Source organism: Falco punctatus, assembly GCF_963210335.1.
Source record: "Falco punctatus genome assembly, chromosome: 1".
Lineage (NCBI taxonomy): Eukaryota > Metazoa > Chordata > Aves > Falconiformes > Falconidae > Falco > Falco punctatus.
Window position 1 is genome coordinate 68,921,012 of NC_137580.1, and position 206,655 is coordinate 69,127,666.

The following is a 206,655-nucleotide window of genomic DNA, read 5'->3' on the forward strand; positions in this document are numbered from 1 at the left end:
TTATACCCAGCACAGTAGTTCAGGTGAGATATATTTAATCCCAGCTTGATATTTCCTTCTACTTTACACAGGTATTCAGAAAAGGACAGTAAGCACAGAGAATAGAATGCCTTTGAGAAAATAGGATTTAATGCATACCGAGCCACTTCTTCCTTTGGTAGGGAGGATGGGAAGTATTCTCTATCTGCTATAGATATTTTCATTCTTGGAGAAGCCAAGTTAACTTTTGAGTGAAAAATGCTTAATATTTAACAGCTTCAATAAATTCTTTTTGACAAATACAACTGATATTAGTATTAAAATGTAGAATATCTGTAGATTTCTGCTACAATGCAGTTCAGTCTTTCAGTTTAGCTGAGTAAGATTTAAAGCCTATGTATTCCATTTGTGTATGGATATGTTTTTGACAGAAGACTTAAAAGCTGCCATTAAGTAAAAGTTTACATTATGTTTACATGTATTTTCCAGGAGACATTGTGAGAGAGGATGTAAGAGCAGGAAATGTCAAAAACTGCTAAATAGTATTGGATTTTTTTTCCATGTAAATAGAACTACCTGGAAAGTTCTGTAGCTAACAGCTGGTTATAGCTGCCAGTTGCTGATGTACCCGCACTTACTACTTCAGTCAGCATTTTTGAAACTGTGCCTGTAAATAGGCATACTATGCCTCCATGTTTTAATTCAATTATGTAGGACAAGCGCTCAGTCACAAAATTAGCTTCTGAGCTCCTTTTCCATAGACAAGGAAAATTCTTCCATTTTTCTGTAATTTCTTATTAAATAATTTTATCTAGGTTTTGCAGGGTTTTCCCAGTTGTAGAGCATCAAAATGTGTTTGCTCTGTTGCCCCACCAATTTTGGCACTGCTGTAGTGGAGCAAGCACTTACAAGGTTTTGTGAAGCACTTGAAATATTTCTGGAGGCTGGGTTTTCCAAACATATACCTTTCTAGCACCATGGTTTGTCCAGCTGTACCATTGTCATTCTGGTTTAGACTGCAACTGGGTACCATAAAGATCTAGTAGGGGAAAAAAAAATAGTGTTAATGTTCCATGCTGATGTCTTCTACTGCTAGCAGAAAGATGTTCTAACTAAATATTTCCTGCTGTTTGGCCTGGAAAATGCAGCCTTTCCTAGTCTGTTTTGTCTTACCATTCTAAAACCATCCTGAATCAGTTCCACCCGCCTGGGCCTATAGCTTTCTGCCAGGACAGCCACATTCCCCACAGGGTACCCAGGTGGGCACCTAAGGAGAACAGAGCAAAGGAGTTAAACCCTGTTTTGGCAATCTCAGATCTATTGTGTCATTGCAGACTATGAAATAATTGCTGTTAAACTATAGTTTATAGTGTCCTTCTTTAGAGAAGATACAGTCCTTTGAGATTCTTATTTTACTTTTTAAGTTTCTTGGTTGTATTTTTGGTTTTTATACAAGTGGATGTTTTTCCTATTTAGTCCACTTTTTTGAGCAAAGACTGTCCTTGTCCTAGGAATCTCCATTCCTGGACCCATCTTACTTCCCTTTGTCATCCTCGTTTTTGTGGTACCTTCCCAGTTCAGGATGGGAACAACTCACTTTATGTAACAGAAAGGAGGGAAGTTGTTAGTGGTTACTTCACTGTAGGTTTCATTATGAACCCTTATTCGTGGTTCATTTCAGGTACTTCTGGTTTGTTGCTGTTTTTTTTTAACTTAGCATGAGTTTTCCCTTTCAATTTATGTTCTCCCCCCAGTAGTCTAGGGTATTTGGTAGACAGTCTTTCTGATATTTTTGAAGTAGAAACAGTAACCATAGCAGCTTGGCAGACAGGTGTTTTTTCACTTAGGTCATTTATTTTTCCAATCTCCTGAATAATCTTTATAAGTATGAAGGGCTAAATAATCTGTCAGAGTGGGTGAAGGGTTAAATTTCAGTACCCTCCTTTTGTTATTTCTTTTCCAGGCTTTAGTCTACTATTAGGCTAACTGACAAGACCACTACACTTCCAATTTGTTGCCATTCCTCTGTGCCTGATATAATCTGTGTAGGCATAATACAGTGGTGCCATGTTATTTATATGACTTTCTGGATATCAGTATTTAGACTTCCCTTGCTGTTCTAGCCAGCTAAGAAAGATACTGGAGTATCTCCTAGCTGGACTTCAGAGCTGCATCACACACAACAACAAAAAACCAAACAACCGTAATCACTTGAGCTGTTCAGCAGCTGCATCAGTCATTATTCAGAGGTGTGAGAGCCTGTTCGTTTTTTGGCCTGAGACTGTTCTTATTTGCAGGGCAGGAATGTTGTCCAGAAATATCCCTTCCAGAGATAACATTTTCAGTTTTGGTAGCTTATCAGGTTTCTTCAGTTAATACAAAAGCTGGCTATATCTTTAGCTTCCACAGTGTTCAGAGTGAGTTACTAGAAGGTCTGGGAATTGTGTGGGAATGAGTGTGGCCTTTTAATCTCCCATTTCAAGTTATCTTTTCTTTGCTGATGAGTCAGACTGGCCTTTCCCACTGTTATGTTAGAAACTTAACTACTGCCATCAGTCTTATCTTGCTATTTTTAATTCCTTCTCCTAAGCCTAACTAGTGAAGACTGACTGAAAGATTATTATTCCTCCCAAAAGACTGTTTCTTTCCAGGGCAAGTACTGAAACTTGATCTGTGCTGACTGAGGTAACATCAGACCTGTGTATTTGACTAGCAAAACTACAGATTTCCTTTTTCTTTGAATCCCAGCTCAAAGGTTCGTTTGCCTTTCAAATAACCGTGAGGCTTGAAGCTTGCTGCTGGTGGTGCCTTTTAAATAGTAACACGAAAACACCTAGTGGGCAAGTTTGAGTTCTGTGACAACAGAGGCTGTATTCCGTTAATTTAGGTTGACAAATTCATCTCACACTACCATAAGCACGTGGGTGAACATAATTCAATGTCGCAGTGTGGCTGTCATATCAGCGTTTAGTAAACCAGTATTATGCAGAGTTTAAAGGAAGTGGTCCAAAAAATAAAATCAGTAGCGTTATTACCACTGAACTAATTTGTGAATATTTCATGTAAAGCTTTTTCCCAAAATGTGTTTAACCATAATATAAATCAGTGTTCAGATTAACCTCTGGTATTGGTCTTGCACATAAAGGTAGAGAGACCCCAGTGCATTCTTGTAATTCACATATTTACTTCCGTGGTGATGGGTCCTTAAGTGCTTTAGTAGCTGTATTCTATAATGCACAAACACCAAGCTTCCAGACACACTAATCTATGTGAAAGAACAGATGCAGTAGAGCAACTCGGTAATCAATGTGTATCCAATGGGAACAATCCTGAGAAAAGTTGTGGATGACTGTTTTAATTAGTATTTGCTAACTGAAGCAGTATTAGATTTGTCTTTTCTTTGTCTGTCTAGGGTTATCTGGCATTATGTCATTTTAGAGAGTCATAGCATCTGGTGATATCAGCTCTTGCCAGCTGAGCTGGCCAAAGGAGTAAAAGTCCTGTGAGTACAGAACAGGTACGTGGAATAATTACGGGTTTTAAATAGATGCAGTGATTATGGCAGTAATTGAGTATTGAGTTATGGGGCTATTATTGCCTGCCTTGCGATAAACTTTTGATATCTTACATCATCTAGGTGGCTCAGTTCCCCTCACTAAAGTGAGGCTAATAACACTTCCTAATTTTACTCAGTATAGGAAAAAGAAATATAGTGAGTATTATGATCACTTAAAACATGTGAGTATGAGGACAATGCAAACACTAAATCCTTCCTAGGAACAAACCATTTCCTTGGGAAGCCAAAGATAGGTGGCAACATGAGTTGTAATGACTAATTTTTTAAAAAATCCTTTCTCTAGGAAATATGAATGAATGAATTTCAGCATTCCCACAAACAATTCATGGCATCTATCAAGAATATAGCACTAGTGATGAAGAAGCCCTCATATTACAAAGCTGGTTACAAATTTTGGTTAGCTACATCCAGCAATCACAGAATCACAGAATGGTTGGGGTTGTAAGGGACCTCTGGAGATCATCTCGTCCAACCCCCTGCTAAGGCAGGTTCACCTACAGCAGGTTGCACAAAGCCACGTCCAGGCAGGTCTGGAATGCCTGTGCAGAAGGAGGCTCCACAACCTCTCTGGACAGCCTATCTCAGTGCTCTGTCACCCCCAAAGTAAAGACCATCTTCCTCATATTCAGGGGGAACCTCCTGTGTTGCAGTTTGTCCCCGTTGTCCCTTGTCCTGTTCACTGGGCACCACTGAAAGGAGCCTAGCCCCATTCTCTTGACACTCACCCTGAAGATATTTGTATGCATTGCTAAGATCCCCTCTCAGTCTTCTCCAAGCTGAACATGCCCAGCTCTCTCAGCTTGTCCTCGTAAGGGAGATGCCCCAGTCCCCTCATCATCTTTGTAGCCCTCCGTTGGACCCTTTCCCCTCATCATCTTTGGAGCCTTCTGCTGTACCCTCTCCAGTAGTTTCCTGTCTCTCTCGAACTGGGGAGCCCAGAGCTGGACACAGCACTCCAGATGTGGCCTCACCAGGGCAGAGCAGAGGGGGAGGATAAGCTCCCTCGACCTGCTGGCCACACTCCTCCTAACGCACCCCAGCATGGTACCACTGGCCTTAGACACCAGGGCACACTGCTGGCTCATGGTCACCTTGCTGTCCACCAAGGCTCCCAGGTCCTTCTCTGCAGAGCTGCCTTCCAGCAGGTCAACCCCAGCCTGTACTGGTGCAGGGGGTTGCTCCTCCCCAGGTGCAGGACCCTACACTTGCCTCTGCTGAACTTCATGAGGTTCCCCTCCACCCAGCTCTCTGGCCTGTCCAGGTCTCGCTGAATGGCAGCGCAGCCCTCTGGTGTGTCAGCCACTGCTCCCACTTTTGTATCGTCAGCAAACCTGCTGAGGGTGCACTCAGTCCCTTCATCCAGGTCATTGATGAACAAGTTGAACAGGACTGGACCCAGCACTGACCCCTGGGAACACCGGTAGCTACAGGCCTCCAGCCAGACTCTGCACCGCTGATCACAACCTCTGAGCTCTGCCATTCAGCCCGTTCTCAATCCACCTCACTGTCCCTCCTCTAACCCACACCTCCTGAGCTTACCTATGAGGATGTTATGGCAGACAGTGCCAAAAGCCTTGCTGAGGTCAAGGTAGACAACATCCACTGCTCTCCCCTCATCTACCCAGCCAGCCATTCCATCATTGAATGTTAATAGTGTTAATCATGTTAATAGTGTATAATAAACACTCTGGTGCAGTTAGACTGTAATAAAATATGATGTATTTTCAATTGCTAAATATATTTTTTTCTTTAACGTTGATAAAAGATTGGCACCTTCTGTAAAATTAACCAAACACTAGACTTTACAACTGCAGAGTACCAGCAATAAAATTATAACCTCTCTTATAAAGCAGAGGTCAGAGCATAATAAGAAAGTATTTTTATTTTTTATTTTCAGTTCTTTTTTCTCTTTTAGCAATTCAAGTGAATTTGTGTTTTGTGCACAAAGTTATGAGTAGAAGGAGATCAGTTGTATAGTGCTTTTGTGCCCTGCTATGGCTTATTAAAGCATAAAAACTCTGCCTGCCCCAGCAGTTAGTAAAATGCCAAATTCTTTTTGCTCACAGTTTTCTCACAGCTTCTCAACAGGGAAATACAGGCACTGAGGCCTGCAGGGAGGTCTGTTCTTACTGACATGTTTATATGCTACACTAAAATATCACAAGCTGGGAAGTTTCAAACTTTTTGGATGTCTCTCTCTTCCTATCCCATCCACCTTTTCTACACTTTAGATCTCTATTAAAAAGACTTGATAAGGAACAAAGGATTTGTGTTAACAGATAAATCTAGACCAGAATTTTGGAACTAAGTGTCATGCAGTCGATCATGTTGATCATTTAGCCACTGCTAGTAAGTCATCATTTTAGATAAATTAACATGTGTTATCCTGTTATTACTCAGTTTTCCATAGTTTCAGACTGTCACTGTTCTTATACAAATTGAATACATTCATTCTCTTGGTATTCCTGACATGTTTTAACAGCTGTTGAAAGACATGTTTTTAGCCTTAAGCTTCCCTCATTTGACATTCTCACAGCAAGCTGACTCAAGTCAGAGCTGTACTTTCTTTTTCAATCACATCCGTAGAAAGAACTTTACCTTCTTGGGATCTTAGTATGTAATTCTGGCACCAGTGAGCACAAGAGTAGCACAGTCTGTCTTCTGCCATGTAATTATTACTTCAAAAATATTGTTCAAACCTGGACGTTCAGAAACATACTTTTAGTGATCACACAACGTTCAGCTTCCACAGAAGTGTTGACTGTCTTGCTATTAGGTCAATTAGTCAGATTTGCCTCAATTCAGTTCCTACCCTACATGCAATTTTTCTCAAACACTTCAAAACCTGAATGAGCTGATATCTCTGATTTAAAACCGTTATTTCAAGTTAAGCTGTTTTTTTCAAGCAATGTTGTTTCTCCAGCTTCAAAGAAATAGATGACATCTGATGGCAGCTCTTCAGCAACCTTCTGCAGGTCTGGAAAGGTGCCCCATTTACAGTATGTACCTGGAAGAATGAACACGGAGACTTTAGTATATAATTATATGCTATGTATATTGTAACTATAACAATATAGTTAGCAAACAGCTTTCTTTAAACTGACGAGGCTGTTAAAAACTGCCAGCTCTGTTTGGAGGACCCTCTAAACCTAGCTAGAATAGCTCAGTGAAGCTCGAATAACAAAAATCCTCCTTTGAAATATTTGCATAGACATGTACTGCATGCATGTACACATGACTCTCAGTGCTTTGCTAAAGTAGCCAAGTCCTATTGCCACTTCAAGCAGAGAGATTGCAATTATTTTTGAAGGAGAAACCAGCAAAATGGGTAGAGTTAGAATCTTGTAGTGCTGTTGCAATATATCTGAGCTCAGTTGTCAAATATTCTTACTGCTTTTGAAATGTTTTGCGTCTCTTTGTACTATATGTGCAAATATATATTTGCCCTGCATTTCTTCTTAAAGTCCTGTAGGCAAACCAGTATTTGCTCTTTTTTACTTTTTTTTTAATTGCTCATTCCTGTCTTTCATCCTGCCTGATAGTGCTTTTACTGTGTACTTTACAGGCCTACCGTCCCTCCCTCCAGGATTTCATTCAGCTTTTCACAGGCCCTTACCTTCTGCTCACCTTCCCTATCAGAAACATGTGATGGGTTTTCCTTCTCGGAAGAGTTTAATGCACTCTTTGTGACTCCTGTTCCTGGAAACTGCTTGTTCCTTATTAGCAGTTGTGCGAAGCCACTGACGTTAGGATCCTGGGCTTGTAATGAAATGAGATTGCTGCTGTGCAGGGAGGGAGGGAGAAGTGGAAAATTCCCCTCAGTGCCTCCCTTGGAAAGGCAGCCTGTCATAATGAAATCACTGAAAGAAGTCTTCATGATGATGGATGAGAACCAGTGGGGGTGGCAGGAGAGAGTTGAAGGCAACAGGGAGTTATGCTCTAATTACTTTTTTCTGACAAGGTAGAATAACTGACACCTAGGGCTGTGCTTCAGACTAGTGCTTCTTGCTCACTGCTTGTTACAGAAGTACTGACATCCCTCATGGACTGTGTCTGCTCTTGGGTTATCACATCCTGGGACAGTGGCATGAACTGTCACCTCCTGTTCTGGCAAAGATAAGGTGGCTACCTTCCCTGCTCCCTTGTCTTCTCATTTTTCCTTTTTTTCTTTTTTTCCTTTTTTTTTTTTTTTTTTTTTTTTGTGAAGTAGTGGGAAAAAAGGCAGGCAGTGAGAAAAGCCAGCACCCCTATTTTGTGTGCTGCACATAAAACTTGTGCAATAAACTGTCACAGTAGCAAGTAATCTAAATATGGGTGTTAGGAATTTATCACACTGAACTTGAAGATATCCTGAGTTTCTGGTGGTCATCTGGTGAATGCCAAAAGCAAAAAGGAACCTCAGCATTCCTTCACTTTCCACTTTATTCAAGCTTCTCATTTTTTCTCATCTCTTCTCTGTAATACCCCTCCGTATGAATCTAGGACTGCATGAGTCCTGCTAAGGTTGCAGTAGGACAGACCTCGTGTGCCCAGCAAACTTGCTGAGAATTTGAAGTATTAAGGCTGATTAAATACCACACTCCGGCTGTGACAGACTGGTCACTAGGATGCCATGTCACAAAACAGAATGTTAGTGTTTTGCAAAGGGAAATTTTGCTAGTTACAGAGCCCTACAAGTCTCTTCCCTTTGGGTCTTGTGCAAATACAAACAGGTATGTAAACTGAATACTCCTCATTTTTATACCTTACCTGTGTATATGTGTGTGTGTCCAAGGAGGGAGAGGGCCTGCCAAAGTGCAGAAGGAGAAGTTGTCCAGGAAAACTCACCACATTCCCTCTGCCAGTCTTTGAAAGCCAGAACTGCCCTTTCTCTCGGGGGTGGAGAGATCTTCCTAGAAGCAGCACTGGGTATTTCTGGTCCCCTGAGGAAGGAGGGAGGGCAGGCCTGGCTTTCCCGAAGCTCTTCCAAAACCAGCTTTCCACCACAGTTCCAACCCTTCTTCCCCAAGTTCCATGACAAGTGACCCCCAACCAGGCTTTTCATCCTGCAGGGTGACAGGATTATATTTGCCAGGAACACTGAGAATCCTTCATCTGATGAATGTAGTGCAGTGCATGTATCTACCTCTTTCTCTATATTAAATGCATGCACATAGTCAAGGGGATGTCCCCAAAAATGAGGTGAGGTCAGTCTAAGAAAATGGGAAGAAGTGTTAGTTCTTTAGATTGCAGCCTTTACCCGTTTGTTTTAAGTGTTTCTAAGGAAATGGTGACCGAGCCCTGAATAAATGCAGGAACTGGAGCTTAAATCCACTGTTAAACATGCTGTAAAAGGTAAGGAGTTTCTGAACTTTTCAGAACTGGTGTTAGCTTCAGTCAGGAGCTTGGTGCTGCAGATCCCGAGTGGAGGGGCCACAGCCTGCTAAGAAGCTCTTATCTACGGATAGCACTGTTAGCATGTACCCACCCTGACCCTTTGCCACTAGCACATGGGACTCTTGATTTCTTTATGACCTTCAACTACTACTGGAGTTGAAACAATAAAAGCATTTAATAGTTCCGGGTTACAAATTACAAAAGAACATGTCCAGCAATTTTTCTCACAGTTTGGATTGGTGTTTTCAGGATTTTAGTTTTTTAGCACAGGCAAACATGTATTGTGAGAACAAAATTATGCTGAAGAAGCCCCCAAGCAATATATCCTACACAGTTTTTGAGTGTGGTTGGTCATCCATAGCAAGCAACCTATATGAAAGTTCAGCAGGTGATGGGTCACCAATGTGAATGGGAAGCTGGGCAGGAGGGACTGGGAGTTTTGACTTGGTGTGAGGAAGTTCAAGGTGTGTTTTGTTCTCTGTGTAAATTCACATCTAAAACTTGGCTGAAGTAGGCTGTCCCAAGGATGCATAGCTGGCTCTCATTACTGGTGTATGGAGTAGATGAAAAGGACTGGATGCTTGTCCCAGCCAGTTGGTGGGCATAATTGCACGTTTACTCCATTGTTCCACTACATTAAGGGTTAGGGTAATCTCCAGCGTACACCTGTTCACTTGCTGTAATGCCATGTTGTCTTGTTGCAGAGCATCACCTGTTCATGATGTGTAACATCTTGATAGGTTACTACAGCATTGGACTCTTACCATTTTGTGCAAGAAACATATCAGACTCTGTCTGTGCTGCTAGGTATGAACCAGGTTAAGTAAAGGTTATTTTCATGCAATATAAACTGCTGCTTCTAACACAGCCAAATTTCAGAAGTCTTCGGTTACTTACACAAAGGACTTGCTAAAATCCGAAACCTTTGTTAAATGTCTAAATGGGACCCAAGTTCCTGAAAATCTGGCCTCCACACTTACGGCTAAACACTTAAAAATTTGGACTTGAGCTTGGAAAATTTGTCCTCATAAGGATGAGGATTTACATACAGTCTGTAAAGAGTTTCAGTGGGAAATGCTGGCAGAGCTATCCGTCTAGTGTTAATTGTTAACCTGTTTTGCAGACCACCCATTTTGCCTGTGCAATAGAACAAGCCTAAATGGGGCATTGATTGCTGAGATTTGTCCTTACTGGTTTCATTTAGTTGATTTAAAAAAAAAAAGAAAGAAAAAAAAAAAAAGAAAAAGAAAAAAGAAAAGGAATTGAATTGTCTTCTGCCTCTGTTTTCCTCATGAAATCTTATGCTGACTACAAATTTCTCTTAAAGTCTCTTCTGACCCTGTTTCCGATTTCAGAGTGCTTTTTGGTAAGAAACCTTAAGAAGTTCAAATATTAGCAAGTATGAAGGTTGCTTTCCTGCACTGTTTTACTGATTCAGCAAGATACTTATGCAGATCACAGGCACCATCAGATTGAAGTTCATGTCATGACTCCTAACTTTAAGTTAGGCATAGGCTTAAATAATTTATTCTGATCTGGCTAGAAGCAATTAGCAGGGATGATCACAACATCAAGCTTTGCCTGAATCCACTCAAAGACCTGGGGGTTCTTTGCTGTGTTGTTGTATTGTTTTATTAAACCAAAATTAAAAATACCTCCTATAGCCAAAGAGCCTTAATCAGGCTAAGGATTAGCAGTTAGGATAATAGTAATAATGGTGATGGTACTTTGAGGGAAAGAGGAGGGGGTTGTAACAATCAAAAACAAAATGGAGAAAGGCCACCCACAAAAACGTGTTGAAGGGGTGTAAACAGCCTTGAGAGTATGCACACACATCCTGGAGCTTCTCACGTTCAAGTAACACATCCCACTTGCAAGCAGTTAGTGTCAGACAGGAGCCTTTCTTGGCTGTAGTAGTTGAATTGCAGCCTGCAATTAGGTAATGTTTTGTTTCAGGGGCCTGCTCTGTGGGGGGTACTGCTTGTGCAAAGGCTGCCTTTACTTCTGGATTTAACAGTGGCGTAGCCTCCGAGGAGGAAAATTATCTCATTAACTCTTGGTGAGGAGACAGTGCGTAGCTAGAACGCTTTACATGAGTACAGCATGGTCTTCATCACACGATGCAGTTTGTAATTGCTGATTGCTTTTTGGCTGATGTTGAAAGCTTGCCTGTCAATCCCCACCTAGAGTGCAAAGCAGTAAGTAATCGTGCCCCCCCACCCCACCTCACACTCAAGTTCAGTGTGGGCTTCACAGAAGAGACAGGACAGGCAAGTGTTACTGCAGGAGAGGCTCATAACATTTGATCGTATACAACTCTCCAAAACTATACATTAAATTCCTGAAGGAGCATACTGTAGGTAGGTTTTGTGTATGAGTGCACATGTACATACTGCATTTCAGAAGTACTTTTTCCCTCCCTCTTTCTTTTTTTTTATCCTTTCTTTTTTTTTTTTTTTTTTTGTTACCACCTTAAAAAAAAAGTGGATAGGGTTTTTTGGGGGGGTTGTTTTTTTTAGTGATAACCATGGACACTGAGAAACCATGTGATTTCTTATATGTAGGTACTTCCAGGATAGGATTGTTCTTGCTTGCAGTCAAGCATTAACAATTATCCCATCAGTTTTTTGAGCATTTAGAAGAAAACAGGATTTAGACCAAAAGTCATTTTTTTTATTGTAGCTTTTAAAAGTGAAGTATTAAGAAAGTTGAAATTATGTTGTTTTCACCAAGGTCATTAAAAGTTTGGAAGACTTATGTCGGTGAAAGCAAATGAGTGTGCAGAAGACAGATACTGAGTATAATAGATGTTCTACCCAGATTTGTCAGTTGGTCAGTCAAGATCTTGAGACTTGGAAAAAAATTATGATTCACCAGGTGCTCGACCTCTAACCCTGATTCCTTCTCAGGCCTGTCCTGCACACTCCCAGGTTTCTCCTTGTACATGAACATAGGCTGTCTTTTCCCGCCTGCCTCCCCTGCCTCGCTCCCCAGCTGCACGTATGCTCCTGAAAGCCCAGATGGTGCTTTTAGAGAGTTTGCGTAGTACGTTGTGTTATCTGTTATTCCCAGGGGATAACTAATTATTTTTTTTTAAGTGGATCCTTCCAGACATAATGACATAACAATTAACTATAAATGGAAAATTATCTGAAATCAAAAGTCAATTTGAAACTCTCGTGCAGGAGAAAGAGAGAGGGGGAATCTGAACTTCGTATTCCCTGCATTTCTTCAGGATTGTCCCCTCAATGCTGAAACTCCATTTCCTGGAGAAACCGAAGAGTGTGAGCCTGCTGATCTCTGACACGCTGGTGTCCTCGCCAAACCAGGTAACAGTGTGGTTAGACTATTTCTGTACCTTCTGTGATGCGGCTGCCCCTGTGTTACAGCAGCGTGCTTGTGGGTAACTGGCTGTTGCCCTTCTCTAAAAGCAGGAGTTACACACACAGTCCTGCCAAAAGTGCTGCTCTCGCCTGTACAAATGACAGCTAGTAGGAGTAAATACTGACCAAATGGACAGCAATTCCTGAGCTTTTTTAGAGCACAAATTGCTACAAGGAATAGTTATTTCTTTATGCCGCTGTGCTTTATAAGGGAGACCAGACTTATTTTGTGGAAAGATGGTATAGGGTTATTCAGAATTCGTGACTGATTAGTTAAGAGGCAAGAATAAAGAAGCATTTCAGCACAGACCAAGGTTCATTTCTGTTTATCTGAAAGAAAACATCATTCTGGAGGTGTCTGTCTGGTCTACAGCTCATATAGATTAGCTGCTGGGGAAGCGCTGCTTGTGACACACTGCGAACCTGTGACTGTGTCTTGTGTGCATGTGCTCAGCTTTAACTGCAGGGTAGAGAAAACCTAAAAATGCACAAATGTATGGCACCCAGCATGGGCTCAAGGCCTGAGATGTCTTTTTGCTTTCAGTTTTAAATATTTCATTCTGAATTGTCCTCCCTCTCTGGTGCGATTGTTCTCACCACAACAGCAGGATTGGGAGGGTGGGTGAGGGCTGTTAATGCTGCATGAAATGAATCCCAAGTTACTATCATGGTGGAGTACTTCTTTCCTCTTCCAAGGGGAAATAACTGAGCTGGTGCTGAAGTGGGCATCTCTGCACACAGTGTACTGCACATCTTTAAGTACACTAAGCAAAATCCTGCGCAGTCTTAATAAAAGTGGAAGACAGCCTTGATTTTGATAGATAAGAACAAGACTTTAGGGAACAGTTTTCCAAAAAGGGCATGTCTGGGAAACTAGACTGCCTCGTCACTAGGGTTGCGGTTGACTTGGCTCGTACTGATGGTTCCTGGGTTGCTGACATATGGCAAACACCAGAGCTGTGAATGGAGAGCACCTCAGCGATGCCAACAAATTGGCTCTACAGAGCGTCTTGTGGCAGGGCTTGTTTTTGCTGAAGACTGGAATTCGTGTGTGTGCTGTATACGGCAGCATTTCTGTTTTGATTAGAAGGAGTGTGTGGGAAGCTCTTTGTACTTGCAGGCTGTGTTATTAAGGTACAATGATTTATAACGATAGATATGGGATCATCTGAACTGTAAAGTTTTTCTCTGTGGAAATCTGAGATAGCAAGATAACTTAATGCTTTCTGTGCAGATTAATTATAAAGAATTACGCTTAATTAAAAGGAATATTTTACTGTACCTTAATCCAAAAGATCCAGAGTCTTCAGGCTCCCAGTGGGCCTCTTGCTATATCAGTAGAGCTGGAGAATATTGGCAGTGCAGGTGGGAGTTACAGTTGGGTATTACTTGAAGAGTTTGAACTTCTGACCCATTCAAAGGGGAAAGAAGGGCTATGGGAAATCTGGGAGAGCTGCAAAGTCAAATAAACTGTTTGTGTAGGCATTCAGAATGTACTGTCAGCATGGAAGTCTTTTTGCCATTAAAAAAAAGTAGAAAGTGTGCTCTCTGTTCAGTATTCAGAGTACTTGCAGCTAACAGACAGCTCCCCGTACTCTATCTGCTAACTACAAAAAAGCATATGGGAGAAACTTAATATGTACAGAGAACAAAGGGATTAATGTCAAGTACTGCTGAACAAATTTGTTATCCAGAAACTCTGAACTGTGTACAAGTCTGGAATGCATCTGTTCTCCCAGTATTGCGCTAGTGTAATTATTTAAGAGGTATTCACGTGTTTACTGTCTTTACTGTGTTTGCTTTGCAGAGACCCACTGGTAGGTCTGGCCTTTGTGAAATCTCAGGCACAGTCATGCGTGAACGAGGTACACTTTTCATTGAGTGAACCAACAGCTCAGGTTCTCAGAAGATGTTCAAATCATGACATGCAGAAAATAAAAGCAAAAGAAAATATTATCAGATATGCACTTACATGTTGCAGAAAGTCATTTAACATGGCAAGTGTACTGTAGCACACTTAAGCATACAGAAGATATCCTGAGAAATAAGACATTTATTTGATATAATATAGCAGATTGTCTTTTCCAGTGTCTTTGCCCCCACCTTTTTGCAACCATCAGCTATTTCAGTTGTTATTTACAAGATGTATCACTGCTGGCAGCACTGTGTTGGTTTTGTGCCTAGGGTTTTTGTGCAAAACCCCTGTGCCTAGGGGTTTTTGGTTTTAGCCAGCCTTCATATCCTGCTGTTTCCCTTACCGTCCTTGTGATTTGTATACAGCTACTGAGCAAGACTTCAGTACCTCCCAGTGGCAATGCATTCAGCTTGGAGCTGAAAGGCAGAGTGCTAACTAGAATACAGAGGGATGCAAGTCTCCAGTTTTCCCCTGCGACACAGATTCTGCCATCTATTGTCTCCTTTCTCTTTCCTTTTTACTGCCTCTGAAGATATAAATGTTATTTACACTCAGTCCATGATCAGGCCTGATGATTTCTTTACTGCTAAAATTGAACACAGGAAACCTTCTGACATTAATGCAGCAAGCTTGATAGTGAGTAGCTGCAAAAATTTACTACCTTTACAGTAGTAGCTTAGTCTGTTGTTGAAACTGGAGCGAATCTGATAGTCCTACTCAAGAAGATCATTGTGCGTTGTAAGCTGAGAACCAAGCTGGTCACTGTCTCCTGTTGGTAGATGCACCTGCTAAGAGCAGCAATGTAGATTGGGACCCAGAAGGAGAAAAGTAAAATGAATTAATTCAGACTGGGTTTTTTTCTGGATGTGTCTCATTCCCTGTGGTTTTTATTAGGATTCATGGTGAGTAAAAAATGTCACTTAGACAGAAAACTGCTTGAATCTGATCTGCTCCTGAATGAACACTGAGGTGAGATACTGAGGCTGGTAGTAAATAAGATTGTTTTGGCCAGAAACTTCCATACTTAACGGTAGGAGGAAACTTGACTGTGTGCTCGTGTTTCATCTGCCTGTCTTTCCTGCTCTCTAGCACAACGATAGCAGTCATGTTTGTCCTGCATGACTTCTGTACGTTGTTAAGACTTGGTTTTCTGTCATTGTTCTGATACGCCGCTGCTCCTGCAATGAATTCTGCTATTGTTACCTCCTTTTTTTTTTTTTGTTTCCTGGGGTTTTTACTTTTGCAGCTTCTGGGTATGTGCATTCCTTGAATATGTTTCAGGGAGTGTATTCCAGTGCAAATCAATGGGATGATATGATAATTTGTCATTTGGTACCACAATTTTGGCAGAGCTAGCTGAGTATGAAACTTTAACAGACTGGACATTAAAAAGCAATGTTGAAGTTCCCTCATGTGCTATGAACTGATGTTTGTGTGAGCTATGAGCAGCATATTTCTCAAGCTGTGCTGAGCTGGGGATGATGTTTCACCACCATTTCTTTTAACCACCAGTGAGAGAACATGAACACATGGATACAAAACTGCTCTGGAGAGACTGAAAGTTTATTCCTGCCTCTGCCACCAAGTGGAGGCTGCTCAATTAACTTAATTAGAACTTAATTTCCTTTTTCAGTGTGTGCCTGATTTGACTGACTTTAAAGCATATGCCATCTGGGAGATGGATGTGTTTTCCTATAGGCTTATGCGAGGTCCAGCTGCAGTTGATTTTCTAGATGCTGTTGTAGTTCAAATGATGAATAAATTACAGTTTCAAGGCATTTAATACCAATATTTGAAAAAGCCATCATGGAATTATTTTTTTCTGGGCTGAATCTGTACCTAGTAACTCCAGTAAACGGAGACTACGAGGACTGTCTACCTTAGTACAGCATCAGTATCATGGTTTGTATGCAGAGAAATAGAGTATTGCTGATTAAATTGTCCAGTGATTTGTATGGGGATCCAGAACTAAACATTTACCTGTTTGTTACAATACTTAAAAATATAAACCCAGCAGCTGCCATTGTAATGATCACAGCATAAGGTCCTCGGTGTGTGTCTAGCCTCAGAGCTGTTAGACCCTCTGCAGCAGCCTGGAGAGTTCCCTGGGGTGGGGCTTCCAAAAGTGAGAGTAGAATTAGTTGCAGATCACTGGTTCTGCTGTAGCGTTTGCTCTGTGTGGCTTGAGGAGTGTTTCTCAACTGTCAGATGTCTACATACAGGTTTGCAGGTACTGCTAACAGGTATCTTCTACACCCGTGGTCCCCCTGGAGCACCTTCCTTCAAGGCTCAGGGATGAGAGGTGTAGACAAAGCACAGCTCTTCATCTAACAGTGCTAAACCCTGCTCACCTAGATTTCTGGAAGGAAGATTTTACTTGTGTTCACTGGGTGTCCACAGTTTTAACCCTCTTTCATGCTACAGAAGGAATCCTGTAGGTGTATTTTTAAAAAGAACCATGTCTGAAGTCTGTTGGGTAGTTTCAAAAAAGTAACCACCTCTTTAAAGTAGTTTGGGGTGATAAGATGCTGCCACTGAGCTGAGTAACATACAAGGTGGAGAGGTGGTTCGTTGTGTGCTACTGGCATTGTACAGTCAAGAGGACTGATAGCTTGCATGTTGTATCAGTGGCAGGTCTGTGATGAGCTCATATATTCGAAGAACAGAAGCTGGGAAAATGTATGCAGTGACTGACAGGCTTTTTAGTTGCCTTTTGTCTGTTTTAAAATACTCTTAATTAAATTAATGTCTTCTGAATGAGAGACTGCAGAGCTGCGCTGGCAGAGCAGTGTTCAGTAAGCAGCCGTGCTTCCCGCTGACCAGTGGCAGCAGGGTCAAATGATGTTCAGATGGAGAGGGCTGGTGCTGAACACCTGATTTCCCAAATATAAGAACAATTAATTCATTCAGCTTTTGCTTTAATCAGGCATTGGGGTAGAAGCATGATGATAACTACGCTTCCTTTGCAGTTGTGCCAGTACTTTCTCGTGGAAAAATACACCCACTCTGATTGTAACAAGGAGGCAATGTAAAGCAGAATTCCAGTTAAAGCTGAGTTTAATTTGGCTAAGAGACAGGATGCAGTGGTTTTAATCAAATGGAGAGCTTTCCTGTGAGAGATTGAGTTACTCCACACTAGCAAATGTCTTGTTTTATTTTTTTACTTTTGATGCGGAAAGAAAGTCAAGAAGTGGAGCTCTAGCCAGCTGTACTGCTGCTGTGTCAGATCCATGGATTTAGTTTCCTTTAAGAATTATCCCTTGCTCCTTTACAACATGCTTGTTTTCTGTTTTGCTGTTTTCTCTTGAAAAGGGAATTATCAAAGGTGACAGCTTTTCATCATTTATGAAGTGTTTTCTATGTAGGATTTAACTTCCCTGTGAAATGCTTTTTGGGAAAAAAGCCTTCATCAGTTACAACAGAACAAGAAAAACTGCATCCCCCTTTAAATGGAAAGAAGTAAAGTTGACACCCAAGTCGATGAACTCAGGGAAGACCTCTCTCAAAACTGAAAAAATAGATCTGGTTTATATTTTGCCAGAAACCTACAGTCAGAGGAATGCCGAGTGTGCACAGTGCAGTGGGGGGAAAGGGCTGTAACCCTCTCTGTGACGCTGGGTTAGCAACCTGCTGCCCTGCCATTGCATTGCCCTTGTCTGCTGGAGGTGTGAAATAATTGTCTCAGCAGAAGGATGGAAATTAATAGGTGTTAAATTTATTTTGACATGGATGAGCTGTGTGCTTCAGAGGGGGAAAACTGCAGGCATAATGCTTTCGGGAAATACAGTGAAGCAGTCAAAACTCAGAAGTTTGTGAAGCATATTTAAATATCAACATCTCTGACAAGTCTCAATAGCTCATACTGCTGCTGAAAATGAAAATGGGCAAGTTTTTCCCTAACTGTCAGGAGGTTTGTTGGACACATTGAGGGCAGGATTCAGAGTTAACTAGACCTAATTAGTCTGCTCTAGCTTGGTAGTGCAGACAGTAGTAGCTGTACTGACAGTGAAACTCTGCAGATTGACACAAAACCGTACAGATGCGAGACCAACCAAGATAAACTCGCGTCGTCTTTTCATGCATGTGGTGGTTCATGTCCTCAGGTACGAATTTTCTGCTCTGGGCTTAAGAGATTATTTCTATGAATGACTTCTCTGTCATTATGAACTTGAGTAACCAAGATATGTTGAGGGGTATGTAGATTTCTGAATTATAAACAATTTCCAGAAGGAGATTCCACCTTTTTGCTGAATAAAATGCACAGTAGTTCTATTTCAGAGAGACGTCATTGTACTTTATCAGGGCATATACAACTGCTACGAAAACATAAGGGTTCATTTGGAGAAAAGATTAACTATTCAAAGTGGCCCAGAGTTTCTGTGGCAAAGTGTTAAAAATAAATACTGATAGTGTTATTATTAAGTTATTAAAGGTATATCTATTTCTATGGGGGGAAAACATGATTCTTAGGGAAGGTATTCTGAGGGACAAAATTGATCTGTGTCTGTCTGGGGGCAGGTGGGGGGTGGCTGGTGGTGTTCTCTCTCTTGTCTCTTGCCCGTGCTCTCCTCTCTCTGCTGCCTGCTCTCTCCTCTCTTGCTCTCTTTTCCTCCTTTTCCTCGGTTTCTGGCACTTCACTTCTCATGGAGGACGTTGGTGTGACAGCTGTTGTTCAGCTAAAGCTCTGCTCAGAGCAATCCCTGTAAGAAACACAGAGTTCTTTTTTTTTTTGCACTGTTGTGAATTGAAGTATCTCAGATTTACAGAGGATTGCTGCTTTTTAGTATCAGAGGAAAGTAAGAACAGAGTAGCTGAAATAAAATCCTGCTTGCATTCTGAAGTCTGACATAATTTAGGATATGGGATGTTGATTGCCATGTTTTTCTACATATTACATAGCAAACTTCAGGTGTTTAAGAGAGCTCCCACTAGGCCATGAGTGAGGAGAGTATTTATCCTGCATATTAACCTTGACAGGACGTGAAATGAAACTCTTGTATTCAGGAGACAATTTTATAATGCTCAATGAAGAGAGCAATGCCTTAACTGCTGTCAGCAGGCTGTGCTGAATTCATCTGAGGGGAAAGTTTCTTTTGAAGGATTGCACTGTACCACTGTCCGGAGGGTATTACAAGGGTTAAGTCATTTTTCATAGAACACTTTCTTTGAATGGAATCTGTTCAGATGAAAAATAACCTAAAGAAGAGAAGAAAACACCATTTCAGGGTTTTTGTCTCTTCAAGCAAATGACATAATAGGTGGGATTCCCCTGAACACAAATCTCCCTGTGCATACAGCATCTCATGTAAGATCTCTCATGGATCACTATGGCACAGTATGAAAGTGTATTAAATATTGTAGCGTCACCTATTTGGGCACTATTGACTTTCCAAAAACAATCTTTTACAGGATTTTCTCATCAATTCTTTAGATGTTTTCTAGTCTGAGCTCAGTGCCTCCTCTCCCCACTGCTTCATGGTATCACTTCTGCATCAGCACGAAGGTAGCGGGAAACACACCCTAATCCCAAACTTGGTATTTTGGCGTTCAGAGCATGCTGATGCTGACAGTAGGACAATGATGAGTTGTGTGGCAGGAGGAGCAGCCTGGAGGCATCACTAAGAGGCAGTAATCCAGGGCTTCTGTCAGGCTTTGGCACAGTGTCAAAATATGGCAGAGCTGTCATGCAGGAAGCCTCATTGCCTGGTTACTCAGTGCACAGTCTGTAACCTTCTGTTATTTTATACAGAAGGACTGGTGGTGTAGTTTATGTTATTTTTTAATATAAAATGCCACTGTGTAATTGTTCAGCATTAGGGGAAATCTGGGATATGTGGAATCTGCCCAGCAAAGAGCCCGTATACTGGTTGTGGTGGTTTACCTGCATTACCTGCATGTTGCTATTTGTCATTTGTCTCTTGATCGTTTTTACTTCTCCCTGACACAGTCCCTGGCCCCAGGCTGTGGGAAATAGATTGAGCATGAACTGGAAGAGGAGCAAGGACTGTAACCGAATGGCTTGGCAGTGGGCTTTGGGTGTGCTTAAGCCCTCTGACATTTAAAGTTGTTGTAGAAGCAGTTAATGTCATCTGTGACACGAACAAAGCAGGCACACGGCTGTGAACTGATGTTTGGGAATGGATTTGGTAATAAAACAGTGTGTCCACACCGCATCATGGCACAGACAGACCTTAATCTTGTTCCAGTTTCAAAAGCAGTCTAGCAATAGCAACCGGGACCTCAGCTCGCGCTGCTGTGCTCCACTGGTGAGCCCTGTCTGAGCGCTGGGCTGTATTAGTGTCAAGTGTGGGAACGCACCGGTGCCTGCAGTTACCATGCTGCCCCGCTCCCTGCAGCTGCCGGGGGTGAGAGGAATCCCCACCGACAGTGGCAAAGGGACGGAGAAGTTGGATTGACCAGGAAAGATCAAAAGGGCTGCGGGACACAAGTTTGGCTGGGTGATTAAGACACAGCCTAAGCTGTACAAAGACGTTTTGGGTGGTCTCCCAAGAAGAGGAGTTTCAAATTAGCTGAAGGTCAGGAAAAGTGCTGCGGTGTGAGCTCTGCAGTGTCTGTTTACTTCAGGTACCTGGGGGTGCCCAGCTCAGCTCAGAGCCTCTTTGTGCCACAAATGGGCACGTGCAGGGGTACCATCTGCATGCCTGCTGGGGAGATGGGGTTCAGCTGGGGCTTTCATAGCCCACCAGGCAAGGCAACGGGGCAGATACTGTTTTGGAGGAGTCCTGCAGGAGCTGGGGATAGGCAGGATGAGCTATTAGGCTGTACAAACTTTGCTTTCTGTGATTTTGGCTCTAGAGTGGGGTGGGGGTGTATACTCCTTCCACATGGTATTTTTAACTAGCTCATGTTATGTTTCTTTGAACCCTTTTAAAATGTCAGGAGACCGAAAGGTTTTTTTAAAACAAGCAGAGCCTGACAAACTGCTGAGGATTTGCACCTGTGAAATGGGGAAAAACTGTCACTAAGGGAGGTTGTTCCTTCCTAGGTAGCGCCTGCTCCCCCCGCAAGCCCCAGGGAGAAGGTCAGGAGGTCGTGGTGGCCCAGCACTGACCAGCCTTGGCAGCACTTCTCAAGCAACCCTTGTTACATGTTTTACCTGAATATATAAGTAAGCATATTTTTTAGAAGTGAAATATATATTAAAATATATAAAATATACATATATGTGCTGTCCTTCTTATATAAATAAAGGTGTGGTATTGGAACTGGCTGCCTGCTAGAGGTGTGTTCAGGTTGTCATCTCATGCACTTCACTGTGGCTTGTTCAGAGGGGAGCAAAAGTTGATTTTATTTTTCATTTCCGATGTCTGGCAGAATAAATAAAGAGTCTAGAAATGTAGATAAATGACTGGAATTATTGTAAGCAATGTTGACCAGAGGAAAAAGATGCTTACTTTGTTCTCTTGGGATTTTGCTGCCTTTTTTTTGTTGAATGAAGTTCTTCCCTTTTGCCCTCTGAAATTAGCCAGAAGTTGTTGATAACTTCTTGTTTTTTGTTTTCTCAGCCAGCAATTAGTGTTCAGCTTTAGAGAGCTCTGCAACCCATCACCTATTTTTAAGTTTGATGTGGAAGAAGCAAAATAAGTTTTGTGATTCACATATAAATGAGAATTAAATATTATTTCTGAGTAAATTAATTATGCTGGAATTCATGGGCTGGAAAATCAGCTGATGAAAAACCAGTATAGCACCATTTGAATTAAAACCTTTCTTATAATTTTGCTATAAACTGAATTTATGTAAATGTACTTTCCTAGTGTAGCAGTAACACTAAGCTTAGTCCTGCCACCTCTGAAGTCAGTGCCTGAGCTCCAGGAGGGAGGTGGAACACGTGGGCTGTGCCAATGGGTGAAGCTCTGATTTGCTCATATCTCACAGTGTCTTATTTTCAGCATCTCTCTAGGACGGAGTTTGAAGCTGGACTCATTAGGTAGAGGGAAAAGAACATTAACGTGCAGGGAAAACCCTTTAAATTTCAAAATCTACCATTACCAGTTGCTGGACTCATTATATGTCAGTAGGTTAGGTTTCGACTTGAAATAGGCTTTTGGCTCAGGGTGCAGTTGCAGTTGCAGGGGGTGTCTGACAAGATGTGAGCTAGAGCCACGAGGTGTTCTTCTGGGGCTTGCCACATCTTGTGGCCTTACAAACATGGCTGTGGGCAGCTGGAGCGGAGCAGGTTAGGGCGAGGAGGACAGACAGCTGCAGACTTTCTCGAGCAGGTAGAAAACATGGCAAGAGGCAATTTCTTCTTCATAAGGGCACGTTGCCACTGCCTCTTCTCTTGGCTCTGCCAGCAAAAAAAGCTGATTTCATGATTAGGAGATGGCCAGAAGGCTGGAAAATGTAAAAGGACAGGAGAAGAGAAATGGGGTCAGGAGCTGGGAGTGAAAGGTTGATTGCTTGGGAGTGTTGTCCCCAGGCATGGACCATGGGCAAGCAGAAATAAATTGTGTGTATGAATAGAAAATAGATGGGGTCTGACCTTGCTTACCGAGGAATTTAATGAGGGTTCAGACAATGAAATCAGGGGAAGGAGATATTTGTCCTAATCTGTGTTTATCTTTACATAGTCTTAGAAAACACGTTCTGTATTTTAAACAAGGGAGCAAGTACAGAGGAGAGAGGACAGCTAACCTCTCTGTCTCTGAATGCAATTTTAACAAGAGGTCCCCAAGCTGACGTGGGCCTGTATCATCATTTGCTATGGACTTTGTGCTTTTATTAGAATTACTAGCAAAGTCACAAACTCAGTCTGCTTGTCATCTCCTGAGATGAAGGGAACAGTATGATTGTTGGAATGGCTGATGTTGGTGCCCCTTTGTCATTTTAATCTACTAATGTTATGTTTTTGGGTAGAGAAAGTGTCATTATTACATGGATGGGCAACAGTACTTCACTTGGGGTTTGGTTCACTGGTTTTGCTTATTTAAACATTGGCAAAAGGTACAAGTTTTTATTTTCTTTTCTTAGTGTGCGGAAGGTCCAAGTTGCAACATTTAGGACTTGATCATGTCCAAGATGTGATGGAGGCTTATGGCAGGAACTAAAAGATAGTTTCCTGCCAGATCTGAGCTGCTGCCCAGGGAAAAGAAGTGATAGAACAAAGGTTACAAAGAGAGATTTTTTTTCTTCTTTAGACAGCTGGCTAATCTTTCTGTATTTGGAAGGTCATAGTCACAAGGCAGAGATGGAGTAATAACAGCAAAGTGTGTCTGAGAGAATGCCCCACTGCATTATGGCTATTAGGAAAATACCACAGGAATTAATTCTTTAAAAATAGCTCAGCATTACAGGCACAAGGGTGTGACTGTGGCTGTAGGAAAAAGCTCTAGCTTCTTAGTTCCTAAAGTTTAAAAAAAAAAAAAAAATCCTGTTTGCTTAATATTTATCTCGAGGAGTAAATTGGCCTCTCGTGCCAGAGAAAACAGTCTTTGGGTTCAGCAGGTCCTGAGGCAAAGAAACTTTATTATTGTTGGGGCAGGATCTGGCAAACACTGCCAGCTGCAGTGCTTTATACCCGACGTGAATCTTCCCGGTAGACAGAGGCCTAAACTTAAAAGTGTGCAGCTGAGGGTAAAGGCTCTGATAGCCTGTTCGTCAGCAAAAGCTCGAGACCACAGCAGCAACACAGAGCTGGGAGATGGAGAGAAAAAAGTTGGGGTCCTGAAACAAACTGGAGGGTAAGAGAAAAAGGGAAAAGTAGGGAAGCAGAGAGTCGTGAGAGGAGAAGGAAGGAGTAGGAGAAGGAAGAGGAGGAAAAGGTGTGTGTAGGGGGGAGCAACCTGTGTGGAGGATGGGGAGCTGTACCCCCACATGGTATGCTGCGGTGGGCGCATCCAACTCCAAAGCGCACACACACACGCTTACCATGGGCAAGATAAAGAAATACTCTGGTTCTGAATTCGCAGCCTTAGCTGCTTGCTGCTTAATCTAAGACTCTGTTATGCTTAGAAGCGACACCAGTGCCTGCTCTCTGCTGTTGGTGGAGGGTACCCGTCAGGATCCCAGCTGCTAGGGCTGCCTCTGCGCTAGGGGCGAGTGGTGCAGGCTGGGTGGGCTGTACAAATTCAGGTCGTTGTTCTTTGTGGAACGCCCAGCCATGGAGGCTCAGAGGCAAATGGGGTTTCTTCCAGTTTAATTTATAGAGACTTGTTTTGAATCTGTTCACACTGGGGGCTCCAGCCCTAACTGAAGCCAGGAGCAGTGGGGGCAGGATTGGGTCCCACCAGGAGTTCGAAATCCCACTGTGTCAAGGCGTGCGGGTGTTGTGATGCCCTGGCTGCCTGCTGGCCTGCCATACAGATCCCTGAGCGAGCCAGCACGTGTGCACGGGGCAGCACAGCGGCGTTAACACTGGCTGTGTCCATGCTGGTTTATCCCACTGGAGACCTCAGCTCCCACTGGGGGAAAACTGGCACATCTAGGGCCCATCCAGAGTGGTGTTGGCTTGGCACTGGGCTTCCTAGAGCAGGAGCACTGTCAGCTGCGGGGGCTGCCCAGGGATGAGGGCCCTCAGCTGCAGCCCAAGCTCTGCAGCAGCCCAAAGGGTTGTAACATCTGGAACCAGAGGAGGCAGCTTGAGCGTTTGCATTTTGCAGGTAAGCGTGCCAGTATTCCAAGTATAGTGCTTTTAAAATTGCTGGTAGGTCTGTTAAAGAGCTTCTGGCAGGATGGTGTCACTGTGGGCTAGACTGGAAGCTCTGCAGCAAAACTGCTGTAATGTGCTGAAATGCGAGGCTGCAAGAGCTCTCCCTTTGTCTTGCCCTGATGCTGCCCTGGTTTAGTGTTGTTGCAAATGCACTTCGTAAAAGACTTTGAATGTTGGTAGCAGTTGTTAGAGAATCTACGCTGGAGCCTTTTAGAACGCTCTGCTTAGGAGACAGGAATGACATGTTGTACCTAGGTAGGAAGAAAGCCACCTGTGGCACAAAGCAGAATATGGTAGAGAAAGGAGGGATGTTGCATTTCAGTTCTTTGAGGTAGGCAGAAGAGTTTGTTTGTTTTCAGGTACAGGAGAAACAGGGGTTTAAACAACAGTCCTTACCTGGAGTAAGAACTCCATTTACTACATCTGCTTTGAAATGCTGCTTGGATGTTTGTTACCCGAGCACCAGCAGCAATTCTGCAGTGAGTTTGCCAACTGCTTCGCAAAGGGCAGGGGAAATGCCTGTTACAAATTAACTAACAACTGAGATAAATCGCATATGAACAGCTCAGGGAGCATGGTGATTTCATCAGTGTCTGATCTACTTGCTTGTCTCACGGCTGCCCAAGTTCCTTTGTAATGTGTTTTTGGTTTTCTTGGCTGTCTTCTTAGAAGTGACCTTCTAGATGCCCCGTTCAGAGTTCCTTCGGGAGAGAAATTCAGATGCATTTCTCTGAGCAGCTAAGAGGATTCATTTTAATCAGAAGCAAATTGTTATGTATGGTACTAAGGAAGGACCTGATCTAGTGCCACAGAAGCCAATGGCAGCTGGGTCCCAAGTGTCTTCAGCGTGACTTGCTGGACTGTGACGGCAGCAAAAGGGCCGAGTTTGAGGTCCAGGCTTCTGGAAGTTACAGACAAATGAAACTTGTTTGTAACTTTCCCCCCTTCAGTAATGCTGCATAATGGAGGCTTTTAACTGTTCTTTAACTAACTGCTTCTGCAGGTTAGGCTAGTTGACTTGTCTCTGCTGTGGTTGTGTATCTGAGGACAGTGTGTAGCAGCAGGATTTGCAAGTTCAAGTAAATGGTGTTTACCTGCCTCTGGGTGGACGATATAAGCATTTGCCCAGTTCTCTTATCTGCCATGTGGCTGGGTTTACTCACCTTATTACAACAGTATAAATAGGGGAGTGGAGAGGTGCACAGAGAAAATTTGCTACCAGTCCCTTGAACATGTTTGGGCAGCTCCCAGGCAGCCTCACCCTCGGCTGAAAGGCCCATGGGCAAAGCCTGGGACCACTGGAGCCAGCTGATACCACTGGAGCAGCCTGTGCCTGTTCTGCTGCAGCTCTGTACAGTTCCCTCACGGGTGCAAGACGTTTGTCTTCTCAAAAGCACTGTCATCAAAGGGTAACCTCATCTGCACAGTCTGTACACATCCCCTAAGGGAGCTGTTGCCCCGTCACTGAGATGTGAGGCGTGGGTTGTCCGTATTGAGTGTCAGGACGCAGCCATCATTCCAAGGATGTTTTTAACAGCAAGGTTTGAAAGTCCCCCTCACGTACTATTTTGCATGCTCAAGATCACCTTGTAGTCACTGTTGGCAGCCTCACGTGCTTTGGAGCTGCCATGTTCCTAGGCTGTCCCAGGCAGACCTGCCACTGGAAAACTCACCAGCTGCCGTGTGTGTGTCATTCCAGGGCCAGGGATGGAGTCCGGTTGTTCTGCAGTCCTGTGCTGTTATGTGCAGTTGCAGGACTGCTTGCATTCTCCATTTGTGCCTCCTGTCGTTTCACCCATAGCTGCCTCTCGAAGGGTCATAGTTCAGATCTGATCACCACATGCTCGGGATGTTGCCCTGTTTGGGGTTTTTGTGCAGCTCTTCACCTGCGTGCTAGGAGCACGCTGTGGTACACCGGGGGGGTCGGTGGGAGCAGCTAGTGCAGAGGGTGGTACTGAACGGGTCTCCTCTGTTGAGGGTCCCTCATCGGGAAGAAAGCAGACTTGCATGTCAGGGAAGGAAAATCTCCTCCTTGTCTTCATCAGGGAGCGTGAAAGTTTGCACTTGCCTGATGTCTTCAGTAGCACAGCTCATACCTCTGACAAAGGCTGAGTAGGAAAATGAAGAGTTAAGGACCTGGTCCCAGCCAGCTGTGGAGGGTTCGTCATCATCGGTATGTTTGCTACGATGCCAAACACGCTCTTTGGACTAACTGGTGTCCTGGGAGGGCATGGCTGATCAGAAGATGATGGACTGTGTTACGAAGAGCCTGAGTCAGAGGCCCATGAACAGGAGCTCTGTGGCTGAGCCTTATTTGAACACTCCCAATTTTTGTCTGGCTCTCTACCTACCCATGTAAGCTCATCAAAGGCCATATGGTGATGAAGGCATCCCTTGAGGTACCATCCATGGACTTTCTCTGCCTATCTTCCATATTAATGATTTATTTTTTTTTCAAACCCCAGTCATATGTCTTTATTTGGCAAACAAATTACTCCAATAAAAGCTGACAGATGCGTTTCCCAGCAAGCGTGTGAGTGTGCCAGGGCTGCTGGCTAACACACAGCCGGGCTGCCAGAATGCCGAGGTCACCAAACACCCCACAAAACTGCCTCATGTACCTCGTGGGTAATTAAACATAACTTGGTTTTAGCAGTCAGCCCTCGGTAATGGAATTCAGCCAGTTTAAAATATCCTTTCGTAGGCAGGATAGAACCAGTGGCATATGACAGGAAGGTGACTGAATTGCTCCCAGTTTAATGACACCTCTAACTACGCAATTAAGGTGCCTGGTTTCTATGTAAATTGATGTGCCCTATGGAGTCGTGGGATTTAATATTAGCGAGCAGTTTCATAGTCTTCAAGCCCTGTTTATACACTCCAAGGCACAATAACTAAAGGGATCTCCTAGGCTATTAACAAGAATCACACATATTTGATATTTCAGAGAGAACACTAAACACCCTGTCTGGGCATGGAAACTTTGAAGACAACTTCTGCTGTCCTCCAACTGGTCCAAGAAACTGAGGGAAGATGGCAGTGTTTCCTGACCTAACTCAGAATTCAAAGGGATGAAATTCAAAGTGTGTCTCTTGGATGCCCCTCTGAATCCCAGTAGTCAAATTTCTCACCTTAGACAGTCTTCCAGCTATTTTCCTCGTTTACAAGCATAACTGGCACCGCTCAGTGCTTATTTGTATTTAGTTCTTTACTCACATCAGGCTGTACGTCAAGGTGGTCTTTGCTGAGAACTCTGGTGGTGTCACCGCCAGCTGAGGTGGCCCACATCACGTGAGCTCCAAGGTGAGGAACTCTTGTGCTCGACCTGAACCTAGGGTGTGAGAGTGCATTTCACTGTGCCACTCTCAGTATTTATAACTAGATGGAAAAGTCTGGGAAAAGGGTAGAAAGTTTACTTGCACTTGGCATCCCAAAACACCAGTATTAAGATACAGTGAGTAAGTTCCAACATTTGCTGGAGCAAAATAATAGGCAAGAGACTTGTTCTTTTAAGTCAGCCAGCTTTTTTTTTTTTTCTTAATTTAAAATTTGTGTGTTGCCTTTGATCTGTTACCAATCGCAAACCAGGGTATACTTTTGACTGCTTATCTTTTTCTCTGGACAGTTGTGCCACACACGTATTACTGTGCTCATCTGGGAAGAAAATAATGGAAAAACATACTTCAGATTGGCAGTGGTTCTTTTTTTTGGCAGAACCACTGTGGAGCAGCTGTGTGACAGCCTGAGACAGGATCCGAGGAAAATGTGTTCTAGGAGTGGACTGTGCAGCTTTTCCAGCAGGAGCGTCCATGGGGCTTCCCATTGTGCTGCCTTTGTGGATGGGGAATGTGCCACCAGGGGGGAGACTGACAAGAAACCGTTTGACAGCTGCAGCAGGAGGGAGACCAAGGGCAAGTTGTCTTCCTCCTTCTTCCATGTCGGGCTGCTGTGTGGGCCGAGAGCATCTTAGAGGTACAGCCAAGAAACACAGCTGTCTGCCCCCGCGTTGATTTCAGTAGCTTGCAGGACCTGAGGGTTGTAGCCCCATTCGGTGTTTTTTCCGCAGGGGTACAAGGTGTGATCGCACCTGGGGACATCAGTCACAGTCCTTGTTGGTGACTGGACCCCAGTGTGGGGGTGGTGGATCCAAGGATCCTTGGGATTTTATTCATAGGGAATTTTGTAAGACTGTCCCACAGCTGCATCTGTGGTGTCTCTGTAGGAAGAGGTAGTAATTGGGGCAGGGGCAGCAACTTCTCCCCCTCCCTCGTGCCTGTTCCTCTTGCTCTGATGCCGCCTCCCCAGCCCTGGCCCTTTATGACCGGTTTCTTGTTTGCTGGCTCTGTTGTACATGTAGGTCTGCAAAGTCCTTTTTGCAGATCAGCCGTACTAAGGGCTGGCCAGTTGTGCAAACTGACAGGCAAACTGTGCGTTTGCATCAGGGCGTCGGCAGAGCATTTCTGAGGGAAAGGATGTGCTTTACTATTCACGTGACACTGTGACACTGCGGTGTCCTTAGAAAGCACCCTCTTCACTTGCAGGCAGTGCACAGGGAGCGCTCCCATGGCTTACATCAGGACTTGTGAGACCGGGCCGTAGGTGGGTTCGGGGCTGTTTCTGTGGGTGTCATTCTGGGGTGCTGGGACCTGCAGGGACACTGAGCCCCGTGGGCTCCAGCTCCCCCAGCAAACGCTGGCCAGCCCTCACCAGCCAGCTCTGCTCCAAACAGCTCCCGGTGCGGCTGGCAGCCAGCTCACACCACGGGCAGCCCAGCCGTCCGCAGAGAGCCCTGCCAGGGAGAAGGGATTTGGTAGTGTGGATGCATGGATATCGATTTAATGGCATGGATACAGGTATTATGTGCTATCTACCCTCAGGGCCTGAGGACAATCCCAGGCATGTTTAATTGACTATCAGCGATGGCCTCTGTGGAGTTCACAGAGACTTAGTTTTTGCTAAGTTGGTATTACTACAAACTAAGCCATTTTGAAAAAAGAACCTTTCTTAAATCAAGTAGAACATTATGTGACTGCCACCAGACCCAAGAGGTTGTGCATTGTGTATCGAAGGTTAAAGTTACCACCTTCCTTGCAGAGGGGAAAGATGGGCACTTGATAAGATACACATCCAGTCCTTTTGTTGTTTCAAAGCCAATTGTTTTTGAAAGGCTTTTGTTGTTGTTGTTGTTGTTATTTGCAGTAAGAAGCCACAGGTACTGAACCGGAGTGTATGCATGCCACAGTAATCCTGCTCCATACATAGGGGAGTTCTGTCTTGGACCATCCCAACAGGAGGAGGAATCTGGTGAGTCCATTTCTTCAAGTATTTTACCTAAAGGGGGTGTCACAGATGGAGTGATGCACTTCACTCATAAGACAGAAGCAGCAATATGTTTATTGATATAAAACAGCAATTTAACAAATTTTGATAGCAAATGTGAAAGTGGTATGCTTGTCGATGGCAAGGTACACTTGATTATTCACTGCACAGGGGACAGGGTCAGACAGAACTGTCAGAGAGACCCTCCTCTTGAGTCATGAGTTTCAGAAAGGACCCCCTTGCATTCTAAACTCCCCATGCTGTACCTCATCTTCTCTGAATACACGCTGTACCAGGGTTTGCCAGGCTCTGAATGAATAGCAAAAGGATTCTGGATGAGAGTCTGAAATGAGATCATGGGCTGTTGAAACGCGTGAGAAGGAAAAACCTGGGAGAAGAGTGTGGAAGAGGACTATTCCTGGCCTGGACAGAAGGTAAAAGCTCATAAAGTAGGTGGTTAACAAAAATTACTGGAAAAGCGCTGTAGTATCTTGTGGTCAGAGGAAGGCAGGATTTGGCTGTCCACAGAGCGAGGGGCGTCCTTGTTCTGTGTGCAATTATACAAAACGTCTCCTGGTACATCCAGCACAGAGGTCCTGGAGAGATGGCCCTTTTGCTCTGGGGATGTGGTGTCTGTGATACCTGTAGAAGAGTGGTTTGATGGCAATGGAGGCTTGTTCCTGGGTCTCAGGGAGTCCTTTAATAGCTGGATTATGGGAAAACAGTAACGTGGCAAAATCTGCCCACGTACTACAGAGTGTGGTTAAATATTACTAAGAGCAAAGAAAGAAATGGTTGATTCTTAACAGCTATTGGAAAGCAACCTGAGGAAAAATAATGATGGAGTGCCTGATCTACAGAGCAGGGAATTATTTATGTCTTTATCCAGAAAATTCAGATCCACTTTGCCTTATTGTTTGACATGTTATTAAGAAAATGAGGGACAGATCTATACTTTCGACATGCATCAAGCATGTGTAAGCATGATATCCCAACTGGCTCTCAGGAGTTAAATTAGAGATATTTTTTTTTAGGAGAAAAAAGGCAACTTAACATGAAAAGTCCAGTGGCCACTCACATCCTGTAACTGGATCAACTATCCTAATCTCATAACATTAGCCGGGCAGTTTGTCAAGTTTAAGAAGAGAGATAAATAAAAAATAGCCTATTTTTTAAAAAATGGTTTATCTCAGCCCAAAGCAACCAGCAAGAGCACTGTCTAGAGGACACTTTGTTTCAAAGCAAAGGAACGAGGTTTGGGCTTGGAAGAGTTCATATGAGTGCACAGGGAGAACTGGTAAGAGCAGAGCAGCTGGAATGTGATTTGATTGATTTTGGACGTTGTTCCTGAAAACCTACTCGGAGCTGGTGTCTGAACTGTATAGGTGCCTCAGTCTGCACTGCTAAGGTTGTCTTTGCAGTTGCTGAACGCCTTCCTCTCAACCAAATGCAGCATCACGGACATTGAGGATGCATTTCCTCGCTTACTGCGGGGTCAGTTTGATGCAGTAGCTGTGCTCTGAGAACACTTTAGCTTTCAAAGCTGGAGGACATCTCTGTGTTCTTTCAAACCAGTACTGGAACTTACCTCTAGAATGTCTCATTTCTTTCTGAAGTTGCAGGTTTACACCAATGCATCACTCATCTTATTTATTTTTTTTTTAATTGGTGTGGAAAATCTGAAGTCATAAAACCTTGTGTGACTACAGGACATCAGGATGAAACAGCAGACAAGAAAGTGGTTTTAACTACCAGGAAAACTTTGATAATTTGGCGTTTGAGATCTAGATCTATATAAAGAACAATTGCATAGGATTTAACTGGGCCTCAGTTGCCAAGTAATGACTCTCTAACATATACAATTAAAATTTTAAGGGCAGCTATAGTTTTATCTATAAGGTTTTATCTATAGTTTTAGAGTTAACAGACAGCTGTAGTTTTGTCTTGCTGCCTGTCTGTAAATGCAGAGTGAACAGGTTGCAAGGTGGTTGCCACGATGCATGGCTTGATCCAAAGTCTGTGATTTTCACCATCTTTGTGGCAATCACTGTGCCTCACTTGCAGGGAGGAACAACCTATAATGGGGCACAGAGAGAGAGACCTTGGCACCTGGACTGGAGGCAGGTGCTCTGTTGCCTCTTTTCTCCAGGAGGACGGAGTAGGATGCTGGAGGCTGCTGTCATGAGCATTCTTCTGCTCAGGGTTGTCATTTCGTGACTGATCTGACTCTTACTAGGGTGGCTATTGTTATCTCCAACTCTATCAAAACCAATGTTTTGACCACCAAGTCTAGGTTAATTTACTAAAGGGAAACGAGGGAAGCTTTTCTCCAGAATAAATAGGCTTTATTGAAAGCACTCACGAGTGGCTTAATGACGTGGCTCTGATGAGAGGTGAGGTGACTGTACAGAATGGAACCTGGAAACAAAATCTTGTCTCAGTCCCTTCTATTGTGCTCACTTTGTTGTCAGCAAATGCAGTAAATACGCATTGCCACTGGTCATGGTACCTGTAATTTATGATGAATCTTTATTTTCAATCTTACGAGGGGAAAAATGTTTAATGTGTCTTTTAGAAACTTTACACTGTAAGCTGGCACAAGGTTACGCAGTACATTTGATAAATATTGCCGTGTTAATTTAGTGCAGTTCCTTCTGCTTGCCCATGGATTTAAGCAGGAATTTCTTTTGGCACAGTCAACCTGTTGATTAAACCCTGAGCAGGAGTGGCAGTTATAACCTACCGGCCAGGAGGACCTCAGGCCATGGTCTCATCTCTTCCTTGAGGCTCATGTGAACACGGTAGTGTCTGCTCTGGCCTTGCTGAGGTCCGTGGCTACAATTTGCTGCCTGAGAGGGCCGGCACAGCAAGGGTGGGCACAACAGAACCACTGGCCAGCCTCACCTTGGCTCTTCAGAAACACGGAGAGGTGACACATACAGCATCGTGTCACAGCACCACCAGTGCCAGAGGGGAGTGACTTACAGCCACAGCAGCTCCTTCAGAGCCAGGCTTAGGACCTCAGCATCCACCGTCCGCCACTTCAGCTGCGGCAGGGCTTTACAGTGTTACTGGTTTGATCGTGACGATGAAACGCGTTCGAAAACAGAGACCCCAAACCTTCCTTGTGGCACCGGAGTACTTGTTTGTTTACCTTCTGCATTCAGTCCAATTCGGGGTTCTAAGGGCCACCTGTGAAGGGGCAAACAGCTCTTTCAGTCTTGAATAGATAGGAGATAAGGAGATAGGTTCCTGTTTTAACCAGGGGATATCAGCCTCAGAAGGCTGCGGTAATATGTCGTGAAGACCATCTTCATCCACTGTAGATGAACCAGAGCAAAATGTGTTAATCTTGTTAGATGCCAAAGAACGTACCAGTTAGTGCAGGTTCAGTGCTGTGTGGAACTACGGTAGCTGCTGCTGTGTGTAAAATGGACGTTTCATGTTGCAGAAGCGCTTAAATTACCTGTGAAACTGTTCTTTACAAAAGGCTAGGTTGAAAATTGTCAATCTTCCTTGTGAACAATACATATAATGCTCTTGTCATATTATAGTGAAATGCGCTTTTCTTTTTAAATTTGGTAACAAGAGCTACTTCACTTTGGTTGAATTGTCATATTTTGATTCATTTCACTGCAATAAAAATGAGACTTGCGATCCAGAAATGAAACCAAGATTTCTAATTAGTAGCAAACAACAGCCTCCTTTACTCATTACTTTAAAATAAGGACAAGGTATTTCAGCTATTCACAAATATTTCTGACATATTACAAAGTCACGTAAGAGAAAAAGATCTTGATCATATTTGAAGCAAAACAGTTTAAAAATGTTTACAAACGCATTGGTTTTTTTCATTTTCAAAATACTTGATACAGTTCTGCAGGAGACTATCTGTTTGGTCAAATAAACTTCTGCCATGCTTTGTCCTAGGGGACAAAATTGGAAAAGTATTTTCTAAACAGTGCTTTGTCAGGGGCAGGTGTCTAGAACACGACCTCTAATGGTCTTGCAATTCTGTCTCTGTGGACTTTGTACAACGCTTAACATGAATTGTTTTTAATGATTGTTTTGTAACATGATATGAAGCTGACACTTATTTTACACTGTATTTAAAAGATCTGAGACCTATTTCTTATATATACACACATTTTTGAATCTTTAAGGCTGCACCACTAACATTTTATCAATCTTTTGTCATTTTCTTAAATGTTACAATTACGCCGTCAAATTTAGAATTGTTAGCAGCAATGATGATGATGGTGTTCCTCATTTAAAAGTCCCAAACCAAACAGAGTTCCCTGGGAAACTGCATACCACACGCATGATACATAGCTAAAAAATTAGTCCAAAGATCTGATAAATATGTAGTTCTAGCTACAGCTAATAGTTATTCTAGTTCTAAAGAATAAAATGTTTATTATATACAGAAGAGTTGGATGGAATACGGACGTTTATAAAGATCACTCAAGGCATTTCTCGGTGAATTGTTCATTAATGCAGCTGCCCTTTTTGCTTATGTGTAGGCTTGTGCCACCTGTGGGAAGGGAACATCCTGGTAGTGTCAACGGGTTCAGTCTTACAAGATGCGAGTTATCTTCTCCAGGCTGCCCAGTCTTCAACTGAACCAGGAATTTCTTGCAGGATTGAGAGCCCTTTCAGGCTTGCTCCTGAGCTAAATGCAAACTGGTACAGCACATCAGATGCCAGTTTGCATCAGGTAAGGGTTTGGTCTTTTGCCTTCAGCATATTACAATGTGAAAAACTGCACCCGCGTTTTTCAATGAGCACCATTCACTGGCTTTGGTAACGTATCTATGCGCGCGACCAGCGGGATCAAAGAATACGCTGAACTCTGTCTTGTACAATAAGAGCATAGCTGCCAATTACCTTGTGACTACAGTCTGTAAATATTAAAAACATAAATATGTTAATAACCATACACATATACACAAAACACAGCAGTAGCAATATTACAGGATGCAGTGCCTACTCTATGTAACTGCTTTTTTGAATACAGATGCAACACCAAAATAAATGCTATTTAATATGAAGCAAGCCCTTCTTCGAAGGTCAGTGGCAGTAAGCCAAAGTTCAGGTCCAGGCTTCTGCTAATCTGAGGTGACTGAAGCAAGATCAATCCCACTGTATATCAAATCTAATCAACGAAAGAGTAGCACTGTGATAGGAAGATAATGACTATCAGTTACCACTAAAACTTTCTGAGCTGGAGCTTTTTTTTGCCACCATTTGTGATTAATTCTCCCTTTTTCACAAGAGCTCTTCCTGTGAGCACTCACTAGGCTTAACAGGGCATAAAGTTATTACATACAAAATACGATTCGGGGGTAAGGATTAATAGAAACAACCAGCACGTGATTGGAGTTCCTGAATCCTGGGAGGCGCTCTCCATGTTTTTAAATGAAGTTTGAGTGAGATTGCACTTAACAAACCACTAAGAAGTTGTCACTCTCCAATTTTTTCTTCCTTTTTGTGCAGTTCTGTTTCAAAGTTTGGTAGGAATAGCACGAGAAGGGCTAGAGGATGTGACTGTGCTGGTCCATTGTCTTTGCTAATGCTCTTCAGGGCAGCGTCCTCTCCTCAAGATCACGTCGTCTAGTCCAATATCTCCAGTTCTTCCTTTCCCTTTCTCCCCTTTGAAAATAACCTGGGAAGAGAAATAGAACGATTTGAGTGTAGAAATAAAGTAAAATGAAAGAAGCTTTGGTTGAGAGAGGTCTCAATGGTAAGAAAGCAAAAGCATAACACAGCTGAGGCAACTGTAACTGTCAAAAAGCTGTTAATTCTGCTCAGAATTATGGCTGTGTTTTTTTTTTTTATTTCTGATCTCTCCCTTCTTCACTTTGGCAGGATTTTTGTGAAGAACCAGCAGTTGAGGGTAATGTTGCACTTCGTGCTGAGGTAAGATGAACTTCCACATAAGAGTATCTTGGGTGCTTTCTAGATACCATCTCTGCACTGCTTTCATTGTCCCTCACAGGAAACACACAAAATGCTCTGTATTCTGAAAAATGAATAGAGGAGCTTTCCATTGCTAAAGCACCTTGCACCTGCCTTAGCTGTGGAAACTAGAAACATCCATCTTTAATTTAGAAATTATGGCACCCGCAGATTCATGGTAGTCTAGAGAAGCGCTGGCTCCTTGCGAAATGGCAGCAGAACTTTGGGTGCGGCTTTCTGGACAGATCACTAGCAGTCCAGGTTTAGCCTGAGTAGAAGAAATTCAACAAATACAAAGCTTGACTACAAGGACTGAAGCATCAGTCAGAGGCAGTATGCAGAATGGGCGGCTGACCTTAAGAAACACTTGCCATAAATCAGTATTGCTCATCTGGGCTAGTGCTGCAGATTCAGAAGCCTGAACTTGTTTAATGTGATCAGTGTTTTTGACCACGGCTTAAAAATTATTTGAAGCCTACAGTAAAACATTGTCAGTCTGCTGTTATCACTGAGCTAGAAAGAGTTCATACAGATTCATAGGTCAGAAATTCAGTTGTGTAGTTCAAAACAGTTTGAATGCTTGCTAAAAGCACACTTTTTAAATAAGGAGTGGGAACTGAGGAGGTCAGAGAAACTCTATATTGAATATAGTGAATTTTATTTTATTTTTTTAGAAAGGAGTGATTTTCGTTGTACTTTAATTTACACAGAGCTAATTCATTAGAAAGTGCGATGAAGGATTCTGGTCTCCATTCATATTTTCCTCAGGTTTCTACTGGCCCCCCCTAAAATCACTAGCATTGAGCTCCTTTTGGCTTTTAATTAGCTAATTTTCTAACAATTTTAATTGTTAGAAAACAAAGTTTCCCTATTTCCCCCTGCTTTCTCTGTGGCAGAGGCCTTCCCTTTAGCTAGAGCTGCCCCTCGTTCCCTGATCCTTGGAATAAATGTCACGGTGGTTAAGGCCGGCAGCCCTCCTACCCCTGCGGCAGCTCTGGTCTGTGGGCCAGCGGTCGGTTATGGTTGGCAAGTCATGCTGACAGCTGCTGCTGAGGTGGTCACGAGGGGCAGGGGACGGGGCAGAGGGGAACTGCTGGTCTTGTTTGGGGTCTCATTTGCTTTTCTGCCAGACAATATATCAGTCATACACACTTACTTAATGAACTGCTCTATCAGGCGAGACAGACCTGAGGATTGCCAGAAGTGTTAAACTTGGTGAAAAAGGGTAAGAACATGGCAAGTATATTGTTCACCTGTTACAGATTTCCACATTCTCACTCTGACATTTGTTTACAACTAAAAGGAGGTCAGACATCTTTGTTGCTGTGGTAAAGTTTTCAGAATATTATTTGCAGTAATTACAGACTTATTATTAATTTTAGAACTATATACCCTGTGTTGTAGCCTGCTCCCACCATGAACGTTATGATGTGTGAGCTTTCTAGACCACCTGATATCTGTCAGAGCAAAACAGGCCCTGAAGCACCCAAGCCCCTTCTTCAAATCTGAAATAGAAACTACCTTCAAAGCTAAGCCGAGGTCAAAAAACCACTGAGCTTTTGATATCATTTTATCACCCAGTGCTTCTAACATTTCCAGGTATTAAAAGATTCTCTGTTGCACTTCAAACAGCTTTTTCTAATTGTGCTAAACCATTTTGTGTTATTGTCATAGTTAGGTCATCATTTACCTGCTCGGCCAGATCAGCTGCAGGTATGCTGAAGAGCATAAAGCCATGTGAGATTGTGCATGTAACCTCCCTGCATTATCAAAAATGACTTATTTTCAATATCTTTGCCCTGGTGTAGCCAGTTACTAATCCACAGGGGATGACTCCTTCCTATTTCCTGGCACTGTATGTATTATTTAATAAGCATTGTTTAGGTGGAATCTTGATACAGGCTTTTTGGAAATCCATGTCCAGTATATTGATTGTCCATTAAACTGCTCTCTCTTACGTGACAATTCCCTTAAAACAGCCTGTACAAGGTAGCTCAGTGCAGGCTATTTTGTCATTTCCTATCTGTCTATTGCTGTAGGTGGGATTTTTTTTTTTTGCATAAAACTGATCTGAAAAAATGTACAATGACTCTCTGTCCTGGTTTCAGCTGGGATAGGGTTAATTTTCTTCTTAGTAGCTGGTGCAGTGCTGTGTCTGGGATTTGGTGTGAGAATAGTGTTGATAACAACAGATGGTTTTTAGTTGTTGCTGGGTGATGTTTATACTAAGTCAAGTAGTTTTCAGCTTCTCAGGCCCTGCCAGCGAGAGGGGCACAAGAAACTGGGAGGGGACACCTGACCCGAGCTAGCCAAAGGGATACTCCATACCACAGAATATCATGCTCAGTATGTAAGCTGGGGGCACTCGGGCAGGGCCTCTCGATCGCTGCTCAGGGCCTTGCTGGGCATTGGTCAGCGGGTGGTTTTTGCAAAGCAGTTGCACTATGCGTCACTTGGGGTTTTTTCCCTCCCTTCCCTTTGGATTTTATTCTTCTTCCTTTCTCCCTCCTTTTCATTATAATTGTTGTTATTATTATTATTTTCCTATTGTATTTCAATTATTAAATTGTTCTTATCTCCACCCTTGAGTTTCACATTCCTTCCCAATTCTCCTCCCCACCTCTCTGGGAAGGGGGTGGGGGGTGAGCGAGTGGCTGCGTGGTACTTAAGTTACTGGCTGGCGATAAACCACGACACTTTGTTATCCTTAATGTGTTTCCATTGGCAGGGATCAAAGCAGTAAAACACAGGCTGAAATTGGACCCAGAAGACAAACAGTCCACGCCACATCGTCTAAGTGTCTTCAGCTTCTCATGCAAAACACCACAAGGCAGCACATACATCAGTACTTACGCTCTTGATGCCTAGTCCTTGTAAAGTTATATGTGTCTGTCTCCAGCCATGGCCACCATTTCTTCCCCAAACAGCTGGTCCGTGGGCACCATTTTTCCTTACAAAGACTCGGAGGGCTCCAGAATGCAGTCCGGGCACCTTATGCCTAAATGACAGGCACAAGTCACCAGCCTGAGCCATGTGACCCAATGGCAGGATAAGATGCGCTACTCTTCCTTCTTTGCCGTTGGGGTCGGTGATGGTAAGGTACTGTCCCCCTGCAAAAGGAAAAGCAGTTATGTTTTGTGGGGTTTTTCAAGTTCTACTGTGCTGCAGCACAAGTTGTCAAAAAAAAAATAATCAAAAAATAAAAAAGGGCTCCACAAGGTCCAGTGAGTCTTAAAAAAGGCGTATGGTTGCTGGAACATGAACCAGAACTGATGCGTCTGCCTCCTGCAGGGTAAGATTCACAGTGCTGCTCTTCTGTTTACATTAGTACCAGGTTAGGTCTTGCCCATCTGATTTGTTTTACAAAGCAAATAAGACCTCTTGAAAATGAAAATTTCATGTATTCTTTCATTTCTAACAACCCCCTGGTGACTGCATGATTTTAAACTCTCAGTGACGTTAAAGCTACTGTGTACGTTTATACACCTTTTAGGCTGCTGTCGGATGATAGCATAAACGTTATGATGTAAACTGAACTCCAGTTCTGTCACTTCTCTTTTGATTGGGAACTGTGTTAACAGGTGAAGTCTCAAAGCGTATCCATTTGCAAATATGGATAGCATTTTTATTTAACCGTAATCTAATCTAAAATCTTAATCTGGATTAGATACAGAAAGATAGAAACAGTAATGATTTCCAAATGGCTGTTAACTTGATACACTCCCTGAAGTCTTCTCTAACAGTAGTAAGCTGTCAATGACCATACAAACTTAATTCAAACCCTATTGTTATCTCTGATCATGTTTGAAGTAAAGATGCCTTCACAAAAACACCTAAACATGAATAGTAGAGGATGTCAGGTACGGCAACATCCGTTAAACCTTGGGGGAGTGGGGGGGGAAAGCATATACTTACATAAGTCCCATGCACCCTTCATATGGGCAGTTAAAACTACAATAACTGTGACTTCACATCTTGGAGAAAACCCACGCTTGTATTTTTTTTAACTTTTTTTTTTCCAGTGAGGTCAGATTTTTAAAATCTTTTTTTAATCGAAAAATCCAAGTTTAATGAACTTAAGGTAAAGGTGCCATGTAGGCTCCTTAGTTGAAACTGATGATGTAGAAATACTGGGGGGTTGTAATATTGTTGACATACACAGTCTTTACATTATTACAGGACAGAAAAATATTTTTCATTTAAATAGTTGAGCAGTAGCACAGTGACAAGGAGCTTTATTTTTTGAAAGCTTCTTTTTGGAAGCCACAGTGATTTCCCTCAAAAGCTGTGAGATTTAATGACAATGTACCGGGGCTTGTCACACACTTATAAGGAAAGCCAATCTTGTCTCTATTCTCTCTTCTACTCTACGTACAAATTCACTATTTCTACATAGACTTTTAAGTTCTTCGGTCTCAATGAGATTTAACAAAGCAAAGTATTATGCTGCTGTCTGGAGCCCACGATCTGCATTTGGGTTTGAAGTAAGATCTATTTGTCCAAGGATCTGTTAAGTGTTTTCTGGGGATTTTGTTTTCTTTAATGCGTTGGGTTTGCATCAAGGTCACTAACAGCTAAAATAAGCATAATAGAGTTTAAATAACTGCACTTGTTTTACAGTGATAGAGTTGTACCTACAACAAAGTATGATCTGACTCATTAACTGCATCTGTTTCAGGTAGTTACAGTGACTGAATCCAATCAATAGGAAACAGATTTAGGTAAGCACAAAGCCAGTGTAGCTGTAGGCAAGCCCCTGCAGGAAAAGGTCCCCTCAAATGAGCATTTTCTGCATGCAAGATAAGCTTATACCGCTTCAGCATGACACCTGTCAAAATGCAGATTCTGATAAACCAATAAATAGCAAACTTTGAAAGGTGAAAGCAAACACTCAGGAACAAGCTGTGAAAATAAATCCTTGCAACAAGGTATTCCAGACAGGCGGGGGTGGGTGGTTGACTTCAAGGGACTAGTTTTAACAGGTTATGTCAACAGGAGCAGAACATACACAGGAAACAAAAAGCTGAGATTGTCCCTGACTGGGAAGCAGCACAGGAGGGGGGGGTGGGGAAAGTCTAAAAATAAAAAAAAAGCCAGTTAAAAAAATCATAGTTCTCAACCTTTAGTATGTATTAAGAACAGTTTTTGAGTAGTGATAGTGAACATACTTTAAGTGACTAACTTTCTCAGAAACAATGCGGGTTTAAATCCATTGTTTCAAAAAGGCATTTGAATTGTGTGTGAAAAGCCAGTCTGCAAGCAGGGGGGGAGGCGGCCCGACAAGCAAGCGAAGACAGCGCTTCTGCTTAGCCAGCTGAACAGCCTGGAAAAGGTGCCAGGTCACCTGCTGCGGTGACCAACGCCTGTCTCATCAATGGCAAGGTAAGGACAGACATCTATGATGAGGTGGTGCATAAGGACTCTCAGTGCCCTCACCCTCCCTCAACTTAACCTCTAACATTTACTGAGAGCCTGTCTCCTTCGAAGCCTGCCCTCCCCTCGCATAACGTAAGCGCTGTGCACCGCAAAGGCTGCTCTTCTGGGTAGGAGGTAATCCCGTCATTACAGGGAGCCAGAGATGTGTGTCTAATCCCCGGCGCTGTGGGAAGGGTGCGCAGGCCAGGCCAGCCAGCCTCCCAGTGCCATGCGGCAAAGTCAACAGGGGACAGACTGCAGCTGACTCCAGCAGCGCAGAGCTGCCGTTCTGCGGGGTGTGCGGGCAGGAGGGGTCACTGCCTTGGGCGACCACCAGTGCCGACACCAGTCTCCTATCGTGCAGATGGCGCCCCTGTAATATTCCTTGCAAGGTCACTTTTTCCAGTTACTCAACAGTTTTCCTAGGTACAGGTTGCCATAACTTGGAGTAGAATTCAATAAAATCAAACTGAGATGTTAAACTAGAACATTGTATTTGGCAGCAGAACAAAGACTATTTCCAGCACTTTCTATAATTTTGCTAGTAATATGGAAATAATTATGTTTGTGTGGTAGTTTGAAAAATAAGCTTTGTTTCAGCATAAATAAAAGTTGTTCTCTAGTCCACATTTTTGTTCTGATTAAGACAGGTAATCTTTTAGTGAATACATTTACTACTCCTTCAGAGACATTCCTATTGTAAAGATACCAGATATGATAAAAATGCAAATTCTCAATTGCTCTTTCATGTTGGCAATCCTCAGTTTTGATTTTTATACACAGAAGAGGTGTGGGTGTAAAATATATGCCAGAACTAAAGGGAGCAGAAGGTGTGTAAATTCATCACAATGCAAGAATTGTCATCCAACTCAAGCCTGGGTGGCTCTCCAGCTACAGGATGTGATCGTACACAGGTGTCTTACCTGATTCATCTCTCACTGGTTCCCAGTGCAAGTCATCATCTTTGTCCTTCATCCACCCACACAGTCCACTATCAAAATTACAGCTGTGAACCAGCACACCTAGGCAGAACAGAGCAGACTGTCAAAAATAAAAAAGTGATTTGGATTGTTTTCGTTGGGGAACTGCAGCAGTTTCCCTTGTGCCTGACAGTAGCAAGTAAATATGAAAACTGAATGCAGCAGAAGGGACACTAGAAAAATTAATCTACAAAAATACTAAAACAATAAAAAGGATGCTAGTGTTATTGTTAACAATTCACACTATTGTGCTAAATCTGTTAAGAAAAAAACACTATAAAGGTTCACTTAGGTGGTGGGCTTTTTTCTTTTTACAAAGCATAGTTTAAACAAGGGGCATAAGATGTAGGAGTCCTGTAAAAATGCATCAAAACCCAAGAAAACTCAACAAATCCTGAACCCTGAACATGATCTTTACCTGGGTCATCGTTCGCTTCAAATTCATCAGCGGTAATCCCTCTTTCGATTTCAAGTATTTCAAACAGATTATTGCTCACTCCAGGCTGGCGTGGAACTGAGAGAAAAGTAGTTTTTCAGAAATGAGTGAGATAAAAGTAGTTAGTGACCCACTTCCTTATCTTCAATAAAAACCAGCAGAGCAGCTCTGGGCATTGCGCCTTCCTTGGAGAATTCAATAGATTTAATTATATTTGACATGAAAATTCATAAACTTTATGCCTACGTGACTCGTGATTCTCAGTCTGCTGAAGGCTCGTCAAATGAAAACGCCTTTTTAACCAGGGGAAAAAAAACACCACCCCACCACCAAAAAAAAAAAAAAAAAGTTTAACCTTGAAGCACACTATTACCCTTCAAATGCACTTTTAAAGATAGTGGTTTCTCAATAAAATAAAGCCACATTAAAGCCTTTGCTCAAACTTTAAAATCCAATCACCTTATTTATAGGAGAATCTCAACAGGAGGCAATGGCACTTGGAAGAGGCCCCGCATGCACCTAACCTTTGAAACACAGCTGAAGGTACCTCTGTCTGCAAAGGATTAGAGCTCCCTAAACAATTGTACTGTACAAAAAAAGGATTGTACTGAGAGCTGAGAAGGAGCAGTTCTACTGGAAGCTGGAATTCAATTGTAATTATAAATTTTTATAAAAAAAAAATAATATTTTTGCTTCCCAGCACGGTCTGTCCTTCAGCTGCTGTTCTCGGCTGCGAGCAGAAGAACACTTAGTGATGTAACGGAGGTTATTAGCCATTCAGCAGCCAGGACGATCTGAAATGGAAGAGGCCTTTGCAGGAATGATGGCTGCCAAAGTCAGGTGACTACAAAGACTTCTACTTCTGAAGACACTGTGCCGGTCTATATAAGTCTCCAGAAATAACACAGCAGTGTCATGCCTGATGGACAGCTGTCAACTGGAGATAAACAGATTGCACTGGGTAGAGCTGTCTTGGAAATTCCTCTTTTAGAGGTAGGTCCCGTGCATAATTAATGACAGTCATAATGTGTTTCAGACATGCCCTTAGATGTTACAGATGGAGTTGTAAGGGCCTTATCTGTTAAAAACTTGACATGTTTTCCATTTGCAGTGCTAAAATAAGCCTCTATAGGCTTCTTAGGCAAACGAGAACAAGAAAAAAGGAGATGCTTTACAGTTCTAAACTGAAATAAAGGACTGTTGTTTTCAGGAAATCAAATCAAAAGTAAGAGGGAACTTCTTTTGCACTAGGACAACATATAAGTAGCACTGCTGCAAGAACTCTAGAGCCAGAAGACAGAGGAAAGCGAAAAATAAGAAGGAAGTAGCTTCCTGCTTTTTGGAATTAGGACAAAGTAAGCAGTCTGATAAAGGTCAACCAACTGCTAATGTATTTTAAAGGTAATGTTACAGACTACAGATCTTGGATGGAAATTTTGTATCATAAAAATAAATCAATTAAAAGCTTGAAGTCTGTAGGAAAATTATTAACTCCTTAATAGTATATAGTCAGTTTTTGAATCATTATGTCTCTTTTTCCAATCCTTTCTAGATTTTGGGTTACACCTATTTGCAGTCTAGGTTATTAATGCTCAAACAGCTTCAAGGACTTTAGGTTGCCTTGCGTAGTAAAGGCCAGCTAATTTTTAAGGACAGATTGTTTCTAATAATATTTTTGCTGCTTTGTTTAATCAGGTTTTTTTGCTTACCTGATTAGAATTTTTAGATTTAACATGAAAGGAACATTACAAATGTGCACAGTCCACACCACCTAGGCCAATAATCACCCTGCAGTACATTTACACACAAATACTATATTCAATTATATGAAGAAAAAAAAAAAACATATCTGTTTAACTCAGGCAGTAAAAAATCGAAACAGGAATGCTCTAAAACCATCGTTCACCCTTAATCCCTCCCAACCGTACACTGCTGTCTTTCCTAAGAGCTCTATGAATAGGTAGGCGGGTCAGTTGAACAAGCACGTCCTACAGCTACAGTCACACCTGCACAGGGATGCTGATGGCGGTACAAGCTGCTCTGATGTGTAACATCATGCACGTTCTTACACTGCTCTGACTGCGTTGCAGTCATGGACAAGCATGAGCAATAGCTTACAGAGCAGATGTGTGTGCGAGCCGTCTGTGTGTGCCTAGGGCACCGCCACCGTGGTACACACAGCAGCTATCGGCACTGTTTAAACTCAGCTGCAGTGGGTTTGCTCAGGGATGTTAAAAACTGGCAATTCAATTTCCTGGGCTTACTGTGGCCAGCCCCCTGGGACAGCAATTTTTGCAGGAGTATTTACTTACAAAGCCTGCTAAACTAACAGCATCCTGTAAGTGAGTTACTGTCATTTCTGGCAGGACAGTGCTTTGGCTGCAATTTCACCTCAGATAAGCCCTCACAGTAGTTTCGCTCTGCAGGCTGCTGCTCCCCATGGAAAGCAGCACTCCCCATGCATGAGACACGTCTGTGCGGGACCCCCAGGGATATCACCTTGCCTTTCCTCTTCTTGGAGTGTGCTAAGGAAAAAAGACAGTTTCCTATACTGTGAAGAACAAGCCAGCGACTCACTTCAAAACTGCTGAGTGCAGCATCCATGTGTACTATAGCTGCATCTGGAATGGACATGCAGCCTGTTCCTGAAGTGTCTTTACATCTGCCACATCCGCATGGCACAGGGATGGAAAGAGGCCAGCCCACGGGAGCAGATGGAAATGCAAGCTGCACTCTCCCTGAGCTGCTGGGGGACTCCAGCCTGCAAAACCTGAGTGCCATCAGCCTCTGGCACCCACCTGCAACAGGATGCCTGCATCATCTTCTTAGCTAGGCTGACACTGAATTTAACACTCTCACCTGTATCTTCCTGTTCTTCCCCCATGCCATAAGTTTTTCACAGGGACCACAGGCTCAGACCACAGAGAGGTAGTTACAGGGCTCTAAGTGAACACTGTGGCAGAGCACATTGAGGAAACCCGCTGCCGTGCTCTAAGGTTTGTATGATGCTCGGGGTCACAGTCTCAAGGTATGTACTTGCCCTGTAGATCCCCTTCCCAGTCCCCCATAGCTCTTGTTTATGGAAAATGCTGCAGGAAATATTAGGAATTTATTTTCCAAACTACTTCGGTTTATTTCCTAAAACGCCATTTCTAATGCACTATTTTATACAAACCTGGGTTACATCTGTGCGCACATACAAACATTCTCCAAATTAAAGTTGATATATTTGCCTATAATTAAAACTCGACAAAAACAATATTTCTTCAGATCTTTTCTCTAAAGTCCTCTCCGAACACTGTTGTTATGAACTTTAAACCAGTCACTTCAGTGCTCAGACCTAATTAAAAGAATGTGCACTCGATATGAAACAAGAGTTACCACAAGAGATGCAGGACTTCAAATATGATCCATCTGCACACTTCTTTTCACTGTGACTACTAATATGTTGAGTGGTGATGGTGGGAGGAAGTATTTGGCACAATTATTTTCTGCAAGCTTTCCAAGCCGTTTCTGTGTACTTTATATAGCATATCAGTGTGCTTTTCACTTAACTTCAATGGTTTGATAAAGCTTGTTAAATATAAACTTGGCTTCTTTTTCTTGGAGAATTTTATAAGCTCTGCGTGAGCCAGTACATCAATAATGCCATATTCTCAAAGTTCATGAGCTGAGTTCTTCACAGATGCATGGATGTTGGGAGGAATATTTAGTAACTGTATAAGACTGTTTTCTTTTCAGCTTTTTAATCCTTTGGGAAAACCATAGGACTTTTTTTCATGTACCTGCTAACTGCTGAGCTTGGGAGTATAAGAGAAGGAGTGTACATATGTCAGCTTATTTGTAATTACAGAATAATCACTGTTTTGGTGTTACAAAACCAAAACAAAACGGAGTGCAGCTCCATGTTGTTAGTAATTCTTATTACTATTAATGATGCACTGTTCTGCCTTACAACAAACACTGCGTTCTTATGCAATGCCATTCCACACGATCGTCATGACCAAGCTTCCCGTTTGTTAAAAACAAAACAACAAAGGAGACAGATTTTTTGCCTGAATAGTTACGATTGGAAGTTGTTGAATTCCACTTCCAAAAAACACCCAGAAATTATGGGGTCTCACACAGAACTAGTAGAAAACAGCTAAAGGGCAGCCCTGAGGCCAGTTGGACTTAGTAAACAAGAATATGCTGTGGTTTTGATACATGCTGGGCTAAAAAGGAGGGGCAACAGCGAGGTGACACTTTAGCCTTTTATCTGGATACCTGGAGTGTCCAGGATACGCTGCCTAAAACTCCACAGGCTCAAATTCTACAGTGTGATGTATTTCAGGAAGGGCCTTCATGGACTGTCCCACCCTCTGCAGTACCACATGCATAAGAGGGAAGAGATGGTGTTTGCATGTGACCACTCCGAGTCCAGTCTTGCATTTCTCAGGCAGTTACAAGGCTCATTAACTTTAACCTAAATCAAACATCTTATTATATACCTTTCCAGAAGATTTTCTGAAAAGTAACCTGCCTGCTCTCCTATGAGCAGCTATGCCGGAGATGCAGAATGCCAACTGAGTTTCACGGAAATAAGTAGTCTACAGAAGTTTGCATATCAAATCTGGGGATAAAAATAGCTGGAACACTGTTGGAGGGTGTGATTTCTAAGACTCCTAGATCTTATGATGTAGCTCCAGAGTACAAACAGGAACAACATGCCTGTCTTAAATACTTCAATAGTAAGACAAACACATTTTAATAGGTGCCAGAACACTGAAGACAAATGAAATGCTATTGTAAAATGATGCTACTCTAATGATACCAAGGAGTAGCAAAACCCACATTCTTTGCATTTAGCGTTTCCCCTTTTTCAACAGCTTCAAGGAACACATAACTGCATTGACTGCACTAAGGAATTTCAGTCACTGAAAGGGGGAGAAGAAAGAACCAAGTTTTACTACAATCTTTAAATTTTTTAATAACCATTCTGAGAAAAGTCTCCCAATTCCAATCTTTTGAGCTTACTAAGGGCTAAGAAGGAAAACTGCTGAACTATCTCTTAATACAGATAAGGGGTTTTGTTCCTGCTTTCTGGTATCTAGTTTTATGCTTTGTGTTCAGTTTATGCTTTTAATGCTTATCACTCAGATCCTGATGGCAGCAGAAAATCACAGTTTTATTAAGTTCATTCTGTTTGTTAAAGACTTGATCCACCTGGGTAACCAGAAAAGATTCCTCTGTACTTCACTGTAGTCTGTATCAGTCCTGAAATAGTTAAATATTAAGCCACTGCTGCATTCCTCCCCCATTGCCATTCCCCCCATATCCATATCAGGAGAAGATTATCCCTGGTGCCAGATTCCACTGTCTGCATCTGACTAAGTGGTTCAAAGGCCAAGTGTAGGAATTCAATTTTTAAAAGATACTGATTTTTTTTTGTTCTCTGAAAAAGCAGCTCCCCTAGGTCACTGCAGGCATTTTTAGAAAAGGGGTAAAGCATCTGAAGAAAAGCAACAACTTAATACCTCTAAAAAAACCTGCAAAGGCATTTAAATAACATTATCAGCATTGTTATCATTTGTGTTCCTTGTCACCACTGAACAGACCAATTTCACTGGTCCTCAGCTGATTTCAAGCTAAGCAGCACATTTAAGAGTGCTCTGAAGTGAAAACTTAGGACAGATTTACTCAGCGTTTGGGACGGCAGGTCAGATAACTGTGAAGGGAGAAAATAGCGAGCAACAAGTCACCAAGGGTAAGCTCAGGAAAATATGAAATAATAAAAATCTGGGAGATGCTTACAGAAAACAAGTACACTTGCTCAGGTGTGTTTCCTCTCCTGATATGGACCAATCCTAGACCACCAGTATGTTTGCAGGATTTGTCCTAATGCACTAGCACATCCGTCAGCAGCCGCCCCTTGGCTGTGGATTGCCTAAAAGATTTACAGCCTAACACCTATTCAGGAAGGCTAACAAGCAAAGCAGTGTTTACTTGTTGTGCTGCTTTCTGGAAATCTGGCTAAGGCTTCAGAGCCTAAGGGGGGGGGGGGGGGGGGGGGGGGGCGGGGGGGGGGCGGGGCGTGAAAGGAAAGAAAAAGTGCATGCATCACAAGATAAGCTAGTTTTAAAACTCAGCTTTCAATTTTGACATCTTCAGCAGGTGCTAAGGACTGGAACATCACAACTGCCAGTGTTTGCTGGCTCTCTCTTATAGTGCTCTCTCTGCTGGGTTTTGGCTATCCTTGTGTGATAAAACACTACCTCTCCTGTGACTCTTCAATATACAACAGCCCATGGCAACACATGAGGAAGCAGCCATCTAAGACGACACTTAACTCTTCTGAAGACTTTACAAAACTGAAGTTAAGTCCTGCTTCAAGATCTGAGTGGATCTAGCATCAGTTTCCTTCTCTGTTTTCCAAGACAATGAGTGTTAGAACTGAATTGTTGCCTGCATTCTTCCGTGGGAAACAAATAAAGGCGGCAAGCCAGACTTTCTCTTCTCTTTCCAGGCAGGCTTATGGGGACCACAGTGCATATTCTTTTTTTAGAACTAGCTTCTTTGCTGCCTCAGCTGGAGAAGCAGATGTTGTGAGAAAATGAACTTAAAGAGGGTAAGTATAAGCCAAACAAAATCAGCTCATATCCACAAGCCAGGAACACTGAAAAGATGTCTGACACAGGTGAAATTAAAACAGCAACAGTTTTAAAGAAGCTGAAGGAAGTATCTGAAAAAGCTCCTACCCTGAGGAAATAGAGAGGCAAGTGAAAAATCCATAATCATTTCTGGAGGTAGGGAGGGTCTGGCACATCCACATGGCAGATAAGCAGCATGTCAGAGTTTAGCTAAATGTTACTAGTTATTTCTGTTTCAAATTCTGTATTGTCTTGACATCACGGTTGTTTACATTGTGTCTGGCTATGAGGAATGCTTTTCGAGAGGCCCTGGCTTATGCTTGGTGGAAGCACTGCCATCCTGAGCTTGCAGTGCCTCACACAGAGCATCTGCACCCTAACAGAGTCAGGCACTGCTGTCCCAGGTGCCGGGAGCAGGAACCTGAAGCTTAACCCACCCAGAAAATGCCATCGCTAAGCTAACGTGAAAAGCATTTGAATCAATGCACTTTACCTCGCGTTTGCCACTGGCCCAGATCATGCACAGTCAGATCTCCAGCCTAGCTAACGCCCAGGAACTCAGCACCTGCCAACGATGCTTCTATGTTGCTGAATCATGTGTGTGAACCCTCGTGTGATGACTTTTGGGGATGCAGGAGTCTCTCTGTACTGTCCTTAGAAGGGCAGCACTCAGAGCAGGCAAGGACAGGCTGAGTTACGCCCATCCCACTGCAGTAATGCATGTGGCTGTAACTTTTCTAACGGCTTTTCTAGATGTCCCACATGAGGAGATTTAACTTCTCCTTCCCCATAAACTCCTACAGTAAAAGGTTTCAATAGGTGAAGTGACACCTTACTCTACAAGCAATGCTTTCCTTGACAAGGTAGCACATTCTTCTGGAACAGAACTGTTTTGCACCCAACTGCAGGTTTCAAATCCTGAACTTATGCTTTTGTGCACGCACTCCATGAATGCCTCTGGACAGAGAGAAGGTGGGACGGGACACCAGTGACCACTACCTAGATGATACTTTCAAAGTGGCCAGAAGAAAAAAGGGGTGGGCGGTGGGTGGGTGGGGGAGCAGGGAAAGAGTGGAAAGGAGAGAAAGAGAGAGGAGAAAAGACACCAGCTTCATTAAGGAACACACTACTAGCATCATGCGAATTCCTATCATTAGAGCACAAGTGGAATATGCCTTCAGTCACAGGTATGTCACAAACATATGTACATTAAATATTACTTTAGCAAGGGATAGAATAGTATGGGATTAAAGACACATATCTCTTGACTTGATCTGAGGAGCTATCTGGCCCTGTATTACCGACTGAAGCCAGTAACAGCTGCTGCTACCGCTTGACCTGTTGAAATCCTGCTGCGCTGTGCACTGAAGCCTTTGAAGCTATGCACGTGTATCACAAACCTCAAAGGGTGGCGGCTGACTTAAATACATAGTTGATAAACACTTTGCAAAGATCTTTCTTCCTGTGTTTTCTCTATGTACCATAATGTAAGCTTACAGTCAGAAAATAAACTGCTTTTACCTTCCTGCTCTCCAAACCCCTATATCTGAAGCATATGCACTTAAAGCATTAGCTTCAAAATCTAGCCTCTAGGGACAATACAGAAAGACTAATCATAAATAGTAAGCATTATATAGAGGATTGTTATGACTTCATGAAAATAGCTGAAAACTATTATCCCTCTGCTTTAGAATTCCAAAGAACACTTGCAACACGAGACACCTGGGAAGCGCAACACTAGAGTCTAGAATAATTTCCACAGAACTCTATTTTTAACTATTGGTTCCCATTCTGTTAAGTTTGGGAGTCTTTACTATATTTCTTTTTAGAATTGTACATAATTTTTTAAATATTTTTAACTGAATATAGACTGTTTATAAAATAACCTTGAAGAAGCCAAAAGCACAGTCCTCTGAGCAGTACGAGGATTTACCTTCCCAAATTCTAAGTCAGCTTTACTCTCCATTTTAGATTTCTCTAACCGTCTACAACAGATAAAACGTCAACAGGGAAAACAAACCATTTTTTTACAAGGAACAAAATATTTTACTGTGTAATGACCTAAGAGCAGATAGCCCAGGAACTTAGCACACACGTGCCAAAGCAACCAGAAAAAAAACCTACCACGTTGCTTGTATGCCTGCTCTGAAACAGCGAACTTTTCCCCCTACTACATTGCTTCAGCAGCTTCATCGTACAACAAGCTGAAGGAGATGGGCTGATCAAACACACCCTCCCCATCTCTAAAATTAGCAGAACTAAAGATGAAATTGAGTGTTGAGTATTTTGTGGCAGATATGCATAACTCTGCATGTGCCAGTAATGTCTTCTGTGGTACGTACTAAAGCTGGCGTAGAAATGGTGCTGTAGATTCCAGAGAAGCTCTTAAAATGGCACGTGTTCATGCTTTGAGAATCTTTACTATCTTCGGCTTTTCCTGTATCCATTTTCATAGATGCCATCCATAATATTAGCCTCTATGTTATTTTTATGCAATTTTCCCATTGCTAAGTCATAAACATCCAAGACTATTTGAACACATACAATATAGGTGATGTAACAGTCTTTAGGTAATCAGACATAATCCTATTTCTTATAATTCTTAAAGCTATGGAAATACGCTAAGAGTGACTCTCAACTCCCTGAATGTGAATCTGTTGACCATTTATGAGTTATGTTGCATTTCAATACTTTTCAATAAAATGACTTTCATTTCTCCAAAACTTCCATCTGAAAGCGTCATTAGGTTAAGCACGATATACACACAAATAATTTCAGGAAGAAAAAAAGCAAAAATTTTTGGTTGATTTGATTCAGAACTTCCTCCCCACATTTTTGCTAGGTAATAAAATCAGTCATTTCCGATTATCTGTACAGCTTTACCACATGACCATTTTCAGTTTCATGTCTTTGCTCTCATTGATAAAGTGTTCTAAAAACCCAAACAGTTCAGCACGTGCATTCTCCTCACTGCATCTACAATTACTGATAAATGAAAGGATATATAGAATCACTTACTGAACACATCTCCTCGGGGTTTCTGAGGATCTAGGTGGATCCTGTTGTCATCTGTAATTCCTTGGGAAGATGTAGTTTTAATGGGAACATGTGGAGGCTCTTCAGTTGTTGTCAAAGGAGTTCTTCGTGGTGGTAGTGTAGGTCTTAGTGTCGTAGGCTGAGGTGGTGTTGGAGGTGGAGGCCTCATCACTGGCTTCGTTACTGACCTTGTTGTCACTGGCACATACCTAGTGGTTGGCTTTAGTGTCAGTCGAGTTGTTGGCCGGGGTGTAGTACGAGTCGTTGGCCCGGGTGTAGGTTGAGTCGTTGGCCTGATCACTGGCCTTTCTGTAACAATAGCAGGTACATATGGTGGTCTAAGGGGTTGCCTTGTGCCTCCAGCATCAGGAATCCTATTGGTTATAGCACTGCCTCCCTTAGGGAGCGTGCTGTTGCCCTTGAATATATCATATGGACCAAGTGGTTCAATCATAACATTAGGAATAACCGCAAAGGAAATCAAAACAGGACCAAAATGGACATCAGTCTCTTGCTCCAGAAACTTAACAACACATTTAATTATGACACAGAGTCTTCGCTGAAATGATTTCTCTTCTTCTGAATGTTTCCACTAATTAGAAACATAATTTAGCATCAGCACTACTGAATTATCACATCCCTTTATATAGTACTTCTCATTACAACAGTTTAGAGATGATACAGAAGGACTGAAGGCCAAGAGACTTCCATCCCCACCTCCTCCCAAGCATCAACTCTCTTTCAGAGTTGGCAGAATTTAACCAAAAAGCACTGTCAGCGAAAAGGCATGGACAGGAAGAGTGTGTTAAGCAACCCTATAAACTAGACAGTTTGTACTCGGGAGCAGAGGTGAGTTTAGTAAGACTCCAACCATTTTGGTCATGGACGGGCACATACCTTCGGCTTAAGAATGTTATCTTTCAGATCTCTCCACTTCTAAGCTTTTCTTCTTGTCAATAGGCATTAATCATTTTACAGCAACTGAATCAAAGCCAATAGTCTTCACTTAGATCTTCACCTTTACTAAACACCAGCAAACTAAGTAAACATCATTTTTTCTGCCTCCACAAAAAGGTGGACTGAGCACCACCTACACCACAGTAACAGTGCCTGCAGTACCATCTCCTCCAATATTTCATAAAGAACAAACTTTAGTTTGGTTTTACAAGGGGAGTTTCTGCAGACATGAAACACAGGAACATCTGTTTTGTTATTTATAATTTTCTATTTATTAATAAGCCTTTTCTATCTCACTGGAGATCTTAAAAGCCCCAATAAGAACTCTAGTCATATATTTTGTGTACAAGTGTTTCAAGTATAACACACAGTTAACATGAAGAACTACTGTCTGTTAAACAACTAATTGTTTGATGATAGCAGCTAAAAAGGTTTTCTCTCCGGCCACCTGTTTATTCCTATTCCTTGCATACCTTGCATTTTTTACATTATGGTGTATTAAAATACAAAATGCACCTTTGGACTATGTGCCAGTAACACACGTGAGTGTCCACACATGATTGCAAGCACTCAGGTTGTGAGCGATCACCTTCGCCAGATCACATTACCACGACAGCTACAGCCAAAGGCAACAAGCCCACAATGGTACTGCTCTTTAGAGACCAGTGAGTCACCAAAGACCAGAACCCATGTATGAACACAGGGTCCTCAACAAGGTTCAGATGTCAGAGCTGCCCAGTCCTGAGGGATGTCAAATGTGGGGGAGCTCCAATGGCCTACTCTGTACCAAGGGGGATGGCTGCTTCTCCCAAGAGAAAGGTGTGGGAGGGAATTCTCCAACAGGGAATGCTTCCAGAGAAATCCTCCCTCTCGGCTCTGCTTACGTCTGGGGAGCAGTAGGGAGCGACAGGGTGAGCTGCTGAAATGGGCCAGCTGCACCGTGTACATAATAAGAGGGTATGAGTAATATGCACTGTTTGACCAGACCTTCCCTGGTTACTCAGTTGTTCTCATCCTGAAGCAATCTCTAGAATCAGGCTGTGAATAGGGAAAATTTCTTCCCAATTATGAAAATGTCTCAGGGAAAGGTATTTTTACCAAGGCATGCTAGGACTCAGAAAACTCTGACTACGTTCCTTGGCCACTTATTAAGTATTAAAAATAGTTAAGGGAAACTGAGCCTGATAGGGCTGTATCTCAAACTTTATAACACTGGACACATTCAGAATTCCTTTTTCAAAAGGAGCATTACATACGTATGCAGTTTGTTCCGTTGTCTCTGTACCCTTCTTTACACTTGCATTTGTAAGATCCTGGTGTATTGTAACATCGTGAAAAACTACCACATTGATGGTGGCCAAGGGAACATTCATCTATATCTGCAACAGAAAGTTATGTGAAAAGATCATTTACACCAAAGAAACTTGACTTTCCGCTTATCCATGCAAAACCACAAACAGTAGTATGGTCATTAGGAAAATACTATTAATTTTGAAAAACTGAATAAAATGGAATTGCCAGTGGGAAAAGGAAGATACACAGTCACAAATCAATGTGGTGATACAAACATTAGGGTAAAAGGGAGTATTGTGCAACTCTACTATTGCTTAGCTTATACCTTAGCATCAGCTTCAAAGATGTGGGTAGATTGCAGTTGAGATCATGAAGATCACAATTTTAATAACCACTTCTTAAAGGTGACATGATAAAAGAAAAACCAAGTGTAAGAATATGCATGTTCTTAATTACACAGATATTAAAATGTTTTTTCATAAAATGCTTCCTCTATTATACATCCATATAGATGTTTGTATACCAAGTAGAAACAGCTTGAAACATCTTACATGACATTTGAATGTCTGTTAGTGATGCAAGCAAAAATCTCCAAATTCCAGTGCTCTGCATAGAGATTTTTCACCACAAAACCCCCATACTTAAACATAAAGCAATGCCTCATTATCTCCACATGATCCTTTTTTCAGTGAATGGATCATAACCAGTTGAGCCTCTGGGAAACTAAGAGAGTGGGACCTGGGAACATCTTTGTTGAAGGGCACACACCAGCTGCATTCCAGTCCCATGTACACACAGATTACTTCCTAACCCCTGCCTTTTCCTCACCCATCTTCAGGGGAAGGAAAGCTGGGCAACTTGAGTTGGAAGGAGCTGGAGTGTGCTCTAGCCACATTTTCTTATCTTGGATCTTGGTGCATGCTATGGAGCACACCTGCGTTACAGCTCAGACACAGCCCAGGCTCACATGCTGCTCCAAACCTGCCACTGCCGGCGCACAGTGAAACCTGTGGGGACAAAGGCTTTGGACAGGAATTCCTGGGGTCATCAGCTCCGCTCTCCTACTAGCTTACACAGGAGAACCAGTTACAAGAATGGGGGCCAAATATATACTCTTTATTTTCATGGTCTCTTTCTATAATCCACCCTTCCCTAAAATACAGACGCAATGCAACCTAAAATAGCCTTCCTCAACATTTCAGCCACAATAAGTTAATGTTACTCTTTAAACAATTAATTTCAGTTTAGAATATGCAGCTCTATTACATGCACAAAAGAAATAAGTTATTATTACCATGGCATTGGTATTTGCCTCTGATGTACATTAAATCAAAGCCTTTATGACACCTGCAAATGTAGCTTCCAAAAGTATTGACGCAGTGCCTAAATTCTGGACAGATAACTCTCCCAGTAGCACATTCATCAATATCTGTGGAAACAAAGGCACTGTATTACTCTTAATCGCAGTTAAAATACAATCTATGCTATCTAAATTATTAAACTGGTTTCACATAATGAAAAACAAAAGAAGCATAAACAAATTATTTTTTAGAAGGTCCTTTAGGCTACAAGCTGGTCAGCCAGCAGTAATACCCGAGCACTTCTGGCTGTGCCATCTCAGTTCAGCTCTTAGTCACATGGCCAAGTTTTTATGCCTCCTGTGCCAGAAGCCTTTACAAATCCTGTGAGTGACAAGAGAAGCACCAGCATAACAAACATTGCTACTCAATTTGGAATGCTTGCTCTATGCCCTTACCATCCTGGTACCCTTCCCCTTGGAGCAAAGATGCTCTCTGATTCCCCACAGAACACACAACAGCTTCTTCAGGGACTTAGAACACCTATCCCTTAAAGTTGTAATGGTATTCATCTGAAGAAAGGCTATTTTGTGATATTTGTATAACTTCCTTTTGTCCCATTAACTCTTGCCTGGTTATAAACACGCCACCTGGACTTACAGGCAAGGAATAATAATAAAAACTACCCCAGTAATGCTTTTTCTGAAACGTGCCTGAAACAGTGTTCCTGTAGCACAGGTCATACGTGCGTATTTGAAGTACATCACCCTGCAGCAGGAAGGGGGTGGGTTTTTTTAAATCTCAGGTGTCCCTAATCCGTAACCTGCCCATTGAGCCTATCAGGTAACCTTCCCCTGTTCAGAACTTGCTCTAAACAAAGAGAGTTCAAGCTAATGCCAAGGGCGCGGTATTTCTGGGTCTCCTACCACTTAGTTACTACAGGCCCAATGCTTTATGAGTATCTGCTCTTTGCAGTCTCTTACCCTGCACAGTGCCTGCACTGCTCTTTCACAGAGAAGCTGGTCATGGGACTGACCTTAAAAAAATCTCTGAGGTGCTAAGACACACGGCTCCCATTTGCCCTGCCAGGGGCTCCCAGCAGGACCTGAAGCAGTGCTTCAGCAAGCAACATCCAGGCAAGGACAGAGGAGTGACAAGTGATGCTCAGTAGATGTCTGATGCCCCTCATCTCCCAGAAGCTCCAGTTCTTCATGCTGTCTAACAAGCCAGACAGGGGCCCAAGGAGCAGCTGATGCTCGCCCAGCACTGCTTTCACTGACTGGGAAACTCTCAGATGAGGTCAGGCTAAAACACAGAAGCTGCTTGTGCTGCCGCTCATTTTGTAGCCCTTGGACAGCGAGCTGAAGCCTGCCAAGTGCTTGAACCCTAATTCTTCACTGAAATAGAGACCTGCCACGCACAGCTGCCTCTGATGCATGCCACTCCTGATGATTGTTCGTTATCTACAGGGCACAGTTCAAGCCTTTGCTCTGGAGCTCTATCAGGCTCTTGATCTATGGGAAAGTAAGATTTTGCTCTCCACACAATTCTTTTCCCAAAAGGAGCACTTCAGCTGCAGGTGTCAAGAGTGCAAAACAAAGGCGAGTGATTGATGCCCTGCTGCTTGTGAATGAGGCCTGAACAAGGCATAGAAAAGAAGCCCAAGTCTCCTGCACTGCACAGAAAAAAAACATTACCACAAAACTTCTGGTTAGTTAGGGCAGCTACCTGAGGCAGGGCAGACATAGCCTCAAATTCTCCAAGCTGTGTTTCCCAAAAGAAGTGACCCCAAGCCATGAATTAATGGCTAGATGGGCTTGCCCAGCAGCTTCTGCTGGCACTGTCCCACTCTGCACGAAGAATTACTGAGGACAGCAAGGGTTCGGTCCCTGAGCTCCCACACCCCTGGCCTGCTCTGACATAGCAGCTCTCCTTCACTCTCCATTGAGAGCACTTCTGCAAAGCTGTGGTAAAGGCCTGAATGAGAAAGAAAACAAAGCCAGTACGGGGCACCTCTCCACATGCCTGAATCTCCCTATAAACCTGCCTCTTGATTTGAATGTATTATTAAAATTTTAGGCTTTGAGTATGTTATTAACAGTCTTAAAAAAAATCTACCGTGTTCCTTACCCTCATTTAATTTACAAGCCGCAATTTTCTAGCTTCATTAAAATACTATTTCAAGGCTGCAAATTTCAGACCACTGATTTCTGTTAAATTAGTTGGGGTTCTTTGTTGGTTTGTTGGATTTTTTTATCTTTAAACCACTACTTCGAAAAGCAATTCAGTAAGAAAAAGATTAGCCACTGAATATACTTCATCATGGCATGGATTACGTTCTTTAAAACCTAATGTAGCTTGTCCCGCCTTTTTATTCTGTACATACTCATGTTTTTACAAATTCCCATAAGGCACGAACTATGTTAGATGATAAGAGTGCTGTAGCAGTGTTGTTTAATTTTCTAGGCAGCTATATGTCCTAAAGATACAGAACTTAACTGCTAATCACTACACTGTTGAAACTAACATAAAAACAATGAAAAAATGTAACAGTCTACCACTTGCATTTAATATGAGAGGTGGGTGGATGCTCATTAGTAGTGGGAAAACCACTTTTCGATCATCAGCTAGAACGTGGTATGCAAGTGCTTACATTACTTTCCTGCAGTTCTCAAACAGAACAGTGACTGTAGCTTATTTCAAGTGCATGGACCCATGCCAGTTCACACCTGGGCCCAAAACGTGTAAGGCTGTTTCCCTTTGCCTGCTGCAACATGCTGTGGCTCATACCCACTTCCTATGAAAACCAGCGCATGAAGGTGTGATTTGCAGTCCGATCTCAGCGTGCACTGCCCTAGAGGTGCACAGCCAGACTTAGCGCCAGGGAGCTGCTCCAAAGGCAATACCACAGACAGCACCTGAGGTAGATGCTCAGCATCCATCAGAGAAGCAGAATTACAAAGTCTTGCTTCTTTCTTGCTGTGAATATGACCATATTACCAACTCAAGCACTAAACAACTATGCAATTGACCTAAAAATAATATGATTTTTAAGTTTTTTAAGTTTACAAGACCATATTTTCAAGTTTCTATACACAAACAAAACAACAAGAAAAAACTTATTTTACAGTGAAAATAATTATTTTCAGTCCTCAAATAATTTCAAACCTTCCAAAGCTGAAATGTGTATACCGCTAATTTTGTTAAATGAAAACCTGGCAACACTGATTGATTTATTGATTCAAGAGTCATTAATCAATTAAATAGTCAGTTAATCCATATTTTCACTGAATACGTTGCCAAATTCTTTTTCAATTTGTTATTTAGTTTATGTGATTTACCTTCATAGCCAAATTGTTTGGTACCTCTTTACTGATTGAAAGGAACATTTTAACAAGAGAATGATCAGCACGGGTTAAACTAAGAATAGAATAATGCCTAGAGGAATTTCCACCTATGCTAAAAATAAGCATTACACTCCCAGCTGTCTTTCAAACTCTCCTCAAACAAGGATTTCATGAGCTGCAGCCAATGCATGCTTCAATTTTCTTACCGTTATCTACACTTCTACTTGTAATGCAGCAATACCCAGACCCTGGCTGGAGATGACAACCTCCCCAACAGTGATGGGCCTGTACACATGTGAGGGAAAAGCACTGTCCTAGTTCCAAAAAGCTTCAATTCCTGGAGGTATTTATTACAACTCAAACTTGATAGAGAAGTAACACAAAAAAGGATGCGTGTCACAATCACTTTTTACCAAAAAAAGGGGAGTAGATCATGTTACGACCCATGAAGAACAGACATCTCTTGCTGTGACTACTTCCTCTGTATTGTACAAGGCCGCTCTGAAAATTTTGTGGAAATTTTTAAAAGTTATGAGATCAGTCTGAATGATGCACATCCAACTGAAATGTGGGTGCACAGTTCTTCACCTTTCGGGGGGGAAAAAAAAATGTTTTTTGAAAACTACAGTGAAGAACTGAAAAAGTTTCATATAACTGGTTTGAATGGTAGTCTTCAACATTAAAAGTGCACTTCGTCTATTTCAAAGTATGAAGTTTGCCTGAATATAACGATGCACACTAGGAGAATCCTGGAAGTATTTTTCTAGCAAATTTCTCTACTTGGCATGATTTCCTTGAATTTGTACTTGAAATCACTCAGCTCACTATGGCATGGCACAAGTCTCTTCCAAAGATCTGTCTGCCATGATGTCCACAGCATGATTAATCACAATTCAATCCCTTCAGCGCATGACAATGGTGGGGTTTTCCCTCCTGTTCTTCCCATTCTTTTGCGTATACAGACCTGCCAATCATTCACTTCAGAAAGCCTCTGATAATTGAGCCTGCTCCTCACATCAGAAAATCTAGAATCTGTCCCTTGTTCCTTCAACAAACTCTTGGTCAGCACAGGTCAGCCACCTGGACACCACCTCCCCTGTGGACAGCCATGATACCCAAAAATGGGTAATTATGGCATCCACATTCTGTTACATTCTTTCAGTGAAAGTGTTGTAACTGGTTATGGAACTGTAACACTGCACAGAATATAAATAATAAAATCATTGGATCACCTTATCTACTCCAGATGTATAGTTAATGGCTAATGAAATCACATATCACACTCAGAGGATAGTGGAGTGTGGCACAATACAGTCTAACCATAGGCACCTTTTCCATTTCAGGAACGTGGGAACAAAGCATTTCACTTTTATACAGTCTGAATTCCTGAATTTATTTTAACCTGGAGTTTTCACAGTATGGAAGAACAACAGTACCTTCAATCCCATTAATACTGGGAACATGCACCTCCCTTCATCTTGTCCCAGCATATTCTCAATGATTTGCACCAATTACCGCTCTACCCACTGAGCCTAGGCATCACTTTGTTGCATACCATGGAGAACTGATCTCCCCATTCCTTTTTTTATGCAGGCAGGTATTTTGGAGTCTCTGTCAGCAATAGTTTAAAACGAGCCAGTAACAGCAGTGGTGAGTGGTAAGGGCTAAGGGCTTGGATACCAAGCAGTCTGTGAGGGATTTAAGCAGTCAATGAAACTTTCAGAGCTGGAGGAAAACCCTGGTGATCTCTGACACAGACCACGTGAGAGCACCTCAGCAACATGCCTATCCCAGTTCTCATTAGTAACGTCTTTAAACTGCATGTATGATGATTCTAAATACATCTGACAAATTCTCTAGAATGGTGTTCAGAGTAAGGACAAAAACATTTTGGAGAAAAAAAAATTAAATCTACATTTGATCACCTACCTATGCAAGTCCTGCCATCAGGCCCTAGCTGCAGTCCTGGAGAAGGACAGCGGCAGCGTACTTCCCCTTTCAGTACATCACAGCCATACTGACAGTTTGCCATCAAGCATGAAAGGGCATCTAGGGAAAAATAATTGAACAGATTTAGATAAGGACTCTGATCAGTACCAGGAAATGACTGAAAACTTGGGAGAATTAAGACATCATGTAATTACAATAGAAGTGGAAAAATAACCATTCAGGCTCTAAAGAGCAAATGCATATGCAGTAAATTTTTACTTTCCACAAATTGCACCTCTAAGGAAACAAAAACCCCCGAAAACTGCCATAATTGTAGCAAGTTGGAAGCTAGTCCCCATGAGAAATACAAAGCCCGGTATGTACCATAAACCCTCCTGGACAGTACTGCCATTTTAAAATAGGAGCATCTCTAATTAAAGATAATTTCTCTTCTCTCTGTCCAGACACTCAAAATATCCACTTTTACGGGAGCAAGTAGGAACGTGATCTCCAGAGAGATGACAGTACAATTTTATACCAGTCAAACAACCAACATCTGCAGCTTTTAAGATTTTACATTCATAAGGACATAATGCAGAACTGCAGGTGTCTTGATGCAATGAAAACTGCAAGCACTTCTCCTTGAAGGCCAATTAACAGTGATTTACAACACCGAAGAATGCTTCTGGGGAAACTTGTAATAAAACTAATAAAATAAAAATATTTGCTCCTGTTCTGTTCAGCCTCATTTCATTATTTAAAAAGCAGCTCATCTTGTGCAACTGCCTAATTTCCAACAAGATTAATATGTTACTTGGGGACTCATCATAATTTCATAAAAGTCTCCCAGGGAAACTCAAGCAGGGACCTTCAGGAGCTTGAAAAAAAGCAAGCAACAAGCCTTGCCGTACTTGAGCACGTTCCATCTGGCATAAGCATGTAGCCATTCAGACAGTAGCACTTGTAGCTGCCATAGGTATTCATGCACCGGTGTTTGCACGGCCGTGGCTTTAGTCCACACTCATTTAGATCTGAAATGAAAGGTACAAGGAAAGGGAGTGGGAAAAGAAAACATACAAAGTGTGTGTGGCAAAACTACTAGTTCAAGTTCCTGGAGAAAGAAGGAAAAATATGGCAATTAGCTTTTTATATGCAGTTCAGCTGAAAGCAAGTGTCCAGAACATCCTGCATGAAGCACTGTTCACCCCTCCTGCCAAGTGGCTTATTTTCTTCAGTTTCACAGACATCCTTTCAGAAATTACAATCTTAGCACTAGATTAAGTGACAACAAAAGTTTCATTAGGGAATGCACAAGCTTAGGCTGCCCACATCTTGTCGCTATTCATGTCGATGCCATGTCCAGGACCAGCCAGAACTCTGGAGGAAGAGGAGGGAAAAAGCAAATGTCACTGCTGCAATCACTATCAGTGATTCCGATAGTGATTCAGTGATCCACTAACATGCTTCAAGATTAGTCGCAGAGGAAGGTGGGAAAGCTGATGCCAATCTATTTTAAACAAGCTCACAGAGAAAATGTATTCCTTACCATCTAGAAAATACTGGGGGGAAATGTATCTGACAACAGTGATATTTTTCAAGGACTATCCATGAAGGCTAGTATTTCAAATTTACAATTAGAATTAAAATTTAAGACAGAATTCATGACAAACTGAAAATAGCCAGCCTACAATTTTCATATTAGTAGACAAGGCTTCTAACAAGAAATAAAGATTGAGTGAGGACTTCCTTCAGAATTCTCTTCCAAGAACATGTGCTGGTTTTATCTGAGTAAACCGAAATAATTTGTTATTTAGTTATTTGTGTACTGATGAGTAAAGATGACAATATAGCTGAAAATAATAAATCCATTCACAAGTCCAGCCAGCAAGTACTTAAACAACCCAATTACTGACCCTCATCTCTAATATTGCACAACACTGTCCACAGGTCTGTTACAGTAAGAGTCACTGTTATTTCCAGGAACTTCTCGAACAGCCAACTCCACTGTTAAGTGCATCCATCGAGTGTCACCCCCTAACCCATGTACAGAAAAGTAAGCCTTGGGCTCGTACCGTGTGGCAGACACACACACAGTAGGCACTTTATAAAATGCCAGCTGAGAAGGCAACACGTGCTATCTATGGACTAGATATGAAGGCTTGGAGTTAAGACATTAAAACAGAAAGACAAATATACCTCTGGTTGGAATGAAGTCAGTAATTCATCGATCACTTTACAGACTAAAGTAGCAACCTCAACAAGGACTATGTTGTAAACGCAGTGAAAGTTCACTGTGGAGATGAAGTCAGAGAAAACATTGCTTTTACACAGCTACACCTGGAATTCTTCAAATTCCTAGTATGTGGATTTCAAATTCATCTTGAAACATTGTAATCACTTTGCTTTGGAGGGCAACATTCTTAATCTTATTTTTTTCAAACCAAAGTGTTTTTAAATGGCATTCTAAAATTGAGAAGTATTTTCTCTTACATTATGACTGATAAAGTGCAGAGCAATCAACAAAAAAATAAATGCATCAGGCTACAAGTCACTGGTGTAATCCAAAATCACCCACAAGGATTCTGCCAGTGCCCGGAATGAATACTCTTCATTTCACTGCTGTTCCTGAGAGGTCCTAGCAGCTGGTCTGTTGTCTTCCAAACTACTTCATCTTCATCTTCGTGGGGTCAAGGAATCGTGAGCCATCATGCAGACAGATATCTGACCCTCCCCACAACCCTTCATGTCAAAAGGCATGACTTTTTTTAGTTCATTTTCCAAGGCCTTGGGAAGAGCAGTGGGTTTAGGGACAACAATACCTCCTGCTTCCCTCTTCTGTGCGAGGGTAGTGGTAAGGGATGGAATTTTCCCTTTCCTCCTGCAGAATGCCGAACAAGATGTTTCTAGAAAGCCTGAAGTGGAACGCTTGCTCCTAGACTGGCAAGGAAGACCAGGTGAGTGTAAGCAGGACTTCGGTGAGGAAAGGCGGCCAAAATAAGGGCTGGACCTGTGCCTGATAAACAAGGAGTGATGACCACCTCCACATCCTTCCTGCGGATCATGCATTGCAGAGAGAGCACCCCTTCTCAACACTCACTCTTAGAAAAACATTTCTGGAGTTGCTAAGAGAACATCCTTCTCCCAACAGGCACCAATGCCACAATCACAAGAGTGTACCTGCTGGGTTTGACAGAACTGCTGTAGAAGCGATGTACACTTTCCACTGTGGAAGTGGGATCTTCAGCTAAGAGTTGTGACTATTGATAGAGTACATGCACAGGTCAAATAGAAAAAAAGCAGCAGGTGATCATGCTAGAGGGAAAGGACAAGTTTTCCTTGTGAAAATCTTTGTGTAAAAAAACCTTGACATAAAAACGCTCAATAATAAACAGGTGAAAACTCGCATTTTGGGAGACAAACTTCTCTGGGCAGCACTAAAAGCTGCTTTTCTCTTTCTTCTATAAAGCTTGCTACCGTTAGGCAGCTCCTGACAGACATTATAGCTGCATTAACATATTTATTACACATGCAATGCATCTGTTAAAAAAAGTCACTGTTAAATTCAAAAACTCTGTTAACATTTGACTTCAACTCATAGAAGTATCTCCACAGAGCTTACACTACTGACCATTTTGAGATTCATGGAGAACAATCATTTTGAAGAGAAAGAAAAGTTCTATTAAGTCTAAAATATCTGTAGTCTTCTTCTTTTGTACAAAAAGCATCACTTCAGGAAACAAATGCATAAACAGAGCTAAGTATAAAATACTTAACCAGAAGTAGGAACAGAATGAGGAAAGGTAATGCTGAAATTAAGCTGACAGAGCAGGATTTGAACAGCACTAACTTTCAGTGCTTACATCCCACTACAAGTTCAGCTCCTAAATTTAGATATTCCCGAAGACTTTACCATTAAGGACTGTTTTGTATTTATTTCCAGAGCTACAACCACAGAGCCAAAGCTGAAAACGATAAGAATTTATGACTGTTTTCAGTTTGCCATCTTGCATAAAGTATAGATTACATTATGAGCCTTAAATAATTGGATCTTTTTTTATAGGACTCTGAATACTACACCACCATTTGGTACAAAATATTCTTAGTACAGAAATTAAGGCTCTGGTACTGACAAATAGACAGCTATTAGTAACACACTCTGAGAATAATCTGATATTAAAAAGTAGGTGCAACCAACTGTATCAGGATATCACATCACACACTTTCTGTCTGTGGAATTCTGACTAAATTATTTCTGTTGTCTTTGCTTCATTCTATTTCTGCCTGTGAACAAATGCTGTCACATGAGCATCTGACTCATTTGATTCTCATCTTAAAAAGCATGCTGAAAGTAAAAAGCCTGTGCCTTGAAAAAGTTAAAATTTTTAACCTTGGTTTATGTAACAGAAAGCTAAGGTCACAAGGCAGCAGAAACAGGCTGTTAACACAACTCCACTTAAACCTAAACCTCAAGAACCACAGGTTTTCACTTTGCCTTGAAAATTACCTATCGAGAGAAAAACGTTTTTAACCTTATGGAGTCAGAGTGAATACTACTGTTCAGGAAAACAAGTACTGGCAGTGCTGTGGCTGCTTAAAAGGGAAGCCAGCCTGCAAACAGGTTAGGTGTGCTAGAGCATACTGCTCAACCCCTCTTACTTTCCCCAAAATGCAACTTTTCTTCTTCTCACCAATGCAGACAGGCACATACTTGGAAACTGCAGGACAAGCACCACTCGGTTTCCTAGGAGGCACATTGTGTCATCTGGCAGGTCCTCCTGGTACTACGTAAAGGGCTGTGTGAATATGATGACAGCTCTCTCGATCCTCCCCCATACACGCACAATCTCTAACAGCCTGCTTCCCTAAGAAGAGTCCGGATGTACTGCACATGTACTGGGGGAGCGCTGGAACCCTCCTGCTATTTATGTACTCTATCTGTTTGTGTGCTTCTTGTTCCTTAAGTAAGGTTTATTTTTTCAAGAACAGGTTCAGGATCATGACCAAATCAAGAGACCTCTTCAGAATAATTCACCAAATCCTGAGACGCATCAAAAGCAGCATGGCCAGCAGGTCAAGGCGGCAGATCCTTCCCCTCTACTCGGCTCTCATGAGACCCTGCCTGCTGTACTACTTTCAGCTCTGGGGTCCCCAGCATAAGGAGGACATGTTGGAGCAAGTCCAGAGGAGGGCTGTGAAGATGACGAGAGGGCTGGAGCACCTCTCCTGTGAAGACAGGCTGACAGAGCTGGGGTTGTTCAGCCTGGAGAAGAGAAGGCTCCAGGGGGACACCTTATAGCAGCCTTCCAGTACCTAAAGGGGTTTACAGGGAAGCTCAAGGGGGACTTTTTACAAGGGCCTGTAAAGGCACTACAAGGGATAATAGTTTTAAACTAAAAGAGGGTGGATTTAGATTAGAGGTGCCAAGACATGGGTCAGGTTGCCCAGAGCAGCTGTGGATGCCCCATCCCTGGCAGTGTTCAGGGCCAGGCTGGATGGGGCTCTGAGCAACGTGCTCTAGTGGAAGGTGTCCCTGCCCAGGGCATTGGGGTTGGGACTAGATGCTCTTTAAGGTCCCTTCCAACGCAGCCATAGCAACATACCTCTTGAACAAACGCTGGTTACTTATCAATCAGGTATTTCAAGCAACATCTATAAAGACATCTTAGTATAAATGTCTATGCATCAAAAGAGGAGATAAGAAAACAGCAGAAGTTTTCTCAAAAAAAACCTGAAAGCTGAAATGTATAAACTCAAAGGGTAATAAAAATAACACCTTACATCATTTTTCTTTTTAATAAAATATCATTATTTCTTTTAGGCACTTATAATCTCACACTGAAATTTAAAATATAAAGCCCAACACTATTAAAAAAATTAACAAATCCTTTTAATTTCTTCGCACGAATGTCCACTCACTGTCCTGCACCTAAGAATTTCATTGTTCAGCCACTTAAATTCCCTTGTTGCCTACAATTGTACAGTCAATGCAAAACCAGCATTCTTGATTTCCAAATAACTTAAGACAGTACTGCACATAAAAGCAGACTGACAGTTTTGGGCACTAGGGAAAGCACGACTATAACCTACATGCAGGCTGCTGAGCACAAGTATTTTATTTTTAAAGAAAATGTGAATGCAAGGAAAAGGCAAGAGTACTATGGTGGTAAATTCAGATGTGACTTCTTCGACTACTGTGTTGCATCACACATGAGCTTGGGTAATGACCTGCTTCAGTGCACACCTAACAATGAGGTGCTTATTTCTAGGAAGATACAATACACTCTGCTATTTTAATTAGTTTCTGCAGAAGACTCCAGCATCCAGACCTTTTCAGCCTTTTCCTGCCTATTAGCAAACTTGGATCAGGAAACTCAGAAGTCAAATATTCAATACTGAATTTACTCAGACTTTGAAAATAGAAAACCAGGGACCAGAAACCAAGTAAAGTAACTAAATTGTTATCACCACACTATAAATAGTAGTTCAGCTTTTGTTTCCAGCAACTACCATCAGACTACCATGTCAAACTTATGAGAGATTTCTATCATCCTAAGAGTTTTTTTCACACTTGGTCTGATTAATCAACAGCTGCCAAATAGAGAAGTTAACAAGCCTCATTTTCTTCAACTTCCAGCTTTATGTAAATCATAGTTTTGTCTTTATCTAACCTGATAAACAAATGCCATCACTCTCACTTTACAAAAGAACTCAGAAACAAACAAAAAGTGCAGGCTCTGAAAGAAAAGCAGAGGAAAGAAACATAAGCAAGTTACAACCATGAGTATGGTGGCGAGTCAAGCCTTTTCAGAATTACAGGCACATAGCATCAAGGAAATACAATATTTGCTCTGCATGCTAATGACAGTGCAAGTTCAGCTTTCACATCACAGCCATTGGTCTATTAGCCTCCAACCCCTCTGCAAAAAATTGTATTACTGTTTCAAGCCATACAGGTAGGAGCACGCCACCTGTAACACAGGACCATCTCACCCCTTGATGCTGTATTTCTTGCATGATGTTCCAGAGGGTGGAATAGAAGCACTTCACTGCTCTGACCAGGACTTGCATATAGCTGCTCATCTTCACAGGATGGGAAGAAGGCATAATAAAAATAAAATTACCAGATCTCTGTAATATGCATTACTCCATAAATAAATAAATAAATAATGTATATTTTCTCACAATTGCTGACAAGAATTGCATTACAAAAAGAGAAAGTAGCAAACTTTATACCACATTCCTAGAACAAACAGAGTAAGATGATAGTAAGTTACAGAAAAGCAGCCTTACATTCTTCACATAAAGGCAACCTTGCCCAGGCACATGAAGTTAACCTGCATATACTTTAGATTGCTAGTAAAAATCACAAGTTTTCAAGCACTTGTATTTGTGAACATAGATCTTATTGAAAAGCAGTATCAATTTTCTAATGAACACATGTTGAAAGAAGTATGAGTTTCATTATTATTACAAATTGGAGAGCTGGCACAGGGTATTTTCTTGCAAGCTGCTCAGCTTAAAGAAAAAAAGTTGAGTTTTTTTAAACTAATTATAGGTGTAAACCTGGGATCCAAACAGTATAAGGGAAACAAAAGCCACTCGGAGATTCAAATGCTATGGGGAATGCACATGGTTAGCTCTTGTGCAAAGTCATTGCAGTTCAATTGCTGATGATAGCAACACGATGAAACAGGTATCAGCTAGTCCTAATTTCTGAGTCACCTAAAACGAGGTCTAGACAGCCACAGCTGCTGCAGTGCCACTGGAAAAGGACAGGCATCATCACACAGTCAGGGTTCAACAGTTCTGCCTTGCGGCTGGGTTCTTCTCTTGCACTGGTCCCTGGAATACACCTTGATCCATGAGGCCCATCAACAGATGAGATGTAAAGCCTGTTTTATCAGTGCTTGTACTGCAAGAACGCCTTCCACCAAGAACCTGAGCATACTTTACAGCCCAGCACCATTCACACATCTTAGAAAGACCTCCATCTCTACAGGGGAACTCCAACGTTTCTTCTCCAACAGCATTACTTTCTGTTATTACTAATTACTATTCTAGAACAGAAATGACTAAGATGGCCCACGGACTGAACTGGACAGGCACTGTATTAATGTGTAACAACACAGGTCACACCCTGTGTGATTTTAATTTCCTGCCAGCAAAAACAGACTGCATCTACTATGCACTTTCAGATCTCATTCTAATGTGGAATCAGCACATGGCCTGAACATGTATCCTGACCTCAGGAACAGCTCAGAGGTCTCACCATAGAACAGAACAGATACAGGCTGTAGTCACCTGAACTGGTGTACATTTGGGACACTACAGTCAGCAGGCATCTCAGAAATTTCATGTGCATCCGCCACAGCAACTCTGCCACCAATTCCATGCAAGAATCTTTGATCAATACTGCGTAAAAGGCTTCCTTTTATCATTTATTACCATGGTTTTTTTCCTTCCTTAGCATTCAGTGGAAAGTGAATAGCCTCCAGCAACCTGCAGTGTTCTTTTGATACTGTTAAAGTATTTAGTACATATAAAAAATGTTACATATAACAACTGTTAGTTCACTACACTGTTTTCTAAAAAAGTTCCAGACTGACTAAAACAGGTGTCGAATAATGAAATCATAACAACCCGTCCTTTAAAATGTAAGCCCAGAGTAAAGGGAAAAGGAGACAGGATAATTTGAGAGATAACAGCACAAATGAAACTAAAACAAAACTGAAAAATACAACATTCATTTCCACATCACTTTGGGAAGGATTAGCAAGTCTGAAAATAAATATGTATCTATTTTTAAAGAAAATAATTCACTCTAAAATCAACAAGTCAAAAGAAAGTTGGCAAACATCAGGGTACATTTTTGAACAACATAGTTCTAAATATCACACTTTTCTACCATACTTCCTCAGCACTCAGAAAACATAGGAACCTTTCCTGTAGGCTGAGACAACTGGAAAAGAGAACAGTCTTATTAAGATACCTCTGTATGTGACCATGTCTTAGATATCAAAATCTAATAAATCATGTATTCAAATTCTGGTTTATATTCTATATCTTTATACCATTACATGTTTTGGAGATTATTTTTGGCAAAAAAGACATAATGAAACTACATTGGTAATTCAGTAAGGGAACACTTCATCATTCCAACTCTGAAGTATGCACTACAGTTCATTGCTACCTAGCTAGTTCAGGATTAGAAAGACAAAAACAAGAACACATGAATGAAATTTTATTTTAATTAAACAAATATTATTTCACTATACAAACCTGAAAATTGTGACTTTATGAGATAACAATCCTGACCACAAGATTTAAATAATTTGATTCAGATTCAGGAGATCACATACATAAATACCCTTACATTAACCTCATTGATTTAAACTGAACGAAAGCAATCTTTTCCCTGTGTCATCCTACTGCAGATGTCAATCTCTCTACAAATGTCAGTCCCAATATCAGAATAGCTACAGCAGTGACAGGACTGATATATGCATTCATTACCCTATAAACGCAGGCAACACACACAGCATTTGGGGGAGAGAGATCAACACCACCTCTGTGATTTCAAGAAGAAATTCTCTGTCTTGGACTTCCCTTTCTTACCTTGATTGCAGGTTTTTCCAGTGTATCCCGGGTGGCACTTACACTTGTTTGGCCCAACACATTCACCATGTTTGCATCCTGGTTGGCATATAGCTGCAAACAGAGGAATGCTCATTATTCTTCCACTCCAGTCATGTCTGACAGTGCTTTACTTTGAAACAAACAGCAACTACCTAAAAAATAGCACCATTTAAGTTCCTTCAGCATCATTATGTGCTTCACTATTCAAACATCAGGTGCACTTTAAAAAATAATCACCGCCCCAATACATGTGGGAAAATGAGATACTTGTTATTAGTCTGTTTCTGTACAACACTACACTGTGCTGTTTCTAGGATATTAAACCCTTTTAATACCCAATCAGCAAGCAGGCACTATGCCTTCACTTGCATTCTCTGTGTGTGTACGTACTGATTCATGCCATTAAATTCTGTACACTTGGAATTCACCCCAACTATATAGAAAATGTGTACAACAATGGCACAGGCAACATACAAAGTCATAGGCCAGTCACTGATAGGCAGTAGTGCAGATCCCAGCATCCACTGTTCTCCTCTAAGACTATGAGGCAACACTCTTCATCCCCTTATTAAGCAATGTTTTGCCTGAACGTCTCGTGTTCAGGTGTCTGGATTCCGGCATGGGATTTACTTTACTTTTTTTTCTTTTGGAGGAAAAAAAAAAAAGGACTGGGGAAAAGCAAAAGCAACATTGACTTAATTTGCTGCTTTATCACTGCACACATCCAAGTCACTTCTACTCAGAATTTCAAGCATTTATTACCCAACCTGCTGTGCAGATAGTCTCAGAATGTGAAGTTATGGTCTATTCTGCTTCCACAGTCAAATTTTCCAAGTAATTTATAATTACCCAAATGAAGCACAAATACAGAACTCCAAGAAATAATTGTTAGGAAGCCATGTTTTGTACCTCTCTCAACATAACAAATAAAATACATAAAACAAACGTTTAAAACTTCAATAATAAAACAAGCCTTACTTTTGAAGAAATATAAGAATTCATGCACAAATGTATTTCTGCTGATGTAGGGTTAGCTGACAGGAATATTTCCAGAGTGCAACAAATCCTGCACAACTCTGGAAACCATTTTACAGCTGAAAATTTTAAACAGTATTTCTGAGTCTTTTATATTAGAAACATCTTTCTATCAGTAAACAAGTTGTTTCAACCTACTGGAAAGATAGGTATTTACTATGCTTTAAAATATGGTTTATCATTCCATGATAAAATGCAGATGCAAAATTCTGGTGAGCTTACTGTTTAAGCAAGTTGGGCACAAATTAGAAATCAGAGTGTGGCATACCTTGAATACCCTGTAATCAGGATTTACTGTTTGCCCTAGCTTGAAGTTCATTTTCTAAACTAACAATATCATTTGGAATTTGCAAAGCAACTAACTAGATGCAGCTGTAATATTAAATTAATCAGACAACAGGCTGTATCATAAAACTGGATGTACTAAGGATGTAATTTAATAGAAATCTACCAGAAGGCACTCAAAAAGTAGCCTGCATTCTAGCCAAGCTGTTCAACAGGGTTGAATTAAGCAAAACTAAAAGAGAAACAATAGATTAGTTTTGGTTCTGCAAGAACTATAAAAATACATCTCTGATGTTCTAAAACTTTTCCATAATATTGATTCTCACAAATGCACCCACAGTAGCAACTTTCAGCATAGGAGTTTCCTCCAGTTTTAGGACTGCATTTGGCCTTTATTACCAAGGCGTTTTTTCATTTAAACATCATATATGTACATATATATATATATATGGCCAGTGATAACCCCTGAGAACATAAAACCTTGTTTGCAATCTACAGCACTGCTCTTGATGGATCTTCCTAAGACAATGATGCAGCCTCTTTCTGAAGACTGTCTTAAGGATTGTCTTAAAAGGCAAAATAGGGATGTTTCTAGTTAATGCAAGATATTGTTTTCCCAATTAATACTGTCCAGAAACAAAGAAATGGGATTCAGATTCAGAAACATCTCTCAGTTAAAGCATTAGGGAAAGCAGCTGCTTAGACTACTAAAAGGTACCTTTCAAAAAGTATGCCCTTCGGTAATGGACAGATTTGACTGAGAGCAACTGATACATCATGAAAGACTTCTAGAACATTGTCATTAGCAACAATTACTGCTGTTTTAATCACTATGGTCATAAACAAAGACCTTTGTGTCGGAGCTCATTTAGACACTCAAACTTTTATCTTCCTCACATCACAGACCCAAGTCTAATTAGAGGTGATGGCAGCAAAATGAAGACTATGAAGACCAACTGCATGACTTCGAAGTCACTGGGGAAAAATAAAAAGGTGTGATCTAAACCATAATAGAGAAACAGAAATGACTATAAATTTGTTTTTGAAAGCTTCCATGAAATTTCAACTGCACTTCAGAGAAAATCCATATTGTGGAGTGCCATACATTTAGGTAATAATTACTTTTTAAAAAATACATAGCACCATGGGATCTGCTTAGTGTGAAGTGTTACAGTTCAGTAGCTGAACTTGGGGCAACTTTAATTTTGCTGACTTTTTTTGAAGTATTGGTCTCTCCCTCAATTGCACAGACTGTGAATTATCAGCAGCTCAGACAAAGGAAAAAAAAGATCTCATACTTGAAGATGAGAAGCCTTACAAAATTAATGAGATTTTAATTTAATTTAGAAATTTCATTTAGAAATTGAAGATGTCCCTCTAATTTAGAAGGTCAAATACATTTGTATCGGGAATCATGTTTTGCTTAATTCTCTTAGTTAACCAAGTAGGTCAGATATCATACTAGAATAAAAATTACATACTAGCTTTTGTTTAAAACAAATAATATGCAACTGTCTACAAATACGAAACACGTAACATAGCCCTAACGTAACTATTAAATCAAGCAGTTGCCTCTACTTATCTTCAAGAGAGCATCCAGTCCAATACATCTCAACAAACTTAACTCCATACTATGCAGTATTTAATGTCCTGTATGACATACAGGTGGGTAACTCCTGATCTAGTCTACCTCCTAGGCTCAAAGTATAATTAATAAATGTGTTTTAATCACATGAAAAATATCTCTCTCTCCTGTTTTTAGAGCAGTCTCAGTTAAAGGACATCTCAGCGCCTCAGTAGTCTACAGCTCAAGAATCTCTACTACCGCAAGTTAAGTTTCCTAACAATTAGCAAACCACTATCCCTAAAGTCAAGGGTTTTTTGCATGTTAAACAGGTATTTGGAAACCTGTATTTGCTGTTAAATGCTGTACTTGAAGAAATCCTCTTTATTAGAGTACATTCCGTGCACTTTGGCTAAACATTATGCACCTTATTTATGCACAGCTGCTGCAATTCAATGCAATGTTACAACTCAAGAACTCCCATACACAAGAGAAAAACCCTTTGCAGTAAGCTTAACCAACACCACAGATACATCCCACAGCATTTCCTACCTGGAATCAAGCCACAGTCACCAAGCAATTTGTATATCCTCCCATTAACTTGACCTGGGCTTTACACCATGCTCAGGACTTAAGCAGCTGGCATTCAGCCAAGCCTGCACATCTGGCTGGGGTCCCACCAGCAACATCTATATGCCCTTCCCACTGACCTGTGCCAGGGTCTCCAGGCCCAGAGGGTGGGCTGACTGCCACCCGCAGCCTGCAAACGCTCCCTTCTCCAGAGAAGCTGCCCCTGCACGGCAGCGGGTACACTCCTTGCCTCCCGAAGGGATCCTTTTGAACATGGCCAGCAATGAGATCCAGGTATAAAAATAAGCTTGAGCCTGACTTTCAGCATTTCTTTTAATAGCAGGAAATTATTTCAGCTGTTTGGTATCACTCTATGCATACACTATGTACGCTGGTGCAAGTGGGCTTTTCCTTTGAATTTTCCACTCATTTTCTAGCAAAATTCCAGAGAAAATAGAATATTTCAGTTGCTCTGCTCACACACAGACACATGGAGTTTATCCATTTTTTTAACACAGTTAAGACTCGTAAGTAGTGGGGATGAAAGTCTCCCACCTTTGCAGAAGTCTTTGCATTCTAACAATTAAAAAATTGGCCCACATCTGACCGCAACAACCAAAGGAACATAACTTGCTTCCTATCAACTCACATTTCCAATGACTGAAATAAGCCATGTCCATGGACTCCACTCTGCTACATAACACCCACTTCCCTACTAGGCAAGAAGGAAATGTAGACAGTGGAGAGTTACACCAGGCTGAGAAAGTCGCTCTCACATACGCAGGGCAATTAAGTCCAGAAGGTAAGAGTCTGAAAAAGTTGCCAAAATGAAGCAAAAACTTTCCACTCTTTATAACAGCAATTGTTTTAAAGAAAAGTTAAAAGTCCATCTGTATAGACAAGTGCCACTAAAACAGAGATTGCTAATTTATTGTTGACTCAATTTCAAACACGTACCATTTCTCCAAGGATTCCTTTCTGAAAGCATTTAAACAGGCACTCACAACGGGTAGTAGTGCAGACCGAGACAGACAGAAAGAAATCCCAAGCACAGCTATTTTCATCTTTAGTCAACTGCTACTTATTTATCTAGGCCATAGAGTAAACTACAACTAAACTTTCCAATTCATTGTTGCCCAATTCTTTCAAGAGGTATCAGCAAATGAACCCTGGTCTCATGAATACTCATTTCAGTTTAATCATTTCAGATTCTTTTTTAGGGCCAGATGTGAAGACTTGCTCTGTTACAGTTCCCACAGACTTCAATGCAGTCAAGGAGGAATCCTAAAGCTTTTTATTTGGCCATAAATCTAACAGACTACCTATTTTAAAGGCTGGCATGAACTACCTTTTCTTCCAAAATAAGTTGATAAATACCACATTTTAAGCCTCATTTAAACTTCAGGACAAATTAAACTTCTTGTAAAAATAACACAATGAATTGAAACATGAATGATTGGTTTGGGTTTAGGGTTGAGGGTTTTTTTTCAAGCGTGGGAGACAGGAAGAAAGAATTTTGGTGAAATGCATGCGCTGTTAGCACACATTATGCTTGTGTAAAAGCCAGAAGCCACCAACCTTCCCAGCCACTCCTAGCTGCTGGTGGTGTCTGAGCACGACTCAATCATTCTGAATCACTATTTTTTCATTGTTGCACAAATATAATAAATGATAAACACATTCAAATCAATTCATTATCGGTCTATAATGTTAGGTTTTAAAAAAACTTCGTCTATGTTTTCTCCCTGCACACAGTTCCCTCAGAACTGCTTTGGAAGTCCCTCTCAGGTTTTGTCGGTCCCTCTGCACTAAGCTGCCTACTTTTTGAGGGCATGGGTGACTACCGCATGCTGTCCCCTCTATTCATTCTCATCTAAAATTTTAACATTAATGACTTATTTCTTCATTACCAAACATTGTTTGGTGGAGTCCTAACCAGACAGTTGCACTACTTGGTTCCTGTCTACCTAACTCCTCCGCTTGTGGCCAACAACAGAAATCCCTGAGCTTTCTTAGCAGAATGTCTCTACCAAATTAACTCTTTTTGGTTTTCCAGCACTCCTAGATATGTCTCTCTCATTAAAACTGCTCTGAGTATAACTCTGCGTATAACTCTTACATTCTTTTTCTCTGCTTTGCCTCTTAATTTCTGTTCCTTAATAGTTATTTCTTATTCCTTACGCATTCTTCCTTGCATGATGCCCACAAGAGGGTTTCATTGACAGAAGTTGCTCTCAAAGTCTTTAATTGCTCTTTCTGTACCACTCCACTCAAATCTGCCTTGAAATGCCAGACTGCAAATGTCCAGCCTGTCCTTGGAACTTGTTTTTCACCTCTCCAACGTCTAAAAATATACGTAAGAATACCTGCCTTTGAAACAAACTATGCTGACCACCTGCTTCTGCCGCCTCTTCCCCAGTAACATATAGCCCTTATTTATTCTGACTCTAAATCCCAGCTCCTTAAAATTCAGTTTGCCAAAACACAGAAAGTAATCTGTGCATCAGACCAGCAATGTTTACATACTAGTCAGCTTCACAAACCTTTACTGGATGCTCTTACACCGCTGAATGCAGAACAGACTTCCAATCTTAAGATTTCTACCTCTGTTCCCTCAATGCCAACATTATAAAAAGACTTGCATGTTAGCAAAACAAGCTTTCCTATATGCTTCCTCCTTCACCTGAAACTGGCTCCCTTTTTCCTGTAGTGCTAACGGACCACAACCTCAAGCTCTACACTTCTCTTCCTCAGAACCAGCTTTAGCTCACGTCTGTCTCTCTACTTACATTCTGTAATTCTTTGCAAATTATGCAATCACATGAACACATGCTTAGGAAAATAAATCTGCCTTATTCACAATAATTTTGATCTAGGATACTAAAGGTATGAGCTAACTTGTAAAATATATCACTACAACTCTTTCACAGTGACGTATTTCTTTTTTGTTCAAATACATGCAAATGCAGGAGAATGCATAAAGCTTAACCTACCACACAATTACCAGGGTGTGGTAAAAACAGCTCATACCCATAACTCATACTACAGAATTACTTCTGAAAAAATAACTTTGCTTCCCCAACAAGTGTACTAGCAGTCACAACACACTCTCTGCAGAGCTTAATAAGGCTGACTAGGGCAACTGGGTTTTCAGATAATTTAATATGCAAAACATTCCTTACTCTATTTTTTGAGAGGTAATAAATTCCCTTGACCAACCTTTAAGTAGAGACCAACAGTATCATCAGTTAAAACAATAGTACCTAATGCCTGAATATTTTTTCACAAATCACTTGCACTCGTCTGTAACATTCACGAAAACAAATGTCAAAATGCAGACTTAAGCTTCCATCTAAAACATACCGTTCCATCAAGTAAGCAGCTCCTAATCTTTCATGCACAACTACTATATTTTCCTGGGTAACTCACTCACTCAGTTTGCACATACGAATCTGGTAACAGCAGATTAACATGATAAACTGCAACCAGTGTGGGCTATTCATTGCAGTGAATTCTTCATTTGGCTATGACTGCTGCCAAATGCGTTTCTAAACTGCATACACAAATCCAGACCCCGGTTCATGAATGTCTCGCTATTCAGAACAGCACTTGCAAGCATGCATAACTTAAGCATGGGTAACACTGAAATCAATAGGATTTGGTGAAGTCAGTGAAAGTTAATCTAATGCTTATGCACTTCAACACTCTTTTTAAAAATCAGTGAAAATCTGATCTAACACAATGCGAAATTAGAAAAGCAAGAAATATTTCAATCTTTGTCATTCTTCTCACGTTTGTATTTCAAGTGGTACATGATAATCGCTTGAAGAATGGTGCCCTATCATCTCAAATGCCTTTTTTACCTGAAGCTTTCTGTGTGTCTACTGAATTCCAGCAGGTAGAAGCAGGCTACCATGAGTGTCTCTATGCGTGTTGGCAGAAGACAAAGTGGGCCCTATTGCTATTTTGTTTGCTAGAATACAACACCCACTGGCTTCAGTGGAGTGACTTCTGCATCACAGTAAAAAACCTGACGTTCACGGACAGATGAACAGCTGATTGCTTTGCTCCCCTTTCTGAAAACTGGTATTCCCACCACAGGGCTAAGTAAACCAGCCATACCAATTCCTAAGCAGCAATGGACTGCAGCCCTGGGCACCAATGTAAGCTAGCGCTGATTTCATTTTGCTGTAACATGCCAGGTTGTACACTGCTGTAGAGGAGGGGCTGTAAAGTTTCCCTGTGGTGGGAATGACAACCTGCAGTGGACGTGCAAAGCAGGCAATGGGGGGCAATAAGTGCTTCACCCCTCCCAAAGTAACCTCCCACTGCACATGATTCAATACTGTGAAAGCAAATTAGGCCTCCTAAGTCTGACAGCTTGTAAATATGATGCTGAGAGTATAAACAATTTGCAGGAAGGAAAAAAATATTGCCTGGGGCTTGAGGGTAAAATAAAGAAAAAGGAACAGAGTGAAAAGCTGAAAGTGCAATAGTTTGGAAAAGAAGTACGTCATCTGATAAGTGACCAGGATAAAAAACAGCCCTGTTAATTTCCTTCCCCCCGCTCATCTTCCCCAAATCAAACATTTTAAAAAGGAAAAAACCAAAAGAACATCTACATCTTCTTGTCACGTATTATAGTTTTCATGTAAGCTCGTGACTTACAGGCTGTAACTCCAAGTCATAACCTTGCCAAAATTATTTCAAGAAATATATTCATCTAACCTTTGGGCTGGCACCTTAGGCTGGCTATTCTCTGCCTTAAGACGTAGAAAGCTGCAAAACAAATATCCAAAAAAAGAAATTCCAGCTTTTTTTCTGTAAGGAGGATGGACTTGGCTGGGTTTTTTATCAACTTGTTACATTCCTGGAGACTTACACATATTCAACATTCAGAGCTTTTCTGAAATAAAAAAAATTCTGGTACACATTTAAAAATGGAAATACCTTACATCAGTATTTCATTATGAGATTTAACAAACATTCTGATACATAAAAGTAATTAAATATAATGACGTGATGCTATTCTTATTCAATCAACTAAGGAGCTACACTTTGTCATGTTTCTTATGGTACATAGCTGTAAAAATTCTCATGTTTCACAGTTTAGGTTCAATGTTGCCATCAACAGAACATAAATGCTTTTCTTAAAGAGACAGTATCCTTTCATTTACATTTAGGTATATATTTTTAATGCTGTATCTCCACAAAGCAAACATAAAGGGTTAGCATATGGATGTTAATTTGAAAGTAATTCAAATTACACCCATTTATGAATATCTGAACATCTGCAACCAATAAACATGCTAGTATATAAGTTTACTGGTCATTTTTATGATGTTTAAATTTTGAATGTCATCTAAATTAAAACTAATGCTTGAAGACCTTTTCAGCTCTTACTACCATGTGAAACAAGATACACTACAAAAGTTAAATAAGATGGAAGCACAGATTTATGTTTCAGGCTCATTTTAAATCAATTTATTTGCCAATAAAGTTAACATTAGCAACATAGCTTGTTAGTCTACATAGCCTTATTATAAAAGTCTGGGACTTAAGCAACAGTAGCTCTTTGTATTTTAAGTAGTATGTGACCAACACTTAGGGGTTTGGTGTGATTGCAACTTAATCTTGGTTTAAATTAGTTTTAACCAGAAAGTCCTTTGGCATTTGTTACAGTGGAGGGAGGCTCTCCAGGTTGTTGCTGGGCTTTGAGAGAAGCTCCCAACACAAATATTCTACAGTTGTAAATGGTCTAATCACGTTCCTGTTGAGATTTTGTTGGGAAAAACCTGGACTGCAAAACCATTATTCTGTGAATGAAGTGCAGAAGGGATGTAGTGGAGAAGTGGAAAAGGATACTGTATCTTTAACATCGTAAAGCCATAACTGCTTTAAAAGCATAAAGCTTCTACACTGAAAAAAAAACCCAAACAACTGAATAAAAATAGCAAAACCTCATTTTTTTTTCTTGCATAGCAGTATTAAAGCAGTATTGCAATTCTGTATAAAATGTCTTTTCTTTGAAAAGTACCAGGGTTGCACAAAAATACTGGTCATTTTATAGGAAGTGTACACGCTGTACATCAATATTAATTAAACATTTATACAGACTGTATTCCTGCAATCAGCAATGCAGTAACAAAATTCTTAAAGACTTTAAGGAATTTTCTGCTAGGGGTCAGCCTCCTGGAAGCCAGTATTTTCATGGCTCGTTATTGACAAAATCATTTTGTCATTTGGGTTTATTTTTGTGCATCTTGGACTATACAGAATTGCCGTTTCCACTGAAAGCATTTTTATGTGCAAGAAACAGAAGTCCTAAGCAGCTCATGGCCTCTTCTCCCATTGATGTACGAGATGATTTATATGGGTAAACTCCCACCAACATTATCATTGGTTATACAAATCTCCTCCTAGCCATCAATGAGAGCGCAGCCACCTCTTCCTCCCCCGCCCACCACCTTGCATCTCTGTAAATAGATTGCACAGTACAGATACACGATCTTTAAGCTCATTAGGACAGGAGCAGCAGCATAGACACTGGAAGTTTCTTCACAACTGTTGGAAGGCAGCAGCAGCAGCAGCATGCACAGTTCCCAGCAAAGCATTTGTTTATGCCCGCACCTGCTACGTCAGCTTGTACGAGCTTCCTCTCTCTTGCAGGTCTTCTTAAGACCCGCCTGAAATCGTATGGTTTCTACTAGGTCTGACTAAATCTAAATACTAACCTGACAAACTTCGATTAACATTTTTTTAATGTTGCAATGCTAAGGGGAGGGGTAAATCGATGGCTTGACTTATACTTTACTAATGGACTATTTCACTTGATTGCTCTGTCCCTAGGTTTTTAAGCCAATTGTCATGGTTTTAGTGTGAGGTGGTGAGGAACTAATGCAGGCCTATTCTGGTTTTGCTCCTTAGGTGGAACACTCAAACCTCAGCACAGGGAGATAACCAGATGGAATTACAACAGGTGAATGCTCTGAAAGAGCACACTCATCTTCACCACTCCTTCTCAAGACAGAATTTATGGACTTTGTTACAGTTTAAGGAGGATTCAACATTGAAATGAGCAAAGCAATCAAATAACATCACTACTTGTAAACCCCATGTTCAGTGGGATTTTATTCCTGTTAAGCAACTTCTGTTTGGCAAACTTTCTGCCTACCAGACAAAACCTCAGAGTACCCTCTGCTGACTCCAACAGTCATGCAAACTCCTGCCAGTAGCGGATCTGACCATAGATCTGCATCTCTTTATAGAAGCTGCAGATCCAACCTTCTATTTTGTATGTGTGTGAACACAGCAAAAAGAACCATTTCTGCCGTCCCTCAAGCAAAGGAGTTGTCCAAACTGTAATCCAGAATGAGAATTTCAAGCCATTTTATATTGCTTTTCTTAAAAAAATCTTGCTTAACCTTTCAAATCTATATAGAAGTAGTACCTCTTCCTACAGTTCTTGGCGGTTAAACTGCAGCTGAAATTTTGAAGCAAAAGGCAGCCTACATCTTCAGTGTACCTCGACTACATAAAACTAGCTCACAAATCAATTACAGACATGCAGCCAAGTACAAAGCAGGTGTATTTTGTTCATGAAAGACACACGCATGTGGAAACCATTTTTATAGCTTTTGAAAGAACTACAGAGGTATCTGTAAGCCAGATAAAAGCAAGGCAGGTAGACCATTAGTTCTAAGAATAACTTTCAGGGAACCAAGATGCATTAGTGGCAAAAATGTCCACAAAGAACTATTTTTCAGATAAACTCTAGTGTTGTCTGTGGGAAACTCAAGGGGAGAACTTCCACTTTCATACTGAAGAATCAAAATCATCACACTACTTCTCAAGTAAGTCTTTACATGAAATGAGCGTACCTCTTATCCTGTATTTTAGTTTTCTGGTAACTGGGTTCCAGAGCTCAGTATGTGAGTCTATATTCACAGCTGATTTCTGTACACTGGATTATGAGTGAGGGTCAGTCAGCCACAGTTCCAAGGACCTTCCTGCTGCTTGGCCTACCTCTGATCTAGCACAAACACTTGGACAACAAAGCACAAATTATCCTTTCCTTTAGAAACACTCAGTAAGACAGCCATCCCCACAGAATAATGTTACAGACACCTTATTGGAGGGATGAGAAGACAGGCTTCAGCAAGTCTCCTAGACTACCATAGCTAGAACACAGGAACAGACATGACTGTTTTCTATTCTGCAGTTGACATTTCTCATTCAGCTCAAAGAACTGCGTTTCAGCCCTGCCACTGCTGGAAATTCTCTTCCCCCAGGTATTTCAAACCATGGAAAAAAAAAAAAAGTTGAATCAACTTCCTAAGGCAAATTTTTTCTGCTGGCACACAGAAAAGTCCGTTTGTGCAAGATGTGTGCAATGATGCATGCCCTGACTTGGTTTTCTCCGTAAGCTTAAAAACCCGTTGAATGGGTTCTGAGTTAGGACGTCCTAACACACTCAGTACCACAGTTGTTGTCTTACAACACAGAAGAAGTTATGAATTTAAAATGTACTGTTGATACCCGCTCTCACCAAAAATGTTCTGTCACAGGAAGCCAAAACTCCCTACTCCGAGAGAAGAAATCCAGAAGAAACTCTACCCTCACTTTTGCTATGGGCTATAGTTTTGCTGTGTGCACAAAAATAACAACACATAGAAGCGCAAGATAACAGCCCTATTTTTACGCGTCTCATCAGGTACTTCATCAACATACTATTTTTCACAGAAGCAGGCTTTTGTCTGATTACTCCCACTTAGAAATATTACTCCCATTACTACTTATTTAGGAGCATGTAAATCCTGCAGGCTGGGCAACAACATGGGATTTTGGGACTAATTTCCAATTGGGATATTTAACATCTAACTTTAAAGCACTGATGCTACGAGTTCATCAGTGTAAAGGATCAGCTCTACACTGACGATAAGGTTACTTCACATGAACTAAAACCTGTTGCCTAAATGTTTCTGCTTCTTCCAAATCAGCCTTTCTACACACCAGGTTTAACAATAAACCCAGTTTATATAGCAGACCAAAATCTCAGAGAAGCTACTTAATTACATGAGTGATGGAATATATCTGCAGCTCTATATCTAGATTAGGCCACTAAATAAGTGTGGATGGATTTTCAGCTTAAAAGGACTAAGAAATGCCAATGAATTTATTTGAGTTACGTTTGTTTGGCTCCTTTGAAAATATGGCTGTATTTGTATCAGTCTCAAAACGGATCTAGTTGCCTAAACATGGATCACACTTTACTGTTCACAACCTGCAAGAAAGAAAAAAAAAAAATCCAAACTGTTTCAAGGTTCTTCATTATTGCAGTTGGGGGGACACCTTCTAAGTGCATTTGCTGGAACTGGAAAGGGCTGACACTGACAGGCTTTGGAATCAAGTTTACAGACAGATCCTTACATGTGCATGTAAGGCATGCCTTACATGTACAACTCTTGGTTGGTGTAATTTATTAACAGGAGACAGAGGATGTTTTTAAAGGAAGAGAGTAAATTAAAGGAGGGGCCTGATTTCGACTTCTTCCTACATGTTTATAGGAGTGAAAAAGACAGTATGTGAGTTATGCTGACTTGCGTTACTAAGCAGCAGTAAGCAGAATTACGCTCTACGTGCACTCCTTTGTCAAAGGGATATAAAATGAATTACACTCCACACTTCACAAAGGCAAGTTCAGCTAACACAGTTCAGCTGCCGTTTGAAACAGTATGGATGGATTATGGATGGAAGATCAGGAGCACCGAGTTACCAAGGCTTAATGAGTTACTGCTTGTCAGCTGTGCCACACTCCTACCCTGCTAGACATATACAGTCTTAAACATCTTAAACAATTAAACCAGTACCTTAAATCACACAGTTGATTTAACCTAAGACATTTTTTCTCAATAGCCATGGGCAGAAGGCATGCCCACACTTGTCTGGAGGAGCAGCTCAGCTGGACAGCAGAAAATGTATCCAGGTATGTTAGAAACCACTTGCCCGTGTGTGGCTCAGAGGTCTCCATGAACTAGGACAACCCTGTCATGTACCAGAGCCTATATTCTTGCTATACTCTGGCTCCAGCATGGCTCTCACCTTATATATGTTGCAGAAAGATGAATTCGGAGGTAATTAGTGCCTACATAGTAGATCATGCATGACTAAGCAGGTGAGAGTCCAAAGGTGCTGTAGCACTTGCAGCCACACCAAGGATGGCTCAAACTAGTTTGAGAAAAGCAGTTCAAGTTCACTAATAAAGAGCTCAGCATTACTGCCTGAATATTTACAGCTGCTTTTTTGGACTCATTTTTAAATTGGGTCTCACTGTTAACTTTTAAGCCTGACCCTATGCTTGTTTTTATTGCAAAATCACAATTTATTCTAGAAATAGCAAAGAAAATATGCATCTAGTAGAGGAAGTCTGACATGTATTTATGCCACTCATTTTGAGGACAGGACTAAGAGGTTTGCCTTTCTCCATCGAGAAAGCAGGAGAAATAATTGTGTACTTGGCTTTTTGAAAATTTTCAGTAATATCCCTTTGTACAGTAAAACACTTGAGTTTTCCTTTGAGGTCAGTAATGCTGCTTTCCCTGCCAGGTTAATCCTTCATACCAAATGCCACATTCCCAAGGTGGAGAGTTGACTACAGATTTTGTTTGGCTGCAAGCACTAGAAAGATTCACTTTCATTTAGTGTAATCTCCCACTCTGTGATATGACTGGAATTTTCACCACCCACAACTGGGGCAGATTTTCTTGCTTTATTTTGCTAAGAGTTTGGCTCTTATTTAAAAACTAGAAGGAACTGCTAAGTTTTTAATAAGCTCTTCACCCAAACAGCTGAGACTCTTCTGAACCAGAAAAAAATGGGGCATTTAGACACCTAAGTTATAACTGTATTCCTTTGGAAGTCTGGTCCCAACTACTGGAGATAAATAACCATATAAAATCCATCTCTGTACTTCTTGGAAATGTGCATGGAGAGCAAATCTGTGAGTAATGGACTAAAATGCAGCAGCAGGAGGTGAAAATTCACCAAGCTTTAGCCTTAAAAAAAAGAGCATTTATAGTATCTGAAAAAGTTGGCACTACAAATGACCTTACTAACAAAATTCAAAGAATAAAAAATAAAACATACTTTCAGTGTATTATAGCCTCTGTTTCATTTTCAACTTTTAGTTACGAATCTTTTGATAGCATCACTTTATGCTATTCCTGTCTCACAAGACCATGAAAATGCAAATCCAAATCAGAGTTGGTAATAGTGAGAAACTGACTTCCACCTGAACATGAGCTGCATATTATGGTCACAATACAGGAGACAATTTGTCTAAGAGAATGGCCACAGTGAGACCCTGTTGGTGTTTTGGTTGGGTTTTTTTGTGTTTGTTCTTGCCTTGTTGTTTTGTGGGTTGTTTGTTGTTTTTTTAAATAATGCAAATAACTAATACTTTCCAGTCAAGCCTTCATAGCCTCAAACATGTAATTGCTTGATGTTTTTCAAATAAAACTGCATTATCAAAAATGGACATAGATTCCATCATCTCCGGAGTAACCCCAGTCAACCCACTTCACATTCTCCTTCCTTCTCTGTAAACATTCACCCCAAGGAAAGGACTACCTGTTACCAATTAGAGCCCTAAAAATCAAAATGATTCATGCTATGGCCTAAGAGATATCAAACTGAGAACTTTGCATCAAAAATCAGTACCAGGGATGGTATGTTCCAGAAGTAATTTACATAGCTTTTTTTACCAGTCATCTTATATACCTATTAAACATTCTGGGCTTTTAACACACTTGGGAAGGAAGAAGCCAGTCTTGCTGTTTACAGATTTGAACAAAACCTTTGCTGAGAGTCTACAGTGCAATGTTACAGCCAATGCTGTTTCTATCTTTTGCCTAATATTTGCCACCTGCAGTCACTACCCTGCAAATTAAGCAACTCCAGAGTATTTAGTACCTGTTTTACTTTAAAAATGGCTTGGCAGAAAATGATCTAGTTTGCAGACATCTGCATCTAAATAAATAAATAAATAAAACCAAAACAAGGACCAACAATTACAGGTTCACTCCTGCAAACACTTAGGGAATATCACTCATGTATGCACTGTTAAAAACATGAGCAAGCGTTCCCAGTATCAAAGGCTGTAGTTTTAAAAGCTGAGCTCTCTGTGACACCCCTAACGATTTTAACTTCTACACAGTGCTAGCTGCCACCCACAGAATACCTTTTGAAGATACAGTTAATGATGAAGACTTATTTACTTGGTTATCCTGCAATTATAGCAAAGACTCCAGATAGATGGAAGAATCTCAGCGACATTTCTCATCACGTGTGACCCTGTAAAAGGATGCTGTCAGGTGGATTTATTCCCTTAGTTTTGGGTTACTGAAAGAATGTTTGAACTTAATACTAACTGGAACATTTCCATCGACTTTCCGAGTGAAATATTAATAATTTGGGTTTCCTTCTTGGATGCAAATGTTCTCACCCCGCAGTGCCTGTAACATGACACAGTTTGGCGTTATGTCAGGCTATTAGAACAGAGCATTTCTGAGTGAAATATCAATAATTTGGGTTTCCTTCTCGGACGCAAATGTTCTTGCCCTGCAGCGCCTGTAACATGACACAGTTTGGTGTTACGTCAGGCTATTAGAACAGAGCATGAAATGAAGTGGAAACCAAACAGAAATTCCCACATTCTTATTGTCCTAACTAAAGTTCACCTTACTTGATTGCAATCGTTTTTAGTAGTTAATAACAGACAGAATTTGAACGTGACAACATCCTTCTAAGTCAGACTCGCACGTGCAAAAGCCTAAGCCCTGCATTGTAAGAATGGGTGTGAACACGTGAAAGACGTGACTAGGTGTGTACAAGCCTTTTCTACGAGTGACTAGAAGCCCCAGCAGCAACAATACTCACGTTGGCATTGGCCCCAGGCGAGTCGGGCCCAGCCCCAGCAGCAGTCAATTCTACTTCCAAACCGACACAGTCCTGTGGAGGAGACTATTTGCCTGGGCCACCTGAGCGAGACAGTTCAAAAACGTCCGATGAAACATTTTGAAAGTAGCTAAAATTATTCTAGAATTAAAAAAAAAAAAAATAAAAAAAAAACCAAACCCCAAAACACGAAAGACAAAGAACAGGAAAACCCCTTTCCTGAAAGGAAAGAGATTCCCCTTCCCCCCCCCCCCCTTTTTTTTTCTTTTTTAACAGTAACTGGTCTAAGATGAGTCTAAGATATTTCTATGGTTCATACTTTGTTTAGTTTAGAAAATGCTAGTGACTGTAGGTGAAAAGGGGGAAAGATAATGACGGTAACTCGGTAAAGCCTGAAGAATCGGGCATGCCTTGCAGCCTGCTCACTGCTGCCACCCCCAGGCTGGTATTGAGTAACGTCAGAAGCCTGAAACAGTTTATAACATGGAATAAACCACCATCATAAAGTTTCAGCACTGGTTTACTTCACAATATACGACCAAGTTTTCTCACTGAAACATTCAAGGGAAAAGAAATCAAACCGAAGGCTTCCAGAGCTGTTACAAAGAAATTACGCCGAAAAGGAGAGCTGCGGTCTTCCCTCGTTCCAAGGACAAGACGGCACCGTCTCAAGCAGATACGAAGCGCTGACACAAATCGTTAGCGTTTGTCACTGGCAAGCTGGAACCAGACGCACACCGCATTTCAGCCGAGCCCGGTGACCCCTGCGGAGGGACCGTGCGGCGATGTCCCCGGGCCGGGCCGGCCGCCCCCTGCACCTGACGCCGCCCGGCGCGGCCCGTGAGGCACAGGCGCCGCGGGCAGGCGCTTCCACCCGGTGCGTGTTGAAACCTGAGCCGCTGCCTTCGCCGTACTCCGTTTCGAGTGCCTCGCGGCGTCAATACACTAATCCTATTTTTGCAGCACGCGAAGAGCTTTGTTCCCAATTCCCGCGGGACACAGCCCTGCCAGAGCAGTATGTGCCTGAGCCCGTGCGCCGGCCGCCGAGCGATGCGCAGGCCGAGGGCGGCGGGCACGGGGCAGAGAGAGCCCGTCCCGGGGAACACGGCAGCGGCGCCGGGCCCCGCGCCTCCACCTGCGGCCGCCCACCGGGCGCTGGCGCTCGGCCCGCCCGGCCCCCGGGCACCTCTTCCCAGCCCGGGCGCCCAGGCGAGTTCCGCCGAGGTCCCCAGCCGCCCCCACCTCGCCGGGAGGCAGCCCCGGGGCCGGTAACGAGCCCCCGCCGCCATTTCGCGCCCCGGCGGCGGTCAGGAGCCCGCGGGCCGTTACAGCCCCGGTGCCGGCGCCCCCGCCCGTCCCGCGGAGAGCCCGGGCTGCCTCCGCTCTCCCCGCGGGGGCTCCGACCCGCCCGGGGTAACACCGACCGGCCGGCCCGGCACCGCCGCGCACCCCGCGCCTACCTTCTGTCAAACTCGCCGGCCGCCCCCAGGGAGAGGCAGGACGCCAGGAGCAGCCGCAGGCAGAGCTCCATGGCCGGCGCCGAGGCGGCGCGGGGCGGGCGGCGGGCGGCAGGCCGGGGGGTCCGGCTGCGCTGCCACAGCTCCGGAGCGGCGGCGAGCGCCCCTCTCCCGCTGCCGGGCGGAGGAGGCGGGGAGCGGCAGCGCCGCCCGTCCCCGGCAGAGGCGCCCGCGGCCGGACCGCCCGCCTCCCGCGGAGGGGCAGCGGCAGCCCCCGGCGGCGGGCCCGGCCCCTCGGTGCCGCACGGTCCGCACGCGGGAGAAGCCCCCGGCTCCTTCCAACAGGGGCCGAGCGAGGCAAAAGCCGCGCTCTGAAGCCACCAAGAGGCGGCGGCTTTGTTTTTATAAGCTTTTCCAGCTTGAAGTTCATGAGGTAGGAGGGCCACCCCCTCCCCTCTGCCAGCAAAGTCCTCATCTAAAGCCAAGAGTGTCAAGATTTGGCTGCCTTTTGCCAAGCAAACTTCCCCCAGAATAAAGCTTTTCAAAGGAATTACAAGGTGTATGTGTTTTTTCTGGCTCCAACGCTCCTATTAATAGCGCTCAGATGCTGGCACGTGTGACAACTGGTGTCCCAGCCCTTGACCAGAAGAAAAAAGTGCCAAGTTTAAACATCAGCCACACAGAATGTTAACGATGTCCCAGCACCACTACCAACAGTGCCCACCGCATCCGTACACTACACCAGGCAGTTATTTTTGTGTTGTTTCTATGAACTGCAGCTCCCGGGACTTATTGAGGGACCGTTTTAATAAGAGTGTGTCACCAATCTGGGGTCAGAGCTGCTCTGAGATCCCTCTGATTACAGACAGATGGGACCAACAGCTTGGCCGAGGCTGCAGCACTGGTTTTGATTTGTGCCTAAATCAAGGCTAAAACCCTTCTTACAAGGGTCTGGCCGCAGCTTAGAAGCACAAAACAAAGATCTTCTGAGTTCTGCTGTAACATAAAGCCAAACCCTTCAGGGAGCATCTGTATGCCAAACACTATTTCAGGCTTTAGATTTATGTTGGTGGTTCTGTCCAGAGCACTTTCCACCTTCAAAACGCTTCACAGATAATTTAAGCAACAGGTAAACTACTTTTTGCACACGATACAAATTGCCCCAGTGAGCTTTCACAAATTATACCTTTCCCCAGAGTGGTTTTACCACTTTCTCCTCCAGTTTGCAGCAGAAAGCCCCCTTCATTGCTCCTTCCTCTCTTTCTGTCATCTTTTCAGGACCATACATTCCCCATGCTAAGCTTTCTGTCCACAACCTCAACCCTGCACTTTTCAGACAGAGAGAAAAAACAATTGTAAAAGCTACAAGGTGATGATTCCACAAGGTGCTTGTTACCTAACAAGCCCTCTTAGAGGGCTCAGATACAAAAACCTCACCAAGGACCAAACCTGCTTCCCTTTACTCACCTAAGAAGCTGATAGCCCAACAGTGAAGACAACACAGTGGCATTTGGTAAAGACAGGGGAGCATCTGGCTCAGATTAGATTCTTGCTGAAATATAGAGCTGGAATTCCCAGTTCTTGCTTGATAGATCACTTTTTTTTTTTTTCCACTTGGATGTGTGATAACCGACTGTGCAGAATTAATTCACTATCAAGATTTTATGGGAAAAGGGAGAGAAAACCTGTTTGTGATAACAGGATTTTGCATTAGGGATTTCTTTCTGATAACAGCATCTGCCTGCATCTCTCCAACTTGCAGGAAAAAAAGTGTCCACAAATTACACTGCAGCCAAGTTCAGGACAGGTGCCAAAAGCAACATTTGAAATTCACTGTGAATTAAGGTCTAGGGCAACCTGACACTTTCCCTCTGATATCCAGAGGAACATGTTTTAAAAATCAGTTCCTTTCATGCAATGCTGCATGGTGATACCTATGTACACAGCAACTTTAAAGCACACGCTACTCCTTTAAAGCACGTATACTCGCAAATGACAGTAAGATCATGTAATCTCTCCAGGCTGCACTCGGTATTTAAAACTTCCTCAGCAGCCTGTTTGGCACTCTTGTGTGTTAATACTAGTGTGCTGTTCAGACGTAGTGTCTACTCCAGTTAAGATTGTCTGCTCTTGGTTAACTTCTGCTGCCTTTACAATTTCTTCTGGAACATCAGCCTGAACAAACAGCTAACCAGCCACTAAAGATCATGTATTGCACTTCTATACCTATCACTGGAATTGAACATCCAGTCATTTATGAATTCATTTATTCTGGCAATGCTTTATCGATGCCAGTGGAGTTTTCTTAACAAGGCAGTTTCTCATATCCAGGACACTAAAAGGATTACTGAGGGAGCTGGCAAAGAACCAATTCTCTTGACAAGTTAAAGGTGTATAAAGCAGTCTTCCATATACACCCACAAAGCAGTGTAATATTAAGGTTATTTTTATATTTTATATGTATGTTTGTGTATATATATATATGCGATGGAGATGGAGAAGTTTTTGGAATTATTAGAAGCACTTCCATGCCTTATGTTTAGTGAAGCAGTATTAAAGCCTGGCGAATGTTGAAGCCATAGGGTGGGCTGACCTGATGTCCAGCAGCTGTGCCTCAAGTACTCAGATGGCAACCTCACACATACCCAGCTACCAAGCAGAGGATGAAGTGGAGCATGGACAAAGGAACAAGTGTCCAAGAAAGCTTTTTCAAAGATACTGATAAGACACTTGGTTGGGTGCAACATGCGAGTCAGATTTTTAGCTGCAAAGTAGCAACAGCAAAGCAGAAACACAGAGGAAGACACGGTATTTTGAATAGAAAAGCTGTGTATGAAAAAGTAAAAATATATGCAGCAGTTGCTAAGAGGAAGGCAAATTTTGCCTGAAGAGATGTTTATTTTATGCAAGCATAGTGACCCTTCCCACCATGCTTATTTTACTCTTCTCCATTCCTCCATAAAAAACTTTATCTACCCACACTATCAGCCATGATCCTCATCTCAGACTTTCAGTCTCATGGATATATCAAGCTCACATCGAGACTCTTCTGTGAAAATCAAGACCCTAAACTTGTTAAGATACTCTGTGTTGAGAGCAGAGTTTAAAATACTTGCAGGTTGCCCATGCCACTAGAAAGCCCATTGGGTTCTGAATTACCTAGAATTTCCCAGGGGATGAAGCCCTAGGTATATATTCTATTGCTGTATTCTACACCATAAGTGATAAAGGCACATCTGTCTACACAGAAAACCAAATTTTGGTGATAAGGTGGCAGAGTGAAGAAATGCTCTAAGGAATGAGGCTTGCTAATTCTGCTGCAGGGAGGGTAAAGGTGGTGATGACAACAGGTGCTTCTGGGATGGTGAGTGTAACAGTGATGTCTGGCACCATACAGTTAAGTAAAACATGCAGGAATGTGTTCAGTATACCGCTCAGTACAGTACTCCTATTTTTCCAAAAACAATACAGTGCAGTGTTACACTTCATGAAAGAACCAACATCCTAAGCAATATATGTAACTGGTAACACAAGTTAACATCAACTAAAAAAGCATGTAAACAACAGGAAGCTCAGATTTAAAGAAATTAAGCTTACTTATAGTTTTCTTTAGTGAAATGAACCTTTCTTGTATGCAGGGGACCTGTTCCTCTTTCCTCTTGAAAAATACTTTTACTTCACTTGAGGTAGACTGTTCCCATTGGTCTCTGTGTTTAAAACTTCAGCTGAAGGGGTAAATACAGGTTTCTAATGCACTCCTTGTGGCTGTAACTATTCCTGAGAGGAAAAAAATGAACAACAACAGTTTCTGGAATATGCCCTGTCATCGACCAGACAGGCAGTATGAAGAAAAGAAAAAGATCTGAAAAGATACACATGGTAGATATGTTAGGCTGACAGATATTGACAGATATGGTAGACAGAATCATAGAATCATTTAGGTTGGAAAAGATCTTTAAGATTATTGAGCCCAACCATGAACCTACTGCCAAGTCCACCACTAAACCATGTCCCTAAGTGACACGACCACATGTCTTTTAAATACCTTCAGGGATGGTGATTCCACCACCTCCCTGGGCAGCCTGTTCCAATGCTTGATCATCCTTTCAGTGAAGAAAGTTCTTCCTAACACCCAATCTGAACCTTCCCTGGCACAACTTGAGGCCATCTCCTCTTGTTCTGTCACTTGTTACTTGGGAGGAGAGACCACCCTGACAGAATATGGCAGACATGACAGAAATCACACAGAAACAACTTCAACATTTATCTTAATCATTACAGGGAACTATGAATTGTTCATAATCATAATCACACCAGTAAAAGATACTGCTTTCAGGGCAATCTACTGCCAGGTAAATTTTCCTTGAGGGATGCATTAAATGAGTAACTTCTTTCAAGTCCACTTTTTTAATATTAACTTCCTGCTTGTTGTCTTAAAACACATTACAAATACTAATTCATTATGTCATCTATACAGTGGAATCAGGCAATAATTCCTGCAAAAATCTTCCATTTACATAAGCAGAAATTAAGGAACAGAAAATAATTTTCCCACAAAATAATCTGTCATCAAAACAGAAAGGGATCTCCTGCTTATCAGTTTCATACTTAAAACCACAAACCCATCCTTCCTCCTTTCTAAATACTTCACCCTCACTGAGGCTAAGGAAGTTAACCATAAATATCACACTACCCTCCAAGTCAATAAATCACACTATGACTGTGTAAAAACCACTTGATTTGTAGTTAATGGCATGCATGATCATTCTGCTTTTGTGGTGCTAATGTAACATGTATACTTCTTGGAAAATGGAACAGAAGAAAAGAATCCAAGTCCAAATTATCTATTAAACTTTTGATGTCACTACTTCTCCTCTGGGGCTATGCAATTCTGCTTTTCAAACAACTTTATATACGGTATATTTAAAAGTAGCATTTATTGAGTAAATATTATCTTCATCATATGCTAGGTAACATTCTCTGTCAGTTCAAGAAAGAAAGAGGCATAAGAAAACTGTGAGGCATCAAGAAAATCCAGCAACTCAATCAGCTAAATCAATCTTGGTACTCAGCATCCCTCTTAGTAAACCTACATGAAAGGGTAAGAAAGTCATCAAAACTATCAGACATTGTAGTATCAAATTATCTTCAGCACAGATAAACACTGTGCTTTGGAAAAACTAATTCAAAAGCTTCCTAACACTTTTTCTGCATCAGGTATTCCAAACCGATTTGCTTTTTCCAGTAAGTTTTTTCCACACGTACTTGATCCTTCTTCAAAAACTACAAGCAGCATTTGTGTTAAAGTTTCTTGCATTTCACTACAGTGTAAAGATTTTCCCTCATAAATAAACAATAATTTACCTTTCAAAGCCAGTAAGATTTCGTATTCTTTTCTGCTATGCCTTTTAAACAGATTTCTAACTGTCCACGTAATCAATTTTTGTACCAAAGGTATTTTGCATAGGGGATCACAATGATAAGCCCCCAAACTGAACATTACTCTGTCCATTAGGAAGACAGTCTACTTGGCCTCATTTGCAACACAATCATAGAATGCAGAAAAATCTGCAGTTGATGCAAAAGACAACTTGGGCAGGATGGTGAGGGACAGCAAAGCCAGCTTAAAAAAAATGGTGCTAAACTGTCTGCCCTAATCCCAGCCTTGCACACCCTGCACCTCTCAGCGATGCCAGCAGTGAAAGAGATGCAGCTGTTGGAATACATGGTGTTAAGATTTTTTTTGCGGACAGAATCGGAAACTACACTACATTGATCCCCACTTGCAGGCAGGCAACAGGGTGGAACTGGGATGAGTTCTGCAGGTGAGTGAAACAATTGTGAATGCCTCCACAGGTAGAGCAGAAAACCATACATATGGCCTCTGGCACTACCTGAAAAAGGCAGAAAGAGAAGGAACCTGTTGAATAAACGTTTGACAAATTGTTTTATGCACTTAGATTGTCAGCACTTTACAGAATGGCTCCAACAATGCACCAGAATCACTGTTACCTACTCCAGGCTGTTTCAGCCAAGCAGCTCTCATTATTCACTGCTCTAGTTCAGCCATCCTTTGGGAAAACCTCGCAAACAAAACAAACCAGCAAAGTTTCCTAAGGAGCTTGGCTTAGTCATGCTCCTGCAACAGTGTTTTCCACATAATCTTTGCAAGGTCCTACTGTTCCAATAATACACTGAGTCCAATACAACTCCTACAGCTTTTTGCAGATTGTACTACAGCTCTTCACATCCAGTTTTACATCGTGCAGCCAATGTCCGATGCTGTCTCCTTTCCTCACCAAACCAAACACTTGAACACAAGAAAACTGTTCTATACATCACCAATATAATGTCACCTAAGTCATTATCACCTCCATGGGCTACAGGCGCACACACGTAGCAGTCACAGTGAAGAGACTAGAACCGAGGCACCAGCAAGACATTTAGCCTGAGTGGAAATTATCAAAAACATATTACTCCTGTGACAAGAAAATACACATACTCAGCAACATTCAGAATTGAGTGTACGGTCTTTTTCAAGGGCTAGAAGTGCATAAACCCCTTCTATTCAACAGTATTAAAGACTGATGACAGATTTAAAAAAAAAAAAAAAAGCAGCAAAAATCAAATCACCAGATACTAGCTATAACTAAAAGACAATATAGAGAAAACAAACCAGAAAAAGCGTCACACATATCACACAGAGGATAACCATAAGAAAAGCTGTTAAGAATGAAATAAACATGACTACGTAAGCCAAAACCAAACTTAACCTCACAGTTTCTGCTGTAACTTTAAAAAAAGAACAAGGCAGAAGATACCTCCATGAAGACATGTTTATGACCAAAGTTCTAATATAAACTGATTTGAATCAAGCGGATCAACCGTTTTGTATATTACCTGAAATAATTATGGACTTTATGTGAGTTTTCTCTTTCATAAACCCAGACTGCAAGCTAGGACGACTTGGGCTATGAATTTTAACATATAAGAAACAGCCATAAATCAGCCTAGAAAGTTACCAGATTGTCTTTAGGTCAAAAGAAGCAAACAATCTGGTGCAACATGGATTCAATTGTTTCTGCTCATGAAATACAGTCCTTACAGCAAGAAATACACCAGGAGATGCAGAGCCAGAAGGAAATGATTTACAGTAGTCTAAGACATCAGCCTTGACTATCACACAGGTTTTGTAACTTTGTTTTTCCTCATGCCTCGGGCTCATTGCCAGTATCAGACACACAAAAAAGTATATAGGTAGTCTGGGCAGCATACCCATAAATTATAAATTCTGTCAATGACTTTCCAGAGAGAAACAATCAAGCATGACTTTAACCTGATCCTTTAGATTTTCTTTTTTCATACTGAACCTACATAAATTCTGGCAAAGAGGGAATAAATTAGCTCAAAATACATAAATCACTCTGGGTCCTGATTTTCACTTCGTTTCATTTGGTATCAGGTGCTGTAACTTACTTGCCTGAGCTGAGCTATAGCTGTGTAATGAGATGGATCCTCTGGTACTGGTTGCTAATAAATTACTTAGAACTAGATATATACATGAGTTTACATTCCTATTCTCAAGGGGAAAATGGACTTGTCTAATTGATTGAGTTCCTAATTTCCATCTTGTTTTGACATACAGAAAATTCCTAGTCTGAGATACCAAGGAAGACTAGTAGGCAGGAAAACTTCCTGTGGATGCTCTGAGGGACAGTTTTCATATAGCTATGGTATTGTTGACCCAGCTCCTCTGTTCTACCTCTATGTAACTGCAATGTCTGAAAGAACTTTCAGAAATTCAAACAGTGTGGACAGCTGATTATTTCTATGGCTGTTTCACCGAATCATAGAATGGTTGAGATTGGAAGGGATGTCTGTGGGTCATCTGGCTCAACCCCCTCCTCAAGCACGGTCACCTACAGCTGGTAACTCAGACCACGTCCAGGCAGCTTTTGAATCGCTCTGAGAATGGAGACTGCACAACGTCTTGGAGCAACCTATGCCAGTGCTTAGTCACCCTCACAAAGTGGTTCCTGATGTTCAGATGGGGTTCTCCCATTTGTCTCCATTGCCTCGTCACTGGACATCACCTGGCTCCATCTTCTCTACACCTTCCTTTCAGGTATTTGTCCACGTTGATGAAATTCCCCACTGAGCCTTCTCTTCTCCAGGCTAAACAGTCCCAGCTCTCTCAGCTTTTCCTCATAGGAGAGACGCTCTCATACCTTAATCACCTTAGCCAGTGACATGCTTTGCTGGACTGTCTCCAATAGCTTTGTATCTCTTTTGTACTGGGGAGCCCAGAACTGGACACAGCACACAAGTGTTGGGTAGAGAGGAAGGATCACCTCCCTTGGCCAGCTGGCAACAATCCTCCTAATGCAGCCCAGGATGCCATTAGCTGCTTTTGCAGCCAGGCCACATTGCTGGTTCATGTTCATCTTGCTGTCCACCAGGACCCCCCGTCTCTCTTCTGCAAAGATGCTTTCCAGCCAGGCAACTGTCAGCATATAGCACATGGGGTTGTTCCTCCCCAGGTGCAGGACTTGGCATTTCCTTGAAAGGCATAAGGTCCTTGTCAGCCCACTGCTCCAGCCTGTCGAGGTCCCTCTGGATGGCAGCATGACCCTCTGGCATATCAGCCCCTCCTCCCAGTTTTGTATCATCAGCAGACTTGGCTGAGGGGACACAGTGCCCCTCTATCCAGATCATTAATGGAAGATGTGAAACAGAACTGAACCCAGGACTGACCTCTGTGAAACTAACAATTTTTGCATGTTTTAAGTCAAAACCAAGAAAGATCTCATAGAAGTATAGTGTAGTAATAGTTACATAAAGCACAAGACTGGTATGGCAATTACTGCACAGGCAGCTGCCTGGGAGCCTTTTCATGCCCTTCAGCATTATAGATTTTGTTTGTGGTTTTCATTAGGTAGGATTTGAGAGACTAAAACGTGCATGAAATTCACATCAGAATACACTGTGGAGCGACAAGAGGATGGAAAAGATTTAAGATGGGTTTAAGTGCTCAGTATGAAAGGAAATGAAGCAGTTTCAGGGTTATCTACAGGTTTTGGTAGACAGTTACTGATTCTTCTATATTCTGCTAAAGCAAAGCAGCAACATTCAATTTTATTTTGTACTATGTTCTTCTTGAAGTTGTACATTCTGAACCAGTAAGCCCAAATAACAATCCTAAAGACTTCCATGGGTTTTCATTGATATCTTTTGAGAGAACACAACAGATTTAGGATTCCATTTTAAAATGCAACGTGGCACATGCCTGAACTGTTGACATAAACCAGAATTCTCCTGAATTGCGATTTTCACAATGTAGAGACATACAATGGTTCCTGGCTGAGATGGCCCAGGAGCACCAGACTAGAAGCTTTTTCCATCAGTAATTAAGATACTCTGCTGGAGAAAAAGTGAGAAAAGTTCAGGGACAGGCAACAAATTGTAACAGCTAGCATGAAAAGAGAGGAGAAACCTAAGAAAAAGACTGCAGTAAAGCTGCTGACATTTTCAAAACTGGTTTGCAGACAGTATTGGAATGTTCTATGATAAATGAAAAACAGTCCAAACTTTAAATGGGACCTGTAAAGCTTTAAATAACACAATCCACAGGTAAAAGAATTAATGAACAGTTCTATAGATAGATAGAAGACTGAACTAGGACAAAGGGGATAAGTTGGTTCCTGTCACATTTCAGGAAGCACATTTTATTCCTGTCTTTTCAGTTCTAATACATAAATAACCATAACTGATGACTATGCTTGGTCAAGTATGGGAAGTATTAGAGTTGAAAAGACAGACAGGAAAGTGTCTATAAAAAGTTCTCCCTTCTTTCAAGAACTATAGCCTGAACTGCTCTAAAATATTTTGAAGTAATCTGAATAGTATAAAAGCTGCACCTTTAAACTGACAAACTGTCAGCTCTCAAAGACCGAGGGAAACTCTTCAGGTAAGTGAGGTGTCATTTTTCCTTTCAGCACAGTTCAAGAATGTCAGCTGCCCATCAGAAAATGAGATTGTCAAGATTGCATTGTACTCAGTTTCTACTTTTACTGAAACTGAAGGCAATAATCATACAGGGAAAAAGGAATTGTAAACATGTTAAATCAGGAAGCAATCAAAGGAAGCCCACTTAAAGGATCAGATTTGTTTGTACTATAAATGACACTGAAGATGCTAATCTCTGGTTCTTGGTTTTCAGAAGCTTATGATTTTGGGATTCAAACAAACATTTGAACCCAAACCCTGTTGTACTGAACTTTTAGTTCATTTAGTTAATTAATCATTTCCCCAACATCAATAGCATTACCAACATGAAGAAAAAGTCAGGTGTGCACGCTTGCAGGGCAACTCTCTATATGCAGTCCCAAAGAACATCACATCAATGTGCACTAGGGACATGTTTCATTAAACAGACACAGCATAGAAATTTCTACAGATTCCTTCTGCATGTCAAAACCTGACTGATTTTTCTCACTCTTCACACAGTGACAGCACAACAAGGTCTGGAGTGTAGCTTAGAATTAAACTAGCACATCCCGGCATTTGCTGCTTTTAGTCATTTCTTCCCATTTAGCTTCATGGTTGTCACCTTCAGCTTTCATTTTCTTGTTCAAACCAGAAAATGACTGAGTAAAGAAAGGTATTTTCTACTCTTTCTCAGCATGTGGAAGGTGCATACCATTCAGAGAGACAGGCAGCACTTCCACTTAGAGAAAACCCACTGTGCTTTAAGTAAGGTATGAGTCTAGTGGACTTGATCACCCAGGCAAGCCCGAGAGCAATAGCCAAAAACTGTGCCTAACTGCCTTCTGCACTGTGTCAACTCTTCTCCGAAGATGAAGGTAGGCAACAAGTCACAGCACTTGTGTGCTTGCGTGTGCCTACATTTTCCATGGTTAACAAATGACCTTCAGAAACACACTAACATTCTTCAAGATTAGATGTGTAAGACTGATTATCTTGGAAAACTTAATTCCAAACTATACTTTCTAATGATCTCTAGAAACACCAGCAAATTCTCAATAAAGTTGCTAGACACAGAATGGTGCTGTGTTATCCTCAGAACTTGAATGCTCCCACTTCTTTCAAGCAAGGCAACTGCTAACATCAAATTAGATGATTTATGTCTGTCAGGTTTACAGTATACATATCAATGGTATTTATCCTTGTACAGGTAGCTATTGTGTATACCAACGGTATAGAGATATCCTGCTAACGTAACATTATCAAGAGCTAAAACCAACAGCAGTTTCAAATTCTCTCAGGATTATTCAGTTAGAACATGTTTTATTTAGAGGGCTTTTTGGTATTCATTACAGAGCATACAAGAGTAATCCAATTGTAATAAAAATTCATAAAATAACTAAAGGATTCAAATTGCATAATTGCTTTAAATCACTTTAAAAAAGATTTTCTTTTCCAGAATCCTACTTCGAACATGAAATGTTACTCCAACGTGAATGAGGTATCTATTTATAACCAAATGTTTGTGTGTAATGGTCAAATGCAAAAAAGAGGAATTGAATGTTTATTTTAGTCTTGATTTTCATCCAATACTTTGTGTAATTTATCCTGAAATTCTAATTATATCTCCCTATCTAAGCACTGCAAATATGAAAACCGAGGGAAAGATCTATTTGCCAGAGCTTTTTTCCTCTTCTTTTTCTAAAGCAAAGAGATGTTTGCGGTCAAATTACTTAACGAAAAGAACTCAATGTGTCAGTAATCATCCCAACAAAGAAAACATGTCCATTTACAGTATTGTTTAACTATTTCTATAGTTGGTGACCGCACTAAACAGGTATTTGAATGTGAATATGCCAGATGATTAAAAACAACCTTCATGGGTGCCAAACATTAGCTATTTCTGCAAAATTAACTAAAAGCATGCAAAAGCAATGTGCAAAATTACACACACCTACTATAACCACTGGCCTCTTCGGCAATATGCATAGTCCACAGCTGATGTGATTTTGTCTACAAAAGTAATGTCAATAAAACACACCAGGAGTTATTACAAGCTCATTATGTCATCATCCAAGGAGCAATATCTATTATAGCTCAGGAACTGTAACACAGCAGGGGTATGAAAATGGGTATCTATTCATGAAACAAATCTACCGTTTATGCTGAAGTACATGAAAAATAATGTTAGTTGGACAAAAACCATAGTAACCAGAAGCTATGCAGTTCAACAGCCTTTTAGCAGTTGAGGAATAAAACCGAACAAAAGTTCATTTTATGAAGTCAGCCACTGCAGACCTCAATTAAGGGAAGGCGCCTGCGATTTGCAAGTGAATCAGAACTCTGATTTTTTTGGTTGCCAGCAGTGGTCCAGACTGGAGGCTTCTGAAAAAGGAGCAACAATCTTTTTAATGAACAGCAGTTGGCTCAGAGTTCTTGGCCTAAGATCTAAAACATGAGGCTTCCATCCCCCATAATCCTTCCCTATCATCTATTTTAACAATGGGTAACTTCATTATCCTTATTTTAAAAGCCACTGTTCAAAATCCTGATTTAAAACCTGGCTCAATGATAGTAATGTCATGGGCAATTCCACTGGCTAAATACCGATGCCACAAAGAAACATGCACATTGTAAACATGATCACTTACCTTTAAGTATGCAAACTTACTGGCACCCCCAGAGTTCTATACTAAGTTGGTTATTTTATCCCAGATCACCACTTTCATATTTTTTTGTATCTTTGCAAAATAATAGGATTCTTTGTATACAAACTATTAAAATCACCTGCATGGTTTTCCTACCATATGCTTATTTTAATATATATTTCTATATAGACTGAATGCAACCAAATAGTAGGTGAGCTTGTCACAAAACACACATAAGCAGCTCTTATATCTATCAATTCAAAGAGCCATAGATAACCCAGAATGGTCCACAGTCCAGGAAATACCAGATGAAAAACGTCTCCACAAACATATGGGAGTGGGTAGGGAAAGAAAATTGCTAGAGGGAGTGAGTTCCACAGCTGCAGTATGTCAAATAACCATCCTCCATTCAACTCACCCTTCCCTTTCCACATTTACACCCCACTGTTCCTCTCCACATGCCTGCACCAAAAGTACCCTGGCTGTCTTGAAAATATTAGGCTAAAACATCTGATAAAACTCAGATGTTCCTTAGCCAAGTAGTTACTGTGTGAGGTTTTTGGGTTTTTTTTTAAACCAGTAAATGAAAAGGTAATTTTAGACTTGTTCATGTTTATTTCGTAAGCAAGGAAACTTGCCCATTTCCTCCATGTTTAACATTTCCCATCATGCCAAAGCCACAACCAGTTTCCCCCACCTTGGATGCAGTTCCCTAACTCATACATAGGAGCGGATCAGACACATCTGAGAGTACTGGGAGAGCTGGCTGGCGTCATCAACCAAGAAAACCTGAAGCTGTAACAGCACACTAACAGAAAGATAAAATGACAATTACTTAGGAATGACAAAAGCATACAAATTTTAAAGCCAATTAATGTCTTTGCTGGATTAAAGTGCACAAAATATTAATACCAGTTTCTGAAATTAGACTTTGGCTGTGGCACATGAAGCCAACACAGCTAAGAAGCACAAATGCCTTTTTTCTGCGTACCACATCTATTTCCAATCTGTTTGCAACTAGCCAAGTGCTAGTTTATCCAAATTTCATGATCACATAACAACAACATAATTCTTGACATTATTTTAGTTCTCATATATGTAAGATGCTCCTGACTCCACCACTTACTGAATTGCACTCTGATTCCAAAGGCAGACAGAACAGAGTTTTGTGATTTTTTTTTTTCTAAGCTTCAAGAAATGTAACTCAATCCTCACCAATACACAAATACCATATTGGGTACTAGTGTTGATGAAAGGATTTCAAAGATAAAAAGACATCCATGGAAAATAAGGGATAATAAAACACAAAGCAGTATCAGCAGTAATATGATCAGCAATACATTATTTCTACACTCCAATGTACTTGCTCAAACTAACCAAACCATAGGTGGCAGAGAAGCATGTAGGAACAGCAGATCTAAAAAAGGAGAACAAATGGTACCACATCTTTCAACCTTCAGATTTGTTAAGTGAGAAACAGTAATGGTCCTTCTCTGCAGGTCGTTTATCTATGCATTTTGATCAACAGGTAGTGTAAACATTTTACACTATTTTCCCAGTGAATCCAGTAAAATTGGGTTGCAATACATCTTACATATGGTTGTGCCATATACAGGTGCAAGATTTTACAACCTGCTTATGAAATGCTTCCTTAGTGCTTAAAGGATCAAGTCTCCATTGTGGGTTTCCTACGGCACTGGGCACACACAGTACACCTCTCGGGGATATCACTGCATTGTTATGCTTTGGTACTTGCATACCCCATGACTTGTCTCACTTGCATGTTTGCTCCACTCGGCAAGTTCCAGCTGTTTCTCTCTGGGAAAGTATAAAGATCTCACCCCAGATATTTTTTTGTTCTAGCTCTGTATTCCACACCCATTTTCCATTTGGCTGTGTGCATGCCTACTGTGGCAACCTAGAGAACTGCAGAAGACTAAAACAGTTCCAAGAGCTTTTCATGGAGGTCAGAAAACCAATATGGTATTACAGACTCTATCAGCCAAGTCTCACTCAGCCTCTCAAAAGATAAATTTAACACCTCCAGAAAGATTAATATTTACATTCAAAGCCAACTCAAGATGTTTTTAAAATAGAAGCCCCTTAAAACTTTTCAAATACCCACAACAATGGAGTCTAAACAAAGAAGGTGTTCAATACACAAAAATAATTAGAAAGTGATGTTTCATGTATTTGAAAGTCAGGGACTAAAATTTGTTGTCCTCAGTATCACAAAGAGACTGTTATCTTCAGTACAGCTGTGATTTCAACCCTCATGTATCCTGAGTAACCACTCTTCTAATTCTTACAGCTCAAGGGCAATCTTTCAATCAAGTAAGAACGACAACTTTATCACAAGGAATGTGACACTAAAATTGCTGAAGCAGTACGGGTACATTTCAATTCATAGAACAGGTTCGTATTTGTTGAAGATACTGGAATATATTTTTTTTTAATAAATTAGCACTAAAATTAGTAGATATATTCAATATTAGTAAAGCTGTATCATTTAACAAACCTGTTTCAAGGGCTCCATCACAGCTGATGCTATGCAAACCTATGAAAGGTCAGCAACATTCAGGTAAAAAAGAGTCTAAAGGTGAAAAAGCATAGTTAGTCAATAATTTAATGTCTAGAATCAGTGATTACTTAATTAAGAATAATCAAATAATATCATTCACTTCACATAAAAATAACATTTCCACTAGCACCTTTAAAAAAAATCATACAAAAAATTAAAACATTTAAGTAAAATAGTTTTGAGTTACAACTTAGGAAATATACCAACCTGAGACATAAAAAGTTTTAAAACTCTTCTGTTTTCACTCAGAAATGACCTGAGTGATTGTTGTTATAAAATTCTCCTAAACATTCTTCCTTACATATGAGGCTCATCAGGGGAATTTTGAAAATACAGGTATTTCCTAAATTCACTTTGAGGAGAAGAGTGCAAAGCACGACACGTCATTATTCATTTAATCCCTGAGTAAACAAAAGCCACAAGTAAAGAGAAAATTAATTTGGTTTCAGTTTTACTGTTTGCATACAATCTTAATATATTATTAACTTAGGAAATTTAATTCCGTTTAATAATAGTTGTAATGAGCTGAAACTTGCTAAGGACAAGCTACTGAACCAAAAGCACGATAGCCAGGTAATTTAAGTGCAAGTCTTGAGTGTGGAAAGTTCTGAGGTTTTCTTCATTTTATTCAAGAGCCCTGTAAGTAACACTTTTGACACTAGACATATAGACAGGTCTAGATTTTCCCTTTAAAAAAAAAAAAAGAAAGGAGTGATAAAATCACAAGAACTTAAGACTGAGATTGTACATCAGGAGTTTGCTATGGCAAATGCTCCCAGGCAAAACCACTATGAGTAGTACTTGCATAGGCTTAAAGGTAAATGTTGCGCCTGCCTTTCTGCTGACAACTAAGCAACCAAGCAGTAAGACTGAAACAAACACTTCGCTGTTCAGTTATCTTTTCTTAAGCAATGCTTTTCTAGCTCAATACTCTTTAAATATACATATATATTCATGGAAAGGGTAAATTACTAACCCTAAAGCGAAATCTTGACAGAAAATAGCTGCAGCTGACAGCCAAACTAGTATCCATATAATCTCATTATAAAATCAGCTGTGTGACATTTCACTGCAGGTTACTTCAAGCTCAAACTTATTTGTGTACATACTTGACCATAAAAGTTTTTTAAAATTTTCATTCAATGAGAATACCTGGCATAGCATTTCACCTAGGAAGACAGATATTTAAAAATACATTTTGGATTATTATCACTGTCTTTTCCAATGACAGAACCACTAGGTAGGTTAAAAAAAAAAAAAAAGTCAAGCAATAATCAGAACCAGAAAACATCAGCCTCATATTTATGGCAGCCCCACAAATCAATAATTTTATATGTATCTTTGTAAGAATGTTCAATGTAATTTTCATTTTTTTAAAAACGGCAATAGATCGGTTTAGCAGAGTAATACTATCATCTCAAATTTTATTGTTAAGATCAAACCACAGAAAACAGGAGGGGGCCCAATGCACCTACCAGAAATCTCCCTTGACTACCCCTGCCCTAAATAAGGCAATACTAACACCTCTTGAAACAGGACTGAGGAAGCAGATAATTAACACGATAAAGACAAAAATGAAAGAACAAAAATAAAGCTGCATGTACACAGAGGTGACTAACACACACAGGAGCTCAGTTCAGTTTGGTTACGTTTCCTGTTACAAATGTACCTTCTTCCATCATTACTGGCTACAAGGGTAACATAAAAGAAAACTAACAAGACAATAGAAAATTATGACTATGTTAGGAAACATTTTGTTCGCTTTACAGCTGGTCCCAGTGGGGCAAGACATATAAGAAACACAAATAGTATTTAGGTCTGCATCTTGGAGATCTAGCTAGCTCCTTGCATAACAAGCTGCTAGAAGAATAAGAGTTGTTTAGTCACCTTGTTTATGGAATTCTAGGCTCTATTCATTCCATAACTATTTATGTATATAGAAACATCTAAAAAAATTAATGTAACAAAAAAACAATGTAATTGAGATCACATTTCTAGAGGTAAGTACATGGCACAGAGTGACACTTAAATCTGTGGTAGATTAGCTCATCATCAGCTGTTAAAAGTATCTTCTCCTTTTTATGCTTTTTTTATCTGCTTCTCTTCACCTTTCAATAAACAAAACATCAGTTCACCTCAACTATAGTTCACGTTTTACTATTCATAGTAAGGTAACTCCATCCTGAGACACGAGGAAGATTCTGTCCTTAAAAATTTCTTCTGACAGCAAGCTTCTTAAGAATGGGAAGCAATACACTTCAATTAGCAGAGGTGGCATTGAAGTATCCATTTGCTGACATCATCCTTAGCTCCCACTATCTGGTCAATGGATAATTAGGGGTTTGCTTTCTTTCACTAAACACTTTCAATGCCTAGTTACAGATTCCTTGTGTAATATTAAAGATATTTTTTAAGTCTTTTAAAAAAGATTGGTAAATTAGAACACATTTTTGATAATCAGAATGATGCACAAAGTATTCTGATGGACTTTTATTAAAATAATCTTCCTACAGTAGTACAGAATTCTTTAGCAAAGTCAAGCCCCTATCTGTTGCACAGCCTTCTTCACCGACACCATAAATTTTACCTTTTCTGTTTCTCTAATGATCCATATTATTGGCTGTAACTGCTCTGCTTATGAACACAAACGCAGTTTTGACCATGAATGTGATTTTGAAGCAGACAAGACAGCTTTAGTAAAAAGGAAATCACCTTCCTTTCAATGAGAGCAACGTTTTTCTAAACCTTTACAGATGGCTGTGATTCCATGCACAGTCGTTAGAACCAGAAACTTCTCAGTAAGAGAACCAAAAGTTGCTTAATGGCACATTAAAAGTACAGTTTGTGATGCTTTGCATGCAGTTCACCTTCTAAGCCTTTTTATGCTGCTTCCTTTTCAGAATGCAATGGGTTCAAGATGTGTGACGTCTGGTTCCCAGCTATGCTTGTATCTGCTGGATGTCGTTATGCACTGAAGATTTATGTTCAAATTCAAATCAAATGCAAGTTTCACACTCTAAGTAGGGATACCCACAAACATATTGTTCTTTGGAGAACAACTCTCTGGCTCCATAGATATAACTTGGACAGAGTAGTTATGTTCTTCTGCAGCCCACGCCCGATCCAGATCCACAAGCCCCATACACTGCTTTCCTAAAACAAGAGCAAAGGAGAGCATGGAAACTCTAAAAATGTAGACACATTACCAGAAACGTGCACTTCAACGTCAAGAAAACACATCAGTAAGTCATCTAAAAAATGAGCTCCAAATTACTTAAAAAATCCTATCTTAATCTTTTACTTGCAGTCATCAATAGTTCTACATCACATCTGTAACTTATAACCCTCATTTAGCAAAGATCTTGAGAAGGACTATTAACTCTTTATACATGGAGAAACATAACAGGCACAACTATTTTTTAAGTATTCTCAAAACTTACAGAAAAATCCATGCATTGATGTAAAAGCCACAGAAAGAAAAAGAAATGCCTAGTTTACCCCTTAGTGCTCTGAACTGCCAAACTTCTACTCGCTTTATAACCGTAACTGTTTTCCTCCTGTACTTTCTTCTAAAATCTGAAAATCTCTGATTACTGATTATCAATAAAAGACTAACATACAATACAAAACAGTGATCCAGTGTAATCAATCTGAGACATATGAATGTAACTGCTTATAATCAAAAATACTAATTACTAATGAAAACTAACCTTACGTCAGATTTACCTGCAGAAAAAATGGGAAGGATAAATTCAAGTGTTTTTTCTGCTTATACGTTTGTATTATGATACAGCCATACCAAGATGAGGAAGCCATTCGTCTTTACATAATGACTCCTAATTATTATGTTCTGAAATACAGAATTTGTCAGATCATGTTTTCAGCAGTTTGAAACTCTCTTGCAAGAAAGATATAGCAAGCACTTCCCTGAAATGGTTTATTACTAACAGTCCTGTACTCTCAAGTCATGAGCAAGGCACAATCATGTTTCAGTCTCAAAGCCAATGGTCCTACCTCTTTTCTTGTCCCTGACAGAACCGTACAGTTAAATATATTTGGGGTCTGAGATGAAGGGAAGAAACAGGAGCACTCATTCTGTTTATCATCAGCATACAATCTGGCGTTTCAGACTACCCTCTAGAAACGCCTGCCTCTCTTCCCCAAATATATACAGAACTTGAGTGACTGTACCATCACAAGCCCTGGTATGCATTTGTTAGGTGCCTGTAGCAGTTTTGGGTAGGTGGCACAAACATGCCCCTCAGTATCCTTGCATTTCAGAACAGCTGGTGCACATCACAATTTAATATGGTACTCTGCGCAAACTACTCTGTCTTTCCACAGTGAGCCAGCAGCCAGAAGTATTTTCTGCTACTCAGCTAAACACCTTAGTTACAAAAGATATTCACTACTTTGACTTCACCAACATTATGACATTCAGACTCTGTTCTGTTGGTGGCTTGGGATTTGATAGGGGTAGTAATTAGGTAGGAAATAATTTAGAGATACAATAACAAGGTTAGGCCTGAAAGAACTTTCCATCTCAGTCCTGTATGAATTTATATGTTGCAGGGAGAAATTACCAGTTTATATAACAAACCAAGATAGATCTTTAAATTACTTTTTCTGGCACTATTCTCCTACATTTGAGCTTTCACAGAAAATCACCTTCTGCAGTTGGCTGAACAAAACGTATATGCTTCTGACAGCAATATCATTATTATTCAAAGTACACACACTAAGGAGCAGTTGGGATTGTCACAACTGGGGCCTGCTTCCCTGGGTACTCTCAGTAGGACTGTGTGAAATATATGGAGCAGTTCTGTGACCAGAGAGAATAAATCAGGTGGGCTGTAGTGATGCTAACAAAACCATTCCGTATGTTTGCACTCACTGCTGTATATAGTGGATAAAACACACATGTCCAGTGAAAATAGGAAACAGAACTTTGTTCATTTAAGAGGCAATAGCTGTGTGTAGTAGTGGAATTGGGTGCAATTGTGTATTTTTACGTTCACAGATAGTGCAGCAATTGCTGATAACTCCTTTGACAAATGTGTTGTTTCAGCCATGACAGTCACAGACAGAACGCTGTACTTCAGCACTTTAGGGACTTACAGATAAACAAAATGATTTGTCATATCACTGAAGTTGCATAATTCCATGGTAATTGTTAAAATGGTGTTTAAAATACAATCCTAAAATGACTTGCTCTGCTACTTTTTGAATATTCTGCTACAATTTACAATAGAAAAGTAAAAAGTCTCCATCTGTTCAGGAATATTTTCATTAAATGAAATCCACAGTTTTCTCAATACCTGATCATGCACTGCATAAAATAAGCTAAATAAATTAAAAAATTAACCATGGCTGTAACACTGATATGACTCAATCTTCAATTATTTGCAAGCAGAACTTAAAAGCACCCCAACAAGAGTCCCATAAAAGCAGTTTCAGAGCTGAAACAGAACACTGAATTAGGAATGATCTTCACTGAAACAAACCTATTCCATGGAACTTAAAGAAAAAAATCACATTCTTTAAAACAGAAAAAGCAATGATGTAGGGGAAGGGAGAGGAATAAGATTTATGTTCGAGTTTTTGTCAGGGCAAAACACAGAAGTTAAAGTTGTGGGGAAAAAATGGCAGTTTCAGAGAAAGAGAATAGATAAAAGTTACAATCTTTCTTTTTTGGGTCCTTTTCCAATTTTCTGTCCACCCAGCAAGCAGCAGGAGCAAAGTGGGGTGCTACAGTGGTAACTGAACACTACCTGTTTTAAGGTTGTTTTTTTCAAATACTGTGATGATAGCAAAAGAGCAGACAAACTTATTATTAAATAGACAGCTATCTCAGAATATGTATTAACTTTCTTTCTGTACAGTGAGTATAGGAAATACTTTGAATTTTTCAAATTAAGCTTTAAAAAATTACGATTGTTTGCTACTACTGTTTCAATATACTTTTTAAGTGTTTCTTTTAAACCAAGAATGCATAGTTATATACTGAGAGTTCCCAGCCTCTTCTGTCTTTTCTGACCTGGAAGCTAGTTTACAGCTTCCATCAGAACATTAATACCAGACAGGAGCACATTACAACCTTTTGTAAGTCAAAGAATACTAGAATATTGCACATATTGAAAAAATGGATTTCCTTACTCTAAGTATTTGAAGTGCTATGTATTTTGTTGTCCTTCTGAGTATTGAAATCCCAGCTATTTTAATGATAAGCTTCTTGCATTTCTTTTCATCAAAAACCATTGACACCAGATCAAGAAACTAAAATCTCAGCAATCAATTTACTTTGGCTGTTTATTGCATATAAATGACCCAACAGAAGGCAGCTGCTCCTACTCAAAATGGCAATAAAGTACAAATCTGAAACACAACTGATTATCAAAAGGTAAAAATTGGTCGCACACTGCTGTAGCTATAATCTAAGTTTCCATGCACTGGGAAGGCTGGTACCCCAGGTAAGGGGTAAGCCAAACTGTGTTCTTGGCAAAGTTTTCAGATTATAATTATTGTTTACTATTTAAAATATATATATATAAAATCCCAGAAAATCTTCTGGTTTTTTTCTGAAATTATGATGATGATCCTAATGAGGTGAACCAAATAGGTTTGTATGCTCTTACAGCCGCCAGTACCAAAGCTAGCCCAGCCTCTGCAACTTACCCTTTTTGTTTCCAGCTGGCATTACATGTTTGCCCTTTTAAGAGAGTTATCATCAGCGATTACAAGCAGGAGAACGTTGCACACTGAAAATCACTACTACAAATAAGCTTGTGCTTTTAATGTAAGATAAAATGGCAATAACAGGACTTTAATGAACTTTACAAAGACCTCATTCTTTTCAGAGAACAGTGGGAGGGAAGAAAAAAAGGTGAAGCAACAAAAATCAGTAACATGCAAACTCTATCTCATATTCATAATTCTGAAAGAAAAGTTTCTATACCATAGTACAGAACAGCAAATGGCAAAATGTGAAGAAATCCAAAATTTTCAAGTGTTTCCTGGAGACAACAAGTTAATGCCCTGTTCATTAATGTACTACTACTTCTTTTATTTATATATATATCAAGGAAAATTCATTACTGATATAGTTTACACAACAGCTGCAGAAATTCATACCAATTAGCCTGCGTTCAGGTGGAAGCTGAACAGCTGTCTGATCTGCAAATCTGCAAAGGATCATGTGCTCCTAGGGGGAAAAAAGAAGTAAAGAAATTTGGTCCAGTAGCATTTCCATCTTCCAAATAAAGTATAAGAAATCTAGTTAAATGTTGTAAAGTATCAAAAATGCTATCACATTGAAGACACTATTTCTAGAAAAATTATCTGTGTGCAAATCCTAATTTTGATACTACTCTGGCTTGTAAATATGTTTGTAAATCAAGAGTTTGTAATCATGACCACATTTCTACTCATGAGTATTTTTTCCTTGCTGAAATTTCTCTAATTCTCTGCAGCAGTTGAATTGGATGCAACATATACAAAACAGCATTCTTTGAAGACATACTGCAGACTAATTTTGCCTTTGATTACTGATGAGCAGCACAGCCTTCTTTTAGCACTGTCATTATGGGGCAGAATCTCTGTATCAATAAGAAGCCAAGACAAAATTCTTAAAATAGGTGATTTTGATCTACCTTCCAAGCAGTGATTTTGAATCCCGTAAGAATCACTTCATGGGATAGACTTCCTCTGCTCTATCAAATAGGTTCAGGATCAACCCAAAAGATTTTGAAGGCAAAATAAAATCCTGAAGGCAAGAAATACCTGGCCATGAATAGGAAAGTTTCCTACATCAAAATTTGCACGCAATTTGCTTTTGAACCATCCCTGTTCCACTTAAAAATTTCTGCAGAGGCTTCTACAACAGCTGCTGTTGATTTCTTCCTGTCTTGTCACCCAGGGCTATGGTGCAGTGGAGGGTTAGCCCCACCGCCTTTCTCCCTGCTTAGTTCACTGTACAAGCAGGCAGAATCCCATTGTCATTTGCTGTGAAAAACACCTCCTATGCTAGCATAATCATTGCTCCAAACCAGCCAAGCCAAGGAAGGTGAGTTAGCCAGATGGTGAGAGAAGAAACCCTGAAGGTGTAGCAATGAAATTAATGCTCTGATGACAGCTGTGCTCTTTGGGACAGCTGCAATATTAAGTACAGGGCTGAGTAAATCATAACCATTTTAGCACCGTACGACATTCCCAAGTCTCCTATATCGTCATGGGGAGAAAACAGAAACAGACGACAGCAAAAAGTGCTCTGCTAAGCAAAGCTTCCAGAGCTATAGTCCTGAAAAAAGGATATGTCTTGCATCAAAAAGGTTTTTTTTTTATGTTTTTTAAATTCTTGCCTGATAGAAGCTGATGATATTAGAGGTTTGATTCCTGTAACAGATGAAGAGAGCCACTTTACCTAAGGATACTTTAGCTTCCTTTACTATGCTGAAGAGGATACTTACTCTAGCTTTTTATTAGGGGGAACATAAACATTCAAAAGTCTTCATTTGACAAAAAAAATGAATGAAAGCCCATCTTCATATTAAATCAAGATGCTAACTCCATCCAATTCATAAATTTAATAGACATCTGATCACAAAAAAAACTTTGCCCACATACTATAAAATAAAATATTATAGCTACATGATACTCAAATATTACTTATTTAAATAAATTTACAGTATCTTGAGGCAGGATTATTTGTTCCCTGGTACAGCTCATTCACATGAAGGTTTTCAGCTTACAGCTCCAGAAGAAATATGCAAGCAAGATGACCACATGTTGTAACACATTTAGGACTCAAACATGTTATGCTCAGTCAGTTCAATTCAAATATGGCTATTTTAGTAGTACAAAAGAGCTGAAAATGTTAAACCCAGATGTGGCTACTGGAGAATGAGCAGAAGGAAAGCCACAGGCAATGTGGCTACTGTTAGGAGAGAAGCAGCAGTGACAGCCAGCTTGGGGAGAAAAAGAAGGATTCAGAGGAGAGGGAGAAGATCCACATTAACACAGAACCCCTCATCAGCCTTCAGGCATCCAACACAACCCAGCTCTTTGCCACATCAGGTTCTTGGCTCATCCAAGTAGACCAGAACAAGGTAAACCTCACCACCTAACCTGAAAATCTGTACTGAGTCTAATGCCTTGGCTTCCTACAGCAATAATCCAAGAAGTTAAACTACAGCCTAAGTTATGACCACAACATTACCCCATGACACAGTCATTAAATTGTCATACTCCCAGCTGGCAGAAATTAGAAGAAAAGCACTTCTGAAATAATGAAGTTAATAATTATGAACTGCCTACATTTTGTATGTGCATGAACAGTTAACTTGCTTACTGGAACACCCACGCCTTCAATTCCTATTAGGTTTTCAAAGTTGTATGTGCAAAATTACTCAGTTTTACTTTCCAGTTCTCCTACAGGGAGAGGGTCTTGACAAATAGAGTCTCAAAATGTATCATGGTAGAAAACTACAGCTATCACAACCTTATTCTCCGCAGCTATAACCTAATGAATTACAGCATAATGTTCTCATCAAAAAATGTTTTGGAATTGCCAGACTTCTGGATGTCTTTTTAGATCTCACTAGAATGAAAGATAAGAGAAATGAATTTAAAATGGGAACTGGAGCGGGGTGGGTGACACAGACAACGTCTGGCTAACACATGGCACCGTTGGCTACTAACCAATAATCTGTAACAATTTATTAATATGAAATATAAAAACACATATAGCTAGCACTATAACAAAAGTTATTTATAACTAGGATTATCTGAGGCACCGACCAGCCTAGACCATTTGTATAGATTCTTACATTATCAAGAGCAGCAGGCCTTTTTAGCATTGTCCTTGGCCCCCGTGCCCTTCTGCAACACAAATAATAAAATGCTGTAACTTCTATAGCATTGACAAACCCTGTGTTTAAACCTCCATGGATTAACAGATTAAGGAAAAAAAAATCACTCAGTTTTAATGAGATTATGTACACTATCCTAATCTAGGTATCCTTGATTTTATAATTGTCACTATCTTCTTTTGTACTGTCAACAGGTCTGCTTTTAATATGTTAATAAATAAGCTTTTCCTGAACTGAAACCTGAATTCTTCATGATTATATGTTAGAAACATATAAATGTGTTGAAAAGAATGTTAATCAAGGGAAAAAACAATGGCAGGTCCAAATCCATGGTGCCATCTTTATCATCTCAATCTATGGACATTTATTTCCATGTAAAGTGTACCTAGACCACACTGTCATGAAGATAACATCAGTGTACTATCAGATAACAACTTCCCTATATAAAATGGCTCTAAATTTTCTGCTTTTTTTTAATGTCATCTTACTTGGGGATTGAAAAGGATAATCTCCATTTTCCTGCTAAATATAGCATCTTTGCTATGCTCGCTGTCCCAAAAAACATTTGGATATTAGAAACACTGTCTCTTCCTTATATTTCTGTTATAAAGGATTATTCTGCATCTCCAAAATTCATTTCTATAAACACCAAGATACTTGTGTCTTGATTTGACATGTAAATTTATTAAACTTTCTATATATCCTTGTTTCTCTCAAATGGAAACATTTTCTTTCCATGCCACATTAAGTGCATCTAACCTTCAATTTTCTGGTTGCTCATCACCAACTACTTTAAATGCACTAGACAAAGATTAACCTGTTCTCTGTCGTCCAGCTCTATGCTCTTGTCCTTTTCACTCCCCTATTACCTGTTACATTCATTCTGTTGAATCTACATGCCTCATTCTTTTTCCTACTTTTCTCTCAGACTACCTCCACACGTTACCTGGCTCCCCTGGGTCAAAAAATTTGAATACTTTTGAAATAGTTTTGAATAATGTTTTTAAAGCAATACTGCATAAAGTTCCTGCTGATGAGTATAAGCTCTTCCTACTCACTATGTCTAATCTTCCAGACATAAATTAAAAGGAGAAATCTAATGTTTATCAGAAAATAGTATCTATGAAAGCCATAATTTTACCTAAAAAATGATTGACCATTTCCACAGTTGTATTCAAGACCTAAATCAATTGATATCTTGTAATTGTTAACTGGTACATGTTGACATATCTTAGGAATGGCTTGCTTACACATTATGATTTTTTTAAGAAAAAGTTCTTTTGTAGAGAAACTATTTCATTTTACTGAAGAAAAAAAAGCCTTAAAAATGGATGGTACAGAGAAAGCAACACAATGACACCTGCAGTAAGCACATTTCATATAAACCATGCTTTTCCTTGCAATTAAAAGATAAGCATTTACATTTAATTTGATAAGACGACCAAGTGAAACACAGGAAACTGCACATAACCCTCTCCCCCCTCCAACCCTTTTACATACCTTGTAGGACAAAATTTCTTTGAACTGATGACTGGAAAAAAAAAAAAAAAAAAGAACCAGACCAATTCAATTAGCATCTAAAAAAGCAGAGGCAGAAAATAGAAGCAATCAATACATACTTGAACACACTTTAAACAAAATACCAGTATCTGTATCCTAAGGAAAGGCATTAAAAAACACCCAGAAACCATTATGCTTCCAGTTCACTAGAAAAGTAAAAGCATCTTTGTGTTGTCCTTTTTTTTTTTCTATTACATTATTTATTAAAATTCTCTCTTTAAATCATTATAAATTCTAACACAGATTTACTGGCATTTCTATGTTGTCACATAAATTATATTACATGTACGGAACCTCTAGTCATGCATATATTTTGTTTGTATCACAAAAGTAAGGTGTATCTACAATGGAACCGAGTAGACAACATAGGCAATATGGGGATATGGGCAGGCTATCATGTTTTACGTTCATATCAAATAAGGAAAAAAAGAAAACACAAACCCTAAAATGTAGCTTGAGCTAGGGTTGATAATTTTCCACAAAGGCTTACGATCTTAAATTCAAAATTTTGGCAAACGCAAAACTATAATTTACATTCTTGCAGCATTTACAGCAACAAAAATTTTAAAATGTAGTGAGCGTTTCCAGTCTTCATGGTCTAGAAACGTTAACTGGTCAAAAGTTAAACAGTATTCAGTCAATTTTAAAACAAGTCAGCAGAGAAAAGCTATGTGCCTGCTAACTTCAGAAGGTTTAAAATTTTACTGCCTCTTCCTTAAGAATACTTCTTCATTTTACTCTATCACAAGAGAAAACAAAAAGGGACACACGTAAAAAGCTGGAAGAATCAAATTCACTAACAGTGTTAAATGTAAAGTTTACCAAACTGACAAATTCCAAATATTTACTCTCCGTGCACTTCTGTGACAGCACATTTTGATAGTATAGAAAAGAATGAAAAATATTTAACACAGATGCATAAGATTTTTTTGTATTTGTTGATTCCTTTTAAGACAGCATGTTTCCATTTCTTATTTTAGCAAATATATACCTAAGACAATGTTGTAACTCCTAGTAGAATTAAATCTGATCCATCTTGGACATCCAAATTCAAAGCTCAGCTTTAGGAAAAAGACACCAAAACTCTCTTCCACCGTCTAGTTCTGCCTCAGAAAGCTGTCAGTCTCTTATCTTCTGCCATTTTATGCTTACCTTTTACATTTTATTTATATCAAAGGCATTAAAATTCTTCAGCCTGAAATACATGATTATCTCCAACATGGCAGATTTGAAGATGACAAAGTATTTACACAGTCCATTGAAAAAGTATTAAAAATATGAACTGAAATACAGGAGAGCTTGTCTACTTGGAAATAAATCAGAAGAGTTTCACAAGCAGTAAACTGTGGTATAAAGCAGACCCATTTCTTTAAGCTCATTGCTTACATCTTTCACCAACATCAAAATGTCAATTCCCTTTCTCACAGTAATTTTCATGAGTCTTCTATTAACTTTGTGATTTCAAGGTAAAAGGTCTGTATATTACATAGATCCCCACATATTGTACCTACTATGTTGATGGTATAAAGTTTTCTGAGCTATGAATAGACAAATCCAGGAAAAAAACCCCAGGAATTACCAATCTGTCTCCCTTTCAGGATGGGTTTGCAAAGGATGAAACAGTTGCATTATACCTGTGAACCAGTTTAGCCTTGACACTTACAGTGATCTTCCATCGATTAATGCTATATTGTCTAAGTATTTTCTTCCTTCATTTAAGTTGATATTTTAAAGCTGATCTTGTCAGCTTTATTTTACCTTCGTGGGTATTTAAACTTCACTGTGTTTTGAATGAAGCCATAACAACAAGGGGAGACGACAAATGCTGCCCGTGCCCTGACGCAGTGTTCGATCACCATGTCTGTTGCCACACCACATGCATGCAGAGCCACCTAGAGTGTTAAAAGTAAAAAACAAAGAAACAAGCAAATTATTTACAGCAATATTCTAAACACAATACTGTCGCAGTATTTTTTTTTGGTTGACTTAGTTACTTAAATATATGAGGAAGTTTTTGCAATGAAAGCTGTTATGCCTAAGACCTGGTCATTAATTCCTCAGTTTTTCATTCCTCCCTTCATACCCATGCTGAGGAAAATTTATGACCTATTCCATTAACAAGGGAACCATCCACACTGAACACAGGTCACTCACCAAAAGCCCTCAAAAGGTGGGTGCACTACCGTTGTGATATCACATAAATTAAAAACAATGCCCCAGAAAAACATTAAAATAAAAACTGCTGTGGTCATTAGTCAAAAATTTTTGTCAAGCAAAAAGGACTTAGGAATACAAAGAACTATTTCAAAACTGGATTTGAACTTAGCAGTAAAAGGAAGTAACAGATATACCTGAAGGTCATATTTAAAGGACAATATTTACACATAAATTTTAATCATTTGATTGTAAGTTATTGAGTAAAAACTTTAGAAAACAAACATGGTGGGTGGGTGGGGAGAAAGCATCAAATACAACTGGTCCTCTTTTTTTTTTTTTTTCTCTCCTTATTCTTTTCTTTCTTTTTTTTAGTAATGGGCTCTTAAACTAAAAGTAGAATGTCATGCAATCACAACAGCTACCTGTAAGCATTGATGAATGTTTGGGCAACGCACAGACTGCTTCATGCTCTCCTACAGAAAGGCAACATATTTCAAGGAACAGCAAGCAGCTCTCTCCTCCCCATACCTGTGATACCAAATGGGCCAGGCAAAATGGAGGCGTTACTTTCTCTGTCTTCTTCCATGTACTCAGTAGCTCAAATAGTAGACCTGGTGCTCTAGATTTTCATTAAACCAAGGACATTTTTGAGGCACATTTTTAATTTTATGCAGTGGTACAGATTTGTAGAACTGCACTGTTTTCTTTGCTTTTTATTCACTGTAGACGTAGGAAAAAGGTTTAAAACCACAAAGCTCTGACTTCAGGGTTCAAGGTTGTTTTTCAAGGTACAGCAATTGGAAGATAAAACCTTTACTTTTAGGTATAGATTAAAACAAAGATTTCTGTTTGCAGACTGCTTGACATAAGCTCAGCTGAGCAGACCATTAATCATCGACTGAACTATAACTGCATACAGATGGTAACAAATATTCTTGTCTCAAGCAGAATATTAAAAAATTAATAAGAAAATAATTTCACAATGCAAGTTTTCTGCTTGCATGAATTTAACAACAAAAATAAAACCCATTTAATATAAACAATAGATTCTTAATATCACAGCTATTAGATTAATATGGAATATAATTATAGTTACTTCATCTATCCAAGCAGAAAACAAAGACCTCTGCTTAGCTTGCACATTTGGAAAAGAAACCTTGAAACAACAGCAGATAAAACCAGTAGCTTTGCTGAGCCTGTATGAACTTTTACACCAACTGATTTCTTCTTTGGGTTTCTCGGAGCCAATTTAGTTAAGCCAAAAATCACCAATAAAATCCAAGACAAAGCTTTCTCAGACAGTGAGTTTAATATATAGGATAGCTTGAAACAAAATAAAAAGTGAGCAATAATGCAGATAATGAATCTGGTTCACAAATCCATACATCTGTAAATACAGGGAAACAAAGTGGCCCCTGAAGAGAGCAAGAGCTAGCAATACAAGATCATTGCCCTGTAATTAGTCCTTTGGTGCTGCAACTCCCCAGAACAGCCCAACGCACACAGAAAAACAAAGGGAAAAAAGTTTCACAAAACCTCAGCTTCACTTTAGTGATCTTAAAAAGAAAAGAACTCAGCACACTCAAAAATATATACCTCCCCCCAACCAAACCTTAAACTTTTCAACTGGTTCTCACAAATTAGTTTAGATACTTTGAGTACTACAGAAGCATTAAAAACAATTAGGATCTCAAAGACTCCTCTGGGTGTTGGCATGTAAACGCAAGTATTTGAAAGCTTTCACTTTTAGACTGAAATCCTTTACAGTGGTTGGTGGTTGTACTACAACATGTAATAACAATACAATGTACCAGTACATTTGGCACTCAAAACCAAGTTGTTTCAGAACCTTGATCTTCCACTACCCCAACAATTCATAAGAGCAGAAATTTCATGTGGAGCAAAAGTCAAGGGGTCAACATGGGGTTTTTTTAACTTGCTTTTGAACTCCTAGCAGATAACAGATAACAATATAGCTTAGTAATGCAGATTTGATCTCAAGGTAAACATGTTTTAAACTAATACCAAATGCAGAGATGACAACTTCTGACACGTCGCTTCTTCTATACCTCTTAAAATTTCAAGTACTATAACCAGCAAATTTCTTGTCATTGTGTCCACCCTCACATTTACACTGTATTGTTCTACAGAAAATGGTGAAGTCATGCAATGAGTGAATATCTTTTCTATCTAAACTTACCTTCTCAGGCTTGTAATGATGCACTGCCAAACTTTGTATGCATTTATATATTATGGTATTATATGGTCATTTTTGTATCAGAACAGTGTTTATGACATAATAATACAAAGGCAGCTAAACTATATATTATTTACTTTCAAACACACCAAATACTTGTGGTCAGTAAACCAGCCAGCTCCTGTCTTAAACATGGCTGCATATGAAAGCTAATCCTGAGTTAATGAGCTAATTCTGAAGAGTGAATCATGGTATGATACAAACTAATTCTGAAGCTGAAATTGGTATAGGTGTCCCAAAAAGGGAAAGCCCCAGGTTTTTCTGTTGAACAGACTATATAATCAAGTCAAAGAAACTGAAGTCACAGGACTGGAATAAAAAATTTCCAAGTGAATTTTTCTGACATATACTTCAATATTTTCCTTGTCACAAAACTTAAAAGAGATAATATAACACTTCTTTTATGAAAGAAAAGCTCCACAGATTATTTAACTTAGTATTGACCTTAAAAATAGATCAACAAAATTAAAGACAGGAGCTCCAATGATGACAAAATGGGAGACTCATTTCACTGAAAAACTACAAGACAACTGACACACAGAATTCAGTGAAGTATTCATGAGATCCTGATTTTTTGAAATACATCTCTAGCTCATCCACTGAGATTCATATGACAATGCAGCACAGAAAATAATGCTTAAGAATTGGAAATTTACATTTGGAAGGACTGGGCTGAAATGATTTATTCTCTCCTCTTTTGCCTGCACTGGATTTCTTTTCCTTTATTAAATAAACTGACCAAATTGTTAAACTGCACTGCTGATGTACCATAAACCTTCAGCATTAAATATCCTCAGCTACAGCCAAAGCAAGTCCTTGGATGGCTGATTTAAGCAACAGTCAGACTCACACTGAAAGCTTGGAGCTTGCTGAAAAAGTTCACATTCTATTAAGAGAATATAAAATGGAAAGACAGGAATCTTTGCAGAGTTACAAAAGATTATTTCTGCCTTTCTTTTCACTAGGGTTGCAGAATTCTGGAGACGACATTAATCTCATTTACTTTCAGGGTCTAACACAGATGCTTTGAATCAGTATTCAATCACCTACTTTGCTCCAGCAGAACTCAGATTCCTACTTTGGTCTGCTCATTTACAGTGAACTGGGAGTCAGAGTATCGCTTGCTGATTGCAACAGGAGTGTTCAGCATTCACTCTGTCATGACAGTTCGTTCTCAGTTTTGCGTCATGTAGTCTTGAGTTGTTTATCTTAAAATGCTTTTACTGTCACCTAACTACACTTCTGATCTCTACTGCACTCAGGCTTAATTTGAGCAACAGTAGTCTTCCCATCCTCAAAACCTTCTCCACAGTATATCCATTAACGAATCACTGATTTTAAAATAACATGATTAAACCAAGGATCTACTGTACTTTTTCTTCAACATGGCTGGGCAGCATACGTTTTCGTATTTGATTGGAGCAGAAAATTCTTTTTTCACTCATGCAACATAAAAGCGATGCCAATGTGTAACAGAGAATAAATACAAAACTAACAATACAGATTAATGTAATAAGGGTGCTTCTCATAGCATCAGAAATGTGTGTCTGTAAGGACATACAGAATTTTATTTTCTCAGATATTTTAGTTGTTTTGAGAATAACTAACCAGATAGTGAAGTTTTAAAGTGGGAAAGTTATAATCACTTACCCCAATGTTAAAAGTCCCATTAAAATAGTCCAAATTTGCTTGAATGAACCAAATGTTGTTTAAACGTAGTTCATCACTTCTGTCTTTAGCACGGATCAGAGATAACTCCTTATTTTCTATGAGCACCACCTAGATTTCATCCATAGGAGAAAGTAAGGCAAAATAATACTGAGAAATCAAAGTATAACATTACCAACAACCAATCACAAACCATTGTAGTTTAATTGAGAAAAACTAAATTTTTATAGCAGAGCTGGACATCTCCAGAATGCTTAGCAGGAAACCCAACAATAATGGAATGCATTTAATAACTTGCTAATATCCATCAGCTTGCAAATATTTTATGTTTTCCTATAACTTTAGTTTCCCAGGAAAGCACTGCACACATTTGGGATTATGCTAAAAATGTGCATGTTTCAAATCTAAGCCCTCTACTGAGACAAATCTGTCTTCATATTTATTCTTCCTACACGCACATCTTTTTAAGATGATTATCAGAGACCAAAAGCTCATACCATCTGTACTTTTTTTTTTTAGAATTTACCTGACATGATGGCATCATGTGAGCAAGAACAATACCAACATGGCCCTGTGAAAACAAAAACAAACAACAAAATCTGAGTAACTTTTCAGTGTCCCCTGTTGTTGACCTATTACATGACAAGCATCCCCTAAACAGTGACGGAACCCTTAAAACCAACTAAAATTTCAGCATTTGTACTTTAGCTTTGTGGCAGCAACCACCCACAACTGCAAAGATGAAAGCTGAAAGAAACCAAATCATATAAACAAGAATATACATTACCCCTCCACTGCAAAAATCCACAATCACATCTCCAGGCTTAGCAAGCTTTGTCACTGCTGCTACCAAATTATTCAATTGCTGCTGCTTCCTCAGAGCCCGGTCTCTAGACATCTTCCCTGGGAATGAGAGAAAATGCCCAAGGCGTGATCAGCAGTTCTCAACATTGATACTTTAAATGGGTAACAGCAAATCACTGCAAATGAAATTTATGGCTGAGACTAAAAACTGGCTGGAACATTTGGGCACCTGAATCCACTTGGAGCTAAATTCACAAATACTTGACAAAGCTTTCTCTGTACCTCTACCATATTTAAAAAATTATTTTCTGGTTGTTGATGTTAATGTATCCTTAGGAATGGACTCATATAAACTTCATGTTAACTAACCAAATTGGTGTAAGCTCTAGCCTGATTATATTCCAAAACTGTGAATCATCCCCAGAAACAGAGCTCAAACCCATGCACATTAAGGCTGCCAAAATAAATCCCTGTTTACTATATCTATACACTATCCTTAAGCATCTTGTTTTTAAAAGTTGTACTCTTTGTCCTGTCGATTTTCAATTTTCACAACAAGCAGTCTTGTTTATTTAAATGACTGTGTGCAAGGAGGCACTTCTCAAAGTGACTACTCCTGCGCAGCAAAGTCTGGCTTTCCATCACATCTGTAACACAACCAGAAACAGAAAAACTATTAATTTCTTACAAATGTGCTTGATAAAGTCCAACATACCGTTGGTTCAGATACAATGAACTTGTTTAGGCAGCTCTTACGTATTTGTAAAGATGCATTTTGTCTCAGTGGGGCTAACAAAGTGCTGACAGATATTTAATACTCTTTTCTGTTTGTTCAGAAAGCAAAGTTTGACATAAATGTTGACAGTAAAAATATTCATGAGCTCATACTTACAGTAAGAGAAAAGGTACTGAAACAACTTTCTTGAATCAGTTTTCATGAAGGAAGTTTAGGTGTACCAAACAATCCTAATGCTCTCAGAAATATAAACATATTTCCTACTTGGAGCATCATGTCACATTTGAGTATGGGCACTCTCCAGTTTTGTATAAAATCATTAGCTTTCTCTATTAAAAATATATTTTTCCCAGTACTGAGGAATAGTTGAGAAGAAAACCCACAAATCAGTGATGTTTCCTGGTTACTACAAAAGTAGTTCAATTATCATCTCATCATAAATTCCATTTACTATACAGTTTATTTTTTAAATTTATATCCTGAAAATGTATTCTTTTGTATTATATCTTATTGTAAATAACATTTCACTTTAGAAATAATTCATCAAACTCAACAAGCTCATCTGATAAAACTATCACTGCTTTGTTTAGGGTAGAATGAGAAGAAAAAACAACCACTTTTGAAGACACTGCATTCTACACTGTCAGGGCAAAGAAAAGAGAAAAACTGACAACAGAAGGCAGAGGAAGTAGGGCAGAGTTCATTCTCCACAGTTACTGCACAGACAGTCATTTAAAAAAAACAACAAACCAGCATAACGACATTTTAAAAAATACTCCTAGGTGACAGCACTGCATGGTGACATTAAAATGTGTACTACCTTTTAATGGAACTTTTAAAGAGATTGAACACAACCTCTTCACTTCTTATTAACTTTGTAAGTATACTTTATAGTACATTTTATAAAAATAAAACCACTGTTACATTTCAAACATTTTTTACACTTTGTGAAAGTTACCAAAAAGAAAAGTCCCACAAAATTAAGCTTTCTAATGACAAAAACATATACAAGGACTGCAGATATGAAACCTTTACCATATTATGTAAAATGATAAATACATTTTAAGGAATCATAAGGAATCATCTATTTCACACGAATAGATCCTTGGAAAACACGTTTACCGAAGGTTATACTAGAAACCCTAATTCCTTGTGTGCCAAATATCTATTTAAACTGCTCCATTGTTTGCCTCTAATTTTCACGCTACCACTTGATCAACAGATGTTCAAAATGTTCTCAACATCTACAGTTCTAACTGTAGCCAATGGAAGATGCCAGCATTCCATCACATGCAAAATCAAGAGCTATCACTGTGTCAGTCAGAACCTGTGAGGTCAAACTTGTAATATGTTAGATAGACAGGTACTGTAATATTAATACCTAAAAAATCCTATACTTCAGAAACACACAAGTACATTCTCTGTCTATGTGTACGCACATATCTGCACACACAATCACAATGGATTGACTGAGTTTTAAAAAGTAGCTGTTGTCCTGCACATAGTTTTAATCTAACTGAGGCTAACTGAGCAATAAATGAAAATAATCAAGAGATCTAATTTATATTTGTCTGCTATATCCCCCATACCTGAAATACAGCTGCGGCAAAGTTGGGGGCACAATAAGCAGGGACTTTATCTTGATAATACAGGCTACTACTTGGGTTTGTTTTCATCAATTGACAGACCTTATTGGGTTTGTTTCAATTATTTCAATTATACCTGATAAAGTATTTAATAAAATAGTTGTTGCTCTAAAATCAAAATAACCAGATGCCCTCCCCTCTTATGGAGTGTCCTGGTTTCAGCTGGGATAGAGTTAATTTTCTTCTTAGTAGTTAGTACAGTGTTGTGTTTTGGCTGTGGTGTGAGAATGATGCTGGTAGCACACTGATGGTTTTGGTTGTTGCTGGGTGATGTTGATACTAAGTCAAGGACTTTTCAGTTCCTCAGGCCCTGCCAGCCAGAGGGCTGGGGGTGCACGGGGAATTGGGAGGGGACACGACCAGGACAGCTGACCCAAGCTAGTCAAAGAAATATTCCATACCATAGAACGCCATGCTGAGTATGTAAACCGGTGGAAGGAGGAGGAAGGTGGGGACATTTGGCATTATGGTGCTTGTCTTCCCAAGTAACCGTTAGGCATGATGGAGCCCTGCTGTCCTGGGGATGGCTGAACACCTGCCTGCCCATGGGGAGTGGGGAATTAATTCCTTGTTTTGCTTTGCTTGTGTGTGCAGCTTTTGCTTTACCATTTAATTGTTCTTATCTCAACCCCTGAGTTTTACATTCCTTTCCGATCCTCCTCCCCATCCCCCTGGGTGAGGGGGAGTGAGCGAGCGAGTGGCATGGTACTTGGTAAACCACGACATGGAGGCAGCAAGAAACTGAGTCACGTTTGAATTCTTTCATCCAATAAGCAAATGAGCAGCCAAGCAAGTCCAGACTTCCCAACAAATACAGCTTCCTTAGAAGCCTACTAGAAGTTGCCCGTGCACAGTATCTAAATCTGATTATGATTACGGAGCCATAAGAGGTGTGTCTGCAGCTCAGCTCAGTAAATCTGAGCTAGCTTTAAACAACCCAGTTTACAGCAACACTGCTACAACAGCTCTACATTTAGGGCAAGACAGCCTTACAAAAACCTGTTCAGCTCCTATACTGCTAAAGCCCAAGCTACCAGCTTAAAATTATATCAGTTTATCTGTATAAACTGCAGGCACACTCCTACCTGCGGTATAAGCCTACCCTCGTGATACTGCAGGTCCAGAACTAGTGGGCAGCAGCACCAGGCACAAATAGCGAGGAAGCAAGGACCTAACTCCTGATCAGTACTGGATAAAATTTCAGATTCAGCACAAACCAGAAGAACAGGCTTTCCAAAAGCATGACAGAAGCATAAACAGAGTTTTTTGTTTGACGCAATTCAGTATGGACTTGTCCTTTTAACCTCAAGAGAGCCAAAGCACACAGAAGCTCTTAGAAATGCACTGGGAACATAAAAGGTCAGCTCTGTTCTTCAAAATGGGTTGAACACAACAAGGTTTGCCTCCTAAGCTTAGGTGGCTTCATTTACACTGCAACTCATTTTGAAAAGGGGTTGGCTCTCACAAGTATTAGCTTAAAAAAAAACACAAAAAAAACCACTAAAAAAACCCTGAACCTGACCTTTGACCTTCACAGATTTTTTATCTTTCTATTTGGTGAAAACAAGAAAGAAAAGTACCTAAAGCTCATTCACAGTGTAAAGTGCAAGCTCCCTTGGTGGAAAGCCTCCAGAATTCAAGGCTTCCTGAGCTCAAGTAACTGCCACAATTTATTTAATGGGATTTGTTGTAAATGCTTTTTTCCCTGGTAGCTTTGCTTTTTACCCTTGTAACTTTTATATCAGTCTCTTCCATCCACTTTCAACTTCAGTCTCTATAATTGCAGGAGGGATCAGGCAGACACTTTTGTTTCCAATTCCTGCCTCTCAACAGGCATTAGCACAAATGTACTGAGCCATTTTCCTGCACTATAACTGAAGGACAGACCACACCTGTCATGCAACAAACAACACAAAAATCCATGCATGCAAATGGTTTTACTTCCATATCCAACTTCTCTGTTCTTATTCTCCAACCCAGAGGTTTTCCCAAGAGATCTGGGATTTATTAATATCAAGTATAAACATCATCCTGAAAAACATCATCAAATTTTCACGCTGTGCAAAGTTAACAAATACATCCTAGAGTCACTAAAAATCAAAAAGTAAATTGCTAACAGCTTTCATCAGCAACAACAGATCCACTATGTAGTTAGTCGACCTCCTGAGTATTAAATTAGTGAGAAAACTTTTTAAAAATATTAGCCTATAGCCTTGAAAAAATCTCTAAAAATTAACTCTTCATGGTCACCAACAAACCAGGTTTCATCCTCCCTTAATGGGCAGACAATGAGTACCATACATACATTCCCTTGAAAGATGGAGAAAATCACGCTTGAATCAATAGGTCTTTTGTCTGCTCTACCTCTGTATTTTGAGCTTGGTAGCTAGAATTGCAGAAACACAGTGAGCCGTGACATAGCCTGTAGAGAATGTGAGCTAACGTGGCTAAATCTTCTGTGTCTAAAAATGCTACAGCTCACTTTGCATTTCTCAAGCCCTGTGATGGCCAACAAAGCTAATTGTTGTCTTCAAGAACAATAAGAAAGCAAGCTGGAAATTGAGCCCTACAAGGCAAAACCTTGAAGAATATGGTCTTTTCCTACAATATGCTGAAAGGCCCCCATAAAATGGTTTGTTCCCTTCGTAAGAACCTAACTGACAGCTTACCACACAATCCCAGAAAGATCCATTTTTCTTTCCAATTAATGGTCATAAAAAAATTACTTTATTTGGCTTTATGAATCCAACATTACTGTTAATTCAGCTTTTGTCAAGCAGAATTTTAAAGTCTCTGTGGCACTTGGAGGTCTTGCATTTTGGCACAAAGGCAGAAGGCAAAAAGCCCTTTATTTTTATATTACCTTTCTTTAGTGTTCAAGTTCATATAATCCTTCTGTCCTCAAATAATACTTCCATATTTCTCAAGTTAAACTTGAGAAGTCATTGAAGTTTCCTTACATAAGCAAAGCCCAAATATCACCTCTAAGACTTTAACCCTATTCAACTGCGAGGTCATAACACAGCACAACTGAACACACAGCTACTAAAAACATACATATGACACACAATGCATGCATTCTCCTACTCTGTAGAGCAGAATTGCACACTCAATGTTTTAGCACAAATATCTTTTTATTGGGCTTTCCATAAGCCTCACCTAACTAATTCAAATGATAACATTAGTCTACTTTTCACAGAAATTCAGGTAGAGTATATTTATTGCTATATTGATTAAGATTTAATCTTAGGACAGCAAAAAGGGTCAGTAACTATAAGGTAAAAGCAATAGTTATTATTTTATACTAAGCTGAACAAGTTTTTCTGAAACCAATGCTGGTTTGGTGGGTTTTTTTCTAGTAGTTCCTTATGATAATTCTGCATATTCTAATTATTTAATACTCAGCTTATACTTCCTTCACCTTGATGATGTTATCTCCTGCTTTACTATTTCTGATACCTGTTTGCAGGTGGGGGGGGGGATTGTTTACTGCTTTGTTTTGGGGGCGGTTGTTCTGGTTTTGCATTATGGCTGGGTTTTTTCCTCTTCATATATAGCATTCATCATACTAATGCAGCTGTACAGTGGTTCCTATGCAACTGCTACTAAAGGCTGAATTCAAACAGATGAAGGATGACAGCTAAGCTGACATTTATTTACAAATATTCTTACTAGTCAGAAATAATAATATCTTGCTATAAAGAACTCTGCCAAATCTTGTAATAAATACAATTAACAAGGACAATAACTTTGCTGTGGTCCAGTGGTCACCTTCGTTACTCGAACGATATTCTACTTCAACTTCAGCCACTTAATTCAATCTGTGTGGGCCAGTGCTGAAAGCTGAAGATCTGCCCTCCCCTTCCCCAGCCTGGGGCCATCTTCCATCTGCCCCCTTTCACTGCACTAACCTCTCTCCCTTCCCCTCCCTCCCAAGAAGGGAACTGTTAGCCTTCAGCTACATCTGTTTCCTGCTCTTACTGCATGACCATACCAGAGGAGAGAGGAGAAGTTGCAGGAGATGGGCCAGCCAGTCCCAGCTTCATCTACAAGTATGCCATAGTACAGACCCAGTTGAATCGCAGTCTGAAATAAACACTACATCAAAAGGCAGAGCCATGTGAGAGGCGAGTGTGTCTCAATTCTCCTCTGCCTCTCACCCCCCTTCTATGATGATGAAGGGAGGCAACTTTGAGCAAATAGGATGACTATCTTTTTTAAGCAGTATTTTAATTCAATACAGCAAACAGTGTTTGTGGTTTTTACTCATGGGTGTAACTCCAAGTGGGGGGACACAGAAAAGAAAGTGTGGCTGTTGAGAGAGAAGTCTGACCACATCCTGTATCAGGACTTACATCTAATTGATATAAATCTGTCCATTTAAAAGCAAAAAGTTACATTCTTTAGAGTATGGTTTCAGCTTCAGGAATAAAGCAGGCTCTGATTCCAGAGTAGCTGTAAAACAATTAACACCACCAAATGTCCCTAACTGATTCCTCATGGCAGTCTAGATTGTAGAATGACGCTGACCTTGCCCCTCCACTTGTCAGGCTCAGTATAAACTGTTTTCCTTCCATCCAACTCCCTTATTGTGGCATAGCTTTCTGAAATAATTTAGTCCAGCTGTTCCCAGTGACGCTGGGCTAAAAAAGTGTCTGTCACTGGAATCTGCCTCTTATTTACTCCTGTACCAAGTGCATTAGGTCTAAGGGTCAGACTTCGAGCTCTGACATGAATGCAGCATTCAAAGGCTGGCTTTTAACAGAGTATTTTTGAAAAAGGATTTTGTGTATTTGTTTTTACTACTTTACACTGACATACAGGACAAAGTAATTTGTTTGCAACAATCTTGCTGCTGCTGCTTGAGAATTCTCTTCCTTTCCTTTGCTAAGAAAAATATTAAAGGGACACCTAAATGTGAAAAATAAATTCGAGTCTACCCAAAAAACTAGGTCTGATCCTGACCAATGCTAAAACAAATAATTTGACATGTTAAAATGAAATTTTACAAGCTTATGAAGATATGAAATAGACTTAGAAGCAAGATTGAAAATAGTCAAGAAACACAAAACCTGCTGGAATTTGGTTACTTCTTATAATGCAAGATACTGAATCTGCTGGAATTGACAGTGACAAAGAAAATATCAGTCAAATCATAAAAAAAGTTTCACTGTTTTTACACTTTCCACTACAACACTTCCCTTGAAAATCTAATATAATTTATTTGCACAATAGGTGAATTTCCAAAATCACTGTCATCAAAAAGTAAATGAAAACCTTTAACTCTGAACAGCTTCACAGAATTTTAAAGTAGGTATTTAATTAGCATTTTCATTATATTGTGGAGGTATTTCTGGTTTGTCCTACCTGCACCAATGTATGAAGACTAAGAATCTAATTCACATTTTGGAAGGCCAGGGAACATCATCAGAATCATCAGAAACAAAAAAGACCTACTCTGAAGCACCATAAACTATTAAATATTTTTACAGCCAAAGCTCTATACTGGAAATTGTTTTATTGTAGAAAAAACTACAGCAAACCTCGATTTTTTTTCTCTTTCATTCTTCTGATCTTGCTGCCTTTCCAAGACCACCTTCCTAAGGTATACCCAAAAGCAGCTTGCAGGTGGGGAAAATATGTGCTTTCTGGCTTTGCAGACAACCTCACAGAGTCGTAATGTGATATAAAGACAAAGGGGCCAGAGATCTCCAAAGACCACTGCGAGAACTAAATGCTCAAGCTTTTTCAAGAGGCTTTATCTACAAAGTGCAGCAGAAAGATGCAGTTACACAGGATGATGGCAACTGCACTGGCTCTTTCAGTAACAGCCCTGTTAGTGCAGCGTTAAATTCCTTGGTATTTACTACTACTTTGTCTACTATTTCTTTGTGCTAATCCCAAATTCCTTTGTGTCTACTACTACTTTGACTACTATTCCTTTGTTTCTACTATGACTTTTAGGGACCCTCATCTTGTTTCTCTGTAAGGTGCTATACTGTACCATATGAAGTAGGTCTCACTTACTGCTTATTTGAGCATGTCCTAATGCTGTACTCCATATTTAAATGGTATACACATACTTCAGCTTCCTCCTTGGCTTTCTCTAGGCACTGTGACACTGTCCCAGAAAGCAAAACAGCATTTTAGGACAGAACAGAATTGTTTTGTGCTAACAAAGACTGCTTGTAACAATTCTTCTAGTTTTTCTTATGCATATGGCCGTAACTGAAGTGCCCAAAGTGAAAATCACTCCCCTTTTTTAACCAGGTATAAATTCCTATGCAAAAATCAGACTAGAAGATAAACTTTACTACTTCGATCACCAAGGGACAACATTAAACCATCCTTTTCCTCTTCCCTAGTTCTGGATTATAATAATTAAAAATTCCTAAAATACAAACAGGAGTTCGCAGGTAAGTTGAAAAACTGCTTGCTGAATAATTCTGAATAGAAAATATAAGTAAAGCTTTCCCACATAGATGACTCAAGACAAACTATCATTATTTTTTAGTTCTCTGAGAAATATGAGCCCATTCTACCACATTTAAATTGTTGTGTTTGTTTATAGAGAATAAAACATTCGTTCAATCAGATACAAGATCAGATGGCTTTGGGCTATTATTGACTCATTTGCTCTTCCTTTACTTTTAAAAATTACTATTCTGATCTTTCTTACCACACATTCAATATGAAAAAAATATATATACATATACACATACATATATGTGTATATATATACACATGAAAGTATTATTTTAACCAAAACCGATGTAGATATTCAACAGTAATTAATATAGGTACATTCAAAACAAGCCAGTGTCTCCTTTTCAACTCAGACTTCCCGCATCGGCTTAACTTTATTTCCTCTTAAAACAGTTTTCCCACTGATTGAATTGTAAAAGTAACTGACATGGGTCAAATTTAAAACAAAAATTTAAAAATCTGGCTCTGATTGTATAAATATTGCTTTACTTCTGCATCAGAATTTTAATGCATTAATCCTATTACAAAATACCCTACTTTATCACAGACACAAGCAGAACAGAGCAAGTGAGTAATAAAAACCAGCAACATTTACTGAAGGATTTTGTTTTTATTACTGTTCGCTGCATCTCACCTCCTCCCATTTTTAAGCTCTCTCTCCACTCACTCTTGGAGGACAAAAGAACAAACTAAAGATTCAGGGAAAACACTGTTTTATGGATCTGGTTGCAATGGAGGAAACCTCATCTATTTTTGCTATTAACATTTTATAAAATAGCTTCGTTTATAATATGGCTGTTTGAAGCAGACAGAAAGATATCCTGCTGCCCAGAGTGCATTTTTATGACTACAAGTAATCAGGAGCCGAACAGTTTATCCAAACAGTTCAGAGGAAAGTGGGTTTTTTTGGTTTTGTTAGAGTTTTGGTCGGTTGGTTTGTGGTTTTTTTCACCCAGTGGATGTTTATCAAAACTTGTTCTGGAACTACAAGGTTTGGGAACACACCACATGCCTTTAGTTATTGGTAAAAGGGCATGTAAATGCTTACTTTTTAAAAGGCGTAACAGGTACATGTGCCAATGCTACAGCTTCATCTATTTCTAATTGTAGCAATTACTATTAAATGAAGAAAACTTCTATGAAGTTGTCTTGGCACAGAGTCTGTTTACCTTTTCCTGTCAGATCGTTGGATATTTTCATTGATACTTTGTGTCTTAACTTTTCCAGTTCATTACAACAATAATTAGATGTTCAGGAAAGTTGTGTTAGTTTATGTTATCTTGTTAACTAACATCTGAGGAGCATGGGACTAACAAAAGGCTTGACAAAAGCCAAGTTTTTTTGCCTGGAGCCTTGTTACAGCTAAGAACACATAGCTGCTCTGCACTTCAGAACTGCTCTGCAGTTCAGCATGCATCAGTCTTCATTCTGCAAGGACCAGACTTTGTAGACTTCAATGCTCCTGGCAAGTCTAAGAGAACTAACAAACAGCATTGATGAAGTTATTAACATGCACACATGTAAAATAACGGAATTAACATTCGTTGGGGGGAGGGGGGGGGGGGGCGGGGGGATGGACAGGCGACAACAAAAAGGAAAAAACACCAAAAACAACAAAACAAACCACCCAAAACCCCAAACATCACAAATAGAGCCTATAAACTATCCTTCTGGAGAATGTATAGCATGCACTTTCAGTCAACAGATACAAGGCCAGAAAAGAAAACCTCAGCGTACGCATTATTTTTTACTATATAAAGGCTTTTATGATCAAATGTGGTGGTATTTTAGATACAGTCAAGGAAGTAGGAGAAGAGAATGCTACAATGTGTTGTTTAAAATATATGGATACAGGGCAGGACAGGAAATACAAGTGACTTCCAAGAGAGTATTTTCTTGGGTTTTTTTAGACAGAAGTCCCTAACCAATCTGCTCTTTATTAAAGCAAGCTTTGCAAAATAGCTTTATCACTTCAGGCATAAAAAAACCCCTTCATCTCACACACACTATCTTGGGGTAGTCTAAAAAGGTAAGCTATGAAAACTGACCTTTAACAACCTAAGCAGAAATTTGGCCTGCTTCCTTTTTTTCTATTAGAGGATTTTAGGCAACAAAGAAGTCACCTTTAAAGAAAAAAAAAAATCAAAGATCAACAGATGCCAGTAAAAAGAAATTAAAGTTAATACTAGGCTGTCCCTGTAACTATGTTTTACGTACAAAAGTTCTTGGGGTTTTCTCCAATTGCTTAGCTTCAAAACCCATCTTCTGAATATTCAACAAAAAGCAATCCAGGCACAAACAGCTAACATCATTTTTACACATCCAATCTAGTAGCCACATCCTCCTCAGATGTTAGTTAAAAAACAAAATTGCACTATTTTAAAACTTTATTGTACTAGTTTATGAAGCCTCTATAGGTACTCAAATTAATCAGTGTTATCCACACTAGTATGTACTTGGTAGAGTCACGCTCTTCTAAGTTTTTCATGTTACAATATTGCCAACAGCAATCTTTAGAAAAATCATGTATCAGCAACTTTCCCAAAACACCAGATTAGTTCAAAAAATGAATTACTATTCTTTTAAGCTAACTGACAATGTCTGTTCATCCTTCTTCTCATTCTGAAGCCTTTGAGATTCATATTTTAAGCTATTTTTACAGAACCCCAAAGATCAGGGAATTACTTTGTTTTTAAATGAAAGAAGGCAATATAATACAATCATGGCATTTCAAGGAAGATATCAAACACTGTGTCATGACAGACCTGTGAGAAAAAAATTACATTGCGTTTACCCTTCTTTCATTTCTTTTTCTCACACTTATTCACATATTGCCTCTCATGTACTCCTCTCTCTTTTCTATCATTTTTCTCCCTTACTTTCAGTTCTTTAAGGTCAAGATGACATGAAGGAAAATAAAGGTGTTTAGAATTCACAAGCCATTGCAGGACCTCATAACTGACTCTACTGGACTACATGACTGCCTGAGGTCCCTTCCAACCTGAATTATATTATGATTCTACAAATGGATATGTTACAGGTAGCACAAGTGCTAAACATCCTGCTCAAAGGGCAGGTGTCAGAGGAAACAGTACAGCAGAAAGATTCGTACATAACATCTTTACTGCAGCAGCGGTCCTTGAAATTTACGTCCCCTGTCCTCACCTTACCTTTTCTGATGCTGCTACCTGAGCAGTCAGCCCTTTACCTAACACTCCATATGTGCTCAAACCCATTTATCACTTATAGCAAAGGTTTTGAGTAAGATGTGAGGAGGAAAGTACATCAATACAAACCCTAAAAAGCAAAAGACGATAAAACTTTGAGGGAAGAATGAAAGAAAGGGAAAAGCAACCTCTGCTGTGCTAAACGTGGAAAAATGTCTCTAACCCCAACAGGAATGCTGTTTTACCTATGTACAATATTATAACAGATCTCAGCAACATCCAGACTTGAAGTAGGAGCTGCTCATTTTCTGCAAGATTTCTTCAGATGAAGACGTCACTGCCTGACAATGAAGCAAGAATCAAATGGTTTCTTTACCTGTCATAAGCCTAATATAGCGACTGACAGCAAGTATCTTACTGAAAAAGGGGATCTGCTAATTCCTGCTGAATTCAGTGCTCAGCAGGGGCTAAGAGCAGTTGTCTCTTGCAGAAACAGGAGAGATCCTTCTCCAGCAGGAACCAGGGAGGGGCCCCTGCTGAGGTCAGAACAAGGGCCAGAAGCCCCTACCGCTCATGCCAACAGCTGTTCAACAGGATCTTGCCTCCAGGGGACCAACCCTAGAGACAGTTAAGAGGCAGCCTATTGACAGTACATGCAGGAACATAGCAGATTTCCCTTTCTGAGCTCCTTATGCTGAATATCTATAACTGATTGGTCAAGGAAAAGGTAAGAGCTAAATGCCTTTGTACAATAAATAGTGAATCATAAGTAGTTGAAGGAAAGACCAAAAGACACTTTCTGATATATATCATCTCATTAATTCCCACCACAACCTCTAAATATGCAAAAAAAAAAAAAATTACATACATCAGTAATTTCGATGATTCCTGTCTCTGATCTGCTTATCAGTAACAGTGAGAGAGCCTGAACTACTAATTTAGAAACAGCAAAAGCTGGCTTCAGAGGCAGACATGCTTCATTTTGCCCTCATGGGCCAAGCAATTGAACAACTTGTTGCTGGACAAACAGCAATACTTTCAGCTTAACTTCACACATTATGCCTGTTTACCGTACAAAGATTCATGGCTGGAGGAATCCCTCCAAAACACTTACCCTGATGAAAAGGAATTTCATACGTAAAATTTCATCCTGCATTTCAGTCGCTAAAAAAATGAAATCCCACACTGCAAAGGGTTTGATGATCAATTCATAATTCATTGACATTTTACTACACAAATAACCACATCATTTCACAATAGCTGGATATGACTTCCAAACAAAGGCCTTCTAGGTGCACATGCGAAGGCCAAGGTTATAGATTTCTACCTTGTCTGCTCTATCACAGCACTTATAGCTTGATCCTGTATAAATCTGGAGTTTATGAAAACTTTAGTCAATCAATCTTACTGTATTGAGTGTCTCTGGTATTCAAGTGGTTTGTGTTAGTTAAAAGGGCTGAAAAAATATTCAAGAGTTCATAGGAAAAACAGGAGTTCCACAACTCCATCATAAGGTTTTAATCCAGCAATAGTAGCTGCGTGACGACTTAACTGTTTTCATTTCTTTTTTTTCTAATTAATTTTTTTAGCAAAGTTGGGGGGGGGGGGGAAGAGGGGGGAAGGAATCAAAACAAACTGCAGTTTAGACAGTAAACACAATTAATTCCTTTGAATACCTAGCTAACTGGAATGTTTTCTATACAGTTTTGAAGTGAATCTGCAGCTTTGGACCACTGCTTTTTTAATCTCTGATGTTGTGGGTCAGCATATGCTTCTTCCAGGTTACCAGTGTACCGTTGTAAATGTTGATGATCAGCATTAAAGCTTGTATAACCTCCAGAATTTCATTCTATAATAAACTTTTACTATAAGTACATATGACAGATTAAAAAGAAAAAAAAAGAAGAAAGTTGTTTTCACTTAGCGTTTCTCTTTCCATAGTCTCTTCCCTCCAGTGCTTTCTCTACTATGAACATAAAATGAGCAAGCCACAAGTGGCTGAGATGGCAGTCCTTTAGCCATAATTAAGTTCCTGTTACTGAATGCTAGCTGTGCAATTTTGCAGGTAGCATACCACAACCAAGTAAAGTTACCAAGTAGTCCTTCGATATGTTTATGATGCTCTAGGTAACCAATCTAGGTCAAAACCAACATGTATCTCAGCATTTTCAGCTTTGAGGAGCTCTGCAACTATGCAGAACCAGGCCACTTGCTAAGCAGCTTTGGCATTTACTATCATGAAAAAAAAGCTTCTTAAATATATTCATAGAGATAGTCCACTGGTACCCCAGACACCTTTAGAGCTGTAACAGACATGTTATTTATCCACACTAATAGAATTAGGGCCTTTTGCAAATGCTCCTGGTCAAACTGCTCCTTTTTACTGTTGTCAGTAATCCAACCCACCCATTCAAATCCTTCAGAACTTTGGTAAAGCACAAATTGACCATAATCAACACAAGCCAATTATAATGCAGTGGAAGACAAACCAATGAAATTAATAGAATAAATATCTACCTTTTTTCCTTTTAATAAATAAAAATAATGTTGTGATCATCTGGATCATACCTTCATAGCAATAGTTGTACATTACGAACGGATGCTTCTTCACTGCACACTTTATGACAGAAAGACTGTGAAGTTAAAACATTCCTGTCTTAAACAGAAATTTTTCATGACAGGTCAAAAACATGCAACATGATGTAAAATGGTATTGTCTGCAAATTTACAAAAAGAAAATGTAATAAAATTTTGACATGTTTTAATACATTTCTGAAGGATTACACATAAGGGAAATGCCTCTCAAATAACACAGAAGCATTGGCTTATGCTATACAGCACTTAAAAATAAATACATTCCTAGATTTTCAAAGCACATATGAAATCCCAGTTAAGAGACAATTTGGATATATCAATTCAGAAAGCTGCCTAAAGATAGAAAATATTTTAATTCTGGATTATTCAATGTCAGATCGCTTCAGAAACACTGCTGAAAAGCTAATTGTGCTTACAGTTCTCCACTACAAATATACATGCCTTTAACGAAAGAGCAAAAGAGAGTCTTTCCTTACTGATATTATAAGGAATAAAAGTACTCAAGGTTGCAAAGACTGTCACAGGTTAACTCATTTTTCTGAGGACGAAGCAGAAGCAAAAATTGAGTTTCCAAGACAATGAATATATACAATTGGTACTTGTTGCCTAATCAGTGGTTCTGTTAACAGCTCCTTTTACTTGTGTCTTAAACAGCTTTTTGCTGGGTGCCCTTTTGTGTTATTCTTACATAGTTTATGCAAGCAAATAGCCAGGAAAATTCATTAATCCTTTCAACCACCTTTGAAACAGAGACCAGGATTTAAAAGGAAAGAAAAAAAGCTAAGGAAACTGTTGGCACCAGCCCAGTACTGTACTCCAGTCCCCTAGGCTTTACGTGTAAAGAACATTAAGAAACAAGAGACATGATTTCATTTGGTCCTTCCAAAGACCAAGCAACTCTGAACAGCTGGCCGCCGGACAAGCAGCAGTATTTTCAACTTAACTTTACACGACACTTCTCTTTAATGTACAAACTAGCAGCATACTTGAGGCCATCTAACTAAACAGTAAGGTCATCCATAAAAACGTATCCCCAGCATGCAAACTGCATTAATTAATTCAGAGGAGGAAATGTACGACAGTATCTTCCTGCTCTCTATGTTCTCCCTCTGCAGAAGGGAAAACATCAGAGCATTTCTGTCCTTCACCTTCCCGATTTAAGTATAATAAAGTAATTAAAATATAAGTAGACAACCGATTTTCAGGGGATGGAGAGACACAGGAAAATCGGGCAGCATGGACTGAAGTCATTCAGCTTGCTGAGTTTCCATAAATACTTCAGAAATTGATCTGAAGCTAACAGAAATGAAAAATTGTGAACTCTTTTCCAACAGAAATTAATCAGCTCAGTCAACTAAACAAAGACTCAAGGCTATAGAAACATCTGCCTTCAGAAACTTGAAAATTAATACACTCAAAAATAACTACATAAAAGTGGAAATAAAAAAAATATTCTTTTTGAAGCTATTCAACTTTTTAAAATGTGAGGATAACATACAAAAGTTAAGCCACTTTAGCATCACTTCCTCCTTAAAATGTCTTCCTTTATATACAATATAAAATTATTAAGGTTTTTTTCAAAGGCAAGCAATCCCAATCACTGGTCATTACTATTCTAACCAAGGAAATCAAGCCCCACTTCTGCTAGAAAGATGAGAATATAAACTAGTCAATATACTCAAGCTCAACAACAGTCACACTATCACAGCTAAGACTAGTAAAGAATCCAGAGCAGCAGCAACGTAAGATAGACAAAAACTGTACTGCACGGATTGTTTGGTAGATTTGAACAAAGTTTGCCTGTAACATGCACGCACAAACAAATTGGGCTTAAGCAAATGCATGTAAAGCTAAGGCAGCAATACAGTCACCCACTTCTGAGTAGGGTCAATAATTTGCCTTTTTTTGTTATTTTCTTAAGTATTCCTGTTCATAAATTCCACACAGAAACAACCTGCATCCCATTCTACCTACAATGTAGGCATTGACAGGCAGAATTCTTTTTCTGGACCTATAATGGTGTGAGGAATTGAGAAGGGAAGATCCCAGTAATGCAGGTCACAATAAAACTGAAGCTGCTCAAAGTAGCTGAAAGGAACTGACAAACATGGGGACCCTTCACCTTTGCATGGACACCACCTATGAAAGCAAGGCACATACATAATCCTGTGACATATCTGAGACAAGTTCTGCAGATGCATGAGCCCTTATATACCTAGAGCGCAAAGCAAGCATTCAAAGAGCAAGCGAAAGGGCTATTGGCATTGTGAACAAATTCTCCTTGAGGCCAAAGTCATAAAGCTGCTTTGACAGTAACCAATACAGACACAGCATAGCACACAGCCTAATCTACAGAGAAAAGTGTCATCAGTCAGATCAATACTGTTATATAATCCTTAAAATTGACATTTTAGGTAGAGGAGTAGGATTATTTTGAGGCTACTTGACGAGATTCTATGGTTTGGATTAAAGCACTTCTTTAGTAAACCAAACTGAAAAGACTCAAAGTCAGAACAAGCATCTCTAGACTAAAAGAATTACACTGTGATTACACGGGAAAGCGTTTTTTACAATAGGACAAAAAAGACTACACATGAGTATCCATAACTGAGTATTCAGAAATTTTAAGGGGTATTTTAATTACAAAATCCAAGAAAACCTGAGCTGTGACAGTAACCACAACCTCCATCGTGTACCTGTGTAATGGTAAATATTGGCAGAAAAGTGTAATATAGTCTGCAGTCATTAAAACCTGAGGATGGAAGATAAAGTAATCAATGGCTTTCAATTAATTTCCCCCTTATGTACAAAAGAGCTCAACATCCCTTGATTATCAACAGCTGTTATAAAGCCCATTCCTCCTCTTGTACTGCAGCTTTATATAAAAATATAATCAAGATGTATGCTACTTTTACTCATGCAGCAGCAGCTAGATGTCTTACAAATGGACTATGGACCACATTCCATCAGATTTGATTTCTCCATAAAGCTGTTTTGACTTCATGACTGAAATATTATAGGGTTAGGGTGGGGTTTTTTAAATTAACTATTATGAGTTGAAAATACTTCAGAAAAGTAATTTAAAAAAAATATCAGTTGAGCACTACTCTGTCCCTCTCTGACATACAATGAAATTAAATCAAATAGGAAATGAAGGCAGTATAGTGCACTTGAATTTGCAGCATATTTATGGTACAAAACTGAAAGAATACACTAAATAAAGAGTTTTAAAATTTTTTTGTTGGCTTTGTGTATATTGCATAGTAACAAATCTAACTGAATCACCTTAACGGAAAACATAAAATTGAAGCTGTCATTCTACTGAAGCTCTTGTTGCTCAGTTTTTACACATGACCTCAATAGGACTACTCTTACATTTAAACAAAGTACACACATGGTTGCAGGTAAGGAAGAATAAGCTCTACAAGTCACTGTAAAAATTAAATTTACTAAAAAAAACAAAACCAAAAAGAAATTTCCTTATATCACTTAATTAACTTAAGAAGCTACTCGTTTTTTAAGCAAGTATTTGCTTATGGAATTCATTGAAATGATGAGCAACTTACACCAAAAAAAAGCTCCACGTTCATAAAATGCCTTGAACTAGATATGAGATATTACCTAATTATCAGAGATTAACTTGTCCTTTTAGGATCTTCAGGAAAAAATACAGCACAAAATTTGCTCATCTCTAATAACAAAGTCACAAACAGATACGTTCCTATAGACCTACATGTTTTGAACTTGACATAAAAGTAGGTAAAGCTGAACCTACAAACCACCACTTGTTCTGCAGAACGTTACTGCCGTGATTTTCAGCCCTACTGTTTGCCATTGCAACAGCTACAAACCAATCTTTAAACAAAATTTCTGACATTATGGCTCAAATATGGTTCAACATTCATAACCTCTACCATATGTTCTACTTGCTCCCTAATGAGCGAGAATCAACTGTGGCTGTAACCTTTATGCCTCAGTTAAAAGCATACAGAGATGTAAAATGCATGTATTAACCATGAAATAGGAAAAAAGACAGGGGACACAAAGAAAGAAAGAACAATCTAACCTTTGTTTACAAAGCCATTAAGATCCAAGATACCAAGAAAGCTTGATTGAAGGTATAATTTATGTTCTGCATCACATCTTTAACATCATCCAAAATAAGTTTCAGAGAACTTATAATTCCCATATACATCAAGTGGGATGGCAACTGGGCCAAAGCATCCAGTGATACGCATAAGCAGAGGAATGTCAAATACGTGATGCAGATGAGATGGAATGTAATTCATTTGGCAGATGTTTTTTTAATAACAAAACCCTCAGTATTAAGAACTGTCTCCGCTTAAATTGTTTTTTTTCCAGGGTTTGTTTTAGTTTTGTTTTGTTTTCAGAAAAACAAATTATGTTAATTAAGATATCATTTCCAGTCTTTGAAAAAAAGATGAGAGTATAGTGAAGAAATTATGGCAATGCTTCACAAAAATTGTACAGCAATAGATAGACTGTGCTCAAAAAAATACATTACAGAACACAGTGACACTAACAACTTTGTAAGACAGCTATATACCCATTTATATATTGTTGGCTTTCATATTTTAGATAGGTAAATTGAGAGGAACCACATGAACAGAACTTATTTCTATCGTCAAAATTCCTCAAAACTGATACCTGCCTAGCAGGCTATAGTTACATCACACAAATCCGAAATACATTTTGGGGATGAAATACTTGAATTACACAGAATGAGAGTCTCATAACAGACAAGCAATTGAGTGCTCGAACAAATAATTTTACTGTTTACATTTATGTACTTTTTAAAAATTAATAAGAATCAACAATGGATAATTTAAGAAAGCATGAAACATTAACTTGATTTATTCATTAATTCAAAATGCATCTGCCTCCCAAAAAAATTAGCACCATCAATGAATGTTTTACAAAGAGATCCAAAACTATCTGACCCACAGTCTACTACAAGAATGAGAGGTTCTGCAAACCTCCAGAAGAAATACAAAACAAAAAAATTACAACAATTTTAAGTGCCAGACTGATTTTCACAGATTTCTGGTGAGTGGTGTAACAGAGAAAATACAACCCTTAAGTTTAAAGTGACTAACAAATAAAATGTCTTATTTGGAAACTACCAGTCTGAAGTTACAGGATCTGGATGTAAATTTTGGGATTTGCTTCCACATTTCTTGCACTTAAAGCATACTGACATTTACTTTTGCTTGCTTCCAGAAACCTTCGCTTGCTACAGAAACCACCAAAGAGTGCAAATGATTTCAGGATTAGCATACATAGAAAAGCTGTACAGCTACTTTATGGTTAAAGAAAGGGTCAAATCAGCTACAAGAATAAATACAGAAATATTATTAGTAATATTTATTATTATTATTCAGAAGCTGTTCAAGAGTAAAGTCTTTCTTAATCTTTGATTCTAAAGATTACATATGAAAAAATAATTCTAAAAACCCTGGCTACAAGCTTTTTTCACGGTACTTGCTTACAGGTTTATATTTCCATTATAAATAAGAATGAAACATATCTATATACACTGATGCAGAAACATAATTATTTTAAAGGATGTCATAAATATTTTTTGTATACAAGTGTATTGTAAAGTAAGTTCTTGCTACTTACTTAATGTAATACCATACTGCTCAGTAAAATGTTTCTGGATTAGAGGTAAATTTGGCCTGGAAATCCCAACTCATTATTTTGGAAACCATTTAAATTATTAACAGGATTCCACAGACTCTTCAACAAGAAAGACCTAAATTCTGAAACTATGTGTTATTGTAGAAATAGATCTATAAATTCCAGTATTAAGTAGTTGTGCCTTTCAGATTAATCTGTTTACTGAATTTGCTAGGACTGACCACATTTTCCTGGGTATTCCTCTTTTCCTTCAACTTTAGAAGTGAAAAGCTGGGAGAGGAAAAACTACTCCAAAATTAATTAAATCCCTCACTCTAGCCCAGCCACAATATTCAGAGTCCAGCATGATTAAAATACATTCACACTTCCATTACTACAAATTGTACCTAGAGTTTCAATTTTATTGGAGTAGAAAAAGATGGGTCATGGGCTAGTACACTAACATGGAAGCAGCGTTCAGGTTCCAGCTATTTCATATTTCTCTTGTAGACCTCCTCGGGCACATCAGCTAAGCCCAGTGCCTCAGCTGTTATGTGGGTATTACTGTTGTCCCATGTCACAAGCCTGCTCTCAATTTTAACAGCCGAGAAGCTATAAACTAGATCCCCACAGCAGTAGTAGCAACATAAACATTACAATAAAAGGATACAATTAAAAGTGTTCCTACTTCTGGAAGAAACTTGTGGAAGAGAGCTATGCTGGAAAAGAACAACCAAGGAACAACTACACTGCAACAACCCACTCAGAAGAGATTTTTAAATACAGATATTTTAAAGTATCTGTACCTTAAAATACTGCTGAATTATTGTCAAAAGAAAAAAAACAGTACATTGTTTTTATGTTAGTCCAGAGTTGAGCTCAAAATGTTCTCACAGAGTTTGTAGGAAAGAAATTTGGTAGTAATGAGAGGGTGAAATGAAAAGTCTGGTCATACATCCTTTCAGATGTTCAATACTGGAAGAGAAGGAGGACTTGATATTGAAACTGAGAAACTCATAACTCTCTGCTGAGTTCTACATCCTTATCTTTTCTTCCTTAGAAAATTACTCTGGAAATGAACCAAGTAAAATCAAGTACTATACAATACATGGAGGAAGCAGCAGAATCAGACTCTTCTAGGAAGAACAAAGGACAGATTCTCCAGTCAACAAGCTCTTCCAGGGCACGGACTCTAATTAGGGGTACATGCAGTATTAAGCACAATAAAGGATTCTATGTCAGACAGAAGCAAGATTTTAAATCATGCTTGAGTCCTATTACTATCAGACCAATAATGCAGCTTCCTCATATTGCAAAGCATTGATTCAACATCACCCTGGGGGCTCAAATAACACTGAATTACACACACACACACTTTTTTGGACATTGAACTTGTTCTGAAAAGCTTTAATTTAGATAACATTCTCTCTACCTGTAGCACTGGTTTCAAGCCAAGTCAGACTTCAGGTGTCCTTTCACAGTTAGCATAGCAGTCAGTATCTAGGCACAAGTTCCAAATTGTATGCTAATTTGTCGCAGATACAGTAGCATGCCAATGCCTAATTCAGTTCAGACTTGTACTGCAAAGAGATCTGGCAGTGAAACTGGTGCTTCTGTTGAGAAACTTAAGTACTACAGGAATGCAAACAACAGAAAAGTCCCTGGCCTTAGGACTCTACAGACCAACAGATGCCTACTATGATTAGAAAGCTCAAAATAAGCAAATATTCACAAACTGGAAATGAAGGAAGTCACACCAAAGACACCCATGACTAAGGTCACGGTGACAGGACTGAGGCAGTCTCTCTTATTTACCTGGATTGTTCTGCAGTATTATACCGCAAAAGTACATTGCAGTGCTCCTGTTGAACAGTAGACACTTTATTCCAGAAGACACAAGATCAAACAGAATATAGAACTAAATGAATATAACTAAACAAACATTCTTCAGTGTTAGCATTGTTGCTCCATCCCTTTCTGCACTTTAATAAAAGTAACCTTTTTCAAGGTGTGGAGAACACTCTTCACAGCAGACTCCTAACAAAAAAAGAATAGTTTAAGTTCTCACTGCAGAACAAGCAATGCTTTCCCTCTCACATTAAGAAGAAAAAGTTTACTGATTTCAGAATCAAAAGAATTCACATCTATTCAAGCAACATTAACCTGAGGAGAGGCATCTTTAGTGGACAACAGCCTTCAAGCAAACTGTTAACTTCTGCTTCTGAAAATAAAAATTCTCCGTTCTTTACACTAGGCAGGTGTACCTATTTAAAAAAAAAACAAAACCCACTGAAGTATCTAGGCTAGATGATTTGAAAATGTACTCATCAAAAAGAAACATAACTGTTGAGTATGTTTCATACTCATATGTGGAGGAATACAGATACCGCAACCTCTACAGAGCAGTGGGAGAAAAATATAAATCACACATATCACTTTGTAGCAGTAATATGAAGCTTATTAAAAATAAAAACAATAATTCTGTATTACAGTTGACAAGATCTAAAGAATATATATATAAAAAAGCCCAAACCATCCATTTAAAATAGGAAGACTAGAAATGAATCGATATTAATGTCAAATTTGTCATTAAAGTCCACAAAATTTATCTTACGCAGCAAGTCTGATTTCTCAAGCTTACCCATGTATATTTGATACACTAGTTCATTTTTACTTCTGAACAAAGATTTAATTACTTTCTTTTCCCTGTATGAGGGAAAATGAACTATAAACACCAAATCCCTATTCACATTCTTGAAACTTGCATTTTGAGAACAGGAAACACACATGCAAGTAGCTTCTGATGATACATAAACATAAGAATGATATAGATAGATAAAATTTCAAACAAAATATAGCCAACATTACTATGAAATACAATGGAAATATGAGGCACAATTCAAGGTAGTGTATCTACAAATTGCCTTATTTCTTGCACAAAATAAACCTGTCACATTGCAAGTAACAGCCTTGTGTTCTTTCCTAAAGGTCCCAGCTAGTTAAGTCCCACCGAACTTGAACTGAAACATGTGAACCCATCCAGGATGCAGCATGAAATGCTAGCTCACGGAACTCCATGACATATACCAGTATTTCCCAATGCCTTCAACTGATGAAGGAGAGGGAAAGGAAGTCAGTTTCCATACAGTCTTGAACGCCATATACACAGCCTAGAAGCATTTACAACCTGAGCTAATTTTCAGCACAGCCTTCAAAATACCAGGTACAAGGTCTAGGACAGCAAGGAGTGTTTGTATAAAACAGAAGTTTAAGAGTGCATTTTTATTTTTTCCAGCATACTCTTCCTAACAGGAAAGCCTGCAGAAAACACGTAATGCAACTGACAGCCAAGATAAGAACTTTGTCCAGTTTAGCATTTCTTCATGGAAGCACTCAGAACAGTTTACACTGCTAAGAGGTATCTTAGTCTTTGGGGGTGGGGGGATGCTGTTTGGCATTTAAGCAGATTTAAGAGCACTTCACCAACCAGATACGTTAGAAAATTACAGGTAGAATGTGCTGATCGAATGACTAAATTTCTGTAATCATAACTCACAATACTTACACAAGCAATTTAAATATCAAGACTCCATTTAAGACCAGCAACTCCATGACAGATCTGCAAAAGTTTTAAAGTAACCTCCTGGCACAAACTGAATTAAAAGTATCCTACCTCTCTCTTATCTCTGGATTTTTAGATTAATGTTCCACAATAACAAATTTTATTGGTTCAGATTAGATTTGACTGATTTTAATGTTGAGACTATTCTCCAGCTCTTGTACACTTATAAGATAATTCTACGAACAGTTGAATTTCCTACTTGCTTTTGCTCTTCAATACTTTAGAAGTTTTTAAAGGATGTGAATTCCTTTTGATATCGCTATGGTAAGATGCCAGAAATTTGACAAGAGACATGCGCCAAAAATTAACTTTTCAGAAGCTGTTCCAGACCATCTGGAGAAGATGCATTTCAAGTACAAAATAATTGATACCACCTTCACTAAAACACTAAATACACAGTAGTCTGGCCTTTCCTTTGTGCAATTAAAAGCTTTGAAAATATCAGACTACTCAGGTTATGAATTACTCATAACAAAAAATATTTGGTTTTCTTCTTTTATACCATTGGGTTTGGTTTTTTTTCTTAAACACAGTGATGCTGTCTTCCTTGAAATTGACGATTAGAACTTTAAAAGCACAACTGTGGCCTAAGAACTCACTTTCAGGAAGAGCTGAAATGTAACTCTTGATCTTATCCAACATGGAATTGTGTCCAAATCAAGTAATGCATTCATGGTTCTTAACATGGAAATCTAAACCCACAGAAACTGTAGGTACTTTCAACAGACAGAAAAATGCCTCCTTATCTAATATTTTGTCACAAATGGTTTATGGATTGGAAACAAATTCTGTACCTCAAATCTGCAACAGATAAAGATTGAGGGATAAAAAAAGGTCTGTGTAGCCACTTGTACAACGCTTACCTTTGAGAGTACATACACCACCTGTGCTTCTAGCAGAAATGTTAGTTTCAAAGTATGTTTTATATACACCAGCCTATGTTGTGATTCATAAACTCCTTATCAAATGTCAGTTAAGAGCTTACTAATGCTGCACAAACTTGACAGTACCTGAATAGCGATATGCTTCTTACATTACAATGAGGTAGTCCCATTCCCCCAACGTACAGAACTCTGACACTGCAAAATAAGGTTGTTCAAAGCATGTTAGCCTATGTTTCTGAAGGAAACAGTCTAGTTTAATAACCACAAAATAAACTTCCATTTTATTTATTATGATCATTTATGAATTGACATAAAACCTGGGCAATCACAAACTCTGGGAAAAAAAACAGTAGCCTAAGAAATAACTCCTGGAGGATATTAAATACTAAGTAGGAGAGATTATAATAGAGTTTCAATAATCCAGTAAAATAAGGAACTGTGAACTAAGAACACAGGCTGAATTACTTTTCACAAATATCTACAAATAATCTAATAAGTTCTCCAAAGTCCATTACAAAAAAAGACAATGTAAATCATATATGAGGTATTTCAACTTCCAGCAAATCCTCTCCTCCTTCCCTCCGAAATCAATAACAAATAATGTTTTTAAAGAACCTATCCCCTGAACAAAGTATGAGTGAATGCCAATAAACTCGAGTGAGAACACCACAAATTCTTTGATATGTTTGCAGTTAAGGAAGAGGAGACACACACAGGCTCAGTTTCAGTCGTTCTCTGGGCTGCAGCCTTTTCTGTGCCCAAGCACAGAAATAATGCCTTCCTTCTTGTGTTTAATTAATCTTCTGATCTAAACTTCTGTGTAACTTCCCAGTGCCTACATTTCTTTTTTTGAAAGCAAGATTATACCACAAAGAGAAGCTGTGAGAGGTTCAATTGAGAGAACCTTTTTTGACTTGTTTTCTGGGGAACACGGTCAAATGTTTGTCTATGCTACAGAGCTCTCCCACATTCAGACTACTACCCTCCTCTCCTAATGAAGACTTAGATATTCTCATGTGCTCAGTGTTACAACAAAGCAAAAATTACTGGTTAGTTGGTTATAATTCACCTCTTTACATCCTTTCATTTGACTACCATATCAAACAAGTTATTTCCCTTTCCTCCAAATTCCAGCCATAACCTACCCATCAATTCTACCATCTTTTTCAATTACCAAAATGTTGGCCTTTGAACTATGGCAGCATTTATCGTTCAATTAAAAAAAAAAAAAAAAAATCACTTGCAAAATTCTTCTAATGTTGTTACACATGCCAGAAAAAAAATCCCAGAAATTTTCATTGAGCTCCTCATTCTCTTATAAGTATCTTCCAGCATTCTCCTTTATTCCAAAGAATATAAAACTCCAGAAGTTGAGCTGATCAACTTTCCTCCTCCATCACTCCCTGCTCATTTGTTACCTTTTTTTTTTTAGACTTGAAAAATATTCAAGGCAGAAGGCATAACTCTGATACCTGTTTATACAGCATCTAGCACAACAGACTGCAATTACTAATTTTATGTCCTACTCCAACACAATTAATACGTCAACACTTAAATCCTCGGCTTCCATTTGAAAAAAAAGAGATATTTTAAATCACCGTTTCCAACAGGTGGTCCGAAATTTTGGGATTAGAGGTTACTGAGCTGAGAACTGCCACCTGAAAAGCATCTTTCTCTTGGGTGATGACTCCTTAGTCACAGGGCACAGCTCCATCCATCCAGGCACACTTTCTTATCACAACAGAATTTGCTGCCCTCCTGTGGCCTGTGAAGGTTTTAAGCTCCAGAAGTCACACACCAGTGCACTGGCTTCCACTCAACCAGTCCATGCTTCTGTCTTGATAGATTGCACAGCACAACATTGCACTTTGAAGAAAGTAAAAAAGTCAAAACGCTGTTGCAGAGATAATGAAGGTCTCCTGATGCCTCTGCCTGAAAGGACTGCTTAGGCTTTGTAGCAGAAATACAGAGATCTGTCACACTTACTTAATTGTTATGAAAAATTTAAAACTCAGCTGTCCCTCAGTTACAGTGGGTAGAAAACAGTAATGTGAGTCACCTACAAAAATACTGCAAAGAAAGGGAAAGCACTAACTTCAGATCCTTGTGTTGATTATGCTACATGTCTATGTGAATTATGAATCCCTGTACTCTCGGATATGGCAAACGGATGACACACAAAACAGCTACAGGACACAAGCTGTACAGTGGCTACACCCTATCATCGATGTAGTTGGGATTTAAGTCTAATGAGAAAAACTTACAGAACAATCTTCAAACAAGCAGTGAAGACATTTTGCAGCAAGAAATACCAGAATACTGAAGCAGATTCAATCTCTCTTTCAAAGAGAATGCTGGTGCTACAAAAGATCAATTTAAATTGTACAGCAACTGGAACACTAAGATATTAGTATATCCTGGAAAAAAATTATGAAGACTAATGTCATCGACGATTTCATACTCAGAATATTCCGAGACAAAGAAAGGCATTAACTCCCCCTCCTTTTAAATCTTTGTAAGTAATACAAATATACTAATGCATATGGAACTCAATACTACAACATTTGACTAAAATATTTGGGAAGTTAGAACAGATCTTTCAAAAATGGAAGTATTGGCCTCAAAGTAAAAGCAATCTTTTCACTGGATTATGCAGAAACAGGACAGGATTTCTTTACAAGTTTTTAGATCATATCCAAAGGGTTTTTAAGGCATTCATATTCCAAAAATGGGCACATCATTACAAAAGCATGCTGAAAATCAGGTACATACAGATTTAAAACTGGACAAGGTATAAACACGAATTTGCTGCAAGTTTGAACACTACATGCATGCTGTAGGAAAGTTCCAAGCAAAGAACAAAACTCCTGAAACAGGCACTCAGTTCTTCCTCATAGTTGCAGACATAATGTTTATTTTGACCTATTCAGAGACACTCAAGAGAAAATGGAATGTGAACAAAAAAAGCCAGCATTCCTCCATCTAATGATCTGTTTATATTTTTGCAGAAGTTCTGAAACAGGCAGATTTTTTTGACAGCTCAGCTGCCATGAGGACCTTCTGAGGGCCAGCAGTGCATGAATGGTCAACATCTGTGTAATTCAGACTGGATAGCATATGTGGAATCAGTTATTAGAAAACAGTAACACTATAAACAGGACTCAAAAAAAAAAAAGTCATTAAATGCCTTCTCACGTGTATTTTTCAGGCAAAAAGGAGCAAGCAACATGTCACCATTGTCTTCCTCTACAAAGTGTCACTTTGTACCACTGCATCATCTCTAAGTATACCTTACTGTCATTAAAGGAGATAAATTTCTATGGCTTCTTCCAAAATACCCCTGATGATGACTTTGAGCCATGTTTAGAAGAAAATATCTTTTTGGGTCACATTAATCATCTGTCATGGATTTTTGCTGGTCATTGCCCCAAACCAGAATTGCTAGAACGGATCATCAATCCTTTGCTCAATAGTAATCTTCCATAAAGATTCAATAAATAATGCTACAGAGTACTTCACAGAAACTTGTTCTCTAAAACTCTGGCTTAAGAGATAAATAATATAACCTCAGGGCTCTGCTATCCCATGAACAAGGAACACAGAAATATAAAAGGTGCAAAGAAACAAATAAACTCTACTACAGTGATATCAGGAGGAAAAGAATCAAATAGTTTAAATGAAATAAAGGCCAGAGTTACTTAGTACTTAACATTCATTGAAGATGGAAAAGTAATTTAACAATCCTGTTTAAAAAGAATCTGCTAGTCATCTACAAGTTAATGTTTGTAGTTCATATGTCTTCCCATATGCATGAGAATTTTCGAGACAAAAGGGAAAAAACCACAGTCTAATAAATAAAACTACTTTTTTTTCTCTAGGGCAGATCACACTCAAATTCTAGCCACGCATAGCCAGCTTAGGCCAGTGACTGTCACATGTAGACACTTTGTAAAAGTTCACTCTGGTTAACAACATGCTTTAAATTTAGTCAGAACTAAGACTACTTTGAATTACAAAAACAAATCATTAAGAATTGCCTTCAGTTCCCAAATCATAAATCCCTAAACCATTTCAATTGCAAAATTGCAGCATTTAATTTTAATTCTTTAGTAAACAAATACAAACCACAACGGGACTAAAAAAAGCTTCCACTGAAGTTTATACACTGTATTCCGTAAAACAAGTCTCTTAGAAGCCTAATAAAGTCACAATTAACAAGGATTTGTAAACCATAAAACCATACCTCTAGGGATTAAACTTCATCAACAACTGAACTCCTGTTACAGGGGATATCCAGTACGAAGGGATAAGACTTCAGTGATTCTCTGAGGGTTTACACTTACGCCACAAAACAAAGGTGACATTATTCAGTATGAATATCAGCCGTACGGGAAGTCCCTCAATCACCCCTCACCATAATAATTTTTTACAGAACAGGCCAAACACCAATGAGAATGTGTCATAACTGAATCAAAATGCAGCTGTTAGAACTTGATAATATTCTTTCTAGTAGTATGATTTTCAATAAGATACACTAGCAACTGCTGGTTTTTTCTTTGCAGATTTTGAGTATTTCAGAGGCTGTTAAACATGTCATTTAGATCAAAACCACTTAAAAATGCAGATTTCAAGCAAACTTAAATGTACTGAACTTGTATGTTTCATAATGCAGAAGCATTGTTTTCACAAGACATACAAACCTTCAATGTTTTCAGTATCTGCTTCAGTAAAACACTGTACCTAAAAATCATTATTACATACTAATTTAAATTAGTCATGTAATAGCTTTGCTTCCTGCCTCCAAACAGGCATCTTAAAAATATAAAATAATGTCTTCCCTTGTTTAGTTTGGTAACCAAGACAATCACTAAAGGAAAAATAGAGGAAGAGCACAGTAGTAGTAGGAACAGCATATATTGCCATGGATGAGTTACCTGGTTTGGTGGCATACCTGATTTATTATTTCCAGCTACACAAAGAATTTTTTGTTTAAAAAGAAGTAATTTTATTCGAACTCCCATCAAAATTGTCCTCAGGCCAACTATGCAACACTATATCCCTGAACAGTCAAAAGATCCAAAGAAGTCACATATGAAATCTAAAGTTTTGCAAGAATACTCTTTTTAAAGACAAGCCACATAAGAGTGAAATTGCAGTAATAAGTTTCCATTTTCTTACGCTTATTACCTCAAATACTAATGTTGCCTACATTCAAGCCATGCGCATTTCTCTTTCTTAATGAAATTTTTTTATTCCTCAAGTATTTATTAAGACTATGAGGCAATTTGGTTCCATTATCATCACAGGTTTTCCAGATCTTGAATTGCAAAACACAATACAATCATAAATGTGGTTGAAACTTATTTAAATGAGTGCAGCAAAACTATAAATTTAAGGAGAGATTAATGAGAAGCAGCTTTAGTTGAATTTCCCTTGGACTGTTACCCATGTGGCTTGCAGGCAAAGAGCTGTCTGATACAGCTGAAGAAGGATGAGTTCCTGGTCCAGGATGCTTGAGATACTGAAATAGGCTACAATACTATTAAAAAAAGACAACCTTCAAAGCCTTTCAAAAAGTTCTGACAGGCTTGGAAGGGAAATAGAGAACTTTAAAGCGTTTAAGACTTTTGTTTTATAGAATAAATGACTGCCTGGATCTCATTTTAGAAACACTGTTGCTTTGAACATTTAAAGTAAAACATATAATTTGCATCTCTTGATTAGCAAAAAATTTAATAAAATATCAGATTCCCTAAAACAGCTTTGATTTTTAAGCATCATGTATTCTCATCTCAGAAAGCACCTCAAGTCTAAAATATTCCAAAAGGAATACTAATGTAAAAAGCAGAACAAAATAAAATAACCGTGATCTATCTCCACAAAATAACCCTAGAAGCAACTTGCATATATTGAGTCAATCCTGAGAACAGTTTCAAATCAAATAACTCTGCATCTAATAAAGCATTTATTCTACAGTTGTTATGTTAGTCAGTTCTGCCAGCAATTAGAAACAATTTTAATATGGACTCAAAGTCACAAACTTTTAAGCTGGTTAAAAGATAATTACATCATTTAATGTTGTTTTCCTTCAATGTTGCTACCAAAAAAAAAAAATGCAGCAACTGTTAAAGCATCAGTAATCTCTAATAATGTGAAGAGAACGGCTGACAGTCATTTGGTATAAAGACAAAACCCAAGAAATCGACATTTCCAAAATACAAGGAACTCTGTTGGAAGCCAGGTTTTTCAATGGTTGATGGACCAAATCAAGAATCTCATCATAGCTCACTGATATCTCCTCCTTCATTTCATTAAAGCTGATTTTGTAGATGATAAACAAGGGCTTAAAAATTTTCAAAATTTTTCTCTGACAAGTTAAGTCTCTGTATCTTCCCTGTTGAGAGGCCCTGCTACATTAAAGTATCTTTTACTTAATACCAGTTCTGCAAGTTGAAGCAAACACTGATCCTCCAGGATTGTGGTCTGGCATACCACTAATTGTGCTTAATCAAAGCATCTGTTAATTCCATAGAACTGCAACACTATGTTCTGTGTTATTGTTACTGTTCCAGCATGTTATTTAAAGGTACTTAAATTCTGAAGATGTTTCTAAACTAAAATTATAAACATTATTTCTATTCCTGTTGGTCCACCCCATATGCTTAACAGAAGCTCTTTTTAAAAACTGATGTCCTTCATAACTTATTCTTTCACTTTAGAATATCTAACTTACAATTTAATCTCTATTCTGGAGAAACAAAATAAAATCATACTGTGAAGCCACAGATCTTCTTTTAACCGGGTATCTTTTTAACATTATTATTATTCCATGAATCATTCTGCTGGATGCAAGCAATTACAAATTTAGCTTATAGCCAGAATCAGGCAGGAGACAGGTATAGATGATCATGTTGTCTATCTAGCTTTAAAATCTATGAACTGATGAGTTTAAAGAGTGTCATTGATCTAAAGAAATATCATACAGAGGCATTTGTTACTTAGTATTTCAGATCCTGTCTAGAAAAAAAGATAATCGTTATCAGGCTGAGGTAGGGGGGTAGGAGGAGCTCAGGAGAGTCTGGAGACCCGAGAAGTAATTTTACAAAACAACATCCTAGTAAACAGATGAATTATTTTTTAAAATAGCCCCACAATTACTTGTATATCTAGTCTTCAAAGAAAGATCAGATTTTTTATCTCAACTGTAGACAAATCAGCTGATGTCTTAATTCATTAATTATGCACACTAGAAATCAAGACTAAAGATCACTCTGAACAGTGACATTGGTGAAACCTGATGAGCAGTCATCATAGGGAACCTTGTTTTGATCACGCTAATTTGTCACTCAATGAAGGAACTGCATATCCTAAACCAGACTATATTTGTACTGTTAATTTGTAAACTAAAAAAAAACCCTTAAGCTGATGAGGAAGTAAACCATTGAAATATTCCTCTGCATACTTTATTTACAAATACTTTATCAAAGCCTAATGCAAGTTTATTATAAAATGTCCTACAAAATCAGTGTTTATGGACAGAGAAGGAAAGGAGAGTAGGTATGGAGAGAGAGTATGCAGAACAGCAAATCACTGACACAGTACTCAGTATTTCCAAAGTACTTAGGATGGATGAAATCAGTCCTTCAGAGCTGATCCCAGAGGACAAACCAAATTGCTACAAAAAATAAACATAAATGGGATCTTGAGATCAATGGTTGCCCAACTATAAAAACGTTTCTCATGTCCGCATCCCAGTGAATTTTTATTTAGCTGATTCGTTTTTGCCAATAAAGGAAAACATTCTTGCCTTCCTACTGTATTTTAACAATTCCAGTGCAACATAGTGTCAGCCAAATATTTGTAATTCATTATTCTTTCTGCCAAAAAAAAGATTTCTATTGCAGTAACCTAAACTTGTAACATTGTAATGTTGGACAGTAGATCAAATACAAAACCTGGTTTGTAAATAATTAATGCCACAAAGAAAATGTGAGCATTAGTTCTATGCAACAATTTTCAAAGGGAAGCAAGTTTCACTGCCTTGAGGTTTCAATGATCTGTTTTTTATTAAAGAGTAAGACATTGTGACAAACAACTCCTCTGCAGGTATATACTATGAAGAAGGTGGGGTTTTTCCCAGTGAAACACAAAGATAGTGGAAATTTCCATCTTTCCTTATTCTTAATAAGTAGTTTATTTAAATTAATTTTTAGAAAATTTTCTATTCTTCATCTGGCCATACATATTGCAATGTCAATCTCAAAGCCAAATACTAGATTTACTCATAATTTCTTATCATGCTCAAATTATTTGAGATAACCAGTCATCAGAAATTATGTTCAAGCAGTTTCGCTTATGTTTCTGCCAAATAAAACAATATCCCAATCCCAAAAATGTAGCATTTCCTTTTGGAAAAAAAATTATCCCTACTACCAAACATAAAGAAAGGTGGCACAGTAATAAGAGTTTCATCCTCATGTTGCTATCCTTTCTGTAAATCACACAAGCTATTTCTAATGTGAACATTCTGTATTCTGCAAGTACATAAATAACTGAATATGGCACCTTTAGTAAGATATATATTCATGCATATATTAAAATTCTATTAATAAAAGCAGGCCTCAAAAAAAGAAAAAAGCACTGAACATCAGATTCTGAGCTGCCATAAATCATTTAGAAAAAGACAATATAAAGGCAACCTTTTAAATTTTATATATATGTATTTCCTGAATTTGGCTTTTTTTTTTTAAACTTCAAAAAACACATTTACAATATATTATGAATTATTCTGTGGCTTATAAATCAAGGTAACAAATCTCTTCTCAACAACTGTTTAAGGGACAGCCTTATCCCTGAACAGTTGATACTGGGCTTTCCAAATTTTGTCGTTTTAAAAGCTAAGCATTCTAAAAATCCAGCAACTTCCTCAAAAGTCTGAAGACTTGACTGCAAACAAGGGGCAAGTATCAATCAGGGTATCATTTTATCCAGGCTAACCTTTCTGTGACAGTTTTATGTAGTCATTTCATTTGGCCATCAACTTGCTACTGATCACAAAGCAAGCATAAATCAAACAAACTTGATCAGAATTACTCCGTCTTCAGCGAGGCAGGTATGCACTGCCTTGCAATGGATTAACACCTTTTCTTACACCTGTGCACCAGACAGAAAACAGGAAAGGCCCTATCTTTCTCCATATCGGCTTTTTTAAACTCATACATGGAAAATTTCACCTTCTCAAGTCAAACACTTGTCCCAGTCAATTCAATACTAGACATCAACTTCTTACTAGGAATAACAAAGCATATAAAATACTTGACATGCTTCATTGGGAGTAGTGTTTATACACAATCCATTAAAATGCACTTGTTTAGGAAAAACTGGCCCTACGAATAGGACCAACTACAAAGTTAAAGGGCTACATGTCTTACCATTTGGTAAGAGCAAGCTGCACTTGTAAAATGTATTTTGTATACTTGTAAAATTGTATTTTCAACTGACCTCCACCTCAAACTCCTCAAATTCTGTAACTGAACCCTCAATCTCCTACTGTGCATGCACTCCCAGTTTCTGTTATAGTAGTCTTTCCACATTCACCTGACAGTCATATTTCAGCTAAGGATCTCTTTTCTGATCTACTACAATTTCTTTCTTTAAGAAAAAATATTTTTATGAGGAGGAGGGCATTATGCACTGTCATGGTTTAACCCCAGCTGGTAACTAAGTGCCACACAGCCACTTGCTCCCACCTGCCCTCACACAGAGGGATGGGGAGGAGAATCAGAAAGGAATGTAAAACTCCAGGGTTGAGATAAGAACAAGTAAATAATTGAAATAAAATCAAAACAAAAGAACAATAATAATAACAATTATAATGAAAAGGAGGGAGAAGGGGAGGAATTAAATGGAAAGGAGGAAAGAAAACAAGCGATGTGCAACACAACTGCTCACCACCTGCTGACCAATTCCCAGCCGGTCCCTGAGCAACGATCAGCAGGCCTATAGAATGTAGTTTACAAGCCTACAGAATGTTGTTTTATTACTTGCTACATTCATTCTGTGAGCAGTTTCACACTTTGGAAAGAATACTGTAAATCTGTTCACGGCTAACCCACTACCTTTGTAAGTAAACACCATCACATGCACACTCTGTCAGTCTAGCTGGTAATTTCAGAATGAGATACCACAAATAAAGCACTTTTCTTCTTTCAAGTACTTCCTGCTTAACAAGTATTTCACCTCATGGGAAAGAGGTAAGGGTTTGTGAGACTGTGGGTCAGTTATTTCTCGTTCTTGAGTTTCACAGTTGGGTAAAAATCTTAAATAAAAACCTATTTTAAAGAAAAAAAATAGATTCCTGTTAAAAATTTAACCTTTTTCCATTCTTTTATTTCACAGTGAACACAAAGCTTGATGAAAAAATTGCAGTACCAAAGACTTACATCCCTATATAACATCAGAATAATAAAGCAGCAACAGGGTTATCAGTCTCTGCCCCCACATAAACACACATTCCCCCTCCCCTTAATGTGCTCTGGGTGAGCCTAAAGGAAGCACCTCTAGCCATAACCAGTCAAGCTGATCTTGATACCCACAAAGCTTTTGCAGATAATAGGAAATTAACCTGAAGACAAAAAACGGTTTCATACACACAGGACCAGGAACACAAGCAGACTCCAGGGTTGACTGAAGCTCCAGAAAGGATAAAAAAATAATCCTTTCTACTGCTGCCTAATATGAGCTGTGAAATCACAGAAAAGATGCCCCGTTTCTTTATAATCCTTTCTACTGCTGCCTAATATGAGCTGTGAAATCACAGAAAAGATGCCCCGTTTCTTTGTTGGTCACAAATCTAATTAAATATAACCTCCTCTTTCCCAGACCTCACATTTAATCAGCAGTAGCACACTATTTCCATTCAGTGCAAGCCCCTCTTCACAAAATTTCAGTCACCACCTTGTTAGGCAAAAAATGGTCTCATTACCTCATTCTGCTTCAGAAACATGACTAAACAAATGAAATGTAAATCACGATGTCATAATCTTTCGTTGTACAACAGTAAATCTGTATCAAAAATACTGAATGAAATACATATAACCTAAATAATACATTAGAACTTCAATCATCAGTAATCCTTTTCTATAGTAAATAGCTGTGCAGCAAGGTGGTCTAATTAGACTTACAGACTGAACAATTCATTCCCAGAACCCCCACATATATGTAACACAAATTCTGAGTATCTAAGCTGACACAGAGCAAAGAAAGTATATCATGTATGCAATTAAATTAAGATTTGCCAGAAAAATAAATTTACTGTGGATAAAAAACAAAATTAGTTTTAACTGAAATATTCTTAACTTTGTCTCAACTGCTATGAACATTAGTAAGGAGAAATTTATTTACCAGTTATAGTAGTAATCTGTTTGAAAGCTTGAATTGCATTACTCAAATCCAGTTTAAAACCCTGTGACTACTTTGTTAGCATGCCAGGCAAGATTTAGTAGTAAAATACTGATAATTCAATTCATGTAACAATGATTAGACTGTTGTAGCAGAAGAATCAGAAAACAGAGAACAGTACCACTTAGAGCAGCAGAGGTAAGCATGCAGATGTAGCCAACCGAAAAGTAAAATCAATTCTCCTATCAGGAAATTTCTTTTTGTCCTCTGTGACTCTGTTGCTCCCAGACTAAAAGCACAACCATTTAGAGTTTCCCTAAATCAGAAAATGGTATCAGCATCACTGCAGTCCTGCGTGGAGGGAGGTGAAATATCTCTCTCAGCACCTTGTTGAGCTAGCAAATCTTCCCCAAAATTGAACTGAAAACTGATTTCAGGTATCAACATCGTCAGTAACTACTTTAACAAACATGAAAACAGAGATTGAGCATGTACGCATGCAGGAAGCAGCAGGAGCCGATTTCTTCCCCAAACAAGAGTATAAGAGACTCCTTCCAGCACATTTCCAAATATACATTCATTATGTGTTTTTGTATGGTATACATCTTTTTCAAAATTTCCTTTCAAATAGATTATCTTGACAAAAGTATGAACTAAAACTTACAGCCAAAACCCTGAGCATTGGAAATAAGCAAAAATACTTTTTCACTTCCAACAAAATATTAGAACTTGTGACAGAAATTCAATGCACATAATCCTCCCCAAGCATTTCAGCAGTCAGACTACAAATCTATTTTAATATAAGTCTATCCAAAACATCCACATAAATTCTGAAGAAACATGATGTAATGTTGACACAGATGCAAACCCAAGCTTTGGGTTTTGGGCTTTTTTTTTTCTTCCACGCTAAAAAAAAGACAGGATCAATAATTAACGCAGGATGTGCAACTTCCCAGTAGAGTTCTCTCAGGACAAAACCAGAGGAAAACAGTTCATATTAGAAGGATGGACACTTCATATAAAACTATAAATCTAGTCATGGTGCACATGAGGGTTTTGTTAATGGCTTTCTGAACCACACACAAATTCAAAGCAGAGTAAACCAACATCAAATTTGATCTTATTTTTATAGCCTGTATATTGGAATGAGAATACATGCCTGTATTCACACAGTTCGATTTTTTAAAAAAGAGAGAGTGGTTTTTTTATGTGTCTATACAAACTATATTGTATGATTCCAATTCCTAACATATTCTGTGAGATATTAGGTATTTCACATAATGGTCACTAAAGAGCATCTATATATGTTGCATGTATATTTCTGTATTCCTCAAATCAGAAGTTCTATGCCACTGAGGTTAGACTAAGTTACCTTATTTATACAAAAGAACACAAACCTTTTTCTTCCCTGTAGAAAGGAGTTATCATCCACTAACTTGTTACTGGTTGGCAGTATGTATAAGACCTTTTAGAGGAAACATAACTGTGTGGTGGAAGAGGTATTAAATATTCACAACACTAATGAAAACAAACATTGTGATAACCAGTTTTTTCTTCATAGAACAACAGCCATTAGGCAACAGACTGCCCTGCAACCCAGAAAAGCAAACAACCCTACAGGGCAGGGAATAAAGCCACAAAAGGGAAGACTCATTCATATGTAGCCACCAAACTTTGCTAACGAATATTATTTGCATCAGAATAAAATCAGCTGCTGCTGCTTTGGGAGACACGGTCTATGTACAACACCCATGCCAATTATATTAACATCATGTAGTCAGAAATCACTGTTCTAGAAATGGAAGAAAAGTTCAGGATAGTAGGAAACAGTGGGGGAAAATATGGTTCAGGAATCAAGGTCAAGCATTTACTCCCAGTTCAGTCATAAACTGTTGATGACCTGAGGGAAGTCATCCCACCATGTATCCCATACAGACTGATTTTTAAAACAGATTTATAACTGCTTCCCTGCTTTACCGAGCTCTGAAATATGCTGAAGTGACATATTCTCCCTATGAAACAGTTAAGTAGCTTCACCAGAAGACACTGTTAAAATACATGCACACATACATAAAAACCCTTACCTTCTCCAGGGTTGACTGCAGATGGTAGATTGGTCCAGTCTAGGGTCCAGGTGGGGCATGGATGAGGAGAAAACTTTGCTTCAATGCCATTTTCCTATGTGAAAGGGGGGGGTAAAAATAATTAAGACACTGATCCCTTACCCTCCTAAGTTGGTAGCAAAATTCCCCCTGAATTTAATGGCATCAGATCAAACTGTGCAATCCCTTAACATTTTCACAAGAAAGCCTTGTTAATTTTCTTTAGAAAATACTGTCAGCCTCTACGCAAAAAAATACCGAGAGTTATGGAACATGATGTTAACAAAACTTATTAGGGTTCCCAGATGTTCAAAGCTGTAATCAAATAGAAAAAAACAACAGAAATCATAGAACAATGAAGCCAAACATAAAAGCAATGTTTTCTGTCATCCTTTATATAAATATCTTTAAAAAAGGAATTCAATATTGCAATTCAAACAAAAAGTTCCTTTGATCATTCCGAATTATTGGCAGGGCTTCCAGCAGTCCTTCTTTGCTCAGTTCCTGAATTGATCAAGTATCATAACAGAACAAAACATAAAATCACTTCTAAGTCAATCCACATCAGACAGAAGATGGGCAAAAGGTATTAAACTGTTCAAAAAGCCGTCAGACTTAGCTTCTGTGATTCTAATAAATTTTACCTATTCCAAATCAAGTAGAATATTACTATTTAAAATAATTCATTACAAAGCTTAAATTACCATTAGCTTAGTCATAGTTGGCCTTGGACCACCTATAAAATGACTGTGTTCATTCTCCTCTTCTAATTCATCAGGAACCGAAGAGAAGTCTTGTAGCTGTTCCTCTGGACCAGACATCAACTCTGGAAGCTGGAGAAGCTTCATATTGCATTTGGCAGCAGCTTTCTTTATTCCAGGTACTTCTTGAACTCTTCGATACCAACGGGATATCAGAGGCAAATTTACCAGATTTTTGCCTTGTTTTTTGCTGGAAACCTAGAAAAATATAAAACAGAAAGGAAACTTGATACAAGTTTCTTCCTACATGCCACAAGATGGTATGAACTACAGAAGTGTGCTTGGCTCTGTGCCAGGCATGCTCACTCACAGCATGACAATAATGCAAAAAGCTAGCTAGTTAAGAGCTCAGGCCTGTGGATGGAATTGCCAGTTGGCCATTTAGACTTTGACCTGCAATTCCCATTTGCTTAATAGGATGAAAAGGTTTACATGACCAACTTTAGTCATAATTTCAGTCAATAACAGGAAAACACAATTTCAGTAATACTCTTCATTATCTGGTACTTCCTAATAAGGGAATGATTCATTTTGATTGGTAATCACAAAAAAATCACCCCAGTAATTTGAAAAGAAAACTGAACTCTAAGCAAGACATTATGGTACCTGAAATGCTCTTCTTTCCCACAGGCACCCTGCAGCCCTTAAAAGCTCATCCACTGACAGCTGTTGTGCTGGCACCTGCAAGTAAAATTGACTACGTCGTAACACCAAAACGGGCGCAGGTATATACTGCCCTGGTCTTCTCTGAAGCCTTTGTACTACATCTGTGATTTATCTTTTGCAAATCACATTATGATTTACACTGATTACAGTCACATAATGATTTAAATACTGAATCAAAACCTCATTTTTTTAATCATATATTTATTCAACCATTTTTACCATCTTAACTTCACATCTTTATACAGAAATGGTAACTACTGTATTTCTTTTCTGAATTAAGTATATATGATAGTGAGACAAAGTGGCCTTGAGCAGTAATTAGAATTCTAAGTGTAAAAAAAAAAAATTGTTAAGAATATGATGCACATATTACAAAAAAAGATACCCAAATCACACTTTTACATGAAGACCAGCTACTTTTAAAAAGGATGTATTTGGTGAACTTAAGTAATTTTTGTTAAGGTTCCCAAGTGTTTTAGAAAAGTGAAGAACATCCTCTTACAGAAGAGGTTGTGAAGTCACCATCCTTAGAGACTCAAAACCTGGCTGACCGGACAAGAACCTGGGCAACTGGCTCTAGCCAACCCTGCTCTGACAAAGCGGGGTTTGACAAGACAATTTCCAGAAATGCCCTCCAAGCTCAACCATTCTGTGATGCTGTGCCTGCTTTAAGCAGAGAATTAAAAATCACAATTACAAGAAAAGGCAGAAAAGGTCATGCAAAAACAGTGCTCCTCCACATATCTGTCCTCAGTGTGGAAATAGAAATTGATAAAGAACATTTGAAATGATAGAAAAATTCAAGCAGCTTTCTTGCATGCTGTGCTTATAATGTTCTTAGGGTAATCACAAGTAATTAGTAATAGCTAAAGGAGCAAAAGGAGGATGAACCGTGTCATTTTAGTATCTAATTCAATATCCTAATAGTAACACAGGCAGAAATACATTAATTCAGTAAGAAAGAAGTCTTTTGGAAAGCAATTTTAAGAGGTACTGTTACACTTAGCAGCAAGTGTTCTAAACTGTATTTTAAAAAGTGAATAGTAGTTCCTCCCAGATAGAGAACGGAGCTTTTGTTATTCTTCCATTAATTTTCAAGTGTTACAACTAATAGAAAGCATAACAAAGCTAACCTCAAAAAGATAACAGAAATGGAATGAGGTAATGAAAAACAACTCCTCAGTTTCATTATCTTACTTTCGGTAATTATTACCATCAGCTAGTCAGGACCAGACCATAACCATTGAAGACTTCATTATTATTCACACCCTTAAAGCAAAGTGGAAGTTCAACTATAATGATTTTTTTAAACACAAACCAGGAATTCCAGTTATAAAAGTAACATTTTAATAGAGAATTAAACTCTGGCACTTCCATCAGCAAAAGCAGTTTCAACCCATTGCCTGCAAGAAGCTTTCAGGTGCAAGTTATTCAATTTTGATGATAATTGTAGGAATCAAGGTATAATTGCTTAGAAAACAATCATTCACCAAAGAACAGAAATAAAGCAACATTACCCCAGAGCTCCTGTAATTTAGATGAAAATAATACTGAAAGCCAGTTTTTTAGGACAATCCTTGGTGTCAGCTAACACAAATTAATTACAGAATATACAGTGTGTAAACTGCAGACCACTAGGGCTCAAGGGTCACACATGAAAAGCAAAAAAATACAGCATGCTCAGCTGTTCACAGTACATCTACAGAACTATTTCAACTGGATTGTTGAAATCAATTAAGCATCTGATCCAGTAATCTTCTCATGCATAGTACCAGTAACTCAAACATTACTGTAAAAAGTTATGCCCTTCTTATTTAAAAAAGGCCTTGGAAAAATAAAGAAAACTGAAATGCATTAACATTTTTAAAACAGTAGGAAAGCATTTTTATTACTTTTGTTTAGTATCACCCATACAGCAGTTGCTGTAAATCCTCTATTATGTCATATGCAAAACAAACAAAGCAGAGGCAAATTAATACCCATTTCTCTAAAATATCTCATTTTCTTCATACAAAGGTAGCCATATTAACCTACTTCTGGAATCCCATATTGCTATCATCACAAAAAAATCCACTGAGGGTGATGACCTCGGTTAAAGAAGTTATAAACTGGACATTAGTCACATAGTCATATTCACTAGTAATTATCTTGATTTTTAGAGATTGTATCTCTGAATCTGAGTGCCAGCATCTTCTCCAGGAACTCCATTTGTTTCCAAACACCATAAGGCAAACTTGGCAAAATAACTTGGAGAATGAAAACGCAAATACCAACTTCACTCAGAGCTCCTCCTGGCAACAGACACATTTAACTGTCAATCCCATACAGTAACTGCAGGAATACTCTTAGCAGGCAAAATTTTATTGCCACGCGAAATAAAGACATAGTTGTCATTTCCTCAGTTCTTTTCTGTGTATACTTCCTCATAAAAATAAGTACACAGATTGGGCTGAGCAAGACCCTCACACAGTCTTGCCACAAAAGTTTTTCCTTCCTGTAAAACTAGTCTTGAAGCTGAGCTCAAGTCACTTGTACTACTAAGCCCTACCTCCTCCTAGAAGTGAGAAAAGTGGAGCTGAGAGCAGGGGTGGCGGGGGTGTGTTTTAAAAAAGAAAAGTAAATAAAAATCAAACTGAATGGCTTTATTAGGCTCAAAGCATATCTTCACGTTATTTTCCTAACCCTGATGTTATTTGTACAACTGAACCTTCAAGACACTAGCACTTATTAAATAAGTACTATTAAAAAAACCCAACAACCAACACACACACAGAATCTCCTTCTCAAGTCCAGGTAAATTTTGTACAAAGTGAGAGATCCACCACAAAAAATTCAATAACCAAGTGAGTAAGGCTCACCCCTACAAGAGGGGTGAAGCGAGCTTTTAACAGATCATTGATCTAAAGGTACAGAGACAGGAATATTTTACTGATTCAAATTATAATCAAGTTGACACAAACAATAGCATGTCAAACTGCATCCTGGAGTACAGGAACTTCTAAAATCAGCTTTGCCACTTGTGACAGTGTTTCTATAATGACATCCTATGTCAGGGAGCAAAGATTTATTCCCCATTTATTTCCACATTCCATGTGGCACCCTTACCGCCAGCTGTGTCAGTGCTTTTCCTGTCTTAACTTGGTGAAACTCTTTAGAAGTGTCTAATTCCTCCACAGACAGACTAGGAGACCTTTTGAGATCTCTAAACACATCAGAAGACATAAAATAGTCCTACACTCAGAATGAAAGTTTGCATATACCCATTACATGCAGTGTCCATAATACTTTGCTAGCATATTCTGGTTTTCCTCTTTGTGCTGCGAAAACCTCTCGATGTGAAGGAAAAAGACAAGGATGAAAACAGCTGAAAACAGCCCATTGGTGTTTGGCCAGTATTTACAACACGCTAGGTTGACTGCAGAGGGGACAAAGGCATCATTGAATAGACCATACTCTTGGCATTTCCAAAATACTTACACAATCTGACAGGAAAACATTCAATTACCCTAACGGAAAGCGTTAAAGAAAATGTATTTTGAATTAAGAAATTTGAAGTGCTGAAGCTGCTAAATGGCAGAACCAGGCCTTGTCCCTTGTATAGCCCTAATCCAAGGTTGGTTTAAAACTCAGTCAAGTTAATCAGTAGAATAGAGAAACAACAGATGATCAATTTGTGTACACAGGTGCTCTCAGAAACACAGGTGTTATTAGAAAAATTAGTATATGTGAATAAACTAATATAGTTCAAAGACTAAGTATGCTTGAAGGACTGTGTGAGTTAAAGCAGGCAGAAAGAAGATTATGATCAGAGGAGGACATTGGAACCAAGGCAGAGACTGAAACCAAAGAGATGATGGGACAGAGTCAGGTGATGGATTTGCAGAACCGATAAGACCAAAGGAAACTTCTACAAAACTTTGGACATTGACTAATGATTTGGTAAGTGTATGTAAGCTGTGCTGCACCCCATTGTTCTCTGCCTCTCACTAAGGTAGCGGTCCAGCTGTGAATTGTGATTAAAGCAAGCCTAGTGGTAACCATGTCTGTATGAATTTTTTCTTTAACAGAAAGTGTGGATTTTCTCTCAGTATGTTGTTGGATCATACAGGTAACTAAGGTTCTATTTAAAAAAAAAAAAAAAAAAGCAGCCAATCTCATAGGACTGCAAGGAGAATCATAACTTTTCAGTTACAAATTTCATTCCAAGAGCTTCTAGCAACTTTTCAAGTAACTTCTTTCGCTAAAGTATCTTCCATAAACTATGGAAAACAATTTAGTATCAACAGTACCATGAATGAGAAAACTACAGATTATTGAAGTTTCAAGGGCTGAAGCTCATCCCAAAGAAGCTGCCCCCTAGGCACACCACCTCATTTGTGAGCGGGGTCACAGTGATCAATCTTTGCCTGAAGAACACAAACTAAGTTTTCTAAAAACAAAATTGCAAAGAAGAATAAAATGTTTGGTGATATGTAGGTATTATGCTGTCCTAAGTACCCATCTTTATCTACAGATGTGAGTTGGATGTGCATTTGTGGGAGGGCTTGATAAAAAGCTGGGTTGGCTACACAGGAATGTTTCCTCCTAAACAAAGAAGTCATTCCTAGGAACTAGAAGAAAAAGAACAGCAGAGATTAAGAATAATTAACCCATTATGAGGAGCAATAAACAAATCTGAAGTCATAGCACATCACATTTTCAAAACAAGTATTTGTAGATAAAAAAAAATTCTCAAAGGGAATCTCAAGAAATTAACTACCAGTAGGATAAACAAATGAGCTTTTGGAAGTCTTTCCCTGGTCAATAACCAAGTACCTCTTCAGATGGGTAAGGAACATGAAGGATTTACACCTCTGAAAAGTCACCATTGTCCCTGAATCTCTCTGCTCACTGCCTCCTTAAAAGGCATTCCCACTTTCTTATAAGGTACTTGTTCTCTTTTAGGCATCTCTGTCCATTTCAACATGAAGTCACATAAAGTTTCAAGCCTTTGCTGAAAAGAATTCCAATTCAGATAATATTCATGTAGAAAAAGTAGAACAAACTGGGTAGGAATTCATTTTGCCTGACCCCCCAGTACACTGAAACCAAAATTAAACCAGGTTCATGCTTACCTACTTTTTTTCCTATGTATATTACAATGTACTTTATGTGTCCATTTTAAATCTCTCATGGGGGACATCTCTTCTATCATTTTAAAATCATTACACCATTCTCAACCCTCCCTCCCTTTAAAATTTGCAATTTATGATAGAATCAAAATTCCAAATCTCAAAAAATTCCTCACTGATAATGTGGTCTCATTTCAGTAAATATCCATTGAGTCGTGGTCATAAATCTAGTACACTAAATTCAGGCAAGAAAATAGGTTCATGCTTGCTTGCTTACTTTTGCTTTATGCAAATCAGAAGGTACTTGAAATGTCCTTCTATTTTTTCATGGAGGAATGTTCTGGGCAACTTGGTGCCAAAATTTCAGCATAACATTTTAACACTTGACAGTGTTTACTAAATATTTATATCCTATGTATTTAAAAGTAATTGTGGTGATCTCACCAATCCTTGTTTTTTGTTTGTACAAAACCAAAGTGAAGTTTACATTGCAAATGACAATATATTTTGAATTAACACATTTTACAACTTCCCAGTTGTTAAAAAAATTACATATACACTACTTAATATTTGCAGGACTTGTCATCTTACCAAGAATTGATGGATGCATGGCAAAAGCACTATATCTGCCATGGTAAAATAAAGCCCTTCTGCAAAAACGTGGTCCAAAAGCGGAAGGTCAGAGGTTTTTGTTCTCCTGATGCAAGGGGCCTCCCTGTTGACTGCATCTGATACGTCCTGGACAAGCAGCTTGGAGAAAGCTATGCTCAGTTCCAAACTTGGAAGGGGATGTTCATGCATTTCCACTGTTTTTTCTTCCTCTGTTGCTTCTTTACCAAGTACAGGCGCTGCAGCCTTGGCACCTGCCTTCTGTTGTTGAAGCTTTTGCCTTCTAATTTTATCATCATTATGTACTCGGACAGGTTCTCCCAGCTTCCTTTCAAGCTGTAAAATGTCAGGAGGAATAGTCTGACAGCGTTCAGGAGATGCAGTCAAAAACCCTTCAACAGCCAGAGGTATGCTGATCTCACAAAGTCTGGTCCACTGACTAACCTGCCAGATAAATTTATGTAATTAATGTCTCATCAAAAAGAGAAACAAAATCCAGGGTACCTTCTTGTCCACTTTAAGCAAAGAAATTCCAGTTTTAAGTACATTCTTTGATAATCTTTGAAGCTCAGATATTTTGTATTACTTTTGCAATAGCAGAATTAGAAAGCTAAATCTTATATATATATATCAGAACAGTTATCCAGTATAGCATATTTTTATTCCTTATTCTTGGCATAAGATTAGGGTGGCTGCGTAACTCGGGAGAAGCTAAGCTGCAATCAGTTTATATATGTCACCTCTACTAGGTACTGATAACAAAACCAGATGACACTGAAGAGATTTGATCACGTTTATTTTACAGAAATGCATTATGTTATCAGTGGTTTTTAGCATACAGTATCAAAAAAATTAGTCTAAAAGAACAGCACCTTAAAAAAAAAATCTTATTTTTCTCATATTCCTGTCCTCTTTTTCTTAGTCTCTGCACTTAAAGGTTTTAAAACTTTTAAATTCTTGTCTTTCTTTATTCAGTTTACTCACATTGAAGCCATGTGAAATATGGAATCAAGTTTTCCAGCAGTTCCAAGAAGAGATTAGAATTACAGGTTCTAATGGGATATGTCGGGGACAATTTCTCTATGCTAGTGCTAGAGGGACTAACACAGGAATACACTTCCCCAGATCTGCTGCTCACCAACAGGGATGAACTGGATTGAAGGCACAGTAATCAATGGCAACCATGGATGTACAGATCATGAAACAGTGGACTTCAACCTCCTGAGAGGAGTAAGGCAAGCCTAGATGGATGAGCTGCTAAATGAGTAAACTGCTATGTGATAAATGGGCTGAAATATCAACTCTAAGGGTAGTAGTGGTTTATGGTTCACCCTCTATCCAAAGGTCAGTTAGAAGTGGAGCTTTTTAGGGGTCTATGCTGAGGCCTATCCTATTTAATTATCTTTACCCATGACCTGGAGGGCGAGGTGGAATACACTCACATCAAGGATGACAGCAAGTTGAGCAAAGCAGTCAACAAACTCCGGGAAAGAGCCGCCATTCACTGGGGCCTGCACAGGCTAGAGAACAGGTTGACTGGAACTGACATAAAACAATAAAGCATCCTGCACCTAGGATGGACTACGCCCCTCTAACGGTACAGGCTCAGAACTCCTAGGGACTGACTACCTGACCAGGTAGGAGGTCTACTGAAAACACCCTGGACATCCTGGTGAGCATAAGCTAAACATAAGCCAGCAGCATGTCTTGGCAGTGATGAGGGCTAACAGTATACAGTACTCTTGAAATCAAAATTAACAATAAATTAGGTATTTCTTAGTTTACTTCAAACTGCAAAAGTTGTATTTTTAATTCATTAAAACTACACTGCTAGACATGAAACAAAGATCTAACCTATTTTTTTAATTTTAAGGGTTTTTTTGTGCTGCTAACAAGTCCTATCTTTAAAAAGAATTATTTTTCATCTTTATGCCAAAATACAGATACCTCTCCACTGAGGAAATTTCATTTCTAAGCAAATGAAATTTCTTAATAAAAGAACTTATTTTACATGAATATTAAGGGTCTACTTCAGAGTATCTAATGCTTATAAAAAACCCAATAATCTGTCTAACAGAAAGGGATGCACTCACTTCAGCACAGGCTTTTAAGCAGGTCTTCTTAAAGCCTAAGAGTTCCAAAACATCCTTTTTAGACTGATCTGCCTCATATGTTTTCTGTATTATATGCCTTAAGACAACAGAAAGCCCAGCTCGGCAGAACTTGCCATCTTTCACAACAACAGCAGGTAAACAGCAGCTCTGCACAACCACTGGAAGCTGACATCTGGAGATTAAATGGAACTCAAGATCACCAAGGAGGTTTTTTGTCACAAACTGGTCATCCACATCTTCACCAGTTGGCACCAAGAAAATTTTGAATAATTTGCAGTCACAGTAGGATAGCAAAAACAGTGAAATAGATGTATGAAGAGGAAAGATACTATCTCCGTACTGATGAGAAAAATCCAAATATAAATGTTCTTCAGCAACACTATCTTTCATCTTCCTCCTGTGCTGAAGTCCCTGAAATAGAAACCAGAACACAACATTCAGAAAATAATACAGAATTCAGAACAAAATAGAGGGTTTGAAACAGTGGTCCTTCTACTATGTGCTAAAACTGATTTTAGCATAAGACACTATTAAAGACATCCTGCCTAAGTGGACTGCGAGCCCTTCTTGAGAGAAAAGAATGGTTTCACATATACACTTTCTTTTCACATAGAAATGTCTGTGTGGAAATGATCTGTGGTTTGTTTTTTTTTAACATTTTAGCGTATTTCTGACATCAAACAAAACATACAAAACCAAAAGAAAATATTATTTCCTTTTAGATTTTTTAGCGTATAAACATTTTACAGCAAGGTAGGTTTTTTTCTTTAAGCAATAATCTCCCATAACATTAACCATACAGTACTGAAAAACAAGTTCCTGAGCACATATCTACAACAGTCATTTTGCTAATATACACACATTTATCTTTCTGTAACTGTTAGAAGGCATATATATAGAGGATATTTAGGCTATGGGAAATAATATTGGTTCCTGTACTGAATATTAATCTACAGCCTGGTGAAAATACTAACTGAAGATCAAGAGAATGCATAAGAAGAAAAAAAACCCATTCATTTTAAGAATGCTACATGAATACCTCAAACACACAACTACTTTAAAGCAGTTAAATACAACAGTAACATAGCTGAAATCAATGTCTTCTCATTATATTAAAAGCTTTAATCAATTTCCTTTAGAATTGGTTGAAAATTGTATTTTTGCTATTAAACTATTCCATACCAGTTTAATATAAAACAATGATGGAACAATTTTTCTGCTCCATCACTCAGTAAAATTGCCCATTAACTTTTAAATCACAACACCTATTGAAAAGCTTTAGACACTAGATGGCACTGTTAAAACAATCATTATAGAAGAAAGCTTTATTATAATTAGAGAAAGAAATGTCAATGTTGCTAAGAAAGGTCAGTATGGTTTTTTTTATATACATATATATAAAGCACAAGTGAGACTGGAACGGCATCAGCCTTTCAAATCACTGTCTAGATAAGGTGTCTGTACAGTTACATGAATATGACAATTATTTAAAACAAAACAGGTTTTCATTTGACATCTAGATTATCATATTTTTTTTCATGTAGACATGTACATCAAATTTACTATTTTGTATCATCTGTCACTGGGCCAAATCAATAAAAAGAGGTAGTGGAAGAATAAAATCAAGTCCACCTGACATTCAGTAGAGATCATAATAGTGATTGTTACAGTGAAGCATTTTTAAAATATTACATGACATGATTTTGTCTCAGAACACCAATGGCTCAACAAGTACTGTTGCTTTTTTTCAAGTAACACACCTGTCACACATAGTACAGTACAAAATGAAATACCCACTTTCCTAAAAGCTATTTTATTTGGATAAATCTTGACAGCCTGTAAGTTGAGACAGATTCAGTATCGTTAAGTACAGTTCTGTGTAAGAAATTATATAGTGAAGGTACTGTTGAGATTGGTCAAGAAGAGTTAGTCTTACCTGCTAAATCCATAGTTACTAGCACAAATGCATATTCTCGACTACAGTATTTCTTTCAATATTAAACAGTACCCTCATATGCATTTGGGAGGGTTTTTCCTGGTCACTCCAGCCACTCAGACATACACATTCACCTTAGAAATCACTTCACCACTGAATTCTTTCTTCTGGTTGACCTCACTGGACATAATCAGCTTTTTTGGTCATTACCATGCTGTATAGAACTGCTAAATATTTTGGTGAAGTCTGGAGAGGTTTCTATTTCCAAAGTATGTTTTCCCATAGTTTCCATCTATTCTTACAAATTACTCCAAATCTATCACTCGGGACTGCACAAGTAAAACAATCTTTTCACCACACAGGTACTCTTCAATAGGTACAGCAGCCCTTGCCCTTTTTCATCCAGAGTAGCAGCTCTGAAGCACTGTTTCCCCACAGAAGATAATACATCATTAGGCTAAAAATAAAAAATAAATATCTGAAAGATGCCCAAACAGAGGTACTACTTAATCAGGCCACCGATTAAAATTACAAAAACGTCCTGCTGTGAAAACTGGTAGATGAAAGGGTGAACACCATGAATGTGAATTCTCCTCCAATCTGTTGAACAAAATTATTTCTGCTCAGTAGCAATAAGTAATAGATAGCAGCCGCCAGTCACTCCCAGAGAAAGAAACTGATTGGAAATAATTACTTGTTGGTTATTGGTCTGCTCTGTATTCAGTCCAGTAAACACTAGAATTGATGTTATCCTATTAATCTACCCATCTCCTTGAAGTTTGAAATTTGACTAGAAATGTCATCTGGTCAAATTCAAATATTATTACCTTCAGGTATATAACTATCCCATACAGAAGTCACACAAACCAGATAAACCAATACTTGGATCTTGCTGACGCACGATAAGCAGATGTTGTCCAGCTACCCACTCCATGCTTTTCACGGGGTCCGCAAACAGGAATACATGTACAGCCCACCTCATTTGGTCAACAGTATCTTCACTTAAAAGTAACTTCTCAACCATTTGAGGTAAAGCTCTGGATTTTGCACTGAGGCAAAGGTATGCTCAGGAGAGGTCTGTTCTTTTAAATGCCTTGAAGGAAGAACCTCTGGGAGACAGCTGAGCCAGACAGCTTGAGGGTGGTTACTAACTTCTTCAAAACTCTAAGTAATTTTTTGTAGTAATTTACCACTACTCAGCTGCAGCATGGTGAACTATGCCAGAGAGACTGAATTATTTTTTTCCAAACCTAAATGAACTTCTACAAAGACAGAAATAACACACAAGCAGTGACATTATTCACGATCTACTTACACAGCTGTGCTCACACTGTAAAATCAGAACAGTTTGCAGAATTGATTAAGATCAAATTATTTTGGGAAGGGGATGAAGGAAGAACCAAGACTCTTCTTCCTCCTCAGCCAGAGCAGTAAATTAATGCCACTCAGCACATAGCCACAAAATTGCTCATGTAAAGGATATAGTAGAAATCTGCAACTGCAGGCGACAGGAAGCCCAGAAATTGCTCATTTTGACAGTGGCTCAGAACTAGGCAGCATCAGCTGGTCTTGGTATTACACACTAAATCAGCACAGTACCCTCTAGTCTCGTGACTTGTTATACCTTCTTCACAGAGTCAGTTCAGACATGGATTTAGCTCTTTTTTGTGTTCTCCCTCCTCAGGTAAAGCCACCTCACACAGGCTTGGTAGCATGTACATTAAGTTTAGCTAGCCTTTGGAAGCAGTTCTCACTTAAGACTGTCCAGTACAACACGAGTTACCATACTCAGTGGCTAGCAGTCTTCCAGTACCTGCCTGTAATTACCTACTCATGATACCAAAAGGACAAAAGGACAAAAACGTTCTCCAGGAAGTCTCCACTGAATTGTATGATTCAACTCCATGATGCACAAAGAACCAGTGAACAGGTCTACAGAGGTAAGCGTAACACCCAGCAACATTTGAAGTTTAGCTGCTCACATACAAGTACCTATATTAACCCTGAAATTAAAACAGAGCTTTCATTGATAAGAATCTCAGGGCTCTTAATGAAGATGCAATATCTGCTGTAGAATTTTCTGATATGTAAAAAAAAAAAAAAAAACATTTCTACACTTTATTTTAGTTGGATAGGCAGATATTATATTTTTAATAAGTTTTCCAATAGCTAGGTTCTCCTTTAGCTAGGTTTTGTGCACATGCTGAAGTTGCATTTATCCCAAAAAGCAAAAAATTGTAAATATCACTCATTCATAAAGACATCCACTAGCTGCTCAGATTATTTTTAAGTACTCATAAAAACCTTTAGAAAGGGATTCTCATATCAAGGTGAGCGCAGAGGAGAAGGATTAAGCTAAGGCAGTGGTTTTGATTAATGAGACTCTCCCCACATGGGAGAAGTACGGGAAAACTCCAAAGATGAAAAATATGGTCAATATGAGAACTTTCGTTTTAAGGAATCACATAAACAATGATAGGATCGATATAGCAACAATTAACCATTCCAGTTAGTAATTCTGAACCAAATAAAAATACACTGTAAATTGCTGATTTCTGAAAAAAAGTACAAGCAACTAACATCTTACACTTAAAAGCACAACTCCAGAGGAGGAGGTAACTCCAGCTCTCATCACACAAATATATGTCTTATTTCTCTAGTTTTCAGGGAGAGTTAAGAACATTGCACATTTCACAAGATTGCGTCTTAAGTCTGAGAATAGGTACTTACATACACACGCGTTTTCCAGGCCATGATAAACCAATCTATCATTTCATCATTTATATGACCGCGATTAATTTCTGTTCACACAGGCAATCAGATCTCTCTAAAGGCCCTGATTCTGCAAGTACTCGTGGTACCTGACCTAAAGTTGTCTCTGCAATATTCAGTCCCATTATTTTCAATTATAGTCTTAAATTCTTCTCATATACTATACTACTATTCTTCCTACCAAAGTCCCTTTCTCATCTCAAATTTGCAGTGCTACAATACTGAAATTCATTTCCCAGAACCACATTCCCTGTTCTGCTACTGATATGGTCGATTTAGATCTGAGTTATTAAGCTTACTGTGTGGAGCAGAACAAATTATATTCTTAATTAGGGTCCATTTAGGACAATTATACTTCCGTTTCTGCAGCTAACCTTCAAGGAATGAAAAGATGAGCTTCACTCAGCAGGAAATGTTGCACTTGAAGCTCCTGTTTGCATCCTCCAGCTGTTTCTCTCCTCCTTTGCTATGCCAATCATGGTCATCCAGGGACACATCTTTACAGCTGCCAAAGAACTAGCACCTAAATTCCAAGGAAACCCAAACAAACATGTTAAGTTAGGTACCTTTACATTCATGATAATTCAAGGTCAAATATGCTCAGGTTTGCTCCTCCCTCTCCTTCCGATACTCACGCTTAATTCTTCATTTCACCCAATTAAAAATACAAATTATTAAGATGAAGGTACCATCCTCAAACAAGAACAGAGAAGCTTATTAGCTGATATTATCATTTGTGATCAACAGTTAGGCAATTAACAGTGCTCATGTTAAAATCAGCTACCAAGTGAACAACTGTAAGAGCTGAGCAGTAGAAGACAATGTCGTAGAAGACTACTTGCTGTAAGTTGTCTCTAAGTTAAATCTTAACATACAAGATTCTCACAGAGCAAAGGCCTTTTCTTTCTGTCCTCCTTTACAACAGTTAAAAAGTTTAAGGGGGTTTTGCTTTATTAATCTATTTGTATTCTACCTAAGAATATTTTCAGAATGCCAAAACATGGCAGTTAAGTTAATTTTGTTCATAGATATGCAAGTTGAACATTCAAATGCCATTCTGAATAAAGTAAGTCTCTACTAGAGATTCAGCTTCATTGCAACTATAGAACTCACAATGCATGGGGTAAACAGAAATTTTAACCTATTTAGAACCTACTAGCCAAAATGAGAGGAAAAGAAAAAACGGCCTGAGCTCAATTGCTGAGAAAATCTTTTGTAAATCACCCTCTCCCATTTTCTGACTTCTAAAGGCAGGTGTCTCCCTACCAACTTCAGAAAGCACTGCTAAAAGTTCTCTACCTTCATTTTTCATAAAGCACTTACAAGGAAAGTGTAGTTTTTGAGCTCATACCGAACTTTCATCCAGACTGCAATTGCCAAATAACATGCCTTCCTCAGTAACTTAAGTTTTTTAAATTAATATTTGAAGTTAGAAGATTTAAACTAATCCAGTAGGTTTCTCTTGCTCTTACTCCTCTAGACATCAAAAATCAATTAATCACAAAAAAGATCATTCAGAGACTACCTCAAAAGTTTACCTAGGAAATTTTCTTTTTCAGCCTCAGACAGATAGTGATCAATGTAAAGCCACTTGCTACAGTCAAAGGCCCCTATCTTGAATTACAGGGTAACCATTCAAATCAAAGATTGTCCTCTTTCTCCATTACACATTTGTTTCTAGAATGACTAACATGAGAGCAGCTTTATTAAAACATTTTAACAAAGATTTTAGAGATTGACAAAAGGCACATTAGCTAATGCGAAAAACAAAACTTATGTCCTGGATACAAGCTTTGCCATACACACAACTAAATTGCAAGAACTGCATGCACTACCACTATCAGAAAGCCCAAGTGTTGAAGTTTGTCCTAGTTCATACTGGCAATTCAAGTCTTTGCGCATGCCAAGGATCTCCACTGTCTCATGTTTGACTAGATCACTGTACTATTTCTTCACAACTGGAAGCACTGAATCCTCCTCCTTTAATGCAGCTGTATCCCAAAAATGATTAATCTGACACCTTGTTAACCAGTATTTTTCCCTTACTTTTTTGCCTGAATTCTGCTATTCCACGTGCTTATAATAGAAGTTAGCAATTTTTAAGCAAACCGGAAAAAACAGGAAATATTAGCTATGAACATGTTTAAAGTTATGCACTTTCCAGACCAAGAGGACAGGCTTTTCCAGACTAGATGGTAAAGAGCGGTAGCAATAGTAAACCCCACTCTGCTTTTTGCATTGAGCTTCTCAGCAGCAACTACTCTAATACTTTAATTCCAGAAAAAACTTGAAAAAGTATTTTTAATAAAACAGACTTCTGTAATGGCTGTAACTCATTAAATATTGATCTCATTAGAATACCAAAGCATTCAGTCTGGTTGCTACTGTAAGAAACTTCTATGCCCTTTCATCACAACAGTAAACTGAGTGTCTCACAGGCTTTCCTCCCCAAAGCCTTGCAAGGTGCAAGTTTCCTGTGTTCCCATTATAGAGGTGAAAAAGCTGAAGCACAAAGAGAATTTTTAGTTCGGTGTCACACAAGAAGCCTGTCCTAAAGCAACCCTAAAAATCAGACATTTTCCTTAAGTGGTTGTTGTTTGCTTGGTTGTAGGTGTGGGTTTTTAAGTCCAGTCTATGAATACAATGTAAAACTATGATCACGCTAATTTTCTTTCCAAGTCTCTCACAGAAGAGAAACCAAAAAGAGTCTGTCCAGGACTTCTGTCTAGAAGTGACTTTATCTGCATTTCCTCATTGTTTCCTCTGAAGAAATATGGTCTTCTTGCACAGTGACTTCAACTGAACTGCACGCACATTGCCATATCCCATCCCTCTCCCGTCTTTTACTTCAGAGAATTCTCCCTAACATCCTGTTTCTAAGCACAGATGTTTATAAAGTGTTGTTTCCTGTATTTTTTGTTTCTAAGAGAGTTGTTTTGCTGCCCTATTTTGGCTCTGCAGAGTACGTCTTCCTTGTGGATTTATACACAGCCTTTCCTTTGAAAGACTTAATAGCCTACCTGGTTGCCCATTCTCACTTAAGTGTTTTTGCAAAACTACTACCCTTCCATTAAATGGGATAAATTTATGAATCCCTTGGCAGCTTACTAAGACAAAAGCAGCCGCAGGCATACACAATAAAACAAAACATGGAACACAGAACTAAAAAAAAAAACCTACAAGACATTACACTATTCACTCACAGTATTTTTCCCAGCACTTCTTTTTCTCTAATTAGACTGTAAATTCTGTGGGAGAAAAGGTTTTTTTTTTATTTTATACTGGCCTTATTTACAGTAGCCGCTGTTGGAAGAGGGAAAGGGAGAAGTAATGGATTCCACAGGATTTGCAATGTAATTTAAAAGACAAGATAAATAGTGTTGCCTACCTCTGGTATAAAAATCACTTAGGCTATTTAAAAATTATCAATATTAAGCAATGTAACTTTCACTAACCATACTGTTTGTTGCTACTTTCCCTTCCCTTTCAATATGCACTAAACAACGGTTAAATCAATTTCACTGTGGTACAGTGTAGTCAAGAAAATTATTGGCTTAAAAACAAATGTTTCCCAGGAAAATAAAGAATTAAAACATCAAAAATAAATAAGTGCACAAATATCTGCCTCCTTTTATTTCCTGGAAAAGATTTAATTTGTTGATTGCTACATGGTAGAAGAGAACTGTTGTTAGAGACATGAATACTTGAGAAACATTTAACATAAGTAATTTAAAAATGCAGTTCTCCTCAAAATTAACACTTGTGCTTCACGACAGGTAACTCTGAAGTTGGAGTTACATCTCTGCCCAGACAATCAGTTTGCTGTACGCGTTTAGGGCCACCACTGCATCCTCGAGGGAATCCTAAGCGAAGCATGCAAGCTCTTCCTGAAGAGCTTCAAACCAGAACTTCAGACAGGTGTATCAGCAAAGCAAAAGCCGTCAATGCTCCAAGAAAGCAAGACGCAGGCTACGAAGAACAGAAGCCAGACTGCAGAAGGCCGGTACACGAGAACTGGGTTACTGCAGAAAATCACAGCACCGGGTTGCAATTCCCCCACAGGCCTGCTTCGTTCCCTCCGCAGCCGGGCAGCCCCCACAGGAGTCGCACCTGGTGGCCGACACCGACCCTTCCTCACACACACGCACACAAAAAGCTCGGCCGTAAGTCACCGAGCGTCAGGTGAGCGCCTCGAAGGCTGCAAGCGCCTTTCCCGCCGACACCTACCGCCGCTCCTCACCGACGGGCACCTAAGCAGGGAGCTTCCCGCCAGCCCTCCCTCACAGCACGGACAGTTAACGGCCCAGGGCGGGCGCGGCCATTCCCGGGCGAAGAGCCCGGGTGAGGAGAGGGCAGCGAGCCGGGGCTTCGCAGAGGGCACCGAACCACCCACCTGCCGGCACCTCCCGGTACCCGCCGCGCCCGCCCCTCCCCCAGCGGCGACGTCCCTCCCCGCGCGAGCGCCGCTTACCCCGCGCCGCTCTCCCGGCCCTGCGCGTAGACCGGCCCTCCCCCGCCGCTTCCACCCCGACTCCGCCCCTTCCTGCGCGCGCACGCCAGCGGGCCCTGGCCCGGCCCGCACACTTCCCCCGCCTATAGCACCGGCCGCGCTCCCGGAACGTCCGCCTTCGGGCCCTGGTTGCGCGGGGGGACCGGCGCAGCGGCGGACCTGGCTCCGGGCAGTCCTCCCCGGTAAGAGCGGGGTGGGTGGCTCCGGGGGGGCTGGGTGGAGGAAGAGGCGAGCCCTCACGCCCGATTGGCCTTCGTTACCGCTGGTCCCGGGGTGAGGCGAACGTGGCGTTTCGCTGTGGCGTCGGGTGGGCCTGGGCGGTGCTGGGCAGGTGGGGAGGCGGCCGCGTTGGCCCCGCGGGTGCTGGCGCCGCTCCTGCCGGTGTCTGAAGGGACGGTCCCTCCTGGGCACACGGGCGCGCCCGGTGCCGCGGCCTTGAGGGGATGGGGCCAGGGCGGTAACGGGTGCGGGGGTTCCCCGCAGCCGCGTTGCGGACGCTGCTGGGGCGGGAGGCTGTGGTGTCCGGCTTGGCGGCTGGTTCCCGCCTCGGGGCGCTGGGCCGTGCGGGGGTGCCCGGCCGGCTCTCGGGCGTCGGGGGGTGAGGCGGCGGCTGTGGCGTTTGGCTTCGCTGGGAGCGGACGCGGTTGTTACCGCCGTAACGGAGCGGGGAGGTTCAGCCCCTCCGTGGGGACAGAGACCGGCCCTGGGCGCGGCTCTAAGGCAGCAGCCCTGGCCCGCGGCTGGGGCAGCGGTTTGAAGGAACAGACCAGGCGAATAGAGGCGATGCCTCGTTAACACAGGGCACGTAGTTGTCGACCGTGGTATAGGATATCTTTTCATTAAAAGATGGTGGCGTTTTATTCTTTAAACACTTATTTTTAAAGAGTTACTTTCAGATGAGAGGCCTTTCCTTCATTCTTAAAGGGAACGTCAGGGAGAAATTAGCAGCAAGTGTGTTGCGAAGGATTGGGTCGTGGCTTTGGCATAACTGGTTCAGAAACACGATTTTAATTGGAGTGCAGCATTTTAATTGGAGTTCAGCTACCCTTTCACCAAGAAATCAGCAGGAGGATGATATCTAGGGAATTGTAAACCTGATAAATTTTGGTAGGCATTGAATTGGGGAAAGGTGAAAACGTTAATGAAGGTACAATCAGTTTATCAGTCACAAACCTGTGGGCAGTGACATATGTTTAAACAGCATCTTCAGGTTCATTTTTGCAGAACATTGAAGCCTGATGGTAGCAGTGATTAGTATATCTCAATTGCATAGGTACGATAATCTCATCTACTTGGATAAATGTTTTTTATAAAACTGATTTTTGTGGCAATACAGCTATTCATGAGAACAAAAACATTTTGTGGAAAGGTAAGGCAAATGTAACAGGAAAAGGGTTTGGCTAAACAGGGAGCTCATGACAGAGCTCCAATGCATGTGCTGGAGGTAGAAGCGGAAACACAAACTGCAAAGGAGGAATATAGAAATATTGCCCAGGCATGTGGGGATGGTGTTAGGAAAGCCAAAGCTAAGCTAGATCTCAAACTAGCAAGAGATGCTAATCGTAATGAGATGCCGTTTATCAGGAAAAGGATTCACAAGGAAAGTATCGTGCTGCTGCTGAGCAGGACAGGTGTGTAAGTGACAGCAGACACAGATAAGGGTGAGATAGTCAATGTCATCTTTGCCTCAGACTTCACCAATAACATCTTCCACGCCTTTTGCCACAAGGCAGAGTTCAAGGAGAGGAAGAACTATAAGGTATGGAAGAGGATTGAAGCAGGGATTGTTTACCTGACAAGTTCATGGACCCAGGTGGACTGCATTCAAGGGCGCTGAGAGCTGGTAATGTCTTCACGAAGCTACTCTGTAATCTTTGAATGGCCATGAGATCTGGGGAGATCCCTGAAGACTGGAGAAAGGAAAATCTCAGTTAATCTTCAAAAAGGACAAGAAGGACAATTCAGAGACCTGCAGACTGATCAGCCTCAGTCCTTCCACCTGTGGAAAGAGCATGGAGGATGTAGTTTGCAGGCATAAGGAGCAGGTTATGCCTGGGGATAGCCACTTGGGGATCTACCAAGGACAAATCATGCCTGACCAGTGGGCTTGTCCTCTTGTGGCAAAATAACTAGGTCTGAAGTTGAAGGGAGAGTGTTGTATGTCATCTGCCATGGGTTTAGGGGGACCTAATGGAAGTCTTTCTGTGCCTAAGAGGAGATTATTGAGAAGATAAAGCCAGTCTCTTTACTCAGGTGCACTGCAGGGGAACAAGTTGCAGCACAAGTTGTAACTTACAATTTGAAGTAAGGAAATCAGGACAGTTAGGCATTGGAACAGGTTGCCCCGAAGTTCTGTCACATTCTTGTCTTTGGAGGTTTTCAAGATCCATCTGGAAAAGTCCTGGCCAAGCTGGTCTGAATTCATTGTTGACTTTGCTTTGCGCGGGAGGTTGCACAGGGTGACCACCTGGGATCTCTTCCAAATGGAGTGATTCTTAAATAGTGTACTGTTTGTGAGGAGTAGAAAACAGCAAATACAGGTCAATAATATGATCTTTGATATTTTGGATCAACAGGTTACTGTGATATTGATTGAAATATTAATGTAAAAGTACAGCATAAAATATGTTGTAGAATAGAATGTAAAATGAAGGATACCAGTACTAGTAATTCCATAGCAGAAGATTCTTTTACTCCAGTCTTCTAAAATTCTTTGGAGAAGATGTCAATTAATTAAGATCTGATTAATACAATTGTCCTGATTAATACAGTTGTCCAGACTACTAAAGTGTGTGAGTTTTGAAATACCCCTCATGGGAGATAACTGAGGAATTGTGTTGTCACAAATCAGGTCCTGATAAAGATACTGAAACAAAAATTAAACATAGGAGTTTAGTTTTCCTGCTTTTAACATTTTCCTTTATCCTTTTTAAGACTTACATTAAAACTGAAAATGATCTGGAAAAGTCATTATTGGTAAATAAGTAAAATTTGCCACTGTCACAGTTATTAGATTAGTCAGGAAGAAAGGAAATCCTGAGGAACAGAAGAATCCAAGGCAGGGGTGGGGTGGTGGTGAGCAGCGAGATGAATTGATATTACAGTGACGAGTGAAATTAGTTATTGATGAATACTATGCAGTGCATTGGAAGGAATTCTGTGCTATTGATTCATGTTACTGGGTTTTAAGTTAACTGCTGCAGATGTTGAAGGTAGCTGAAAAAGATATGTGAGTGAAAGTCCTTTTAATCATCGCTGACAGTGAAAAATAAAAGTATTGCTGAGTTTTTGTAAAGAATGGGTTTGATAATAGCATTGCAGTATAAATTGAAGATGTGCACTTTTCTGGAAAAATATCTTCTATTTGTACACCTGTCTCAGAAAATAATAGAAATAGGAGTTCAGAAACAGATGAAGATAGGACCATATCTGAAAATGCTATGTAAGTAGATCCATTTAACTGAAAATTATGATGAGTAAGGTAATAAATGTAGAGGCATGCAGAATAATAACTGGCAAATAAATTAAAGGGGCTCTTACATCCTGGAAATCTAATAAGTCTGTTAAATTGAAAGACTACATATTCTGTACACTACTCAATTAAGATTGTATGTATTTGTCAGAAGACAACAGTATGCTCAAGAAATGAGAGACTCAAAATTCTTTGATGCTTTAAGAATAATAATCTACTAAAGTTTTTTTCCCACAAGGATTTAAACCACTTAGTCTGCATTGGGAGGTTACTCCATGACTTCCCATTGTAGGATTTTTAATATTATCTCAGATACTTTTTGTTACCTTATATTTGATCTTGTCTATATATCACCGCACAGTTCTTGCACAATAGTGAAGAAGTGTCAGAGACCTAAGCTGAGAAAGGTGCTTTAAGGGCTAACGGGTTAATGCTTAGTTGCAAGACAATGTGCTTGAGTTCCTGTCCCTGCTGCACAAGTTGCCTGCATGTTCCCTTCAGTTACTGCTTTATGCAAAACCAGCTGTGCTCTGGGTTCAAGGATTATAACACAGCCCTCTAATCTCACAGCTGTGTTATCAAATGGCTACACAAAAGGCAGTGTCATACTCACTTTTTTCCTATTTCTTTTTCCTGAACAACATTTGAATTATTTTCTGTACAAAGATTCAACTTCAACAAGGAAGTCAAGGAATATGCAGAGTAACTTCTGCAATCACTGTTAAAACACTTGCTCCAAGGCTATCAAATTGCTGTATGCTGACTTCACCACCAGAGGAGTAGTGTGAATGAAAACATGGGCGAATGTAATTGGATCTTAAGTTTATAAGTATCAAACCACTGTTCTGGTCTGTAAACATCTGGAAAAGGCCACTACCAAAACCAATAATTTGCCTTTTGGCCCAGGTCAGTTATTGGTGTTAGTCTGTGTGATGGCTATGTGAGCATATTCTATCAATTTACTTTCTTCAGATGATGCTATTTAAGACAGCTATTGATGTATTCATCTTTCCATTAAATATACTTACCTTCTTTAAATTGCAAATAGATATTTTTTTAATTTGAAAATACATTTCTAAACTGAGCATACTTGAACCGTTTAATAAGCCTAGTTCTCTCCCTTCTCATGAGAAATTTCTTGTCATATGTTAGTTATAATCACAGTAGCCTATGACATTATAATTTATGCTTGAGAACAGAGAAAGTATTGCTGCAATTTCATATGCATGTGAAAGAATAAATACTGAGAAACCTTTTGAAATTTGGGGTTTAACTGTTCCTTTTCAATAGATGTCTTTAAAAAGCCAAAGCTGGAAATAAATCTGGGAAGTGATACCTTCAGAAAGATGAAAACAGAATTGGTATGCTTGCACTTATTCTGTAAATACTACAGGCATCCTGCATTGGCTGCTAATGACTGTTGAGGCTACCTGTTCCTTACGTACACAAGTATATGTTCCTAGAAGAAGCCTTAGAAAATAGCTTGAAAGGATTTTTTAACAAGGAATTACTGCAAATTTCTGAAATTAGTGTTTTAATTCTACAGTTTCCATTCAACAGAGGCCTTAGCAGAGTCCTAATTTAAGATTACTTGGTACTGAAACTTGGAAAGCATATTCACAGAACAAAGAAATGGGAGAGAGAATCTACTCACACAACTCGGGAGCAGCCTGAAAATTTATTAGAGGTAGATGCATAAAAAAAGAGGGTATGTGCTTTCCATGCACATTGAATTCACTTTTTGTAAACTTCAGAGAGAGACTGAATTGCCTGGATGGGGCTTGCACTGCAGTCTGCTTGATCAGTGAAAAAGCAGAGTAACTGGTGTGTAGTACTTACTAGCAGAAGTTCTGTGGCCACCAGAAAATGATTTGACAAGTGGCAAAGATTAAGGAAGAGAGAAGAGGCTGTTGAAGAGGATTCTTAACTCTCTGCTGGGTCCATTGATAAAATCCCTATGAAGTCTACTGTATGTCAAACTCCTTGATGATCTCAGTCAAGCAATTCTCTAGTGTCTCGTGAAAGCTCAGCATGAGATAAAGGTTCCTGGAGACTTCTAGGCAAGTGTTGAGGGAGCAGGCTGCCACTGCTGGTGTTTTGGCCAGAGAGGTAAAAGTTCACTGCCTTGAATATCAAAAGGAATTCATCAGACAAAACCTTGGAAGCTCCAGCTAGAAAAGCTGTCCAGGCAGTGCTTTTGAGCAGAACTGATGAAAGCTTTTTCAAGAATGTCTTTTGGATTACTGTATAAAAAAAAAATAAAACATCCTGTGTTTCGAATGAGATTTGAAGGGACTATTAACAATACCACTTCTCATATATTTTGGAGAAGAGCAGGACACTTGCCTTCCCATGTTATTTCTTAAATTAGTAATTGTTAATTACTGATTAAGTTGGAGAGCTATCTAACTTAGTAGAGATGATTTCCAAGATAAATGCAGTTCCTTAGAGCTTTTGTTAATGAAATTAACAGAAAAGGCTCCAGAGTGCAGGAATGTATTGCCGTGAAACAAACTTTTTTTTTTAAAAAAAATTGTGTTCTAACCTTTTCCTCGCTTTATTCCATTTGCATTGACACTGTGGTATTTTAGAGTTCTGGAGAGTCATTACTTGACGTGAAAACCTAGAGTATCACAAGGCGGCTTGGATAACTCACAATCTGGGTTATAATTTTTTTCACTGTTTCAGCTAAATTTAAAAATGGACAATGTATTTTTTCAGAATTTTAACATATATAAAATCATATACTAGCTGTTTTTTACATGGTGTGTTACAAATGAGCTGTTCTTTTCAGAAGTTTCAGAAGTTAATTTTTCTACAAGTAAGAGATTTTTCTTCTTAAATGAGCAGTGAGATAGAAATCACTATGCAGAAAATGAGAAGGGTAGTAATTAGTTTTCATGAAATTTACACTTATTTTCAATACTTTTCAATATTATGTATATATGGAATATTTGTTCCATTTATGTAAGTATGATGAGTTTAGTTTCTGAACGTCAGATATGCTGAAGAATGAATTTGATATAATTTCAGATGTAAAGCCAAATTCAAGTTCTGCAGCTCTGAGGTTTACAATCAGTCATCTTCTAATGATGATAATTAATTCACGTATCTTCCTTGATTTTATTTAATATCATTCCATTTAAAAAAAAATCTTACAAGATAACCACATGCTGTTTGAGTTATGCTCCATATGAAGAAAGTTGTCATTGGTTTTCTTTTTTTTTTTTTTTTTTTTTTTTTTTTAATTGCCTCCCTCCAAAGATACCACAATGGCTGCTACGGTGAACTTGGAGCTTGATCCCATTTTTCTGAAAGCCCTGGGCTTCTTGCATTCAAAGAGTAAGGACTCTGCTGAAAAGCTGAAAGCACTTCTTGATGAGTCTTTGGCCAGAGGAACTGACTCAAGCTATCGTCCATCTCAGAAGGTATTGGTTTTGGAGAGTATGGGTCATTTTTATATGCCTTTTTAAAGCTCCTGCTACTCCTAGTTTGTCTTTTATAGCTGAAAAATTAGAAGATAATCTGAAGATGAGGAAAAAAAAAGTAATCATGGAATGTTCATATTTATCATTGCTCTTTTATGTAACATAATCTGTTTAATTAATTGAAATTAATGGAAAAAATATTTTTACCTTGTTGATGTAGCAAGACCTCTGAAAGAAATATTCAACACTATATTGCAAGTGTCATGACTTTGTAATAGTACCTTTTGTATTCACTTTTATATTGTTTTTGGTATTTTATTTGTAAGCTGTCATACGTGCTCTCTAAGGTGAAATCAAAATTATGTATTTCTCCAGTTAAAGGGTCTTTAGAAGAGCTAAAAGGTCCTTAAAACGCAGGTTATTTTTGCTACACATAAAACAAGCAGTTTACTGATAATTCTGGATCTCTGTTCTCAAAATTCTATTGATGATGATATATGAAAATGAAAAACACCAAATGCTTCAAAGCAGAAATGATTTGCAGGCAGAAACTGTTACCATCCAATGGACAAACATTATCTTTCATCTACTGAAAATCACTAAACACCTGCTAGAGAGAATATTTGAATCTCAGATTAGTGTATGGAAATAACCAAGTGGGGACATCCTCATATTTCTACATACTGCCATATGGATAATGAGGTGGTGTTCTCCCCTAGGATGCCTGGATGTCAGCCTGGTATGTTTTAATGATGGTCTGTATGCTGATACATTAGTAATATTTAATTTCTACATGTACATGGTTCCGAATAGCTAAAAGGCACTATTACTGCTACAGCATACATCATGTTCGCACTGTGTGGTCTTACTCCTTTCTATTCAAATTGTTAACTCCCTGAAACTTAAGCTGCAGTTCCCTCTAACACTGGTCTCAAAACTCTTAGGTTCCCTCTATGTCAGAGCTCAAAGAAGCATTGGTTCGTGGTTTAAAGAGGAAGCAGAGTGCCGAATAATAGTTGCAAAGAGGCTTGTGAAGCCAAATCTGAGCTGGTAGTCACCTGCCCTCAGGTGAGACTGAGGCTTGGGCCAGAGGAAGAAATCTGTTCTCCTCTTTTCACTGTGTCTCCAGTGTCAGCTGGACTGCAAAGTTCAGAATTCCTTTCCTTGATTCTCAGGTTGCAGGAGTAATATGTGGTTGACTGTGAAATCCAAGAACAGAGTATAGAGCACAGGATTGCCACAGTCAGGGAAACGAGGAAATCCATTTTTTGCTTTGGATGCAACAGGAAGTCAGCAAACTTGGGGGGGGCCAAGCTCAGGGCTCAGGACCCGTCCCTGTATACAGCAAAGAATTACTGCCTTCTTACCAAGCTTGGAGGAGGTGGGGGGTGCCTTGCTCGTGCACATTGGTGTGATTAGTCACTCATTTACAGACTCACTTGCTTGTTACCTGTTGCTGACACTAATGTGTCATTAACAAGAATTATTGATTTTCTGTTGAGATCTAAATTTATTAATCTGATCGTTGAATGTGGACTGAGATTAAGCAGAAGTCAATATTTTTCTCCATGAAGGAATGAAGTTTTGACATCTGGTGATATCAGATGTCAGCTTATGTTTTCAGCTTACATTGAATTTTGTCCTCAGAACTATCTGAAAATGTGTGTTCATTATCTCTTTGAATTTTAAAAACAAAAGTTTTCCTTTTTAATTAATGTTCCAAAAAGGATCTGTCTTTGGAAAAGAAGCACCTTTTTCTCTGGAAGGAGAGCGGTAAGGGAAGGTTTTAATAATTGACTGCAGCTTAAGCACAGTAATGAATCGGTGTTATACAAAAATATTAAAGAAAAGTTTTAAAAAAAAAAGTGTGTATGTAGACAATAGATGTTGTATGACATTCTGTTTGCCTATCCTTTTATCTGACTAACTGTAAACTAGAAAGTAACTTACGTGTAGGTTTTGCCCTCAACTTTTGTTTCTGTTTTTAGGAAGCAGAGCAACCAAAAGTATCTGTTACCAAACCTATTTCCAGTAAGCAAGAACCTAAAGCTTCTTCTGCTTTGCCTTCTGGCAACAACAATGGCAAGCCCACTGCATCAGAAAAGGTGAAAAAAGAAACAGAAAAGAGATCTGCTGATAAAGTAAGTCATTCTTGTTTTCTGATGGAATAACTTGCTTAATAGACTTGAAGGCGTTTTAGACAAAAGCTGTCCTTTTACACCTGTATAAGTTCACTCATCTAATGGTGCATAGCCTGTGAGCTGCATTATCCCTCATGTTGCCATTTATGCAATCCAACAAAAGTCTTGTTACAATTATTCTATTATTGTTTTCCCTGCTAGTTGCAAGGGGCGTGGACTAGATGACCATTAAAGGTCCCTTCCAACTCAAACCATTTTGTGATTCTGTTTTAAATATCCTGATAATAAGAGGTTACTACAATGTAGCAAGCTGCAATGTAGGATTCCCAAACCTTTTTCAAGGATTTTGTGAAGTGCAAAAGTAGACTTGAGCTTCTAGTTCATAAATATTTTGAAGAAAATATGTTTCTAAGGAAAATATATCGTGTGTATGTTGTGTAAAGTATACCACCTTATACTGCTAACCCAGTTGTTCTGGTCACTTTCTCATTTTAATAATATCCATTAGATTTTTGCATTTTCACATATTCTGAATGTGTGTGTATAATAGATAAAAGGGGATACCGCTGAAGGAGTCGATGCACCAAAGAAGCCCAGACTAGAGAAGCAAGAGGCTCGTTCCTCTCCTATTACAGTTCAGACAAGCAAGGATTTATCCATGCCTGATTTATCTAGCTTTGAGGAAACCAGTGCTGATGACTTTGCTATGGAAATGGGATTAGCCTGTGTTGTTTGCAGGTAAGTCAGCATTGCTTCATTGCAATTGTGTAGTTACCTTTCTTTTTTTGTGTACTATAGAGTTAATGCTTCCTGTAGTTTTTGTTCTGGAAATCACTTAAGCACATATCCAAAATTAATAATATATTTAAGCATCCTTCTTGAATCAGAATGGTTTCTTAAAAATGGACCTTTAATGAGAAAACTAACTTTTCTACTTGAAAAAAGGGCAAGTGAAAAATAATAAAAGTAGACATGATGCAAAACCTATCGTGGCAAATACAGATTTTTAATTATTGGAAAACAAGTTAAAATATTAACGGCTAATGATAAGCATTTTTAAAAAAATAATTTCTCTTCTGAAAATGTTTTTAAATGGCATTATTAGGAGATCTGTATGGGTTTCTCCTGTTTTCATAATCTTTTGACATTAGTTTTTACATATAGCCATGCTTTCTCCATTAACAGTACAAATACATCTTGCAGTCAAAACAGGTTCTTTTTACTTTTCAGTAAGGGCTCTAAAATTGGATCCTAGTAACATTCTGCTAGCAATACATTTAAAGTTAACAGAAGTATAAAATACGCTTTTGAATATACACCCTGGGATCAAATCAGTTGAATCAGGATTTTGTTTCACAGATGATTGATATCCTTCTAAGTCCCCAGTGCTGCCACAAGGAACAGTTTGGCTCTCCCAGTTGTACCTCCTTCCCTGTCCTGTTTAGGGGGTGTATGGCCCACCCAGGTTTGTGATCAGCTGAATCAGCTTCTGGATTAGGTCCCTGCTTGGAATTTTCAGTAGGTTTAGCTTACAGTCAGCTTAGTATAAATGGATATGGTGGCACCTGTGTGGATGCAGGAATGTAGAGCCAGGACAGAGAGGAAGATGGAACTGGGCTTTTGGTAGCAGTTTGTGTTTTAGCTCAGCTCAAGTGAGTTGGGAAACTGTGCTTTATAACTTCAGTTGTTTCTGTCGTTGTTCCTGTTGTGCAGGTGAGGTGTCTCCAGTCTATGAAGGATAAATTTCCATGATTACATCTAATTATACTGGTAACCAGTTGTGGACTGCTGAGATTTCATGTTGCATTCCTATGTGTTAGCTCAAATGTTTAATTTCTCATTGTAGACATTGAAAAAGGAAGAACAGTTAAAAACATTTGCAGTAGGAAATAAATATTTCAATTTTACCTTCCTTCCTGCAAATTCCATTTTTTCTGTCTCCTAAACAGGCAAAGCCTTGTTCACCAGCATGTTAAAATGCTAGTAAAACCAGTATGGTATTAACTTTATTTGCAGGAGGGGATAAAGAGAAGTTTTGTTTAGACAGTCTTGAGCTGCTGTGGATTATTAATTCTGCATCTTCCCTGGCAAAGGAAAACATAATGGTAAATGCCTGCAAAGTCCAGAAAGAAAGTACAACTGCTGTGCTTAGTGTGGCCCAGACTTTGCTTTGAAAAGCATTAGGCCAGGTATGTGGTTTCATTAGCCGTTCCACAATTGATGTTTAACCTGGCTGCTGAAGGTGTTGCTTCTAGCTAGTCATGGCCACAAACTCATAGTGCTGTTCCAAAAGATGCATCTTTCCCAGCTAAACTAAAATAGCTCTCATTAAGCTGATGCCAGGGGGAGGGAGAAGCACAGCAGGGAAAGAAACAAGCCATAGAGAGGGGGTGGCAACAGTCACCCAATGCAAAGGATCTGTTTTCATTTTACATGAAACCTGATGGAACTGATGTTGGGTGGTTCTTGGATCTCCAGTGCATGCTGGACAGGGTGTTTCTCAGAGTACTTGTGCTTCAGACTTTCTGAAACCAACACATCGGTTAGATTGCTTACTTGCTGCTCAGCTTTCATCATGTGGACCCTTCTTTGGGTTGGCTATCTTGAGCCGAAATAACAACATCCCAGTACATATGAAATACAAAACCCCTGGATACTCTGTAAAATAACTCAAGTATGAATCGTATTTAGAAAATTACATTTTTAATAACTCAATTGTGAATAAAAATACAATGTCCAATTGCAGAGTAGATGGGATTCACAGCCAAAGTGTTTACATTTATATTGCTTAAGAAGACAAGTTTCAAAGAACCCGTCTGTGGGTTCACAAATGCAAAAAGGTGCATTTGAATATTAACTATTCCTTCTTTAGAGATGTAAAAACTGAGATAGAGAGATGAAATGTTTCTTCAAGATTTGCCAAGTGTCAAATATATTTTCATAGTGATTAGGAGTATTGAACATTGATGCCTGTGGTGTTTTTCTTCTTGTTCTTTTATACCAAGTTAGGCATAAGGAGAGAGGTAGTATTAAAAGACCTTCACCCTCTTAGGTACCTGCAGATCTTAGAAAAAACAAAACTCACCAGTTATATGAAGAAGAAATACTACATACAGTTTGCAGATGATAGTGAACTCTGTCTCTCAAAAAGCAAACAAAAATGTCTTTTTAAAAGCCTGGTTTTGAAAGAGCAACCTTATTTTTTATGAATACCTTTTTGTTTGTTTTCTGAAGGTAAAAAATCATTCTTGGTTATCATATAATTTGAAACTAACTCTCATTTAACTTGTTTCAGGGCATGAGGATTCATGGGTTTTTAATCAGTCTGTAGTTGTTCTTTGCAATTTTAAAATAGGGTAATTCTCCCCACCTTGAGACATGGGGTTGAAACATCACTGCTTTGTTCCAACCCAGTTTATTTAGGAATAACAAACTAACAAAATTACTTCTGAAATGTCCTGCATCTAAAATAATGGGCTCTGGAATTTCAGAAAGATTTCTCCCTCGTTTTTTAAATAGCCCATTTAAAAGAGAAATCTTTCTTAGAAAATGTTCTAGTATCCATATGGGCAATACCATCAGACTTCATTTTCCTGTTATATAAAGAAATAAGGGATTACCTTTCCCCACCCATCTACAAATAGAGTTTCCATGGTTACCTGGCTACCTGCTCCTTGGGGATATGAGCAAAAGCAGCTTAGCAATTAAATAGCTTGATTTGTCATCTAAAGGAAGAAATCATTAGGAAAATGGTATTTGGCTAATTCACAGACATACTCTGTCACGTGTATATCACTAATTTGTCATTTATACAGCGTGATTACTTTCACCAGAGGCCCACGCAAAATTAAGTCCTCATCACCAGCTTACGTGTTTGCTTCAAGGCAGGACTGCACAGTTAATGCTTTCTATTCCATCTTTCCATTATTTTGGTATTATCTCAAATTCCAAGTGTCTGTCTGTGTAGTAGGAGCCAAAATGATGGCTAATAAGACATCTTTAAAGTAATATACAGCTTGGATGATGATGCTTTTAAGTCCTGTGGCAGGAAGCATTCTTACAGGCTTGTCACTGAGAAATTATTTGTTCTTGACCTGTATTGCTGTACAGCTTACAGCAAAATTATCCAAACGTAGACTAGGCCTTCATATGCTAATATAATGAGGAATTCATAATTAGTATACAGTGAAGTATCCATAAAATGCCCAGCTGAAGCAAAGCAGGTGAGACATTTCTAATATAAAAATCCAACTGGGAAATCAAAAGTGTCATATACATATGCTTAACAGTATAGAAGTTTTACATTTTCTTGAAAAAAATTACCTTTAAAAAATACAAAAATTCTAAAATATTTGTTAGGAAGACCTCATATAGAAAGAAAAGGAATATATTTCGTTTGCCACAGGTAGAAAATATATGTGAAAGAAAAATATTTTTCGTTTTTGTCTTAAGCCTTGCAAAATTTGCAACAATTGGATAATCCTTTAAGTGCTTCCTCTCATAATCTGTTCTTAACTATTTGCTCTGCAGGCAAATGACAGTTATTTCTGGGAATCAGCTAGTGGAGTGTCAGGAGTGCCATAATCTCTACCACCAAGATTGCCATAAGCCTCAGGTGACAGACAAGGAAGTGAATGATCCTCGACTTGTATGGTATTGTGCCCGCTGTACCAGGCAGATGAAGAGAATGGTAGGAGTCGGTTCGTTGTCTTGTATGAGCGTTGTTTGAATACAGCAGACTATTTCTAATACATGAGAGTATTTTATGAGTTGCAGAAATCTTTGGAAGCATGTTGGAGAATGCTCCTTTTGATGCAGTTGTGGTTTTTAATGTAGCATCTCAAAGAGTATTCTTGTCGCAGTTTAACCTAAGCCAGCAACTAAGAACCACACAGCTGCTCTCTCACCTCTGCCCTCCCTGGTGGGATGGGGAGGAGAATTGGAAAAAGGTAAAACCCATGGGTTGAGATAAGAACAGTTTAATAATTGAAATGAAATAAAATATAATAGTATGTTTGTAATGAAAAGGCAGACAACAAAAAGAGAGAGAGAAATAAAACCCAAGAAAGACAAGTGATTCACAAGGCAGTTGCTCACCACCTGCTGACTGATGCCCAGCCAGTCCCTCAGCAGCAATCAGCGCCTCCCAGCCAACTCTCCCAGCTGATCATCACTGAGCATGATGTTCTGTGGTACGGAATATCCCTTTGGCTAGTTCTGGTCAGCTGTCCTGGCTCTGCTCCCTCCCAGCTTCTTGTGCAGAGCTTCCTCACCGGCAGAGTATGAGCAACTGAAAAGTCCTTGGCTTGGGTAAGCATCCCTTAGCAACAACTAAAACATCAGTGTGTTATCAACGTTATTCTCGTATTAAATCCAAACCTGTACCACCCTGTACCACCTACTAGGAAGAAAATTAACTTTATCCCAGCCAAAACCAGGACAATTCTGTAAAGTGCTTCTTAAACAAAACTTAAAAAGCAGAAGTTAAGTGAAGAGGGAAACAGCCTTATTTCCTACTTGGTAAGCAGCAGTTGAACTGCTTTCAGGTGATACTCAATTTTTAGTATGTGTCTACCAAATAGCCTTACGGTTTTGGTTTTCTTCTCAGGCTTGGACATGACTGGTTGTTTTCCTGTAAGACAAGGCTGCAAATTTCAGTCCAGATCTTAAATGCTGAGTGTTCTCAAGCTTGACAGTAAGCTGAGGATAGCACATTCCAGGAAAAAATCCCTTTATTTTGATTGATCTGCATGTTAATTTCTTGACTAAACAGCCTAATTATTCCTGATACCACAGGGATCCCACTCATCTCATTATGAGAAACAAACGTGAAAGTTAGCATCTTTGGATGCATGAAATATTAACCATTAGTTATCTGACATCTTAAAATCAAACCCTTTTATACAGCAGAAAATGTGTTCTATTTTGGAACTGTTCTATGATAACTTAGCCAGTTGTTATCCATTGAAATGGCTCTACTAAGAAACAAGGGAAGAAGGCAATGTAAGATCCTGGCCTAGGAGTTACCATCACTGACTGAAATACTTGATTATTCTGATGATCCTCAGGCCTTTGACCTTGGAGGAGTGTTTGCCCGAGGTCAGTTACTGAACAGGATAGCCATTGTGGCTGCTCAACGTTTACCTTCAATATGCCCTTCCCTTTTTTTGTTTTGGCATAAATTCTACCATTTTACCTGCCACTTAACAGACTCTTGCAGCCTGCATCCCAGTATTGCTGGATAATGTCCCTGTCTTCCTTAATCTCATCTGTCTTTACCTTATTTCTGTAAAGGCCCAGTGCTTTCCTATTCCCTAAGTGCTAACACTGCTGCTCTTTTCACGCTGAAATAGCAAGTCCTATTCAGTATGTTTTTTGGTTGGACTCTGTCCCCAGTACCATATTCAGCACTCATCCACATCCCTGTTTACCTTATTTCTCAGGCACCATTCATCTTAGGATTTTAAAGGCTAGATTGCAATCTGATAATGCTCACGCTTTTTAAGTCAGAACAGGCGATGTTATAGGGCCCATAACTAATTTGGGGGGTTTTTTCCTACTACTTAAACAGGCTCAGAAGACACAAAAACCACCTCAAAAACCAGCTCCTGCAGTGGTTTCTGTTGCACCAGCTGTGAAAGATCCATTGGTCAAGAAGCCAGAAATTAAGTTAAAACCTGAGACACCACCAACTTTTCTAGCATTCAAGAGAACAGAAGTCAAGGTAATGTAGTATAAATTTTCCAGTGGGAGGGTTTACATTTCACTTGCATAGATTTATTTTTTTTTCCAATCAGACCAATCTTTTATCACAAGAACGATGAATGAAAGTAGTCCGCTATGTTATGTGTACTGAGTAGTACCGTAGCATTATGATTTTGCCTTAGCACTAAAAGAGGGGGGGGAGGGGGGAACTCAATTCAACTGTAAGTCCCTAAAGCGTCCAGCTCTTGACTGTGTTGTTATGTTACAAGGGAGAGAACAGAATTTACTCTACAGGTATTTTTTTAAAATTATATTTTATACAAGTATAAATCCTCATAAATGTGCACTAACAACCCAGAAAGCCAGTCGCATCCTGGGCCGCATCAAAAGAAGCGTGAGCAGCAGGTTGAGGGAGGTGATACTCCCCCCTCTGCTCTGCTTTCCTGAGGCCTAACCTGGAGTACTGTGTGCAGCTCTGGGACCCCTAGCATAAGAAAGACTTGAACCTGCTCAAGCAGGTCCAGAGGAGGGCCACAAAGATAGTGAGAGGACTGGAGCACCTCTCCTGTGAGGACAGGCTGAGAGAGTTGGGGTTGCTTAGCCTGGAATAGAGAGGGCTCTGGGGAGAGCTTATGTAGCTTTCTAGTACCTAAAAGGGGCTACAGGAAAGATGGAGAGGGACTTTTTATCGGAGCATGTACTGATAGGGTGAGGGATAACAGTTTAAAACTGAAAGAGGATAGATTCAAGTTATATACTAGGAAGAAATTCTTTACTGTGAGGGTGGTGAGGCCCTGGAACAGGTGGCCCAGAGCAGCTGTGGATGCCCCATCCCTGGCAGTGTTCAGGGCCAGGCTGGATGGGGCTTTGAGCAACCTGGTCTAGTGGAAGGTGTCCCTGCCCATGGCAGGGGGGTTGGGACTGCATGGTCTTTAAGATCCTTTCTAACCCAAACCATTCTGATTCTACGAATTGTATAAAAGATATGATTTGCTCTCTGTGGTCAAGAAACATACTAGTGATAATAGTGGACTTGGCAGTGCTGGGTTAACAGTTGGACTCTATGATCTTGAGGGTCTTTTGCAGCTTAGATGATTCTATAATATGGAAACTCTAGCTGACTTTGAGATCTAATTTAGGAAGCTACTGCTGCTTTATGTATGTTGCCTCATGTTTCTGATTCTGTTCTCCAGGTTATTAAATAAATGTTGTCACAAGTTGGGCAAAGGTGGTAAACCAGAAACAGCATAATAAATAACGTAGTAGTCTAACAAAGCGTGACCCTTACCTGGGAAAACACGTCTTTAACTCAGAATCAAAGCAATTATTCATGTGCTCAAAGTTCTGTTTGCCTTTGCTCTGCCTGGATGCAAACAGTTATGAATAATATCACGGCTATTGCTCAAGCACTTAAACTTGTGAATAACTTTTTTCACCTTAGCAAAGTTATTTATGTGCCTAAACAGGTTTGTGAGGCCAAATTTCATCCATCATCTTTACTGTTTAGAAACTGTCTGGATATATTATAGAAGTTTATTACTTGAATAGAGGGTTTTAATATCCATTTTGACTATGCCATTTCACAGAACTAACTCTGGTTTAGGAATTCAACATGTGTGTTATCCCCATCTGAAAACTGCAGATTGTAGGGTTTAAAGTGTGGCAACTGCAGTTAATATGTATAGCAGAGAGAACCGTGTCTGCAGTATGTTTGTCTCTTGCAGTACCTGAATGGGAAGACTACAGGAAAGAAGTCCAGTTTGTTTTTTTTTCTTTTTTTTCTAATTGTGCCTCTGGTATGTGCTGGTAAGAATCAAGAGGAGTGTAGGGAAGGAAAGGAAAAAGTTTAGACACTGCTATTTTGACCAGAAGACTGTAAAAAAATGCAGTACTTAATTGCTCGATGTCTGACTTTTGTCTGAGCATCTGTCATCTTGTCAAAAAGTGACACTGGGTAATGACGGTAAACAAGAAAAGGTGGTAGCTTGCCTTCCTTTTTTTATGCTTCACAAATCCAAGCTTTTTATAGTTACTTCAGGTAAACCATCATTTGGACTTTATGTGGGGATCACAGTGCCATATGGTAGCCTGCTAGCTGTGTAGAGGAAGGGGAAGAAAAGGTAATATTGGATTTTTGTGACTGGGAAATTAAGTCGGATGCATCTGCCATCCTTTCCTTTTCTTGTTAATACTTTTAACTGTAGTGACCAACAATAAAATAGTGCTCACTGGGTGTTTCTGGGAAAAGAACTGAAACAGAGGCTTGACCTATTCTTGCTGTGATGTATTACACAAATAGATGCCACTATACTAAGAATGCTTTATTTATTTTAGACCTCGGCAGCAATTTCGGGGAACTCGGCCAGTACAAGTGTTTCCTCTTCAGCAACCAGTGGCCTTACAGGATGGGCTGCTTTTGCAGCCAAAACTTCCTCTGCCAATCCATCAACTGCCAAATTGGGATCAACGGCACAGAACGCCAGTGGGAAACCTGCAGCTTCTTCAAGTAACCAGAAACCTGTGGGTTTGTCAGGGCTGGCAACTTCCAAAACAGGACTTGGGTCAAAAATAGCTTCTGCCAACAACAGCACAAACCCTGTTCAGCTGAAACCTCCTCCACCTCTGACACTGGGGAAAACCACCCTTAGTCGTTCGGTAAGCAGCGACAATGTCAGCAAAGTAGGTCTTCCTAGTCCCAGCAGTACTGTGCCAAGCACCAGCAGCCAGGTGAGCAGTGGGAATGGCAACAGTGGGACTGCAGGTAACAGTGGTGGCAGCGCAAACAAAACCACAGCAGATACTGGTAATCAGTCAACCTCCTTAAAAGGTCCAACTTCTCAGGAATCTCAGCTCAATGCTATGAAAAGGCTACAAATGGTCAAGAAGAAGGCTGCTCAAAAGAAACTCAAGAAGTAGTATGGCTGCTTGCTAATTTTGTTAGTTGTGTTCTGTGAAACAGCAGCGTTGGTGTTTTTCTTAAAGAAAATCCCCTGGTTACTGGACTGAAACAGTAGTTAAATCAGGGAAGCCCAGAACTGATGTTATACAGGAGCTCAAACTTTGATAATCCTAGTATTCCTTCTGACTTTGCAAATCTATAAATTGAATGTGTTGGAGGAATTAGCTATTATATGCTCCTGTTTTTTATCTCAAAGCACTGAAACTTGAAATTGTAAAAGTTGGGTATTTTGGACTAGAAAAAAACCACAGATCTATGTGGATACTTAATAAGTTTAACTTACTGAAACTGTCATTCTTAAACATTATTAATAAAAGTATTAGTAATCTGGGAAATCATTGCCGCTTTTCTTTCACCCCATTTTCCAATACTTAAAATGCTTCAGCTGTTCAGCATTGTCTATATTGTGCAGAGTTAATGAAGTTTATCCTAAATTATACAGTTTCTTAGGGAAAAAATAGATTTTCATTTAGACACTTTCAAAAATTAACTGCATACTCTATTTAAAGTGAGGATTTTAAGCGTCCTGTTTTGATTTTATACAGTGAGAAACTTCATGGGTCGTTTTGTTGTAATTCTTTGAAGGAGGAGAAAAGAATATTGGCAGAAGATAAATGGCCTCTAAACTGTAAGAAGAGTGGAAGAGAGCCAAAACAGTGTTTCCAAGCTTTCTTAATTTGTAGAGAACTTTAATATTGTCCTGTTCTATATGAATAGAAAATAAGTGGTAGGCAGCATATATTTTCTTTAAAAACCAATCCAATTAAACAACATTGTTCTGATGATGTGAGAGAGGGAAAAATAGAAGAAAATTAAGGGAATTGTCTTAGGTGTCAATAAGTTAGCTTTCTTTCTGACACAACTGAAACACAGAAGACTTTTTGTTTACCTAAATATTCCATGCTGTTAAGTATTTCTGCAAAATTTACAAGCCTTGCATGTGTCAATGTAGTATTACCTGCCAACTTGTCTTGGAAAATTAAGCCTCTGGTCTCTCTATGTTCTACCATAGCCTGTACAATTACCTAAAATTTCTGTTTTCTCATACAAAGGCAGAAATCTCTTTAGTAGTTAGTGATAGTGTTGGTCACTGTTGAATACTTCAGATAGATAAAAACGCTTTTCTAGCCCTGTTGATTAGTTTCTAAGGAGAGGGAGTTGTTGCTTTTTAAAAAATATGTAAGTTTTGAAATCAGTTGGAAAACCTGTTCCAGCAATTTCTGTAGGAGATAGAAACAGAAATATGTGCATGTCTTCCTTCATGATACTCAAAGTAGCAAATGGATTCTGTATATTCTAGAAGTTTCTTTCCATGTCCCCCCAGTGATTTGTGTTTTAGATGGAACACTCTGCTCATGCATGCTTTCCCAAATCTTCTGGAAGACCCTGTATTTGAATTTACTAGCAAGTGTTGCAGAACTTCTAACTGGATATGGGCATTGGATCTTTCAAGGCTGGTATGTAGATGGGTTGAATCCTGGGAAGAAGAGGTGGATTTCCAGAAGCAATCTGGAGAGAAGGGCCAGGACATGTTAGAGATTTAGAAGAGTCTTAAGCTTATAGGAAGCTAATTCCAGTCTCCTGGCTGCAAAAATACATTCACAAAGAAATGCTAGGAGACTCATATTAACCAGCTGTATTATGGTACCTGTTTTATCCCTTGAGTTGTAATTGGAGGAAAAAATTACAGATCACCTCACCAATTCTGATGTGGCACAGTGTCAGATTCATATTAATCTAAGACCTGTAGCAAGCTCCCTGCTTGGATTTCAGGTTGGCTAGCCTGCCAACAGTGTCTGAAGGTACAAAGGCCAGGCTCTGGAACTTGGGAGGCCAAGTATTAGGATCTATGTAACCCAGAACTGGGATCCTAATACACCACTGTCCCTCCCATAGCATCCATGGGATGAAGGGTTTGTTTGATTTCGGCAGGGGGTAGAAGTATTCAGAAACTGTCTTCCTTTCTCCTCAACTCACAGACTTCCTTTTTTCCTCCTCTACTAGTTCCCTTGTGGATTTGCAAGTGTCTGAAATACTGATGTAAGGTATGTTAGCTGTTACAGTATTCGTAATAGCATAGACTTTCAAATAGGAAGGACTGCTCAGAGAGATGAATATATTTCTTTAGCCCTGTGTGAAAATGAGCGTTCATGTTTTGCTTTTATGGGAACTGGTGTATCTGTGCTAGTGTCTCAGTTCCAGGAGCAAATGAAGCAGATTCCATGGGATTATTACAAGAGAGAAGCAGTGCCAGGACACAGGTGCATTGAGGCATCAGTAGTGTCCAAGGTGATTTGTATCCTACTGGCATCTTGGGTCCTCTGCCTAAGTGCTAATGATATAATGAGCTTGAATGGGGGCAGGGAGGAGAAAGAGGAATTTGTATGTGTGGGTATTGTTCAAGCTGAATACATTAAATTCCCACTTTCAGGCCCTTGTGTGGGATCAGCTTTGTCTGTCTTCGCTTTGCAGAACACAAGCCCTCTCCAGCCCTAGCAGTCTTGCGTTTAGCCCAGATGCTGTTACAAAGGAAGTTTGTAGGCGCTGTGACTGCCTCTCGGGAGCTTCCTGTGGAGGCATCTGTGACGTTTTCCTGACTAGACCTAGCTCTTGCAACCGCAAGTGCCCCTCGAGCTATTTCCATGTATCCTGCTGGGTTCTGTTATAGTCCTTCAAATCTGTCCCAGCCACCCATAGGTTATGCTTGCCACCATGACTAAGACAGGTAGTTGAGAAAGTATCAGGTCTTTCAGCTCTCCACTTGCACCCCTGAGCTGTTCTTCACAGCTTGTGATCCCTCTCTTTGTTCCAGCTGCTCCAGGTTGTTTGACTCACAAGAACTGGCTCAGGCTGAGCGCTAGAAAATTATCTTGACTCTTGCTGTCTGTGACCAGCAGTCTGCAATCCTCTCTCCATTTCTTCTGTGGTGAACGTAGCATTTTTAAACATGAAATCAGCTTAGACTCTATTATGTTTGTGTGGCGAGGTTTTGATAGCAGGGGGGCTACAGGGGTGGCTTCTGTGAGAAGCTGCTAGAAGCTTCCCCTGTGTCGGATGGAGCTAATGCCAGTTGGCTCCAATGTGGACCCACCGCTGGCCAAGGCCAAGCCCAGCAGTGACAGTGGTAGTGCCTCTGTGATAGCATATTTAAGCAGGTTCCTGGCAGGACCTGTGGAGAGAGGACCCTGTGCTGGATCAGGTTTGCTGGCAGGACATGTGCCCCTGGGGGGGACCTATGTTGGAGCAGTCTGTTCCTGGAGGACTGCACAGCTGGAGCAGTTCATGAAGGGGGAAGGACTTGTGTTGGAGAAGTTCATGGAGAGCTGTCTCCCATGGAAGGGATCCCATGCTGGAGCAGGGGAAGAGTGTGAGGAGGAAGGAGCAGCAGAGACATGTGATGATCTGACCGCAGCCCCCATTCCCTGTTTCCCTGCGCTGCTGGGAGGAGCAGGTAGAGAAAATCAGGAGGAAGGTTAAACCTGGGAAGAAGGGAGGGGTGGAAGGAAGGTGTTTTTAAGATTTGGTTCTTATTTTCTCGTTATCCTGCTCTGGTAATAAATTAACTTTCCTTAAGTTGAGTTTCTTTTGCCCACAGTGGTAAGTGGTGAATGATCTCTCCCTGTCCTTACCTTGACCCATGAGACTTGTATCTTATTTTCTCTCCACCATGTCCAGCTGAGGAGGGGGAGTGATAGCGAGTGGCTTTGGTGGGCACCTGGCATCCAGCTAAGCTCAGCCTACCACACAGACTTTCATAGGTAGGTGAAAGCTACAGCTTTTCTTAGCCATCCTGTATTTTAAGCATGTGTGAAGCTGATACATCACCTATTTCCCACATCTCTCTGTTCTCCCCAATTAAGATTTAGGCTAAGGTTTCTTAAGCATCTAAAAGAATAGTTTCATTTACTCAGGATTGCCTCAGCTACCTGGAGAATTTGCATACTTTTTCAACTCTTACTTCCTGCGGAGGAAAAAAAGAAAGCCTTTGTCTTTGTAGTGCCTGCAGCTTCCAGGACGATATAAAAATAACAGCATGAGGAGGAGGAATCCACAACTTTTATTGCTTTATGATCAGCCCATCCTTCTTCCTCTCTAGCACAAAAGGTTTTGAATGGTGGTATAGTAGGAAAAGACACTGCAGCAGTTTCCATTAGCAAACAGAAGGCATATTTTCTTCCTGAATGTTAATCAGAATGTTGCTAATGCCATGAAGTAGAATGTGAAGATAGATTCTTTTAATGCTAGAGCATTCCTATGTAAAGTGTTCACTCTAGTAGGTAAAACCTGCTCCCACAGGAAGGTTCAAGATGCTAGCTGCCTTTATCTTGCCTCTGATGAATATACATAGAGTTTTGCTTGAGAGGGTTCAGGATCTTACATAGGAACAGTGCAGGTTACTTTAGGCACCATGTATGGGGTGAACAAAGCAGAAAAAGTTCACCTTTGTTTTTAAATTGTGGTAGCTAGTGCCGTTTAAAATACCTCTGAGACTTGATTCAAGTATATCCTGATGGTTTTACATCTGTAACTGGCAGAGGTTGACTGTAGGTTATCTCCTAATCATTTAGAAGAAAATAACTTATACTATACCTTTTATATGTGTCTGGTTTTTTCCTTCTAATAAAGCCAAGTCTAGCTGGACTTGCTGATATTACTGTGTTAGCAAAATCTGCAAAAGAGCTGCAATTTGTAACGCCAAAAGACTTTCTTCCACTGTAAATTTCCCAGCTTCCTAAATGAAACAAAGTCTCTTTCTGTTGGTAAAAAAAATGTCAGTTAGGATTGTGATTCTTTGAAGTATTATATCAGGAAGGATTTACAGCACAGACCTGGTCTTCTAAATCAGTTGTTTAGTTGAATATGTAAGGTAGGCACTGCTGCAAAACAGTAGGTTGAAGGGAACAGTTGCTTTCTGCTTTGAAGTTATAGTTAGGATGGAATTAACAACTGTATTTTCAGGAAAGGACTCTGTTCTACAGGATTGTTTGACTGAATTTGCACGTCAGGGGAAGGAATCTAGTACAGGGAAGAAAGAAGAAAGGCCCTTCTGATTTATGAGAAGCGTACCTCATATTTAGAAAAAATAACTGGAAAATAGTCCTGTGGTTTTTCTATCCCCAAACCATACTGCTCTGGGATTTACTATAAAAATACTTACTTGACTTTCCTTATCTATCTTATAAATCAGTATGGTAATGTTTTACTTCCACTTAAATACATTTTTTCATTGATGCCCAAATTCTGATACCCTTGGTAATTTAAAACAATAGGTTACTCTGGTTCCATGAGTCTTCCTTCTGGCTGGGTTAGGGGGTGCTGGCGATACCTGGATCTAAGAGGAAAGATGTAACACAAAGTTCTGTAATTTATTTTAGTAACACAGGCTTTTATCTACTACAACTCGTGACAGACCTCTGGCTGGATGCAGCAGTAAATAATGGTCACAGCCTCAGGAGCAGCTAGAAAAGAACAGGACTAAGCTGCATGGGGAAACTTGAAGTGTATTTTGAGATCTACTCAGTATTTTCATAGTGTTTGACAAAATATATTGATAGATAAGCTAGGATGCATGGTAGAAATGCAGCGTTTTACCTGAGGCAACTGCCTGTTTCCTCTGCTCTGCTAATTTTACAGTGATGCTTTTTATAGTTCACAATAGAAGGCAGATCTTGGATAGCATATAAAGCTCTGCTTCTGGAAAAAATATTGTTTAAAAAAAAGAAACTGATCGTTATGAAAATAGATTTTTATTATTACAATAATTTAGAATAAGATTTTTTCACCATTTTTGAACAAACAGTATTGTAAGAGGAATTGTAAGTAATAGATCCACAGGCACAAGGATTGTCATGGCTATGTTTCCTGTTGCAGGTGTTAGGTCCACTTCACATATCTGCATTTTTACAAGCTATCTTAAAATGACAGCAAAAATATACTTTCGTGTTTGGAGGATGTAATTACTCAGTGAAGCTTCCTAAGATGAAAAGTCAGGAGTAACTCTTCAATCTGTGTTTGCATTGAAAAGGCGAATCCTTGCTTAAAGTTCACAGGCATCATCCAAGCAGAGGTAAGATGGTGAAGCACGCAGGTGCCAGAGGTCAGAGCCAGAGACTGCTGTTTATTGACTTGGATGTTTTCTGGGTTCCAGGTTATCAATGGCAACACTTAAAAATACTCCCTGAATGAAGAAACACTTCAGTTTGAGTGGACCCAATCTTGGAAGTACTTGTACATGCTTGTTGTTACAATGGTTCAATTAAGTAAAATGCATATTTGAATAAATGCAAGATGGGTCCATTAAACTGCAGCCTGACCCTGCTTCAATCAAAATAAAAATTAGTTTTGTCATTAATCAGAATAAGAAAACTCTTAGAGTACTGTAACCTTCTCTACATTAAAGAAACAGTTGAAAAGCATTGCGCATTCTTAAGAATTTCTGGAGCCCTAACAGCTCAGTTTCTAGTACTTAAAGCTTAACAAAAATTTGTCTGAGCCTGATACAAATTGTTGTAAATCTCCTTAATTTAGGAAGGATTTAGATTCAAAGAGCAATTGTGGTTTGCGTTCATCTCTTAAACAAAAATAAAACTTTGCAGTATATCTGTAATATCACATTATAACAGCTAAAACTCTGACTTTCTGAAATGAAGTAAAGCACTACATTTTTCCTGGATCCCAAGTTACAAGGCTATAATAAAGATTTACAAATTACCCCACAATATAAAAATTATTATGGGTCCTAACCATACACTGGGGTTTCATATGGCCTACAAGGAGTTTCCAAGTCTCACAGAAGTTCAATGAAATATAGGTTGCCAGCTCCAGTATATTTCATCCTTCATTCCTTGTTACTTCAGGATAGCTAGTGAATATTCTGGAGAGCAGCATTTGATTACACTTTGAGACACCTTCACAGAGCCTGATTTTTCACAGGGAACGTACCCAACACTCAAAATCAGAGTTCTCCCTATGACTCGAGCTGAGTTCTCAGAGCTAAGACTTCAGGAATCTTTTTTTTCCTGACTCTTGCCTTCAATGAATTTCACTGTCTGAAATACAAATCTTCATCATTGTGCTTACATGACTGCATTAAGCCTATTAAGTATAATTCAGTCATTTCTAAAACTGTTTCAACTATTGCAAAGTATAGATCATCTCCAAATAAAATATTCTATATTGTTAAGACATACTGAAAAGCTTCTTGTGTGCATCTTCCCCATAATCTTAAAATACAAAAGCCAAAGCAGTGCAAGCTTAGTAGAGGAGAGTCTTTCAGTCCATTCTTCCAAGCTGGTACTCCCTCTCCAGAGCTTTATTTTCTTCATTTAACTATAGGCAAAGTTTTCCATAAAAACAGATACATCCATTAATAAAAGTAATTAGAATCTTTTTTGCTTGCTGTGGAAACAGCAGAATTTAAGTGTGTGAGGTGATGTACAGTTATGCAAAATAATACATTATCTGTTATCACTGCTTTTTGGATTGCAGTAGTTCACAGAGTTTCACATACCAGTTTCTGAAAGTCCATCTCTGAGAACTTAAGAACTTCTGAGCAAGATTGAGAACTTGCTTTACCTTTTAGGGAAATAATACCAAAATTTGGGACACTGAAGAAAATGAAAGTAGGTTCATTAGTGTAGCAAAAACTATTGTTTGCGTCAACTGCCCTAACTTTTCTCATCCTTTCTTTGCTGACAAGTGATTTCCTATTACACCTCAGTAGGGGTTTTGAATCATTTAATCTTCATACTCCACACTTCAACTATAGGAAGCAGAAACTTATACAAAAGTTTTAGAACAATTTCTGTATACCCTTGATCAGCAACACACACACCACCCCCCTTAACTTTAATAGTGTTTCCATTTTAATAGACAGTCAGTTATAAGCAATTATGCAGGAATACAGAAAATGCCTGACAGGAATTTACCTTCAGTTACACTGTCTGATGCAGGCATATACTTTTTGTGTCCTTCTTGCAATGCTTAGCATGAGAAGGTCCTCACTTACCACTGGAGGACCTAGGCATTGCTGTATTGAAATCAACTGCACTGAACACTCAGTTATTGATGGTAATAGCAATGAGATGGTACATCACTGCTCAGCCTAGCTCAAGTGTAGGGCACCAGCCTGACCTAAGGATTGCCTTAGTCAGTAAACCTAAAGAAGTACCACTTGACTTTCAGATCCTCCTTGGGATTTCTTGCTTTGTATGCTCACTGAAGATCCAACATGAACTATATTAACTTGTTAAAATAGCTTCAACCATTTTGAAGATACTTTAGAAAAATACAGGGCTTTTGACTCTGAATTCTGCAAACAGTGAATCAGCCCATCGATACATTCTTCACCGTCCAATCTAGCATTAGGAACTTTGAGAATGATGATTTATTTTTTTTTCCTGGAAGAAAAATTTTGATGCATCTTAAGTCCTAGCTTATTCACTATGTGTTATGATCCCTGTATCTGACCTAAGGAATCAGATAGGCAGTTAATATTCATTGAAAGGCACTGCTGGATTATTTTTTTTCTCATTTTAATAAATGTCCCAAGTCTGATAAAACGGGTTTTGTTTCACTTCACAGATCTTGCACTATAAAGCCATTAGTGTGGAGACGTATGTGGAATTGCAAACCTGGGGCAATTTCATATTGCTACAAACTGGTTTGT

The 206,655-nt window shown here is 39.4% G+C and overlaps 3 protein-coding genes and 1 long non-coding RNA gene across 11 annotated transcripts; 2 read left to right on the forward strand and 2 right to left on the reverse strand.

The window, feature by feature from the left end:
- Positions 1 to 19,171: 19,171 nt before the first annotated feature.
- On the forward strand, positions 19,172 to 33,752 carry LOC308058389. The gene is made up of 3 exons (XR_013925786.1): positions 19,172 to 28,874; positions 30,102 to 30,206; positions 30,518 to 33,752. It is a non-coding gene; the product is annotated as an uncharacterized lncRNA (long non-coding RNA).
- A 145-nt stretch (positions 33,753 to 33,897) lies between these two features.
- On the reverse strand, positions 33,898 to 89,557 carry NPNT (nephronectin). 2 transcript variants are annotated; one of them, XM_080374041.1, is made up of 13 exons: positions 89,004 to 89,557; positions 87,526 to 87,626; positions 79,318 to 79,368; positions 71,115 to 71,207; positions 62,411 to 62,530; positions 61,500 to 61,619; positions 56,220 to 56,354; positions 54,889 to 55,011; positions 52,658 to 52,984; positions 42,993 to 43,088; positions 42,518 to 42,616; positions 39,033 to 39,289; positions 33,898 to 35,886 (listed from the first exon to the last, which is right to left on the reverse strand). In XM_080374041.1, exons 1-13 carry the CDS (start codon positions 89,072 to 89,074, stop codon positions 35,791 to 35,793), a joined length of 1,689 nt encoding a protein of 562 aa, XP_080230167.1. In that variant the 5' UTR covers positions 89,075 to 89,557; the 3' UTR covers positions 33,898 to 35,790. The 2 variants fall into 2 exon arrangements, with proteins under 2 accessions (XP_080230167.1, XP_080230166.1); XM_080374040.1 differs by lacking the exon at positions 79,318 to 79,368 and having other exon boundaries at positions 89,004 to 89,173.
- Positions 89,558 to 104,240: 14,683 nt separating this feature from the next.
- GSTCD (glutathione S-transferase C-terminal domain containing) lies at positions 104,241 to 179,348 on the reverse strand. 5 transcript variants are annotated; one of them, XM_080374037.1, is made up of 14 exons: positions 179,244 to 179,294; positions 175,147 to 175,295; positions 170,044 to 170,475; positions 167,933 to 168,286; positions 162,171 to 162,245; positions 161,508 to 161,762; positions 160,786 to 160,879; positions 122,509 to 122,624; positions 122,248 to 122,292; positions 121,704 to 121,832; positions 117,398 to 117,531; positions 115,580 to 115,610; positions 111,345 to 111,414; positions 104,241 to 107,366 (listed from the first exon to the last, which is right to left on the reverse strand). In XM_080374037.1, exons 3-14 carry the CDS (start codon positions 170,452 to 170,454, stop codon positions 107,230 to 107,232), a joined length of 1,851 nt encoding a protein of 616 aa, XP_080230163.1. In that variant the 5' UTR covers positions 170,455 to 170,475; positions 175,147 to 175,295; positions 179,244 to 179,294; the 3' UTR covers positions 104,241 to 107,229. The 5 variants fall into 5 exon arrangements, with proteins under 5 accessions (XP_080230163.1, XP_080230160.1, XP_080230161.1 ...); XM_080374034.1 differs by having other exon boundaries at positions 167,933 to 168,394; XM_080374035.1 differs by lacking the exon at positions 179,244 to 179,294 and adding an exon at positions 179,000 to 179,210 and having other exon boundaries at positions 167,933 to 168,394.
- INTS12 (integrator complex subunit 12) lies at positions 179,344 to 198,320 on the forward strand. 3 transcript variants are annotated; one of them, XM_080374044.1, is made up of 7 exons: positions 179,344 to 179,464; positions 186,019 to 186,182; positions 188,171 to 188,323; positions 188,874 to 189,061; positions 192,854 to 193,013; positions 194,895 to 195,047; positions 197,363 to 198,320. In XM_080374044.1, the coding sequence occupies exons 2-7, from the start codon at positions 186,027 to 186,029 to the stop codon at positions 197,942 to 197,944; spliced, it is 1,392 nt and encodes a 463-aa protein (XP_080230170.1). In that variant the 5' UTR covers positions 179,344 to 179,464; positions 186,019 to 186,026; the 3' UTR covers positions 197,945 to 198,320. The 3 variants fall into 3 exon arrangements, with proteins under 3 accessions (XP_080230170.1, XP_080230171.1, XP_080230172.1); XM_080374045.1 differs by having other exon boundaries at positions 179,462 to 179,555; XM_080374046.1 differs by lacking the exon at positions 179,344 to 179,464 and adding an exon at positions 184,301 to 184,441.
- The last annotated feature ends 8,335 nt before the right edge of the window (positions 198,321 to 206,655 follow it).

Excerpts from the sequence above, each read along its gene's own strand:
- NPNT (XM_080374041.1), bottom strand. The coding sequence starts at position 89,074 with ATGGAGCTCTGCCTGCGGCTGCTCCTGGCGTCCTGCCTCTCCCTGGGG. Across the intron at positions 79,369-87,525 it reads CGCCTGGGGCCAATGCCAAC|CTTTCTACGTCTTAAGGCAG; the intron begins GTGAGTATTGTT and ends TTTGTTTTGCAG. Across the intron at positions 52,985-54,888 it reads CAACGGAACAAACTGCATAC|AAAGGCCAGTGATCAGGCCA; the intron begins GTATGTAATGCT and ends CTATTGTTACAG.
- GSTCD (XM_080374038.1), bottom strand. The coding sequence starts at position 170,454 with ATGAAAGATAGTGTTGCTGAAGAACATTTATATTTGGATTTTTCTCAT. Across the intron at positions 122,293-122,508 it reads TGGATTTTTGCAGTGGAGGG|GGCCATGTTGGTATTGTTCT; the intron begins GTAATGTATATT and ends TTGTTTTCACAG. Across the intron at positions 115,611-117,397 it reads AAGTTTAAATACCCACGAAG|TCATCAGTTCAAAGAAATTT; the intron begins GTAAAATAAAGC and ends TTTTTTTTCCAG.
- INTS12 (XM_080374044.1), top strand. The coding sequence starts at position 186,027 with ATGGCTGCTACGGTGAACTTGGAGCTTGATCCCATTTTTCTGAAAGCC. Across the intron at positions 188,324-188,873 it reads AAAAGAGATCTGCTGATAAA|ATAAAAGGGGATACCGCTGA; the intron begins GTAAGTCATTCT and ends TGTGTATAATAG. Across the intron at positions 193,014-194,894 it reads CCAGGCAGATGAAGAGAATG|GCTCAGAAGACACAAAAACC; the intron begins GTAGGAGTCGGT and ends CTACTTAAACAG.